We start from the raw sequence: 230,194 nt of genomic DNA, 5'->3' as shown, positions 1-230,194 counted from the left end.
AGGTACTGTGAATTTCATATACTTTGATTTCTTTTCATTTATGACTAGGTTGAGTTTTTCTGATGAGGTTTGCAATACACTACACACGTCTCTCAATACATCTGCAGATCTAGCCAGAATGGCAATATCATCCGCATAAGCCAATATCTCATAGCACTTTATTCTTAAAGTCTCTGTTTTGTTTAAATTGCTATCTCTTAGCACCCATTCTAGATACAGATTAAACAGGGTTATAGACGGAGGGTCTCCCTCCCTGCTTTAAACCTTGTTTGGTTTCGAAACTGACAGTTTTCCGTTGTATTTGATCTTCATGCATACATTGATGATTGCCATTTTTTTAATAACTTCAGTAATTTTTGTCAGTTTTCTGAATCATATGCTTGTTTGAAATCGATAAAGACAGCGTGGATAGGAATATTATAGGAATGTAGTATGTACATTCCATCAAAACTAAATATATACATAAAATCACTAGCTACTCTGGAGTTTGAAAGTAACTGAGGTAAAAAAGTGAAAACAGGCAGGGGTAAACAATGTGTAGAACTCTAAACAAAAACGCTTTTAGAGAAGGGTGAGTGACATTTTTTTCTACTCATACAGAGCAACATAAATGGCATCTCTTATTCAAGTGAAAGAAACTGTTTCACGTCGCTTAAGAACAAGAGAGTCGAGAACTTTGGTTTATTCTCCTTTTATAAACGGAAAAAAGGAGGAACCTATCCGTCGTGGCTGTTCTCAATTAAACAAAAACTTCACTGTAACTATCGTCATTAAGATACAACTAACATACTATGTACCATCATAGATACTGATGTAAAGGATAAGAGAATAAAGACTACGAAAAATGAAAATTAGTGAAGACAAACGAATAGAATTAAAAAAAACATTTTCATTTCCACCGTATGAAAGTCGCTATTCACGAAGGCATACTTCAAAACAGTATTTACCATCTTACATAACTTTACAAAAAATGGAGGAATTATTCAAATAATCATTACCTGCACCCACTTCTATCAAAAAGCTCAACCTTTAAGTTGAAAAACCAAAACTTGATATGTTTTACCTGTGCCAAATATGCAATTAAAAATTTGTACAGATAACTGAAACGAAAAACTCTTCAGACCACAAGTCCCACCAAGTAGAAGTTAACCAAAGGTATAATGACTCCATATTTAAAATCATTGCCTAACTAACATGGGTTGCATTTTATAAGAGACAGCTGTGAGTTTAATGTGAGGCTTCCTGGTAAAGCTGTTTGATTCATGTGGTATGAATCTGTTGTAGAGGAGCAAAATCAAATACATATCATGTCTGCATAACACCTGCAATGATCCTCACCGGACACAGAACTTATATTATTCAGACACCTGTGGGGGACATAACACATAACCCTAACTCATGTGTCCATATTTAAGTATGCCTTCATTAGATCCTTTTCATAGATGACCTTAGACAGGTGTCAGTAAAATTTACTTGGGGGGTGTTAGTCAACACTATTACTTTCTTTGTTTATCACACTTACCTTCATTTGCAAGTTCACTCACTTCCCCTTTTAAGTATTTTATAGTTCTTGCATTTTGTTTTTAATTCTGAAGTTCTGCAGAATTCCTTTTATCTCCATTTTGTTAGTTAATTAGTAGTATCTATAAGGTAAAAATTAAAGGCGTCAGTAACATTTAATACATTTATTACGAACTAAAATACATAAATTGATTGTATTCGAAAGGAATGAAATACATATGAATAATTATATTATGAGTAAACATGAACTACACAAATACCTTAAGTACTAATATACACCTTAAATAGTACACTAAATTCTAATTGAAACACCAGACACAAATGTAATTAATATTTATTTAGCTTCAGCTACGTCATTGATAATCAATTTGTTCTCTGCTCCTTCTTCATCCCCCTTCTCACTTAGTTTAAACCTGGAAAGTAAATTACAAATTAGCAACTGTTTTATTAAAATTTTATTTGTGCATAAGAAAACATTGAATAAGAATTATGCCAATTTCCAAAAGGTTGAAACAAGAAAAAATTATTTATTGTATGAAAAATTGTTACAGAAAGCTAATTTGTTTATATGGAATTTCTAATTTATCTTTTACATTCTGCTTTTTCTGCAGATCTTTGTATAAAGTTCAACACTACGTCAGTGATAACCAAAACTACAATTGCAGCTCTTCTGTTTAAATTGCAATAAAACGATATGAACCGATTCCCTTTTGTAAAAAGACATCAATCTGTAGAAATTTTGATGTACACTAAGCCATGCAAAAATTAAGAATGTCACCTTGCCATGAATCAGAAAAGCAATAAAAATACATCCTGGGATTATACAAGGTATGTCTATAGCCTTGTGTGATTAGGAGTCTTTAGAATCACTCATCTAAGCCCCTTGCCCAATTAACAAGGCAAATCGTCCAAAACAAAAAAGGGTTCAAACAATCTTACCTATCATATCTCTCACCGTTAATACGAGAATCTTCATCTTCATCCGAACTCTTGTTCCCTTGGGCCTCTGCTAAAATATCGCCCAGGTCTTTATCAACATCAGCCCACAACTTATCCTCTTCTTTAGATTGGTCTTCAGTTTTTGGCTCAACTTTAACTCCTTCCTTTTTGCTTACTACCTTGTAACGTTGAATATGCACACGTTGTTTGCAATGACGAGCCAAAATAGGAGCCATATCAGATTCATCTGCTCGTTGAAGATACATCTTACACAAGTCACAATAGTAGGCTTCAATTTTACGGATTTTGTCCAACCCTACACTTTCACCACCTTCTGCATTTTCATCTTAAAAAAAAAATAAAAATTACCATTCTGAAATAAAATATTTATACTTATACTCACCATCTCCAACTGAATCAATTGTAGTGAAATTCTCTATATCATCATCAACGCCTCCTCGTTGTTTACGCTACAAAAGAAATCAACTGTTAGTATTACCAGCATTCTTCCTAAATATAATTATCACCATAATTAGGAAACATCAGTAAGGAAAAAAATTGTCTTTCAGTTTAAACTCAGACCCGAAAGATGGTTAAGCATCATGATAAATTATATATTTTCTCAATAAAATTTTTTGTAAAGACAACTTACCTTAATATGATCCACAGAGCACAAATGCTTTTCATAAGACATGGGACTCTTAAAGGCCAGGGTACAAACTTTGCAAGTTGGCATCAAGAACTTTTTCATGTTAACATGTGACTCAGATAATTGATGCACAGCTTTCTTTTGCTTGAAATTCAGTTTGCATAGAGGACAGTAAGTAGTTACATTGTCAAGATCCTCAGCATTCTTTTCCAACTCATTTTGAGTACTTCTCTGAGCACGGCGCATTTGATCTGAAAATATGATTCATAAAAGATTGTGCAAATGGGCTAGTTGAACTGAAAAAATTTCAATAAAAAATTGCTACAAAACTTACTTAGGATAGCTTTTTGCTTAAAAGCAACTCTTCTCATCGCAACAGAATGGGTACGGCTACCCAAGTGCAATTCATATTTCTTATAAGTCAAAGCCCGCATGTGGCAATGAGGGCATTGCAGTTTGATGAAAGCTTTGCTTTGTTCTTTTCTTTCTTCATTATCCTTACCCTCTTCAGTGGTTTGTGCTCCACTATCAATTTCTACTTTTGCTTCTCCATTTTCAGCTTCAGCTTCTTCTATGGCATGTCTTCTTGCAATGGCCCTAATTTATGACACATCAATTAGACAAATGTTTAAGAGAAATCATGTAAAATTGATAACAACATTCCTTAAATGTCTACTTAAATATTAAGTATAACTATCTAAAAGATCAGAAACTAGAAGTTATATATGAGACTGTCAATATCTGTAAAGCTATTTTTATTAGGTTACTTTTTAGAAATATAAATATCCAAGTTCGAAAAAAAAATTATTTTGGCAATTATTTTTCAAAAATGGAACAATTTTGCATTAAAATTAGACTAAATAAGAAGCCATTGTGAAAATTAGGGACGATTTGTTTGCAAGAAAGCCATGGGAAAATTAATGTGATGTATCATCTACACATGAAAAATTGATGATTTTGTTAAAAAATCGCCACTATATGAGAGGAAAATTTGCACAACATAGGCTCAATTGATTATTGGTATTTGCAAAATTTTAAATGTTTATCCACATTTTATATAAAAAGACCACCTAGAGGATGAAATAATGAGTAAAAAATTCACTGTTTTATGTAGCAATTTTAATCTACAAAGTTTCACCTAGTTAACCAAATCAAATAAAATAATTGTCATAATTTCTAGTAATGGTTATTAAGAAACAATTACTAAGGATCAAATTAGAATTTAGGAAAAATTAAATATACGAACTATATATATGACACACTAAGAAAAATATTAAATTTTCTTCACAAATGAGATTACAATTTAAAATGCATTATATAAGAATGTTGTTTTGTAACCTTGCCATGAATCAGAAAAGCAATAAAATACATTCTGGGATTATACAAGGTATTAATAGGACCTTGTGTGATTAGGAGTCTTTTAGAATGTTACATCTAAGCCCCTTGCCCAATTAACAAGGCCAATTAACAATATATCAGGTAATACGACATTTTTGACAGTGTCAAATAAAACTTTTACAATTATATGATAGTTTACAAAACGATAAATTGCTACCTTAATTCCTTAATTAAACATTTATTAAAACTGTAAAGTCAAATTTATTAATTTGCAACTAATTTGAATTGAGGTATCAATTGGATGTATCGGTCTTCTATAGAAATATAAATTTACAAAAATTGGATAACTATTGGAAAACTAATACGGAAGCATCTGCTTGTTCTGTCCACCTACAAACCTTGCACTGTCGTCTTGCCAAATACACATTCGGGTAAACAAATTGATGGAATATCCTGAAGTGTACATAGGCTGACCCTTTTTAACCATCTCTGCTACATTTGGTTCATTTAAAACTATCGAGATGTGTCCAAGGCATATCATTTATCAGCTGAACTGGTCATGGGGAGTTCTTCATAAATTGTCATACAATCTATAGCTACAGCAGTCTTTAAACTAATGTTTTACAATTACTAACATGAAGTCCCATATCACAAACATAGGTGCAGACTCAAAAGTTTATAATGGGTATGTATCTTAATATTGGTTTCGTAAAATTTCACATTCACTGGCATAGTTCAATATTTTGAGGTGATTTTAGCTATGTTAAATTAATCTTTTACTGATCTAAATACCTAAAGCTTTGTCTATTAATAGTCAGAACTGTGCAACATTGGTTCTCTATATTTTAGGTATTTTAATTAACAGCTATTCTGGCTGTTTGTGTTATAAACAAGTTGCATTTAATCACCTTAAAATATCAATTCTTCATTTTTATACCACACTTATATTGAATTGTGACAAAGTGCTGACATATCATCTCAAGTGAACTGGAAAAGTCTTTTTGCTTCTCAAAATAAAAATCAAGTAAAAAAGTGTCAAATAAAATAAAATCAAAAGTCCAGTTTCTGCATAACTATTCACAACTATCACAATATTGTCACATTTTTTCTGCAATCAATGAATAAAATCTGTATTTTTATTTACCTCCTGATTCTAGCTATCTTAAGCCTCCTTGCATATTCAGAGATATGTGGAACTCTCCTGCGAATAGAATATGATCCAGGAACTAGAGTTCGCCTAGCTCTTATACTAGACGAGCCCCTTGAACTAAGTCTTCCACGGTAAGAACCGCGTTTTGGTGGAGGTCCAGAAGGCCTACGGAACTCTTCCCTTCTTGACAACGTAGAGTGATGTTCACTTGGTCTTCTTTCATATGGTGCTTCATGTCTACTCGAACCATAGTAACTTTCATGCCTGGAACTAGGAGCCTGGACAACATAGATTAAATAGCACATCAGTTTTGAAAAGTGTTCTTCTTTACTGTCAAACCATAAAGGCTCATCAACTAGAGAATATTGTTTTAGTATTGTCAAATCTAGATAAAGAATAGCAGCATTCTTTTATATCAACATGTGCACTTTCTAAAAACTGTTTTTGTGGATGTGTGCTCTGTTAAAAAAATGAAGCCTATCTAGCCTTTAAATCAAAATATTTTTTTATTTTTTATACAGGATTCACCCTAATTGCCAAACTTTTCAAGGCTTTTTAACACTACTAGGAGTGTTCTTTGTTTACAAACAAAATCTAAATTTTTAAAGCAGTTTTTCTTTTTTTTTGTAATTTTTTTTAAACTATTTCAAAATGAAACCGCTTTAATATTTTTAATAAAATAATAAATGTTAAAAGCATTAGCCAATCTCTGGGCATTTCTGAAGTATATTCTCATGATTTAAAATTTGTATTTTTGGCAAGGTGATTCATAAAAAGTTACATTTCTGGTTTACTCTAATTTGTCCATTTCCTCAGGTAGCCTGTAAAAACTAAAATGATATTTTATCAATACTTACTTCCACCCTCAAACGTTTACGCTCAGGGGATCTTCTTTCCCGTACCATAACACTGGTGCTATATTCCTGTAAATTATTTCCAATATAGACACCACAAATGATATATATTTTCCTAAACTAGATTCACCTTTGAGCTTGGTTTTAGTTTACCAAACAATTTCATTTACAGGATTGAAAAATTAATGTTACACTGCAACCAAATTTTCACCAATATTTTGTTTTATGGAGGTTCATGTGACACTATATTTAAGTTGTCTATTAAGGAGGTCCTTACATCAGAACATTTACCTTTTAAAATTGTGGACAATGTACTTAGAATTCTGAACTTTTTAGCAATGTGAAATTTAGGACAAAATCTAGAGAATGTTGCAGTGAATGTTACAAATGATGCACAATAGAACAAGATACTGGTGTTTGGCAGTGTTGAAATTTACATTAAAAATGAAACATCAGTAGCAATAAGATTTAAAAATTGATAGTTCTAGAGTTTTGCAAATGCGACAAGTGAAAATATCACAAGCTTGGAAGAATAGAAAAATGGTTGTGAAAAGGACACATTGAGATATTTATTTTTAAGCAGAGTTCAAAAGTCACAAAATCAAGAAAAGAAAAAGCCGAGGAATATTTAATATTTGGTAGATATATTAGGAATATGTTTGATAGAACTAGCAATAGATGATACTAAAACATGAAATTTAGAAAATGGCTGGTTTAAGGTTTAACGAGGTCAAAGATCTCCGATTATATTTTATTGTGTAGGGCAGTGTGTGGATAATACATTTTACTAAACAAGTGAGTCCCCGCTTTGAATAATCGATAGATTGTAAGTATTATTATCGATATGCCGGTACTATCAAAACTAATTAAAAAAATAAAATACTTAAAACACTCACAGCTCTGTAAGGCTTATATTCTTCTCTAAATCTCTCTGAAGTCGAATATTTGGGCTCATAGGGATTTCTTGATTCCACTGCGGATGGATATCTGCTCGAAGGATATCCTCCTGAACGCGGAGAGCCATTCCAGGAAGAAAGTCCTCTGGAACTTCCTCTGGAGCTTCCTCTGGAACTGCCTCTGTAACCTCCTCTAGGAGACGATGGGAATCTACCCCTAGGCATATTAACTGATACCTATTAGTAACAAAATAAAAGAAAATGAATGATTTCGGTAACGACGCCACGCCATTCAAAATGGCTGAATTATGCATCTACTTACCGACTACAATAAAACTCGAAAATTCAGGTAAAATAAGAAATCTTCGTATTACTTAGATGTGTATTACACAAATGTTTAAAAATTCAACGAATACTATTATTAAAATTCAAAATTATCTACAAAAATGAATTTTTTGTAAGTAAGCTCTCACCTACAACCACTCACTTCAAAATGACGACCGCAAAGAGAAAGAAAAAGGAACCGGAACTCTCCACGTAAGCTTGGCTTTGGCATGATGATGCCATTGCCAACATAACTCTATCTTCTTTTTTTTTTGACTCAGTACACTTGGTTCTTCAACCAAACAATTTATTTTTGGATAATATGGGCTTTTGACTTTAAAACAATAATGCATATATAGTATTTTGTTTACTTTTTAACACAAAACAAACACTGTTATATTTTAAATATTTAATAATAACGAATAATTTCTTAAATACTTTTTGTATTTATTCTTGTCAAATTGGCAACATCTCTGATGGCAGATATCTCTGATTCTGGGTCATATAATGTTGATTATAGATCCAAATTTAGTAGCTATTTAGTTTATTCTGCATTGCCCTGACAAATATTTTACTAAGGTTCGTAATAATTTACTTTTAAAAATACGTCAGTCAAAATAAAGTGTAAATTAAAGTTAATTCTAGAATGACAGCAGTTACGAGTGCAAAAGTAAAAAACTTTATTAATTACAGTTCTTAGTTGTCATGAATTTTAAAAGATGGCACTTTAGTTTGAAGTTTATGAAGTTTATTTTGCATTTTGCCAACCGCACCCTCTGTTATGTGCGTCAAGAATTTAGAAATTTATATTATCCGTAATGGTGGCCGACCGTGTGCATTCTAAAATTATTAAATAATCATGTCGCTAGAGACTCGATCTAATTCAGCTCTGTTTAAAAGAGCAGACCAACTAAAACGTTGGGAAGAATCCGATACAAATCGAGAACCAGTGTCACCGAAACAAAAAACTCGTAAAATAAAATTCTCTTCGGGATGTGTGTTTCTCGCCGCTTGTGCTGCTGGTGATAAAAAAGAAGTGTTGGAATTGTTACATAAAGGAGCTGACATTAATACTGCAAATGTGGATGGATTAACAGCCTTACATCAGGTAAATTGCTTTTGAAAATTCCACCTGTAGCAGAAAGTGCCCTGGATTTAAATGACGTAAATTTCATCAATATGGCTACTACAGCTGACAAAAATTATTACATACGAAGTACAATACTCTGTACAAAAGGAATAAAACAACTGTACAAAAGTGCTGCTTTATGTGGTTTATTTATAGTTGAATTAGATCTACTACTGGGCTATAATTTCTTTGAGCTCCACTATTTACCAAAGCTTTACATATTTACAAATATCTAATTGATATAGTTTTGTTTATTTATTCACTATTCTCTTTACTATCTTTATATTTACTTTTTCCTATATTATGGATGTAATTGGGGATGTTATTCAAAGTAGTCAAATTTGTTGTTGTTTTATGGGGAATGTTATGTCTGTGTATGAAGTCACAATAAAGATATTTTGGTTTTGACTATGCTGATAGGAGTTTGTTTGTTTATATTATTTTAATTATTTAACAAAAAAATGTACTGGTTTATTCATTTTTTTTTTTCTATATAGAAAACTAATTATTTTCTTGTTGAATTTGAATCATTCTAAACATAGTTTTTTAAAAATAAAACAATGTCAAAATGAAAGTATTACCATTCTTTGGTGAATATACCTTCTAAATTAATGTCAACTAAAATTTGTTATACTTACTTAAATGTAATGTAACTAAAAGTTGTCAAATGGCAAAAACCAATCAAGTGGTAATGGATCACATTATGATACTAAGAAAATGTTTTATGGTTCTCAATATCTCTCTTTGCCACTTAAATTCCCTCAGAAGCACATATTTGCAGTTAAACAAACAATAGAGAAATTCCAAAAACAAGAAAAACATATATACATAGCATTTATAGATCTTGTTATGGCTTTTGATAAAGTCACAAGAAATGGAAAATGTTTAAGAAAAGAGGAATCAGTAATAAAATGATGAGAACAGTGAGGAACATAAATATAAAAACCATCACAATCATGTAATCAGTCAGAAAAGACAATCAGGAGCATTTTCAATTAAAGGTCTGAGAGAAGGAAGAGATATATTATGTCCAACATATGAATGAAATAATAAAGAAATACACATTAAAAACAAGAACAAATGCATGTAGAATATAGAGACTTAAGAAGGGCAGACATTTTGGAAGGAGTATTTGTATTCTAGCAGAGAACATGGAGCAATAAATTACAGAAAAATTTGCAATATATACAATGAGATTTTAAACAAATATACAATGAAAATTAACATAAATAAAACAAAAGTTATGATAGTAACAGGACAAACAGAATTTAGATATAAAAATCTATAAAATATACTTAATAAAAAATTTAAAAAAGGAATAGATAGTACAAGTAAGAAACTATCAATATCTAAGATTGGGCATAAAAGACAATGTAGAACAGGATATCTAAACCTGTATCATACAATGAATACTGAATTTGTAAGAAATAAAAAAGAAAATCAGAAATAAATATGGGTGTGAACCATGGGTATTAACAGAGGCAAAAAAGCAAAATACAGGCTGTAGAAATGAAGTATCTTAGAAAAATCAGTATCACCATCTTTGTAAAACACATTTACAAAGAATGAAAGTTATAGGACCAGTGAAGGAAATATGGCAAGCAAAAATAAAAAAGGAGAAGACCAGGACAAATGTCGGCTCAGACCAAATGAGTTTGGTAAGGAGTGATCATGATTATTCTGATATTTGAACTAATGAGTAAAACTCTTTTGGAATGGGTTGGACTCAGAAGTTAATACCAGACAATTTAGTAATTCCAACATTTAAAGTAGATTACCATTAAACAAATTATAATTAATACTCAAAATACTTATAAATCAACATGTTCAAACAACAATCTTACAGTTTTTTACTTATTGTATGTATGTAAATTATTGTTTAAACTTTTCACCATATACACTTTGTATTGAAAAATGGTGTACCTATACATTAATCAGTAAATAAATAAGTGAAAAGAATTGCAATAGCTTTAAAAGGATCCTAATGCGATTTAAAAATTTTGGGGTGATTCTTGCCCTTATTTGGGGTTAAGACATAAATATTTATTATTTGTCATATTCAAAGCAGTCAATCATCTTTAATGAGCAGTGTAAATAATCAGTCTTATTTGTTTTGCACTTTAAAGTTGCTTTGAGTTCCTATATCGTTTTATAAAATACCTAAAAACAGTTTTAGTTAAGCCAATGAATGATAATTGCTGTCAATTGTCAAGGGTCACTAAGTTAATAAGCTCACAATTGTCTCACTTGTGAACTTAAGTGAAAAAAGGAAAATTATGTTATTCATGATCTTTATTGCAGGTTTTTTTTTTCTAAATGATGTCTGTTATACACTGGTAGTAACTTATTGGAGGTGTTCTATTCTTATTCTTCCAATAAGTTGGTACTGTTTATTTCTTTTTTGTTGTTGTATTGTGCTAATTATATTGTCTAATATTCAGTTCATGTCAGTGTCTTAACAGTATTTGAAAATAAAAGTTTTTATATAGTTTATAAATACAGTTAAATACTTATTTGATTGTTTTATATGTGTATTTATTGTTTCATGTATATCCTTCTGTATATATTTTTATATAATCATTGAATAAAATATGGAAACAGATTCAAGAGAAACGCCAAAAATTTGAGATCTTAGAATGGTAACACAGACAATACTGTATCAAGGTACTTAGGGTTTTGCTGATCAGTCAATGGTGAGTGGCCTGATTTAGTTGTCCAATTGGAACCATTTGGTACAGTTTCATGTGCCTTCTAGTGTTTATTAGTGACTTCAGGTAGTTATTATTAAGGTGATATTTTTTAATTGTCTGAGAGGAACACAGCTGTGTCAATTCAACGAAAATTTCTTCTAGAAACCCAAAACGTGTTGACTGGTGCCAAGAAATAGGGTCAAAGGAATTAACTTTCATGCAGAAAGTTACACAGATCAAATTCAAATTCATTTATTGCTGTAATTTTGCCAGTAGCCTAACATATGTCAAAATAAAAGCAGAACAATAGCTCTATTAATAAATCTTAAATTCTAATTACATAAAAACACATATTAGTTTAAGTTAAAATAGTTTAAAATTGAAATTCCAGATATTCCTAACTACTATAAAATACATTTTTAATTAAAATTTATAATAAGCTGTTCATAAAACCTTGTGTAAAATGCCTGATGCTAGATTTCTGAGCACATATAAGTTCTTTGATAGGTTTTTACTCAGATAGTGAATATGTTGACCCCATTGAAGCTTGGAGTCCAGGTGTATCCCAAGGAACTTCTTACTTGTCACATCTGCATTTTCAGCCTGGGTGTCCCTAAGAGCAAAAACAGCCGTGTTAGTCCTTGCTTCATAAAGCAAGGACCAACAAGAAATATTATGGGTCCAAGGAAGGAACCCTGAGGAACACCAATATTAACAACACTCTCCCCTGACAACACCCTAGACACCCTCACAAATTGTACCTTGTTCTCTAGGTATGATTGGATCAACTTGACACTCTGTGGACAAAAGTTGTACCTCTGTAGTTTTTTCAGGACTATCTGTACCTGGCCCGGCCAGCAAGATCAAGAAATAAGAAACAAATTGGATGGTGGCACCTCAAAATCAGGTCTAATGAAAGTTTGTAAACATTGTCATAATATTGGAACAGCAAAATTAGCAGAAAACCGAAAGGTAGTCAATAAATGAGTGCAGAATATGCCACCTGTCTTTAGAAAATCATCGCAGATCCAAAAACAAAATTAATGCTATTAATCTGACAGGGGCGGGGTGTGAAGATCGATAGAACCGCCTTTTCCAGCCTCAATTATACAGTATTCACAGCGTGGTTATTGGAATGGAGGCCAAGGGAAGACAAGAGAAGCGTCGGTCGACCACCTACATGATGGACTGACGATTTAAGAAGACTCAATCAAAACTGGATAAGAGCGGCGCAAGATAGACGGGGTTGGAAACATGAGGAAGAGGCCTATGTTCAGCAGTGGACTCTTGAGGCTGGATGATGATGACAGCGTGGTCGCGATGATAGCCAAGACTGCATGCAGATGTTTTTTCTGACACCATCGTCATCAATGCCAGAGATCTACCTGTTAAATAAACACTCTCCTCAACCATGAATTACTAGCCGAACCGCCCTGATTGGGTCACAAAGTCGACACAGCATTCACCCGATCTCTCATTCACGCTCAATTCTCACACATTTTCGCACTTACTACGACTGAATCCATTTCTCCCTCTGTTCCTCCACATTCTCTTCATATGTCTTCATTTATTCAATCTCGCCACCTCCCATTCTGCCTTATCTTCTCTCTCTTCCCACTCAACGCTTCGTTTAGTTCGTCTGTGGTAAAAGGTACAGCTCGTTCAGCTTTGGCGTTCCACTGCACCCCATGCCAGTGGCCGGGTGGGAACAGCTCTCGGGCAACCTCTTGCTTCCTGTCTAATGATATCTCATACCGAGAGTACAGCTTGAACTGGTTCATTACGATTTTGTATGCCTGACTGACCCCATATCCAGTCTGCTAGCTTCGATTCCTCACCTATACCTCTTGACCTCATAGCCTGTCTTCTGAAGGCAATGCAATCCTTCCTCTTATTGGCGATCTCTTCGAACCACCAATTGGGCATTTTCTTTTTTCATCTACCCTGTTCATGCAATTCCTCAAAGTTTTTCTTATCAGTGATTAAAGTCCTTCTGCTGATGACAGTTGGCATCTTCTACTCTCTATCATCCATCTAGAATACTCATTAAAAGCTTGCCAATCTGTTATATTTGCACCTCTGCTTCCTGTTTGGGTTCACTGATAAGTCCACGTTGGTAGTCCCTACTTCGATCATCGAAAAGCCAATATATCGATGTTCTGTAGCAGTGTCATTGGGCAGCACTACCGAGTGTCTCATTTTTATTGCCACATTCTGTGTGGCGCAGGTGACATCGACATATGAACGCGAATTTCCCCTCACGATCGTTAGTTCCCGACTATTATTTAAGACAACTAGGTCCAGAGTTCCTATCCTTTCCATAAGCATTGGTTCACGAGCGTCCGTTATCGGAAAACCCTACTCTGCTGCTTTGGCGTTGAACTCCCCCAGAGCTACACGCTCTCTTCCCAATTATCTTGGACATTGTAGCAGCATACCACATTTACTCTGTCCACACATATCGTCACAAGTCCCTCATCCTATCAATACCATATACCCTCAGTCTTCTGTTAAGTATCCGCACTCGTACAAAGCCCGACGTATCCACGAACCATTTAGCTACTTCGCACTAACGTGGGGTTTGGCTGCGATATCAATTTCTCTTTCGGTCGCGGAGACCACAGCGAGGTCGTGAGCTAGCCTAGCCCTCCCCACATTTGTTTGTAGCACTCTTAACATATGTCCTCTTTCACGCATATTCACCAATTTGTCGCTCAGTCAGTAACTTTCTACCCGTCTTCCACCTTCACCTCTTGCTCTTCAGATAATTCCCCTGAATTTGGGACACCAAGTAGACGTGAGATATATGACCTTCCTTCACTGTGACGTGTACCATCCCGATATTTATTCTTTCCGCCACTAGAAGTCTTCTAGCTATGCCCTCATCCACCTCCACATAACAAATTCTACTTTCTCCCCTGGTTGCCTTATTTTTCCAACTACTTTACACCTCCTCCCTACCAGCAAACTTCTCCACTGATTCGACGATGTCCGCCAGCATCAACTGCTTCTTCACTCTTCCACCTTTTGCCACCACCCTTGTTGCGCATCCTTGTCTTGATGGTACTAAATTCATGACTTGCTTTGCCATGTTTCTAGTGAGAGTTATATTGTGTTCAGATAGAGGTCCTTTCTGGTCGCAGATGGTCTCTTTTGACACTATGAGGTGAAATATTTTGTAGCTGATCCTCTTCTGGCAAGTTTATCAGCTCTTGTATTCACATGTATTTCCTGATGACCCTGTCCTCATACCAGTTGGACACTGTTGTATTCTGCCATTCTATCGAGGTCTTCTCAGCATTTCCACATTAGACTACAGACTACCTAGTGCTTCTAAGAGCCTATGTAGCCGCTTGACTATTTGTTTTTCAGTTTTTGGTTCTGGTATAGAAGCTGAAATGGTCACAGACTGTTAAGTCATAGATTGTTACAATGTAAATAACAGTAAGATGTAAGGAATTAATACTAAAAAGGTTACAATTAGCTTTTAGCTGTCTTTTATCTAGCTATATCTTGTCTATTTACTGAATTTTCAAGGGTTTATGAAGACAAGGTTTATTTGCTTAAAAATACAGTAGGTACTTAATGCTATTTTATCTCGTCAGGTCTTAATGACGCACAGTGAAGATTCCCTGCTCGTATTAATTAAACTAAATCATTGTTAATTTAAATATTTACTACTAAACATCTGATATATCCTGGACTTAACACAACGTTTCGTTAATGATTTCAAAACATGCACAACAAATTTCATTATATTATTATACCGCAACATAAAAATAAGTTCTGGCAAAGAGCTAACAGTTATCTTTAAAAAGTTCAGAGACTGCATTCAGTTATCGTTTTAATTAAATCTCTTACTCTAAATATCTATAATTATAAAATAATAATTAATTTGCTGTGTTAATATTCACGCAAATATATTAATTTTTGTACAAACACATTGATAATAGTTTCCTTTGTTGTTGTTATTGAGTTTTGCAACATGAAATTGTATGTTTAAGAAATTGACAAATTTAAAAGGTTTTAATAATATAAACATAAATAAACAAATCTATATCTGAAAGTATTTAAATTTAATTGGGGTTTTTATTTAAAAACCTAAGGTAAGACGTTTGTACAATGAAACTGATCTACAGTCGGTACGTATTCGGTCAGAATGCCCAAATAATTATTTATTTGTAGTTAAATTATTACTATTATACATCTTTTATTCGATTATTGCTACGTAATAATCAAATAAAATACGTGGCATCATGGGTATTATCTATTGTATTTACTTTAAGATCTAGCCTGGTTTAATTGCGGCTTGAATTTCATACGAATTTGTGTAAGCGGCTATAAATGCTTCTTGTTTTTTCTTGGAGCATTCTTCTAAGCAACCACATCTCAAACGCCTCTAGGGGGATTGATCGTATCAGCGTTCAGAGTCCAGATCTCGGCGCCATGTAGCAACACTGACCAAATATGGCATTTGGTCATTCTTTGACGAAATTTTTAGGTTTAAGCTGTAATTACAGAAGAATTATTTCATTTTTAGAAACGTGCGAGCTACTTCAATTCTACATTTGAACTCTTTACTTGGGTCTAGTTGGTCTGTAATGTAGCATCCCAGATATTTAAAGTGAGTAACTCTCTCAATGTTTTGTTGATCTATCTGTAGGGAAGCATTGTCGTGAGTTTGGCGATTAATATCATAAATTTTGTATTAGAAGCATTCATTTTTAGACCCATTTCTCTTCCTGTCGTGTTTACCCAATCCAATAACTCTTGAAGGTTCTGGTTACTATTGCGAAAGATAACAGTGTCATCAGCGTATCTAAGATTATTAATCAGTTCACCATTGATTTTCACCAGCCTTTTTATAAGGCCGAATTCGGACCAACAATATAATTTATTGCTAATTTATTACGGAAAGAAAAAATTTATTGCTGTAGCCGTTTCCGAGAAACAGTGGGTATGCTAACTTTACGGTAAAGCTAGCATAGCCATAGCTATATCTCGGCAAGGAAAAGTGATACAGGGCCCATCTTAGAGACATATTTTATTGCTATTTGGTTGTTGTTAACTGGTATATTAACCAATCCCAAAAAGCTACCCCATTATTCCCTAGTTCATCCCCGGAAAACCGAGATATCGGCCAAAAAGCGAACCGCAAGGAATTTATTGCTAATTTATTGACAAATTTTTATGCCAAGAAACAATTTATTGCTGCAACCGTTTCCAAGAAACAATGATTATGCTAACTTCACGGTAAAGCTAGTATAGTGTCACCATAAGGAGGTTTGGGTCTTGGCAAGAATTAACCCATGTCGGCTCGCTAGGTGCTCTTCAGAGGGCTTCGACCAGTCCAATCGAAGTTTCCTCTGTGTTTCTGTCTCAATTTGGTAATTTCTTTCAATAAAACACAGTTTGGTAGTCGAAAGGTTCAAGCAAAAGAGTCTATGGACGAGTGGGGAGCATAGCCTCGTGAAAGGGGCTCCCAGGGTATAGGAGACCCTCTATGGGAGCCGGAGCAAGACTAGACTGCTGGTTGGAAAATGCACCCTTTTTATACCTTTTTCTTTCGTATCGATATGTACATTTCCAAGCCAATTGGCCAATCGTAAATTGTATAGAAGATAGAAGGCGGGTGTTGAGCATCGACGTGCTCATTGGTCCACAGACTAAAGCACGCGATAATAATAGCCATAGCCATATCTCGACAAGAAAAAGGAAAAGGAGTACAGCGCTCATTTTGACAGCATATTATATAGCGGCGCTAATTAATTGCTGTTGATTGGTATATTAACCAATTACCAAAAACTACCCCATCATCCCCTAGCTCAAAACACACCCTTGGAAAAACCGAGATATGGGCCAAAAAGCAAACCACAAGGAATCGATTGCTAATTTATTGCCGAAATTTACGCCAAAAAACAATATAATAAAAATAATCATTGTTTCCGAGAAATATCTCGCCAATGATTAAGGCTACACAGTTCATCTTGGCGACATATTTTATTGCTAATTACTAATTGCTATTGAGTTGTATATTGGACAATCCCCTAAAACTACTCCATCATCCCCTAGCGCAAACTGATCCTTGGAAAAATCGAGATATCTGCCAAAAACGATGAAACTAGAAAAGTGACCCGCAAGTAATTAATTGCTAATTTATTGTTGTTTTAGTTTTACGCCAAGAAACAATATATTGCTGTAATCGTTTCCGAGAAACAATGGCTATGCTAAGTTTACGGTAAAGCTAGCATAACCATATCTATATCTCGGCAACGAAAAGGGTTACAGGTTTTTGAAAAAGCTTAAAAGTTAACGGCACGTATGAAAGCCTAGTTATACTTGGAAAGGCCCCATCGAATTCTTATTTTGCAATTGTTTTTCACAAAAATTGTTACAACTCCGATTCTAACAATCGGATCAAAGTTTACTTTTGGTGCATAAATAAGTATTAAACTAGTTTTTTAATTGATAATGAAGCGCGTATGGCAGAGCGGGCGCTCATTTGTACAATGAGAATTTAAACCAGCAATAATTTGTGGCCTCTTGTTTCTCTCTCTTAGATACGACGCAGCTCGAGCGCCCGTCCTGTCATAAGCGCTTCATAAACAATTAATAAACAATGTTTTAAAATGAAATAGGTCCAAAATACTTATCTCGGGAGATGATAGAACATAGTGTGAACTTGAATTTAGGTCCTTAGTGAATTCAAATATGTTTTTTACTTGTGTTTTTTAGCCTTGAAAATTTACAGAAAAACTACAAGAGACTTACTTTGTTCAGAATGATCCAAAAAATTAAAAATAATTTGTACTCTCCGCAAAAATTGATTGTTACAATTTGTTTAAAAAAAATTGGGCGACCTTTTGAACCTTTTTTTGGGATATCTCATCAAAGTGATTATCCACCACCCGCTCCTAAAAATTCGTCTATATACCAATTCATAATAGCCGGCGTCGGAAAAAACCTTTCCACAAAAAACATCGAGGATAATTTATCCGAAATCCACTTCCCTTTTACCAAAGTGATTCGCATCATTGCCCGCTCCACTAACCAACCCACCTCCTATATCAGAGTATTTACTAACTCTGAAGTCAAGTTCGCCGAAGCACTTTCGAGTGGTATCAAAATCGAGGGCGAACGGTTAAATTGCGAGATCCCAAGATCTGGCAACTCCGTTCCGATTCGATCGAAATATTGCTCGAAATGTTGCAAAAGAGGACATTTCCACAATGAATGCCCAGAAAAATCAAACACATGTCCATATTGCGGACAAAATCATAGATCCTCTGCTTGCCCCAAGATATCCGATCCAAAATGCCCGAACTGTAGTTGCCCTCATCCCGCCTTCTCACCCAGATGTCCACACAGAAATGTTTTCCCTAATAACTATGACCAAACTCAACCACTGTACACACCGAAACAAATTCCCTCATACGACTTATCCTCCGACATGAAATCCATCATCCATTTCGTATCCATGACCCTATTTAACGTCTTCCCTGAAAAGAGAAGCGCGACCATCCGTACAATCAACCAAATTTCCAATGCCCTATACGGATACGCCATAACCACATCCCACTTCAACAACCGAATCAATCAAACCTTCACCCAACTCCGTAACTAAACACATCCACACCTATACATACAAACACAAATACATACACTTACTAATTCACACAATACTTTACCAATAAACTCACACTATCAATCATAAACAAAATTCACCCAACATATCATTTAACTACACACACACTACACAAGCGCGCACCACACACACTCCTTCAGAGTCGATTAATTTACAACAAGGACGGGGGAGATTGGTTTTCTGTGGTTTCCCAATCTCATTGCACAATGATACCTAATCCTAGGTGAGGACACAGCCACAGCTATCCTCCACGCGATTTCCAATAACCTTAAAAAAGGCCAAACGTTCTGAAAGGAACCGTTTTTCCATGGAGCTTGTATGTGTTCTTCTGATGTGTTTCTTCTGACACTCATGCCTTTAGCGGCGGCACCCAGTCTAGGTCCTCACATGATCCTACCATGCTGAAAAGCACTAATTATTATTTACGTATTAACCACCCTTGAAGAAGCACAAAGCTTAAACAAGGTTAAAACGTGCAGTCAGTCAGTCATGCAAAAAAATCTCATGGGAATATTTTTCCAAACGAACCCGAGCTTTTCGCCTTGTATTCAGTATGAAATTACTTAAAATAATTTTTAGAATTAATTTTTTTTTCGATAATGCTTATTTCCAAGGGTCATGAAGTTTTGAAACATCCCTATTTGTATCTCTGTAAATTTTAGACCAGTTATATGGAGATTGGAAATTTTAACTTATACTCTTATACTCTCTAAATAATACAATTGGATGCTAATTAAATATTTACGAGAGACCAACATTATTTGGCAAAGTTTTTTTTATATAATTTTGGATCTTGTAGCGATAAGACTACCAAAGAGAATTGAAGTACTATTGTAAAAATAATACCTCAATCAACCATGGGAGCTTATCGTCTATACCTTGCCTAGCTCAGTATCTCAAGGGTGAGTTTTGGCAAAGCCAATAAAGTTTTGATATGTCCAATAAAGCCAATAAAGCAATAAACCCAAGAGAATTTGTAGACCATAAAAATGAGTCTTATAATAATTTTTGCCTTCTTTTATAAATTTCAAAAAGAGGCAAAAAATAATCCCACCACAGAAAAGTTGTTTTGACAGAAAGTGGAAAGTGGGAGACTAAATGAAGTTAGCAGAGATGTCATTGGATGTTGTTATAGATATCATGCAACTAGCTTGTCTGTCAACACGGAACAGAATAGTCTGCCGGACAAAAAGTGAGAGGGCGAATATTTATTCTACGGAACAGAAAGAGAGAGAAAATAAAGACAGAGGAAGAAAAATTAAAACAGAGGGCGCCAACTACTTTTAAAATAAAAAATAGTAAAAATTAAACTGAAGATAAATAAATTAATAAAGAAATTAAAATAAAATAATTATTTAAATATAAATTAATAGAGATGTGACGTTTATAACGTTACAATCTAAAAACAATGTAATTTTTCATGTTACATCAAAAACTGAACTCTTACGCAATTTATTTCAACAAAATATTAAACAAATAATGTACGAAAATAATATTATGTATAAAAAAAACTAGAAACCAAATTCGAGATTTAAAAAATGCGGTGCCTCACGCCTCCCATTGATTCACATATAGATAGTGTACCGATTGATTAAAAATAACTATATACCCACTTGATTAGTATTAAAAATGAAACTTTTATATACCTACTGTAAGTAGAAAAAGATCATTTTATCTCTCGTTTGTATTACTAATTCTCAAAATCCAGTCGAAAAAAATTAGATGAGACAGAATATTGTTAAACCGGGTGTGCCAAAAGAAGCGGGACGGTCGAATATTTAGCGAAATTTACATCGAATCACAAAACTGAAAAATACGTGTGTTCAATATTTTTCAAAAATTTATCCAATGACACCAAACACGACCCCTCACCCAAACCTCTGGGGTGGGAGGAGTGGCAACTCTAAAATCTTTAATAAGAACCCCCATTTTTTATTGCAGATTTGGATTACTTATAAAAAAAAACTTTTATTCCGAACATTTGGAAATTAAATATAAGAGTTTATTTATGTATTTCTTTTCCTTCCGTTGATTTTCTGCCTTGAACTACGGAATGGAGCTATTGTAGTTTTATCATTATATTGACTTTGACAAGTTGGATGAATAAAAGCTGATGGTAGTCTAAAATTTTTTTTATTTATTGTCGATTCTTTTCCTGCTAAATGATTCAAAGCTGCTTTTTTATTTCATACACTGGCTTATCATCTGCCTTATTGCAGATTATACAAACATATCCATTCATACTGGTAATCTGAAGAGACTAAATCAAATTAATAATGCCTTTACAGTTTTATCATGAGCATAACTAAATTTGTTTGTGCAAAATAAAGGAAAGTATTATTTTTTAATATTGTACTAAAATATCATTCGATTTTAGTTTTTGAGGTTAGTTTACGATAAACATAGATACTATTTATGAAAGAAACTAATTATATTCTTTTTTAGAGCTGCTTGATACAGATTAAAATTCAGGTAGTATTTACCTTGCTATGTAGATTCCAAAAGTTTTTTTTTAATACTTAAATTTGTCACGATTCTCTTTAAGTAATTCAGCCTGCACGTGTATTTTTATTAACAATGTTTTTCACAGTTCTGGTCACATAGGTCATTTCAGCTGCTACGAAATAATTAACAGGTAGTAAGGCCTAGACCCTCCTAATCCTTTCCGTAGTTTTCTTTAAATACCTATCTTTTGACGAGCAAAAACTTTTGTGTAGGCCATTCAGGTATATAGGTTATCTTAAAATAGCAAGAAATAGACATCTACGCATATAATTTAAAAAATATCCTACAACTTTCTCAAAATTTTTCATATAAAAAGCAATGCACGTCATTCAATATTTACGACGTCAGAACCCAACAACGTTGCCAAAACATATGGATAGTTAATAGGTGAGTGATTTTTAAAATGTCAACTATTTAAGAATACAACTTCTTATGAACAATCATTCTGTCTACATTTACCAATTTGTCAAAGTTCTTATTTTGTACATGTCGTAAATAACATCACGAATACCACTGACATTTAACTCTTCTGTATTAGTTTCAGTCTTTCTGTACCACCTATTTTTAGGAAGTGATTTTAAAAGTTCAATATTTTTAACAGCCTGAGAAATATTATTAACAGTAGATATACTTAGTTTTAAGACTACTGCACACACTAAAACACATAAGAAAACATTTTAATACAAAATTATATATTCTAAATTTTTTAACTTACCTCTTTTAGAGCATTTAATAGTAAAAACGGCGCGCCATTATTTCGTTCTTGTTGAAAATAATCTATTAAACAAGCAATTAGCTCTCTAAAGACTATTCAGTTGTTTTTGGCATAGCACAACAATCACAATACACAACTATATTACTTTTTAAAAATACAAATTTTTTAAAAAGTAATATAGTTGTTACTTTTTACAAATTGTGTAAGAAATCAAAACATAAACAAAATTCTTACTCTGAAAACGCAGCAACACTGTAAACAAATTTGCCAAACGCTGAACTGTCATTGAAGTTTGAAGTATTCTCGTATCAGTGGCGTACGATTGTCTAATCTATTTAATTAAAATTATTATTTTGTGGAGTATTAAACTTAAACCGTTATTTCATAAAATTTATATTATTAGAATAATAAAAAATGTTTCTGGTTATTTAATCAATATTATTCTAAAATTCTCAATATAAACACGATTACATGTTTCTTTACATTATTATACCATGATGACGCCTATGAAAGATCGAGCAGTTCCGTATGAGTGTCGTATTATTAACTGCGTTAGGGAAATTTGAACTCTAAGGTTGATGTTATGGAAATTTTAAATACAAGTGACGTCACGTTGTAATCGTGACGTGCAACGTTTTTACCGTGAAAAATACTATATTAACTTATTATGGTTGTTAATTATAGTATTATATTTCGATTTTTTAGTTTAACAGTGTAACATGGAATCTTATGTTTTTCGTAACATGGCATAATGTAACATAAAAATCGAATTCGACTTTTTAAGTTTTTTTGCATTTTTTGATAATATTAAATAAAAATAAGGGAAAAAATAAATATCTCAAATAAAAAAAAAAATACAGTGCGTTTGGGATATAAAAAGGAAAGTTTTCACCAAATTTCGTGAAATTTTGTTTTGTAAAAGATAAGAATAAAAAATTTTTTGAACTATACACAGCATACAATGAACCCGAGGTCATAACATCCATAAAGATCGGACGTCTGCGCTGGATGGGCCATGTTGAACGGATGTTGGAGACTAAAACACCAAAACATATAATGAGGCAAACACCAGTAGGGAGAAGGTCAAAGGGAAGACCCAAACTTAGATACATGGAACAAGTGGAACAAGATCTGAAAACATTTAAGATTACCAACTGGAAAAACAAAGCAAGGAACAGAACAGAATGCCGGAAAATCCTAGAACAAGCCAGGACCCAGAAAGGGTTGTCGAGCTACTGATGATGATGAAGAATAAAAAATAAAAAGACGGCTATTCGAATTTTTCGTATAAATTTTGAGGTTATGTGAAAAAAGTGTAAATCTACATTTACAACTTTGCTATTTAACTTTTTTTCCGTTAAACTTGTAGTTTTGCCGGAAATCGTAATAAACCTTTTTAACCCTTAAAAACTCACCACTTTTCACTCCCGATCTCAGATCGCTTTGTTATATTTTCTTTCTTTTACAATGGGTTCCATCCTGTTACTACTACATCCTGTTCAGACTACAAAGATGTTATTGTATTAGTAATGATTTCTTGGTACCTTTATATACCTGTCAGGCTGAGGTACATTTTTTATTAAAATCGTTAAATAAACCAAAGAACCATTTCAATAATTACTTCGTAATACAATAACAAAGAAGAATATAACATATAATTTCTGCTATATTTTTTAAATTTTTTATTCCTACTCTTAAATTTCTAACTTTTGATTTTATTTTCGCGTTACGTATACTTTTTCCAAGATAGTTAGTTTTCCCATTTAATGTCACTTAGTGATAATTACGTCAGCCCCGTCCCTGAATCTCGATATCATTATCTGGAGAGTATGATGTTATATGTTCCCGTTTTTCATTTTTAGCAAATGGGTTATTAATTTTAGAAATAACACAGTGTGAGAGAAACGGACAGAACATACATCAATTTTCGTCGAATCGACACTGTACAAAATCGACCGAGAACTTTTCATTTAGTATAGTTATTTGAGAAATACGACTTGCTTGTACCGTGGTTTATAATTCGCTCCAGTCTTGTTGCAGGATTTATTAAAGTCATATGCTGATTTGAAAAATATAAAAAGTTTTTTTTTCGTTTTGGATCTAGAAATTCTAATTTATTAAATGGTAGTTAAACATGTATTGATAAAACACATTTAAAATGTTATTAATAGATAGTATACAATTTTCACATGCTCATCTAGGACTCCTATTGGGCGCCCACCTCAGAACCTCCCTAGCAATTCTTATCATTTGCTTTCTCAAGATCAATGAATACCGTATGAGCGCTTGTGTCTTTTCTTCTCTAGTTAGGTCCTCAGTATTCAAGCCTTCTTCTTTTCAGGATGCTGATTATTTCTTAGATTTTTTGCAATCTCTGGAGCAGTTCCACATTTGTAACACTGTCAGTCCATAATATTTTAAAAATAAAAACGTTTATTGCCTTAATAATATTTAACACTTAAGATTATCATTTAGTTTCTACGGATCTTCTGGCTGATTATCCGGATTCTTTAGGTTTCTCATATCTAACATGCTCTTCCTGTTTGGTCTTTTATTTTTCTTAGGGATAATTTGATACTGGACATCACCAGGTTGTCGATCTGCCTTGCATAAAACTAAACTGACTATCGAATATTTTAGTTTTTTCACTATCTATCCATCAATTACTCTCTACCATATTGTCATGGTGTGACTCAGTAGTTTTATGGCCCTGTAGTTTGTACTTAAATTGTAGATCTCCCTTGTTTTGATAAACAGGTACTAATATACTGCTTCTCCATCCGTCTGACATAATGTCTCCCATGAGAGTTGCTGTTGTTGCACGTGAAACGATTTTTCGATTATTTTTAGGGTTTAGAGATAATTAAAATCTAGAAAGATACCAAAACGCAGTTCAAATAGACATTGATTTAGCAATTTTATTTTGTTTTCCTTATCTGCTCATTTTCCTGAAATATAACACAAATTTTTTTCTACAATAATCATGATCTGTAGGTCGTAAGGTGTGCTAATTTATGGAAATCGATTTCTTAATGTAAAAAGAACTATTTGAACGGTACTGCTACTACATTCAGCATTTTATATCTGCCAACAATATTTATTTCGGTTTGTATAATTATTGTTAAGAAATTGTGTGCAGTATAATTCATATCTTGTTAATTTAATATAATTATTAATCTATAGAAGCTGATAACAGTGCGGTTTAGATTATGTTCGAGGGAAACACAACGCATATGTGATATTAATGATAAAAAATACGCACTATTTACTCTACATTATCACTATTTATGCTTAGATTGTGAAATTTTGCACAACTTACGGTCTTCACAAGTTCACACAAGCTGTGTATAGAAAAGGTGTTGTAGATATACCTTGTGAGATATTGGATTTTAAATATTATAATCTTGCATCTTTCGGTCTGTCAGGCATTCTATACCCATCTCTCTCTTTCTCTCTCTCCCTCTCTTGTTGTTTCCCCATTACCGAGGATCGTGATTTCCTCCAGTACTCCTAAAATTTTTTTCCATTGGTCTTTATTTTCAGCAGCTCTCAATTATCGTCACCTCTGCGAACCACGTGACCAAAGAATTCGGGTATGTAGCATCAGGTATGTTGTGGACAGCTTTTTTTAATGTCAAGTTGGTTAAGAATCGTTTGTCCGATGAGCTATCCAAGGTATGCGCAGCATTCGTTTCCAGCACTACATTTGAAAAGCATCAATCGTTTGACGTTCTTGTGGGCGATGAGTCCAGATTTCTGTCCCGTATAGAAATATTGAGAATACGTGTGCATTCATTAATCTCATCTTGAATTTTTGAAAGATAGATATGTCTTTCCAAACTTTATTTAGGCGACTGATCGCCCTTTTTACCATACCAATGCGTAATTTATTAATATTATTATTAATTCCAATGCGTCTCCGAACTTCTGCTACGCAGTTACCATCGTTAGTTATACTAGATTCGAGATAGTTGAAGCTGTATCATCATCATCAACCTATATGCGTCCACTGCTGCACCTAGGTTTCCCTACACGCTTCAGGTCGTTAGTCTATCTAGTTTGTTGGCGTCCTCTGCTCCGTATTGCTTCTTGTCTTGGTCTCCACTCGACAATACGTTTTGTCCATCGGTTGTCTGATAATCTGGCGACGTGTCCTGCCCAATTCCATTTTAGCGATGTGATTTTTTCGATGGCGTGTGTTGTTTTTATTCTACAACGTATTTATTCGTTTGGGATTCGGTCTCTCAGAGAATCATCCAACATCTGGCGCTCCATAGCCCTCTGAGTCACGCGAATCTTATTCACTACCTTTTTTGTGAGTGTTAATGTTTTCGCTCCATAAGTAAGTACAGGTAACACACATTGTTCAAAGATTTTCCTTTTGAGGCATATGGGTAGGTCCAATTTAAATACATAGTTTAATTTACCAAACGCTGCCCAGGCTAATCCTATGCGACGTGGGAGCTCACATGTCTGGTTTTCTCTGCTCAACCGAATTTCATGTCCTAAGTACTTATACGATGTAGTGTGCCCATTATCCCTTCCATCAACAGCGATATTTCGATTTAGCACCAGATTAGTCATTATTTCTGTCTTGTTCATATTAATCTGTAGTCCGACCTCCAAGGAAGCGTGATATAATTTTTCAAACATTATTATTGCATCATCCATACGATCGGCTATAAGGACGATGTCATCTGCAAATCTCAAATGACTGAGCTTCTCTCCATTTATGTTGATACCATGCTCGTTCAGATGTGCCTTCTTACAAGTATATTCTAAAAGCTTCGTGAATAGTTTTGGAGAGACTGTCTCTCCTTGGCGTACTCCTCGTTGTATACAGAATTTATTTGTTTTTTGTTTAGATAGTCTTACACTAGCTGTGGCATTTTGGTTATCTATATATATATATATATATATATATATATATATATATATATATATATATATATATATATATATATATATATATATATATATATATATGAATATGTTAGTGTATTGATGGTCTATTCGTCATTCTGTCAATGCTTTTAACATTTTCTGATGGCTTGTGGTATCGAATGCTTTCTCGTAGTCGACAAATATCAGTGCCAATGAAGCTGCATACTATCTAGTATTCCTGCAAGTGGTTACACAGCTGAATAGTGTTGAATCTGTCTATCACCATTATTTTCGTTTTGTCCTTATGAATTTTAACACCAAATGAAATGCTTTCCACCTCAAGTCTTCGCAGGAGATCTAGCATTTCTTATTCAGTTGCTGCTATAAGTGTAGTACCATCAGCAAATCTTAAATTGGGGATTTTCTACCAGCCACCGTTACTTCACCAATCCATCCTTCATTTCTCTGCTCTGAATTTTCTTGAGAATCTCTGATCTAGTCGCACTTTTGCCATATTGGAGTACAGATTTCGGTGTCATCGGTTGTATCGATGCACCCATCTTGGACCAAAATGGACCAAAGATTTACCGAGCTTACACAATCGAATGCCTAGTTGTAGTCAACAAAGGATATTATCATGGGTATTTAAAAATTCTCTCGATTTTTCAGTGAGTTGTCTCAGGTTCAGTATTTGCTCATTTGTAGCTTTTCCTTTTACATTCCCCTTTTGTTCCTCCATTATTTGATAATTTAGGTAAGTTTTTAAATCTGTTTTTGATGATATGCAACAAGATTTTACTGGCATGTGTTATTTGTGATAATGTACGGTAGTTTTCACATCTGGTAGTGGCTCCTTTTTTTGTGTAGTGGAATATAAATTGGGGTACACCAATCAGGTGGCCATTTGCCCGAATTCCAAACAACGACACAGATAGAATAGATGATATGTAATCCTTTGTTTTCATCATTTCTCGTGGTATTGTGTCAATTCCTAGGAATTTATTTCTCTTTAGCGATTTCATTGCATCTCTTATTTGGGAGTGCAAGACAGTAGCTTCTCTAGAGTAGTAGGAAGGCCACAGATTTTCTGCTGGAGTCTCGTTATTTTTATATAAATCGGTATAATAATTTCGCCACGATTTCAATTTATCATTAGTATCGGTCTTTAGATTACCTTCCTTATCTATCACAGACCACGTTTAAAGTTTAAACTCTCTACTAAGAAGAGAGAATAAAAACGAACGAGCAGTACTTTTTTAACTTTTCGATTGAACAGCTTTTGATAATTCTAAATATAAAACAACACCCTACACTGCAATTGAATATTGAAAATAGTGAAATAAAAAGCATAAGTATTGGTAGGCAAAAATGTACATAAAAATACAACGTAGGCCTAGAAACAAGTTGAATAAACTGAGGTGAAACGATTTCATATGAACGATGAAAACCACATTAAAAAGATAAATACACGCCTCCGACACCTTAACAGGTTTAACGAGTTTATAACTAAAAAAATTGTAAATACGTTTAAAAATTCAGGATATGAGTATCTAGAATCAAGTGATAAGTTATCTATTTAGACCATTGTTTATATTGATATGACTAATAACCTGTTCGTTTTCATTATGTTTTTTCTCGGAAATATAATTCATTAAAAATATCAGTTTAAGACAAGTATTTTACGACGAATTTGAACTTTTAGTAGTTGATATAAGAAATTCTCAAAATTGGAGGACACAAACTGATATGTAGATTTTAGAAACGAATAACAGACAGACTTGTGGAACGCAGAAGAAATTCCAGCATATACAGAAATATTATATATCCTTACTGTGAGCTATAAGGTGTTATGTATGTATGCTATGTATGCTCTCTCATGTTGACATCAATTAGAGCCACCTTTAGACTTCCGCTAATCTACTCATTCTTAATTTTGCTGTCCAACTGCTTTTCCTTTCTTTATTTTTAAAGTTTATGAACTACTTTCTCGTTTGTTTTTTTGGTAACCACTGCTGTTAGTGTCTCCGTTAACTCAGCTGGTTTCAAATTCTTCATTCAATATTTTTCCATCTCTTTTTGACATCCTTTTCGTGAACTAGTATTTGATTATTTTCACCTCGGAATTGCTCTGTTTATTTTCTTTAATTTCGTTTGACCACCACCAAGTCTCTTGTACAACGTGTTAATGCCGTTTTTGTACGTTTTTCGTGTAGATCGTCCTCGAAACTAATACGACACTATTTAAATTCAGCAACCGCCTTTCTCCTTCTTCATTTCAGGGTTTAAACAGTTTGTAATTTAGTATTTGTTAAAGTCTTGTAATGCGTTTCACCTTGTAATGATATTGACTGAGAACTGAAGCCCTTTCGTTATTTCATCATTTTATTTAATTGCAACCAAACTATTCATTATCTTGCTTTTCCAAGATGAGATCACCATCAGTCAGCTGCATGACATACTACCCTAGGTTTATATTTGATAATACACACACGCATACAGCACGAAGAGACGCGTAGCCGACAACGTACCCAGACGCAAGAGAATAAAGTGATCAGACGTTGAGTGATGTAGGGTGTAAAAAAATTAGTTGATTTGTTATACATTAAATGTCTCCGTTTATTTTTTGGTTATTGGTTTATGCGATATAATAAGAAATCATCATCATTGTCCAGTCTCAAAAGTCCACTGCGGAACATAGGCCTCTTCCTCGTGTTTCCAACCTCATCTATCTTGCGCCGCTCTCATCCAGTTTTTATTTAGCCTTCTTAAATCGTCAGCCCATCGTGTAGTTGGTCGACCGACGCTTCTCTTATTTTTTCTTGGTCTCCATTCCAATAACCTCTTTGTCCATCGCCCATCGGTCATTCTAGTTATATGTCCTACCCATAGGCATTTTAGTCTGCCTATACTTTCGATGACGTCAGTCACCTGGGTTCTTCTCATGAACTCTTCGTTTTTTTATTTTATCTCGCAGAGTTATTCCTAACATGGATGGCTCTGCTTTTTCACTATGTCCTCTTTTCTCTTCAGTCACGTGGGCAGCTCACTTTTAAAAGTATCTCTCAGTTTTCCATATGCTGCCCACCCAAAACCGATTCTTCTCTTCAGTTCATGGGTCTGATTAACCCTGCCAATCATAATTTCATGTTCTTGGTATTTATATGATAATAATAAAAGGCAAAATAGAAGGAAAGCGAGGAATTGGAAGAAAAAAATTGTCCTGGTTACGTAATATCAGAAACTGGACAGGACTTGGATTTGAGGAACTCTTAAGAACAGCTGAAGATAGACAAACGTTTGCCACCATAACCGCTAACCTCCATTGATGGAGACGGCACTTGAAGAAGAAGAAGGTATTTATATTTATCTACAAGTTCTATTTCTTGTCCACCAATACTCATGTTCTGGTTGGGTACCAAATTTGTCATTATTTTGACCATTATTATGACCATATCATCGGCGAAACGTAAGTTGAAACGTAAGATTTTCCTTAATTGTGCAGGATATTTGATCGTAGAATATTTGGACGTCTTCGTTTGAATGTCCTGTAGTAGGATCGTACACTTGAATGATCTTTAGAATATATCTTGCGCTTAATTTGATGTTTAGGTAAACCACCCTTGTTGAGATTTCTTTTATTGACATAATTCTGTTGGCAATTTTTTGTGAATAAAGAAACCGACGCTCCAACTGTCGATTCATCTTCTCCTTTGTAGTACCATAAATGGCCTAATGGCAGTGTGATAAGGTTCTCTTCCTTTTTTCTAACTTCACTTATGCCCAAAATATCCCAATTCACTTTTGAGAGTTCTTCCTCCATCTCTTCGAATCTTTTCTCGAAAGAGAGTGACCGAGCATTATACGTGGCAAAATTGAGGTTTATCTTTTTGACGCACTTTTTGAGTAGGGTTGGTTTGCAGTAGTTAGAATTTTAGCATTTAAACACCGTGGTTGCCTTGTATGTTGGCGAGTATTCATATTTTTTCCTGGGGTACCGTTGGTAAATTCCTGTATAGCCCAACGTACAGGAACAAGGCTGATATTCAATGGGATTTCACCCAGTGTCTCAAGAGCATCGTTAGCGGCAACGTGACGTGCGACCATTAAGTTTTTAGCAAGATAGCTTCCACCTTAACTTACGGATTTTTACATCTGGTTTTCCTCATATTCTTGTTGGGTAGGATGGGAAGGGAAACAACGTGTACATTTTTATGGGTCGCGACATAGTTCCCCGGGAATAAAGGTATTTAGAGTCAAAACCATGAGCTCGCCAGGGCAGGTTTGCTATTTCTTAAGTAGATCTGTCCTCTGTCAGGATCGCAAAGAATATCTACCCGCTAAACAAATAATAATAAGAAATGCGTTGTAACAATTAATTTCGCAAGTAAATAATACAGAAAATATGTAGGAAAATGATAATTGGAGAGGAATGCTGCAAATCATGAGAAAGTATTTCTATTTATCACATATTTAGAACAGCAACCAACAATTTAAAATCATGTAGACTAGCAGCTTCATAACCAAAACGGTATATGTACCGCAAAAATGTTAACTCTGGCAACATGGAAATCTTGTAAACGTGTATATGCTACCTCGAGTCAAACAAAAATATGGCAGTATAATAGAGAATCTGACGTCAAAGACAAGTAAAAATAGCAAAGATAGTCAAGACCAATGAATTTCAAACTGAAATGTGGTTATTGACGTATTTTTAAGCAGGAAAATCGGTTTATAACCGATAGAATTTATTTGTTTGTAATAAACTCGTAATGTTTATTAAATGCATTCGAAAACTGATCTCCAGTTTGTAGATCAATCGATAATGCTACAAACAATTCACAAGATTTCAATAGATATTCTCATCCGATTGCAAGAATTAAGTAGTTCGTTTTTCGAGAGTAATGAACAAAAATAGTTTTACACGTAACGTGACATTCATTTTTTGTAAATATTTTAAAAACTGTTTTAGTTTGTATCATTAATTGCTATTTATATAATAACATGAAAATATCACATTCAACCTCCAGTGGGACTCGTTTAAGACAATAATTCTTGTGACGTTGGGTTGGATTCTTCCAATTCGCATTTCTTATGGACGTGGTGATTGATCCAACATCGGAAAGAAGAAAATGAATCAGTTGAAATTTTATTCGAACACAAGTATTAAATACTTTATTCTTTGTAACTATTTAATTGAAGCTGGCGCTGAGAGCAACGGAAATGGATTTTTGGAGAAGAACGACAGGAAAATCTAGAAGGGAAAGAATTAATAACGGACGCATGAGAGAAATAATGGGAATTAAATGAACGATGACAGATGACTCATCAATAAAAAAACTTATCTGGCTCTCACATGTACAAAGAATGGATGAACCACGAATATCAAAGGAAATACTGAAATGGCAACTAGAAAGTAAGAGAAAATGAGGTAGACCGAAAACAAGTTAAAGAGAAGGAATAGACAAAGAGGTGAAAGAAAGAAACAGAGTAGGAGCTATGGAACGACCGGACAAAATGGCGATTGGAAGTCGGAAAACAGCGGAGAACGTGATATACCGACATATAGTAGTAGTAGTATAGTCGCCTCGTATTTCGGTGAGACTGTGTAAAAATATATTTATCTGTAATAAAAGCAGGCAATACAAATTAAAATAAAAGTACTTTACCAGGAGTAGTTATTAACTGCGAAATTATCAATGACTGAGATGTATAATAATACAAAGTTTTAATATTCTCTTCGATATTTACATTTAGATGAGCCTGGTAAAATATGTACAGTCGCTCAGATAAAGTTATCATCGATGCATTCTTTGCGTAAGATAACAATATTTGCATGAGCGACCGAAACCATAAAGTAAGTTACCCCAATAAATTTTGTTTCGACCGTCCAGTGGTTTACACTTGGGTAGGTAGTATAATATTTTATATTATTTTAAACTTTATTTTTAAACGAAATATTGTTTATTTGGATGAAACCTGGTATGGTACTCATGATACCGTGAAAAAAAGTTGGACGAATAATAACAAAAAGTGTTCTAATTCAGTACCACCCAATAAAGGACAGAATTATAATTTTATACTGCGGTGTAGAAAATGGATGCATCGACGATTTGTTATTAATATCTGCAAAAAAAATGACGGGAATCTAGATTATCATCAGGATATGGAGGGTGGAGGGATTTTTTGTGAATCATGGATTGAAAAATCTCTTCTTCCAGAATTATATATGTATATATATATATATATATATATATATATATATATATATATATATATATATATATAAACAACACAATTTATTAGGGTTGCAGTCAGAAAATTGGCCGGGATGTTAATGAAACACTCTTATAACTTTTTGTCTAGCTTTCGGAATGGTTTTATTCCTTTTTCAAGACACTGTAATAAGAAAAAAATGTAAATATTTATAAAATATTACAATTCTTCAGTGCAACTTACTAGTCGTTGAGATTATTTATAAAATAGTCGAGCGTCAATTTTAATGCTTTCAGTTATCAATATGATGGAAATGAAGTATAAAAAAAGTTCAACTCAGGAACCATAGATGTAAACGTTTAATGTTTTTTTGAAAAAAAAAACAGAAGTTAGTTTTTATAAAACTCACAAAGAACGGAAGTACATAAAAATATGTAAAAGAACAGTAAACTTTATAATTTTACTAAAATACTTTTGAAATGTGGCAACCGTGGTGTGATAATAATTCTGCAGCTGAAGAGCCAGTGGAACCCTGTAATCAATTGGAATATTTTTACAAAGCCGTGTAGTAAAATGTAAGCGACATTTTCAATACCTCTCTGATGATACCATCCAAACATATGCTGAAACATGTTTATGAAGGATTGTGTTCTAAATTGTCTAAATCAGAAGCAATTGTAGAAACGTATTTATCAGAGTGTCCAAAGCAATCTGCTACAAGACTATAGGAGAAACATCTTCTAGACAGAGGAGAAAGGATTGTGCAAATTCACACAAATAAAACCGCACCTAAAGGAACCTATAATCAGAACAATATACAAAATGGATGCGGCTAATATTTTTTCAACTATTGAAAGCCTTCGAAGTGAACTGGTTCGAAAGGATATTCTCTTATCTTCAGCAACAACACTTCGATTATTTCATAAAGCTAATAATTTTAAGTACAAAACTTTAGACAAGCGCCATAATGGAAAGTACTAGAATAATTATTTCTTTAAGAAACATTTCTATCAGATAGATAACTTAGTATCAAAAAATGAAACGAAACGTTGTTTATTTAGATGAGACCTAGTGTGATACTCATGACAGGACAGAGAATTATAATTTTACACTGCGGTTGAGAAAATATATGGATCGATGATGTATTATTAATATCTGCAAAAAAATATTACAACGCGTCTCTAGGTTATCATGAGGATATGGAAAGTTTAATTTTTGAATCATGGTTTGAAGAACCTCTTCTTCCGAGATTACCTAAATATAGTGTGATTATCATGGACAATGTATCATATTATTCAAGATTAATGAGAAAATTTCAAATATTACCTGAAACAAATTACAAATTCAAGAATTTTTATTTGAGAAAGATTTGTACTTTGAGGCATCATATAGTAAAAAGCAATTGTTGGAGGTTGTTTACAGTAGACAGTACCAGAAGGAATATGTTGTTGATAACTGTACTCGCAGTAATGGGCATACCGTGCTTGGTATGCCCAGTATTACAATTTGCAATCGTACTTCCTCCTTACTATTGTAAATTGAACCCAATAGAGTTAATATGGACACAACTTAAAGGAAATAGAAGAAGAAGAAACGTGGCTCCTAAATTTTTGTCTACTGCTCTCCAGTTAATTAGAAGAGAAGTCACAAAGATCACAGCAAGCAACTGGACAAGTGTAATCAAACATGTAATCGCAGTGGAAAATGACTATGTTAAATATTTACTAGCATTAACCAAATTAACTATAAATATAGAAGATACAACTGATACTAGTGATAACAGTGATTCTGAGTAGATTAGTAAGTTCTTCTTCTAAATCAAAGTACAGGTTAGTTTATTAGAAAATACCTGCTAGATATATAAAAAAAGATGTTCATACAAGTTTTAGACTTCTTACCCATTTTTAAATTATTGAGGTACTAAGTCTTCTCTCACACGGTGTCAAACCAAAGTTGTTAATAGAATACCCTGTATATAATTTAAAAAATGAATTCTCTATTTTTTTTATTATAATAACTAAGTTATCAGGGATAAAATGTGATCATAAGTTTTAAAACTTATGAGCAGTTGTGTTATTAAAACGTTTGTATACTTAAATACTTGTACATAAAACACTTGTTTAATTGTATGTGATAATTACTTTTATTAACAATTTTTTATAGGTATTGTTATTTTACAATAAGTTCTATTTAGCCAGGTCGATTAGTGTTATCTCTTCCTAGATATATCACAGAAGTTAACAACACCAATATTTTTTATTTAAACTTTATAGAAAATGAAACTTTTTCTTAAATAAAATTAAAAACTTTTATTTAATTAAAAATTAGATATCTACGCTACTGTTCAATAAAGTAGTGACCACTCTGACATTGTTGCCATTTTCTAGTATTTTACCCGTTCTGGTTCCTATAAATTTTCTCACGAAATTACGTGTCGACTATAATAATTATTTAATTCTTCGACTCGCGTTCAACTAACTTACGACAAACATTTTTTGCTTAAAATAGTAATGAACTACAAACTGACCCGTAGTTCCGGATGCCATAATTATTATTAAGCAATTTTACAGACTCAAATTGTTCTTTTTACATGAGCTATTCATTTGGTCTTGTTAACCTCCCAGTGAACGGGTGGGTTAAAAATTACACGAGTACATGGGTGAAGCTTGTCCAAGACATTTTTTTGGAAAAACTTTTAGTGTAAAATATTTTTTTGAATTATTTTTTGCAAAAAAATCTAGTTTTACGCCTTTTGCGTTATTTGCAGTATCCCCTTTTGATTGGTGACGAATATGGATGCTCTGGATCAAGTATTATAATACCCGCATATTTTGCGGCAATCTGGTCCACACCTCTAGGCAACCAAGTTAAGATTTAATTTTTTTTTTTTAACAAAAGTCTCTCCTTTGACTTTGACCCTCCGAATGACCCTCTTCGACTTTGACCATGATGTCATGTTGGGAATCTTCCTCGTGGTCTTCGGCCTTCTACATTTCCTTAATTACTACGAAATTGATCATGGGATGTGTATATCAAGCCATTGTTAGTAAAGAAGAACGAAACATGGGAAAGGAATTAAAAAGAAAATAAATAAAAGATAAAATCTTTTAACGAAAGCCGCTATCGCTTTATTAAATTAAATAACCAAATATATGGCCTAGGAGGACAAATTCGTTAAAGTTCCCGTGCTCGAATCGGTATCAATAAAGTGTTATGATCATTTCGGCCTAGCCCAGCCTCATCAGACACTTTGGGCTGATACAAATTCAAACTCGGAAAGTCCAACGAATGTCTCCCAAAACTTCACTACAACAGTAGTTAGCTTACAAAGGCGCCACCTGCTTTGGCGGCCGTGAACGAAACGATATGATAATATCGTTTTCTGTATCCTTTGCGCTATGCGAAATGTGTAAAAGATAAAATCTTTTAGCGAAAGCCGCTATCGCTTTATTAAATTAAATAACCAAATATATGGCCTAGGAGGACAAATTCGTTAAACTTCCCGTGCTCGAATCGGTATCAATAAAGTGTTATGATCATTTCGGCCTAGCCCAGCCTCATCAGACACTTTGGCTGATACAAATTCAAACTCGGAAAGTTATATTTGGTTATTTAATTTAATAAAGCGATAGCGGCTTTCGCTAAAAGATTTTATCTTTTACACATTTCGCATAGCGCAAAGGATACAGAAAACGATATTATCATATCGTTTCGTTCACGGCCGCCAAAGCAGGTGGCGCCTTTGTAAGCTAACTACTGTTGTAGTGAAGTTTTGGGAGACATTCGTTGAACTCTTTCAAAGATGCATAAATGTCGAGTAATTACTACAAGATTGGATGACATGATATAAAATACAATTCATAAAAAGGCGATAAAACAAAATGCGAGTGTTACAGAACAATAATTAGCAGAAGAAAAAGCAACGATTCGATCATACAAATCAACAGGCCACGTTTTTAAAAGCGAAGCTTGTATACTGACGTTGTATTATTTTTTTCTCTACAGTAAAATGCTGAGACGAGCGTCACGGAACTAGCGCCACGAGGAGAAGGCGTCCGGAGTAGCGTCACAAAATAGCGGTTCTTCACATCGATTCACTAGTCTCGATTTATTCGTTTCTAGTCATCATATATTTATTCTAAGTAGGTTTAAATTAAAAACTGCATAAAAAATAACTAACAAAATACAGATATTAAATGAGAAGTAAAAAATTAAAAGAATATCTGTCAATAAAAGTTTCGAGTCGTAACGATTGTGAAAATTTAAAAATCATTAATGCTATCCAATTGATAACAATATTGAATCATCTATTTAAATTTTTGTGACACTTCTCGTTTTAAAATAATTTCATATAAATATAATTTTTATTTTTAAACATCTTATTTAGTTTATATAATAATTAAATTTACTATCAAATAATATTTATTTATATTTTAATATTAATTTAATATCTCGTCTGAATTTGACAGGTCTGTCAAAATTAAAGAACAGCTTTTTTAATACGCAGGTGGCATTAGGAGCAAACATAATAATTTATTGAAATATTTTAATATAATATAATTTGTTTAAAATATAAATAATAAAATAAAGTTCCTTTATTTAATTTTACAAATAATATCTAAATTTTAAAAATACAGAAAACATAGTATGTATCTTAGCGCTAGTCTGCTATACCGCCAACGTCACCACCTTTTTTATATCAGTCAAGTAGTTGGGAAAAATTGCACGAACTCAACGCATACACATTCTGTTCGTCGACTTCGGAGAAGCGTCTGGCACAGTGGCGGCTGATGTGGTAAAATTTTGAGTAGGCCAAGCCAGCAAATTACATAGCTATGGTCACGGGGTCATAACCCCCCCCCCCCAACTAATTTTTTAATAATTTCTCTGTTCATTTTAACTTCTGCGTTGTATCTAATTTTTGTGATTTTTGATTTTTCATCTACCAAATCGCGAACAGAAAACGCCCTCTTTTGTACATCCTTAACGGACAGCAAATTACTTAAATGTTCCTTGCAACTGGAATGTTTTTTTAAGGAGGCAGACATATTTTTTAAATTAAAGTATCCTTCACAATTCTATACATATTTCTTATTAAAAAATAACAAACACGGCCAACAATATAGTCTGTTTTTCGTAATACTTCCAGACAACCATTTGTAGATATCATACCAAGAGAAATTAAAAGTACGCACCTTTTTCCCATCTTTTTGGTCAATTCGCAATGTTGGAGTAGGCCTTTCATTCATAATAATTTTTTTTTCTATCAATTTCAGTTCTTCTAGATAATGGCGATTCCAATAGTGAAACAACAATGTCCAAACACTCACTATTAATATTACTATTACTGCAACCTGGTAAAGCGTCATAAAAACTCATTTTTATGTATCAATTATAAAACAATCTCACATATATAAGTTGCATACAATCAGGCGATATAGAAATCACGCAAATGTGATTTTTTTTCTTCGAATTTTACGAATTTTTTTAAATTTATTTGAGTAACCGTGCACTTGTTTGCAATTGTGTTGTTTGTTTAAAAATATGTTACAATTATAGATTATGTTACATATTTTTTTATCATAATTTAAAAGAAAATTTATATTACAATTCGATAATTACGTTACAAGTGACAACGATGGTCATCGTAGGCCCGATCGTCTGGTGCCTAAACAGCAAGCATAACACGACAATATAAATCGTTGTCCGGCAAGCTGCTTAACTTCAAACGCTTTTTGTAACGGGATCTTATGTGAGCTGGGTCGGCCAGTTCCGATCGGGCCTATTAATGATATTTAAAATGCCTGAATACGATTCGATGCTTACTGTGGTAATATAATAACTTAGTTGTTTTAACGGACGCTAATGTATTGAGTGATTTAGTACATTTAAAAGTTATTTACATGCATTAACATAATTTTTAAATATATGTTTTTCAATTTTAAAGCTCTTAAAATTATTGGGTAGGCCCGGCCTATCCTGCCTACCCCCAAAAGCCGCCACTGGTGTGGCAGTATACCCTTCGTAAAACTAGAATTAAGGCAGGGATGTTGTCTCTTTCTCTCAACTCTTTTCATTTTGTCGAAACAAGAGACTGTGTTGTCTCTTTCTTCTAGTCACCGTGAATTTCGGGATCCAGTGAGCGATCACCGTCCATATCAAAAAGAATCTCAAAAATTTATATACATACTATCGAATCGAGTCGTCCAAAAGAAAGTATATCTAATATTCTTCTTTAAATGCACCGACAAAATGAATTCGAATACATTTAACTATCAAAACCAACAGAAGAATATAAAAGCGTAGTGAAATATTCAGAAAAGCAACAAGAAAAATCCATAATGCTTTTTTAATATTTGGCGGACGTGCCAAATAAAAAGTGACTTACGACGAACGTCGTAAATTTGGCGAATGCGTTAACCTTGTTGGTATTTCGCCAGTATGAGCGAACGCCGACGGCGGGAAAACATCGTTCATCGACCACAAATTTCAAAATTGCCAAAGATATTACGCAATCAAATTCCCTACATCGAGTTCCCACATTCACCCGACTATCGTACAAAGTTGCCAGATGTCGTAAGATGAAAGATTAACAAAGATATTTAATTTTTCAGAACTTCTTTGTTAAGTAATTGAAAACGGCCTGCGATATTCCACTACACTTTCGTTTACAGTTATTTAACGGCTTTGTAATATAGATTTTAAAAAGTCTGGGACACATGCAACAGCCTTATTTTAATACTTTGGTTGTCGTATGACTTACTGATATTTTGTTTTCAATTTTTATACAAGATTCTGACTGATTATGAAGATTTTGAATATGTTGAGTTAATATTTGCTCTATATTTGTCTGTTGCAGTAGGTACTTCTTACATGTTGGTTCTATCAAATACTTTCTGCAGATCAATAAATAGTAGATTAGTTTCCCCGTCTACTCTTTCATTTTCTCCATTATGTGTTTTACACAAACAATATCGTTCCAAATCTCGAGAGCTACTGTTCTACCTCCTGTAAGGTTCTAGGTGGCAAACGCTGTCGTAATGTTCTGCCAATTATGTCCCACAAATGTTCTATCGGGTTAAGATCTGGATTATGCGGTGGCCAATTGAAATTCCGAAGATTTATTTGTTGTAAATATTTGGTTACGGTTCGTGCAATGTGAGGTCTTTCATTCTCGTTCATTAGCAAAAAATTGTTACCAATATAAGGAGCGAGAGGTACAACATGCTCAGATAAAATATCGGTTACCTACCTTTCAGTGTTTAAAGAACTTCCGCGTAAAGGAACCAAATCTGTCCGCTCTATTAAAAAATTTCTCCTCAAACGATTATAAAGCATCTATTAAATAAAGTCTTTTTACACATGTTGTACTGGTCATAACGCTCATTTGGCGATCGGATTACTCTTACACGTCGATTGGATCTATAGAGGCAAAATTTTGATCCATCTGTCAAAAGAACGTCTGCCCAGTCGTCATTATTCCTGTTTACGTGTGCTCCGGCAAATTTCAATCTAGCTCTGCTCTAAGTAATCTCCTAAAAAATAAATCAATTCAGATTGCCGTCTATGCCGATGACATTAGCATTATGTCTCGCAGAACAGAAGAGGTGGCAGAAATATATTCACAATTAAAAACAGGGGCAGAAGAAACCGGACTAGAAATAAATATTTAAAAGACAAAAAAGCTAACACAGGCAAGAGCTAGGGGAAACAGACGCACAGTTGAATTGGAGGACGATATTGTAGAAAGTTTCACATATATGGGAGTTGCATTAAACACGGATGGAACAGAAGAATCAGAAATTCAAAGAAGAATAATAAAGGGAAACAAAGCTTACTTTTCATTCGCCCATGTGTTCCGCTCCAAAAACACACACTGGAGATCGAAAATCAGGGTCTACAAAACTATTATCAGACCTATAGTATTTTATGGATGTGAGGCATGGGTGATAACTGAAGACACAAAACGAAAGCGGGAAGTCTTCGAAAGAAGATATTGGAACCTATTAAAGAAAACGGAGTATGGAGATCCAGGTACAACCATGAACTCTACCAAATATTCAAAGAAGCACCGATCTCAGAATTCGTTAAACTTCAAAGATTTCGATGGGCTGATCATGTAGTTAGAATGGAGACCGAAAGATTGTCAAAAAGAGCCCTAGATAGTAAAATGCAGGGCGCAAGATAAACAAGGAAGGCCCCGGAAAAGGTAGAATTATGAAGTGGCAGTGGACGCGCAAAATTTGCTAGACGTGAGAACCTGGAGAACATCGGCGCGAGACCGGCAAGGTTGGAGGCATCGTTTGGAGGAAGCCAAGTCGATTTGGGCTGTAGCGCCATTGGATATATATATATATATATATATATATATATATATATATATATATATATATATATATATATATATATATATATATATATATATATATATATATATATATATATATATATATATATATATATATATATATATATATATATATATATATATTTATTTGGTTTGTGTATATTTTTTTACTGGAACTCGGATTCCATTTGTTTTTACTTGTATTATCTTGCGCTTCACCTCCCTATTTCTGTCTTAATTCTTCTCGATCTCTCTGCTGTTTCGAATTTAACCACTTTTAAGTGTTTGTCTTTTTCGTTAGACTGTTTCTTGTATTTCATGTCTGCATCGTAGATTCATACTTATTTTATTTTCTTAATTCCTAGCGATTCCAACTGCTTGTGTATACTTTGAACTATGTTGTTGTGTATGTCCTCGATAGATTTCGCTGTAGTTTTTCTCACTTTTGAGCTAATATTTTCCTATACTGATATTTGGTGCTTTCTTCTTTTAAACTGTCTAAATTGTTGTGTTCATTTTGAGTTCTTTTACGTCAAGATCATTATTTTCATTTTCGAATTATGTATTCTTTCTGAAAGAGAAACATATTTTCACTTTTAACAAATATGATAGATATTTTAGTTGTTCCCCTGTATATATTTGATTTTATTTTTGATTTCCGTTTGATTAAGTGACTAATGTACTTGGGTATAACTAAAGCTGAAATGAGGTTCATATACGTTAGACTAATTATTTTTCGATGTTTTCTGAATATCTTTACATACTAATACTCTCGGAAAAGAAATAATTATATATTTTTACTGTTTATTAAATAGCCATCATGTCCATATAGAACGCAGACATCAAACGTAGCGCGCGAAGTGCACATGTCGAGCCCGTTTAATATGTTGTAAGTTGAAAAGTTATTATTATTCTTGGCCGTAAGATCGGAAAGATCGTAAGTAGAGATATTGAAAGACGAAACAGTGAGAGATTTACTCACATTTTGTCTGTGGACGTGCTAGATTAATGCGAAAGACTTTTAATTAAAATAAATGTTCATGTTACAAAATGTATAGCAGCGATTTATGGATTTTGTATTTATAGATCGGAGATGTATGCACAATCGACAAAAAAAAACTATGATCAACAAAACATAATACGAGGTTGGACAATTCAGTTTCGAGCCTGTTGGTGTAACATCTTTGGCAATTTTAATGTTCAGCAATTTTCCTTTTTTCCCTTAAAGGGAACAATGATGGAAGGGGGAGCATAATTATTGAATTATTTCGTTTATTAGTAGCATTACGACATAAATGTATATACATACATGAAAATTATATTTTATACAATTTTGATTTCTTTCATTTTTTTGCTGAAATCCATATTTGAGGTCGTACGTATGAGGTAAAGGCACGAGCGTAAGACCTTGCGGGGATTGGTTTTATAGAATTTTTTTTTTTCAATATCTCGGCCATTTTCAATTGTTGTAATTGTCATTTCCCACAGTTTCTTTGCATTTTTTTTCGTGCGGTTTATATTTTCCTAGTTAAGAGGGGAAGTAGTGACTAAGTATAAATATTGAATTATCTCGTTTATTATTAACATAACGACACAAAGGTACATAAACAAAAATGGAGAGAATTATATTTTATACAATTTTGATTTCTTCGATTTTTTTTTGTGATTTTAGCAAAAAAATGAAAGATCGAAATTGTATAAAATATAATTCGCTCCATTTTTGTTTATGTAATTAATGTCATAAAGTTAATAATAAACGAGTTAATTCATAATTATGCTTCCCCTCTCCCTTCCACTATTTTCACCTTAAACTCGGAAAATATAGACAGCACGAAATAATTTGTAAAAAAAGAAATTGTAGGAAATCCTATTTGCAACAATTTCAGTTGTTACCATTTTTAGAGCAAAAACGGTTCTCCTTTAAATTCAAAAAGGCGGCTAACGCAACGGTTAGATTCAGTCGTAATTTTAATTTACAGTACTATTGACCACTTCTAAAGGTTAGAACAATAAAATTTGGGGTAGCTCAAATGACATCCCGACTGGACTATTACTGTGTCTCCATAAATGATCTTAATCAAACCAAGATCTGGCTACTATCACTTCAAGCTAATATATATATAATGTCGGTTTACAACGTTCTTCGACGTCTTCCGATTTCCAATCTCCATCTCATTCTATCGTTCCATAGATCGTCCTCCAGTTCTCTTTCTCTGATTTCTTTATCAACTCCTTCTCTCCAACTTCTTCTAGGCCTTCCTGGTCTTCGCCTACCTCTTGGTTGCCATTCAAGAATTTGTCTTGGTATTCTATTCTCCGGCATTCTCCTTACGTGTCCGTACCATCTGAGTTGTGTCGTTTTGATGTCATCAACAATATTATGTGTAACCCCCATGCTTTCTCGGACTCTCTCGTTTGTTATTCTGTCGCGTCTGGAGATTCCCGCCGAGCGGCGCCAGAAGTCCATTTCTGTTGCTCTAAGCATTTTCTCTGTTCTGTCTTTTAGGGGCCATACTTCGCATCCATATGTTGTGATACTTTTTATTATGGTGTTGTATATTCTTCTTTTATTTTCTTTAGAGATGGTTTTATCCCACAGTACGCTGTTCAGTAAGGCTATGACTTTCCTTCCCTGTGTATTTCGTTCCTTAATGGCTGCATCTAATTTTCCGTCCTGAGTGATCTTCACTCCTAGGTATTTGTAGTCATCACATAGTTTGATCTCTTGATTTTCCTCTACGAGAAGGTTATGTTGATCTCCTCCGATACTCATGTACTCAGTTTTTTCCATATTCACTTCCAAACCCCACTCTGTAAACTCTTCTAATAGTTTTCGCATCATGTAACTAAGGTCTTCAGAGTCCTGTGCAATGATGACCTGGTCATCCGCAAATCACAGAGTGTACAAAGTTAAGTCTATTAGTGGTATGCCCATATGCGTACATTTTTTCTTCCATTTGTTGAGTGCTGCTTCAAGGTATATTTTGAATAATGTTGGGGATATACAGCATCCTTGTCTTAGTCCTTTAGTCACTTTGAATCTCGGTGTTATCAGATTTTCTGTTTTAATTCTTGTTGTTTGTTAGTAGTACAACGTTTTTACTGCTTCAATCAATTCTATATTTATATTTGTTTTCCCCAGTGCCTCCCATAATTTATCAAGTGGGATACTATCATATGCTTTCCTAAGGTCTACGAACGTCAGATGGACTTCTTGACCACGAGCAACTTTCTTTTCAATTATCTGAGTAATAGAGAAGACATGGTCTATTGTAGATCGACCTGCACGAAAACAAGCCTGTTCTTCGGCTTCCATATCTTGGTATTCTTCTTCTATTCGATTTTTTATTATTTTCCCATATATTCTGCTAATACTACTAGTAACTGCAATTCCTCTATAGTTTTCAGGTTTCGATTTATCTCCCTTTCACTTCAAGCTAATACGAAATACAAACAACTTGGTCGTCTGGAAAACGTATGATCTGAAGGGGTATATTATTTAGTGGTATTCCCAGTGAAATCCACACGGAGAAAATTTATTGACACATTTTCGATCATCAATAAAATATCGATTTAAAATGTAGTATTAAGGATATTTTTGACCCTATACCTATCACGAACATCAATTTTCAGATGAGTGGCCAGTTTTGGTCATTGTTTTGGTCAACTATGAATTTTGTTTTTATGCAGGTTATGTTGAACATGTTCAAAAATGAAATTTTAGGCAAAATACGAAAAATAAATTTTAATAATTTTCCTACTTTAACTTGCTGTAATTTTGGTCTCTAAGAATCCCTTTGAAAACTTTACCGCACGATTGCACTTTAAGTATTCCGATGAAAATGAGACCTTCCCGAAATGTGTAAACATATTTCATGAGGAATGGTAAATTTTTAAACATTTCATTGCGAGATTTGATTAATTTTGTTTACTGTGTAATTTAAGTGACTAAAGTTTTGCAAACATTCGGTAGCGTGGGCAAATCATAAATCAATTCTCCATATAGATATTGTGCTATTGTCAAAACTTATAGTAATTTTTGTTTTTTTTTTTTTAACAATAAATTTTCGCCATAAAAACGAAATTCATATTCGGATTCACCGACCTCGAAAACATAAGGAATGACCAAAATTGGCCATTCGCCTAACGTGATCGCTGGTTCTATTTCTAAGCCTCCAACTATTGCTACTCGCCTATCTATAATTATACTATATTTTTGTATTAGAACTACCCCGCATTAGGATTTTTCAGCGTGTTTCTTGATTCTTTGGTGGTTATCGTTTTAGCAATATTTTATCAGTCTCATTATTTTAAGAAATAATTATTTTTTTCTTTGCAGGCATGTATCGACGACAATCTCGACATGGTGGAGTTTCTCGTGGAAAACGGGGCGGACGTCAACAGGGGCGACAACGAAGGTTGGACCCCTTTGCACGCCACTGCCAGCTGCGGGTTTCTCTCGATCGCGAAATACCTCATCGAAAAGGGGGCCCACGTAGCGGCAGTTAATAACGATGGACAATTGGCACTTGATATTGCCGAAAGCCAAAAAATGGAAGGACTACTCAGGGAAGAAATTGAGGATAGAGGTACGATAGACTAAAGGAATCAGTACGAGTTGTTTGGTAGCACGCTGTGGAATAATTTCGCAACCAAATTTTTTCCAAATGAAAATATTTGTGCATTGGTCCATTTTTAAGAGATAAATAATGAACTTGTATATTTAGTGATGCAGATCATCAATTCAACTGTAACAGAAACGTACCTACTTTTTGCAACAAATTTAATTCGATATTTTGTATTACCACTTCTAACTGTCATAATTACCTACATACATCAGTTCATACGATCCTAAGATTATGAATATCATCTTAAGGAATATTTTGCCATTCATCCTGCAGAGCTATACGAAGTTCACACATGCTCCATGGGTTTGAGATGAGGCGAACATTCTAGTCAGTTCATTTTGTTAATACCAATTTTCCCTAGGTATTGTGTGACACAGCTTGCTGTATGTGGCTTACGTTATCCTGCATTAAAATAAAACCATTGCTAGTAGATCCACTAAAAGTTACAACGTGAGCGACCGTCTGATAAGGGGATCAATCGATAATCAACAACTCCGTACTATCCAGATACTAAGATTTTGTTCCTCGGATTTCTTGAAATTGACTTCCTGACTTAACTAATGTTAAATGATGATCTCGCAAAGTTGTAACGTGAAGATATCTGTTGTCAAGAGCAGTAATTTTACTTTTTACTACCACCTGCCTTACGCTTTTTTCCACCAGTTTGTTGAAAACGTTTGAAACTCTTTTGGTACAAAAACAAAAATTGATATTTTGGAAGAATTTGCTTGTAAAATTATTTTTCAGGGTGCTTAAATATAACGGCTATGCAATTTTATTTGTACAACCATTGCGTATGTGTAAGTTAAAATTTGTCATTTTGTTTACAATTTCCCCAAAAAATTATTAAAATAAAAAATACACCTCAAATTTTGACAAATATTAACCTGTTGCGTATATTTTGCACCTGAGCGTAATATATTACAAATTGTTTGAAGCAGAGAATAGATATTTATAAATATTATACGCTATTTAATATATATTCAGCATTAATTTATATTTTTATTCAATTTTTTGCTCGTCAAATATTTTTTCTACTTGGACAAGGTATACTCGTAAACTTCTGAACTAGTATTGAAGAAAGTTCTTTTTTTTTATGTTAAAAATTTATTTATTTTTCAGTGCAGTTTACCATTTCTGCATTAAGTACTTTATTTGGTTTCTCTTTTTCCATTCGTAATATTCAATCCTTTTAGATTGTTTTCCAATTCTTTATTGTTTCTTTCTTTGGCCCATTGCAGATTTCTTTTTCCTCGCTTTGTTTTTCTATAGTATTTTGGAGCCATTCTATTGCTTCAGAAATTAGTTCGTGAATTTTGTTTAAACTACCGAATCGTGTGGCTGGACATTCTTGGGTGATCTGGTGGACTGTTTGTTCAGCAGCGTTGCATTTGTCACATAGTGCGCTGGCTGCAATGCCTCATTGGTTAAATGGTTTGACTGTGGGATTTTATATTAGGTGTGTGTTGTTAGTTTCTTCGTTCCATTCGTCTATCCAATGCTCGTCGATTGTGAAATTGTTTGGAAGATTGTTAGCTGTTCTTGTTGGCGGATTTCGAGATTTCATCCGCAATTGGTCCTGGTTTAGCTGATCGAGTCGGTATTTATTGGCAGTCATGGATTCTTTTGACATTTCTGGCATTAAGCTTTAAGGTCAGCTAGCCATCGTGTTTTTGGCTGGTGCTATGTTGCTTAAAACCGGAAGCCATTGAGTTGGGTGCTCTTGATGGTCCCCCGTAGTATATCTCGTAGATTTAATTATGCATCTAGGACGTTAGTATGAGGACTAAGCCAGAACGCTTGTCCTGATCGTGTCTTCAGTGGCTCCACAAGAGGTGGTTGCAAGCTTGTGAATGATGTTGCAGGTTTTTTTACTTTAGCTACAGTTTTTTGTAAGTGTTCCTTGAATGTTAGAGTGCGATCTAGTATCATACTGAGATATTTTGCCTTTGGGTTATGTTTTAGGATAACTCCTTCACTTTCTATGTTTAATCTGTGGTTTACTTCGCAACTATTTAGATGGAAAGCCGTAACTTATGTTTTTGTTGGATTTAGTTGAAAGCAATTATTATTGGTTGAAGAATTTTGTAAAAAATGTGTTAATAATACTTAGGTCGTCTTTGAGAATAGCTTGGGCGTTCTCTATGTTTATTTCTTGCAAACTCAAAGCCATGTTATCCGCATAAGTTAATTTGCGTAAGTTGTAGTGGGAGTGCCTGAGATGTAAATGTTGAACAATAGCGGCGATAGTACCGATCCTTGGGGTAGGCCATTCTGTAAACTTTTGCATTTACGAGTTTTGCCGTTAACGCTAATTTGAAATAATTTGTCGCACTGTATTTGATATAATAGGTTGGCACGGTACCATATGATACAATTATTTAAGTAGTAGGCCTTCGTTGCATATCGTGTCGTAGGCGCAAGTCAGATCAATGAAAGCTACAGCAGTTTTTATTTTCTTTTGTAAGCCATTTTCAATAAATGTTGATAGAGAAAGAACCTGATCACTGGTTTCTTCCTGGCATAAATCCGGCTTGTTCTACGGGAATCTTTCCCCTTACAAATTGCAAAAGCCTCGCATAGATTATCCTCTCAAAAATCTTATATAGTCCAGTCGTCAGAGAGTTGACCTCTAAAAATCATACGAACAAGCTGAATTTTGCCGAGAATAATAATTTTCGAACTTCAAAAAAAGATGCAAAAAAGTTTACCACTTTTACCACCGGGCTTCCCCCTAAAACCCCCTCGCGGGGGGGGGGGTAAAAAAAGCAAACAATCGATTTATTAAGACTCTGTGCACCGTAGAAAAAAATGTTTCAAAAAATAATGTAGCTGAGATAATTTTAAATATAAATGTTTATTAGCACTTTATGTGTAGAATGAGCCTTTCTCTTAGAAACAACGCTTGAAGCAACCGTCGATTTTGAATGACAGTTACGCGCTTGAAATCAATGTTCAATAAGTTTTGAGTTTTTGGACTAGTGTGTTTTATGAACTCGGGAAATATCTTGTCAACTCCTGCAGCTTTGCGACACTTAATTAAGCCTAGTGCATTGAAAAGCTTCTCGAGCTCTATTTGCCTCATGATTGGCAGGCTTAGCTGATGTGATTTTTGAGCTGATATCGTATCCCTCTTTTATGAACTTTTTCTGTAACTGGTTTGGAGAGTCGGGCAATGCATTTCGCCATATATTCTGGGCTTGGTGATGAAGAGTTAGTTAGAATATTAGGTCCCGTTTTGAGTTTTCTGAGAAGGTTTCAGACAGTGCGATTACTATGCCAATATAGGTCTTTACATTCTTCAGTCCAGCATGGAATATAGGATTTGGTTAGACCTTGTGGAATGTGTTTTTTAGCACAGCTGATATAAGATTGGCAAATCTTTTGTAGCTTTCTACCTTAGGTTTGATGTGTCTGATATCTTTCTCCAATTGAGGTTGATAAGTATCCCAGTTTGCCTCACGAAAATTTCATTTATGCAGAGGAAATGAGTTTATAATGTGAATAGTTGTTATTACTAGCCTATGCTGCGAATTTGGTCAATTGTCAAGAACTTTTCTAGTGGAATGGTTATGGCAATCGTCTTTGGTGGATATAAATGTTAGATCTAGGTTATAGATCTAGGGTTGTAGATGTAGGGTTGTTCGATGTTTTTGCCATCTAGCGGAAAAAGGGTAGGCTTCTGTTTTGCATTGTGTAAAAGTCGTAAGAAGTTTTGAAGTATACAAGTTCTTGGTATTCATTGCTCTCTGTTTGAAGCTTTATTTAGGATAAAAATCTGATGTACTACAGTACACAAAATAAAATATGGAGGATCATAAATACCGCCCCCTAATTACGCACAATATTCGTAATAATGGAGTTTAAAAGTAAAATTTTCATCCTTCTTTTTTTATTTTTATTTTTGAAGGTGTTATGAGAATAAAATAATTTTGTATTTTTGATCGGGCTATACGGATTTTGTGACATATGCATCGTCTTATCGATCGTCATGTGTCATTAAGTGATTTCCCTATAGTCATTCGCTTTTCTTCCTCTTACAGATAATCCATGAAATTTTCTCATCCTATGATGTTACTGTACGAATAAACTTTCTTCGCCTTCTCAATAAGGAGTTAATTTTTTTTTTGCCTAGCATTTTTAGGCATTCGAGGTTACAATTTTCGTAGTAACAGAATCAGAAGTGATTATTTTCTGTGTTTTCTGAATTTTATTTCGCCAGAACTTTAATTGCAATAATAGTTTTCGGACTCACAAACAGAAATATTTTATTTGCCGTCACCCCTTGTAGAGTTATTCTTTTTCCCGCGCAGTATGAGAAGTTATAGCTTTCTTCGTTACATAAATAGAAATATCTTTTTTCGTCGTCACTCATTCAGAGTTATTTTTTTAGACGCGTATTATTAGGAATTACGGTCTTCGAGGATATAGAATTAGAAGTGATTATGTTTGCTGTTACTCATCGAAAAGTAATTCCTTTCACCGGAAGTTTTTTGGCAATAATAGTTTTCGTTGAGTTACGAACAAAATTATTAATTTCACTGACATTCGTCAATTTCGCTGATGCTTGATTAAGGATTATAGTTTTCCCTGGCACATAATTACAAATAAGTAATATTCTTCGCCGTATTTATTGAAAATTCAATGAGTTCTACTCTTCGTAAGCACCGGCGATATACGGTACACAGACGATGCAGTGTTAATTGCTTGCTACCTACAAGATTTTCAAGACCTTATAGTAGAGGATCCGATATAACAAAGACCTTCACTTGATATGTAATTAAGTATGTTACAAATTATAAAAAAAAACAAGAGGTGCCCGACATAATTTTGTTCAGACATGATTAATTAATAATTAAAAAATGACTTTTTTATAAATTCTACTAAAGACTGTTTCAAGTTAAGAATTCACAACTGAACAGATAGGCCAGTGCATTTCTTACGGGCGTATGTTGCCAATAGTTCACGGGACTATGCAGGGCCGGCCGAAATAACCCATTCTTTATTTATATTCAAATTTTTATTTATATTTTCCAATGTTAATCAAATTTATTTTAAAAAGATAGGTACGTATCTATTTAATAAGCTTAACGACTACAATTACTTATAAATATGGTTACATTTTCAGGGAAGTGATTTTAAAGATTATTAGAAAAATGTCTTTATTAGTGGTTAAAATATTAGGTTTTACGCAATTGGTTAATTATTATGGCACAGGTAATTCTGACAGCTTAGGTGTCAACTCTCAAAATTATTTATAAAATATTACTTTCACAATAGTTAATAAATAGAAAGCAATAATAATTAAGATATTGTGCTTAAACTTCCATTATCGGGCAAGCCGGGCTAACAGGCCCTAACAGTAAACAATATTGATTACTTTATAATTGACTATTAATAGTTTTCTAATTCTCTTTATGTACTTAGTCATTCCAAACAATAGTGTCATTTGGAAAGCACATTTGGAAAGCAGACAGATTTATGAGTTATAGATAAATGAGCGGTATGTTTTTCAAAATAGTGTAATTAGGTGAAGTGGAGATTATATGTTTGTCTGTATACATAAGCCCAAACTGCCCGATTACGTTTTTAAATTCTTCTGCCCGGACAAGGGTTAAGGCATAACCATCGCGCACTCAAATCTCAAGTGTAAAAAATTATATTGTTAAAATGGATCCAGTTTTGCCGTTTAAAAGTGGTCAAATTTTACATCTGAGTGCTAAAAAAGTGATCTTAAACGTAGTGAGATACCACATTAATTTGCTTCGAGATGAAAGTCAACGTATTGTATTCGACAAAGTATCCGCGATGACAGGAGTGTCAGTTCGTACGATTCAAAAAATCGTACAGGAAGACAAAGAAGGTGAGCTTTCTGAGGTAAAAACAAACAGAAAAAGAACCCGTTGCCGAAACAACTCCAGAGACTATACTTACGATGAAGGTGTTCGTATCGGCGTTCGTCGAACAGTGCATAGTTTTTTTTTTGAAAACATTCCTCCTACTTTGAATCGTCTTCTGCCAAAAGTGAACCAAGACGAAAACTTGCCAAATTTTACCCGCAGTACAATGTACAGGTTGTTAAAAGACATGAACTTTGTTTATGCAAAACGTGATAAAAGTGCCGTGCTAATAGAACGTCCTGATATAATTGCATGGAGGCATGGATATTTAAGGGCCATTAAACAATATCGGGCTGAGGGCTATGACATTGTGTATTTGGATGAGTCATGGGTCAATGTGGGGCACTCGGTTTCCAGAGAATGGAAAGACAAAACCGTCACCTCGGCAAGAGATGCGTTCATAAAAGGGCTAAGTACTGGACTAAAGCATCCCACTCAGCGTGGACCACGTTTCATCCTTGTCCATGCCGGAAGTGAAAATGGTTTTGTAAACGGTGCTGAAATGTTTTTCCTTGCAAAAAAAAACAGCGCTGATTATCACGACGAAATGGACGGTCCGTGTTTTGAGAACTGGTTTGAAAACAAACTGTTGCCCAACTTAGTTCGAAAAACGGTTATTGTTATGGACAATGCTCCATATCATAGTGTAAAAACCGAGTTGTTGCCTAACCAATCGTGGAATAAGAATAACATTATGGACTGGTTAAGACAAAAAGACATATTTTTTGAAGAAAATTATCTGAAGTGCGAGCTTTTGGAGGTAGTCGCGCAATTTAAACAAAATTTTGATAATTACAAAATTGAAGAACTTTGTAAACAACAAAATAATGTCAAAGTGCTTCGTTTGCCTCCATACCATTGCGAATTAAATCCAATTGAAATGGTATGGAGCCAAGTAAAAAGGCATGTGGCCGTAAATAACAGCACCTTCAAAGCGAAGGATATGGAGGACCTCATAAAAAAAGCGTTTTCAAATGTTACGTCTGATAACTGGAAAAACTATATTCAACATGTAATGACTCTGGAGAAAAAATTTTGGGAAGTGGACGGTCTAATGGAAGACGTAACTCCCATAGTTATAGATTTATATGATAGTAGTGACAATTCCGATTTGGATATGGACGAAGAATGTACATAGTTTTTGATAATTGTAATATTGTAAATATATAAATGTCAAACTAAAAAACCAAATAATTTGTTACATTTCTATGGTTCTGTTGTATTTTTTTTAAAATATACAGAAGTTTTTATTGTTTTTTTATGTTTTTTACTGACACTAATAATATCTACCACAATACTCACTCAATTTGTTCATTAAACAATTAAGAATATTTTTAAGAGTCTGATGATGACCTAAGCCGAAATTTAATAAATAACTGTTGTGAGAAAAAGACATGTCTTTAATTTTTATTTTTCAAAAAAACAAAAAAAATTTAAAGTTACCTAAGTGAAAAAACGTCTAATGTGCAATATAACATGCAGTTCGGCCCTGCTTTTTCGCTGCAACTCCACTACTCTCGCCTATCTCAGTCTATCGGTAGTTCTGGCATCACCGCTTCCCATAAGGCTCCTTTATGAATTCTTAACTTGACACAGACAGTAGTGAGTTTAACAAAAAAATTTAACACCAACGGTAAGTACAAAGCATGAGTACTCAGCCACAACATGAGGACAAAAATATTATCAACTGTGAAAGAAAATATTGGATTAACTAATAAATATGATACTTCACACTCTTTGCAAAAAAGCAAAATTCAAAAGAACACAAAAAACTTGCATAGTATCATAAAGGGATTAAAAGAAACGTTGAATCCATTTGAAGATACAGTTGATCGCCAACAGTTGTTTAATATTTTGACTAGCAAAGCTACATCTAAAAAAGTTGCCGATTTCCTTCTGAACGTAAAAGAAACTGGCAGTCAACAAAAATTAGAGTTTATTTCAAATTGTTCTTCTCAACTCCTGAAAGATTTGAGAAACCTATAAAACGTAACAAAATCATCAATTTTGCTTCTCAAAACATCACAAAAGTTATCATGACTAAAGATAAAAATAAGAAGGATTTGATGAAAATGCCACAAACATCTGAAAAAATTCCAAAATCAATACTATTAAAAATTTGTTCTACAAATGCTGTAGAAATCCATTTAATATTTGTCACCCTCAATCAAAGATTTTGAACGTTAAGATCGAAAGGAATTCGATATTCCATATAAAATTTTAGGACCTCGGGTCTAAAGATTTTTTGCAAAGCCTTAAAAACTATCGTTTTAAAGAGACATTGGTACGCTTTTTGGCTGATTATTGGGATAGTAAAAATTTGCTTACAATTATCTAAAACAAAAAATATTTTTAACCGTTTATCACCAGTGCTATTCATATAAAGCTCACAATAATTACGTTAAAAAAAACTAAAGAAGCTGATTTTACCTGTTACCACGAAGAAGGGTATACGCGGATTGTTTTTCACGCTCATAAAATTGTACCTGGATCAAGGATTTTAATTAGCTTTGGATACTGATGTATTAGTGATTTTGCTGGGAAATATGCACACAATTTGACAATCCGAAATTTTACTAGCCTCTTCAGCAACTGAAAAGTTACATAGCCAACACCTTGATTGCATCAACTGCATCGATTTCGCTCTGAAATTGGGTTCAAAATTATGTTAAAGTTTACCTGCATTCCACGAGTCTACAGGTTGCGATTACACAGCAGTATTTTATAATAACGGAAAAATTAGACCACTCAAAATATTTTCTCAGAATGTAAGCTATAGTCGGTTCGCTATATTTACGCGGGTTTCGGATTAACAAAATTATGCTAATGACTCATTGATAACCAGTTGCAGTAAACGACTTCCCAGAAAATTAGGTAAAAACTGCATTAATGGTCATATTTTAAAATACATTAAAATAACATTAGGGTAGGTATAAATTTGTTACAATATTGCAGTTGAATTGATTCTTTGCCAGTGTTGACATTGTATGTTTGGTGGAAATATTTAAAAATGCCTAGACGTGTGTTAGATGTAGATAGTCTAATTTGTAGTGTAGATAAGTATTTTACGGATGAAAAAGAAAATGGCGGTCCTTTAAAATCGGTAATGTCTGTTCAACAACGCGTATGTGATGCTCTAGGTATTAGTGAAACCAAACTAAGAGGAGTATTACAAAATCGCAATAATGAACGGCCGAAAGAAGATCACCGAAAAACTCGCCTATCATTGAAAACGAAAGATATTCCAGATGGAAAAAAATTTGAAATTCGTGATACCATTTTTCGAATGCGAGCCAACAAGGAACATGTGACCTTAAATACAATTCTCTCGGAATTAAAATATAGAAAATTTGACGAAATTGGCAGAACAAGTCTATGGCAAGTGATACATAATTTGGGTTTCAAATTTCAAAAGGAGGATAACAGAAAAGCCCTTTGTGAAAGAAGTTCTGTTGTGCATAAAAGAATTAACTTTATAAGAAAATATTCTAAATTAAAAGAAGAAAGGGCAAATTTTATATATTTAGACGAAACATGGATATTTTCTAGGCGTGCAACCAGGAGAATATGGCAAGATGATAACGTAAAGTCTATCAAACATACTGATGGAGAAGGGAAGCGACACATAATTTTACATGCAGGAGGGAAATCGGGTTTTATAGAAGGTGTTGATTTAATATTTTCATCTAAATCAAAATCAAGTGACTATCACGATAATATGAACACAGAAATGTTTGTAAAATGGTTACATGAAAAACTTCTCCCAAGTTTAAGTGAGCCCAGCGTAATTGTTTTAGACAATCAATGCACCTTACCATTCTGAAGTATTAAACAAAAGTCCAACGAATTCTTGGACTGTTAATAAAATCAAAGAATGGTTGACAAAGGAACATATACCATTTACACAACATATTTAAAAATCAGAATTATTACGCTTGGCAAATATCCACGCAAAACCAAAAATCTTTGTTGTGGATCAGATTATTGAAAGTTACGGTCATCAAGTTTTACGTCTGCCACCGTATCATTGCCAGTTTAATCCCATCGAATATATATGGGGAATAGCAAAACAATATTATGACAACCATATTGGGCCTAACGGTTAACGACGCAGTTCGGGAAACTTGGCGAAAGGCACTTTCAATTGTAACTCCAGAAGTGTGGTGCAACTGTATATTCAAGTGCGAGAAACTAATAGAAGATTGGTGGACTCGTGAAAATAAAATAAACGAAATAAGTCCAATCATAATAACAATTAATGGTGATGACAGTGATGATGATGACGATTATGATATTTTTGATGATAATGACTGATTTTCATTTTTGTTGGCAAGTTAAATTTTTTTATTTTTCATTAGAAATTCTCTCCATGGAACAAATATACATAGACCATATTTTCTGTGTGAAGTGTAATATAAAATTATTATTAGGTTTATATTAGCCACATTAGGCTCCATTAATGAAGTAATTCTCCTTATTATACTGTCAATTATATAAAAGATTTTCCATTATTATTTAATTAAAAAAAGTTATGGATTATTTTTCATTTCATTTGACAAGTTGATATTTCCCCAAAGAGCAGGTAATTAAAACTGGGTACTTACAATAAAATTTTTAATCCGAAACCCGCGTAAATATAGCGAACCGACTATATCAAACCGTTCCGGTTTCTTGAATCTAAGGTTTTTAAGACGTTAACTGATGAAGCCGACATTATCATAGATGAAAAAATAAATGTTGTTCAAGAGTTTACCAGTAAAATTTATGCCGTGAATAACTGCAATAGAGTAAATAATACAAGAAATCGCATTTTTATAAAAAAAGTATGCTGCGAAAGAAGACAACGAACAGTTTTTGAAAATAATTTAAAGTTTTGACTCCAACACTATACCACCATGCTGGAAATCTTTAATACAAAAAATTTTAAGGACTCTTTTTGTTAATTCCATGTGGCTTAATGCAACTACTGAGTCGTAATGTACAAAACTCCAGCCTGAAAATGATGGCGAATGTAGCGAAGGCAATGATGAAAATTTTAGTTCCGATGAATCAGAAGTAGAATAAAAATTACTAATTCGAATCAATGTTTTACAAATGTAATATTAATATTTATGGTTTAGAATAATAAAATTTTTGTACTGAATAAAATATCTTAAGTCATTTTTTAATTATTAATTAATTATATTCTGGGCCAAATTATATCGAGCGCCTCTTGTTTTTTTATAATTTTTAACATACTAAATTACATATCAAATAATTTTTATCCATTAAACAGATCGGTAAAGGTCTTTCTTATATTGGATCTTAGACTATTATATAAAACAAATAATATAGCCAACAAACACAATAGACTAGGCATGTACCTGAAAAAAAAAATAATTATACGATTAATACTAAAACCGTTATCAATAACAAGCTACCACTAAACATTAACAAAAAAATTCTATTATAGAACGAGTAAATAATTATCAACATCCATGAATAACGCTAGAGTCTAATAAACTGATGAGCAGATAATAAAATAAATTAAAATAGTACATGGGTGTATCTTAAGGAATTAAAATAGTGTTTCACAAACAGAAATTAGGTAATTTAGTCACAATTATTAAAATAACTGTAACAAAATAATAGCTGTAAAACCCCGGTTAAGACCATCGTCAAATTTAAACAGACTTGAGATATTCTTCTTAAGAATTCTTTTAAAAAACTACATCTATTTTATTTTCCTTACTAGGCATCGACTGCGAAGCAGCTAGGAACGAAGAAGAGTTGGTGATGTTGAGAGATGCCAAAGATTGGTTAGCCACAAAAAGTTCCTTAGTTAATGTACCACACCCTAAAAACGGAGCTACACCTTTACATGTAGCCTGTGCCAAAGGATATGCCGACGTTATAAAGTAAGTACTATATCTTCTAGCTTAATATATTCTCTCCTCCATTCGCTATCTTCCTATTAAACACTTAATCTATAGTGGATATTAAATAAAACACAACCAGAAGTATGAACGAAGGAGATTTAAATAAATGCATTTTTTTACAGCGTACCAGGTCTTCGGCAGGTCAGAGAGCTGGAAGAAATATAATATATCTGGACGGCCGATGGATCGTTTAAAAACTCCGTATTATTTCTTTCGACGCTTACGCCAATAAATACACTCCGTTTTAAAATTATTGATAGAATAGTTTATATAAGCAAAAAAATTAAATTAAAGGCGTCAATGAAAAATTTGATCTTTTGAATGGATATTTCCATTTTTGAATGGATATTTCCTCTGTATATGTTCCTAATTGTTGTCCACCTATCTAACCGTGGTTTATGTCTTATGTGTTATAATGAAGTCGCTCTGATGAACCCCTGAGCGTAAAAAGTGTTCTTCCTGTAAAATCCTGAATGAATGAATTACGTAATCCTATAATTACGTGGCTAAAGGTTCTAAACCAAGGCTAAAAAAAATCAGTGACGAAGAACCTAAAAACATTTTGAAATTTTCTTGTCTCAAATGTACGCAGTAATTTTATTAAATTAATAATGTGGGTACCTACATATTATTAAGAATTGCCTAAGTTCCTTAGAAAGAATTCAATTAAAGTTTCCAATTGACGTAAAATTTTTCCTTGTCAATAATTTCAGTTAAGATTTACATTTCTGTTGAGAGAAGTTCTGAAATTGTTTTCTTGTGGCATGTTAAACATTATGTTTATGTGGGATTAAGCTACAATTGATTGTAATAAAAATTTTATTTTATATTATTTGTTTAGACGTTTCGATTTCCATTTCGGAAATTGTTTTCAAAAAGAAGGAATTTTAAATTAAAATGAGGAGGTGCTTACACCTGTTATTGTTTATTGTATACTAATTGGCGCTCTTTAACCAAATTTGACAGGCGATTCACCTGTCCTCGATCTTCCAGTTAGATATCCACGTTTTGAGTTGAAAATTCTATGGTTGAAAACTTAATATCAAATTCTGATTTGTTGTGTGTCTATAAGTTGTATATTTCTGTATTCTGTGTTTATGTATTGTGTATTATGTATCTATAGATGATGTGTCTCTGACCGGATTAATAGAAGATTCTTAAAATTAGTTGGTTCTATATTATATGCAATCCGTTTTTCTATGTATTAAAATCTTTATCTACTTCTGTTTTTAGAATATTGTTACAATGTGGAGCTGACATTGATGCGCAGGATGTTGACGGCTGGACCCCTCTACATGCCGCTGCGCACTGGGGGCAAAAGGAAACGTGCCAAATATTGGCTGAAAGTTTGGCTGACATGGAAGCTAAAAACTTCGTAGTAAGTTATTTTTCTTAGTAAATATAATTGTATTTATCGGCAACAAAAATAGTAAACGTGATTCTCTGTCTTCAATAACTTTCATTTTTCTGGTTTTAAGTTAAATATATAAATAGAATAAAACTTTTATTTTTCAGGGTATCTTTATTAGTTATAAGCATTTAAACAATTCAATTGTTAATAAGAAATTCCTTTCCAAAAATTCGGATTATCATGTTAAAGATTCGGATTCAGCGGGTGAAAATAAAAACCGTTGTAAAATCTCATGGACTTCAATCGGCCACGAAACCCCCCTTTGCCCCTAAACTATTATATCGATCGCGGATTTATTTCTACTATTAATGTTTGGAATCAAAGTGTCTTCTCCTTAATTAAGATAATTTAAAATGCAATCTTCTAAAGCATTAAAAAAATGTTTTCCATCTTTATCGTTTTAACTATTTCCCCAAGCAACATAATGGCAGTTTAATTCGCCTCCTATTAAAAAAGGGAATCTAAACTATAACTGAATATATTTTTCAATAATGAATTTTTATTGGAAAACTATGTCAGAAATATATTTACAAATAAACCGCCAGTTTGTAAAAAAAAAAACTATTATCATCCCTCAAAATTTTTGTTTTAGTTGTTGAACTGCCTCCCATTCGAAAGTTTTTCCACTACTGGACAAAAATGGTTTATTCCACTGCGACCTTTTCAGATCTATTGTGGTCCTCTAGTCCTAGATAACATTCTCTAGCCTGGCCCTTTTTAAAAAGTATAATAGCTTCGAGACTGTACCTTTCATGTGGCTATTTGCCGGTGGACTTTCTTCTCCTGGTGCAAAGAACCGCACATTTGCCAGACTGTCACACTGACATAGAATGTGCTCTGTTGTTTCTTCTTCGAGGTGACAGCTCCCATCAGCTTCCAGTGCCTATTCAGTTTACAGTTAGAAGACCTACTATGGCTTTGACTGTTTTCCTGTCTTTTCTTATTAGGTCTGCCGTAAATTTTGGCGAATGTTCTGTAATGAATTGTTTCGCCTGTCTTTGTTCTGGTGAATTCCTCCACCATTCCAGAGATTTGTGAGCTACCCACTTCCTTGTAGCCATTCTTGTTACTGTCTTTGCAACGTCACAGAAGGGTTTCGGTCCAATAATTGGCATTGATGAGCCTTGTTTGGCCATTTCATCTGCTTTTTTATATTGCCCTTATGACCCTCGTGCTCCGGTACCCAGGCTACCGTAACCTTGCTACGGTCTCCTAGTTTATTTAGGACACACACATACACACACACACACAATCCCATACTAGTTTAGAATTGAATGCCTTAAGCGCTGCCTGACTATAGGTGAAGATGGCAACTGAACGGAACGTTCTTTCCTGTCTTTCTATTTCTTCCACGCAGTGATGGATTGCCGTTATTTCCGCCTGGAAAACTGTCACATCCTTAGATAGACTTACCGGGAAATGTATCCCTTGATTTGTCCCTACTGTCCGGCTCCCACACCCTCCGAAGTTTTTGATCCATCCGTGTACCAGCTTGTATGGGTGCACCTTTATTCCAGTCTTCCCTGCCTGGTATCTTAATTGTGAACTTATTGTTAAAGCTATATCTCGTAGCTGTTGCATTGATAGGTTTCCCCATCACAATATCGGCTTTTAGCTCCTCGATTAGCTTTCTGTTGTCAGCACCATGCATCTGGCTTATATGTCGCTGGCTATGGATTAATCAGTGTATCACTGATCTGGCTTCGCTCTGTATAAAGATATAAGTGGTGATAGATTCAGCAGGAGTTCCAACGCTGCAGTTGGAGTTGTTTTTATGGCCCCCGTAATACACAGGCATGCTAGCTTTTGTGTATTACCTAGCAGCCTTAGTGCTCCCACTTGCTGCGTCTTTGTCCACCTCGTCACCGAACCGTAGGTTATCATTGGTCTAATAACCCTTGTGTATAACCATCGAGTCATTTTGGGGTTAAGTCCCCAATTCTTACCGCACATTCTTCTACATCTGTCCAGGGACATAGTAGCTTTCTGTTTGGTTTTCAGAATGTGAGTATTCCATGTAAGCCTATGATCAAAGTACACCCCAAGGTATTTTGTTCCTTTGGCAAATGAAATCTCTGTTCCTCCCAGCACCGGTGGTTTTAATCCTTGTAGTGCTGTTTTTTTTTTGGTGAAGTTGACGATTTGTGTTTTCTGAACATCTCTCTTGTTTACACCAGTCGTCAACTATATTTAGGGCTGCTTGCATTCTCTCAGACACCACCTGGGCCAACCTGCCCCTGACAACGATTGCTATATCGTCAGCATATCCTAGACATAAAAGCCTTCTGCAGACAGATTTCTGAGGAGATCATCTACCAAGGTTGCCCAAAGTAGAGGGGACAGAACTCCTCCTTGTGGGCAGCCTCCACCTACTTTTGCTTTGAGGGTTGCTTTACCCAGAGTGGACATTACTGTCCTATTCTCCAGGGATGCCCTTATCCATCTGCATATTACCGCAGGTGCGCCTCGTCTACTCATAGCTCCTATCAAAGAGCTGGTAGTAACATTATTAAATGTCCCTTTTATATCTAAACAAGCGGCCATTGCTATCTCTTTGTCTTCCATTGACTTTGAGATAAGCCTATTTAGATCATCCAGGATTTAGAGTCCGTAGATTTACCATTTTGGTATGCATATTGACGATTGCTTAGAGGATTATTTTTTAGCACTTCGTCTCTGAAGTACCTGTCAAGAAGCCTTTTCAGTATTTTTAATAGAAACGAAGATAGGCTCGGTAGTCGGTCTATATGACTTTGGTGTTAGGTCTGATACTTTACCTACCTGAGGCAAGTATATGACTTCAACCTTTTGCCATATTTCCGGTACGACCTCCCATGCTAAACTGACCTTGAGGAGCTTGCATAGGTTTGCAATCTTGCAATCAATACCTCTAATCCTATATGCAACAGTATTGGATATATGCCATCTGTCCCTGGAGACTTATATGGCCGAAACTTATTTATATCCCATCTAATTCTGTTTGGTCTTGTGATTGCTGTGCTTTTTGCTATTTCCCAATCTGTAGACCTTAGCATAGTCAGCCTTTGGTCAGATGTTGGTTTGCTTATCTGCATCATCCAGAATTGTTGAGCCCTGAAAGTGCGTGTTTATCAGTTCTCTAAGACTTTCCTCTTTGGTGTCCGTAAATTTGCCAAAGATTTTTCAAGCTTCTTTTTGTTCATTGACTGGGATATATGGGTAGATAGAAAAATCAAAGCACTTTATATACCATAATGATTCTATCATAATGTTTTGTGTTTTGTAGGGACAAACAGCATTTGACTTGTGTGATACCGACATGCTATCGACATTGGAAGATCTTAGGAAAAAACAAAATAAAGAAGAAGTATTCAATAGGAGAATGGCCAAGAAGAGGGCCGATATTAACGATAGGAATTTGGAATCTGAGACGCCTACCAAAGTTAAAAAGGTTGAGCTCGAAGGGACGAAAGTGATTAGGAATATAGGTATATATAACGTTTTCTTTTAATTCTAATGTAAAAAACTTTATGTAGGTTAATTATTTCGACGAATGGAATTAATAATAAGATTAGAAAGAATATCATTAACATTTAAAAGCACTTATGTAAGTGTATTTCAAAATATGTTTTCACATTGACCGCGAAATTAATTATTATCGGAATGTTATGGTTTTCTATGATGCTTGTTTATTTCGTATAAATAGATTCTTATAACCCATTAAGAAGATCGATAATTTTGTAAAAATATGTTGAAATCGTATGGAATTTTAACGGAGTTAAATATATTTTATAATAAAATATATACAAATATGACATTCTTCTGTGACATACACTACAAACACATTTATAATAAGAGGAAAAGCTAGTGACTTTAGGGAGATATTATTAATACTGGTTAGGCATAGAACGCATCGGGATGAGACGATTCATATGGCGCAAAATCCGTATAGTCTGAGCAAAGAACACAAAATGATTTTGCCAAAACTTAAAAAAAAGTAATAATTAAAGTGTTTATGTAGGAAATGTAAAATTAGCTGGTTAATTAATTAAAGCAGTAAAAAAGAAATGAATTTTGTTGTAAATTTAAAAACAATCAATTTGGCACAATTCAACACCATTATCAGCACAAGTTCAAAAATTCTGGAACTAATTAATTCTCGTAGAGAAGTTAAAATATCTAAAAACAAGAAACAAAAACATAACAGACAATAATTTCTGTCCAAACAGAATCAATAATTTGAATGTGTGGTCGCTGATAAAAAAGAAGTTATAAAAAACAGTGACAAGAAGCAAGTACACGTTTGTACCAATATTTTTACAAAATTATTAGTATCTTTTAATAAATAATTGATAATTTTATAAATATTATTGACCCCTATCATTTTATTTAATGATTATTTGCTTTTTATTGCTGCCTTAAAGAAATGGACGTATCAAGCGAAATCGAATCGGGATCAGAAACAGAATCAGAGAGCAGCTCTGAGAGTGAATCAGAAAGCTCCGACGACGGTAAATGTAATAAATGTACAGTTACTAAACTAATGTATCTAATATTTAATCAATTTATTCTTTTATGTAATGTTACAATAATTATAATAAGAATGTACTAACAATTAATATTAATCTTGAGATTATTCGTTTGAATTATTTGTATAGCCATTATATTCCAGTCTAGAAGAAAATATTTGTGAAAAATAATATTATAGATGTCTGATCGTTTTAAATCATAGGAGGGACATAGATAATGAAAAATACTTATCGGCTACTGTAAGATCGGCTTATTTTTTATATAGACCAATTAAGACCAACTATATAAACGGCTTGGCAGTTGAAATGTGTAGTATGAGATAATAAAAAAAGACTATCATCTAGGGATTCATCAGTTTTGTAGTGGAATTATTGTTAAATAAACAATCAAATCTTTTCTTAAGTCGCCTTTTTATTGTTATTTATTTATAAACAAATTTTTCCATTATATATATATATAAACCGATATTTAGGCGCCACGCACTTCCGGTAGGGATCTATGGAGGAGTATCACTGAGCCGCAAGCCCTTATCTCTTGCCGTACTGCTCCACCATAGGCCGATCAGACACCAGCATATTCTAGTCTAAGCCGCAGATTCATCTAGAATTTTAAACTGCTGCGTTAGCCTTTTGTATTTTTCTGTACACCGAGCTGGTGCTCGAACCCACATCCACTGAACCATTTTACAGTGAAACGAATGAGAATCGGACGCCTAGCCCGCTTGGCTATCTGACCGACTTAAGAATAAGGCTATTATGTATCTATATAAGTGTGCAACATTCCAAACAGATCATCGATTTGTTAGTTAACGAATTATTGTTAATTTTTTTTATCCCAGATATAAAAAGTTATAAAAACACTTATTTGACCCCACAGTATGCTCCTACAGTTATTTAACAAAGAGTAATGGATGCTTGAATATTTAAACTACAAGAAAACGTGAAAAACCAAATTATTTTTGTAAAAATTTCTTTACGCAAGCCGTTAAAAATATATTTTTTTGCTAATAAACAAATAGAATAACTTTCAAAATTTTTTATGGTATATCGTTCTAATTAGGTGGACCGAAAAACTGATTAAAAAAGACACATTTAACAGAGAAAAGAACCTTCTACGACCAATAGATGCCAGGTTAATAATAAGTACCCCTTTTAAATAGGTAAAAAGAAACATAAATAAGACTTACAATCAATTTATTCACACCAACAACGACCGGTTTCGCATACTATAATTTGCTATGCATCTTCAGGTCAACGGTATATGGTAAACTAAATGCTGAAAATATAATAACCCATATTAGGGTGCTAACTGGTAGAAAATATAGAGCAATTATGTCAGTATTATATGTGTGTGATTTATAAAAATTTCAAATTAACTGTCTGTTCTCAACACAATAGTTTCATAATATAGAACACACCCATTTGGTTTTAAAAAAATAAGCAGATCTGACAATAACTCGATACATATTTTTGATTAACTGTGTTCCTCTATGAATTAAAGCTATCAGATACCTATAATAATATAAAGCTATCAGATACCTCATTTCTAGACTGGGTTATTTATTATAAATAACTATAGTGGAGAGTATATTATCAATTTTTTTTATACAGAATATTTAACAAGTTAACGTCTAACGGCCAATTGAGCGTCTTGTTTTCTTTCTGGTAATTACTTTAGAATTATTATGGTTAGCTTGTTTTAGAAAAACAACAAATGAATGACCCGGACCTAATAGTATAACCAAAGAATATAGACGCATATAGAAGGATCCTACACTGTTATTTTTTAGCTTCGGCAAAGGTTGATCATACGTTATAAAAAAGAAGCAAAGGTGGATCAAGATTTTAGTTCCTTATTACTACCACTAGGGAGCGATCATGTCAGCGCTATTATTGTTTCTAAAATATGAAAGAGTGGGGCAACAAATGCAACTTTAGATATTTTTATATGTAGATGCCGCGTGGTCGCAGAATAGCATTAAATTTTTGCGCTTTATAAAATTTAAAAAAAAATAATTATTTTAACTTATAATAAATGAATCTTTTTAGAAAAAATATTATGATTCAAATTTTTAATTGAAATATGTACAAATCTACAACTAATGTAATTAAAACTCTCTTCTTATAAACTATAAATAAAATGAATTAAAAGTCAATCACCGGGAGAGAAAGCTCAAACAATTCCTGATCTTGTTAGTACGCTAGAATTGCTTTTTAGCACATACACCAAAGAATTATTTTTTACAATTTGAAAATTCGAAATTGTGAAGTATAATTTCGGATTTTTAAATTAACAAATAAATAACTAAGTCTTAAATAACGCCTCACTAGAACTCAACAAAGGAAGATAAGAAAAAGACAAAAATGGCTGCTGGGACATAGACCATAGCAAATACTAAGAAATCCAAATCAGCAACACCCGACGATAAAAAGAAACTTCGGGAGAATACCATCACCCCTCTCGTAACAGAGTTGCTAAGAAACCAAGGTGCTCTAACGAGCAGACTAGGTCATAAAGCACCCTGACAAAAGTATTCAGAATGGTGGTAGCACACAAACACCATCCTGATACTCAACTAGATCGGACTCAAGCAAATTTGATCATTAACAAACTGAAGTAAGCACTTGATGAGGCTCCTATCTGAGGTCAAAATGAACCTCTGCAGTTCCATAAAACATCGTTTAGCGAAGGGACCCTGTGGGTGAACTGTGTTAACGAGTATACAAAAAAATGGACGACTGAAGTGGTGAAAATTATTGAGGGCCTGTGGGAGGGAGTAAGCTTAAATAAAATTGTTCCAATTAATATGACCAAGCGCCCCATGGTCCTCACCCGCGTCCCCGAGAAAAAAATTGATGAAGAAACTATCAGGACCCGTCTAAAGAGGCAAAATCAAGACCTTAACACAGAAGACTGGTTGTGATCTCTGTTCCACAGACTGAACGACAGTAAAGATAGAGATTATAGAGGAAGGAGTTATGAAGGAGATAGTTCTCAGATCAGCATACCTCTCATATGATGATCCCGAACAACCATCAAGGGAGTTGGAACAGTTAGTGAGAGATTGCATGAAAAATGAACTGCAATTAATCATTGGCTATGATATGAATGTCTACCATCTGACCTGGGGCAGTACAAATACCAAACTGTTAAAAAATGGCATGCTTTAGATGACGTGTCTTGTTCAGAACATCGAGACCGGCAATGAGCATATCAAGGAAACGTATCGTAATCCTCGTAAAACAAATTGGGAAGCATATCAAGCAGACCTGGAATATTGTTTAGGTAAGATTAAAGGAACGATAAGCCATACATTGAACGTAGACATGGCCGCCGTACAATTTCATTGTCATGTCAGCGCTTAAAGATAACTGTCTTATATAGTGAGGAATTTCAACGGGAAAGTACCCTGGTGGAATGACAATCTTGCAAATTAAAGGACAGAAGTCAAAATTGTCTAAAAAGTTTGATGAAAAGTTCTGAGAAAATTAAATTTTTGGTTAAAAAATTTTGAAATTTTTTTAAAATGTTTCGTAAATTTTTGGGCAGGAAAACAGCATAATAAAAAGATATGTGACGATTTTTCGTACTTGTTTTTAATTCAAAGTTATAAAATTTTATTTACATATAATAAAATAAATAAATACTTTCAATATTGTAAATATCATACCTTTTTTAAGTTTTAAAATTAAAAATTTAACAATTTAATATATTAAAAATAAAGATTTTGTTGTGAAAAAAACAAAAAAAAGACAGTTTGCAAATCAATGGCATCGTAATTTGATTACACGTAGATGCATAAGTTAAATAAATTGCTCCGTTCGTACTCCTTTCCCCCCTAACTACATATTTCATGATGGTTTTAAGCCAGCGGCCACGGTTTGAGTTTATGCAATCACAACCGTGACCCAATCGCCCATTTGAACTGGCCTTCTATATGCGTCTATATTCTTTGGTATAACAGTAGAGATGTATGGTGGAAAATTGGCAGTACTTGTGAATGTCAAAAATCAGAGAAGTGAAGAAGTAACTGAACGAATATTAGCGGGCAAGACGACATACTGGAGATACCATAGGCTAATGACTGACAAGAGCTTATCCAGAAATACAAAACTGCAAAATGGGCTGTAGAAATAAATTACAGACTTACTCACAATCTATTTAGCTAGCGACGACCGGTTTTGACCTCTACAGTTTTCTGGTCATTATAGGTCACCGGTAAAGTACAATCTTTAAAATGCTGAAACAATAATTACATATTACAATTTAAGAAACAAAAAAGGAAAAGACAGTTAAGATTTGATTTCACGTACAGGGCGCCTGTGCATCCGCTTATACATATTTCGGCCTAATAGGCCTCTTCAGAACGGCTTTCACAGTCGATCTGAACGTGAAAATAAATCTTTTCTGTCTTAGGAAGCAACTCTAACATGGCTTCGTATGGACGCAAATAGCGACATCTGATATTAAAATCCGTAAACTAATTTTCGAAACCATATTCAATTCAATTTCAATTCCATTTAAGAAACCTTTCATCAGGTGTGGTACAAAGAGTGCCAATATTACCACTTATGTTTGTTAAAAGGAGCGGGGGGAATTTTTTTAATGAATAGTAAATTAAAAATTAAACTAAAATAATATAAATAGTACTTACATTCCGATACAATTCCGGTACAATTTACTATTCATTAAAAATTCTCCTCCTCCCCGTTTAACAAATATAAGTAATATTGGCACCTTTTGTACCATACCTGATAAAAGGTTTTTTTAAATTGTTCGAATCACAATATGTAATTCTTTCAGCATTTTAAAGATTGTACTTTACCAGTGACCTGATGATGACCAGAAAACTGTAATGGTCGAAACCGGTCGTCTCTAGCTAAATAAATAGATTGTAAGTCTTAATTTATTTCTACAACCTAGTTTTGTAATGGACTCACATGGGCAACCAATTCATTATTTATTACAAAATTGCAAATATACAGAGTTGCAATCAGACCAGGAGTTACATGTGCAGCTGAGACAATGTGCCTCGCAGATAAAGATTAAGAATACTCGAAAGAAACATCTTCAGAAGAATTATGGGTCCGATACGAATGGAAAATGGAGAAATGAGAAGAATAATGAACCTTGAAATAAGAGACATTATGAAGGGATAAGATATAGTTAGTTCTATTAAAGCGCGGAGACTGGGATGGCTGGGATACATAGAGGGAAGGAAACATGACCTACCGATTAAGAAGGTCACCAGATGGAAGAAACAAACTGAAATACATACCCAGAGAGTGTTGAAAAGACCAGGTCATGAGAGATATCAAAATTCTGAAAGTGGGAAACACAGATCGAAATGAGTGGAAGAAAATTTTAACGAAAATTTTAAATCTATCAGGAATGAAAGGCCTTGATGATAATGATATTACTGTTGAAATTAATCTTGTATTAATAAGTCCAAAATCAAATTCATCTGCAGCCATTTATAATAAACATTCTTTATTATATAAGACATATATGTCAAACAACCATTTGCAGTTATACTAATTTATCACTTTACCAAAAGTTAGGAACCAATAATTTAATTAATTGAACTCCGAATGTTTCAGAAAAGAAAAATAACCTGAATGTCAACAATGAAATCACAACGAACACTACTGTGCCCCAGAAGATCGTTGACGACAAAGAGGATGTTACTTTAAGGAAGAAACCGTTTACAAAACAGAATTCAGATTTGAGTCCAACAAAACTAAATAATACTAATAGTGAGTAATCATGATCATAGATGTAATAAACTATTACTGCATTGAATTTTTGCGAACATTGTTAATATTAATCGATGATTTTTTATCATGATGATTTTTCTCCTAAATATCTAAATATTTTTGTAGATCTAACTAATTCCACGGAATCTATAAAAATTGACCCAGAAGTTACTCTCAGGAAACCTCCCATTGTACAAAATGAAAAACCGTAAGTTATATATTTTTTTTCATGTCTTGGTATTTCAATTCAATGTTATAGAACGAATTTGGGAGAGGGGATTGTGTGATGTTAGTGTACGTTTGCAAATTACTGTCTTAAATAGTTACTAGATGGACATATATGGGACTGCTTTCCAAATGAAAGGTTATGTACAGCTCTCCGATTGTAGTGTGGCCGGTGGGAGCATGAGCGTCTGTGCTAAACGTACAGGTGTTGTAGTGAATGCGTAACTTGAGAAACTCTGGTCCCGTTCTAATCGGAGAGCTGTACTTTATGGTATGTACTAAATAACTTTATATTCATTGCAATCTCATGAAAATCTTGTAAATGCCACTTATCCCTTCTTCCATTCTGTTGGTCAATTGCTAGTTCAATAAATGTTTAATTTTAAGGACTAAAAAGGAAGACAACGATACACCGATCAGTACCGCTGCAACCACAAATACCACAACTAACATATCACAAGAAAAGACTTCACCAGTGACTAGTCCACAGCCTACTACTAACAACCAGCAACCATTGCGAAGGTAAACCAATCGCTTAAACGATTCTTACGAATAATTCGGCAGGAATTGTGTTTTTTTCTATATTTTCTATAGATGGAGGAAAAAACAATTGTTGGTTAAGTTTAGGGGTTTCTATATGAACTGCAATCTAAGATAGTTGATTAAGTTTGAGTCCAACACACATTACACAGAACTTTTCTGTCCTCGCGTCTCGCTTTACTAAAAAAATTGCATCATTCTGGATCCAACATCTTTGAGATTCAACTGACCATCTTCCTTTCGTTGTTATATAATTAGAGCTTATTTTATTTGTCATCATTTTGATCAGAGTATGATTAGCGAATTTCTATAACAAACGATCTCATTTAATAATAATGTTATTTGGATAGAAACATTTTCCATTGTTTGGATCTGTGAATTGTTGCTATTTTCTTCAATGGTGTCTTTCATAAGAAACCATTTTTCCGGGTGTTTTTAAGATACTGAGGGTTTCATTTGCTGCTACTTATTTGTTTTAGTTATTTACCTTTATCATAAGGGGTTGGGTACACATTGTTGACTTCATTAGTCAACACGTGAGATCATTAACACGTTTGCAGCAAAGGTGAGGAAACTGATTGAGGTTATGAGATTATCGCTGTGACGTCAGGTGTAAAGGATGATCAGCAACCTCACACCTGACGCCAAATATAACAAAGGAAGTAGAGCAGATGGATAATGATTAGAAGCTTGTCAGGAAATACATTAGAAGTAGTAATTGGAAATCACGTCCAATCTGTGACTGATGACCAATTCCAAGGTCATTGTTATTCCTGTTAACAGGTGAAAATAGAAAGGACTAATAAGCGAAGCCGCAGATTCCCAATTGAACAAGCACAAGGTCATGGAAATAAAAAACGCCTGTATATAAACCTTGTTTATTGAAAATTTATTGTTTTTTCTTCGTTTTACTGAACGCAAATTTTGATATTTTTAACATTTTTGTCAGCGGTCTAAAGTTGCAAATTCCACCTCCGCCTAAAACAACAGTTACCGCCCCAACACCGGTAACGAATTCGTCCACGCCCTCCACTCCTACAACACCGGGAGGAACAAGGCTTCAGATGCTCAAAAATTTCTTTAAGTATGTTTACACACAGTTTTTATGACGCTAGGTTTGCAGGTTTTGTTTGCTGTGCGGCCTGATTTAAAGTGTACGTCGCTGATCTCAATTCAATTAAAAATTAATATTTTGGAAATATGTTCACAAAGTTATCTTGAAACAAAATACGGATGAAAATTTCACAAAACGTGTTATAAAGCTTCTGAAGTAATTCAGTGATCACTCAATTCTTCTTGTATATATACAAAGAAATTGGCGTCTTTAACCGTTTTCAGATAAAAACAAGCACACGAAATCTTAAAATCGTTGATTAAGTACATCAAATTAAACTACAACCAAATATTTACATGATATACAGCCGAATAAGTGAACATACAGGTGATATCGAATGTTACGTTTTTACATAGGACGAACATGGTGCATCTTTTATATCGACAACAGCACTACGGTATGCCAAGGAGTAACAGATCCGGCCAAGTTCGTAAGAGTCTTATTTTATTTATCAAAAAGCAAAGTGTAACATATTTTCCATAATTTTTCATTACAAAGTAAAAAAGGTTTGTAAAATGATGACGACATATTTTGTGTAATTGAATTGAGATCATTCCCAGTGTGTCCTGCATTTTTCTAACAAAAAATATCCATGCCAAATTAATATTACATCTACACTGAATATCCAGTACAGATCAACATACCGCATGGATTTTTCTGCGCAACATTCAAGTTCAGGACAACAACCGATTGCTTTATTACACTTTTATTATATGTACAAGCGTGAACAAATCTTATTGTTTATTTTGATTGAACCCTCTTTATAGATTTTTTTATATGAAACCTTTAAATGTATTTTTTCTTGTACTGTTTTGTACTTGACTTTTGTATTGTTCAACTTAAGCGTATACTTCTTCAGGCTTGTGATTGCGTTTATTTTTCAATAAGATATGTACTTTTTGGGAAAATACTCTATTCATAATACATTTTACTAAGTATGCTATATAAATTTTGATGAAAAATTAGATGAAGACACGTCAAATTTGATATAACAATCGAGAAGTTTTATGTGTTAGTATTATACGTGTTGAAAATATTCTCTTAGTATACATTATTTCATGTAGTTTTTTGCACGTCATCAGTGACATTTCTATGTCGCCATAGTACAAAAGAAATCGTGATAATGAAGAGTCACTGATACAAGTAACTGTTAATTGTTATCTTGTCTCTTACAGAGTGTTATAGCAGTTAAGCTTACACATTTCTACTATTAACATCATTTATCAAATTAGCCAGAGACCTCTTACAGTCACTTTAGAAAGATTCACGACAAAAAAATTACTGGTACCACCAAATGGCACATGAAAAAATGTACCTGACACATTTTTAAAGCATTGCCATATCATGTGTTTTTCCATTAACTTACTTGCCTTTTTAATTAAATTTCTCAAGAAATTGAACCTAGATAAATAACTTGACATAGTGTTTTGATCTATGATATTGAACTGTACATTACTATTCTTTGTATTAAGATAATTTACTATTTCATTTTTCAAGTCAAGTATCTGTTGATATTTTATTTAAATTTAATAATACAAACTCTTCAATATAATTCATTATTTTTTGTTGTGGGAATTTTGATCATTTCACAATTTCCTACATTCTGTACTATCCTGACAACACGGCAACACTGTGCGAAAATATTAACTTGGATGATCTACTGAACGTTGTCCTACATCCATATAAAAGAATTGACGTATGTACACCGAGATTGCCATATCTGAAGTAAGATGTATTATAAAAGACAACTCCATGTATTATAAATATAATAAAGCACCAGATAAATTAACGCCTCTCGTGGTGTGAAGAATATATTCTGCTCTTGTATGGCTTATCGATAATAAAACAAACTTAAAGTAATGTACATACTGAGATATACGAGGATGTATTAAAAACTTCTTAGCCTAAGTACTATTAGGAAATAAATTACTATTTAAATGGGAATAAGCCACAATTAAAGGTTAAAATACGTTTATTGACGTTTCAATTTCCACTTCGGAAATCGTTCTCAAAATACAAACATTAGTAAATTAAACAAATTTTGTTTTTTGTTACTTAGTGAAAAATTCTTCTAATAATTTAATTTTATCTGACTCATCTATATTGACAATTCAGACATACATTATACATTTTAAAGTAGACGACTTTAAAATGATATTGAGAATATTGTTGAGTTGCGTTCCTGGGACTACTTTACTTATAAGATAGTTCATTCGATTACATGAAATCAACTTTAACTTGAGAATATCCGTCAGAAAAGATCATAACATGTAATTCGTCTTTAAAAAGACAAATACATGCCATGATGACAGTAAAATTCTCCTGTTAGTGATTCCATAGTAAATTATGAGGGAAAAACCAGGAAAAAACCTCATAATACTATCCCGACATGGTAAGTATTTGATCGTGCATTTAGTTTACCTTCAATAAACACCAAATTCCGATTTTATATGTTTGTTATTTAAAAAACATAAATGATGTATTCTCTATATGTTACTGATTTAGCAATACTGGTATTTTCCTTTTAATAACTTCTTCTTTCAATATGGGTAACCAGATCCTACTACATTCTGCCGAGGAATTCGCGACACAATTGGTCTCATTTAGCATAATTAGAGCCCCTTCTTTGATTTTTCTCTTTTTACCATCCGTTTCTTTTAGGACTATATTTGAATCATTCCATTGAACCCTATGTTCATTATCCCATGCGTGTTTACATATTTGAGATCTATCAAATTCTCTATTTTTAATATAGGATTGATGTTCACTTATTCTAACATTTGATGGCCTTGACGTTTCACCTAAATAAAACTGATCGCATTCACAAGGTATTTTATAAATGCAATTCCTTGTCCTTTCTTGTTCATTGTTAGGTTTGGTTTTGGACAAAATAGATCTCAACGTGTTTGTTGTTTTGAATGTTGTTGAAATGTTGAATTTATTTCCTATCCTTTTAAGCTTTTCCGATAATCCTTTTATGTATGGTATTGTTCTTTTCCTGGTATTATTCCTTGTGTATGCTGTAGGATCTCGTTCTAAGTTGTTTTGTTCTATTAATTAAATAGTAATTAATTTAAAATGCCTCAAGAACATAGCTTCAGAACAATATTAGCAAATAAAATTTGAAAAATTACCGTCCAGAATGCTAAAAAATATCACATATTCAACAATTTTTTTTATATCCTATTTATTATATATGGCAATTAAACTACTTTTATATTATACAACTTTTGAAGTTTACAAAAAAAAGTTTCCGTTTTTTCCATTGTTCGTGTATTTTAAAGATGGCGTCAAAAAATGTTTGCCCAAGAATTACTGCTCTATGGGGGACAGTTAATCTCATGAACGGCAAATCTGAAACATAAAATTCGAGAGGAGTTTTAAAAAAGAAGTGCCCCTCCGTGATAGTTTATCAGAAAAAATTGAAAATTAAGAGTTTGGTTAATTTGAACCCTAAGTCACGAATTATTTGCATAGCAGCATAGAACTTTTGTGCTACAACAACCGCGCCTCCCTTCCATAATCTTGTCTCGTAGAGTAGTCAGTAACGTCAAACTTTTCCAATAGATTTTTTATTCTTAACGCCAAATTTTTTAAATAGTACAGAATGTATGGAATTATGCAATAATAAAAATGTAATGAAGTGAGGCTTTGGCATTTTGTTAATAGAAGTGCAATAAGTAATTGTGTAGTTGCAGTATATTTCGCAAAACATTAATACAAAATAAAAATGATCAACACCAACAGTTCCTAACGGTCATTTGCACCTCATCAATAATTAAAATAATTCTAAAGGAAAATTTCTGAGCAGTTAGTTCTACTGTGATGTCGTGGAAACGTTATTATTGGCGTGCAATATTCTTGATAGGAAATACTGTATAGCCTGGTATTACAGTCTCATTTTTTAAGTATGAGTTCCATTAAATTTGTCTTTTTTGATTCTGTGTACTATAGTTAATTGATAACTGAATAACTTTTTTATTTAGTTCTCAAATAACAATAATATATCTTCCCTTCAAGTACTATCTTATATATCTGCAAAATCTGTTTGAGTCACATAAAGACATCGACTCAAAAAAGCTTTTAGGCTTGGTTGAGTGCTATTGCAAAGTTTCTTGAGAGTCACATTGATTTTAATGACATATGACATATTTAATATAAGGAGTGTAGAAAGGATGTCTTCAATTTCTTAAGAAATAAAAATAAAACACCAACATGGTTCACACAACTTTATTCCAACTTCATGTCTTATAGTCTTCTTTCATCTGTCAGCTGTCATTACACATTGACAACCTTGACAGAGCATCAAATTTAAATTAAAAAAAGGCGGTAACAATAAGAAGCCTACAGGAGGTTGTTTGTCATTAATCTAGCCTTCGAGAGAACGCATTCTCTCGGTTTTCTTATCTACCCGACATAAAAATCAAGGCCGAACTGGGTGCTGTTGATAAATTTGCACCGACATTGGTAGTGTGTTCGGTGACGAACATCTAGTTGCATCAAAAACCGTCACTGCAGCAGAAATTATCAAGAAAGTCCGAGATATGAACATGGCAGATCAACATTCGCGACGCATTGGAGGCTCTAAACATGTCAATGGAGCATGTAAATAATGTTGCATACTAATGGCTACAACCGCGAAGATCATTTGCGCGGTAAATCGAACAGAGAAAATCACTTTTTACTTAAATACTTTTTACTTAACCTTAATTTAAAAATGGATTTCATACTGAATCGGCCGTTTTGCAATATTGCCAGATTACTTCGTATCTCGTGAATAGTTGTTTCCATAAAATGAAAATTCTCAAATACATTTTTACTAATTATGTGTCAACTTCGGTAACATATATTCCCATTTATATTCAGTATTTATTTACACTTTTAACTTGTACAATTGCTTAGGTTAAAACTATAAAGTGCAGACTAGAGACTACATAAAAAACCAGTTCTATCATATAGATATAATTTAGAAAACATTCGAATTTTTGCGGGGTTTGTACACCACAGTGTCAGTGGATGCAAAAAATAGTCATCATAGGTCGGGTGTTACGTTACAGTATTATAAAATCGTTAAAGTTATTACGCAGTAAATAATGACTACAGTGAAAAATACTTACATCAACGTGGCTGTTGATGAAACATGGTTCAGTTTCTAAATGGTGGACTAAAGCAGTGGAAAAAAGCGCATCTAGAAACGAGAGAACGTCCTACCGAAGAAGACCAAGACCACCCGATCAACTGAAAAGGTGATGACTGATGACGACTGTCTTTTGTGCTGAGAAAGATATTATTCAAATTGATTACTTGAAAAATCATCTCTATTGGATATTTTTGTCACCGATTGAGAAAAAACCCTTGGCTTGTCTTGCAAAAAATCTCTTATATCAAGACGCCAGACATCAAGACATCAATTTGGATACTAATTTATCGACTATCTACCATATGAGATTTAGTCCCGTATGACTACATCCTGTCCCAAACTAAAAAAATGGCGTAGAGAATGCGTTTTACCACTAACAGTGAAGTTACAGTCCAAACTTGACTTGACTAATTTGAGGAGCTCCAGCAAAATTACCTTCCGAATGAGATAAAAATATTGCAAAAGCGTCTTATTATCTCTATTGATAGAAAAGAAGACTGCGTTGAAGAATAAAAATGATAAAAATCGTGCATTTCCTTAGTTAGGCAAGAGTCATGTCAAACCAGCCTCTTGTTCTGTAATTTACAGTTTTGACAAATAGGACTTTTCTACTCTTATATCAGTAAAAAGACAATTCGTAACTCTATTTAATTTATTATTAATATATCTAACAGTCTACTTATTAAAAAATGTCTCTTCAAAAAATCGATATGACTTCTCTAATAAACAACCTATGACGCGTCTGTCTGTTTATAATTTTTAAACCCAAACTTTGTAGGTCGTTTGTTCCTCCAGTAAGAGATGAAGAAAGTGAAACTCAAAGAAAAGCTCACGCCAAGAGGGTGAGAGAAACTCGACGATCCACTCAAGGGGTAACTTTAGAAGAAATCAAATCCGCCGAGCAGTTGGTAAAGCAGAAGAATCAACCTGGTGGCGGCAATGAAGAAAAGGTAAGTAGATTACGCACATTTTTACTTTTAAGAGTGTCGTGAGTCTACGCGATAACTGGAAAGTAACGATTTTTTAATTCGTCCTTAATTTCTTTCATCTTTTGATCCCAATTCCCAGTTGCTATTTTTAATCTATCCATTTTTACATCTCTTTTATCGTTGACTTGTGTGGTTCGTTTTGATCCATTTGTTTCCAATTTGATTGCAATAATACCAACACTTGCGAATACACCACTGAATAAATGTCGAGTTAATCGTATCACCGGTGGAAGGAGTCAGATTAAAGTACGCGCGCTTAACCGAACTGGTTGGCAACGGAACGCACCGCTCAGCCCGTAATTAAATGCCGTAACGCGCATTTATCGGCAAAAATTATTATTGTTAGCTTGTTGTGCGAGAAAGAGGAACAAAAAAATGAACTTCATAAAAAGAAGAGTAATAAATCGGTGCATGAAATCCTTTTTTAAATATATAGTATTTAAAAAAAAATAAATTATTTAAAACTTCTAATATATCTACTAATATATTACTATATAGCTCTGTACATATATTGTATGTATATATATATATATATATATATATATATATATATATATATATATATATATATATATATATATATATATATATATATATATATATGTATATGTACTGTATATTTACCTCATGACCTCTGATATTTCTTTCAACATTTTTTTTCTTGATTGGAATAGTTTTGTCACCAAAATCGTATAATGCCCTGTACCTACTAACGAGTATTATTTATTTTTCTTCGTCCATTTTATTTTCATGTCAGTTCTCTTGTGGTGGCGCTTACAAGTCACCAGACAACGCAACGTCACACTAACGGTCAAAGTAAATATTTGATAATAATAAATACATCTTTGGCAGTAACATTTTTGTGATTCGAACTATATTTTTAGCCTGGAGCAAATGGAGACTCTCCGAACGGAATCGTAGTTACCGCCACCATCACAACCGGTACTCCCACAGTTATAACAACTCGTGAAAGTGAGGAACCACCCGCAATACACGAAAGGCGACCATCTTGGAGGTTGAGGGTAGACAATGGTACTAGCAAGGTACTGTTACTTTCTACTCTACGTTATATTCGTTAATGATATTAAATTCGTGTTGCAGTTCTTGTTAGAAGATGCTTCAAAACCTTCGGACCCACCTAACACACCGTCGATTATTCGTAGGAGCATCGCATCCATCCAAAGACCGTCTTCAGCGCCACTAGAGACTGCAGATACTACAATTACACTGCCTTTAAGAAAACCGAAATCTGTAGAAGAAAAAGGTAAGAGTTGTTTAAACTTTACTGAATTTTATTTCTTAACGTTGATAATTTATTCCACTAACCTGGGCAAAGTGTCCTAAAACAGCAACTACTATATAATCTCGTCACGATTTCACTGTTTCAGATCAAGATAAGGAAAACGACATTAGAAATGCTCAAGCAACTCTAGCCACACAAGCAGCTATTCAAAGGAGAAGAAGGCCCAAGAGGAGATCGACAGGGGTAGTTTCGTTTGATAATGTTGATGTAAGTTCAAATAATTATTTTTCTAAAAAAGAACTTACAAAGAAGTATAGACTTTTGATGTATCATTGTATATTTTAATATTGAAATCTTTTAAATTTATTTAAAAGGATTACATAATATATCTTTAAAGCGTATTCGGTCCAGTCGGACCATCATCAGTGTAACATCTTAAGAGTTGTTGAAACTAGCTACTAATCCAGGTGTAAAAACCTTTGAGTACATGAAAATCATATTTTGTTATAAAATTGTGATGACACAAGGTCGATGTTACAGGATATCACTTTAAGGGAAAATGCTGTCTAGCCCCACCCTATGTGTCCATTGTCTCACGAGTTCTAAGGCCTCGTTCATACGATCCCTGATTTGGGATTGTATTTTTCATCCGCTTATATCCAATTGTTAGACAGCCGCTTCATAAATCATCCGCTTATCCAATTGTTCTACTGAAATTGGAAAAATACTGTGTGACTTGTACACACTTCTAAAATATAGGTCAAACTCTACCTCAACACAGGTAGTTCTTTATTACATCATGGCGCATCCCTGGTGAAACTCCTGTTCGTTAGCAGGTTTCTTGGAATGCCCTAATGACACCATCATTTAGATCATGTTAAGTCCATGACGTCATATATCGTTCTCCACACTCTTGACAGATGCTGGTTTAGAATTTCTTTATAAGCCTCTCAGTTAGTTGAACGTTGGTTCCGATAAGTGACTTTTGCTGCTTCCTCCTCTTATAAGATATATCTTATGTGCTTAAGGTCTGATCTGCTCTCCTCCTCAGGCACATGCCATTCTGATATAAAATTACTCATGAAATTTGAGACTATTGTAATGTCTATTACTTCCTTTTTACTTTTAGTTACGAAAGTCGTTTTTTTACCTACATTTAATATGTTTTAATTTATTTGTCATAATAAATTCCATTAATGACTTACCCCTTTTATTGCTGTTCGTGATTCACCAGGTCCTGTGGTGTCGCAGTCGATGAGCAGTGGCATCTCTGTTTTTTTGAAGTGGCTCTTCAGCCTCCCCCACTTCATTGGGGCCGATAGGTCGAGCCCAGAATAATCTCCCTCGGTTCATGCCTCCCCCCTGTTACCCCAGTATCTTCCATGCCTTCGTCATGGGTAACTTACTGCCTAGCAGTAGAGTCGAGCCGTTTCTTGGTCGAGAATTCCCCCCTCCCTAGCCATAAGCCCTCTGAGCGGCCACAAGGTTATACGGCTCTCAGAGGGGGTATTATATTTTGCTGTTTTTATTTTCTCACCCCCTTTATGGTATTTACTGCAAATCCCAGAATGTGCTACTATTGCAAATTTCAGAATTTGGTAGAGTCTGTATAATAATAATCTAAATCTTTTTATTATTATTATAAAAAATTAAAGTTCATCAAATAAAATGATTAAAATATTTTTAAAAACAATGCTTTTAAAAACTATCATTCAACATTACTTACATTCCAATAATTCCTAAGAGTTATAAAACAAACTCGTTCCACCACCTGTTTCACATTCTTTATTGATAGCCTGAACATTTTTAACCGTCTGTTTTAAAAAATATATATTGTTAGAACTGTCTCGAGTACATACAGAATTTGACAAAACATTTTATACAATATTACTACAGAATACGTATTTTTCAACATGTTTTGGTCCCGTCTCCTGAACCTTTCGGTAGATTTCACCAGTCGTGTGTTTTCTTTTCAGGATTTGGAACAGGAGAAGGATTCTTCAAGTGGAAAAGACTGTGATGATACTACTAAAATGAATCATTTGGAGGTGAGTAATGTTTGTTTTTTATTTTTTAATAATTATTAAATATGTTCATTTTTTTGTATTTAAATTTAATTAAACCTTTTTGAAAATATATTTAAAATAAATATTTTTTTTGCGAGAAAGGATACGGGGTGTGGTTGTTAAGGGCCGAGAATGACTGTGTTATATAGGAAATAAGAATGTGTCAAACATCAGCGACCGAAATTTATTTAGCGTGAAGTTTTTTATTTTAATGCAGTACCTCTTATAATAAATCCATATAATCGTTCGCATGATTAATGTTTTGTATATCAGCGAAAAAATGTTACGTGTAATAATAGAGGAACGTATCGTTGTCAAATTTTACATTAAACTTGGAAAAATCATTATACTTAATTTCTTAATGGTTAACAGCTCGGTAAAAGATCAGAGGTTGTAAACCAGAAACGTGAAAAAAATTCTTTTTATAAGCAATTCTGCTTGTTCATTGGCGGATTAATACCTCGATGGAAGGTTGTCACTCCATCTTTTGTCAACTTGGGAAAGGATCACTACAGGAGCAATGCGACCAATTTGTGGCGTTAGAGTTAGAAGACCCTGATGGTTTTCAGGGCCACAAATTGGTCGCATTGCTCCTGTAGTGATCCTTTCCCAAGTTGAAATGCTCCGGCTGCACCGTACTGAAGACGACCAATAGTCAGAAATACGTATATACGGTTGCCTTCCATCGATATACCTTTTTTGGTTTTCTGTTTTGCGAGAGACGCCATTACATTTTACTTTTATTATTCACTCGCATTATCCTTTTCCATTTTCTATTTCTATATAGGTATATATTTCAGAAGAGGATTTCATTAAGAGAGGAGTGAGACAAGGAGACGTAATATCGCCAAAGCTTTTCAACCTAGCCCTAGAAGACGTCTTCAAACCTACAAATTGGTCAACCTATGGCATTAACGTTAATGGCAACAAGTTAAACCACATCAGATTCGCTGACGACATAGTGATTATAGCGAGCACATTCGAGGAACTGCAAATTATGATGGGGGAATTAGTAGCCAGCTCCCAATACGTCGGCCTAAAAATGAATATGAAAAAAACAAAAATAATGACAAACACAGATGACCCCATACGTATAACTATAAATGGCAGTGAGATAGAACAAATCCAGGAATATATCTACCTAGGCCAAATCCTGAGACTTGACAAAGAGAACTAAAGTGCGGAAATTACTAGAAGAGCAAGACTAGCATGGGCAGGATTTGGAAAACTTAGTTGGATACTTAAGAACCGCAAAATGCCCCAATACTTGAGGAGCAAAGTGTTCAACCAATGCATCCTTCCTATCATGACATATGGATGTCAAACCTGGACCCTAATCAAGACAAACATGAATAAACTAGCCACAACAGAAAGAACAATGGAAAGAGCAATGTTAGGTATACGACTGTCAGATAAAAAGAGGAACGACTGGGTAAGATCGAAAACAAAAGTCGAGGACATAGCAACAAAAATTGACAAACTTAAATGGAGCTTCGCGGGCCACACTGCTAGCCAAAAAGACCAACGTTGGAATACTACAATACAACATTGGAGACCTTACGAAAGTAAACGACCAAGAGGAAGATCACAGATGAGATGGGTTGATGACATTAAAAGAATAGCTGGAACAAATTGGAAATATGTTGCTCAGGATAGAGACTGATGGAAGGAGTTGGGAGAGGCTTATGTCCAAACATGGACGACAGAAGGCTAAGAAGAAGAAGAAGATATATTTCAGAAAATAGAGATTTTTTTTTTCAATAAATTTATACATTTGTTTCTACAGCATTTAGCGTTTTGTTAAATTTTACCAAGCGCGGTTTTCCCCCATCAAATAATAATATAAGTAATAAAACCCGTTTAAAAGGTGTCCCGTTATTTTAAAAATCCTAAACTTTTTTTTTTGAAAATGAAACATAATGGGGATTTGCCCATATATTTGTGGCTAACCCATATTTACTTACTTAAAACGGATTTGCCTCAAGAATTTATATAATAACGAATGACACATATTTGAAAGATCTGGGTGTTTTTTAATATCACTTAAAATTTTATTCTCTGAAGTCTTGGGTTTAAGTCTTATAATGAGGTGTAGGCCTTAGCGCAAAATAGAACCCGATGGCGCGTTTTCACTGAAGCTCTATGCTCCACTTAGGAGTTCAAGAACCTTATATATAAAAGTTTATTTAGAGTGGGCATTTCATTCTTGAAAAAAAGCTGTATAGTGTCGCAGCTTTTTAGCAATATATAACGCAGAAACACACAAAAAAATAATTAACCTATTAAATTTAAATTTCAATGGTGTCAAAATTTCATAATTTAGTGCAGTAAACTTGCCTGCGGTTGGACCAATTACAAGCAAGCATTAAAGCACGGTAAATTTGAATTACTCCTAGTTTAAAAATGAGATATAGTATATTGCATCAATATACTTACTCAAATAAATGATACGTTTAACTTATCCTTTACATAACTGGCATACAATTTATGATGAATTTGTATAACTTTTATTATTCTACTCATATAGAACATAAAACAATTCTTAAATATTAGTTACCAGTGGCGCACCCAGGGGGAGTTTTGGGGGTTAACCCCCCAGGGCATATAAAGTGAAAAATATATAAAAAATAGTAGGAAAATGTAACTTGTCTTTCACACACAATTATTTGGTTATTTTTATCGCTGAAAGTACTAAAGACATATTTAAGAAATTATATTAGCGAAGAAAAGATGACTAGAAGAGTGGAACAACGCCGAAGATGTTGCACAGTGGACCAAGATGCTGATCCCGAGCCTAAGGAATGGGTAGATTGTCTGTTTTAGGGAGTATATTTATAGGTTCAGAAAGGCAGATACAGATAAATGCCTATACTGCGAATGTTCCGACACTGTTACTCACACAATGCTGGAGTGTAATAGATGTACAGTGGAGAGAAACAGAATGTATAGAGAAATAGGTATGAACCCTGTGACTGTAAGAGAGCTGATCGTGAAGATGACGGGAAATACGGAGGGATGGAACAGTGTTTACAATTACGTCCGAACAGTAATGAAAAAGAAAGAAGAAGAAAAGAAACACCAACCAGACAAACGACAGAGATAAGATCTAGATAAGAGAAGGGGGTGTTCCAAAAATGTCGTCACCTTACAGCGGCCATCCTACTTTCGGAGTACGGTACGTGCGACAGTAGACTGCGCACAAGTAGGAGAGGGTGGTTTCAGTTGGTAGGCAGGATAACAGATACCTTAATCTTTGGCACTTCTATCGTTAGTACTTTAAATTAAACTAAAACCCAAATTTTAAGGACTCAAAATGGAGGTACCATAAAAAAATTTCGGTGCCCAACCAACCCCCCACCTATTTATGAGAACTAAAAGAGTCTTATTCTAAAACACACCGGTGTTAACTAACGTGAATTAAATAGTAGCGATTATGAAAAACACCTCGTGAGCCAAATTTTTTATGTATTTACATAATCCGATAATTGGATCAATTTAAATATCGTTTGATTCGCTATTTTTACACCACTATATAAATATACAGAATGTCACTGCGTATTTTTACTTCGATAATTAAATCATTATTAACTAATATTTATATTTTGACAAGATGCCAGTGTAGATGACTCACTCTTGGATGTTGTTTTGCTTTTGTTCTTTATTTATCTATATTTTGTTTATTTTGGCCGTATTTATTTTATTAGCTGGCTGAAATATTATTGTGGAATGTATACAACTTACTGCAAATAATATAAATAGGAGAGTACATAAAAATATTCATATTTACTATTATTATTTACAAGGTTTTATAAAATAAAACGTATACATAATATAAATATATAAATGAAAAATAGTATTATTTAGAGTGTCTTACAAATATAAAAACAGTTTTCTGTTTTTCTTCAAATCGTCTAAATTAACTACATTTTGCTATGTTATGATCGGCTGAATCTCTAAAGTTTATACTTTTGTATTATATGAAGAGCAACAGTTGGGAATTTTTATTAATTTAGCCACTTTGAAAATAATATCCTGTTTCTATTAAATACTACGCTAAAGCTTACAACTAAAATTTTAAAGTGCTAATAAATCAGAGGATAAGTTTAGCAGATGAACAACAGGGTTTTCGTAGTGGAAGATCGTGTACAAATGCAATATTCGTTATAAAGCAAATTACTGAAATCACTAGAGTATAATAGACCAGCATTTCTGTGTCTGATTGACCTAAAAAAAGCGTTTGACAGAGTAAGACGACTCAAAGATGTAATCCATCTTCTGTACAATAGAGAAGTTCCCCTAAATATTATAAAAACTATCGAAAACATTTACCAAAACAACAAAATGGAAGTCTGAATAGATGGACAACTTACAGAACCTTACAGCCCCATGCTCTTCAATTTGATCATGGATGAAATTATCAAAAGCGTTAACAAAGGAAGAGGGAGGATACAGAATGGGAAACACAGAAATAAAAATACTCTGTTACGCAGACGACGGAATATTGATAGCCCAAGATGAAGATAGTCTGCAAAGACTGGTCCACAGATTTAACATAAGAGCAAAAGAATTTAATATGACAATCTCATCTCAGAAAACTAAAACAATAGTAGTCAACAAAGAACCTCCTCCGGTAACCGGTAGCTCACTTTATTTGGTCTGACCAGCGGAGTGGCGATCTTCCTCGGGTTCTTTTACCATCTACCTTGCCTTCAACCACCAACCTCTCCATGCCTTCCATTCGTCTGGTAATATGTCCAAAGTACCTCAATATATTTTGGTTGATGATTGTGGTAAGCTTAGTATTGATGTCGAGTTCTGTCAATATTGAGACATTTGTGCGATGTGCTGTCCAGGGTATGCGCATCATTCTACGATATACCCACATTTCAAAGGCCATTATATGTCGTGAGTCGGACTTTTTAATGGTCCAAGTTTCGGACGCATAGGTAGCGATAGGAAAGATAAGCGTCCGTACTAGGCGCAGTTTCGTGTTCCTGGTTATGCCCGTATATTTCCAGTTTTTGGTAAGTTTGACCGTTGCTGATGTGGCCATTGTAAGGTGTCGACGTACCTCTTCTTCGCATCCACCATTGTTTGTAATAACAGAATCTAAGTAATTGAAACGGCTTAATAAAATACCTGGGAATTACACTTTCTAGCTATGGAGACCTGGACGAAGAAGTGAGAGATCAAGTACAAAAAGCAAATATACTGGCAGGATGCCTTAATAGCACTATATGGCGAAACAGACATATTAACACTGAGATAAAGTCAATAAGTTATATAGCCAGTGTAAGACAAATAGTGACATATACTTCAGGAACAAGACCGGACACAGCCAAGAAACAGCCACAATGCAAAGGCTACTGGAAACGGCAGAGGTGAGACTACTGAAAAGAATTACAGGAAATACGCTGAGAGATCGAAAAAGAAGTGAAAACATTAGAAGAAAATGTAACGTACAGTATAAATGAATGGACAAAAAAAAAGAATGGAATAACCCCATTAGCGCATATAAAGAGGAAGAAGAAAATAATATGTTTACACTACCATCAAATATTCCAAAACCTTTCCTTCTTACTAATTCTCTCAGTTTTCTTACTGATACAGCATATACAAAATATATGTATCAAAATACTTACAAGAACAATCTCTACGATTGTCCTTGTAAGTATTTTGCGCTATTTCTGCAAGCCAGTAGGATTGCTACATTTTATACATTTGTATGGCATCTTTCTCTATTTCTGCGGTGGGCATATAGAACACATTTTGCCTTTTATAAGTTTTCTGGAGTGATTTCACACATTAGTGGCCTTATATATTTAGGAAGATTTTGAATTCTTAGACGTCTCCTAAGATGTGGTTCCTTGAAACACTTTACATAGTATAAATAACATTATTCAGCCCTATCAAAGGCAAAAGAACGGCGATCTATTGTATTCTAGTGCCTTACAACAAATACTGCGTTTTTACATGATCTTCCGCTTCGGAAGCCTTATTGTTGATCCTCAAGTGATATTCTCTTGTTAATTAATTTCGTTAAAATTTTTGTCGTCAGTTTCAGCGTGGTGTTTAATAGATTGATTCCTCTATAGTTGTAAGGTTTTTTTTGTTATCTTTTTAAACTGTCTTTCTTTCTTTATACTTTATTTTTTTGTGTACTTTATTGTATTGTAATATTTTATTGATGAGCTGTGTTAATTGATCTATTATCATTGTTCCGCAATATTTTAATAATTTATTTGTTATTCCTTCCATACCTGCAATTTTTCTGTTCTTTAATTTTCTTTGTGCTTATTCTTGTTTGTTCATCAGTTGAAATTTCCGGTGTTTTTAGTTCTGCTGGTGGCGTCGTTTTTGTGTTTTGGATGGATCTATTTCTGTATTGGTTATTATATAGTCAAACAATGGATCTACTTATGTAGAAAAATGTGCTATTTATGCATATTTCGTTTATACGAAAAGATCCTCATTCTCATTTCTAACATCCTCATTGAATTGTTTTAATTCTGGGATAATATCGTTACCAATTTGAGCATTGAAATCGCCCAAAATAATCAAACATTCGTTTGCTTGAATATTTTTTATCACCTGCAGATTTTTAAACGATTTTTTTTCTCCTAGTTTTATTTTGATTCCAATAATCTTTTCTGATATAATATATTTGCACTGTTCTACCTGATTGTTATTAATTTTCTGTTGCTTTTGGTGTTGATATTGATCATCGGGTAGTTTTCATAACATGATTTGGCCTCTTTCCTTTTTTCTTATTTCTTAGATAGCACATATCTGTGCATCAAGGAGTCCTTTAGTGAGTTCCTGTTCTCTTGTGTTCAGGGAGTTGGTGTTATCCTTGTGGCTATCCTTAATATATTCTTTTTGTTTTCGTCTTTATTTTTGATTTTTTGTCCGGTTACTTGCATTGTAGTAGGATCCGGAGTAGTTTTATATTTAAATCGATAAATTAACAACAGCGACATAATTTTTAATGACGAACTCTTCTAAAATCTCTTAACCATCGGGTGGGACGTTCTCTACAACATCTATTTCTGTTCGTATTGTTAATCCGTTTGCGTCAGGCGATAATGCCAGTTTGAATAATACCTGAAATTTCCTAAGTAATGAAAATACGTGGGCGCTTTAATGTATATTTTGGTACATATTAAGGAACACATGTATACCTTGAAATAGCTTTTCGACCTCCCAGCGGACACCAAAAGTTCTCGTTCGCTCGAACTCATCTTTATTTTTAGCGGAACTTTTATTGTTATGATTTATTTTTTGTTTGGTCAGATGTCAAGTGCATTGTGGAAAATAAAATATTCGCGAACAAAATGTAAGATAATATGCGACGTTGTTTTCGTAAATAGTAAAAATAACCAGTCGTGAATTATAAGAAAATTGATGTGCAAATGAAAAATTTGAAACATTTCCTGTTTTGACGGTTGTAAGCAACAGAAGTAAAGGAGGACATAATTGTAAATGGCAGTTATATAAGATCTTTATCAATATACGTGGTTATTACATTTCTTCATAAGTTTCTGTCTTTGGTTAACCAATATCAATCCCATTTACCGACATGTCCTTTCTAATGGTCTTCCCGTCCTACTCCTTCCAGGAACTTGCAAATTAGAAATTCTTAATTCTCCTTTAAATTTTATAAAATTTTCCATTCCATTTCATTGGAATTTTTCTTTCACTCAACACACGGAAATTAATGATATAGCAACTCGAAATAAGGCGTACTTAGCCATAATAAAAACAGTCTACGAGATGTATGTACAGAATCATCAAAATGTAAGGACCGTTATTTCTAGAAAAATGAAATGCTACAACACATAATAGTGTTATAATTCCAGCAAATCATCTTTAACTTTATTTCTAGTTCCAAAGCCTAAATATATTTACTCGTATCCTCTCTTGGATTTACCTACATGTTTATTAAAACCATCTCCTGTTATGGATCTCGTCTTTGATGAAATCAGAGACTCAGTATGTTTCCTAATTGATCATATAAAGCTTTTCTTTCATTCTCACGCAGACCGATTTGGGGAACATACACACGACATTCAAAACTTCATTACTAAGCACTCACTGAGAGTATTCTATCACTCGTTCTTACAATTTCTTCTACGTTATCTTTCATTCCTCTATTAGCAATTATACCAACTTTATTGCTACTGTTAAATTTCCTTACATACCACAATTTGTATCCTTCACCGAGTTCTTTCGCCCTGGTCTCTTGAATGCAAGCAATGTTTACTATCCTTTTAGGCACATCTACCAACTCCATACTCTTATCTGTTAGGCCAGTAAATGAACGTGAAATACATCGATACCGTGTGATTTTCCGTGTCACCACCGAATTGCATACAAATTTGGATTTAGGATCTACTTACCCTCCACTTCACGTTTGGACTTTGTCGTTAGTTGCTTTTTATTTTTTTGGGGTGAAAACTACCCCTATTAGAAAAAAAAATCGTATAATTATAAATTAGAGCGGGTAATTGATTCAAATCATCTTTTAATGAAGTTAATGAGTGTCAATTAACATTAAACAACATAATTTAAGATTTTATCACAGTTTAACCTCTAAATCTCACCCCCTAGATTAGTTATAATTAAAAGAATGTCATTGAATACTTTGTCTCCACTGATTTGCATGTAAATTTACATTTAGGTTATATTTACCCTCCACTTAAAAATTGGCTTGTGTTGTTGGTTGTTTTTATTTTTTAGTGGTGAAAACGTCCCCTATTAGAAAAAAACCTATAATTGCAAATTCAGGCAGTTTGGTATTATTTAATTATACAGTGGCATTAAATTTTGATTTCTTTACTGTTTTAATTTTTTATCACATAATTTCTACCCTTATAAAATTCATCCCTTGCGAAGAAATTCGAATAATTGTAGTATTTTTTTTCACTATAAATATATATTTTTTTTTTAATCAAAATGTTATGAATTGATTTTATTAAAACTTAAAAAACAACCCTTATTGGTTTTTAAGCATGGATGAAAGGTGAAAGTATGTCTGTGTCTTAATTATTGTGTATCTTACAATGCTCCAGTATACGCGTTCTGATGTGTCTTAAAATACGTGATTGGTTTTTTACTCATAACTCGGTTAGCTTTTAAGCTATGAAGTACTTAAACCATTTTGTAGGTTTTTTAAGGGCAATAAGATCATTTATATTAATTTTTTTTAAAGCACTTATTTTTGAAAAGGTTGTAGTTGAAAGAGCTTGAACGAGTCATTAATCACGAGTGTATGCAAACTTTGAACAGACATATCCAATTTTTGTGTTACAGGGTAACAAAAAAAATCAAAATGTTCATGAAAGGAAAATCTTTGACTCATCAAGATTTTTCGTGTCACTAAGTAATACTTTTTTTAAATTATTTTGAAAAAAAAGGCATTTTTTTTTTAATTTAAAAAACAGTCCAGTTGTCAGAGATTTGACCCCTAAAAATCATACGAACAAGCTGAATTTTGCCGAGAATATCAATTTTGGGATCCCAAAAAAGATGCAAAAAAGTTTACCACTTTAACCCCGGGCTTCCCTCTAAAATCCCTTCCGTAAGGGGGTAAAAACGCAAAAAAATCGATTTACCAATAATCTGTACGCCGTAGAAAAAAATATTCCAAATAAAAAATTTAGCTGAGATAATTTTGAACAAAAATGTTTATTAGCTATGTTTGCGTAGAATAAACCGTTCTCTCAGAAACAACGCTTGAAGCGACAAGCAATTTTGAATTTCAGTACCGAGCGCGAAATCAATGTTACATAAAATTAGTTTTAAATCGACTGTAAAAAATCGATATCTTTTGATCAGAGTGTCCTATCGAAAAAAATCAAATTGCCTTTTACAGCTGAATAGTGCAGTTTTCGTATGGAATTTTTTGTATTTTGCCGCAAATGAAGTAAGTTTCTATAAAGCTGTTCAATAAATAAACTTTGCGCGATTTTTGTCATTTTTTATTATTATCGTGAGATCAATAAAACTTTCATTAATTGGTCGTAGTGAATTTTCCATTGCTGGAGACCAGTTTTCAAAACTTATAACATGAAAATTTGATTTTTATTTTTGGCAACAAATATTAGGCATTTGAATTATGACTAAAAACGCAGAATTTAAATTTTTAAATGACAAATGATCGCACGTCACAAGAAATGCCTCCAAGAAGACGGTTTTGGGTGTAATTTATAGCAGAAGTTACGTGTTTTTGAAAACGTACTAAACGTGTAATTAAAAAAGAGCAGTTTTAAACGTTTTAGATAGTTTGTAATGTGATAGTTTAAATTCAGCGGTTTTTAAACATATTTCCAATGCCTCACATTTGTTGCCAAAACGCAAAACAAAAATTTTATACTATAGGTTTTGAAGATTAGGTTCTAGTTATGGAAATTCAGTGGTCGGTCAATGAAAGGGATACATTGTATTAATCTCATGAGAATCATAAAAAATAACAAATATCGAGCCACGTTTATTTATTAAAACACTTTTATAAAAACTGAGTTCATTTGCGGCAAAATACAACAATTGCATACGAAAGCTGCACTCCTTAGCTTTAAAACGAATCTTGAATTTTGTCGATAGGACACTCGGATCAAAAGATATTGAATGTTTACCGTCGAGCTCATACAAATTTTATTGAGCATTGAATTCGCGCGCGTAACTGACATTCAAAATCGCCTATCGCTTCAATCGCTGTTTCTGAGAGAACGGTTTATTCTACAGAAGAAATGCTAATAAATGTTTTTGTTCAAAATTATCTACATTTTTTATTTGAAACATTTTTTTCTATGGGGGTTGTAGGGAAAGTCCGGAGGTAAAAGTGGTAAACTTTTTCTCATCTTTTTAAGCGTCCTAAAATTGACATTTTCGGTAAAATTTAGCTTGTTTGTATGATTTTTAGAGGTTCAGCGGAATTTTCGTTTCTGACGACTGGAGTAAAAATTTTTTTTTTTACTATAAAACGAATTTTTTTCAAAATAAGCACTTTGAACCGGTCAATCGTACAGATCATATTAACAATACATAAATAAAGTAAATTCTAAAGCGGTAACGATTAATTTCATTTGGGTGCTAGTTAGGGGGTGATTTTCACGATGTTTTTACCGAAAAAAGGGACCAATTTATTTTGAGCGTAACTCGCTTAGTTTTTATGCTAGAAACTTAAATAAAACTCTCTTTAAGTTGGGAATTGACAATTCCAACATGAATCCCAACATTCTACACTAAAAATTAAAAAGATCCATTATTTACAGTGCATAATGAAATTGCACCAAAAAAGTTCTCCCGTTTTGTGAAGCGTTTTATTGTTTTTGTGAATTAGTTTTGTCCTTCTGTTTTAAATGATCATATATTTTCTTGTCGTAGTCCACTTTCCCCTTCTGGTCGAGAAAAATTAGGATACAAAAAATTGAGACAGAAAAAAATTAACTACAAAGATTCAAAGGGTTATATGTGTAGCGACCACACCATATAAAAAATAGAGGCTTAAAATACTAATGGGAGATATGCCATTCATGGACTGTTAGTGGTCATTGACGATGAATGTATTAAGTATCTAATTTTTTCTGACACTGAATGTAATGTAGAATATTTGATGCTTTTTGCGTTTTGCACACATTTGATGAATTCTCGGTCATTTATAATGTTCTTAGTCATTCCAGAGTCATTTCCATAACTAGGCTGAGTTCCATTCTTTTCTGTTTTTTTTTTATCTTTTTCCCCATTTGGTAAGGATTCAATATTGTAGACCTTCCTTTTCGAAAACCGTGTTCTCCTATGGTGGTTTCTGTAATTTTGTAAATATTGTTAATTTTTTAGAAGAAAATTATTAAAATAAATAAACTTTGTAAATCGAATCTATTGTTAATAATTTTGGAGTATGTACGATATATGCGGGTCCTTGATAAAGATCTCTTAAACTTTCTTGTATCATATACACTTAAATTAAATTTTTTATCTTTTTCCATCGGTATTCATCTCCGTATTCGAATTGTTTTTCAAATACACTTCAATTATATTTTTTTTCATCGGTATTTAGCTCCATATTTGAATTGTTCTAAGTACTAGATAGCCATCGGAATAAATGTCACTTCCGCGGTATTTATAATATAATAATCATTATTCATTGAAATATTTGTCCACCCATAGTGGTGTTAAACGACCCACATCATAATTTACCATTAGGACGTTCAACCCGTACAAAAATAAATGTTTTATTGTGTAAGGCGTAGGGGGCAGTGCAAGTTTATATTCGTAAAAAAACGGTCACAAATAAAATTTATTTTTGGGTTTTATCTATCGCTATTTGGGACATAAAATAGTCGAGACATTTAGGTCGATTGCTCGGTTGTTGTACATTAAAATTTTGTAGAGCGACATTTATTATTGTTGTTTATAGAACTAAAAGGTCAACTGTACAAAAGTGCGACGACTTATTATTTAGGATAAATTATATTTTCGAATGTAGCTGTAAACTAGAGGTAGTGATTTCGTAGGCTGGTATTTTGTTACTTTATGATACTATCAGACTGTAATAGTTTTTATAAATTATTACACATTGTATCAGTTCAATATTCAATATGTAAATGCAATTTAAGACATGTAAATACAATTTATGATCTTAGCAATTAAACATAATCCACCAAAAAATTTTGATCTTTTAAGGTTATATATAAAATTTGTTATGATTAACTTTTATATGAATTGATTTCCATAAAGGAGGTATCAAAAATTTGATTTTTACTTCAAATAATTATATTATTCTAAATTATACCTATTAATTAACATTCAATTAATCGCTAATTGATGCACGATATTTTTTAATATTTGTTTTTTGTTAATATAAATAAATTTGATGGTTTACCAACATTAGAGCATGCAACATATAATTGACCATGCGGAATGATATTGTGGTATATGAGGCTATTATTGGGATACGTGGCAATAGGACGATTTTTCCTTCAAATCAATCGTCCAGTCAAAATGGTTGCTTCAGTAATATTTCTGGTGATACTTTGAATGACCAAACGTGTGCCGTTGCATATTCTAGGTGGTTTCAAATTGCGTAGCAGAATAATTGGTGAACCAGTTTTCAACTGAAGATTGTGTGGTGGCATTCCGGATATATCTAGAGGATTTAAAAATTCTGTTGGTTTACGGCTTCGTCTTCATTAACTATACTGTCAATTAATTTAAAAGATATCAGATCATCTGGTAACAACTGTTGAATCTTGAAGTTAATTTCGTCAAAATCAACATTTTTCGTCTCCAAAATTGCCTCCAGAAATTATCTGTAAGTTTGATGCATTGTGTATTTCGATGCAGTTTTATTTCGTTTCCGTTTCCAATATCCAGCAAATGTTTGGAAAATATTTGCGCCGATAGATCACTTTGCACTTGTACTCTTTTTGTTAATGGTCAATGATTGTTTTAAACATACTGAACTGAGTTTATTAGTCTAATTTATTAACTTTATTTATTATTAAAAATGTTCTAACACTTAGTTTATTAAAGTCTTTATTTAATTTATATATATATATATATATATATATATATATATATATATATATATACAATATTCTTACGCTTATCACAACTACTTTAATTTATATTATTTATTTACAATATTTATTTCCGCGTTACAATTCAAAACTCGACCCGATTATATTCTTCAGACTGCCTCATATAATGAAACAGCCGTTAGTTCTGGATTCCCTTCGAAGCAGGCGGTTGTTGACCCTTCTCGAATACCGTGGAACCCAGACTGGTTTTATAGCGGCTCGCAGCTGTGTTGACCTTCGAATTGTCTCGAATGACAGGGAACGCCAGACCGGTTTCTAGCGGGTCGGAGAAAATACTAGAACAGAAGTGAGAATAAACAGAATATTTACAGCTTTTTAATATGACTCATATTTTATCGTAACAATACATGAATCTCATCCGAATTCGTAAAGAGAGGAATAACCGGTAATGCCTGTCGGAAGTCACCAGACAGTAGTAAGACAACACCACCGAATAACTGAAATCTTTTGCATCACTGCAACCATTCCACTTCTGTTTTTAATGTTACACATTGTCTTTGGTTTGCTATGAACTTCTAATGGCAGCTTGAGTACTGAATGCGCTGATCGCATATTATCTAACAATTTTCTGAATCACCAGTAATAAGTAATGTTCTGGTGGAGAGGTAAGATGCCTGACAATACTGGCATACTGTGCCCATTGCACCAATAGCAATTTTAAAATGCGCAATATAATTAATGTCTGGGGCATATTCAAATGCAAGACGAACAAATGCTCGGTTGATTCCCTGTCTTTCTCGTTCTTGTGTTCTGGATGTAGCTATATGCTGCTCACGTGAAGCTCTCGTTCTTAATATCTTTTGTGTCGTACATGTTGGTCACGAGATTCTTATGCACGGTTCTGTTATGACCTCATTCGTTTGTTTGGTGTATAGTAAACAAATTAATAAATAGAATAAAACTTTAAAACTAATTACCGCTAATCAAAATTTATTTATTTACACCATATAATATATTGATCAAATGAACAAATAATAAAATCACAAAACAGTGTTACTCGATTTTCAATAAATACCCAGTGTGTATTGCATTGCTTACAACTGTAAGTTGTCTAAATTTGGCGCAACTCAACGACTATAAAATAAATTATCATAACTTTTTTTATAAAATATACTTTTTTATAAATAATAGAAGCTTACTTTCTTCATACATACGATAAAAATATATATGGAAAATTTTATGGATTTGGTATACTCAACTAGATTTTAACATTCTCAATAGTAGATTTTAATATGCAAGTTTACCTATTTAGAATTGTTTCATTAAATTTATAATTATTAAAATAAAATGTATTGAATTAATGCACTGAAATGTCATTAGGAATTACAATGTTCGTTTTCATAAAAAAGAGGAAACTGTTTAATAATGGTGATTCAAGTCTTCCTTTACGAATATTGTGTCATAATATTTTATCCTTTATGAAATGTTTTTCTTAATCTTGGTGATTTTTAATGACTTCTAAAGCTTCACTTTAGAATTAATAATCAACTTCAACGATTACGCTATCATATATTAAGCAAAGAACTACATTCTTTCGACAAATATGTAACTGCTATTTCTCACAGTGACAACTTCGGTGCAACTGCATATTGTTACTGCTAAGGAAAAATCGCAAACTAAGCCATCTCTACCATCGACGGAACTTATAAACATCCTTTGAGGTCTATTTTTGAAAAAAAAAAGCGGTAAATTTTAGTAGTTCATATTGATTTTCGCGTGCCAAACACTTTTTTTTAGAATACAGTGAACACAAAAATAACGATACCTTGTAGACTCATGGGCACCACATGACACATTGCAGTAACACAAGGATGTGCCAAGAGAGATTAACGAATAGGAACGAAAGAATAATGTGACTCACCTGCTACCGAAGACCTCGAACACGCGTTATGACATTTATTAATATTTTAAGGACTTCATAATTGAATTGAATTTTGCCCGGAATCGAAGATATTATAAATTTATATCATTCGTATGGTATGCGAGGTTTGATTAATGAATATCTACCAAATTTGAATAGTACTCACAACGTGAAATAATAGAATGACTAAAATTTTTTTAATGGATATTTTAACTTTGTCTTTGTGGGTATTTTTTCCTCTGAATTGTACTCTTTTTTCCTTTTTTGGTTTCCTCAGTTAATTTTTGTTTGGGTGTCTTTGAATTTTTGTTTGAGTGTCCACAGAATTTCCAAGGTTTCGTAGTTTTTTTTTCTCCGAAAACAAAACGAAATGTGAGGACGAGAGACATCTATCAAGCAAGACATGACGATTACTTGAGATGTACAAAAAACAAACGGAAAAAATTTATATTCGGATTAGTCACAAATTTTGTCTACTTGGTTGTATGAGTCAATAATAAATGCCGGAGATTAATGAGCTAGAAACTCAAATAGCAAAAGGGAACCGAAATTAAGCATATCAGCATTATTGAAATTAAAATATTATCTATCGAAAAATCAAAATAAAGCTTAACTTAAAACTAATAGTAGACCAACAAACTCTTTGTCAAAACTCAATATACCTTTTATTTGGTCGTGGTATACCCGGAGCTCTTGTACCCAGGTGACATCGAACCTTCTCATAGCAACAGTAACTTCTGCCGAAGCTGCCTTACTGATATCTACCTCTCTCCAGTTACTCCCCTGTATATTTTATTTCTAGACTCACAAAAGTCATAAATTTTTTTTAGTCCATCTCCTCTTCCGGACACGTTCACGGTAGTGCGCCTATACCGTGCATGAGTGTTTATTTGGTTATTGTCACCTTTGCTGTTATCCTATATATCCATAAGGTATTACAAGGGTTGTCTTTTTAGTTTTTATATAGCCATAAAGACAAAAAATATTTAGACCTTAAGTATTTTATTGCTTTTTAAAATGTGTCCCACCAAGATCGATACACTTTTGCATACGTTCAAGCCAATTAGTAAAACAATTATTCCCGTCTTCAGTTGACACCTGCAAAATCGCTGTTTTAAGGGCATCGATGGTTTCTTCTGGCGACTGGAATCGCTGCTCACGCATTGAATTCTTGATCTTTGGAAACGTGAAAAAGTCGTTGCGACTTAAGTCGGGGCTATACGGTGGATGGTTTAATAATTCGATGTTTTGAAACTCCAAAAACTCTACGAGTATTGTCTGTTAGGCAGTGTGAGCACTTCCATTGCACGTCGTGTGTTGCTTTGTCGGAGTTTCGCGATAAATTCTGGTAAAGAAACGGTTGTATACCAATCAGAAGTAATCGTTCTTTGATCTTCTAAAGCAATTGTTGCCACATGACCAGATTTTGACACAAAAATTGCAACTATTTTCTTTGACACACTTCGAGAACGGATCACTTTTGTTGGTTTTTTCTCATCGTGAAACACCCACACAGTTGTATCGCCATGAAACTCTCGATTTATGTCAACAAAAGATTGGGGTTATATTTGTGTCGGAAGCTTTTATTGGTGGTGCCCTCTAAGCGGTTATACGTAAAACTAAAAAGACAAACCTCGTAGAAAGATTGATGGTTGCTCCCTCCCGACCAATGGACGCTGATTCGGCTTTAGGCAATATCACCCAATAATTCAGCATACACAGATAAACTATTCATTCAACGAAGCGGTAGTGGATGTTAGCCAAGATTTTGACAGTAGTCATTTGACATTTGTACGTACAAAATGTCAAAAAAAAATTCCACTAGCCTTGTATCGACTATTTTTATGAAATCTTCTTGACAGACACTTCGAGACAAATGTCAATGATGAAATTTTATATTAAGGCTGGAGTTTTACAATGTAGTATATTATTGTTATTAACGTCAAATATGCCTACTTCAACTCACACCGTTAGAGGAATCTTTTCGGACAATACTGACGATACATCCTAGCAACTCACGAAAATCCATTAAAAGCTACACATCGTACATTATTGAAGTTATTTAGTAGAGCTTTAAAATTTGATGATAATCAAATCAAAATAAATGTGAATTCAAATCCATTCATATTAATTTCACCATAAGAAAAGAACAGTGTTTGCTACTGTAGATAAATAACTAAAGAAATTACTAAAAACAGCTTATCTAAATATCTTTCCAGTCCTTTAAACTCCAAGCATACTGAAAATGTGGATGTGACTAAGAAATGGAAGCAGATCGTCTTAAAAATGAACATCATAATTAAACAAACATGGATGTAGTGAATTAAAATTTTGGGATCCATAAACAACTAGCATTGTCCTCATACAAAGCAGCCAATAAATATATTCTGATTGTTAAATATATTTACTTAAAAAGAAGTTATTTATTTATTTACTTTTTTTTAATCATGAATGTATTTTGTTTTATTATACTAGACAGTAAGTATTGTTTCCCTAATGTCTACATTTCCGTATCGTTCTGCCACCTGCTTACGTTCAGTTCATGCGATTTTATTTTTAGCCGTCTTATTCACCTCTCTTGTCTCCCAAAAACTTTTCGAAACCGCTGGACGTGCAGCGCGCTCACGAATTTAGAAGAAAGATTCAAATTATTACTGTTCAAAATAGACTGTGAATTGGAGTGTTTTGTGTACAGTACACAAGTACAAGTTATCTACTCACGTGCTGTAAAAAAACTTAACTACCGCGAAGTCGAAACGAAAAATAAACAATAGTTTAAAATATCCCAATTTCGTGTCGGTGCTGGTAGAGTGTAGTTAAATGTAAAGTGTGCGGTTGGACTCTGCATAATGTCTTTCTTCAGTAAACAAAATGTTAATCCTAGGCGACGGTCCTCTTCGGCCGTCAGAAGTGGCACGACCACGTCTTCTTATAACAGGCCGAGAAGCATGGGACATTACACGAATCCTTACAGTTCTCCATACACAAACTCAACTAGTCCTTATTCTTCTTCTTTTACCAACTACAGTTCCCCCACATCCAATTACCAAAGCCCTTATTTTCCCAACGGTTATAGAGGAACTACATCGTCGAGCGGTTATGCTAGTTTGAAAATACCAACCAAAGGGTTGTTAAACTTGGTGACGTCGAATAACTATGCTAAGAAATATGACAGTGGTAGTGATAACGCAGGACACAGGTCAAGAGACTTATCGAGAGGTGGTAGCTATAGGGATAGATCGTTATCCAGGTCGAGAACTTCTTTAGGCTCCGGAATGGGTTCCAGATCTATTAGTTTAACTTCTTTAAATTCAGAAGGATATGTTGTAAGTTTGTTTAAATGTATAAAGTAGTTTATTTATAGTTTTAACATAGTAATTAATGTAACAAACGGATAAAGTTAACTTTTTTCACGATTGAAAAATTTAATATTGCAAGCCTTCACGAGAATACGTCAATTGCATAAATGAAATTGTATATTGCGAAATGGATATTAAAAATATAGTTGCGGTTAATGATTATTTTAAATTGGGATAGTCAAATTTGTTTTTTCTTCTCAGAAGTCTCAGAGAAAAATATTACAGACATCAATTTCGACTTACTCAAACCTCACATTTTTTATTGAGAATCAACCGCAATACGTTTTTTTGATGTTTCGATTTCCATTTCGGAAATCGTTCCCAAAATTTCCCAAGTGGAAATCGAAACTTCAAAAGAAATGTATTTTAAACTGAAATTGTTGTTAATTCCTAATAAAAATAGGTGATTGTAAAGCTAATTAAAATAACTCACTTCTTCAGCTTTTCTTTTTTCAGGGGTCGCTGTTCTTTGCTCTTCTTCTCCACTTATTTTTATCCATCGTCCCTTATTCATTTAAACCTTTCTGCCACGCAGTACTTCCATCTTCTCATCGGTTTTTCTCTACCTCTCTTATCCCATAACTTCTAACAGCTTTATTTTTCGTCCCTCATTGTTCTGATTTCTAGATCTGACGTGGCCAAACTATTTCTTGAATTACAATGACTCGTATTGAAGTGAATCATTTTCAATTGCTTATTTTTCTTATATTAGGGGCTCTTTGGTTTGCTCTTCACCGATTTGAAGTTTATATTCGTAGCTATTATGTTGACTGCCAACTATCTCGCCACTTTTTAAAGAGTCTTCCTGGTGGTCTCTTGTCTGTTGGCTTTGAAATTCCTTGCTATTCGGGCTATTCTCTCTCTCCCATTCTCATGACAGACTGATTCCATTCTCGTCTTCTCTGTCTCTGAACGTATTATGTATTGTGTTATATAGATCTCTTATCTTGATTTCCGCTGTGTTGGTTCTTGTTTCTATCGTGGAAGTCATTATCGATCTATCACACGATTTATATACCGGATGTACCAAAAGAAGCGGGACGATCGAATATTTCGCGAACTATACATCGGATCGAAAATTACACCCCTGGGGTTGAGATGGGGGACAATTTTGAAATCTAATAGCAACCCTCATTTTTTATTGCATATATTCATTCTTTATGAAAAAATAAGTAACTTTATTCATTCCATTTTATTTATTCGAAACATATTTTTATTAATAGATGGCGCTATATATTAGAAAAATACAATTTATCCTGATACCCTACGAAAATTAAGGAAACAGTCTAATATTTCGAGAAATATGCTTTCAAGTGAAAATCCAAAAACATGACATGACATATTATGACATAAATATATTAAATGACACTAAACACGACCCCCAACCACACCCTCTGTGGACAAGGAGGGGGGCAACTTAAATAACTTTAAGTAGAAAGCCACTTTTTTATTTTCTACGTTAAAAACTTTATATAGTGCCATAAAAACTGCAACAAGCACCCCAAGCGGGACAAAAACGTCATTGTGCCTTAGTTATGCTGAACGTATAATTGTTTTTGCAATTAAAGCGCCATCTATTAGTTTACTGTCGTATCATTATGTAGCCTTTTCAAAAATACTAATTTTGCATTCCGAGGCGTATATCCCGTGTTTTTCTACGATTGCAGCGCCCCCATCTATCACGAATCGAAAAAAAATCAGATAAAATTTCTTTTATTTTTTTACTTAATGTGTTTGGATCATTCGATCGATTTTTGAAAAATATTAAAAACGTGTTTCTATAATTTTTCTAGGATATCAGGATAAATCGTTTTTTTTTCTATTATGGCGCCATCTGTAAACAATTTAAAAAAACGAGATGTGGCACTCCGAATGACAGTGGAGGGGAAGTATAACAACTTTCTTATTGATTTACTCACGGAGCTATGGTTTTTAATTTAATTTATTTTATTTTACTTTCTTGTATTTTATTTTAATTTACGTTAATTTAGTTTGTTTAATTTTATGTTATTATAATTAAATTATTTTATTTTAATTTAATTTAATTTTTTTTATTATTATATTAAGAAACAAGCATGGGACTGCGTTTACTACTCCACGTAATGTGTGGTCGCGCGATTTGTCATTTTCATTGCGTTTCAGTCGTTTTTATTTTTTCATACGCCTGAGCTATCGACTGCACCGATTAATGCATGTCGTCCGTAGCCAAAGAAAGAAAGCTGTGCTTCCAAAAATGATTCGAATAAAAATTATTTATTTTTTCATGAGAACTCCAAATCTGTAATAAAAAAATAGGGCTTCCTATTTAAGATTTTAAAGTTGCTCCCCGGCCCATCCCAAATGGGCCCCGTAGGTGGTCATATTTGGTGGCATTCGATAGATTACTGAAACATATACATGTGTTTTTCAGTTTTTCGATCCGATATATATTTCGCGAAATATTCGACCGTCCCGCTTCTTTTGGCACACCCGGTATACGTATTTTCCCTTCCAGGCTGATATCTTACAGGTTACATTCCTCAGGTATCCTGACACGAAAGTCGCTTTGTTTGCCTGCTTTCGGACGCTCTCTTTAAGATCTCTATAGCTAAACACTTTAACTTCGAGATATTCGAATCTCTGAGACTTACAATATAAATATTGCCTGCAACAATTATGGCATAAGTATCAATATCAAAAAAACCAAATATATGGTTACAAGTTACAAATACTTGGGGAATTCAATAAATGAAACTGGAGACCAAAACAATGAAATAAAAAGACGTATCGAGATTGCCAGGGCCATCTTCATAAAGATGAGGAAATTCTTCTGCAACAGAGATATAAGCATGCCTCTCCGATTAAGAATGCTAAGGGGCTACGTATTTAACACGCTATTATACGGTGTAGAGGCCTGGACTCTCAAGCAGAACAATATAAAAAATATTGAAAGTTTCGAAATGTGGTGCTACTGTCGAATGCTGAAGATAAGTTGGGTTGAAAGAATCACAAACTTTGAAGTAATGCGAAGGATAGGAAAAGACCCAAAGATCAAACGAAGAAAACTCGAATATTTGGGTCACCTGATGAGAGGACATAAATACGCATTACTTCAAAATATAATGCAAGGAAAAATAGAAGTAAAACGGAATCAAGGCCGTAGAAGAATGTCATGGTTGCGTAATTTGAGAGAGTGGTTTGGCTGTACCACTAATGAACTCTTTAGGTCAGCTGTAAACAAGGTCTGGATAGCCTTGATGATTTCCAATCTCCGATAGGAGTGGCACAAGAAGAAGAAGAGACTTCTTTAATTATCTCAACGTTACATAATTACTATTTTGCAACTTATGGGTTCCCTGTCCACTACCAGAGATTTGGTCTTATCTATTAATATATTTGCCACTGTGTTGAATTATGTGCCATGCACTATAGGTTATTCTCATTATCGGAGATTAAGATTGCGTTGTCTGTAGAGCAGATGATTTTGATTTGTTTTTCTCCCATCTTATATTCTTGTCCTGTATTTGAAAATCTTCTATGATTTTGTCCATTACTAAATTAAAAAGTAAAGTGCTCAAGCTATCAAATTGACGGATTCTCGAGTAGATTTCTACTTCCGATATTAATTCATTCTCAACTTTTATTTTGTTTTTGTTCTTTGTATTAATCTCTTTAATTATTTTTATCATCTTGTTATATTGATTTTTTCTCATTTAGTAATTTTACACGTCTTTTACGTTTTACACGTTTTAATATCTGTTATCGAACCTCTTTTGAATAGAGCCTTTCTTTAACAGGTAATTCTCCACTACGCCGCTTATTCTCTCTCGTTTACACCTTTTTAGGTCCTTGCTAAACTTGATCTCTGTTTTCCTTTTTTTTTTTTCAATATATAACTTTTTTTTTAATATAATCTCTGTACTTCCCACAGCATGTCCGGGAAGCTAGTTCCACAGGTTCTGGATGAACAAGAGCCTTTTCATCTTCCTTGTTTGCTTATTTAATTTTTTCTTGTCCATTCTTGCCTTACGAGAATCTAGGCAGTGAAGAGTCACACCAGGCAGAGTCCCGTGTACCGGGAGAAGACTAAGAAAACAAAGTATTATCTGACGGGCTTAATCGGGATTTTCCATCCCCTTGACAAGACCAGTAAGGACTTCTTCATCAGCACTTATCTTACCAATAGGATTTATGCCGAGAGGTTTCTACGAGCTAGTACTGTTTCTGGATTTATGCAGCAGCTAACATTTTTAACTATTATGTTACTACTACTTTACCTATTTACAATATTTACTCTTCACGCTCTCAGTTCTGTTAGCAGGCGATAATGCTTCGTTTGCCATTGCTCTTGGTCTGTATTCACGCCACTGGATCTGTTTCCTCCGTATACCAGCTCGGCAAATTTGACATTACTTTTATTATTATTATTTTTTTAATTTTTAGGTTATATAGATCCACGTTCTGTGTATTACTTTGGAGATGTTATAACATTTCAATGGCTTCAGCTGTTTTTTTGCTACGCCAACAGCAAATCGAAGATTGCTTTTTGTCATCCTACTTTATTTCCTCGTTCGGTACCAATATTTTGAGTGGTATTATGGTTGTTATTATTACCTTCATAAATATAGTACAGATAACGACGGAGAGGAAGAGGAAATACGAAAAAGAATGATGCTTGCTAACAAAGCTTACTTATCCCTGTCGCAGCTGTTTGGCTTCGAAGACATCCATAGGGCAGTAAAGTTCAAAATATATAAAACCATTATACGACCAATAGCAACATAAGGCGCAGAAATATAGATCATGACAAAAAAGACGATATTGAGATATAATAAAGATATTGAGAAGGATGTTGAGACCCATTTGCGACAATGGTATGTGGAGAATAAGGTTGAACCACGAGATATACCAATATTACAAAGATTCGTCTATAGCAAATTATGCAGAATGACAAAGATTGTGCTGGGCAGGTCACTTTGTAAGAATGGATAATAACAACACCTAGTGGAACTATGGTGGGACGTCGGCTAGTAGGGAGGCCAAGGAAGAGGTGGATAGACAAAGTGAGAACCGATGCTAAAGATATATTGAGGGTAGATAACTAGAGGAGAGTAGTTACGGGAAGGGTTGCTTGGAGGCGGATGCCGGGGGTGGCCAGGGTCCGACTTGGGCTGCAGCGCCATAGGAGAGGGAATTATCTAAGACCAGTTTCTAAAAATATTTTTAAATTATCTAATATTTGAACGGACAAAAGAATTGGTGATGGCATAAAATAAGTATACTGGACACTGGCCATAATGACAATACACGTGAAAAAAAAGAAGCGAATAATATTTTATGTCAAAAAATTGATGAGATGTGAAACATAACATTCTATCATTCTATCTTCGCCTTTATGCGGGAAGTTTCTTACTACACGTCTTTATAAGTTTTATGTTGGCTCATACCACTATTTATCACCTTCACAGGCATCTCCTGAGTAAATGTCTGAACATCAGGCCTTTCTTAGTCTTCATCTGAAAAACAGCATGTCAAGGGATTCAATTATCTATGTGTGTTCTTTTATATTCAGACTGTTTTATTTCTTCCTATTTCTTTTTTGATACTCGCATTCTAGGAAAGCTGATATTTTCATATAATTTTTATATATAAAAATGTCTTCTGTTTTTTTATCTGCGTAATCGATTAATTTTCTATCTTGTGTAATTATATTGACGTGTTCATGTCTTTTGCGTTTTTGTTGTCTACCCACTGATTATCGTCACATCCGCAGCGTGAGGCGAACACTGTTTATACAATATTTTTACTGGTCGTACCATTTAGAAAAAAAAATTGTAGTTTGTTAGATTAAATCTGTCAATAGACTGCGTGGGACCTGTTTAATCTTAGTAATTGTACACGTAGGAATTGGTGAAAAATCTCATTTGTTTTCTTTAAAGTAAATTTAGAATAAATTGGCAGTATATTGTATTTTCTGTATAGGCGATCTATCTTATCTGACCTTGAGGTGACGAGATAAGTTAAAAATATTGACGTTTTCTAAAATTAAAAGTTAAAAAAAAACAAGGAATTGATATGGATGCGTTTCGGTCGATTTAAAACTAATAACAAGCATCGTTTGGTTTGTTTTTATTATATGGCTTACATGTGACCTGTTTTCTTTGTAAAGGTTTAGGGGGTAATTTAAATTTACTGCTTTTTCGCTAAAATTTTTAAAAATCAATTAATGTATGGGCTGTTCATTCTTTCAGTTTATAAACATTTACAATATTGAACCTGTAGGAATTTATGTTCACTGCACATCAAAATTAAGACATAATTTTAAAATTACAATTTTAGTCATAATTAAAACAATTTTTGTTTGTCCTTTTGTTTTTTAATGCTTTTTAGCCATGTGAAATAAAAAACTTTTCCTTTTTTACGAAAAATGTATTGCAACATTTGCTACATTAGCTATTTAAACATCATAAATCAATGAAGGAATTGAAAATTTTTCAATAAATCGAAAAGTTCAAAAAAATTAAACCAGTAGCGACTATTGCCTCCTTTGGCATTTATTACTGCTTGACAACGATATCTCATACTGAGAATTACTGTTCTTATTTCATCTTGGTGAATTTGATCCCAAATTTCAACTAATCACAAAAACAGTTGATCTCATGTTTTTGGTATGTTAGATAGTTGTCGTAGTCATCTCCCTACTATATCCCAAACGTGTTTGGGATATAGTAGGGAGTAAACCATGTAAACCATGGCAGGAATACTAACCTCCTGATGATATTGCTGCACAATTCTTGCAATTTGTGGTCTGGCATTATCCTGCATAAGTATGAAATTATCCCCAATAAATGATGCAAATGGCACGAGATGCTCTTCTACATTGTCTGTAATGTTACTTGTGTGATGTAAGCCGCCCGAGATCTAATCTAACTACGTACGAGCCTCCAAATTAAACCCACCCCACACTATTACCGAACCGGCACCATTCTGTACAGTCTCTACAGTGTTACACTGTGCGTAGCGTTCCTCAGGCCTTCTGTACACTCTGTTCCGCCTATCATTAGAAAAAAGACAGTACCTGGATTCAACAACAGTGAACAATAGTCTTCCCCAATCGTCATTATTCCAAAGAACATATTCACGAGCAAAATGCAATCTTTGGCTTCTATCATATCTGGTCAATAATGGGCCAGTAGGTACTCTTCCAGGGCGCAGGTCGCTTGCGGCAAGTCTTCTCCTTATCGTATTTTGGTTGATTCTAAAGTTATAACAATCCAAAAATTCATTTTGAAGTCCTGGTAAAAAACCGTTGTCTCAGTGTACCAAGTGTCAAAAACCGGTCTTGATTAAGAGAGGTGGCCCTTCTACGGCCTTGACCTGGTCTTTTCGAGTTACTTCCAGTAACAGTAAAACGTGTTAAGACTCTTACAATGGTTGACTGAGTAACATTACACCGATTAGCTAGTTCAACTTGACGGTATCCTTCTTGGCGAAGAGTAAAGATTCTAATACAGTCACTTTCTGAAAAAATTTCGATTTTCTTGCTGGTGGTGGTTCATCTCAAAGGAAAAAATAATTTAATAAACTTTAAAACGCTTTTGAACATTCAATACAATGTACTCCAACCCAAATAAATTCGAATTAAAATGAAGCACAACTAGCATGTTTAAAAACATCTGCGGTTTTTACCTTTTTTCGATAAATTTTACAATATACTGGAGAACATTAAAATTATTTGATTTACCACGATTTTTAAAATTATGCGTCAATTTTGGCGCGCAGTGTATATTTATATATTGTGTTGTAGTTGTGTAGGCAAATATTTTGTTCCCTCTATTTTTTTATGGAATATTGAAGGTCAACTTTTGAAGACATGTAATTTTATGAGAACTTGGGTATTTGTTTATAAATCATTCATTCGTTTGCCAATTTCGAAATATGAAGCACTAGATTTTTTTTATAAGAGAAAAGTCACTCCTGCTTTCTTATAGGGATGTGAAAGATGGGTAATAACACAAAGTGGTAACTCTAGAATCCTAGAAAACCAGGAAAATGAAATTTCTCAGAGTAACGAGAAAATAAAATATTACCGCAATTATAATGCCTTCACGATGACATCGTAATGACATTGTAACTTTTTGTGGTGTAATGTTTTGTGGCTGTTTAACGGAAGTGACCTACTCTATTTAACAGACTTAACTGTCGCACAGTGAAGATGAACCACAAAAGAATAAATTTCGCACTTTTATTGTTTTTGCTATATTTGCTACATTTTGCCTTTTGTTACAGAGCGGCACAGACCGAAGTAGCCGATCTAGAATAGGTAGTTCTTCGGACATTCGAAACGAGAACGGAGAAATCGACTACAAAAAATTGTACGAACAGCAACTCGCCGAAAACGACAGACTGAAAGACAAACTCAGAAAATCGGACGAAGAGCTGCGAGAAACCAAACAAACTTTGGAAAAAATTAACTTGGTCGTAAGTATACGCTTACTATAAATATGTTTTCTTTAAGAGTTTATAAATGTATGTGATAAAATTATCTTCATGATGCTTATAACTTATTTTCTGAAAACTAAACTTTTATTAACTTCTCCAAAATATAAATTATCGTTTATAATAAATGATTATGGAAAATAATACTCACTTTTCAAAGTAATACAACTAAATTTCAATTAACTACAGCTATGATTGCAGTTATCTTTGTATTATCTTGATGCAAGAAAACAGCTTTGTGCAACGTCTTAACTGTTGCGTCTATGGTGACACATTTTTTTTTTTAATTAAATTTATATAATAATTATCTGTAATTGTAATTGATATTACAGGAAATTTACTAAAAGTACGCTTTTAGAAATACAAAATACGGTTAGCATTAACTTTTTTTGTTGAAGATTGTATCTTAATTTTTTTTCGGTGGTGGTGAACCTCGATATGTCCATTATTTACTCTGTATTTTGGTCCCTACATCATAGTAGTTGATCAAGGACTCATCCATTGTCACTAATCTTTCAGGGACATTTTCTTAGTCTTGTTTATACCTCGTTAATTAAAAGTCGGCTGCAAAGGTCTTTTCGAGTTTGCCTTTCTGCCTCTATTAACATTCGTATTAAACCCATCTTGCAGGCAATTATTTCATGCCTATTTCGACAGTAAGTAATAAGCGCTTCTTATCATTAAATAAAACAAAGTGTGTGTGATATATCATAGACATTTTTTATTCGTTTCAAAAGCCTTTCGATCCCATAATGTATGGAATGTAACATCGTTTAAGTGTCCGCCGCGGCTTCGCTGGTTGGCGCGCATCCAAAATGTCTAGTTTTCCATGACTCTGTCGCATAAAGCAGGCTGAATTTGACCGATGGCATGGGTAATGTTGAATTGAGAGGTGAGAGCAGCTGTGGTTTATGGCCTATTCGCATAGACCTGGGACTTAAAAACACACAAGAAAGAGTCTAACGGGGTCAAATCGCACAATCTCAGTAGCCAATTCAATCACCTCTACCTGAGATAACCATGCTCTCAAATCGCTCTTGCACAATATTCAGTATGGCATGAGCTGTGTGCACGCAGCGCCGTCCTGTTGAAACAACTGTCGTTGTTGGTGATGGCCTAGCCAACGTCGTTTTCAAACAAATGTGGACCGGTGATGCCGCCAACCCAAAATCCACATCAAATACTGTAAGATATTTCGATAAAAATTACGTCTTTGTATATGGTTTACCTCCGTTTACCTTCAGATCCTAGATCAGTTGAATTTTGTATGGGTGCAGCCAGAACTCACGATGCGAAATTTGCTAAGTTGATGTACAGATGTTGGTTAATTGTTTACTGATACAGTGGACTCAAATTTATCCATCACACTGCGAGTAGTGATTTCTGTAGGATGATCATGGTTTGTATTGTAATTGTAAATTGTAATCGATAATGAACCCAGGTCCGAAATTGAAATCATTAGAGGAGTTAGGCATGTATTATGTCTTATGTAGGATGTATTATGTCTCCATGACAATTCAATGTATATAGTGTGTTCATTTTTGAAGAAGCATTACTATCTGAAAGTAAAGGAATAATAATTAATGGAAGATATATTAAAAACATAAGATATTCAGATGACACCGTGATTATGGCAAGCTCTGCTGAACAACTCTAACTACTACTAAACAAGACAAACAGTTACTGTAAAAAATGTGGACTAAAAATGAATATAAAATGGACTAAATACATTATAATAACAAAGAAAACAAATATACAAACAAACGCAGATTTTGAAGATTTACCGATAGAAAGGAGTGAAAAATACAAATACCTGAGAACCTAGATTTCAGAAAAAGATGATTAAACAACAGAAATACGGGCCAGGATAGAAATAGTAAGTATGCATTTGTAAAAACACTTTTGGTGATTTCATCCATGATTAAATTGAAGAAGACGTACTTAATGTTCATTTTGCAGGATAGGTAAGGGAATTTTTTATTTCGAAAATGATGGAACATTTGTGTGTACCCGTTTAGGATCTTAAGATCCTCTTCAGGCTAGAATTGAATGTGTTGTTTGTTGTCGTTAAAAGCAAGGCAGTCAGAAAAACACAACTGGGGCAGCGGTGTGTGTGGTGGAGCATCTTGGAGGCTGTTGAGATGGAGTCACTACAGGACCGTGTCTCTAATTACTATTGTTCCTGCAGCCGTTTTTTACGTCTACACCCAACTTCGAAACTAGTGTATTGCACTAAAGTTTTGTTATTGGGTGTTTTCGTTAACGACCAGATTGAAGAGCATACTGCGTCCACCTGTCTTATTCCGCTGCCTATTTCTGTAAGTTCTGTAAGTTGTCCATATATTCTGACTTCCATTTTGTTGTTTTGGTAGATGGTTTCGATAGTTTTTATAATATTTAGGGGAACTTTTCTATTATACAGAAGATGGATTACATTTTTGAGTCTGACTCAGGGAAAGATAAGAGGAAGAAGGAGTATAGGAAGAAGGAGAGTGTCACGGTTGAAAAATTTAAAGGACTGGTTTAGATGCAGTTTAATAGAACTCTTCAGAGCAGCAGTAGATAGAGTAAAGATATTGATGATAATATCCAACCTTCGATTGGGAGACGGCACGTAAAAAAGAAGCTCAAGGATCTATCCCAAAATATTCAGTTTTCTTAAAAGTAATACCGGGATAATTCGTAGGAAGCTAGCCCGAAAACTGGGAAAAAACAGAAAAAACATGAATGGCACCCGAATTTGAACTTATTGTTGTTATTTATACTTGTCAACTAAACATGAAATACGTGTACTTACACTAAATTGCACTGTGTAAATAAAATGTAAGAAAAGAAAAGCACCGAACAGAAACTACTGAACTTTGGACTACTAGAGAAATGGACTTTGTCATAGCATTCGTACGACAATTAAACTAGAAAAAAGTTTAAATGTTCGTAAGTGAAAGAACTGTTATTGGCAATATATGTCAGAAATATGGTATAAGAGCCCCTTTTCATATCAGTTGGCCCAACGTTAGATTGATAAAAAAATTAAATTTTAGAGAACAAAAATAAAAGCACAGCGTAAATTTTAGAAGTTTTAATGCATCTAATACATATCAACAAAAAAAATGTGACCAACGAAAAAGTTTACCACTGAGTTACACCCCCTTTATTTTTAATGTCATCCACAATTCTTCGAGGCATAGTTTTTACCAAGTTCTGACAAAATTCTAATCGAATTCGTAAACGAATCCCATATTTCTTGCAATTTTTCCTTCAATTCGTTGACGTACCTGGCAGGATGTTTTCTCAAAGCTTTTTTCATTTCGCGCCACAACTCTATCGGGGACAAGTTGGGACTGTAAGAAACCCATTCCAGAAGTAGTATACCATGGTCTTCAATAAATTTTAACTCTTTTTTGAGGTATGAAAACCTGCGCCGTCCTGTTGGAAGACAAAATCTTTCTCTGATGTTAAACGGTATTCCATAATCGGTAAAAGAGATTCTTCTAAAATATTCAAATATTTGTCCGTGTTTACAATCCTATCGATAAAATGTAACTTTCCCACACCTTTATGCTGCCCCAGATCATGACAGATGCAGGAAATTTGACTTTTCTTCTCAGACTGTCGGGATAGAAAGCTTCATTTTTACTGCGAATGACGCGACTCCTACTGTCTCCAACACACACTTTAAATCTGGACTCATCACTCCATCGTAATGAATCCCATTGCCACTGAGTTTAATATTTATGCTCTTTTGACCATCTTAGTCTATTTTTCTTTTGTTGTAATGTTAAAAATACTTAAAAATAAAAACAATTCGTACCAATTTTTTCAACTATAAAACTTACTTCGTAAGTACCAAATCCTAATTTGTGGGCCTCTCGGTGACATGTTGATCTAGAAACGTGTCTTCCAATAACGTCACTCCATAAAACACTTCATCATCATCATCACTGGCTCGACAACCCTTTTTGGGTCTTGGCCTGTTCTAGGATTCTTCTCCATTCCGATCTGTTTCGTGCTTTTTTTCTCCAGTTTTTTATTTTTAAGGTTGTTATATCATTTTCTATTTGTTCTAAGTATCTCAGTTTCGGTCTTCCTCTTGTTCTTTTTCCTACTGGCATCTGTTTGAATATTTTGTTTGGTATTTAGCCTTCTTCCATTCTTTCTACATGTCCTATCCAACGCAGCCGTCCTATTTTGATGAATGTTATAATATCCGGATCCTGGTATATTTTGTATAGTTCAGAGTTGTATCGTCTTCGCCATATTCCGTTTTCTTTTGTGCCCTTATATATGTGTCGCAAGATTTTTCTTTCGAAGGTGGCTAACAACGTTTCCTCTCTTTTAGTAAGTGTCCAGGTTTCTGAGCCATATGTGAGTACCGGTCATATTAGGGTTTTATATATTTGGCATTTTGTCTTTCTTGCGACGTTATCTGATCTTAGGTGTCTAATTAAGCCATGGTAACATTTATTTGCAATAAATATTCGCCTCTTCACTTCCTCCGTAACGTTATTATCAGACGTGACTAGGGATCCCAAGTATATAAAGTTTTTTACCCCATAAAACACTTAACTCCATATAATTTGCTCGTCGATTTTTCACTATAATGCGTCTTAATGCCCTTCGATCCGTTTCGGTTATTTTACTTTTTCGTACATTTCTAGGTTTTGTGACGACCGAACGTGTAGTTTTGTATCTTTTGACTATATTTCTTACACTATAGCGTGACAATTGCAATACACTCGCGATTTCCGAATTAGATTTTCCAGAATTAAAAAGTCTAATAATGATTGAACAAATTTTCTCATCGATAACTTGACCTGGACTCATCGTACAATCCACAAACAGCAAAAAGCTTTACAATACTACAAAATACATTTGACATTAACTGGCAATATTATTGTTTTGATGTCATTTTTCCATAGATACCTCTGGTTTTAACGTTATTATGAAAAACTTAACGTATGTTGACAGAAGTGAATGCATAGCCAGGGTTTAGTGAATTTTTTTTTTGTTGAAAATAAATAAAGAAGCATAAGGGTAATGTTTTTAATAAATATTAATAAAAATGCCATTTTAATTAATATGGGAAGTTCAATAAAAACATCCAGAGTATAATTTGTTTATGGTAATCGACTTAAACTGCAAATTCCATAAGTGGGCCAACTGATATGGGAAGGGGGTCGTATATTGGTACGTACATATAAACCGAATGGGCGAAGACAAATTAGAGAAATCTGGCAACAAGCAATAGCTAAGGCTATGGACAAAAGAGAGCTAAGAGAGTGTGACTCATCAATATACAGAAAATTCTGGAAACTGGAAATTCGAAGGCGACCAAATCTTTATTTATATAAAGTGTACTTAGTGATTTGTTCGGTCTTTTGAACGATTTTGAATTAGTATATTATTGTCCTCACAGAAATAAAACTGTGCACTTAAAAATAAGTATTACCTAACTATTTAAAGTCATTACTAAAAATAAATTTTAGTTTTTTAAACTTTAACCTTAGCATTGTAAATTTTAATGAACACCATTGCGGAATGTATTGGCATTATAATAAAAGAAGGTACAAAATACTCACAGTTAACATCCAAGCTGCGTGCCAACTTTTCTTTAATTTTCCATGCTTACAAACAAAACGAATTAAAACTGTGTAATGTGTTGTTCTGAATAGTTCAATTCGATAATAAACTACTTGACCAGTATTGTTTTTAAAATGTGCAAAAAAATTCATTCTGAAACATAAAAGTTTAAATCTTTTCATTTCGAGTTTCAGGAGTTGCACCCAAACATGCATTTTGGGTGCAACTCCTAGTCTAGATTTAACGTTATATGTAGCCTATGTGTGTGATCCATTATTGACTACGGATTTTGTCTACACGGATCTTCTTGTAATACCAATCTACACAAAATAGACAGAATCCAGTAGGATGATATCCTCACCAGCGAAAGCAATACTAACAAAATACATTTATACAATTCTTCTTCTTCACGTGCCATCTCAGAGTTATCCGACGTTGGCGATAGCCATTGCGAAGGCTTCTCGATCTTCTGTCACATGGAATAATTGTCCTGCATTTGATATCTGAGCCCATTCACGAATGTTTTTTAACCAAAAAACTGTTTTCTTCCGACACCTCTACGGCCTTCTATTTTGCCTTTAAGGATCAGTTGTAATATTCTATATCTAAGTCAATGCTTCAATTCTGTTCATACTTGATACTTTTAATGTCCATACTTCTGGTCCATACAAAAGTACAGACCAAATATAGCACTTAACCATTCTTTGTCTTAATTCTAAACTAAGATGATTATTGGAAAGAAATGTCTCCATTTTGATAAATGTAGTTTTAGTAATTGCTTTTCTTCGTTTTATTTCTTCATCTGGATCTAGTTGGTCCGTTATGACAGTTCCCAAATATGTAATTTCGTGAACTTTTTTAACTTGGACCCCATTTAATTGAAGCTCTGCATCTGGATGGGGGTTACGACTAAGACCAAAAATTTGGTTTTGTTTGAGTTTATTTTAATAAAATTACATATTTTTTACATTATATATTTATACTTATTATACTATATTTTTACTATATGCTTATTATATATTATATTTTTACATATGTATAGTTTTTACATATACATTAAATATTATTTTATACAATTACATAAAATATTCAGTGACATCCAACTTCTCTCCATCATCTTCACCCTAATAATACAGTTTCGTCTATACTACCTCAATTCATTCTTTTCAGCTGGTGTTTTTCTACTTAAACAAATCATGGACGATAGGGATGTAGTGCTATAATAATAATAATAAATATATTTATAGTGGACCAGGCAGAATCTTAAAAGGAAAAGTTCTGCAATATTGAATCTTGATAGATCCGTTCTCCTTGCCAGCGAAGATCACGGTTGAATCTGGATCAATAGATCAGAGGTCGCCAAACTTGTACATAAGTCAGATAGAGAGAATAGATTCTTGAACCTAGTATATAAGACTATTTATAACATAAATACGCGTTGTGACAAATTTTTAGTCAAAAGGTACATAATTTGTAAAAATACACGTATGATATTGTTGATTACCGTCGGATCCACGGAGGTCTAAATTTATGGTATTCTAAAGGTTAAAACAAGTTGTTTCGAATTTAATACCCCACCGGATTCTTCGATACTCCGTTGTATCGTTTTATTTATTTAATTATTTGTTTCAGACAAGTAAAAATTCCTTATCCGAACTAGAAAAACGCGAAAGGAGAGCCATGGAAAGAAAACTTAGTGAAATGGAAGAGGAATTGAAGGTATGTACTAATCTGTATTCTTTCTACTTCTTCTTGCACATCATTTCTTGTTCTACACTCTCATTTTTCTATCTTATATAAGGCTAAAGATTAGAGCAAATAGATCTACGCTATCTATGTTGAAAGCAAGTTGTCTTTTTGTTTTTTGAGCAATTGAATCGCAATAATAAGCCACGGCTTGTAGATTTTGAAAAAATGCCATATGAATCCATTTCATACACGATACATCTACACTTTACACAAAAGTTAATTGGGCCAGTTTTTCTTAAGGAAATGCCGTCAGTGTGAAAATTAAATGAAAATCATAGCAAATTCTAATTAAATTAAAAAACAAAGTTCATAAACCGAATATTTTTCAGGAAGGCGTAATTAGTTACCAAAATCGAGTAAATATTGTTTTTTATTATAAGATCATTAAAAAATTACTTGGTAGTTGTTCTTAAATAATATGATGTAGTATGTAATATGTTAATATTAAATATATAATAATAATGAGTTGAAAAAAATTATTTCTGACATCTTGCAATGCAAAACACCTCATTGGACGTGTTCAATCACTCTAGCCCACAAAACCTTATTCACGGCTTCCCTAAATAATTCCAACGGAGTTCTTCCGGTTCACTGTCCTTAAGTCACGAAATACGTTGTCTACCTGGTTCCCTTTTTCTTTTAACTTTGCTGTGCAGAATAAGTTAAAGATATGATATTTTTCGTTTCGCATCATATGACCGAAGTATGACAATTGCCTTTGTTTTACCGTTAAAAGTAGTTATTGTTGTCATCCTTTTCAAAACAGCTTCATTGCTGACAATATCTATTTACTATATTGGTAGCACCACAATTCGAAAGCTGTTTTCTTACTGGTGCCTCAGACAAAGTCTAAACTTCCACACCATACAAAAAAGTTGAAAACACATGGCACCTGAGCACTCGCAATTGCTAACTTAAAGTAGAACAAGGTATGTACCCAATCTCTTTATTTGGTCGTATATTTTCTCCAACTATGTATTTTGCCCTACATTTTCTGAGAATTTTGATACCCTCAATCATATCTCATTCTAATCGCTTCTATTCCGTTTTCTCTATAGTTTTATTTCAGAGCATCTGCATCTAAGATCAGGATAGTCATACTGATTGCCAACCTCTGTCTCAGAAATGGCACGCAAAGAAAGATTTAAATCCCAGTATCCTACGTGCCAAGAATGGATCCTGTCCACTACCCTATTGATTGTCATTGTAAAACTTTGGTGGTGTAGTGGACGTGATTCATTCTTGACGCGCATGAATATTGGTTGCGAATCCTACCGGAGTGAGGACTTTAAAATTTATTTACTTAGGAGTAAAATGGCGCATTAACAAAGCTGTGAAGCCAAAAAATGTATTTTAGAGATATATTTCGAAAGGAAAAATTATTTTTCGGGAGTAAATACTTGTAATTACCTACATATTTAAACCTGTTTCTAGTTCTGATCAACTTTTTTTAATAATAATTTTCTATATTTTCAAGGTAGGTTATTCTTAAGCAAAATTCGTATTTTTTGACGCACCTCGTATACGATTCTCATCGTTTCTTTACATATTATTATGTACTTGGTCAGACGCAATGCGTGCATCGTTCGCTTACGAGGCAGCAACTGTCACGATATTCTGGAGCAAAGGGCACGAACTGACGTTTCGTTGCGTTGTGTCATTAGTCGGTTTTGTGATTTCTATAATGCTGGACTTTCGGATACCTGCCTAGCATTCGTGTGCTTTATTTCAAGTATCTTCTTTTTTTCTCCAGCCTGATTCAATTCATGGACATTGTCAGGCGGGGAATTTGCTGGGCGGATATCTGTCAAAGAATAACTCAGCTCAGCGAGGACAGAAATCTCAAGTAGAGCAAAAGCCTACTTGATTCTGATATTTATTATGTATATGGACAGCGAAAGCACGGGGTATCGATCCTTTTGGCTTGAAAAGTTGTCAGCAATAGGTGGCAAACAACTTACACAGGGATAATTGGATTATAGCAGTCATAGCGATGTTACTTTTGTTGCTTTTTGATCCTTCTATTTCGCCAATAGTTGGATGCATAGGCAGGTATCGTGAGTTGGATTTAGACAGTCATGAAACATGTTAAGATGACTTGTTGCGATAATAATCCTGTTCAGTACGAGATGAACCGCAGGTTCGGACATTTGGATAACGCACTTACTCGAGTGGGTAATGGTACGAAGTTACCATCCGTTGATTAAGCCTGAACGCCTCTAAGGCCGTATCCTCTCTAGTCAAACGGAATAATGATATCTCTTGGAGTTCCGAGAGTCGAAAGGCTCAAAAACAATGCGACTTTGCTAGGCAATCATAATTCGGTACAATTTTCGCACCGAGTTCTTATTTCCGTTGAGATTATCGGTTTACGGTAAGATAATTTACGGATTACGAGTCGATCATTGTTCGTAGACCAGATCTTTGGACGAACGAACGTGAGAATCCAACATAATCTTTCAATGTTGGAAGTCTGAATTGTTTGTCGACGACTTACGCACTTAGAAGGATGTTGTAGCTGGTAGAACAGACTCCACGCTGTTCAACCTGGGGATTGGTCTTGTTGATTAGACAAGGCCCATTAGAAAATAAAACAGGTGCTAAAGTGCAAAGTTTCTGCCTACTATACACAACTTTCGCATTTTCCATTAGTTTGGGTTATTCATTGAGTGCGCAGTTTTCTCAATATATTCACGTTATAGGAATGCCCGTTGCCATTTGTTTTTTAATATTGTGGAGTAAACGATAATTTTTTTAACTAAAGTGGTATGATTTTATAAGAAAATTTTAAATTTGTCACAAAACAGGTTTAAATATATAATTTAAAATACAAGAATATTGCTAAGATTTTCATCTTTGAATATCAATTAAGGAACGGTATATACAAAGAAGCAATCATTCCATAAATGTGTGAGAAACCTATTCAACTTCGGCGCATCGGCATGTAGTGCGGAACATTGATGATATTGTATGTTTTTAGCAATTACAAAAGTTGAAAGCTGAGAACGAACGCCTAAAGGCCGACAACAGATCACTTACACGCGTCATCAATAAACTTACCAACTCTGCAATGTAATAGGTAAAAACAACCAAAAATACAAGACACGTTTTGTTGCTGCTGTGTTTTTCCGTTTTCAGTTTTTTATTTTATTGTTTTTTCTTTTAGTTTCGTTATTAGTGACATTCTGTCGTTGTATGTATTTTGACGTTAACAGCTTTGCCTATAGCACTAAATATATTATGGATTCGTGTGCATTTTTTTATACTCACCTTGTTCGTTCTGGCTATAAAGCTTTGTTGTTTGACAAGTATTTATTTATAGATTTTCGTATTTGACTTTCATCATTATTAACAAAGTAATATCTACCATCATATCATTTACATATACTATTGATATACGATAACATGCAATTCACACCATACCATAACCAATCACGAGAAGGAAAGTTAGTATTATTTTTTGTAAATTTGCTGTCAATTAGTTGTTCAAAAGCCTGGAATTCCCTGAACAATATCATTTTTAGAACAGTGCCGAAGCTTTTGAAAATGGTAAAAAGTAAAACAAAATAGTAACAGGATGGAACCCATTCTGAAAGGAACAAAAATTAAGGGATAAAAAACGGTTTATTATAATTTCATTATCATTTATTTTAATAAAAAATAACTACAACTTAAATTTATCTGAAAATTCAGATAACCGAGTTTTTGGTTTTTTATTTTCCACAAAAAAAAATTTACGAAATTTGATGAAAATTTACCTTTTTATGTCCCAAACACACTGTAATTTTTTTTATTTAAAGTTTTTATTTTTCCCCTTATTTTGATTTAATATCGAAAAAGTACCCTAATTTTCAATAGAAAAATTTTAAAATATCGGGTTTTTTAAAAAGTCGGTACGGGTCAAAGTCAATATAATGATTAAACTGCTATAGCTACATGCCTTTGTCCAAAACAGAAAAAATCAAAGGAACGAAAAGAAATAAATAAAGACGCTCTTACATTTAATTTCCAATCTCATTGATTGCTCCGCTGTGGGGTTTTCGGTAATATTTCAAAAGAAAAAAATTCGTTCTGTTCAAAAAAATCTGTTCAAAATAACCTTGATGATTTCGATAAAAATATTTCTTTTGCTTTTTTTTTCTATTGTTCATGTATTTTAAAGATGTCGCCAAAAATTTTTCGTTCAAAAATTACTGCTCCATGGCGGACAATTAATCTCTGGAACGGCAAATCTGAAATATTAAATTCAAGTAGGGTTTTAAAAAAGAAGTACCCTTACGTGATCGTTTACCAGTAAAATTGAAAATTCTTTAAAAATAACAAAATGGCGGACATTTGAAAAACTGTTTAAAAAGTGATCTTTTTTTCGACTTTCTTCAGTCACAAAAATTTTATTATTTTTTTTTGTCAAATTGTGGTAAACTATCATAGAGAAAACAAAAAAAAAACAAAATGCATCAAGGTTTGTTATAATCGACCGACTAGATCCAGAGATAACTGTTCGTCAGTTTTAAAAACGTAGTTTTTTTTTAATCTTTAAGGTCGTGGCATATTATCGTGCACGTATAGTTTCCGGCACGTAGCGTTTCCACTCCAGCAATCAGACTGCGCGTTCACATTTTATACATAGAACGTTTCAGTTTGGTTCGGTGAAGATATGATCTCGCTTTTCTCGACAAAAATTATGTGCAATTGCTCTTCTACTTAGCAAGAAAAACTGTAGTAAAAAGAAGGTTTGAAGTACATCCAATGCTAAGAGAAAGTAAGAAGGAAGGTGAATACTGGAATTTATACAAAGAATTAATTGATGACGATGAAAAATATTATGGATATTTTAGAATGAATAGGATTCAGTTTGAAAATATTTTAAATTTAATTACACCTTCAGTTAAAAAACAAAATACTACATTTAACGAAGCCATACATATCAGACCAAAAAGTATTTTTAAAAAGAAGAGGTATCACTTCCGTACAAAAGCCCTAATTGTTTATCACTTCCGTGATTAATTGTCACAAAGCAATAAAAACACATACATAAATGACAAAATAGCCTCGAAACTCGTTACGTAGCCGTCGTCATCAGTAAAATATTGTTTTCGAATATACTGAACGGAAACGTTAGGTGTCTGATACCATACGTTCCGGACAGTGTGAGTTGTTCATATTTAAAACCATTTAAATTATGTTTTTCGGGAACTAAACGCTGTGCTGGAAACGCAACGTGCATGATAATATGCCACGACCTTTTAATCTCTTAAGGTATTCTGAGGTCATTCGAAAATCAAATGCAAAAAGTTGCATAGCAATTTATCTTGCTGAGGAAAATTGGTAAGTTTAGTGCTTTTTAGTGCTTCATTGCCTCCCTAAATGGGTTCCATCCTGTTTGTAACTAATTGCAACAGATTCCGTGATTATTTTGAACATTGTTCCATACCATTGAAGATAATGTTCAAAGATAAAATAATAAAAAAGAGCTAGTGGCGATTGTGAAACATCACTTTGTAAAATACATTATTGCCGAAAGGACAAAAAACGAGTACCTATTCTACTAAGCATCGAATATTTTGAATGATGAGTTAATATTTTAGCCTTGTTACATTCGGAATTTTTAAAATGTACAAAGCCAAATATTCCTAATCTTAACTCCAAACGAAATATTTAACAATATTTAGCAAGTAAAGATAAAGTAACAAGTTTACTTTCCGTGTTTCGCTTTTTACAGATTCTATGCACCTATTTATTTCGCCTCCTTTTTGGAAGTTTATTTTGTTGTTCCTCTTTGTCACACAAACTGACAATAATCATTTTTGTATCGTTCTCCCATGAAATATGTAAATCTACTAACTAAGCTGACGTGATTTTTTCGGTAAATACGCGTTAGCTGTAGCGGTGCGTTCCGTTTCCGTTGCTGGCCGGTTTATAGTGTCAATTTTTGTTCTGTAAATTTGTATTATTATGTATATGTAGTCAATTAATAGATAATAAACTTCATCAATAAATTATCATAACGTAAATATTGTATCTCATTCATTAATTGTGATCAATTTTAAGCTTACTGTATAGTTTTAAATGTTTGTCTCTTATTAATGTTTTTGTGTAAGTAATTAGTTTTAGTTAATATAATTAACTTTTTTACTATATTTTGCTGTGAGAATTTGTAACTGTAGTGTAAATGAGAGATACTATTTGTATAATATTGTAATAAATTTGGCTGCAATTTAAGCATTAGCTACTGCACGTATTTTAGTCCAGGCGGGATCTATCGAAAAGCAGATCATAATGGACATTTTCCATAGGAGTCTATTTTTTTGCAGGAATCACTTCAGGATGTAGTCAATAATTACGATATACGCCAGTTGCAAACCTTGTGCTTAATTTTTTATTCAACAAAATCCATATTTTCGCCTATAACTCGAGAAACATTGCTGGTACAAAAAAATGATAAAAGGCAAAAGTCTCGTTTTTCAGTGTTACGTTTTCAGTATTCAGTTTTAAAAATAGCAATAATTGGGGTAAAAAAGAGCAAAAAGTGGAGCTTTTCCTTTAAATTTTTTCAACCCTTTAATCATAACTTACGGCCTTCATATTCCACTTAAAAAACTTAATAATAGGACTGAAACGTGTGCTAAATTTTGTTATTATTGGTTTAATAGTTCTTGCATAATTTTGCAATCCAGGATCTGCAAAAAAATGCAAATTTTCAAAATTATGCTGGGCTCAAAATAAGCACGAATAAGAGACGAATTTTTTTTTGCATATAAAGAAAGACTCCGGCCTTCAAACGCATTTAAAAAAATTGAAATCGGTCAACTAGGCTACTTTTCAAATTCCTAGGGAATTTGTTAAAAGTATAAACAATTTTATAAAAGTATAATAATTTATTTTCAAATAAAAATACATTTTTAAATTTATTAAATTAATCATATCCATAAGAGCATGCTAGTTCATTAGCATTAGTAACACAAGTCAATTACAAAATGCAATATTTGGGTATTCTCTTTTTTTTTTCTTTAGTATTAGTACTATTAGTACTAATATTAGTACTATTTTAGTATGTGATTGTGTATTATTGAATATAATTTTCCTTACTTTCATCTAAAATTTGAAGTGAGTTACCTTCTTGTCTTCCTTCTATATATACCTCCATATTCAATAAAATCAAAACAAAAACGCTTATTTTCTCTACTATACATGGGCCCTCCTTCTGCTCGAAGTTGTTGGATATTAGATGGCTTACATCATTATCTTCCTCGTCTCCTGAGTCACAGTCGGTATTTTCGCTTTCGTTGTCGGGAGGAATGCTATATATGCCTTATGACAATATTGTCATTATTTACATTGTCATATTATCATTGTCAATATTCTGCAGTTCTGCAACTGAAAGTGGCTTTTGCCTAAAAAATACCAAAATTGTAAAATAGTTCTACAAGTGCTCAAGAGATCGTTAACGACCCATCATAAAACAGTAGCTTATTATTTCTAAATATTATGGGTAAAACAATAAATATCAAAACAGATATTTACAAGAACACCTAATAAAGACTTAGAAAAATATCTACATAAATAATAAAATAAAAGCTACTTACCAATAAGAATTCGAAAACATGTTTTCTCTATTTATTTACAATCACAACTGGTACTCGCTAGAAAGAAGTGAAAATTAGGTAATGTTGTGTTACTTAGCGGTCTGGGCAATCCTGGCGCCATCTTTAAATCCCAGCCCACACTAGATTTATTTTTAGTTCGTGGGTCGTTAACGACTCCTTGGGAAGTAATGGGTTAAATACAGTTACTGATTTTTATAACTTTAAATAATTTGACACAACAAACAATTAATTCATTTAATGATTATTCCATTCAAAATTTATCTCAAATGATCTTAATTACAGACCCCAACTTTAAATCAAATAATTAAATTTAATCTCAGGGTTCCTCTTTGAGTTCTAAAATACTTTTGCCTTATAAAATAGTGTGAAAACATACAACAGCAGCAAAAGGAAATAAAAGAATTGTAAATTGTTTAAAAAAATCAAATATATAAAAAAATACCTTGAAAAATGTTTATTACACATATAAAATCAAAGCCAATTTGTCTCTATTCTGACTCAAATCTGCCGAAACGTTTAAGCGAAAGTTAAATAGTTTTATTTACAACAGACCGACAAACGCAGGAAATAAAAAACTTTCTATTTAAATATTCGCGGTCAGGAAATAACAAACTATCGTGTTATTGTGTGCCACCACGCTTTATATAACTTAGGACAAGGACAGTGCGAATTTGCCTCTCGGCAAGTAAGGACCGGGTGTGTTTTGGAAAAGTGCGTGAGTCACAAATGCGCTAATGGGAACCGGTGTTTTGTGTTAAACCGTAAACAGTCTTATTTCTCTCATTACTCTGTATCTTTGTTACTGCCTCCTAGCACTGTAAAGCTAATGATATTTGTATAACTCTTAAACTTTTTTTAGTATTATAAGAATTGCGATAATTATCAACGTAGAATCAGCCCTAAAGTTCACTATAAATAAATCGAAGGAAAATACGTCTTAAGTCTTTTATCGCCTCTCTTAAATGTGGAGTGTTTGGTAATAAATTTACCCTCTCCTCCAGTATTTATATTTGGAAATGAATGTATAATTTATTGAAAAAATTGTTTATAACTTTAAAAAATTCCCTAGGCTCGCCTAGTTGACCGATTTCAATTTTTTCAAAGGGTCTTTGAAATCTTGAGCCATTCTTTATATGTAAAAAAAATCGACTATGTAAAGTTATTACTTATTTTGGGCCCAGTCTAATTTAGCAAGTATGCAATTTTCTTTGCAGACCCTGGAGTGCAAAATTATTATGCAAAAACCATTGAATCGATCCTAACAAAATTTAGCACACGAAAGGAATGGGTCGAAAAAATTTAAAGGAAAAACTCAATTCTTTTGCACTTTTTCCCAAATATAACTATTTTTTAAACAGTAAACATTAAATTTTCAATTTCTAGCTAAATATTAGGTTAAATTGAAAAACGAAGCCTTTATCTTCTATAAGTTTTGTTTTGTACGACTGGCGCATATCGTGATTATTGATACAAGATCAAATCTTAAAGTGATTCCAGCATAAAAATAGACTCATATGGAAAACGTCCAATTCAAAACAGATTTCGCCTGGACTAGTTTATGGTGGAGATTTAGAAGATGTTACTTCTCAAAAGTTTCTTCCAAAGTATTTAACTATTTGTAAAATTATAAAGAATATGTGAGGATGTATTGAAAAATGTTTAGCCTACTATTTTTAGCCTATTCTTTTCTTAATTAGATACATTTATTACAATAGTAAATCCACTTAAAACTTGAAAAAATATCATACTCTGCAAAGTAGGCCTCCACAGCCTCTATCTCTTCCTTTTAATAAAATTTAAAAATTAACAACTTTTAATAAGGGGTATTCGAGTAATTCCAACACTAAATCACGAATTGCTTGCATGAAAACATGCAATTGCATCGATATTCACGGCCATTCCGATTGGTCCTCATCTTTAAATACCCTAGTTCCTGTTATCTGTGTTTTTTTAACTTGTCCGTAGCCTGTCACTAATTAGAGTATTTCCTCGAATAAACTTAATACATATCGCTACCTTGGAAGAAGACCGTCAGATGTCAAAATGTGGCAATTTTCAGAAATGGCAATTTAAAAATCGATAAACTTTAAAAATACCTACCATAAAACTTTATCCATAACTGCGAACAGCCTAATTATTTGGCTTTGGTGACTACTAGCCTCTAAAAAGCTAAAGTCAATCCCATTCTTCCTTAAGCCTATTTTAGACCATAGAAAAATGTGGTCGGTATTTAGAGATAATTCACTTCTTTATTAAAATAGTTTTATGTGTTTTTTTACAAATATATATATTTGTCACATAAAGACAAAAACAAAGACGCTTTAGTGGAAAAACTAAAAAATACTGTCATTCCACAGTAAATTATAATTAAAAAAAATACTTGTCTTTATTTGAAAATGCATTATTTAACTTTCCATAACACACTCTTCATTGGTTTTGACGGAAGTCTACCACTAAATCCTTGAGACAATTTAATAATGTGAAATAATTCCAACTGGATTTACTTTTTTTAAGAACGTCATAAGTCGAAATAATTTGTAGATAGTTGGGTTCAAAAATTCAAAAAGTCCTTATAATTTTCCAAGATACACTACAGCTCATTTTTAACATAAACTCAACTTCTTTACAAGACCGACACAACTCAAAATAATGCATTATTTATTCTTGACATACTGTATTATCTTATTTTGTTTTTGTGAAAGGATAGCATATCTCCAAATATGAGAACATTGTGAAAAATGTTGAACCAATATTTCGATTAACAATAACGAAACTTCTATCATCTGATGGTCATAGGCACAAACTAACTTTATGACGTTAGAAAAAATATAGAATATTTGAAGTCTGTTTCTAACAAATCTTTTTCACTTTTTTTGAGATATGACGGTCGCCTTCCAACGTAGCGATATTAAGAATTGTTATATCGTTTTCATCAATACCCTCTATTATCGTCTTCCACAAACCTAAACATATTAAATATAAGACATTGGAAGGACAGCATAGATTCTAAGATCATATATTTTATCCATATGTATGAATTGTGGAATGAAAAAAGTTAACAGATTTAATAAAAACGTTTAAATATTTTGTTTCCTCTGTTTTAGATATATCTGTTCAACCTCGTATGCTATATTTATCACAGCACTCCAGCAATTTTATTACGCACATCTATAAAACTTTTTGTGTACCTATTTGCTAGTACATACTAAATTTGTGATTTATGAGACGAAAATAACACACAACTGTTTTGTTTGTTGCAGAATTTGGAAAATCTTAAATCCGAGAACCAGAGGTTGAAGGATGAAAATGGTGCTCTTATCAGAGTGATCAGCAAACTGTCAAAGTAGCATAAGTTTTAGTTGTTATCATTCATGCATTTTATGTTAAGGTGACTTTAATAATTTATTGTTAGAAAATAATGAAAATTCAGGATTTCCCATTTTTATTCACGTTAATAGTTAGTTTCTTTAACACAGATTTAAAGTACCTAGTTAAGTTAAATCGTACTATTATCGACGCGAAAAAAAATATAAATCTGAAGTAGAGGCTGTTAAGATGGAAACTGTATAGAAAATATCAGAAAAAGTATGGTGGAACAGAAGTAACGAGATCATTAGGTACAGACAGAGTCAAAAATAATAGTCGAAAATATGAGACAGGAACAAATGAACTAATATGATCGCAGATTCCAGAGAGAACTATAAAGTGAATATTACAAGCATCCAAGAAAGATATGGATATAAAACACCTTAGAAGCGATAATATCCCCGGAAAAGTTAAGGAAAAAGAGTAAAACTGGTAAGAGCGGATCTATAATTCTTATGAGACACACGTTATTCCGTACTTTACGAGTTTTTTACGGACTTGGACGTTTTTTATAAACTTCACAGAAGTAAACAAATACTTCATAAAAATGTTTTTATGGGGATTTATACTCGGTTATTTTAAATAAATTTATAAAATACATTCACTTTTTTTGTTTATACCTCATAAAAGTGTTTCTTACGAGCCAGGAAAAACAAACAAACCATTTAGCATACTCGTGTGGTTTTGGACATATAACATTATCTGTATAATGTCAAAAAATTTAATCTTAAGTGTAATAAATGTGCACAAAATGGGTTAAAACTTTTATACATCATGTCTTCGAGAAATTTTTCGTTTGTTCTTTGAAATATCAAATAGTGTCTGTTATGTTACTAAAGGTTCAAGACATTAAGCCAGTTTTATATCAAGGTAGAAAAATTCCTGAGTTTGTTTTAATAACATAGTTATTAGGGTCTACCTACACTATCGTTCCATCCTAAGTTCGATACCTATTATATATAATACCGTGTTCACATGTACGTTCTGATATCGCTCCTATTTATTTATGTTTTAATGTGATTTGGTTAGAAATGCTTCATTAACATTGGCGAATATTTTGTTTGTTCTGTTAAACGTTCAATAAATCTAGCGAAATTTCCAAATTAGATAGTATAGATCCTGATATTCGTCCTCTACCCACTGAAATTTTCAACTATCACACATTATGTTTCACAAAAATGGCATAGTGACTTGTTCAAGAGATGTTCCAAGATTCTAACAGCATTAGTTTGGCATGCCCCTCGTAATTCCTTGTGAACAGTTATTTTGGGAGTCGACACATATACCAAAGGTGAAAAATTCCTAGTTTCTTTCAATTATGTCATTATTAGGATCTAACTACAGTATGGCCTCTTTCTCAGTTCAATATTGGTGCGATATAAAGTCGTGTTCATATTTACGCTCTGGTATCGCTCCAATTTTTACTATTAGTCGGTGAGAAATCTTATTCTATTATACATCACATTTAATTTTTATTAAATTCAAATTTTATGTGATATTAAATAATGTATTCAAAATTTTTAAAGCAAAATCTCGAGTTATAAATTGATTTATTTAGATTTTTTAGATTTATTTAGATTAAAACATCATTTTTTTATCCAACTTCATTCCTATTTTAATATATACGGCAAATTAAATATATTATTGAAAAGAAGCTTCTATGCTGGCGTTGTATTACTTTTTCTCTATAGCAAAATGCTGAGGCAAGCGTCACGAAAGTTGCGCCACGAAATAGTTGGCATAGTCCATTTACGCGATGAGGAAGTCCGTTATACATGTAAACTAGTTCAATTTTATTAAAATCTATAACACGGATATTAACTAACAGCGGTTTAATATACTTTCGAATATACAAAAAATTATTAAAATAAATAAATGAATTTGTAAATCGACGATTGTAAAAAAATCGTAAGATAAAAAATAATACATAAATAATAAAATTACTCTATTCAATTTTGAAAATACTATTTAAAACACATACTATAGTACTGCCCACTGTACCAATATTTAATCAATGTATAAATCCTAGGTCAAGTTCACTTAAAAGTTGTTAATTATCATATAATTATTCAATAAATTAACTCAGTAAGTTCGTCAGTGATAAACATGTTGTGTAACCAGTCAAATAAACTCACACTTCCGATACAAATCCGACCTATCTACGGTACAATATTGTTTGAAACGTATCGAAACTGAATTGGAGCGAAAACTTTAATGTGACAAGTTTCATTATTGCTGTCAACAGTTTGTGTAACAGTATTTTAGCGCTTCGGAAACGTATCGAGAGCAGTCCGATAGTGAGAATATACCATAATAGTTCATTCGTTCTGTCGCATTATTTTTGTTAATATGTCTGCACGGTCATAAGAATACAAAGATCTATCAAACTGATTTTAAAAAATCTGTGTTTTTGAAAAATATGTTACATAAAAATGGCAATTCCAATAAAAATGTGAAAGTAGGGGGCCTTACACTTTTTAATAAAGAAATCAGGTTTGGCCCAGAATTCGGCGTCTTTTAATTTATATTATTTTTATTTATATTATACAGGGTGTCTCAATAGTATTTGTCAACAAATGAACTCCCAAATCATTGATAAAAAATAAAAAGATTTATTTTATATTGGTTTAAACTTTGTAACCAACAACACTTAGATAAAGTAAGTCTAGTTATCAGCTGCAGGGTGTAAATATTTTTGTTCTGGATAATCTAATTTTTTATACCAATAGAAAGTACAGAGAAGAGCAACGGGTATAGGTAGGTAAAGAAGAAGCCTTTGACAGGTCGCAATACAACGTTGGCTCCTTAGCTAGAACCATTGGCTTACAGGAAGATTAAAAGACACATTTATCTCTCAAGTGCTTTAGTTTTTGTTCATGTTCAGTGATTCCGTGATGAAATTAATGACATATACTAATGGAACATCCTGTACAGTACCCGATGTACAAACCCTATGCCGTGAGACATTTTTTTTTAGTCTCATCGATAATGTTAGAATTTTATTTTGGGAGTTAAACCTTTTTGGAAGAAGTTTTAAACACAAAATCTTCATGTTAAAAGTTGATGTTATGCGAAAAACTGTGACGTTTTTATATAGTGAAATTTTTTGTAATTATACGAGGTAAGTGCCAGAAATTATCGGCTTTTATATATTGAATATTTACGATTGAGTTTCAAAATATTCCTTTAATGGTAGTTGCTACTCGCCACTCACTATCGTCCTGAAAATGACGGATATGTAATGTTTTTAATTAGAAATTAATAAAAATCAGTTTGACTTATGCCCGGTGTATACGGTGGAAGTTTCAATAATTAAAGATAGTGTGGTGTACCAAGTATCTAAGACTTTGTTAATACGATTTGTATGTAAGAGCTGTATGTGCTTAAGGTCGAAGTACTTACTAGAAAATTAAAAAATGCATATTTCAAAAAAATATATTCTCAGCTCCTTAATTAGATACGACCATGAAATATTAGACTCAAATATGATTTTTAAATGTTATTTTTTCTTTGAATTAAACAAAAAAAATTCAGTTCCCATGAATTAAAAAGTTGGCGCTAGAGGGCGCCTCAGTTAACGTCTCAAAACAAGGTGTCACACGATGGCCGACACTAATTCTCAGGATTGACACATCCGAAACAAAAAATTCCAACGGGATTACTTAAAGAAAGCGCCCTTACAAGACAATTAACCACTTTTTAGAAAAAAAAAATCGAAACATTATTTGTGACATACAAATATTGGTAAAAAAATCGAATTTTTTCAACTTTATCTTCAAATGTCCGCCATTTTGTTTTTTGGTTTTAATTTTCGATTAAAAGGAGTTGATTGTCTTGCAGGGGCGCTTTCTTTAAGTAATCCCGTTGGAATTTTTTGTTTAAAATGTACCAATCCTGAGAATTAGTGTCCGCCATCTAACACCTTTTTTTAAGATTTTAACTTGGCGCCCTCTAGAAAACGGGCTAAAAAATATGCATTTTTTATCCTTCTAATCTGAACTAGTACCTTAAAGTTGCATTATGTTCTTGAAAAGCTTTCTCTTTATCGTTCTTCGGTTCTGTGAAATATCCACATTTGTAGAATCGTTCTGGAACTAACCTAACCTGCTCACCATTATTTCGTTATTTCTCTTTTAGATCATTACTATCACTAGCTCGCTCACCCTTTCTGGATCTTGACTTTTCTTCTCTTCTAGATAAAGGATCATAATATGGAAACATTCAGCTCCTAAGAAAATTGATTTCATATTTTATATCTACATTGGAGAACGAAAAGAAAACGCTTTAGCCAACTTAATTCTTCATTTTCTTCCAATGGCGCTTCGACTAAATTGGACTTTGGTCTAATACATGTCTCCAGAGTTTGCGCGTCCGCTACCACTTTACTTGCCTCTACTATTTTCTGTGTCCTCCTTTTGGTTTTCTGTCGTTCATTTTTTGTCTTTGTTCTCAATTCTGAGAAAGTGGTTCATTGGGTGTATCAGGATTGATTCTATTTTAGCTGATCGAGAAAATTGAATATGTAATAATTTTCTTTTAAAAACTCCTAACTTTGTACTTTCTACTACTGGTCTAATGATGGCGTTCTAGATCTTAATCGTCGATTTCCGGTGTATTATTTTGGAGAGAAATTTGCAAGTCAATGACATATTTATACACTCTGTTCTCCTTCATTACACCTTTTTTACTTTCTTCTTATTGCCTCTACCTCTATCACCCTCTACTCTAATTTAGTTTCTAATTTTTCTAGCCAACTTACTAAATGTATATTTTCACATAATGGTGGAAGATTCTACAAATATTTGTTTAAACAATGTGGGAGATCATTTCCAATATCTTTGGTATAAGGTGCAACATACTTCTTATTTCTTCAATATTTTAAATATTTTCAAACATTTTGCTTAGTTTTGGATTGAATCGAATACGAATTGAAAAAAAAAATGAACTCTTTTTTGCTGTTCGTGCAGAAACCAGCATGTCCGGATACAAGACTGCAGATATGAATAAATAATAGTATGCAAAGAGAAAATTAATTCCCGTACTTACTAACAGAATATATCTATATTAACTAGTAAATAATACATTTCACCATAAAAGCCTTGAAAACGTTTATTTATAGTTTATCATGCACTTCTTTTTGTTAAAAATTTAACTAAACACAACATGCTCATTTTTGATTACTTGAACCTATAAACTTTGAATGTTTGGCTAGTAAATAATACAACAAATTGAGCCTTAATGCAAGAAGTGCTTCCATGGGGTATTCTATTTCAATACAATACAAATTAGAGTACACTTAGACTGATAATTTATGGTATCTAACTCGTATAATCTGTTGTAAAATAAAAACATAACATCAAATTAAAATTGTTTATCGATAAAATTGTCATGTTGCAAATTTTATCATATTTACACAAAAATATTGTCAATTGACTCACTTACCGTGTTAAAATTAAGGTTCCGAATCTGGCCTTAATTTGCGAAGAAAAAAATATAGAAATTCTACAACAAATGGCGTTTAAAATATTTCTCTGGCTAGAGTGTTATCCGAACCATCAACGAGTTAAACTACATTTTTCAAACTGTGCCACTGAGTCATCGAGCCGTCTAATGTGTATCCAGCACTAATAAATCTCCGAAAAAACGTACTTCGCACCGATTTAGGTCTTATTATGTAGTAGAATTTCTATTTGATACCTCAAGAACTGAAAACAATTCTGTCCAAACCTAGTTTTCAACCATTGAAAATTGAGTGGACCGTTGTCAGTTTTTTTATACGACTCCGAGTATTATTGTTTGTATTTATTGACTTATCGACAATATTTGAATATGTAATATATATAAATGAAGTAGGTAGTTAGGAATTATGAAAGAAGCAAACCTTGAGTCACTTAATGTGGATGTTCCATATTTACAATCATTGTTATACATATTTTTAAGGTGCATTTACGCATGCTGGTCAAATCGATCGAATAAGCAATCTGGAAAGCTTTTTTGTATGTACTGATGCCGTTGGTAAGTGAGTAACTACAAATGTCATGAAATTTGTGGCGTTCAAACGAGCCTAAGCATCGTTTATAAAGAAATATATATTCACCGAAAAAAAGTGTACCAACAATAGGGCTGTAAGAGTTATATCTATTTTTGCGAGACTCAAGAAAGTTTAAACTTTTGTGTCATAGTATTAAAATAGGTGGAATTACCGCAATGTGATCGTTTTTTCGAACTAAACATAACTTTTTTGCGATTGGTTTGTCCATCCGATGACTAGTATTCTAATAACTTGTGACGCTTTACTTCTGCTCGGGCGCCAATTTGTGACGGGTAGCTCTTTGTGACAGCAGACTCAGTTAAACACATATTTAAGTAAATTAAAAATATATTCGCAATAAATATCAAAATAAGATTATATCCTAGATAATATGTACAATAAAATTTAAATGTCAATCTTAGCGACGACGGCATCGATGGCTCTATGACCCACTGTTTAACACCTGTGAAAATTAAATACATTTAATGTCACAAAAGTCGAAACGAAAATACGATGTGTTAGTACACAGACACACACACACGCTAAAGAGAAGGGATGATCTGGGTTAGAAGTGGACGGATCCATCAACACTAGATCTGGCAAAGAGCGAGCGACTAATCAACACTTAGTCACGGAACGGGTACGTCTCAGATCAACATTTTAAGGCTCGTTCGAAGCTGCCACTAGATCAACCCTCTAGTAGAAGCGGTTGGCCTTCGGTCAACGCCTTAGAGCAAGTGGAATTGTTCCCAGATCAACACTCTGATAGAACTCTGGACAGTTGGCCTTTGATCAATACCCAAACGCCCGGTGGAGTTCTCACCAGATCACTCTGGCGAAACTTACTATGTTTTATACGAATGCCTGTCTTCCATCTCTTCCAGCGCGCCTAGATGGAAGTGGAACTTAGCGGTGGGAGAGCTAACTAGAAACTACATTAGACAAATCTCCGAAGTAATTTATGGGGAGAAAATAAAATGTTTTCTACTCACTAATAGAAGTTTTTTGGGAGAAACAATATATACATAGAAAATTCCTAACTCTATTCTGGTTCAGATGACTTGAATGTTAATATTGTCGCCGTTTAAAATTTTCTTCTATACTTGTTTCTTCTCCTATCGGAGGTTTGAAATCCTTATGGCGATTTAACTTTATTCACAGTGGCCCTGAATAATTAAGTGGAGCCCATATTAAACACCTTTAAATTTCTAAACCAAGAAATTCTCCTTCTTACTACACTTGTCCTTTATGTTTACTTCCATTATTCGTCGTAGCATTGCGTGTCTGGTTCCCCTTAAAGTTTTCTCTTTTTCACTATTCACATTACGTATGAATTTTAAACATGTTTAAATGCTGAATAATTTACTTCAGGTAGTTTGTTCCGTGTTTTTTCATATAGGTAAGTCATGAAAGGTTCATTCTAGTTCATTCCATGTTCCTAAGAATAATTTACCAGTATCTGGTTCAAGTTAGCTACCTTATAAAACCTATTACTAAGTCGAACAAGATTGAAGGGTAATATATCGTTGATTGCTGTATCGTTGGGTAGTCTTTTAAATATTGAGACACTGAGTACTATTGAATTTTGAGTAAAGGGCTCTTTGTAATAATTGACGTCTTGTTTGTCCTTTTTTATGGTGTTGAATCGTGGACCTTGAACGAAGATATGCGCAGCATATTGCAAACATTTCAGATGTTGCTATATCGGAGGATACTTATAGCCCCGTGAACTGACCAGAGTCACAAATGAGGAGGTATTCAAAAGAATGAAGAAGAACAGAGAAGTACTGACCATCATCAAACCTCGAAAGTTGATTGTAAGAGGAAGTATGTCCTCTTACAAGCCATCCTGCAAAGATTTGGAAAACGAGGTCCAAGAAGAACAATATCATCCTGGTTAAAGAACCTCAGAACCTGGTTCAACACATCTGTGCAGCTTTTCCGCGCTGCTGCAGATAAGATAAAGATTGTCATGATGATCTCCAACATTCGTCACGGATACGCACATCAAAAAGACACTATGTGCACAACCCATATACTAAAGCCTAGCTAGATCTGAGTTAGATGTTTTTTAAACAGGCAATATAGCCCATAGTTGTGTTTGGGACCCATATCCATTTTCGTTCATAGATCTTTCATCTTTTTCTGGAAGGACGTTCGGACGTTTAGTCTTTAGCTGGTTTGAACATGGAGAAAGAATTACTTGACAGTTGACATATAACGTTTGAAAGTTCGTTTGATGGATGACGTTTGAACGTCAAATCGACAAACGAAAAAAAGAGGAATTGGCAGATGCGATCTGTCACACTTACCCACCTGTTCACCTGCCTTAATTGTCACGCTTGTTCACCTGTCCTACCTGGCAGTAAATCAAAGAATGCTTTTTCCCACGATAACAAAGATTAATTTTACATTCACCAGAGCGATGCGATACGACGAGTATATTTATACTACTAACGATTATAGACAAATAGGCAGTTGAGATTTTGGTGTTCCGTTTCAACCCTGTTAATGCATACTTACTTAAGAATAGTACTTTAAAAATTCAAAGAAAACGATGTTACACAATATCAATCAGGACAGTAGTACATAGGTAGAGTATCACCATTTGTACCGCTAACTATGAGAGAATAAAGGTTTTGGAGCTATTTCAGAATGAGCACAAATACTTGTGACTAGTTTGTATTTTTTCTTCTGATCTCACAGTGTCGGAATTTAATGCACGCTATAAACAACAAGAATAAAATATTATTTATACCAAATGCACGTGGAACTATAAGCTAGTGTCAAATCGCATTGAATGCAACAGACGACTCTCGCTAAAGCTCCCTCATTTATTCGGCTACGCTAGGAGTGGAATATATATATATATATATATATATATATATATATATATATATATATATATATATATATATATATATATATATATATATATATATATAATAATGATATGAACTCTCCACTATAAATGATAGTGGAAGGTACTCGGTCAAATGTTGGAGAATAAAAGAAAGGATATCATTTTCTTCTCAAAATTCTCTTAGGATGCTTTTTCTTATTACGTGTCTATAGGATTTTAAGAGACAAGTGGGAAATTATTTTTTTAAAATATTGGACAAATTCGAACGTAATTATAAGTAAATTGTTTCTAATTCCCCGTGTACGCTTCTTCTCGGTCGATGATGATAAAATAAAATGTTTAAATCGTGGAGTAAAATATAGTTTTATTGACAGCTACTGAATTATTACACTATGGTTGTTGTTGAGGTAAAAATTTATAATAGACTGCGTTCCAAACTAGTCCCAAAGCTATATTTATAATCTCACTAACATGCTACGATTCATCAAATAAGTGTATTGTCCCCTGCATAGAACAAAAACCTATTGACTTTTGAAAGCCAGCAAATATAATTTGAATACAGGCATTTCCTCAATAAATATTAGGCAATCATAGTTTCATGTTTCACAATTATACACGGTGAAACTATACAAATTCAGGAAATTAAGATTAATGTGAGATTACAAATTAATGGACTAATTTGTGATTGAACGATATCTTGTAGAGAAATTGTATATGAAATCAGACGTTATATTTAAAATATGACAATATAATAAATAAATAAACAATTCATATTTAAATAAATTCTAACCAATACCATGAAGTTAAAAGGCCAGAAAATTGACATTTGAGTTAACAAATAATTCAAAAATTCATACGCCAAACATCAACAAGAGCAATCAGCGCGCACTTCCCTCGACATTTTGAATTAACATGCGTAAAACACCTTAAATCGTGTTGGCGTTTTTTACATTTTTACATTTCGCTGCATTAAACGACTCAATGTTTGATTACTCTATATAATATAATAAAAAAATCCGTTCTTGTTATGTATTTTCCTTTCTCTAATGTGTGATATAATATTTGCTTAAAGTAGTACTGTCATTGCCATTTTTTAGTTGTTTAACAATTACTTATCAACTATTTCTTACTCACAAACCCTTCCCCCACCATATATATATTATACATTTTTTTTATTAATGTTAAACTTCGTATTTTATACCTAGTTAGGTTGAATATCATAAGCACCACATAAGAGGAAGATATTTCAAGTAGTACTGTCAGAAATGGTACTTAAAATAAGTTCTTAAAAAATGCCAAAACATGATGTTTTAATATTAGATTTAGTACCTCAAATGGCAAGCAGAGTAACTACCAATTAAAAGGTGTAGCAATTCGATTAATCTTAGATGCAAAGATTAGAAAAATGTATTCTTTATCAGAACTGGTTAAAACAGCAAACCAAACAAAAGTGTCTCAACGATAGTGTCCAACTACGCTTCGTCAACGTACAACAATAATGGATGATAATTTCCGTGATGTATGAAAGAATCAAATGCGTACTTGTGAATTTCCTTCCTTACGTCATGATGTTCACATCTTTATTCATTTTTTTTTTTGTTTTTTGAAGCTTTGATGACGCTGCCTGTTGTAGAAACGCATTCCGATTCTTGATCTAAGTATACAGGGATCCAAAAATACTTAATCTAGCATTTTTTATACTGCGGCTTTAATTTACTGAAGCAGTTGTTTATACAATACGTTAACTGTTGAATTAGACATACATCTAAAGAACGACAAGGCTGTAGAGCATTGGGGCCATGCCAGATGAGACTTACTGGGGCTCCTGGCTGTCACCTGGACAGTTGAGTTCAGGCAGACGGTTTTAACCCAAACATTTAAAAATCAATAGCGTTGTCAAACCACACAGTTGTTTTATTGAGTGTTTTGAGTATTATAGGAATCAATGTTAGCGGCATTATTCATATTATGCTCAGAAATGAAATTAAATAGAATAGGTTTGTCCACTTCACCAACTCGTGTGGCACCAAATTGTATTTAAAGTATTGTATAGTTTTGCATTTTTTTACTGCCTTATTTAACTTTTTTTTTGCGGTTTTATAACTTTATTTTTAAGCTTAAGTTGCAGCATTGTAGTGAATACATTGTTTAACATAAAGTATTAGAAATTTTCATTTTTGCACTATTGCAGATCTTTCACCTGTCATTTTATATTGGTCAAGGACATTTTCACGTTTTGGCAATTTTTTAGGTAACCCTAAATAAAATAAGTACTCTTAACAGCATTATCCTTCCCAACGAATTTTTGGTTTGTCGCGAAAAATATGTTACACATATGTGAATGATTATTGTTCAAAATATATTTTTGTAAAATGAAACCGTACTTAGTTTATACTATTTAAATGTAACATATTTATTTTTGAACTAATATATTGTGCTAATGTTTGTTTTAAAAATTGTATTTTGGTTTTTAGGAACTATTTGTTGTTCTCGCATTTTTTGAGATATCCTTGTAATATATTATTCAAAAGAAATTCAATTAAATCTAGTCCAAAGAAATATTGTGACTCTAACTCCTGAAATATAAACATGTTTATGATGTTTTGCTTTATTTATTTCTCTTCTGTACATAAGTTTCGTAGACTTTAAAAGGTTCCTTTTTATCGGCATTGGTTAAGTAAATAATAGTAACTGACACAGGTCTGTTTGCCACTGAATATATATGTCCAGCTTCCGGTTGGAGCGGCCAAAATATGTTCTTTCGTATACCTCGTCATAATTGCAGCGACACTTGATGAAAAAGTAGAGTTAATGCTTTAAAACCTTTACGCCATCAAATAGAACTATATGATGCTTTATATGAAATATTTATAGATCAAAATTTTGATGCAAACTCTAAAAATTACCCAATAGCTGTGATAACATAAATCAGATTTTAAATTTATCCGATTTTATGGCATGATATATTTTTTTAAATTAATACAATAAAATTGTACGAACTTCATCGACCGATGTACAAATTTCGTTAACTACCGAGGAAGAATTTAATAAGATTCTAATTCAGGCCAAAGAATTATCTTATGAAGTAAACATAGAGCCAAATTTTCCATCATCTAAAAAATAAACATTTTGAATATGGACGTCCAGACGAACAAATACTTAAGCTACGGGATTATTATATTCATTTCTTGGTTTTAATCCTCGATACAGTTTTAAATGTACTTTGAGAAATAATTAAACCAATATAGCCAACATGCTATATTGGCCTGCGTAGCGCAAGCGGTAGGATGCTTGCCTCGCATGCCGGTGGTCCGGAGTTCGAATCCTACCGCCGGCAAGAATAACTAGACATTTTAAAAATGTCTATAGGACCCAGGTCGACTCAGCCTGATATAAAATGAGTACCTTGGGTAAAACCAGGGGTAATAATAGGCGGTTGAAGCGTAGCACTGGCCATGTTACCTTCCTTGTATACCGTAGGCCCTAGATATAGCAGACTACCCTGCTATACTCCCAAAGCCGCGAAGCGGTATAAATCGGGAGACTATTATATATATAGCCAACATTTTAAGTTTATGTATTCTTTTAATAAACTGAAAAAATAAGTTACTAAACTCTTGTGAACATTAAAATCCAAAGATATTGGCGATACAGTTATTTGATAAATTAAGTGAAAATACAATTACCTCACGAACATTGAGTACGACATAACATAACTTATAAAAAATAATTAAAAATTATGTACAAGTCACTGAATGGTTTACACCTTCATTTTTATATTGTAAAATCGCAGTGTCATGTCAAAAATGACGCTATTAAACTCGTCCAAAATGCCTACGTCCTAGAATGCATTTGAAGGGCGAGCAAAAAAACAAGAGCAATTGCCAAACTTGAAGAAGGTTAGTCACTACGGCAAGTTGCTGCAGATTTGAACGTGAGCCATATCGCTCACTGAGTTCTATAGTGACACAACCGCAAATATGAACTAATGAGATAATTGACCATGAAGTTTCATGATATAAATGCCATTAAAAATTACAATTTATGGATAACAAGTCGATAGAAGAAACCAAATATTTTACAATGAAGGGTTAAATATTAAATTTTTTCCATTGTATGAATTTCGAAAACTTTGATATGCATAAGCCAGTATTGAATTTAATTTTTATAGTATTTTTGGCAAAGGTGGTCGTAAATAGTGGAACAAAGAGTTCATAAAATAAACATTTTTATTTTTTATTCGCATTAAAGATATAATATACATGAACACAACAATATTTATCTTATTAATAACAAAAAAAGAATCTTAAAAATGATTATCAGTTATAAAAAAACCTCTAACAGGATAAAAACAACACAGCTACTTATCAATGCAATGTAAGTTAGTGTAAAATTCACTGATACATAAAGATACATTAAATCCTCATAATTTTTCTGGCAATTAGAATTTGATTCTGATATAGACCCGTATTAATTTCAATGTCTAAGTAAATTTTGTTGGGATTTCTGGTACATACTTCTTTGAATAAGTTGACGGTTTTAAAATTAGATTCTTTAAATGAAGTTTTATACAGGAAAATGTTAGGATTATTTTTTTCGACCTGGTGTATACATTGGACCCGACTTTAGGGCTCTCTTAATATTTTTTCGATAAGCGAATGAAACATGAAAATTGAGCAGACAGGTTCCTATTTCAGTCGCTCCTCGTTTTCCTTTGCCTTCGTGCCACACAAAACAACATACATTTCCTAGTCTCGTCTTGTCAAGGTGGCATACAGTGAAGTTATAAGTCGATAATTTGGACTTATAGTAAAAGGATGAGACTTGACCATTTGGTGTTGGCAAGGCTGCTTGTAAGTCAAAGCACGCTATTTGGTAGTCTGGCGAAATCATGCCCTTATCTCTTAGCTTTTCTTCTCTGCTTAAGGTTTTTTCTTCTATATGTTTCGCATGGCTCTCTTGTATTTTTTTTCTTTCTTCGTCGCTGCAGTTTTGAAAGGATACGCAAATATGGCATTGATCTTTTTTAGGGACAAAAATGGCAATATTAAATCCATGATTGAAAATTTCTCTGTACATTGAATATTTAGTTACAGGCTTATTTTCTTTCTAACAATCTTCTGTATAATCTCTATATAACTGTGCAATTATGTTACTTCCTTCGATATATCGTTTTTCACTGTGCGCTTGAATGTAGTGACTTTCTATAGTAGTAATTGAGGAAATGTGATTTCTTATATCATTTTTTATTTCTTCTGATACTGTGTGTTTTTTGTGTTTTCCTCTAAGATTATCTCCTAATAAACCTTGTTTTTTAGAAATTATGGTGCGAATATACCTACTGGTAATACCTAAAGTCGAAATGAAAAAACTTTGTACACTCTTACTTTTGTACCTTGTTTAACAAAATAAGCATTGTTATTGGTTCGTCCATCACTCTTTGCTACATTAACCTGTTCCATCAATGCCATCATGCAGTTTCGCTGCTTGGACATGTCTCCCAAATCCCAATATAACTTTAAAAACGCGAGTCTCTCTTCTGTGAATTTTCCGGTACATTTTTGCCTGCATTTTGCTATGTCATACGGCTCTTTAATTGATCTGGCTATCTTCCTGTTGTACGTTTGATAATATTGTCCAGAGTTTCGGAGGCGTTTATTTCGGTTTTTTATCCACTGAGGCGGTTGGGCTTTTCTTTTTCTCGTTTTCTTCTTACATTCTTGATCCGCTGTTTCATCGAGCTACACATTATGTTTAACATTCATTCTGTCTGTATTTGTACCTCGACTTTCCCTTTCTGAATCAAAGGACGAAGATGAGTTATTATAGTTTGGATTCTTGATAGAATCATTTGATGATTGGTCAAAGGTCGGAATCTGAGGAATCAGCTGATGAAGTACTGTTGGAATCGGATGTACTCATCGAGCAAAAAGACAAAAGAGGGAATCTAATCGTTATGAAAAGGCGACCAAAAAAGTGGCCTCTGATGGCGGACATATCCGGAAATGCGAATGCGCCAAATTTAAATTTTCCGACACTTATTAACAGTAGCTATAAAATAGTTTTCAGAATGTGTCTTAGACGAGAAAATTTTAATTAAATATTAACGATAACAGTCTAAAATGTGAAACAATTGTTAAAAAACTTCAATATAAATAAGATTTCATGTGACAGTTGGGACAAATAATAACATAACCCAACTAAATTTGATTTCTTAAACAAGGAAAGACTCTCTTTCCTTGTTTAATTTGGCCTCTCAAGATGGCACTTCCTGTCTAACAATATTTTTGCCCCCACTACCTTTACATTCCCTCTTTTGTCTTTTTGCTCGATGGATGTACTATTCGAGTCAGTACCGTCATCTTGGTAAACACATTCCAATGTGGATCCACAAGTTTCCAACTGATTTACATGGTCTACATTGATAGTAGCTATAATAGTAAGGTCATTTTTCGTGTTGTTGACTGGTTCGTCTGAAAATAATTTATTTTTTATGTTATCTATCTTGTTTATTTTTTAGATTAATTTTTGTAATGAGTTAAAGCTCAGCAAAAAAATCCTAAGGACACACCTACCTTCCGTTGATATTGTATCATTTTGACTTTCTGGCAATTTCCTTTCGGGGCCATTTATCTGTAATCTACAAGTAAACTCGTTATTTAACTAACTCGCTGGCGATGAGCTAAAAGGATCTGTGTAGTGTTAAATCCGGTGTAATTGCAACCAACAAAGTTCGAATTGAAATTTGACAGTGACAGTTAGATGACAGTTTGTTCGGTGATGACCTGACGCCTGACAGCACACCTGACAGTGACAGCAGTTTTTTTCGATTGTGAACTACAAGCAAGCAAAGGTTTATGTTTTGGTGTTGCGAATAAAAATATATAGAAATTTAGCATTATTATTTAATGAATGACGGTAAAATATTTCACGTTTGTTTCTTTAGACTTAATCAAATATCATGGCAAACAGTTCAAATAATGTTGATTCGTATAATTTCAAAGTTGTCTTGTTAGGGGAAGGCTGTGTTGGTAAAACAAGTTTGGTCATACGATACATTGAAGATAAATTTAATCCGAAGCATATAACTACTATTCAGGTAAGATGTCTTATTTACCCTTCATTAATTTTTCATATTTTTGTTTGAAAAACTGATGCGTGAGTCAATTCTCCTTTTTTAGAACTGTTTTTCACAACAATATACCTACTAATCTGTTTTAAGTTGCTTAAATTATCTGAATAGTAGCATCAAAGTATTTTTTATTGTTAAACTGTAGATAAATGTTTGTTTTGTAAAGGATTACATTAACATTAATCAAACAGTGCAAATGTTTTTCATTATTCTTTAAACAAGCAGTTAATTTGTTTTTTGTTGTAAAAAATACAAACAAATGAATTATTTATATTATATGATAGCTGTTACTATTTACAATTTTTTAAAATACATATTATAATCCTGTTGTCTTTTTTTTTCTAAACATAGACAATGTTTACTTTTACTAGTCTATATAATTATATAAAAGTAAAATTAATGCCATTTTCCCCATAGTAGTCAAGAACAAACTGATAAGTGCCAAAGAGGTAAAATATTACTAATAATGTCAGAAGTTTTTGTAAAATGTTTGTAGTAATGTAAAAGAGAAAGTATAATACAAAATGCATTATATAAAAGAACAGCTCAAAATGTAGAACATTACTTAATCCAATTTGTTACAAAAGCTCATGGCCGCTGTAACAACAATCAATTTTTCCCTTTTCCTTATGCTCTTTTAGGAGTGAAACATATTTCAGACATCACCTTGCAGTAAGCAAAAAGAGTGTAAAGTATCATTGGAAAAAGAACCATCTACAGGATAAAGGAAAGGAAATAGAGTAAATTAATAAAACATTAACAGAAATGAGAACCATGACAGACATTAAATTTCAGTTAAAAATGATGTGGTGGTATAATAAGTAACATAAAAGATTAAAATTACATAATCATAGAATGCTTAATACATCAAATAAGAAAGTAAGATTTAATAAATCCTTTTGATTATAAAATTTTGGAATGAAGTTAGAACAAGATGAATTTAATGATGTGAATATATTAAGGTCTGAGTACAAGAGATTGATATCTGTATCAAATATTTGGTTCAATAATGGGGTATGAAATAGGGCTTATGTCTTTTTAGAAAGTGAGTGGAAATTTTTAAAATCAATATTAAAAAGACTGAAATCCTTACAAACTCTTACCAAGTGATTCCAGAAACATATGGTATCCATCAACTAGACCCATATAAGCTGGTACAGAGTTCCAGAATCGTGGAATGAGCATTATAAATAAATAGAAGATGTATAATAGGCTAATTGCATCTGTGAGTTGAACAAGGTACACATTCCAAAATGGCTATTTTTCAGGAACCAAAAAAAAACTGTTTTTCTTTAAAACTAAATATGTTACAGAAAATGTTTAAATTATAAACTTTAAAATTATGAATTTACTTGTGAAAGTTTATAATTGAAACATTCTCTGTAACATTTAGTTTTGCAGACAAATAATTTTCTTTGGTTCCTGAAAAATAGCCATTTTGGAATGTGTACCTTTTTCAACTCCCTGATTCAATTGGCTGCAGTGTGATATTGATGAATTCAAAAGGAAATAAAATCATTAACAAAAAGGAGTAGATCTATCCCCTAAATTAATGTCATATGACAAGAAAACAATATATTTTCAAAGTATTTATAGACATTATAATCTTTAAGCATCTATAGAGTTACACATTTGTGAGACCTTCCTGTCAACAAAGCTATAAGCCATATTAGAAGTTGGTACATCTTCAGAATTTTTTATTGAATTTGTTAGTAACCTGTACCAACAATATAAACTTTGAATTGCCTATTTTATAATTTTAGAGATGTATTTTGAACATTTATTGTTCAAACCATAAAGTGCATTGATTGAGAAAATAGAACAAAAATGAAGAAAACTGTTTTTAAGAAATGAAGAGAACTTAGAAAACGGGAAGAAATGGCTTTTAAGAAGAATAAAAATAACTTACATAGAAGTAAGAACTTCTTGTGTATAATGGTATATTATTTATTCAAATTAATTTAAAAATTTATCCAAAAGGATTACAAATCTTCAAAACATTTTCAGTCCAGCTAAATCTTCTTAATCTTCTTTTCCAATTTTTTAAATTTTAATTACAACAATATTATGTTGCTTTTAAACAATTTTTAAACACAATATCCCTATTGGATTATTGTTTGAGTGGTTGCCAAAAATCCACTCTCAGCTGTCTTGAGGACCTGTCAATTTTAATAAAATATTTTTATGTTTCTATTAGTTCAACAAAGTTGTCCACCCTTTTGAGCAGGAAAGATGTATGTTAAATCACTCTTCATGTTAAATCCTATAACATCGACCTTGTGTCATTAAAATATTTAAAATTCACCATGATTTTCATGTAAGATAAGGGTTTCTACATCTGTTAGCATAGCTAGTTTCAACTACTTTTTATGTAAGTATTTTTCACATTTTTTGTACTTTAACAGTCAAAATTTTACCTTGTTTTTTGTCATTTTAATGTGGAAATATACTTTTAGGTTTTTTTACTGAGGATGGTCCAATTGGGCCAAAAATTTTTTGAAGATTTGTAATCCTTCTTCTTCTCATTGCGCCGTCTCCTTTCGAAGGTTGGCGATCCAAATGGCAATTGTAGTTTTGGAAACTGCTGCGCGAAAGATCTCTGCGGATGAGCAGTCGAACCATCTCCTCAGGTCTTTCAGAGACGAGTTCTGGCGTCTTCCTACTGATCTTTTGCCCTGTACTTTTCCTTCCAGTATAACTTGAAGTAATTCATATCTTTCGCCTCTCAGCACATGACCCAAGTATTGCATTTTCCTCTCTTTGATTATTCTTAGTAATTCTTTTTGTTTACACATGCAACGAAGTACTTACCTCAACATTATTAACTCTTTGTACCCATGGAATCCTCAACATTCGTCTGTATATATACATCTCAAAGGCATCTATTCTTTTTTCTATTTCAGAGTCCATTGTCCAACTTTCACAGCCATACAGTAAGACAGAAAAACGTAACATCTGATCATTCGGATTTTAAGCTGTAGACTAAGGTCTGATCTTGTAAAAAATGTTTTAATGCTCATGAATGTTTTCCTTGCTTGTTCGATTCTTGATAGGATTTCTTTTTTTGGATTACACTGACTATTGATATTTGTTCCCAAATATTGTATGGAATTTACCTGTTCTATTATTTGACCCTTGGCATACACCTGTACGTTTATTGGTGTCTTTGAAAATACTAAAGTTTTAGTTTTGGAAACGTTTAGATGTAAACCGAACATTTCGCTGTGGTGAACTACCGCATTTATTATATTTTGTAGTTCTTGTGCGTTGCTTGCTATTAAGACGGTATCATCAGCATATCTGATGTTGTCTATGCTGATTCCGTTAATCTTAATTCCGCCTTGGACCTCGTCTAATGCTTCTCTGAATATAGACTCCGAATACAAATTAAAGAGTAGCGGTGATAAGACGCAACCCTGTCTCACTCCTCGTCGGATTTGTATGTCTTCGTATGTTGTGTGCTCTATTTCAATTGTTGCCGTTTGGTGCCAGTATAGTTCTGAGATAATTCGCAAGTCTTGTTCATCAACTCCAGTTGTTCTCAGAATTTCGATCATCTTTTGATGGTTAACGCATTTTGTAATCCTATCGGATAAATTTTTAAATTATTTTTTTATAAATAATATACCATTATACACAAGAAGTTCTTACTTCTATGTAAGTTTTTTAAACCATGCTATACAGCAAACCACTGGGATTTCCCCCTTTTACTTTGTTAAGAATAAGAATCTGATAAATAGAGGAACAAAAAAGTGAGAAAGAAACAAGATGAGGGAAAAATGTGTGCGAGAAAGATAAATAATTTATACACTCATTTACAGGAATACTAAAACTGACAGTAGAAAACGAACAATTAAAAAAAGAAAATCAGGATATAAGAAAAGAGAATTCAGAAATAAGGAGAGAGTTACAAGAAATGAAAAAAGCAGTCGAAATAATCGAAAAAAATAGAAGAAAAAACAACATTGTAATAAATGGTCTAAAAATGGATACAAATGAACCAAGCAGCCTAAAAGAAAGAATAAACGGACTTTTTAATAAACATCTTCAAATTGATATTACACCTACAACAGTAAAAAAAATAGGCGAGAATACATGCGTAATAAAACTAAGAAATGAAGAGGAAAAACACGAGATTATGGCAAAAAAATATAAACTAAAAAACGTCGTAGGAGAGAAAGTATTCATCAATGATGACTTGACCAGAGAAGAGAAAGAAAAGCAGAAACACCTAAGAAATTTTGCAAAAAACGAAAAAGAGAAAGGCAAAGACGTCAAAATTGGTTACAACAAGGTGTTAGTAAACCAAGAAGAATGGAGATGGAACAAAATAAAAAAGGAACTTGAAAAACATCCAAAAAACTAGAAAACTACACCCACACGAGGAACATTGATAACGACCAAAGCAACGGAAAGGATCTGACAATGACGACCAGGGCGACGAATAGGAATAACGATAGGAAAAAGCACGATGCAAAGGTAAACAAGGATGAGAATAGAAAGAAGATGAAAGATATACCGCAGAAAAAAGGAGAGATAAAAATGGGAACATGGAACGTAAGAAGCATCAATGGAAAAGAGGTAGAACTTGTAGAAGAAATGATCAGACAAAAAATAGAAATATTAGGAATAACGGAAACGAAAATGAAAGGAAGAGGTTTTAAGAAGATACACAAAGGATATTGGTTATTTTGGGTAGGAGCTGATGCAAAGGAGAGAGCAAAAGAAGGCGTAGGGATAATAATTGCACCGAATAGTCTACAATACGTTATAGAAGAAACATATGTTAACCAGAGAATATTATCGCTGAAAATGAAACTGATAGATGAGGAAATATGGACAATAATAACAGCCTACGGAGTAAATGAAGATGCAAAAAAGGAAGAGAAGGATAAATTTTTCGAGGAGCTCCAAATGCAAATTGACAATGGGGAAGAAAATATAATTGTAATGGGAGATCTAAACGGTAGAGTCGGAAATAATAACAATGGAATTGAGGAATGCATGGGAAAAGAAGGAGAAGAAATACTAAACAAAAATGGCGAAAGAATAATAGAAATATGTATGGAGAATAAACTTGTTATAACAAATACAAAATTTAAACATAAAAAAGTACACAAATACACGAGAGTACAAGAAAGTAGAAATGAAAAATCAATCATAGATTACTTTTTGGTAAGTAGCAACAAATGGAAAAGAGTACAAGACACGAAAGTCAAAAGAGGCTCAGAGATTGGCAGTGATCATCATCTAGTAATAATGAGAATGAGAACAGCAAAAGAAAATGAAGAAAAGAGGAGAAAGGTAGTAAATGAAAAAGTAAAAAGCTACAAATTAAAAGAAGAAAGATATAAGCAGATATTCCAAGAAAAATTAGACAATATTTTGAAAGGTAGGGCAAAAACTGCTAGTATAGAGGAAAAGTGGGAAAATCTCAAGACCAGCTTAATCATAGCTGCTGAGGAAACTTGCGGGAAGACAAAAATAGCAAATAATAGCATGAGGAGAACTGAATGGTGGACGGACGAAATACGAAGGAAAGTAAAGAACAAAAAAGAAAAATGGAAGAGATATCTAAGTACAAAGCGCCCTGAAGATTATGAGGCATATAAAGAAAAAAGAAAAGAGGTTAAAATAGCTGTAAAAGCAGAAAAAGAAAGGTCATGGGAAAAGTTTGGACTAAAAATGACAAATAATTATAGAGAAAACCAAAAACTCTTCTATGGCGCATTAAAACAGCTCAGACAAAAGAAAGAACACATGATGCCGAATATAAAAGACAAGAATGGAAAGGTAATAACAGAAGAAAACCAAATAATGGAAAGATGGAGAGAACATTTCAAAGAGCTAACTCGTACAGACGTAGACAACATAGTGGAGATACAAGAAATTAATGAAGAACAAAAAGTAGAACCCATAACAACAGAGGAACTAGAAAAGGCAATTGAAAGAGTTAAATTAGGCAAAGCACCAGGCAAGGATGATATCACCCCGGAAATGATAAAATTCATGGGAATAGAGGGAGTGGACAGCATGAAAGAACTAATGAATGATATCATAAAAAGAGCAGAAATACCACAGGACTGGAAGAAAGACATTATACTACCAATACACAAAAAGGGCGACAAGAGAAACTGTAATAATTACCGAGGTATTACTATATCAAGTATTCCTGGGAAGGTATTCGCAAGAATAATAGAAACAAGAATAAAAACCCAAATAGAACCAACTATGGAAGATACACAATGTGGATTCAGGAAGGACAGAAGCACGCAAGACCACATATTCACAATAAGACAAATAAGTGAGAAAGTAATCAATAAAAATAGAGAAATACATATATGCTTTATTGATCTGGAAAAGGCGTTTGACAGAATACAAAGAAAGGACGTATGGAGGACATTAAAGGAAAGAGGAGTTGACAGGATAACAATTGATGTAATAAAGGATATGTACAATAATAATACAAATACGGTGAGAACCAACAACGAGGAATCCGAAGAATTTACTACAAGTCAAGGCCTCAAACAGGGATGCGTGTTGAGCCCACTGCTGTTCTCAGTGGTACTGGATACAGCAATAAAGAAAGCCAAGAGAAGAATGAGAAAACTAATATTAGGATACTGGCAAATGAAACAGACTCAACTATCAGAGCTTTTATTCGCAGACGACATGGTTTTGATAGCAGAAAACAGAGATGACCTTCAGAACAACCTTGAAATCCTAGAAGAAGAACTGTCAAACATAAATATGAAAATAAATACAGAGAAAACAAAAACAATGATAATTTCAAATAAGAGAAAGACACACGCAATACAATTAAACGGAAAACAACTAGAACAAGTGGAACATTTTAAATACCTAGGAGCAATAATTGAATCAAACGGTAAACAAGACATGGAAATAAATGAGAGAATGGGACGAACAGGAAGCTTATTTAACACTATGAAAACAACATTTTTGGGAAAAAAAGAAATACCGGAGAAGGTAAAAACGGCAGTCGTTAAATCAGTAGTTAGACCTACAATCATGTATAATAGCGAGTCATGGACATTGACTGGGAGACAAAAATCTCGAGTCAATGCTATGGAAATGAGGTTCCTGAGGAAAATAGCAAACAGAAAGAGGACAGACAAAATACGAAACGAAACAATCAGACAAAACCTAAAACTAAAACCAATAAACGAAAAAATAGTAGAGGGGCAACTAAGATGGTTCGGACACGTGTGTAGAATGTCGAATGAAAGATTAACAAAACGAGTGTTTGAAACGAGAATGCAAGGGAAAAACAAACGAGGAAGACCAAGAGTTAGGTGGGTAGACGAAATCAGAAAAGAAGTTGAGAAGAAAGGATTGACATGGGAAAGTGCACGAAATCTAACACAAGACCGGATAGCATGGAGACAACAGTGCAAATCTTAACCCCACCAGCCTTACACCTAACGGTAGAAAGGCTTAGGACTAAGTAAGTAAGTAAGTTACAGGAATATCCCAATATGAGATGGCTTTATGCAAGATGAATGCCCCATTTAATAAATACTGATTATGAATGATCAATTATGCAATTATCAGCAATGTTTCTGCTTTTTTTAAGAAGATGAGTTAACACATTTAGATGCGGCCACAGTATGTTTGGTCTGAGACGAAAGGAGCATGCCAATTCTATGGGTCAATGCTTAACATGTTAAATACAGAAACACACAAGTGCATGTAGTGGGTAAAATCTATTAGTTTATTAAAAAGAGCAAAACAATTTGGTTATTTGGTTGCTAAAAGGTTAAACAATTATCAATAAACAAATCTTCTTAACCAACTTGACGAAAAAGTTAGAAAGAAAAGACTTTAAGGCAAAAACATATATTCTTTCGCCTGGAAAAAAAATGTTGCAGAAATGAGAAAATTAAGTTTTAAAAAAATCCTTTATATTCACCATAATTGGCTTAGTTTAAGAGGAAAGGCTATTGTAAAAGTCTAAAATAAGAGTGTTTTCATTTTGTTTTTTGTGGAAGGAAAACTATGAAACTAATCATTTTAAGGCTGTAATTAATCATTTTCTTAAATATTCAAAAAAAAAAATGATTATTCAGTAATGCAAACAAAGTACAAAATGGTTATTATAACTATATTACAACCATTAATACAAAGCATGTTTAATTTGATGTGTCCTGTGAGACAAAGTATAACTGTAGCAAATGTGAACCTATAAAAACTGAAAAAAATGCTTTTCATGAGTATAGCTAGAGAAATATGCAGATATTAATTTTTATGTGATTGTCAAGGATTTGAAAATAACAGTTTAATTTTTAAGAAGTGTAAGCCTTCACAACTCGTAATAATACATTTTCCAGAGTATAAGCTGTAATGCTTTTGAATTGTTTCTTCCTGGAGACAGCCATTATCAAAGCAATGCAGCAGCAGTCATAACTGTTATTAACAGAAGACATTACTGCAGTTGTCATGTTGCCTTTGATAATGCCTCAGGCACAGATGAAATATCAGGAAAAAATAATTCCAGATCATGACTTATACTCAGAAAACAATTTTTGTCATGTCAAAACATTGGATATAAAAGACTATACTCTCTAACAATTGAATCGTTTATTTCAAATCTTCATCAATCACAATAATTAATAAATAATTTAATTTATTGTAGCGTGATTAAATAAAACGAGCGGTTCGAATTTATATACATATATTTATTTATAACTTTACAGTTCGGTAGTATCTTAACAACTAAACTCACTCCTAACAACGTTACATATATATAATAAAGTTACTTTTCGAGAACATTCTGGCGTTGTCCCACCTCTAATTGTCTCCCGTCCGAAAGACGGGCGCTATTGACAAGCCGATTCTTACGTTTTCTAGATTCGTCCTTCTAAGAATTATGACGTATCGGAGATGGGCTATTTCGTTACACTGCTCCCCTCTTAAATCTGATTGTCCCGATCAGCAACTCTATATGTAGGCACAGGATGGCGGAATCTACAGGACTCTCCAGCTCTGCATGAACCCTTTAGAAAGAAATAACAGTCTACTGACTTTGAAGGATACGATCTCATCGGGTTAATGCAACACACAGTAATTCGTACGCCGGTTTCTCGGAAGATCACTTCAAGCATGCTTCTGACAATCTTCCAGTCCAGATTATCTAGTGCATGGCCTATTTTGGGTAAGGCCAAATTCTTGATGTCGTAATTGCACACAATTTTCTTCAAATTAGTTAGAGCACGCCATATATCCTCGTAGCTTGCCCTGTCTGTATACGACTTCCTGGTCACCATATACAGCAAAGATCGAAAACCATCTTCTAATCTCAGTACTCTTCCAACTTTAGGCTGCTGGTTTTTTAACTCGTCCAAACGACCGAATTTCTTATAAAATACGGATGAGATTCCTTTAGTCATCTCAAGATCTTGGGCAACACAGTGGGCTAGAGAGACGTTATGCGGAACACTAAAAAGATCCTGCTGAACTTCTGTGGTCACGCCGAATCTAGCACTCTTTCTCTCTGCGTAATTTGACATAAATTCATTAAAGCTTGGTCGCCGGTCATCTTTGATCTTATGTTGAAGGGTACGTGCTTCTTCTGTTTCATTTGAACCAGCATATGGTGCAAGACGATTTATGTGAACTACTTTTGGTTTACCTTTCGGCAACTTCTTAATTCGGTATATTATGTCATTTATTTTCTTTTTAATTTCATACGGACCTTCCCATTGTCTTTGCAGTTTGGGAGACAAGCCTCGACGACGTTGTGGATTATAAAGCCAAACAAGATCACCTACTTCATAGCTTTCACTCTTGCATCGAGAATCATATTTATTTCCATCATTCGTCTCTGGAAGTGGACCTGCAATGTCGATTGCTACTCTTTCCATAGGACTACCAACATTGTACTGTTTCATGGTCGCCCTCTTTTTACCAACTGGACCATTACTGGTTGCACACAGTTCACATTTCCGGCACCATCTTCTTACATCATCTTTACAGTTCACCCAATAGAACCGTTCTCGAACCTTTTGCAGAGTCTTCGTAATACCAAAGTGTCCACCTGATGAACCGTCATGCAACTGACGTAAAACTTCTGACACTTTACTTTTAGGTACAATCAACTGAAGCTTAGTTTCTGTACCATCATCGTTCTCAAAGGTTCTATACAGAAGATCATCTTTCAGCACTAGGCAATTCCATTGGCTCCAGTAACACTTGACTTCTGGACTACATGCACTAATGTCTTGCCAAGAAGGTCTTCCACTTCGACGCATCCAATCCAATACTCTTTTTATACATGGATCATCTGCTTGAGCGTCTTGTAGCTGTTGAGGCTGCCATTGATCATTAATGACGGCGGTTCGTCTCACGGGGCAAAGTCGTTCTTCTAATTCAAGACAATGATTACGATTTGCACTGTATGCCCGTCTTGACTGAGCATCATCATTTGAATGACTCTTTCCAGCCCTGTGTTCCATTTGTTCTAGCTTTCTGACTGTTGTATTATTTTCTTGCAATTTACGGCGAATGTGACCTACGTCGCCATCATTCGAACATCTGGTTTCGTGTCTCTTCGGCATCATGTTGCGAACTACTTTCCGTACGATTTCCTCCAGACGTTTCTCGTTTTGTTCGTCGCTCTCTTCAGAGGTTCGTACTCGATAGCTTCGTGAAACTTGACTAGCTGTTTCATGTTCCAAGGCAATAGCGAGCGCTTCATCTAAAACTTTCGGTCTTGCTAGTCGTAAATCTTTCTGTAGTTCAATGTCTCTTAACCCATTGACGAAGGCATCTACAGCGATTTCTTCCAAAACGTTGTCTGGTGCCTCTGGATAGGCCAACAGCGCTATACGAGCAATATTTGCTTCAAATTCTTGCAAACTCTCACTTGCTCGTTGGATTCTACTTCTTATTTGTACTTTGTAGACTGGTTGTAGATGGGCATCTCCGTAACGTTTATCTAGTCGAGTGAACAAGGTCTGGTAACATTTTTCTTGACCCTTAGGAATTGATCTTAGGATATCCGCAGCATCACCTCGTAAAGCAGCAGTCAAGGAAACAGCTTTTTCTTGTTCTGTCCAATGATTGGCTGTCGCAATAGCTTCAAATTGTCTAAGGTATATGGACCAAGAGGACTTTCCATCAAATGGTGGCAATTTGAATCTCATATTATGTGTCGTTTCGTCTCTGGGTAATTCTTCTTTCACTACCGGATCTAAGGCTATTGTATTAACTGGTGGTAGCACTTTTGTGTTAGTTATCATGGTCTCTAATTCTTTGATCTTCTCTTCTACTTTATCGAATGTTCTTGAGACTTCTTCAAATTTCTCATTGTTTTCATTACATACTTCGTCGAATCTTTTAGACATATTTTCGAATTTCTCGTCGTTTTGTCTAGCTACTTCTTTAATAATTTGTGAAGTCTCGTCGAATCTTTTGGAAACATTCTCATCATTCTTTCTAGAACTCTCTTCGATCATTTGCGAGACATTCTCAAATTTTCCATCAATTATTTTCGTTAAAACTGCTTCTTCTGCTGATTGAAACTGAAATGTCTCTGGGTCTTCTCCATTCTTGTTAAGCACAGTCTTCAGTCGTTCTTGGAGTATCTTCTTGGACCCACTGCAGTCTTCATCGCGTTCTTCTAGCTGCTCACGCAACTGTTTTACTGAAAGTTCTACTAGCAGCATCTTTGGTCAGGTACACACGTACTTTTTAAATGTTCTTTTATACGAAGATCACAACCGAACTACGCGGATGTTCCCGATGAACAATACTTTCCAAAGTTCAAAAGTCTTTTTCAAAAGTCACTGCTGAATTTATTTGCAAACCCCACACCTGACACCAACTGTAGCGTGATTAAATAAAACGAGCGGTTCGAATTTATATACATATATTTATTTATAACTTTACAGTTCGGTAGTATCTTAACAACTAAACTCACTCCTAACAACGTTACATATATATAATAAAGTTACTTTTCGAGAACATTCTGGCGTTGTCCCACCTCTAATTGTCTCCCGTCCGAAAGACGGGCGCTATTGACAAGCCGATTCTTACGTTTTCTAGATTCGTCCTTCTAAGAATTATGACGTATCGGAGATGGGCTATTTCGTTACATTATTAACTATGTTAGAGGAATTTATCAATTCATGAATTTAGTGATATCGCCCTGCCATCTTTCTTGGGTCTTTTCACACTTTTTTTTTAGTTTATCTAGAATGCCAAATCAACATATAGGCCCACATAAGTATCAGAGGGTTGTCACACTATGTGACTTGGTCATTGCCAATTCAGTTTAACCACTCTTTCAAGAATGTTCCCTGCTCTCGTTTTTCTTTTGGTGACTTGATTTCTATCTTTATCTCTTAGTTATTCCCAGCACAGCACTTTCCATAGCTTGTGCTATTAGGAGCTTGTCTGAGGATTTATATGTGAGGGTAATTATTTATAATAAATGAAGCAATTGTAAGAATGATGATCACCCAACAGTAGTTTCCAAACTCAATAAAAATGAAAAAAAAGTTATATTTGGTACATATATTGAAACATGAGGAATATCAGCAGCTGCAGTTTATAATAGAGAATAAGATAGATAGAAGAAGCACAGAAAAAAATATTAGAGAATGAACCAGTGAAGATGAAAATACTCCAATTAATCAAGCCTTTGACAGAGATCAATTTGAGCATCATAATCGCTGATCTCAAATACTCTTTTTTTAATTTATGAGGATTTGACAACACAAGTATGAAACCCAGTTTGCCGAAAGGTACCCACTACCCAACTTTTTGGTTTGTTTCAGCGATTTGTTTTTCTATTCTCAACTGTATTTTGTGCCCACGGTAGATATAGGAAAATATATTAATATCTATGTATCAAAGACCAGTTGTGTGCATAAAGAAAATATGGTACGATAGGAATGATGAATAACTTATTAAAAGTATCACTGTAAAAATGTCACAACAAAAAGTCAAAACAGAATTGCACAATAAAATTAAAAAAAAAAGATGTTGATCATGTCTCTCCGCAAATTATCAACACTTCCCCAGGAATACCATCTAGTCCAACAGCTTGTATCTTTCTTTATTTTTCGAAGTATTTGAGCAACTTATTATTTTGGTGTCATATTCTGTTACAGTCTCTGTTATTTTTAGTGGTTCTATCTAGTTATCTCTTCTTCTTTAGCTTTTCTTGAACTCTATTTGACTATCACCAGATTTAATGGCAGTATCTCTAATAATACTAGTCATATTTCCCAAAATTGTATTAGGCCTCCTTTGCAGGTCCAAGTACATTTTTTCTACCATCTTTGCTCTGCATAAACCTTTCTAATCCTTTAACATCCAACAGTTGATTTTTTGTGGTGCTCACTGATATGTTGGTTTAGTTTATTTTGTTTACTTTGATGTCCAGCACAAGCAACTTATGTTGTTGGCTCACAGTCTCACTAACTATTACCTTGCAGTCCTTACATACACATATTCCCTTCTTCACTCTTATAAATAGTTATATAAACGTGATTGAAAAATAGTTTTACTTTATTATGTGTTTGTAGACAAAAGCTGTATATATTACAAGAGAAAAGTGATATTTTTGCTCTCAAGAGGTAACTCCTAGTTCCAATCAATAATATATCACTTTTTGCTCTTAATAATACTACTATCTTAGTCAATTTGGTGATTGGTGATAATATTTTTAGTATTTTTTTATTTTTTAGTACCTTGGTATACAATTAACTAAATCTGCACAGATAAACACATAATTTCTATTTTGAAGCTACTTTCAAATATCACACAAACATACATATCCAATTAAAAGATTACTGATAATGAATTTACGTGACTTCGAACTTTTCAGGCTTCGTTTTTAACTAAAAAATTAAATTTAGACGGCAATCGCGTAAATCTTTCCATATGGGATACTGCAGGCCAAGAAAAATTCCACGCGCTAGGTCCAATTTACTATAGATCATCGAATGGAGCCGTTCTCGTCTACGACATCACCGACGAAGACTCCTTTCAAAAAGTGAAAAGTTGGGTTAAGGAGCTCCGGAAAATGTTAGGTACTGATATTTCGTTAGTTATCGTTGGAAACAAGAGTGATCTGGAGAAGGACCGGCATGTGGATGTGGAGGAGGCTAAAACGTAAGTAAATATTATTGTTATAATGGCATTTCTTAATATCTGACAGCATTGTAGTCTTATTGTATATGCCTTACGCGAACTATGTCTTAAAAAGTGATTCTAATAACGTTACAAGTAAATATTTTTAATATTTTCAAGGATCCTTTCGGTTTGTAATTTAGTATTTTTTTAGTTAGACAATTTTCATCCATTCTGTCCACATGTTTGATGAATCGATGATGATTTTTTAAACTGAAAGACGGCTTGTAACGGTTTACAAGACTATGTAGCTGTTTCTATAAATACAATACTATAAACATGTCTAAACCAACCTAAGAACATACTGTCCTATCCCACAACACGGGAAATAAGTTAGGTGTATTGCCAATATACAGGGTGTCCAGAAACTGTCCTGGCATACGAAGACCGGAGATTCCTCAGATAATTTAAAGACAATTTAACCCAATTCATCTAGTCCGAAAATGCTTCCTAAGGGAGTTAGAGCTCTTTGAAGATGGCGCCTTGTAATTAGCTTTTTTTTAGAACGCTTCTATTTAGAAAAATTAAAACTGGTACGATTATTCATCCTCTAGAGTTGAATCGATTTCATTAATTGCGAATATCTAGTACCGATCATAGGCGTACGTTTTGGGTAGATCAACGGTTATTTTAACGCATAACTTTTTTGTCTTTGCCTCTTTAGCATTTGTGATAATATATTATTAAATTTTCAGATATTCTAGTACTAAAAGGTACTTTTACTCTAAGTCGATAGGATACACCGTTTTCTAGAAAAATCGATTTGAAAATTTTTCGTTTTTTCGTCATGAACGTTAAATTAATATTTTTTGCACTAGTTGGCCGTGGACCTGTCAACAATACGCTGATTTACTTTAGTTTATGGCGAAATGAGGTATAACGCTCGAGCAGCACAACGTAGATACAGGGAAAAATTTTCCAATCGTGATCCCACTCACTCAACATTTACAGCTCTTCATCAAAGATTAAGAGAAACAGGTTCAGTGCTCCCGAAAAATAATGAAAGGAGACGACCTGATGATGTAACAATAGCACATAAAAATGTAATTTTAATGGAACTTAAGGAAAATGCAGAAATTAGCGATCGAAGACCATGTGTCATGTATACCACAATTTCAAAATCTTCCGTAGGAAAAGATCATTCACAACGTAAATTTATATCCTTTTCATTTTACAAAGATACAAGCACTGCTACAAGATGTTCCTGCTCTTGAAGAATTCACTAGATGGTTACAAAATCAGAAAAAGCAAAATGAAGATTTTTTTCAGGTACTTTTTTTGCGACAAAGCAAAATTCACAAAAAATTAAATTTTTAATGTGCATAGTGCACAATATTATTCGTAAGTTGGTGACAATCCCCACGTTGTTCAAGAATTTAAGCATCAGCAAAGGTTTAGCATAAACGTCTGGATAGGAATAGTTAACGATTATCTACTTGGCCTGTGGAATTGCCTGCCCGTTTAAATGGTGCTGATTACTTATATTTTCTGCAAAATGTTTTACCTAATTCTGTGCCTTTAAATCTTCAGCAAAACTTATGGTTTCTACATGACGGCTGCCCGCCCTACAGCAGGAATGTACCAGACTTTTGTGATAATAATTACGAAGACCACTGGATTGGAAGAGGCGCTCCAGTTGCTTGGCCAGCAAGGTTGCCGGATTTTAATCCTTGCGATTATTGTGTTTGGGGATACATCAAAGCATTTGTTTATTCCGTTCCGATACAAAATCGTGTACAACTCTGGCTAAGAATACAAGATGCTTGCAACGAATGAGTTTTTGCAAGAATTTGGCGTTCTCTAAGCAAAAGGGCAAATTTATGCATAGGGACTAATGGTCATTAATATCGAGCATCTTTTATAACTATCTACTTTTGATACTTGTTCCTTTGTGTTAGTTTCGTTCCATCGTAATAAATAGTTTGTTTTTAAAACCCTTTAAATAAAATTTTGTTTCAATTTGATTTTTTGCTTCTTTTTTCAAATTTTTTTACGAATTGTATGCCACATTTATTGAAACAAAAGATAATTTATAAATTTTGTTAAGGTACCTATTAAATTAACTTGGATCACGAAAAAACGAAAAATTTTCAAATCGATTTTTCTAGAAAACGGTGTATCCTACCGAATTAAGGTAACAGTCCCTTTTAGGACTAGAATACCTGAAAATTTAATAATCTAATATAACGAATGCTTAAAAGTTAAGGACAAAAAAGTTATGCGTTAAAATAACCGTTGATCTACCCAAAACGGAGGCCTATGAACGGTACTAGAAATTCGCAATTAATGTAATCGATTCAACTCTGAAGGATAATTAATCGTACCAGTTTTTGTTTTTCTAAATAAAAGCGTTCTGAGGGTATTTAAAAAAAAACTAATTACAAAGCGTCATCTTCAAAGAGCTCTAGCTCCCTTAGGTAGCATTTTCGGACTAGTTGAAGTGGGTTAAATTGTCTTAAAATTATCTGTAGAATCTCCGGTCATCGTATGTTAGGAGAGTTTCTGGTCACCCTGTATAATGAGAAAATTACATGTCGGCTAAATAATGTGCATCAGTTCAGTTGACGAACGTGCCGAGAAAAAAAGAAAAGGATGTTAGGTGTTATGTACTGTAACTGGTTGAGTAAGAAAAACAATTATCTACATTGAGTGTGACTAACATGCAAAACAAGAGGGTATAAAATAAACAACTTTTTTACATAAATATTTAAAAAAAAAAAAATAAGTTGCCGGTGGTTTTTACATTTTTTAGTGCAATTTTAACTGGTTAATTACTGAACAATTACGTAAGTCAGTTTGTCCGTAAATTGTAAAAAGTAAGATAAGGAAGAATAATGAGGATTTGACAAAGCGAAAGGACTGTCATGAAAAGTATTATGCCGAAGAAAGGTAAGGTATCATTAGAAATTAATGTACCTAAGTTGTTCATTGGATAAATCCGCAGGAATATTACCAGAGCTTTTAGTAACGAGAAATTGAATGATAATACCTAGACAGCGCTGCAATCTAACTAAACCCGTTCCCTAGTGCGACAGAGAAAAAAGAGGGGAGCAGTCTTTTCATCTCTTTTTAATGGGCGGGGTTTACCGACCACGTAAACCTTCCCACTACATAATATGTAAAACATTCTATCTATACAGCCCTTGCTGTCCAATTTTGGACATAGGCCTCCTCTTCCTTCTTCCACGTCTCTCTATTGTAGACAGTTTGTATCCACTTCGGGCCTGCGTGTTTCTTCAAGTCATCTGACCATCTCATTTGTGACCTTCCTCTTTTTCGTTTGTAACTATATGGTCTTCAGTGTATAATCATCTTATTCCATTTGCCGTCTTTCTGTCTTATGGTATGTCCAGCGAACTTCCACTTAAGTTTTGCTATCAGTTTTGCTATAAGTCACTTTTGTTTTGTTGCGGATCCAAGTATTTTTTTTCTTGTCTGATAGCCAGATGTTCAGCATTTGCCTTTCCATGGCTCTTTGGGTCTTTGCTATTTTTTCCATGTTTTCCTTTGTAAACTTACAAGTTTGAGGACCGTAGGTGAGAACAGGAAGTATACATTGTTTGAAGACTCTTTTTTTTAAATATTGGGGGTATTTTCTATTTTTTAGTATATAGGAAAGTTTTCCGAAGGATGCCCAAGCCAACCGTATTCTTCTCTTTATTTCTCCGGTCTGATTTTCTTTATTTAATTTAACTAGTTGTCCCAAATATACTTACATATTCTTTTACTTGTTCTATAGTTGTTTGTGCAATTGTAATTATTACTTCTTTTGGTTGGTTGGTCATAATTTTCGTTTTATTATAATTCATTTGTAGACCTATTTTTGTTGATTCGCTATTTAATTCATCCATCATATTTTGTAATTCTTCCCTTTTATCCGTTATTAACACAATGTCGTAAAACATTACCTTTATTTATAACAATATATATGTATATATATATATGTATATATATATATGTATATATATATATATATATATATATATATATATATATATAAGACTAGGACGACAACTCACACTGTTTGTCCTGTAGGATAACTCCTAGAGCCACCTAGGAGAGAAATCTGAACTACCAACTGACATTTCAATCATATTTTATTCTTGAAACGGTACGTTTAATCAATAGTATTAATTACATATTAATATAATAACAATATTGGTTATTGTAATTTTAAGATAAGATTTACACACAACCACACTTATATGGAATCACCACGTATTTCAAACCAATATTTATTTCTTTTGAAAACCAATATCTATTTCTCGTTGTTATTGTGGCGAAGAATAAATGTTTTTATTGAAAATTAACAAACCGATAAAACAATCAGATAACACAGCTTGGTACGTTATAGATTATTTGCTTTAGTTGTAAATTCAACTAAAATAAATAAACTTAATTTTTTAACACCATCAAAGCACACAAAAAGATCATACCTTGGGCACCTATTAAGGAATCAGCAATATTTCCTCTCCCAACTCATAACAACAGGCAAAATTGAAAGAAAACGCTGAGTCGGGTGGAAAAAATTCTTGGATCCAAAATATACGACATTGCACAGGTTTAACTTATGAAGAACTAATAAGAACAGCAGAAAATATAGAAGAATAGAAAAAATTGTTATTTTGGCACCATAAGAAGGAAAAGAATGATGAAAACAGTCGATGCATCGAATCGAGAAGAAATAAAAAAATTGCCTCGTATATCTTATTACTGTTTTATATTTTCTAACGTTATTTGTTATGCCAATGACTGTTGACTCTAAAATTCGATGCATATTATATGTTACGTCATTTAAACAGCTGTCTTGATTTTTGTAGATTCGCAATAATATAAAAATAGGTCATATTTACGGTCGCCGTTCCGCTTATAACAACGAATTCTAAAATTAGTTGTTTTCTCATATTCCAGTGAGTGTAGGCTAAGATAAATGTGAATATTTTAATAAAATATTTAAATATTTTGTGAGAGGAAGTGTATAATAAAAGGATTTTTTCTTGAAACATATAACACTTCTTTTTCCTTTATATCCTTCTGTACATACGCATATATTTCTTGTACTATTTCTTGTATTTCCTGTGTACACCAAACACACACTGGGGTGTGTCATACCCCACCCGGTATATTTCTAATTTTTAACAAATATCGAAAATTTCAACAACTTTAAGATATTCCTAGTGGTTAATTTATTCAAAATCAAGTTCTAAACAAACAAATAATGTTGTACAGTCAGAAAATTAATATTTTACTGAAAAAATCTCATTTCGTACAAAAAAATTGCCAAAACTCAACGTTTGTCAATACGAATGAAAATCCTGGGTTAAAATGAATTTATAAACAACTTATTAGTTTTATTTCAGGGACATAAACAATAGAAACCGTAAGAAAATATACTCAAACTTGTTTAGTACAGTCCATACAAATTAATTCAGTCACAAGAATTCACGATAAAACGGGGTGTACGTCAGGGCTGCATTTTATCACCGACGTTGTTCAATACTTACTCGGAAATGCTGTTCAGGGAAGCTATTGATGGTTTAAGAGAAGGTATAAAAATCAATGGTGACATCATAAACAATTTAAGATATGCGGACGATACGGTTTTGATTGCTGATAATGCGGAGGATCTGCAAACATTAATAGACCGTGTAGTGGAAGCCTGTGACAGATACGGCATGAAATTAAACTGTAAGAAGACCAAAATTCTTGGAGTAAGTAAAAACGACGTAATACAGCACCAATTCACAGCTAATAATGAACCCTTCAAAATAATCGACAAAATTACATACCTTGGATGCAGACTAAATAAGGAATGGGACCACTCACAGGAAATAAGATGTCGTATAGAAGAGGCGAGAGCTGTCTTCAATCGCCTCAAGAAAATTTTATGTAATATGCACCTGAATATTGATATAAGAACACGAATCCTGAGATGCTATGTATTTTCTACCCTTTTATATGGAGTCGAAGCCTGGACCTTGACGGAGGCAACATCCAAACGATTAGAAGCCTTCGAAATGTGGTGCTACCGCCGCATGCTCAGAATTTCCTGTATCTATCATGTAACAAACAACACTGTGATCCAACGTATGAATAAAGATCTGGAAATTATGCGTATCGTGAAAATCAGAAAGATGACATACTTAGGGCATGTGATGCGCAATGAGAAGTATCAACTAATTTTACAAGGCAAAATAGAAGGCAAAAGATCTCAAGGGCGCAGAAAGACATCGTGGTTGAAGAACATCAGACAGTGGGCAGGAATGACTACCATAGTTTCTATTTAGAGCAGCTGTGAACAAAGTTGTATGGACCAACGTGATTGCCAACAACAGAGGATAGGCACCAAAAGAAGAAGAAGATACAAATTAATCCTCTATGTCCGTTGCAGATGGCAATATAATATTTTGAACACGCCTGTTTTGTTTTCCGATCTCTGGATCTAGGGCAAAATCCACTTTTCACGAGGTTGTTCTTCAATATCCATAATACCTCTAATCCGATCTTTCAATCCTTTCCTCAAAGTAGTAATCTCCAAGCTGGATTCCAATTGAGGCTTTATTAAATCAAACGCAAGTGTGTTGAGAAATTCTCTGGTGTTGTATAAGTGTGGCATAACTTATTGAAAGTATCGGTTAGCCCTTTCGTACTATTATAATTCAAAATGATTATGGGTTTTTTTTGTAACTTCATCAACTATATTTGAGTAATTCATTGTGAATAATAATAATAGAACCTTGTTCTTTTTAGGTGTGAATGATATCAAAGTTTTATTATGGTTAAATGCAAACTTTGATTCGCCCTCCTTCTTTCCACTCAGAAAACTCCCGTTTGTTTTTTCTTGGGGTTCCTATCATGGTTAGTTTAATTTCGGTCAACATTTTTTCAAAAAAGATCTACTGATGAGAACCAATTGTCTACTACTACTAAGGATTTCCACAGTTTTCACTGTCTTCCTTCACTCAACCGTTTTCTCCAATTTTCCCTGTCATTCCAGTCTCCATCTCGCAGGGTTCTTTTCTCCATAGCCTCGTCGATTTCATCTCTGAATGACCTTCGGGGTCTTCCTCTCTTTCTTCTTCCAATCGGGCTCCATTCTGTGATTTTGTTTATCCAGCGTCCTCTGTCCGCTCTTCTGACGTGGCCGTACCAGGATAGTCTCTTCTCCTCTATATAGTCGATTATGTCTGATTGCACTCCCATTCTCCGCTTAATCTCTGCGTTTTCAATTCTGTCTCTTTTTGTAAGTCTACAGCTTCTCCTCAGGAACTCCATTTCTACTGCTCTTATTCTACCTCTATTTCTCTTGTTTATTGTCCAGTTTTCGGACCCATATGTCAGGATACTTCTTGTCAGGGTATTATATATTCTCTTTTTTGTCTTTATCATAATGTTCTTATCCCACAACACTGAGTTTAGTTGTCTTATACAGTTTCTTGTTTGTCTCAGTCTGTTGTTTATATCTTCTTCTGTTGTTCCCTGGTTCGATATTATGGTTCCTAAATACTTGAATTTATCTGTTCCATTTATTTGTCTTCCCTCGTCTATCTCTAGGTTTCTCATATCCTTGTTTTCTGTTGTTAGGTATTCGGTTTTCTCTAAGTTTATTTCCATTCCGTTGTTTTTATATTCTTCTTCTAGTTTTCTGAGCATAAAGCTGAGATCTTCTTCATCTTGTGCCATGACTACTTGATCGTCGGCAAAACTTAAGGTGTATAGGTATTCGTCTCTTACTGGTATGCCCATTCCTTCGCACTTTCTCCTCCATGGTTTGAGTGTCTTTTCCAAGAATATTTTAAACAGAGTAGGTGACGTAGCACAGCCTTGTAGAAGTCCTTTTGTCGTCTTAAATGGATTGTAGGCTTTATTTCCACATTTAATAGCTACTTTGTTTTCTTTGTATAGTGCTTTAACTGCTTTTATTAGTGTTTGTCGGATTCCGAGATCATTCATTGCTTCCCATAGTTTGACTCTAGGTATTGAGTCATATGCTTTCTTTAGATCAACAAAGGCCAGATGGACCGGTCTACCTTTTGCCATTTTCTTCTCTATCAGTTGTTCTAATGTGTACGTATGATCTAGGCATGATTTTCCTACTGTGAACCCTGCTTGGTCTTCTCCAATTTTTCCTATTATTTCAGTTTCTAGTTTTTCCTTAATAATTTTCCCGTAAAGTCTACCTACCGACGATATTATACTAATTCCTCTATAGTTTTCACATTTTTTCCTGTTTCCTTTCTTATGTATGGATGTGATGTATGCTTGTGTCCATTCCGCAGGTATTTCTTCTCCATTTAGTCCTCTTTCGAACATTCTATGTAGCATGCGGAATAACTTTTCCGTTCCGTTTTTAATTAGTTCGTTTGGTATTCCTCCGGGTCCTTTGGCTTTTTTGTTCTTCAATGTCTTGATTGCTCTCTTAACTTCTGCCAGGCTTATTTCTATCTGGTCGTATGCCCCATTTCCTGCATGTTCTATATTCTCTTCCTGAAATTGGGGACGGTTTTCTGTAAGTAGTTCTACGTAGTATTCTTGCCACTCGTTTTCACTAATTTTGCCGATCTGGGTTTTCTCTGTCTTATTTCGTTGAAGTGCTTTTAATATTCGCCATGATTCTGAATTTCTCGTTCCTCCGATATGTCGTTCTATCTCTGTGCATGCTTGTTCCCATCGTTCGTTCTTTTCATTTGTTACTCTTTTCTTTACCTCTCTGTTTTTCGCTCTATATAGGTCTAAGTCTTCCTGTTTTTCGGTGTTTAGGTATTTTATGTGTAGTTTTTTCTTTCTTTTTAGTAAGACACCAGAGTGAAAAGAGGGGCAGAGTGTGGAACAGATCACAAACTTGTGGTGGCATGGATGGAATTCCCCTATATCTGGACAAAACAAAAACATACATCGATTGTTACAACGGGAACGACAATAAACGAAAAGAGGCTCAAATTACATCTATTGCAGGAAGAATCAATAAAAGATTTATACAAAAGAAGACTAGACCAAAAACTAGAAGAATTCAGATATGACACGTTAGATGAAATGCATGAACACATAAAAACCTGACTGATTTCAGCGGCCTTAGAAGCTCTTGGAGAAGACGACCAAAGGAACACCCATCAGAATATCAAATTAAGGGAAGACACATTGAAATGCACAAAAGAAAAGAAAAAAGAACCAATTGTCAACGGTGATATTCCTGCCTGTTTCATGCATTGATTCCGATATTTCCTTCTCCACACCGGCGAGGCGTACTTAAAATCAAGCGGCGTATTTGGTCTTTATCAATTGCATCCCAACATTCTCTCACCATAACTTCTATGTCGTCAAGGGAAACAGGTGGTGGATCAATAATATACCACAAATTCTCTATGGAATTTAGATCAGGGCTTTAGGGTAGCCGGTCCTTTTTTTGTATTCCAACCTCGTTCAAATAATCGCGGAGCACACTTAACGTAACATATGGTCGAGCATTATCATGCATTAAAAAATTATTTCTATGTAAGGAGCAAAAGGAACTACATGGTTAGAGTAATATACCTTTCACTTGTTAAGGAACCTCTTCGTAAAGCAACAAGATCCGTTCGCACTGTAAAAGATATTCCTCCCCAATCCATTATAGATCCTCCATAGAATAAAGTAATAGGCGGTATGTTGCTACGAACAGTGCAACATATGACCGTCGAATAACTCTCAAACGTCTGTCTGAGCTATATAAATAATACCTCGATTCATCAGTGAACAACACGTGCTCTCAGTCATCAACATTCCAGTCAAGGTGCTCTCTTGCAAATTGTAATCTACTTCTACAATGATTTATGTTTAAAACTGGTGCTCTGGTATCTTTACATACAGATTTTGTTTAGAGAGACGCCTTTGTATAGTGTTTCTGCTAATTTGAATATTATAAGCATCTGCCACTTGTATTTGTAAATGGCTCATTTTGACAAAACGTTCTCTTATTATAGTACGAAGCCTGATAAACTGATCTTGACGTGGTGTTGTGAGTCTTCCTGTTCCTTGTCTACGCCGTCTCGTATGGTCGTTTGTTTCTCGAAAACGTTGAATGACTCGTGATATTGTAGTATAACCTTAAGCCAATTTCACGATAACTTAACCCTACATCAGCTAAAGTAATTGCCTGCACACATTAATCTCGGCTCAGATTTCTTAAAATACGGTACATGTCAACTAACTTCTTCTTCTTCTTCAAGTGCCCTGTCCGTTGCGAACGTTGGCTATTAACATGGCAATTCTGATCTTATTTGCGGCGCTTCTGAATAGTTCGACCGATGTGAGCCCGAACCACTTCCTCAGATTTTGGAGCCACGAGTGTCTTCTCCTGCCTGGCCCTCGCTTACTGTCTATTTTTCCCTGGACAATCAATTGCAGTAGACGGTACTTATCGTGTCTCAATATGTGGCCTAGATATTCAAGCTTTCTTTGTTTAATTGTATTCACGATTTCTTTCTCCTTTCCGATTCTTTGGATTACCTCTGTGTTGGTGACATGTTCGGTCCAGGATATACGAAGAATGCGTCGGTACACCCACATTTCGAATGCTTCTAGTTTTCTCGTGAGCGTCTCCGTCAGCGTCCAGGCCTCCACACCATACAGTAAGATCGGAAAAATGTAGCATTTAACTAGTCGTAGTTTTAGGGGAAGAGACAAATCCCTGCTTATGAGGAGCTTTTTCATATTGCTAAATGCTGCTCTAGCTCGTTCTATTCTCGCCTTAATTTCTGTGGCCTGTTCCCATTTTGCATTTACGTTGGTGCCAAGGTACACATAAGATTCTACATGGTCAATTAGTATGTTACTTATCCGTAACTGTCGAGCAGGCTGTTGCTTCCTGCTTATCAGCATCCACTTTGTCTTCTTGAAGTTGAGGCTCAGGCCGTATTCCTCACTAACTAAATAAACTAACTTACATACGCAAAACAGCAAAACAATCTATTGAATTGTTAACAATATTGATAGTCTAAATCTGTCGTGTCAAATTGTTTGATTTTTCATAGTCAATTAACTGCTTTCATTAATGAGTATTTCAATTTATTAAAATCACGTTATGCTTTGAACGTACTTTTCTTTTTTCATAATAAAGATATCGATGATTTTTTTACGAAAATGTTGAAAACAATGAATCTATTTCGAAATATTGTAGCGTTTGCTTCTAATAAATTCCACAGGGTGTTGCAAAATAAGACAACTTCATTGTTCCCAGAAAACATTAATACAGTAATTTCTTAGAAATAGATCTGCAATGCGAAAAAAAATCATCGAAATCCAATTAAGGATTCTAAAAAAAAATAGCTTAAGAGCGTAGGCGCAAATTACGGGCCAATGCTTTTTAAGCATTCGTTTTTTTCGAATCCTGAGAAAACTAAGAAATATTTTTAAACAATTTAAACGCCGAATGAAAGATTACATTATTACCGAGGACCGAAAGTCCCTTAGAATAAACAAAAGTTTCTTTTGAATGAGATATTTGGAATTAAAAATAACACTTAATTTTCTGTTCTTTTTCACCCCCGTAACTTACTATTATGGTATAGTTGAGGTGGTGCGTTAATTTTGAAGAGTAGAAAATCACTTAATGCTTTGAACGTACCTTTATTTTTTGAAAATAGAGATATCGAGATGATTTTTTTACGAAAATGTTGAGAAATTATGAAGCTATCTCGAAATATTAATAAAATATAGCGTTTGTTTCTAATATATTCTACAGGGTGTTGCAAAATTAGATGAACAAACACAACTTTATTTTTACACCCCGTATTGCAAAACAATGACATTTCTCAAAAAACATTAATATAGTAAATAACTAGGAATATACCTACAATGTGAAAAATATACCTACAATGTAAAAAATCATCTAAATCCAATTAAGGGTTCAGAAGAAATTTAGTTTCAAAATCATGGTCCATTTGAGGTGGTGCGTTAATTTTGGAGAGTAGTATATTTAAAATTCTTAGTACCTACATTAAGAGAACATTTGAGATTATATTAAGTTCTACTTTTAACCTAATTTAGTCAGTTAATTTAGTACCACAATGGGACAATTGTTTCGTTATGCCATAACGTTTTGACGGAAAATTATCTCTACAGGAATAGCTTCCCGAAATCCCCACTTTTACTGAATTGCGAAGATGCCCATCAATTTAATTTATCAAAGCAGTGGCAGTGGCACATATTTGAAAGTTAACGTTGGAACTAGTTGTTAGAATAAGATTGCGGGCTGCTTCGTATAAAAGTTTTATTTGTTTTTCCTGACTGAAATATATATTTCAACAAAATTATGGCAGTGGCGACGGATGAAAGGTAAAATTACGGTTTTTATGTGATAGAATGCCATGTGAATAATTCATAATTAATTAACACTTAAGTGCTTAAATGGCATGACGTTAATATGACTGAATGAACCGATGTATCACTCGTTATTATTGTTAAATTTATCGCGCTACTAATTATGAAAACTACGTGTATTATTGTAGTTTTTTACTTGAGATTATGTGACTAGAGACACGATACAACAATATTGCAGAAACTATATATACTAAAATATTTTTTCAGAAACTATTACTCGGATCAAAAAAAGGCATATACCTACTGTTTGAAAGATAATTTAACACACTTTAATATGAGTTTACATTTATAAAAATGTATTTCGACTTCTTATGTTTAATATTGTAAAATTAATATATCAAGCAAATTAACTTTTTTTATTGCTAACACAAAGAGGATATTTGACAATTAAAAATTAAATAATTAATGTTTTAATAATGGATATGACCTGCTCTTGCATTAAAACTTCTCTCATACGATTAGGCAAATATCTAATCAAGTTCGCTATTGTATTGTTTCTTGTGGGATGTTAAGCCACTCTTCTTCTACTGCGACAATAAGCTCCGGAATGAGTTTGGGGTATGAATTCTATCTCGAATTCTTTCTTTTAACTCATTCCATAAATTTTCTATGGGATTGAGGTCTGGACTGCACGATGGCCATTCCATGACCCGAAAACCGACTTCGGTAATATATTCTTGAATGATTCTTGAGGTATGCGGCCTTGCGTTGTCCTGAATAAAAATCTCTCCAATGTAGTGTCTATCCGTTTCGAATGTTGGCGACCATCATAGCAATCTGTATTTTGTAAACTGCGGCTCTGAAAAGATTTGTGGTTGTTGTGTTGAACTACGTACGCAGATTTTTCAGCCAGGAAATTCTTCGCCTTCCTGGTCCACGTTTTCCTTGAAGAATTCATTGCAGCAACCCATATCTTTCGCTGTTCCTCATGATGTGACCGAGGTATTCAATTTTGGCTTTTTTATTGTGGTTGACAACTCTTTTCCTTTTTGCATTCTTAATAAAATATCCTGGTTAGTAACGTGGTCAGTATAGGATATCTTCAGGATTCTACGATAAAGCCACATTTCGAAAGCCGTACTCAACTCCGTGTAATAGTATAGGAAAGATATACATCGTAGTAACCTGATTTTTATGGTTACTGATAAATCGTGGCATTTGAATAGCTTGGCCATTTTTTGAAATACAGATCTTGCTTTCTCTATCCTAGATTTTATTTTATTTCCTACGAATGAAAACAAGGTCGGTTAGTGCTCCCATAAAAATTGCATTCAGGAACCAACTCCATAAGGACTACACTCTTTAATGCAGCATTTTGCAAATCGCTCTCCTCATCTTCGGTTCGAACGCAAAATTAGCGAAATTGAACCAGCTGTTCTCGAGTTGTTATAAAAAAATTAAATTACCTACAATTGTAGAGATGGAGTCTTATAAAAAAATGTTGAATTTACAATTAAAAAAAATTAGGGTCATTTATCGAGATAAAAGATACCCAGTTGGACCAAACAGTACACTTTGCTTCGAGTTTTGATTTCCTGGCTGATTTCGAGCCAGGATTTTGCTATTTCTTTCGCTTCGTCATATTCAACTTTGGCTTCTAAGATTATTTTCATTTTTTTATTATCTTAGTCTCGCGTAGGAAGAGATTTTCTAACATAATTACGCGCCCTCTATCGATCTATATTATTTATAGATCGAAAACCATATCTATCGGACAAGAATCAGATATGTAAATTTGTGGCCAATATCTACACAGTTAGTTCATGTTGACGTCCACCAATTATACTCAATAATCATTGATTCTATTAAATCGATGAATGATGATAACTAATTTGTAATCGAGTTGACGTTTTTGATAACCTTTGTGTCTTATCGCCTCATACGAGAAAACCTCAAATAGAGACGTTGTTAGATGAAAATGTTTACTAATTTTATAAAATTCAAGTTTATTTGTTTGTTATTACTTGTTAAAAGTTTACAAAAATTATGGTTTTTCTAATTAGGTATATTAGTAGTTAACAAATCAACATTTATATAATACATATAATATTTAAAATAAAAACGCATCTTCTTTCTAGCAACTCCTTATACTTTTAGAGACATCGGAGACACAGTCGTTATTTTTCATATCTTGTATCAAGTTGTTCCATGTTTGCCACAATTCCTTCATCTGTTGATATATATTTTCTTTTTCTCTTTCTGACTCATGATTTTATTTTTTATATAATATGGTCTATCTATCTTTTGTTCGGTCTTGCTTTTTTTGCTCTTCCTTGGTAAATTCTGTCGTTGTATCCCACAGGTTTTACTGGCAATGAGTTGTAAAGGAAGACGAAGATGCAGTACACAGGCAGAAAAGCAGGCGTATCACAAGGTATACGGAACGAATTACTAAAACACAGCCCACAAGTATTAGGGGAATTACTAGCATATGTGTTTAACTTATTCTATAAAGAACATGACTTACCACCGGAGTGGACAACAGCTAACAACATCTACAAAAAAGGAAATAGAAAAAATTGTTCAAACTACAGAGGGCTAAGAGTCATAACTTCACTCTAAAGACTCTATGGAAAAATAATAACTAAAATTGAAAACGAGATGACAGATGTAAAAGAACAAAATTACTTTCGTGCAATTAGATCCTGTATAGACAGCATATTTTCTCTAAAGCAAGTTAATGAGAAAAGTTAGCTCAGAACCGTTCAACCCATATAGTCTGTATAGATCTGACAAAAGCATACGATAGATAGTCTACCACTTTCAATGTTCTGGGCAGCAAAGGAAAAACAAGGAATAAATAAAAAAATATAAAAGTAGTACAATAGCTTTACAAAAATATGACGGTAAACATTAAAACTGGAAACTAGACAAATTCCTATTAGCTAGGTTCTAAAGCAAGGTTGTTGCATAGCACATACACTCTTCAAAATATATCTATTAAAGACGAGTAATTATAAACGATACACTTCGCTGACGACCGAGCCATTCTAGCTGAAGACGAGAGTGATATAGACTATCTTCTTCTTCTTAACGTGCCCCACCCCTAGGGACATTGGCGATCATAATGGCCCATTTGACTCTATCTGCAGCCGTTCTGAAAAGTTCTATTGACGTTTTCCCACTCCATTGTCTCAGATACTTCGGCTAGGACGTGCGTCTTCTCCCCGGTCCTCTTTTGCCTTCCACCTTCCCTTGTATGACCAGCCGCATCAATTCGTATTTCTCGTTTCTTAGTATGTGACCAAAGTAGCTCATTTTTCTCTTCTTTATAGTGTTGAGTATTTCTTTATATTTTTTCATTCTTCGTAGCGTTTCCGCATTTGTTATGTGTTGTGTCCAAGATATTTTCCACATTTTTCGATAACACTACATTTTAAAGTTAATGAGTTTTTTCTCTGTCGCCTGTGTAATTGTCCAGGCCTCAACTCCATACAACAGGACAGAGAACACGTAGCATCTCAATACTCTAGTTCTAATTTCGATGTTGAGTTTTCCATTGCATAATATTGCTTTCATCTTATTAAAAGCACTTCTAGCTAGCTCAATACGCCGTTTAATTTCCGTACTTCTATCCCATTCTTCATTTAGTTCGCAACCTAAGTACTGATATCTGTGCACCCTGCCTAAAAGTTTTCCTTTAGCATAAACACTGTCTTCATCAATCTTGTTCTTGCTTACCACCATGATTTTTGTTTTATTGTATTCAGTGCCATTTCATACCTTTCGCAGTATTGGATAATGCGATCAACCAAAATCGGTAGTCCTTTTCTGCTGCCCGCAAGGAGTATTGTGTCATCTGCGTATCTAAGATTATTTAGAAGTTCTCCGTTAATAAATATGCCTTTATTTAAGTCTTCTAATGCCTCTTTAAACAATTCTTCTGAATACATATTAAAAAGTAAAGGGGAAAGCACACATCCTTGTCTTACTCCTCGTTTATAGGTATTTCTTTCGATTTTTGTTGGTCTATTCGTAATATAGACTATATGCTTAGAAAACTGAAAGGGAAGTACATCAAGTGAGGCCTTACAATTAATGTATAAAAACAGAGTACTTAGTTCCAGGAGAATAAGCAGAAAGCCTACAAATTAAAATAGGAACTTTAAAATCAACTGAAACCTTGGGGAACCAGGGAATAACTAACAAATATATTCCAGGATTGGTAAAGCAATATCAGCTACTTGACAGTTACATTGACTATTGTGAGTAATAAAATAAAAAAAAGAAAATAAAAAATAAATTTTAATCAAATAAAAGGCAGATATCGGGCACAGTTTTTATTATTAAATCTTGCCCAAGTACTTTCGCTCCTAGAGCATTTTCAGGGGCATTTAATCAAATTAGGCTATCCAACAATATGTATAGAATGTCATAAACACTAAAAGATACATTGGCACAACACGACACAAGGACAAACAGTTTAAAAATTATTGAAAACGACGAAACGAAGCTACATTGGGTGGCATCAGGAGAGATAATCATTCTCTCTGAAATTCTGACAATGGAGTAATCAACTTAATTTTTTAAGCATGACAAAATATGCTCTCTGGGTATGCTGCTGTATGTATCAAATTAACCAAAAGGTAACAATCATTAGTTATATCAATATATAAGTGTGGTTAGGCTGCAATTTTGAACATAAGTTGTTCAGAGCTTGCTTTGCCTTTACTTTTCTATTTTATTTTCTTCTTCATGTATACTACTGCTACCAGAAGATAATTCAAACTGTAATGATTCAACCGAAGGAGACAACCGACGATTGAACCATTCTTTTATACGTATTTCTTGGTTTCCCAATCTTCAGAAGAACTTTGTGAAACTCAACTTAAAAAGAAACTAATTTTCTTTTAACTAAAGAAAAGAAACCTGGCAATGAGGAACGTATAAATAACGTAAGATACACAGACCATATGGTAGTTTCTGCAGTCACTAAGCAAAATGATTCGCGTTCCTCTTAATTGCCTTGTTTGTCCATACGTTTAGAATAACATCAATTTATTTTTGCTGCGCAGTTTTACATCGATCTCTTGAATTCTAGAAGATTTTACGGAATCGAACTTTTTACCTAGAAAACTTTTTTGTATATTTTTAGGTATGCTGAAAAGGTGAAGGCGATGCATTTTCAAACGTCTGCAAAGTTGAACGAAGGCGTCGAAGAAATGTTCCTGGCGCTCACTCAAAAGATGCTAGAAGAAGCGAAACTGAAAGCAGCTCAAGAGATTAATTTAACTAGAAAAAATTCTCAAAGGGTCGTGCAAGTGGTGGATGATGAACAGGTAAATTGTACATATTTTCTTTATATCGTAAGTCATTAAGTTAAGGCCATTGCAGATTAAAGAAAATAGTATTTTTTATTTAAATTTAGTGCCTTGACAACGTGGCCATTGGCACGGAACAGTACCGTTACATTAAATAACAACATTATATCATCATCATCATCATTCTGGCTATACAACGCTGCGTGGTTTCTAGCTTACTCAAGAATTTCTCTCCAGTCGTCCCTATACATCGCCTTCCTCCGCAAAGCACGTATTCCCATGGCAAATCGTCGTTTACAGTCGAAGCCCTCCCTCATGTCGACGTCGCTTTTAAAAAATTGCTGAAAAGGGGGTCGTAATCTTGTAAAAGATTCATGTTATTTCTGGATTTTTTAAAATTAATTATAAAACTATATTTACAAATGTATCATAATAAGAATAATTAAGAATAATAATTCACTTAAAAATAATTTAATTAATAGAAAAATATTAATAGAACATTTAATCGAATAATAAAAATAATAGAACGTTTTGTTTTCATTTCTTCTCAATTTCATTTATATTAGTATATTATATAATATATTATACATTATTGAAACTTTACGTTTTTATATGAGTATCTGATACTGTGAGTAATGCTGCCCTCTGGTAGAAACTAGTAAAAAATTATATTTATAGAGACAATGGACAGTGGAAGTGTGACGTCACAACTGTCAATTACTTTCCAAACAAAAGTTGAAATGCCCAATCTCAAGACTTTTTAAATTCTATAAAGTTAACATTTTCCTTCCTCTGCTGCTTTTTTTAAGTATAGTGTTTTTTACGATAATACCATCATAATTCAGTGTTCTATTTCTATGAAATATAGTTTAAATTAAAGACATTCTAACCTTACTTTATTGATAAATGCGTTTTATTGCTATTTTTATAAAACAACATGCTTTATTATTTACACAACCTTGTAAAATTGTTGTACTAACTATTAGAATACTTAGATATTGCAAAAAGCGGAAAGATTCTGTAAAAAAAAAATGAAAAGATAACGAAAAATACAAATTATCCACACTAAACAAGGTTTGTTTGGAAAGTGAAACTGATAGATGTCAATAAAATCTACCTCATCACTTCCACGGTCCATAGTGACAAATTTAAATATACCAGAGACAACGTTGGATGTGCACTCATGCCTCCCTTCCTCCTGTCGTATTCCAACGTAATAAGCAAAGTACGCCTCCCTCTTCTATACGTCGTCGTTTATGGAAGTTCTCTTTCCGGAAACCGGAAGTAAGTAGTAACAAAAAAAGTGGTACAGTAGGCGGTACTGTAGACTAAAATAGCGCCGAACTTCATACTATTTTCTGTATTTTTAAAATTTAAATAATATATTTAAAATTAAATAAAGTAATTTCATTATTTATTTATTTTTTATAAACCTGTCAAATTCAGACCAAACTATAATAATAAAATATAACTAAATATCATTTGGTAGTAAATTTAATTATTATATGAACTAAATAATATGCATAAAAATAATAATTTTATGTATATGAAATTATTGTAAAACGGAAATTATTGTACTGAGTTTATTAGTCTAATTTATTAACTTTATTTATTATAAAATTATTCTAACACTCTAACACACATGAACAGAACCTCCACTTCCTTCAAATTTCGGCCGTGTTTCCAACTTACATTTCGTCTCGTCTTCTTTTGTCTCTACTGTAATTGGATTGTATCCACTTTCTGCTGTCCCTGTTTCCTCCATCTCTTTCCATATCTTTTCTTCGAAGGCCAACATATCGGCAGCAACTTGCTCTTTTAACGAAGACATTCTATCGTCGAGGGCAGACATCCCAGAAGTGACTTTAGAGATGTTAGCAGAAACTTTGCTTTCCAGAGAAGAAATCTCGTTAGAAACTTTGTTTTCTAAAGTAGCGATGTCGCCGGAAACTTTCGAAATATCGCCAGAAACTTTGTTCTCCAATGATGCGATGTCACCAGAAACTTTGTACTCTAATGATGCGATGTCGCCGGAAACTTTCGAAATATCGCCGGAAACTTTGTTCTCTAATTTCGAAATCGACGAGATGACAGCATCTTCAAATATATAAGTTTCCAGATCCAAACCCTCTTCCTCTAAAGCGTTCTTTAGTCTTTGGACTAAATCACCCTTTTTTTTTCGGTAGAAGCTAATTCTCTGTCCTCGAGATGTCTTCTTAAATTCGTAACTGTGAGCTCATAAATCGTAGTCATTTTCACAATTTATTTTATATTTCACTTTTGACACCAATTGTACTGAGTTTATTAGTCTAATTTATTAACTTTATTTATTATAAAATTATTCTAACACTTAGTTTATTTGAAGTCTTTATTTGTACAATATTATATTAATTTATTTCACACTATAATTATATAATTTATTTACATTTGTCACAATACGCTCGTTACATTTTAAAAACTAGACGCGATATTATTCTCAGACTGCCCCACACAATGAAAGTCCCGCTATATATACCAAAACAGCCGTTAGCCTGGAATCTCTCGAAGCCCATGGATGTTATTGACCTGAATTGCCTCGAATGAACGGGAACCCAAACTGGTTTTTATAGCGGCTCGGAGAAAATCCTAGAACAGAAGTGAGAATAAACAACATGTTTACAGGTTTTTAATATGAGTCATATTTTATCGTAACATTATAAAAATTTAAACAGATGATTTAATGTTGTTATTAATACAATGACATTTATGACTTTTATTAAATATTGACAATCTTTACGAATCGAATCTTTTAGTGGCGGATATTTTTTTTAATTCTCATTTAATGTCTAAATTTTGTTAGTTATTTTTCATGCAGTTTTTAATTTAAACCTACTTAGAGTAAATATATGATCACTAGAAACGAAGTGTTCGAGACTAGTGAATCGATGTCAAGAACCGCAATTCTATGATACTACCCGTGACGACCTAATTTGTGGCGCTAGTTCCGTGACGCTCGCCTCAGCACTTTACCTTAGAGAAAAAAGTAATACAACGCCAGTATAGAAGCTTTGCTTCAAAAATATGGAATTCGATGCGTCGTGTGTGTGCATGATGTACTTGCTTGCCAAGTTTCATGAATATCGTCTTTTTCATTTCAAAGGTATTTACTTGGTTCCATGCTTTATCCTAACACTGTATTAAAGACGTATCGATAAACTTTGCGGTCCCAACTATACCACTTATATTTATTTTTCCTTATTTAATAGACAGTAGCAGTAAAATATGTTTAGAATCAACATTACCTAAAAATGACGATATGACGTTACACTAAAATTTCGTATGGCAATGTTTCTATTTTAACATGTTTTTTTTGTTTCAGGTACCAAATACTAATAAGAGTTGTTGTTCAAATAGTTAGGTTCTCAAAATTTGCTACAGACTATCGTATTCTGTATATATATAATTATTGTTGTATTGCTATTTTACATGTGATGTTATTTTATTTATAAATAAAATATAAGTATAATTACTAGATAGATTGTTGTCTCCCCAATAAAAATAATTTTTTTACTCAATTTTTGTTTATTATTTTTCGATCACAAAAACAACATGTGCGGAATTTCGATGTAAGATCGAAACAAACAGCACGTGAAGTAAGCAAGAAAGGGTAGGTATAAAACTTTGTCTTTGTATTGTTTGTATCGTGTAGATTTAATTATGTTTCTCAAGGTGTGTTTTCTACCATGCTTATTAGTGGCACCCTCAACAAATATTACTGATTAGCGCGGACCTGTAAGTAATAAAACGTACTCGATAATGTTACCTAACACTTTGGTTGTTGATTTTTGTTTTTACAAGAATAAAGAGACTAGGTAGTGTGGTAAATAAAAGGTAATACACACATTAATTTTACGAAATGTTTTATTCAATAATATAAGAAACTGTCCACAAGGAGAATAATATAAATATAATACCGAAAGAAGTATTTGTATAGGAAGTAGTATTGCATTATATACAAAACACCTATAGACTACAAGTACACAGTAACATTTATCACATTGAACACATTTCCATCTAGTAGGCGTTGTTATAGAAGTCCTGTACTTTCTGTGGAACTCTGAACAACTTATGCATATTAGACGATTTTTGGTTTGTACTTCTTTCATAACATGCTTTTCCCCAGACTTTCCTTTGGGTTTATTTGCATTAAATATTTTGCTATTTCCTCATTGAACTGCGTTTTACTAATATTTGAGCCCGTTACTATTTTTTATATAATATGAATTCCTTTACAACTGCTGACCCCAGAAGAATTTTAATGGCCATTTTCTGATACTACTTTATGGTATAAGCCTTTACTTATTTGGTCGGATAAATATATGAAATTTTTCTTTTTATTGTAGTCGATGACGATTTCTGACTTTTCTTTTACAGTTCCATTTCTTGGTGTTACTGGTAGCATTATTTTCGTATGTTTAAAAAAAACCCTAGTCACTTTCTGCGTTATTTACCTTTCCCTTTTTTAGCTTTTTTTTTCAATATTTTTTGGATTTCGCTTTCGATTTTGTCGCAAGGTGTGTTTGTCTTTCTAATAATTTATGCTCTAGTTCAATACTAGTTTAATAGTTGTCTACACAAAGTACGATCGAAGTCAAGAAACCCGCAAACACAATTTAACGAATCTTACGCAAACTTATATCGTCTATTCTTCTTGATAAATTGTAGGAAAGATAGCCGACCCCGAAAGGGGACTAAAGTTTCGTTTATACAAATGTTACCAGACGTCTTTATAGGTTTTGAAATTTTTTTATGATTTGATATATGAGCGGTTTTATCTTATACAGTCTTGTGGAAAATCTGCATTTTCATTATCAGTAAAATGCCAATTATTCAGAAGTTCAAATCTGCTTCTTTATATGACTTGTTTTATTTCATTGAACTGTATGATATTGGTAGACCAATAAGACGATAGTTTGTACATTTGAACAAGTTCATTCCAAATTTTTAATCCATCTATATTCGTATCTTTCCATTTTCTTATTCGAGCTTTCTGAATTGGTTGAGAAGCCCATCTATTTGTTTTTGTTAACCATCATAGTAAGAAGACTTTCATCCACAAATAGGTAAAAGAACTATTGATTTTTTCTCTCACAAATTTTCCGTAATTTCAGAGTTATTTTTAAATTATTAGCAAGAAGCGAGAATGTTCTAAAACTGACACCTGTGATTATACTGCACTGTAAATTGCTTGAACTCAATCTTCCAAGTATCTCGTCTGAAGAAGAATCGCTACTCCATTGTAAGCTGTTTATAACGTCCCCAATGATTTTATCAATATGAGATGAATGACTTAGACCTAACTTCCGCTGTTGGGCAGCTACTTTCGAGGTAAAACAAATGTATTTCTTTGTACGACGTACTTTTTGCTTCTTCCTTACAAGCGAGCACAAAAACAGGAAGCCACACTCAAGAAATAGCGGAACTGAACAGGAGAATAAAAGGTATGTGCACCAGAGATAAAAACAACCGTACAAATAACGTGTGCCAAGAACTGGAGCAACATGCAAACCGCCATGAAAATCATGAACTATTTACAAAAGTTAAATATTTGGAAAAATCGGTAAGATAGTTTCGAAACAAATTCAGATTTCTGCTTTAATCTGGAGCCTTCTAAAAATTGCAAGGCATGGCCAAACGATGATAAAGATGTTAATAGAGACATGGGGAATCTAAAATTTGCATTCCACGACATGTCTATTCATCTAAGCAGAAATCCTAACGAATTTGTTTCTCGTACTCATACAGAGTAGATCCGAAGAAAATGAAAAAGACAGAAAAGATTTTATTTCACGTTCAAAGCGTCTATGTATCTATTGATACGTATTTCGCTTTAATAAAGCTCATCAGAATAGTTATTCATAGCCGTTCTTAACGTGAAAAATAAAATTCTCTGTCTTATTAGAAGTAACAATAACATGACTTCGTTATGGACGCAATAGCGACATCTGATAGAAAAATCGGTAAGATAGTTTCGAAACAAATTCAGATTTCTGCTTTAATCTGGAGCCTTCTAAAAATTGCAAGGCATGGCCAAACGATGATAAAGATGTTAATAGAGACATGGGGAATCTAAAATTTGCATTCCACGACATGTCTATTCATCTAAGCAGAAATCCTAACGAATTTGTTTCTCGTACTCATACAGAGTAGATCCGAAGAAAATGAAAAAGACAGAAAAGATTTTATTTCACGTTCAAAGCGTCTATGTATCTATTGATACGTATTTCGCTTTAATAAAGCTCATCAGAATAGTTATTCATAGCCGTTCTTAACGTGAAAAATAAAATTCTCTGTCTTATTAGAAGTAACAATAACATGACTTCGTTATGGACGCAATAGCGACATCTGATAGAAAAATCGGTAAGATAGTTTCGAAACAAATTCAGATTTCTGCTTTAATCTGGAGCCTTCTAAAAATTGCAAGGCATGGCCAAACGATGATAAAGATGTTAATAGAGACATGGGGAATCTAAAATTTGCATTCCACGACATGTCTATTCATCTAAGCAGAAATCCTAACGAATTTGTTTCTCGTACTCATACAGAGTAGATCCGAAGAAAATGAAAAAGACAGAAAAGATTTTATTTCACGTTCAAAGCGTCTATGTATCTATTGATACGTATTTCGCTTTAATAAAGCTCATCAGAATAGTTATTCATAGCCGTTCTTAACGTGAAAAATAAAATTCTCTGTCTTATTAGAAGTAACAATAACATGACTTCGTTATGGACGCAATAGCGACATCTGATAGAAAAATCGGTAAGATAGTTTCGAAACAAATTCAGATTTCTGCTTTAATCTGGAGCCTTCTAAAAATTGCAAGGCATGGCCAAACGATGATAAAGATGTTAATAGAGACATGGGGAATCTAAAATTTGCATTCCACGACATGTCTATTCATCTAAGCAGAAATCCTAACGAATTTGTTTCTCGTACTCATACAGAGTAGATCCGAAGAAAATGAAAAAGACAGAAAAGATTTTATTTCACGTTCAAAGCGTCTATGTATCTATTGATACGTATTTCGCTTTAATAAAGCTCATCAGAATAGTTATTCATAGCCGTTCTTAACGTGAAAAATAAACGGCTATGAATAACTATTCTGATGAGCTTTATTAAAGCGAAATACGTATCAATAGATACATAGACGCTTTGAACGTGAAATAAAATCTTTTCTGTCTTTTTCATTTTCTTCGGATCTACTCTGTATGAGTACGAGAAACAAATTCGTTAGGATTTCTGCTTAGATGAATAGACATGTCGTGGAATGCAAATTTTAGATTCCCCATGTCTCTATTAACATCTTTATCATCGTTTGGCCATGCCTTGCAATTTTTAGAAGGCTCCAGATTAAAGCAGAAATCTGAATTTGTTTCGAAACTATCTTACCGATTTTTCTATCAGATGTCGCTATTGCGTCCATAACGAAGTCATGTTATTGTTACTTCTAATAAGACAGAGAATTTTATTTTTCACGTTAGGAACGGCTATGAATAACTATTCTGATGAGCTTTATTAAAGCGAAATACGTATCAATAGATACATAGACGCTTTGAACGTGAAATAAAATCTTTTCTGTCTTTTTCATTTTCTTCGGATCTACTCTGTATGAGTACGAGAAACAAATTCGTTAGGATTTCTGCTTAGATGAATAGACATGTCGTGGAATGCAAATTTTAGATTCCCCATGTCTCTATTAACATCTTTATCATCGTTTGGCCATGCCTTGCAATTTTTAGAAGGCTCCAGATTAAAGCAGAAATCTGAATTTGTTTCGAAACTATCTTACCGATTTTTCTATCAGATGTCGCTATTGCGTCCATAACGAAGTCATGTTATTGTTACTTCTAATAAGACAGAGAATTTTATTTTTCACGTTAAGAACGGCTATGAATAACTATTCTGATGAGCTTTATTAAAGCGAAATACGTATCAATAGATACATAGACGCTTTGAACGTGAAATAAAATCTTTTCTGTCTTTTTCATTTTCTTCGGATCTACTCTGTATGAGTACGAGAAACAAATTCGTTAGGATTTCTGCTTAGATGAATAGACATGTCGTGGAATGCAAATTTTAGATTCCCCATGTCTCTATTAACATCTTTATCATCGTTTGGCCATGCCTTGCAATTTTTAGAAGGCTCCAGATTAAAGCAGAAATCTGAATTTGTTTCGAAACTATCTTACCGATTTTTCTATCAGATGTCGCTATTGCGTCCATAACGAAGTCATGTTATTGTTACTTCTAATAAGACAGAGAATTTTATTTTTCACGTTAAGAACGGCTATGAATAACTATTCTGATGAGCTTTATTAAAGCGAAATACGTATCAATAGATACATAGACGCTTTGAACGTGAAATAAAATCTTTTCTGTCTTTTTCATTTAAATATTTGGCTCGAGAGTTCAAGTCATTCAAGACCATAATGGAGAAGTAAAAAACAGACATAGAGAGAATTGCAGAGATATGGAAAAATTAATGCTCAGAACTGTACAAAGACACTTCAAAAGTCAGTCTCAAAACACAAGAAACATGCATTCATTGAGGCATAACCAATAATCTTACGAGCAGAAGTAGAGAAGGCTCTCAACCAATTAAGAACCAAAAAATCTGCAGGGTTCGATGGCATACCAGCGGAGACTCATAAAAGCAATTGGCGAGTTTGGCGTAGATGTAATACTGGATATGTGTAACATGATATGGATCACAGGTGAATGGCCTGATGAGTGGTGCGAATCAACCTTTATCTCTATCTATAAAAAAGGATCACTAACCTTATGCAGCAATTACAGAACTATTGAACTTACTCCTCATGCAAGCAAAGTCCTGCTTCTTCTTCTTCTTCACGTGCCATCTCCGCGAAGGAGGTTAGGTTAGGTTAGGTTAATCATCATGGCTATTCTGATCTTAGATGCTGCTGCTCTGAATAGTTCAATCGATGTGCATTTATACCATTCCCTCAAGTTACGCAACCATGAGATTCTTCTTCTTCCTACACTTCTCTTGCCCTGAATTTTCCCTTGTATAATCAATTGAAGTAGGTTGTATCTCTCATTACGCATAACATGCCCCAGGTATTGCAGCTTTCGTGCCTTGATGGTTTCCAATACTTCCATTCTTTTGTTGATTCTTCTCATGACTTCGTTGTTTGTTACATGCTCGGTCCATGGTATCTTCAGGATTCTGAACATCAAAGTCCTGCTACATATAATCAATGAACGGCTAAACAACTTTCTACTTCCAGAGATACCCGAAAACAAATGCGGATTCGTACCAGGAAAAGGAACGCGGTAGCAGATACTGAACTCCAGACAGATAATAGAAAAAGCGAGAGAACAACACGTACCAATGCTGCTCTGTTTCGTTTTCGTAGATTACACAAAGGCTTTCGATTCATCAGTAAAATGGGATCCCCTATGGAGTATAATGGAAAAAATGGGAGAACCTAACCACCTAGTGAGTCTAATAAAAAATCTGAATGATAAAAACTCGAAGTCGAAGCCGAAGTTAAAATACGCGGAATATATTCAGGTGCGTTCAAAACAAAAAAAAGTACTAGACAGGGCTGCATACTATAACCATTATTATACAACATAAATTCTGGATATATAATGAGAAAAGTACTAGACGAATGGGATGAAGGTATTTGAACGATGAGTAAACAAATAAATTCGTTTTGTTAAACATATGCAATTTTTTTAAATACCCAGTAGGTATATACAAAATTAAAAGAAAATACAAAAATATATAAATGCACTTTTGCATATTATCCTGACTCTGGTAATCAACATTCCGCTTTTTACAGAACAGAACGATGTGTAGAGGTGGGAACTAATATATTTTTGTAGAGGCTTTTTACCTGTAACATTTACTACCTTAAATTGAAAAAGGATTTCTTTTAAAATAAATCCTCAGCAAAGCTTTAAGCGCAAAGTATTATTGCGCGAGACTAAAGTGGGAACAGAGCGAAATAGACCGGAAAAGTTAGAGGTTCAACTAGAACTGTAGTAGTAAAAGTAATCAAATGGGAGTTCACTTTCTATAATTACTTCTTCTTCGTGCGGCTAGGATTACTCCTGTTTGTCAGCCTCTTATTCTGTTTCAATCGTTGTTGACTGTACATTATCTTTCCACCTTTTTGGCGGCCTTCCAACGGGTCTTCTGATATACGGTTTGTTGTTTTTACAGATGTTCGCTAATGTATCTGGTCCCATTCAGTTTACATGTTCGTTCCAGTTTTTTTTCTTGTTTTTATCCACCTGTTAATATTTTGAATTTTGCATTGTTCGCGTATACTTCTGTTGGCTTGTCTGTCTCTTAATGATATGCCCGCTATTGATCTTAATACTTTCATTTCGATATTGTTGATTTGTTGTTTCGCCTTTCTTGTATCGGTCCTTGTCTCCGCTGCATATGTTAGGATTGGTCTTACTGTTGTCTTGTATAGTTTCATTTTGCTTTCCGTGGTCAGATATTTGTTTCTCGGAGGCAACCACTTACTCTTGCCGCTTTTGATGGTTGCCTTGTGGTCTCTGTTCTTATATCCTTGTCACTAGTTATCTCTACTCCTAGGTAATTGAATTTCATTACTTGTTCTACAATTTTGTCGTCTATAATTTCAAAATAATAAAATACTAGATTTTTATGGTATGTTTATTTTAACAATCAATAAAAATATTACAAAAACATCTCTATAATAAAACACTTTCTAGTTCTTCTGGACTTTTGTGGAATATCGATTGTGGATTTTCGTATTTATTGACTGGATCCAAAACAGCTTGGTACAACTGTTTGTATATTGCCAAGATAACGTCAAACGATCGTTTTTGTACAGACTTTTTGTGCTTGGACGACGTCAACAAATGTACCTGAGGTAATAGAGCTATATCGGGATGGGTTCCGAGATAATCCATTTTGTCCTGGAAATAAATAAGGTATTAATAATTTTTTGAAATATATTGCATCTCTAGCTAAATCATTTACAATATAACACCAATATCATGATGTGGCGATGTACGTTTTTTATGAATCCTAATTTAATCTTATACGAGGTCACTTGTTCTGTCATTTATTGACTAAGACTTTAATTATGTTATAAAAGGTCGAGTTAAGATGGCCACTTCCATCGCACAATTACGTATTTTAAGCTCCTAAGATTTTATATTCACTCTATATGTCTCAATACTGATATATAGGTGGCGCCACTTAAATCCATTTGATTTAGCGAAAGTACCTACATTCAAATGTAATATGTCACAATTTGGGCTTAGTCAAGCAGCTAGTTTACAAATGACAATAATTTGAGTGTACTTTGTGTGTGGAAAAACATTGTTGGAAAAAAGTACTATTTAAATAAGCCAATGTTATTCGGTCCCTGATCCATCTCTGGAAACACGGTTAAAAGATAGAATGCTAACTTTTAAGTCCGATCGTACAGTCACAAATAATGATGAACAATCTGGTTTCCAAATTAAGAGTTGCTAAAGAAAACTTCAAAAAAGTTCTCAAAACCAGTTTAGCCGGTCGTAAATTGAAGTTGCCTGAGATAGAGGAGTTAAATATATGGGAAGGCAAAGTATTTAACATTTTGCACGAAATGCCGCAATAAATACCACTTTTTGTATCGATATGTGAGAAACATAGTTGAAACATGGATCCATTATTTTCCGGAGCAAGTCAAACTAATATTCAGCAGAGTGGACAATAGATACCCCTCCCATAACCCCGAGCTTCAGATCGTTTCGTCGCCGGGTAAGTGCGGTAGCTCTAGCTAAAAATCATTAATTTCGCACATCACACTATAAATGTTTCTCATATATTTTTACTTAAATTAAATATGTCTAATTATTTTTGTATTTTTCATTTTAAAAAGAGCTTTTTTATGTACTCCCAAACTAATTAACTACATGATATTTTCTAAAAAAAGGTTACATATTATTAAACATGAAAAATTTTAAGACTTACCAGAAAATTTTTCAGATTACTAGGTTCCATACCCGGCACTTCTGATAATGCTCCATGGCTTTGATCTTGTAAAATGGTGTAAATAGGCCCCAAATTCAAATTGGCCACAAGCGATCCTGCTTGCTCCGACGTCAAAGTGTCAATTTGTGCGTCAGATTGTGCTTGAAGGCGTTCCAGTCTGTCGTCCATAAACTCGTAAAGGGATAGACAGGTGTACATTTCGTACATACAGTTTAACATGTAGACAGCCATATCTGTTGGAGGTAGGCGAGATGCTTGCTCGTTTACAGCCCTCAAAAGAGGGTCCATCACTGTTTGAGCAATCTGAAATATAATTTCTACATTACAAATTATCTAATGCATATAAATGTTTCCTAAACAATTTTGCACGTCAAAAATGAGATTTCTAAGTGGTGACAGTACAATCACTTTCTTAGAAATTCCATAACTTAGTTCATATTCTATACCACAGAAACACGAACAGACAACCACTACTAAGCGCAACTACTAAGAACAGAAATGAAAACCCTAAGATCAATTACTGACAGAACATTTAGAGATAAAGTGAGGAGCAGCGATATCAGAACCCTGTATAACATCCAAGACGTTGTAAAATGGTGTAGAGGCAGAAAAAAGCATTTAGAGGCCACGTTGATAGAACGAGTAATAATAGACTTATAAACATTGTAAAGGACGAGAAACCGACTACTTGGAAGATTCCCCAAACGCTGGTATGAAAGTTGGACATCGGAATCCCAAGAAGAAAGTTCATATTATGAAACATACTCGAACATCCACGAGCATTCATATATGTAGACTATATAGCGACCACATTGTAGGCTTAGGGCAAAAAGTTACATTTAAAATACTTTATTTTTCACTAAAGTTCTTGACAATATTTCTTCTTTTTCTGTCTTCTACTGCTCTTCTCCAGTATGTTATCTACTTCCTTTAAGTCACTCTCAACCTTTTCTATCCATCTTGCCATCGATGTTTGTCTCTCACTTCTTATGAGCCTCATACATAAGACTATATTTGCATTCTTCCCACTGGCATTCTTTGTGTATATCCCAGCCACCTCATTCTTTGTATCTTGACATATGTCGTAATTTTAGCCTCTTTTTACTGCTCATATACTTCGTGCTTGGTTCTTCTTCTCCATTCTCTCTCACTCTTTATCCGTTTCAATATGCTTCTCAATATTTTACATTCTCATCTTTCTAGCCTCTCCTTCTTAGCTTTCTTGAGCACCCACGTCTCGCATGCATATGTCGTCAATATGTTACTTCTGTTCGGTATATTCTCAGTCTTGTTTTCCTGGATAAAACTTATACCTTAATAGACTTCCATATTTCCTGTTGTCTTTTACCAGTTTTGAGCTTATTTCGTTTTTTTTATAACCGCTGTCTTCTAAAATGACTCCCAAATAAGTGAATTCATTGTCTTCAAATTCATACACTTTATCATCTATTTTCATCTTCAAATTTTCTTCTCGTTCATCTTGATTCCGCCCCGTAATCATGTATTTCGATTTTTTTTTATTCATTTTCCAGCTCATACTTTCTAGTTTCTCTTTGTATTTTTTTTAAATACCCTCATTATTTCTATGCTTATCTTAGCCAAAAGCGTTACATTATCCGCAACAGCTGCTTGCTGACAATTGTTCCATTTCTTTCTAAATCCTTCTATTACCAATAATTGTACTTTTTAAATCATTTGCACTATTTGTATCAATTTTTAGCCATGTTAGTAGAATATTATTCTCTCTGCTACTTTCACCAAGCCCATCTATATCTATTTTCAAAGGCCTTTAGCTCCTATCTCATTTCTTAGTCCTCTTTTAATATGTTTTTGTAGTTTTCCTTTAGGGTACCGTTGTCTCTCTTAAGGATTCGCATTTCTTCTTTAAATTCTTTTTGATTACTTCTTAATTCTTATAGTTCCCAATTACTTCGTTCATATGACCTTTGCATCTTCGGTCATTGCTATTAACCTATATAACTAACATCACTCCTTAATTTTATTGGCGTTCAAAGCGTCTTCTTACTTCTCGGTAAGGATTCCACTTCAACTTCATCTCCATTTCTTCTGCTCTTATTATAGTCATCACTGGATGCGTCATTCTCCATTTTACTTGCTAACTCTACTTTTAAGTAAGCTGATATATATTATTCTACACCGTGACACCGCGGAAAAAGTCCCTTTCCCATCAACTGGTTGAAAGGCTGGCTGCTTTTTACCAGGGCTCCATGATGAATGGAAATTATTTCAATTTTGGAATTTCGTACTCGTTTCCTTAACTTTTTTGGGAATCTGGCAACGTCGCAATACTACTGGACATAATCCTTTTCTGGATTACCTTGTTTGGATTTACTGATAAGCATTAGCTATTAATCTTACAATTTTCGGTTGACAAAAATGGGTCTCCAAGCTAGAATGCGAGAGGTCTCCATATTAGAATAAAGGTGGTCTCCAAACTAGAATAAAGGTGGCCTCCAAACTAGGACCTTTTTTAAATTAGAAAATGCAAAAATAAAATATGGGAGGAGATTAAAGGTATAAAAATAAACTGAAGCTGTTTTCTTGTGGCATCCTAATGTAATTACTATTTTTGTTGGGAATAAGCCACAATTTAAGTTTAAAATAAGTTTATTTTTGACGTTTCGATTTCCACTTCGGAAATCGGTCTCAAAATACAAAAACAAAAATGTTTGTTGACAACAAAACAACAAAATGAGAACATTGCAACCTAACGGTTTTCGTAGGCGGGCACTTTGGGGGCAGTGTAACAATACATTTAAAGGAATTATTTAGAATATTTGCAAACAAAACGTAACTGGATTTTCTAAAGGTTCGGAATCGATATCTTTTAGCGGGTATTTAAAAAAAATAAACTGTTATTTTGTTGGTAAATATTAGCGGTATAAAATAATTTCTTCAGAAATACTGCAATAAATAAATAATAATAAATAAATTACTTAGGTGAGAACAGTCATGGTGTATGTATCATAAATACTAAAAAATTTTGTTAAAACAGTAATATTTAAAGTATTACCTTGACCATGTCAGTTTCTCGACCTTCGCTCATATTGGCAGTTGACAAAATATCTCTTAGTAACGCCAGTAGGTTTGTAATGGCAGTTGTAGGAGACAAATCTCTCGGAGGGGCTTCTACTCTCACCAATTTGCTATCCACTTGCTTTTGTAAAGTAGCTAAGAAACACTTTTCTGAATGGTCTTGAAGTCCCGTCAATGTTTCTTGAACGACACCTTTATTAACTAACTAAAATAGAAATATAAGTGTAGTACATAATCATACAAATAAACGGCAGCTATTTTTTTTGTAAATACTTACTTTGCAAATGCATTTCCGATAATAGCGGAGTAAATTTACAACGGAATAGAGTACAGAAGCTTGGGAGGGAACGTTAAGTATTTTGTCGACTCTCATTTTGAGAGGTTGACAAATTCCTTCACAAATCACTGCCAAGGAATCGGTAATAATTTCATCTAACTCTAAAAAGAAGTATAATTTAGTTTTATAGACAAAAATATACAATATACATTTCAAAGAACAGCGATAGGTCAAGCTAGGTTAGTAAAAATGCAGTTGGTAGGCAGCCAGCAGATCAGTTCGGTATAAAAAAGATAAATACAAGGAAAATACACCAGGCAAATGCCCGGGGATAAGAAATATTGAAATCAAACATGTATGTAGGAGTAAGAAAATGTTTTCAAATGGTGTTATTTGACTTTCATTGAAGTTACTTACCTACTTTATTGCACAATTTCAACAATAAACTAACATTCTGCTTTTCCAAAGCAATCGCTTTGTTCAACCAAACCAGCATGTCTGTGACATAGATCTGAGAATCGTGAGCTCTCATTTCTATAGGTGCAGGATTGCCAGATGGTCCGCCTCGTGTTAAGGCGTTAATAAAATCATCGGTTATCTTGCTTCTGCGACATATGCAGTATTCATCTATTACGTATCTAAAAATAAATCTTTATTATAATATATTTACAGTCAAGAAAAAGCGCACAGAATGAATGAACACAGGGTGATCAAATTTCCGACGGCATATTCATTCGGCCGAAGAATCGTAAGAAAACGGCATAGGGAGCTGGGGGGCGAGTCCTATCTCGAGACATATTTGTTGAATCTTGATCTTGATCATTGAATCAGAAGAAGGTATTGACCCATAATTAATTGTTACTATCTGTACGAACTAACACGCAATAGACCTCTTAACTCAACCTCAAACCATGAAAACTTCGGTTGGAAAAATGTGCTCAAATACAAAAGCATCCAAAATATCTATACTTCATCACAATACCATAGAACTAATCAAAGAAAGCAAACAGATCAAACAGCTTCAAAACCATAAAATGAAAGTAAAAAAGGAAATTAGAAAGGACAATGTAATTTATACAGATCAAAGAAGATCAAGTAATAAACATAAAAATCTGCAGAAATCAAAGGCTCGAAATTGTCAAATATCTGACAGGTCTGACATATCTTACATCATCATCATTTTGGCTTTACAACCCTGTGTGGGTCCTAGCCTCCCCAAGAATTTTTCTCCAGTCGTCCCTATCCATCGCCTTCCTCCGCCAAGCACGTATTTCCATATTTCTCATGTCTTCATCGATGTTATCTAGGAATCTTGTTCTGGGTCTTCCTCTTCTTCTTTGACCAATAGGTCTATCAAGGAGCGTTTTTCTAGCTGGGTCGGTTTGCTCCATCCGCATAACATGGCCTACCCACCTTAGACGTCCTATCTTTATGTGTTTTACGATATCTGGTTCCTGGTATATCCTATAGAGTTCGAAGTTGTATCGTCTTCTCCAGACACCATTTTCATTTACCGCTCCATAGATGCGCCTTAGTATTTTTCTTTCGAAACATCCTAACATGTTTTCATTACTTTTTGTTAAAGTCCAGGTTTCTGAACCATATGTTAGGACTGGGCGTATTATTGTTTTGTAGAGTTTTACTTTTGTATTTCTTGATATAACTGTAGATTTAAAAAGGAGATTAAGCCCAAAATAGCATCTATTAGCCGTGCAAATTCTGCGGTTTATCTCTGCGGTAGTGTCATTTTCAGTATTGACGAGCGTTCCCAGGTATACAAATTCGTTAACTGCTTCGATGACGTCATTTTCTATAACAAGTGGCCGTAGTGTTTGTGGTTGCGTACCTATTTTCATGTATTTTGTTTTGTTGGTGTTTATTATTAAACCCATTTTTGTAGCCGCTTCCTTTAATGCTACGTACGCCTCTCGTGCTGCGTTTTCCGTTCTCCCAACAATATTGATATCATCAGCATATGCTAAGATTTGCACAGATTTGTTATATATTGAACCGGTAGTTGTGATTTGTGACGTACGTATTACTTTTTCCAAAGCTAGATTGAATAGTATACAGGAGAGTGGGTCTCCCTGACGTAGCCCGTTATTTGTTTTAAAAGGTTCAGAGAGTTCCCCCTGGATTCGTACTTTGCATTCAACTTTTTCAAGGGTTAGTTTGGTTAAACTTACCAACTGATTTGGTACTCCTAGGTCTATCATTGCTCTAAACAATTCTCTTCTATTTACAGAGTCGTAGGCTGCCTTGTAGTCTATAAATATGTGGTGCGTGTCTACACCGTATTCCAGTGTTTTCTCTAGAATTTGTCTTAGGGTTGAAATCTGATGAATTGTTGATTTACCACCTCTGAAACCAGCCTGGTATTGTCCTATTATTCGCTCTGCATATGGTGCCATACGATGGCATAGTATATTGGAGAATATTTTATACGCTGCATTTAGGAGCGTAATTCCTCGATAGTTAGAGCATTCAAAGATATCACCCTTTTTGTGTATGGTGCAAAGTATTCCAATATTCCAATCATTGGGAAGGGACTTCTGTATCCATATTTCTTTTATAAGCTGCTGTAGGGCTATTATGATATCGTGGCCACCTTCTTTATATAATTCCGCTGGGAGATTATCTATTCCGGGTGATTTGTTTCTGGCTAGTTTGTTTACAGCGTCTTTAACTTCCAGGATCGTTGGTGGATCCTCCTCCCTCTCGTCTGCTCCGCTTACCTCGCAGCTTTCGTCTTCCGGGTTTTCTTCTTCCTCTATATTAAGTATCTGGTTAAAATATTCCGTCCATCGGTTTAGTACGTCTGTTCTTGTTGTTAAGAGATCGCCATTTAAACTTCTACATTGATTTGTGTTTGCCTTAAATTCTTTTCTGTTGATGTTAACTTTCTTATAGAATGTTCTGAATTCTTTCTCTCTGTTGAGGTTTTCTATATATTGAAGTTCCTTTTTTTAAGTGGTTTCGTTTCTTCATTCTGTGTATTTTCTTTTCTTCTCTTCTCTTTGTCTGGTAATTCTCTATACTTGTTCTAGTTCGGCGGGTAAGCATTTTTGCATAGGCTTCATTTTTTTTCTGTGTTGCGTCTTTGCATTCATCGTCAAACCAGTGATTTTTTCGGGTACAAGTTTCTGTTCCTATTTCATCTTGTGCTGCTGACTCAATATCTTCCCTTATCCTGTTCCAGAATGAGTCTATATCTCTCTGGTCTTCTTCGCCTAGACTTTGATTCCTTAACCTATTGGTAACATTTTCCCAGTACTGTTTTGCAACAGTTGCATCTCTCAGCTTCTGTACATTCCATTTCTTTCTATTTATTTCTTTTTCTTTGTTGGAGTTTGAAATTCTAGCCCTTAGTGTTGAGATCACTAAACAATGGTCTGAGTCTATGTTTGCGCCTCTATAACTTCTGCAGTTTATTATGTCCGTTCCGTGTCTTGAATCTATTAAGATGTGATCAATCTGACTAGTTGTTCTTAAATCAGGGGAGGTCCAGGTTACCTTGTGTATATTCTTGTGTTCAAAATAGGTGCTAGCGACGGTCATGTTCATGTTCATGTTCGTGTTCAGTGCTCAGTAAGAATTGACATATCTTACAATGATGAGAAAATAAAAGATTTTATGGAGACATCTGAAGCCCTTGAAGAAAATAAATATACCAATATCCTAGTTATAGGAGACTTTAACGCAAATTAATGTATGAAAACAAAGCTCAAACCAGTCAAACAACTTAGAGAGAGAACAAAAGTAACTGATTTAACAGAAATAATCATAGAGCTAAATTGGAACTACCCAGAACTTGGGCACCCGGTTAACTTCAACACGAAGATCTCTCGATATTCGTAATAAAACATAGTCGCTCCTTTCACCAATCCAGCTTCCGCAGTTAAGAATCTTGGCGACAGTTCTTAACCAAACCCACGTGTAAACTACGTTACCATCGACGGTATAAATGGACCGTCCCCTGTCCCAAGCAGCAGTCGTGCAGTGATCAGTGAACAATGTACAAGTGAAGCGATTTGGGGGCCCAGGAGACTGAGACCTCGACAGCCCTAATAAAGACTTCAGAGAGGCAATCAAAAGCGTGGTGTACCCAAATTCGACGCAGTCCAACCCGGAAACTAGGTAAGTTTCATATTAAGTTTTCTAATAATATTAATCGTCAAAATTTCGATTTTACTTCAAAATAAAAATGGCCTCAATAAAAACAACAATTAAAAAATAATAAACGTGTAGCAGAAGATAACATTACTAGGCCGGTAAATGAACGTGACATACGGCGATACCGTATTATTTTCCGTAACACCAAAGAATTGCACAAAAATTTGGGGTTCTACTTACCCCCACCTCAAAATTGGACTTGTACCGTTAATTGCTTTTTATTTTTTAGGGATTGTTGTAAATTATCTTCTTTCTACAACACAAGTAGCGGGCCAGACGTTGGAACTGGCTAAGTATGTAGACTTGGATTAAATAATCCTTCGTCGAAACAATGTTGTAAGTCGAAACGGTAATACTATTGTTTGATGAACTTAAATCACTTTATTCTACATTGCACTGTTATAAAAGATAGTTATGTACAAAAATATTTAACTAAAACTTGCTATGTGAACTTTATGTGATTATTTATACCACTTGAGGCGGTGAAGGGTCTAGGACGGGCCAAGCCTGCGTGGCTTCTGGAACACATGAATGCACTGCTGGAAGCACAAACCTTTCCTGAGCCTTGGAGGACATCGAGGTTAATACTGCTCCCCAAGGCTAGGGAAAAGTATCGCCCCATCTGTCTTCTTCCATGCATCAGTAAGCTGTATGAAAGGATGCTGCGAATACGCATAGACGATATGATTGAGAGGTCAGGTGGTTTATCTCATGAGAGAGAATGTCCTGGTTACCTGATGAATGTGGTGGCGGAGTATCTGTCAGAGAGAAGGATTACTTTGGAAAAGGGCACTATCGTGGACGTGACGGCCGGGGTCCTCCAGGGATCTGTCTTGGCCCGACGCTATGGAACCTGGCATATGACGGGGTTATGCACTGTGAATACGGAGAGGGTACAACCCCCTTCGCATTCGCGGATGACCTCGCTGTACTGGTAGTGGCCCGGGATGAGCCAGATCTCAAATACCGGGTTCGGAATGGAAAGAGAGACAGGTGTGACTTTTGTTACAGTGAGAGAAATGATTGAGAGAATAATTGACAATAAATCAGGTTGGACTAGCATACACAACTATATCCGTGCAGTGATCAAGAAAAAAGAAGAGGAAGAAAGGCTGGACCAACGGCAGAGGTAAAAGTGAAAGATGATGGAAGTTGAAGCTAGAAAAGTGGGTCAGACTGTATGGGTTAGAATGCGTGAGTCAGACTGTGGGGAAGGAGGAAATGCCCGTCTAGGAGTGATGCCGTACTAGGAGCGATGAGGTTGTTCTACGCGCTACCTGGAACGAGACAGGGAGCCTCCTTGCTGATGAATGGAGTGTGGATGTGGATAAATGGAGAATGAATAAATGAAGGTAGCGCTTCGGAAGTGATGCCAGCCTTACAGAGACCATTCCGCATCCGGATACTCTGGATGACAGAGGAGGGTCTGGTTTAGCAGGGCATTCAGCGTAGACTTGGCGACGAGAGGGCATTTTAAAGTACCTTCTGCATTAAGGTCAGTCAGGCGGCGTCCTGGACTGAGATGTCTTTTGAAGATTCCAGACCCCCCTCTATAAAGACCAAAAAAAAAGTTCAGGGTCAAAACAAGATCATTTGAATTAATTTTTTTAAACCCTTATTTTTAAAAGGGTTGTAGTTGGAAGGGTTTGAATGAGGTCACTAATCATGAGTGTATGCCAACTTTGAACAGCCAAATCTGAACCAATTTTTATCTTACAGAAAGACAAAACAAACCAAAATTTTTTTTACCCTTCAAGATTTTCAAAAAGTTTTGATGAGTTTTCCCTGAAAAGTGTTTCATTTTTTGGTTACTTCACGTTGAAATATTCGATTTGGAATTTGGCAAATAAGAACCTACTTTTCATGAGCTATAACTCTGCTTCTACTGAGTCAACAGACTTCATAAGTGCACCGTTTTTTTTTGTTTTTTTTTATAAGCTTCATTTTTGCTGAGGATCTTTTTTTCGATAAAATACTTACTTTTTGAGTTATTTGTGAAAAATCGTCTTAAAATGTGGTTTTTATTTTGAAAAATGAGCATTTTCACTCGCAAATAACTAAAAAGTATTGACTTTATAGAGCAAAAGTTGCTTAGAATTAGTCAACTTATCCATTTTCAGACTTATTTTAAATGTGTTTTTTAACCCCAAGAAGGGGTGGCTTTCACTCCCCAAGTAAAAGCATTTATGGGCTCAAGTCCAAAAGTGAAGTAGAGGATAAGAGGAACCTAAATTCAAATTTTCAATAGTAATACCACTAGTGATTCAATTTTCGCGATAAATCTGTCGATTTACTTCTAAACGAAACTGAGTTGCTTGAAAACACCACGAGTCCGTAGGACGAGTGGTGTTTTCTTTAAGAAACTCAGTTGAGTTTAGAAATAAAAGACAGACTTATAAGCTAAATTAAATCACGAGTGGTATTTTATTAGACTATTTCATGAACAAAGTGATAGGTCAAAAATTCTTTTAGAATGAATGTTAGTCTTTCGTTGTTATTTTCTGCATCTAATTTGTAGTTGCGATTCACACAGAACATCATAAATTGTCTCCATATATAAGATTTAGATTTTCTTGTGTTACTCGGTATATTTTCTTCAATGTTTTGGTTTATAACTTCGTTTGAAGTACCACCAAAACAACTCATTTTGACGTATACAGCTACAATAATTTTTTTGGCAAACGTCAAACTTTGCTTTGAGATCGGTATCCATGGTTACGTCGTTGAAAACACGAAGCTGATAGACCAATCAGAATTGAAAGACAGTTGGTGTTTTCGCGATAACACAAGCTGTCTTTGGTTTGTGATTGGTCAGATTATGTGAAAATTTTAAGATGAGTGAAATAGTCAAGCAAATCCGTTGTAACGAGAAAAATTACATTCCAAAACAGTCATTTACTAGCATATTACTTCACTTCATTTTAAAGTAATTTTTAGGTACCTTAGTCTCCCTTCATAAATCTTCTGATTTTACGTTAGTTAATGTTCAATACCTTCAACAAGCTGTAACTTGGTTGGTATTGCATCTATAGAAATAAAAAATAAAAATAAATATAACTCTAATATAATCCTATATTAGGATAATACCCTATTTTTAGCATCAGTAACTGGACTGATATTGGCTATCAAGATTATAAAAAAACTGCTTAACAATTAAGATCGATACCTACCAAAACATTTTTAAGAAACTAAAATGGACCACAAAACATATAAACATAGCTACTTAGACATAGACACAAACTACTTCAGATTTGTTGATGGTATAGTTCTAATATCAAATAATATTCAAGAATTGAAAGAAATGTTAACTAAAGGGAGTACCTGGACATAAAAATGAACTAAAACAAAAATAATGAGGCAAAAACAGACAAATATATCAATACAAATGGAGAGTATACAAAACTTGTATACTACCAATATGGATTAGAGACCATTTCCCTTAGCATGAAACCCATTACAAAGAAGATTAGTTTGACATAGGACAGAGGTGGAAGCAATTGAAAGAGACTTAATTGGAATTTTACTGAAAATCCAGAACTATAGCCTGCATCCATTTCCATACAGCAAACATTATCTGAGAGGCTATAGAGATTAAAAAATGCCCGAATTGTCTAAATAAAAGAAATGATGGCACACAGTTGCCTTTAACATGGAGACCTTTCCTTAATTATAATAAAACATCATCCACTATACTATTCAAACGCTAACTTAGTAATCAAAAAATCCAAAAACTAAAGGGCTGAATTTTTTTATTTTTATTTCAATCCAAATTAATTAATGATGATCTAAATTTAGTACTCACTTAAACAAAACTTTTCTATGTTGAAGCCTTGCCATTGATTGAGTAACTAGATCTGTCAATTCAGGGTTTTCAACATTTCTACAGTGACTTTGGGTCCATCTATATAATTTTTCCAAACCTGCCTCCTGAAAAATGTGATCTTGATTGAAAAATTTACATATATACTTATATCATCCTGAGAAAATCATATTATTTACATTCACAGTCTTCAATAAATGTTTTATGAACACTTTTTTAAATACCTCTTTATTATCCAGATTTAAGCCATACCAATCTCCATTTGAGGCATTACTGTTTTAGAGCCCTCTACCTTTAAGTGAGTAAAAAGCAAAAAGTTGTACCTGATATGTGGTCATTTGTTCCATAATATCCAAAGCCAAAGTTTGAAGACCAGACTGCATCAGTATCTTACAATCATTACGAATATCTTGAATCTTATCTAGTACATTAAATATTTCAGGAGTCAACAAAAACTCTTTATTTCCTTGAATAATATAGAGTTGCTCTGAAGATAGTTGAAATCTTTCTAGGAGAACATTGACAATTTTCTGTTGGTTGATGCTTCTTTCTCTGAAAATAACATTTAATATATCAGTTGACTGTTTTTACTACTACTAGTGTTGACTATACATGCTCCTACCTAAACAACTAAAAGAGACAATACAAAAATTTAACTACAACCATGATGAATCTCTGAAGAAGTGTTCACACGAAAATCCCAACACAAAATAATAACAAATAATAAAATATGAGATCATGAATGTAACATAAACTCTACATACCTTTCATTTTGCAGCACACTAGTTTGTTGCAGCAAATGCTTAGTTCTGGATTTTGTACTTTGTAATCTACTTTCCATATCCTGTATGGACTTACTCATGTCTGCAATATCATTGTAAATTGAATCAAAGGCATGCTTTACTTCTTGGAATGATCTCAAGAATTGTTTGTTCACATCCAAACTTCTTTTTTCTATTTGACTTCTTAAGTTTCTACGAGCTTGCAAACTGTTTTCTGTGTAGAAAGTTGATAACTGTTTAAAAGCATTAACAGTTTCCTAAAAATTGAATGAAGCAATGTAACATTCAACATGGAACTCTAACCAATGTAAATCAGGAAATAATATATGACATATTAGAAAAACAGCAAAATTTGACATAGACTCATTCAATCAAATGAAGAGGAATGGGATTGTGTCTTCAGTATCAAAAAAATTTCTTTTATGATTATTTTATGCCATTTATTAATATGGCAGGTATAACTGATGGATTTAATCAAAACAAAAAAGGTTTGACAGCAATTACTAGAACAAGATTCTGTTCATTTATATTCCTTCATTCATAAAGACACTTCTGAAACATGAGCAAAAACTTAAAAAAATGATAAGTTTACTTTATGAGCACAGTTTAAATGTAACAGTTTCCTCAGAAAGAACACCTATACTACATAAAACACAACAGTTGACCAATTTTTCTCAGTTAAAAAAAATAACTAATCAATATTAATATTGTCAAGAAGACTTTGGTGAAGAACACCAGAAAATTTGTTGCTTATTCTGCATCTCAAAGAGTAATTAATATATGTTGATCTGCTATTGATTTTTAAACGATTACAAACTTTAAACTAAATATTAAAAACTTGTAAGACGTGTCTACTTTGGAGATTTGGAAATGTTTTACAACTTTTAGTATTAACAAATAAAAGAACATTGGTATTGTAAAATTACAGCTTACTTCGTCATTTTCTATTCTAGCTTGTATAATTTTATTCAGTCTTTTTGATAGAACATGCTCCTTTTCGTTATCCTTTTCCATACTCATATTTTAAAATTTAATTTCAATTTAAAAATTATTTACAGATATTAATTGACGTTTTTTGACACATACACAAAAATCCATTTAGAGGTTATATTTTGATTCAAAATGTCAAATGAAAAAAGATGAAGAATCTTCTGTAAACAAATCTTTCAATTTGATCAAGGTATGGACGTATGGAGTATGGAATAGTAGTTTAGCGACATTTCTCTAATCAATCAAGAACTGGCCTTTTGTCACGTGATATGCGTACTCAAGCATAATTGGTTACAATGTACGCGGCTTTATAGTGTTCATAGATTTAAATAACTAAAAACTGAAACTTTATTACGATTATGTTATTTTAATAAAATATATGTAATTTAGAACGTTATCATGAAGATTTTATATAGCATATTGATAGAAATTCGCTGAAATCCTCGATCAAAATTACAAATATAGGGACTAAACCGCCTTCAAGCAAGCGTCTCCTAAATAACATGCGCTGTGAATCTGCGTGAGACAATGCGCAATCGACACTAAAAATTTCAGCCGTCATCTGTTGTGTTGGTGTGTCTGTATTTTTGTGAATTTCACAAGTATTTTTGATTCTAATAACAAAACCTTTTGCTAAATTCAGTGAATCATAGTGCTACTTTCTTAATAAGTTCATAAGGTAAGGTTGTCATTAACATTCGTCCTCTATTTAATATATAACAAGTTATATTTCATCGGCGTCATGCAACTCCATTTTTCTTTGAGTACCACACGACCGGTAAACGCTTTCTATTACTTTCATTTAATATTTTGTCTATCAGTAATTAAACTTGAAATTATGATTGTTCGAACAATCATTTATAGAAAAATCGAGCCCGAATGCGATTTTGGACTGACTAAATATGAAAATGCTTAAATGGCTGTTGAATACGTGACATTCAACACACATTTTTCAAACTTATTGGAAAGTTGTTTTGTTAAAATTGTGTGTCCACCGTATCTTGTTATTTTCATTCTCATTTTGGCGTTACGAAAGATGATAATATTGCGGACATATTTCTTTTTCTTATCTGAAGTGAAAGATATCTAGAAGGACGGCGTGTATTGCTAATCAGAAATCCATAATAAAGGTGTTGTAAGACAACAATAATAATTGTTCTAGAAACTTTTAATATTCCAAGATTCAATGAATAATTGTTTATTTATTACTTTTGAAAATTCGTGCATTGTTTGACTGTGTTCCATTAATTCGTCATTTTAAAAAAGTACTTTTTCAACCTGTTGACCAGAAAGTAGTTCCATGTCAATATCTTTGTTTATTTGATCAATATCTTCTGGAAGCCTTATCAGTTTGGCTACTTTATCTTATAAATAAATAAAGGCATGCAAACGTTGGCAGTTGTTTACAATATCTTTTACAATATGGCGTTTGAAATATAAAATGAGAATATATGAATGGCGGGACATTTCGTAAAATAGGGAATGCGCCCTTGCGTGGATGTTGTTTGTGTCATCGATCTTCAAACGGGTTATTGCCCTTTAAAGTTTTTCGCGCCATTGAAAAACATTTCTAACTTTGTATTTTTTTATTTATTTGTTTGTTTGAAGCCAGAATGATAGGTATTTTGACTGCACACTCAAGACTTGTTATAAGTAGGACAAGGCAACATGACGTATTGTTTACTACATGTCCAACTCTGAAATGTATGCGAATTTTCTCGGATTTTCTTCCTGTATATAAAGAGGCCGTGAAGACTACACAGTGTTATATTATATACACTACACTGTTATATACAGAGTGATTCAAATTTCTTTTGTCTTTATTAGAAGTATTATGATACTGTGATGTTCAAGATGTCCTATAAACTGTTTTGAAAACTGACAAATGTATCTTTATTTCTTGACTTTTTAGGGTTTTTTTTTGTTGCTAGATAAAGGGGAATTGTAGTAATATGTTGTTGAATTCAAAATAAATTATTTATTAAAAGGTTGTACATGTTTTTTGTTTATTATACATTAAATATTTTTCTTGCCTCTATTATGCATTTAACACTAATGTCTAAGAAAGATTGATATTACTATCTAGCAAATTTTCTCATGTACAATTTTGTTGAGATATGCAATGTTGTTTCAGTTGGTGTTATCATTAGCCAATTTCCTGTTGAAAAACAAGATTAAGCTTCACAATTGGTAGGGGTTCTTATTTTAACATAAAATAAATGTGGTCAATTTTGTAGAGATAGAAAAATACTATCAACTAACTTACAATAGAATAACTTGAAAATGATAGAATTTGTGTCATTCAAATGGCATGAAGATATTATAATGAAAGGGAAAGATGAGAAATATATTTGTGATCACTCCTTTGTACATGATTTATAAAATGATAAAAATATTGAGAGAAATAATATTGCAAAACCTCAAATTGTGTTTGATTATAACTAGTGACCTATAATGTCTTGTTCAACTATTGTACTGGTATCTAACAGAAGGAGTAACAATTGTTAAAAATAGGTCACTTGCCTTATATCCATTTCAAAGAAAGCTTCTTGCAAAAGCACTAAAATCTCAAATACTCAAAGATGTGTTTCAAACCTTAAACAGTGGTATCCAAAGAACAAGATATTAGAACAAAGGTGTTACACATTACTTATGCTGACTAATGCTTTTGATATATTTTAACTTTTGTATTTTTTCCTAAGTTGCCTAAAGTTTCCTAAAAAAGCTTGTGAGGTAGAGTAATGAGATTTGATAAAAACAGTAGAAAGATGGGGAAATGACCAGATTATTGAAATGTTAGAAGGAAATGATTAAATAACAATTTGTATTGAGCCAATTGTAGAATAAATTGGTCAAGTCAAAAGGATGGATGAAGTAGTAAGAGTTGCTACAGAAACCAAAGGAATAAAGAAAAATGACAGAAAAACATTGTATGTACAGTCCTTTAAGAGGATTAAAGCATTGTAGATAAATGAAAATGGCCAGGTGCTTGAAATAATAGAAAAAAAACTTGAGGAAATGACCAAAACATGAGCTATTTTTTATTGACACAAGTGTTGAACATATGGTTCAAAGGATATGTGGAACATCAAGGATTGCAGGCAAGAAAAACGATAGAGAAAATAAGTAGTGACAAAACTTGAGATCTAGAAAAGAAAACTAGAGAAATTAAGGAAATTATCAAGGGCTAGAAAAATAGGAGAAAAGGGTTAATAATGATATAATAATGATTGCTAGAACAACAATAACTATCAAGAAAGGAACACCTAAGACAGGTTGTGAGATACAGTAATGACATTAGGTATAAAAAATATATAACAAGAAAAAAATGTTTTGATACTTGGACTATTAGGTAAAAGTGATCAAATAGAAGTCCAATGGCATTTGGAAATAATACTAAATGAGTGTGTTCATAAAAATAGTAATAATTTTTCTTAAAATCATAATATTTACACTATATATTAAGTAATTTCAAAACAATCTGATAAATTTAATGCATTTGTGAAAATTTACCCAATATGTATTAACCTTAACACTCTTTTTTATACTTTTTTGTTTTGTAAATATTTATATTATTCAGACATATTAAAATTCATATTCACAGATAAACTGACAATTTATACACACCTGAATACTTTATTGTGTTTTTTTAATTATTGCATTATGCTTATGAATGTCTTTAAATACTGCATGTGTAATGTCAATGACAGTTTTTTTAATCAGTAGAGATTACTTTAATGCCTTTAAAAAATGTCTTCCAAATGTTTTTATTTGTAATTTTGAAAAACACTGTTTGCTTCCTTGGTAATCATAGGAAGCATACACATTATTAATAGTTTTACACATTTGAAACATGCATTACACAAATTATTATTAATCAAAAGTGGTAAATATGCACTTGCACTTTTATCAGTGTAAAAATGGCCTCTATTAAGAAATAAACTTCCAATACACGGCGTTGAAAAAATTATAATATGAATTTCTGATTTACTAAGTTAATAATATTTTTGGGCATTATTGTTTGTAGTATTTAAATTTGTGATTAAAATAACTGGAATACTGTTCTAGTCTAATTGCAACATGATGTAATATCCAATTCAATCTGATGTCAACTGTTCCCAATATTGCTTAACTACAACAGTCTTTCATGTGATTTTATAAATATTTGACTTTAGATTTACATGTTTTAAGCCAACTACACCATTTTTGCACCCTTTAGTTTTGGTTGTTTTCAGTTCTATGATACTTTAATTTTTTAATATCAGCAGTCTTAGCCAACCCACAGTAAGAATCCCAAAGCTATGGGTGGAGTCCCAATAGATATCAGTATAGAAACTGCTTTACCAGTTGTAACAACTAGGTATGTAAGTTGTATACAGATAATTCAGAGTTCCAACATCTAAAATATTTTAATACCCTTGTGTAAAGATCTAGTCTACTAGCAAGGATAGATCCCACTGTAAGGTAGTAATCTCAACAAAATTAAGAGCTCTTGTGACATAGAGAACTAAGATTACCTAGTACAGTCACGTTATTTTAAGCAATTCTTGAAACTCTCAGAGATATTGTTGCCACTTTTGACTCGAAAAGATATAGTGTGAAAAGTATTAAGGTATAATCTCACAAATGATAGCTTTACACTATTATCCACTTACGTAAGTGTCCAGTCATTAGTAGGATAGAACAAAGCTGTCTTACTCATCGAGCAAAAAGACAAAAGAGGGAATCTAATCGTTATGAAAAGGAGACCAAAAAAGTGGCCTCCGATGGAAATCCGGAAATGCGAATGCACCAAATTTAAATTTCATGACACTTCACAATAATCATATAGTGGTGGAGGGGTTCTAATTTATCTATTTATTTGTTATATTACATGATATTAATATTCTTCTTCTTAACATGCCATACACCAAAGTGCGTAGGCGATTATCTCATTACTAGAATTCTGTTCTTGGCGGCGTGACACAGCTCGCCTGTATTGTGTATTCCTGTCCATTCTTTAATATTCCTTAACCAGGATAATTGCTTGAGGCCGGCTCCTCTCCTACCTTCGATCTTCCCTTGTAGGATTAACTGTGGTATTTCATATTTTGCTCCTCTCAATATGTGCCCAAGGTAACCAATCTTGCGTTTTTTAATTAATTCAAAGAGTTCTCTTTCCACGCCGGCTCTCTTAAGGACGTCATCGTTTCGAACTCTATCCACCCAAGGTATGCCCATCATTCTTCTCGATGACCACATTTCAAATGCTTCAAGTTTGTTGATAGATGTTTTTTTCAAAGTCCACCTTTCCATGCCATATTAATAATACATTATTATTAATATTACATAATATTAATACACAATACACTTAAAATACTTTTTTTAACACTAGAACACAATAAAGTTTTAATTAAATAATATCAATAATAGTCTAAAATGTGAAACAATTGTTAAAAAACTTCAATAGAAAATACAAATAATAAGTTGGGACAAACAATAACATCAGCAATAACATAAACCAACTAAATTTGATTTCTTAAAATCTGAAACAAGGAAAGAGTCTCTCTTTCCTTGTTTAATGTTCCTTGTTTAATGTGGCCTCTCAAGATGGCACTTCTGGTATAACAATATTTTTGCCCCTACTACCTTTACATTCCCTCTTTTGTCTTTTTGCTCGATGGTCTTACTGCAGTCTAATGCCAGCTCGCATTCACTCTTTATGATTGAACAGTCCAATGCTTAGCGAATTCTGCTTGGCAGTAGGTGATATCGAATAAACCAAAATAGTTGATACACTGTGCTGTCACAGTCACTAAGCATAGTGAACATTGGGATCAAGCTTTTGCTATACACTAGCTGATTTTAAGACATTTTATAAAATTACCGCCTCAGTCCCCGTCTGGCAAAGTCTTCAAATCGAATTAGGTTGAAGGTAACTTGTTGCTTGAAATGAAGCACAATAATCCTGGTCTGATATTAGAAAGACAAGTCTTACCAGAACCACGAAAGCGACAAATAGCACAACACAATGATCTGCCACTATGTACCCTTGGCTGAAGAATAACTTAATAAATGTAACTTCAGTAACCTCTCTACGAAAATATCTCTACATAGAATATAGGTCTATATTATAATTCTACTTATTTTCTGTCAATGGCAATATCGCTAGTTCATCTTTATTTAAAACATTTCTTAAGTTGTTCTTTTATCTTTAACATATGGAAATAAATACATCGAAAATCATGGTTGCTTGACTTATGCTTTGAAAAAATATTTTAGGAAGGTCTTCTTCCCAATGATCTTATGGTAGAAAGGCTGAAAAATAGAAGAAAAAGAATCTTAAATATGTTAAAATCTTGAATATGTTTTCTGTGTCAGTCCATTTCAAATTAGGAAAAAGAAATAAGAATACGACTTACTCACAATCAATTTATTCTACCACCAATGACCAGTTTCACATACTATAATTTGCTATGCATCCTCAGGTCAACGGTACATGGAAAATAATTGCTGAAAATATATTAACCCATATTAGGCTGCTGTATGGTACAAAGTATATAGCAATTATGCCAACATTGTATGTGTGCAATTTATTAAGTGTAAATTCCAATAATTAAATAATTAAGTGAAGAAAATACTTTAGTGAAAATTGAAAATTAAATAATCTTACTTATATGCTGATACAAGGATTATTATTAAATGTTTTAGAAGACATCCAAGAGTCCGAGATCTTGTGCTTTTGCTACAGCATTTTTTATATCAATTTTGTTTCTACATTTGATCACTGACATTTGTGGAAAAAATAATTCAGAACCAAAAACTAGAAAGCAGATAAACTAACTATAAAAAACTAGCTGTCAAAATCTACACTGCTTGTTATGGTGTTCGTAATCCTAATTGTATCCATGCACTCATTTAGTGTTTCAATCTGTATGATTTCTGTCTGTTCATCTTCTGTTATTATTGCTAAATCATCTGCAAACGCTAGGTAAGGTATGTAAAGGTTAATTTTAGTGGTTTCACAATGTAGCAATGGTAACAATCCATCTCCTTATCTAACTCCAGTATTTATGTCGAACGGTTCTGAGAGTTCTCTCTAACATGAAATTCACTCTATGAGAGAGTGAATTTCATGTTAGGTTTTGTGTTTGTTGGTGTTTGCTTGATGAGTCTTCTTCTTTTGTGATCCAGCCTTAATAATATCAAAGAACGTAGAGTTTTCTACTTGAATTCTAACTTCTTCTCTTTTTAATGCTTCAGTGTATAGTTGCTTATATAGGTTTAGTTGATTTTCTGTGTTGTCGCCTTCAACATAATTGACTTGGCTAAGTCTTGGCTTAAATTCTTGATGGCTACTATTTAGGGATGTGTAGTATTTTCTTGTTTCATTTTTATCAAATAAACTTTGTAGCTCATTTAAAGTTTTCTGTCCATCTGGCATTGTTGCCTTCTGGCACTTATTATCAAACCACTGACCTCTTTTTTCTGCCCTGCCTATACCCAATATTTGGACCAATTTCTGCAATACAATATCTCATATTTTTATCCATAGCTAGTTAATATCTTCTTCTACTATGTTTTCTGTCATTATTTTATCTTCTATTTGCTCTCTATATTTATTTGCTGTCAAAATCTTTTAATTTATGAATATTTATCTTTTCTCTACTTTTTCCAATCTCCTTTTTTTGATTGAATATTCTTTCTTTAAACTGTGCATTAACCAAATATATGTGGGAATCACCCATTAAAAAACTCAATTTCTCTGTATAAAGATGATTGATTTTCGAGATTTTTTGTGCAATATAATTTGTATAATTATAAGATTTGGGAGTTCCCTTTTAATAATGCTATCAATCTTTATCTAACGTATTATAGTTTTTTTTTAATTTCCTTCTTATTGATAAACAATTCAAGCATTACCTGACACATTAATATAAATGCATTGATGATACAATGTATTCTTAGTAAATATAATTAGAAAATTATCAAAATTAAATCATATCTTGTACAAAAATGCATTGACAACAATTATTATCAATTTTATTTGTTATAGATAACAGGTCCATTATTTACAATTGATAAAAATTCTGAAGCAAACATTCAATAAGATTAACAGTATTTATTCATGACAATACAATATGATTTGACAATTGATTAATGCCATCTTTAAAATTGGCCATTAGGGCAAATATATATAGTGTTGAGATGGGAATTAATATGAATGAAAATTAAAATGAACTAAATATATGCTTATTATAAAAAAAAAAACAAAATATGCAAAAAATATTGACAATAAATTATGATAGAATAAATAACAAAGTATTAGTTCTTTGGAACTTTGATCAAAAGAGATTGCCAGATCATATATATGAATAAAGCCACTCCTAACATACAGAAATCTCAATTTGGAAATAAGAGGACACACCATTCGGTGCTATATATTTTCAATATTATTATATGGAACTGAGACATGGACATTAAAAATAATAAAGGCTTTCGAACTCGAAAGATTTAAACAAGAAAATCATTATGCCAAAGACGTAATTTTTGGTTGAAGAATCTTGGTTGATTGGTATAAATTTTGTTTGATTTGTTTGGGAAGCAAGTTACAATAAAAACAGCCATTATGATTGCCAATCTCTTAAGCGAGACAGCACTCTTAGAAGAAGACAGCATTTGGTATTTTCTCTAAAATATTTAAAAACGCCTGACATGTAAAAATAAATTACTCATTAATTTGATAAAAGTATTAAATCACAGATCTTCAGTTTGGTGTCAATAACCGAAGTGGCAGCCCAGCTTTCAAGCACAGCAAGGCAGAACAGGACAGATGAAGCTCTTTAGTCATAGAGAAGACAAAACTCTGAAATTAAACCAAGGGTAGTACGAACTCTAAAGCTGAAGAAAAGGCAATCTTTCAAGCAGAAGACAACCTTGACGAAAAATTATTACCTGGCCCTCCAGATTGGAGGGCTAGCTCCTCAGCATCTACAAATTTTAAAAATAGTTAAAAACCAGATTGCAAAGCCTCGGAATTTGACAGGAATTAAAAGTTGACGACTTAGGCCATGGTAAAGGCAAATGAAGACTGGTTGTTGGAATATTCAAGAACTGAACATACTAAACAAGAAAGAAACAGATAAGTTCGATAATCTTTCTAAGTACAATATCACAGTATCTATACAGATATCACAGTACTAAAGGAATGGAACTCAAAGAAATCACACAATGGCAGGTCAGGATTGTATACAGAATGGCTCACTAAATACTCAGATGTTAATATGAGCCATATGACAGTTGGCATTCTCCTAACGCAAGAGGATGCAACGATTATAATTGTTTTTGAGTTCATCCATCACCTTTGACAAACAAATAGTTTTGTTGGCTTTCATCGCACGAAAATGTTCACGGGAGATTTCCATTTTTTCACAAAATTGATTGTTTTGAAAATTTGTTGCTTCTAAACCATGCTATGAATTTTCAATCTGGCAGTGTTGTTTACCATAAGAAATGTCAATATTTACGAAAATTATATTTGCGAGGTCGGTCACGGTTTTTTTTAATTTTCAGTTCTTGTCTTCATTTTTCTGTCACATCAAATCTTATAATGTATTTCACTCTTCATCATTTTTTTATCATTGTATCATTTTTTGTCTTGTTCTTCAATGTTTTGTGAATTGTTTCACATATACACTGAAACGTATCAATTTTCATGTATTATCACATCGTGTTTTTTATAAGCTCAATTAACAAAGCATTTTCTTTCCAGAATTGTAGCAGTTCAAGATGTTTTCATTCCACAGACCAAAAGTGTATAGATCAACAACTGGATGTTGTATCTGCAAAGCCAAATCTAGCAGGTTAGTAATTCCTCTCCTATAACACTAGAAAACTCTGTGGTTTATATATTTTTGTTATATAAAAATGCTTGATTTGGATTAAATTACAGTCAATATTAAACCATTACACGTAATATATTGTTAGTCTTTTATTATATCACCTGTTTGTTTTCAGTTCACGATTTACTGATAGTAAGAAGTACGAGGAGGATTTTCTGGAATGTTTCAAGCTACAAACTCCGAGACAAGGTGAAATCTGTAACGCATGCGTCTTACTTGTCAAAAGGTGGAAGAAATTGCCCGCTGGATCTGATAGAAATTGGCAACATGTAAGTAATATTTACGCTAAACACAAAACATCTCCTGTATGCGTTTTATAATAATATCCTTTTCATTAGGTGGTAGATGCCAGAGCTGGTCCGGGTATCAAATCAATGACTAAATTTAAAGTAAAAAATCGTAAATTGTTAGAAGAAAAAGCTGATAAGTTGAAGAAAAAACAGTTTCATCGGGAGAATAGCCCAGTATTGAGTGACAAAAGTGAAGGTATGTAGTTGAATTTATTATTTTTCCAGAAGTAATACATTATTTTATATTAAATAATGGACAGTAACACTAATAATGTCAACTTTTTTGTTTTATTTGTTATTTCAACACAGATTATTAGCGGAACTTTATTTACATAAATAACATGTGCACAGATTGATCAAAATGTTTTTTGTTGAAATAAACCTGCATTTCTTTCGTTTTTTGTGTTCTTTATTCACTGTCCTTTTATTTAAGTAATTTATTATATTTTATGTTTACATAATGCAGTACACTATATTCTATAAATTTTTGAAGGTAATGATGAGCAGGATCTCCAAGAAGTAGACTACTTATGCGAAGATGGCCCCAGCAACGAATCAAGTAGGACAGGCAGTCCCGGTCTCAGCGACTCTGAAGACGTTGTGATGAAAAGCAGGAGGTACAAAGGTATGCCTAAGAGAAGACATGATGATACGAGAGTTAGTGGATTTATTGATTTGGATTACTGGAAAAAGTAAGTTAAATTTTAAATTGTTTGTTTATAAAATACAAATAGAGTTTTTGTTTAGAGACATGTTGACAAAAATTGGACTATTTTAAATGTAAAAATGTACAAGTTTTTTGACAAAACTATAACAAAAGTTTTGAATCCTCGTGAAAATGTGCTAGGAAGCGTTTTTTTATGATCGGTTTTAATAATTGTTCGTTAATTTTTGTTTTTCCATATGCTGCAACTCTTTTCTGAATAGCTTAATATGTCTAGGCATGACAGCTGGACAAATACAGGATTTTTCTGGTGCGATTTTTCTGGTACAGGATTTTTCATCAATTCTCTCAGGTCATTACATATACTATGGTGTTACGAATCTTGTGTTAGAATTCTCGAGCATTGATGATATTATATGCGTTGAAATTTACCGCCAGGTGTCAGGGAAAGAAAGACTTTTAGATATTTTAAGTTTAATTTGCGCTAGTGGAGATATTCGTGGGCATAAAATATGCTCAACACTATACTTGTGGCAAATAAATCAATATGAAAGCTTGATAATGATACAAAGGCAGTACAATACTTAATAAAAAGTAATAAAGAAGAAAGAGAACTGAATATCTATTTTATAAAGAGGAAGAAGTGTAGAATAATTTAGAAAACTATATTTGTCGAGCATTTTGAGCTTGTCCGTGTATAGAGGGGGCATGGGCTGTAGGTGTCTCGTTCTGTTTCTAGAGTTGGAGGGTTTTTTTTTTATTTGATTTCGGGTAGTTTTTGTCATTGGGCGTATCAGAGCTTTGTGGTGTCGACAGGATTTGAGGTTTTACTTAAGATCTACTTCTGGGATTTTTGGACTTGATTGAAATCATAGAATTGTTATTGTTTTTTTCTTTACGAGTATTTCTCGAGTACATGTAACCTGAGTAACCGGTGTTAATCTTGAGATCTTCGATTTTGATGGATTTACGATAGATTTGGGAGGTAGTTGACATTTGTAGGCTTCAGCAGAATGAGGCGAATGATATTTATGACGGCGGGACCTCGTTAAGCTAGCCATGATGAAGAAGGTGAAGTTTTTCTAGACGAGGGCTTTTGTTTTTATAAACATTGTTCTTGTAAAAGCAGGTACCTAGGCCTTGATCATCGATTCGTGAACGTTTTGAGTGCTCTTCCTAATGAGACACCTTCTCGCCTAATCTCGCATTAACAAGTAGCTTGCTTCTTCTCTTTTCTTCTCTTGAAGTAGGGTACTTGGGCTAGTGACAGCAGCATTGTTCAACATCTAATGTTGCCTGGTTATCTAATCCTGCAAGATCCCTTGGTAAGTAGGAAGGGTACTCTCACTTGATTTTTTTTCTCAATTCATCTACCGAGAGACTGCAAGATAATCTTACAATATACCTGTTGTCCTTATTTCTGGTCTTGTTCATCGTTCATCAGTAAGATCTTCGTTTCGGAGGCGTCACATTGGTTCTATGATCAATTACTCTATTAATTTTTTACGATACCAACCTCGTCTATCAACCTCCTTTTTTTATTCTGACTTGAAACCAGCTGCAGAACTACTCTTTTTCTTCTTCTTCAAGTTCCATCTTTTATCGAAGGTTGGAAATTATCATGACTACGCGGACCCTGTTGACTGCCGCCCTAAATAGTTCTGCACTACTGCATTCAAACCACTCCCTTAAGTTCTGAAGCCATGATATTCTTCTTCCCACATTTCGATTTCCTCGAATTACTTGGAACTACTTGATCCATTCACAAGTCACACAGGCAATGTTGTTTCATAAACTTAATACAATTTTTGAGTAACGAATTCTCTTATGGAGACAACGGAAGCAGTCCGAAAGTGTGTTAATGTTATTGGATAGTATGCCGCATTCCGGTTGGGTGTTAGCCTTCTTTCATGTTATTCTCTGGATGCTCTCGGCTTTCTACTGCTTCATGAATTTTTCTGGAATAGAAGTAGATTTGTGTAGCCACACAAATCGAACAAAAAACCACAGCTAAGGCAAAGTCTATACAAAAGTTTACAAATTCTTTTTTCAGGGAAACGATATGTTGCGGAGTAATATTCAGAGGCCTCTACGACGAAATCATGCTCGATCCGACCTGCATGAAGCCGTGCCGTAGCCGTTTGGCTACCTGCAAGCTGGCTCTCGACATCGCCAAACCGGAAACGGAACAGTGCGAGAACACGGGCTCTTCAAAACTATACAGCGATAGTAGCTCAGATTCAGGCTACGACGAATCGTCTAATCCCGGCCTTCCAGCTACTGACAACGGCGCGTTCAAGCAGGACCAAGTCGGTTTGGAGGAGATCAACAGTCGGATCCCCATTGCCGTCGCCAACTAATGGTTCGTTAACGAAATGTGTCATGTGTCGGTTCATAGGTTGTTTTTATTTTTATTTTGTAATTTATTGGTATGTAGATTTTTCTTCGTTGTTATATTTGTAACAAATGTACACAGATTATTTGTCAAGAGAAGATATTTTTATTAGATTTTAATAATATATCGTGGGTTAAGTTGATTTTTTGGAATCAATTTTATGCAATATTTTTAACTGACGGGCGATATTTTGACTGCATGCTATAGAATTTAATATATTCCTCATTTTTTAGTTAACTTAGTTATTATTTATGAAGTATAATATATTTTAATTATTAATTTTAATAAATCTCCCATTAATTTATTTGAAACTTCATTAAAATTAATTTTACACAGATCTTATTTAGAATTATCGACAGTCTCCAATTCAGTGTATGAAAGTCTGACACAGAGTCCTAATCTTATTGATATTATTCCAAATGTATGGATTATAATAAAGTTTTAATTTACAAAACTCTTCTTTATTTCTTTCATTGTATTATGGTTCTTTAACATTATTTTTTTCCCAATCTATTTTTATTTTTAAATATTTATCAGTTTTGCAACATCTCATAGTCAATGAACTACGTTCAACAGAAATAAGAAAAAATAGCAATTTTACCTATCAGATCTATCTATTTTATTCTTCAGTATTGGAAAACATTGCTGTATAGAATATTTTAATAAAAAATTTAAATTAAAGACTCATAATTAAATCAGGCACAAACTATAATAATCCGTGATAATATCTTGAAAAAGTAAGTATCTATTGCTTTACCTTTTTCACTGTTCCAACAACAGCAACAAATTATTTATTGTCACGTCAGCTGCTTTACCAATTTATATAGTATATAGAAGACCACAAGATTGCTTGAAGGTGCCTTGTTGTGATTTTGGTGTTGTGGTTTCTGGTTCTTTGGTGGCATGTTGAAAATGCTTAACTTTTCGCCGCAAAGTTTTACTGAGACTCAGTATCCGGCTCGAAGGAGCAATGTTTTTTGAGTCTTTCTGTGCTTTTTGCAAAGACAAAAAATTACCAACCGTCTATTTTTATTTCACACTCCTGTTGATTTTGATTAACTAATTAGTTCCATAATGATTTGTCATCATGGTAATTACGTTAGGTTAGACTAAAATCTTGACTTCTCTGTTGCCAAAAGTAATTTCTCTAATTGCCAGACGCTAGTTAATGTATATTTTAAGGTGCTTAAGAATATAAATTGGGTGTCTGATGGTTATTGGCCATTTTGCAATATGACATAGTTACCTGTATTTAATGTCATTCTAAAATATTACCATCAACCATCAGACAATGTAATCATTTACTCTTTACAAAATATCGCCCTCAATTAAAAGTACCTACATATTTATGAATCAATTAAGATATAAAAATTACTCCCTTAGAATAAGTTTTTAAGTCATTTATTTTAGAGTGACTTTATATTGTATTTTTGTTCTATTAACAATTAATTGGTAAGTATCCACACATATTTATCGACAGTACAAAGAATGACACAAATTAAGAATTTATTGAAATAAATAGCTGAATAAATAAGTGCAATAAATACAAAATGTCTGATCTCATTAGAGAATTTTGCACTGATTGTTCATGATTTTTCAGACTTAATTCATGTTTTATATGAAATAATTTGGTTTTGTTTCGAGTTGCGACCATATGCTATTCTAAGACATTGATATAGCAGTACGTGGATGGTAATATCACCTGTCAAATTCAACTCTCAAATTGGTATTAAATTTACAGGTTAAGATCAATCATTTTTTATTTCAAATATTTTTTAAACGATTTTCACATTGGAAATCGAAATGTCAAAGCAAATATAAAATGTATTCCTCATTACAATCAATTGTCGCTTAATCCAATATAAAAATATCTAAATACAACTGAAGTATCAATTTTGGCAGGTTTTGATTTACCATAAGTTTTTTCTAATGTGATTTCTCACTGTTTAAGTTGTCGATCCGTGAAATTTCGTCGTTTAGTTGACGTGGACACTCGGCCCATATTTTGAAGCGTATAATTTCGGATTTCTTTTTATTTTTTTATAAAATACGTTGCCAAAAATTATAACCTGCGATGGAAGAATCTTTAAATCACGGATGTCAATGCTTCCTAATTTTCATAGTCTGTGTCTTCTGTCGTTGTCTTCTGTAATTGTACTTTTAAACTATTTGAATTGCTTCACCAGTTCAAAACACAACCAATCTTCGACACTTCTATAATTAAATTCATTTTGTTAATAAATAATTCTATTCCTACATAGTAATTTTCTAAGATTCTGCTCAATTAACAACATATCTCATCGAATACTGATATTATGGGTTTTTGTTTAGCCGTGTAAGAGACTGAAGAAACTCTAGTAGTAAATAGTCACATTCATCTTTTCGCTGAAACGATTTTCTTCATAGACAATGTTCAGTTCCACGCTTCATTTCAGTAAAATACGAGGCTGAAAGAATACTAAGACTGAAGGATGAACCAAATAGAATTTAATACTCTTCTATCGTTAATATATTTATAAAAAAAAATAAAATCTATAAAAATAATAGTTAATATTATTATTACAGTTACATTTAAACATTTTTGCCATTAATCTTTCATTGATTGTTAATCTAGTCGGATTACTTTTGACAAGATTATTGACAAGTCGCAAAAAATGTAAAGTATGATGGATGGAAAATAAGTTCCATTCTGTTTACTCTATATACATTTCATACTACATTAGCTGTCTTCATTGAATAAAGTAATCATTTTTCTTTCTTGTTCCAATTAAGACTTTTTTATTTGGACCCTTTTTGGAGCTTCCATTCTACTTTTAAATTGTTTCAGAGATGGGCAACATCTTTCGTATCCGATGATTGTTTATATTGCTCTTGATTCTCTTGGCAATATTTTATGCGCAACCCTTCTGTGTAATGTGTTGAGTATATGCCTTGTTACTAAGTCGGCTCTTCGAAAAATTGTCTTCACAAATGTCAGTATGTTACCACTTGCATTCTGCCAACTGATGCATTCAAAGCTCTAAAATCTTAGCTTTTGATTTATCCAAATCATATGGTTGCAACTCATTTTATTCATTAAACTTCAAACTTCCAATCATCAACAATAATGATACTAATAATTGGGCAAACGTAAGCTTACAGAAAATCTCAAAAAAGATTTTTACTATATTCCTATTTAATTTATGACTGTGTGATATTTATAGCAGCACTTTTTAAGCTATTCTAAAGACTTTATTTTATATTTTTAGTTTTCATTGACGATAAAAAGTTATAAGAAAGACTAGTCGTTCAAACCGGAGGAATACTTGGCAGCAAGGTAATTTTGAGATTCGAGAGTCATTGATAATTAATGTCTTCTTTTATTACTGCGTATAAAATATTAGCAGTCAAATATCTTAGCAGACCTTCTTATGTCATACACTAAAATATGTACTTCGTTTTATTTTACAAGTACAATTTGCCTGAATAATAGCACATCATGTCTCAAAAACAAGATCTTTTTGGAGATTGCTTTATTCCTCTATATAGTTTGAACGACGAATATCAAGTGGAATGCTATTAGAAGACAAAAAAATGGTAGCTGGAATTTAAATATGTTATTTTATTGTACAAAAATGAGGTACAGCTCACCCAATATAACATGGGATGGCCCGGTCAGAAGTTGCTTGTTAAATGCAAGACATACGTGCTTGGTGCATATTTAATATCTCTCACCGTTTATGCTACAATTGATAAGTTGTTCTGATTGTGTCAGTCATTACAAGATTCTGAAATTTTATCATGACGTTCATCATTTTAAAGGCAATTGGCTATCAAACTATTGATCAATTGAAACTATCTTTTATTCATTACGAGAAAATACTGGAGTATTTCGGTATTTGGCTCTTGCTCGTTTGAGTGGCCTCTCCCCACAGTGATAGTTTGACTTTTGGTAAGATATCATATTTTGTTGGTACCGCAGAAAAGTTCTGACAAATATTCGGGTAATATTTTCTGAACTGGAACCACTTCAAGACTAAATGATGACTTACTGTCCACTCTTTTGAAACATTTATGGAAAATCATAATTCTGCAGTACAAAAATTCTTTAACGATAGTTAACAGGTCGTCGATTTTGGCTGTCAAGCTTTCGACCCTTTTAGTGGATTCATATTTTCACACCAAAAGCACAAGTTAGTAGAGAGAGAGCAATAGTTGGTGAAAAATTATACATAAAATCCGTTTATTTGTGCAAATCTAACAACATTCCACTTGTCACTGCATTTTCATAGTAAACTTTGAACAAATAATTCCTTTTACACAATAATTTTCAGTAACAAACCATTTGGATAACAAATAGGCAATATAGTTTCGAATCTTAAACCATATCATTGATTGTGGTGTCTTGATATAAACTGCCAAGAGTTTAAAAACCTATGTGTTCCTCTTTGTAAACACAAATTAGATGTCTAAGGTACTTGTTTTAGTTTAATATTACTATGATTAATTTCTTGTATCAAATTAAGAATTTCACAGCAATATTTATATGTATAATATTTTTTATATATTTTGACTTGTTTGTACGCCATTTGATTATCTTGATCTGACATTTTCTCTTTAAAATCTCTCCGTAATGTTGGAGTTGGAACTAGAAATGAATTTTTTTATACAAAAACCAACGGATTTAGTAATTTAACTAATAATAACTTAAAATGAAAAGTTTTGGATGATTTATTACTAAAGAAAATCGCAAAAAGCTGGTAAAAGTGTATAAGAACAATGTATCAAAAATGAGCAGCTGTCGAGAAACGATTCTTGTGAAGGGCAATCAAAAACAGCAAAAAGTTGTTGAAAACTCTTTTTTTTCTTCTTCTTTATTTCATTTTCGTGGTGGTAAGATCCTGAAAAGACTGACTTTTTACTTCTGTACAAATGACATCTTAAGATGACTTTTTCTTCTTCCTCTTTATAAGCAATTCTGCTTGTTCATTGGCGGATTAGTACCTCTATGGAAGGTTGTCACTCCATATTTTGCGCGGTCGTCCGATACTTCTTCTGCCGATTAGTGACTTATCTCTTGCTATTTTGACGTCACGGGTCTCCTCCATTATGCTTATGTGGTTATTTAATTATTTTTTTCTGTTTTGTGTCCATTCATTTATACACTGTAGGTTACATTTTCTTCTAATGTGTTCACTTCTCTTTCGATCTCTCAGCGTATTTCGTATAATTTTTCTCAGTACTTTTATCTCTGCCGTTTCCAGTAGCCTTTATGTTGTGGCTATGTCGGGTGTTATTTCTGAGACATGTCATTATTGGTCTTACACTGGCTTTATAAATTCTTGACTTCATCTCAGTGTTAATGTGTCTGTTTCGCCAGATAGTGTTATTAAAGCATCCTGCCAGTCTATTAGCTTAGTAGCTTGTTGAACTTGATCTCTCACTTCTTTGTCCAGGTCTTCAGAGCTGGACAGTGTAATTCCCAGGTATTTTATTTCCATTACATGTTCAATACTAATTCCATCAATTTCTATTTTACATCCGGTTGGTTCTTTGCTGACTACTGTTGTTTAAGTTTTCTGAAATGAGATTGTCATATTAAATTCTTTTGCTCTTATGTTAAATCAGACCAGTCTTTGCAGACCATCTTCATCTTCGTATGCGTAACGGAGTATTTTTATTTTGTCTCCCATTCTTTCCATGACTTTTTATAAGAAGAATCTCTTTCAAGATCAACTACTCGCAACTAATTCATTGACAATATTATTGACAAAAAAGAACTCTTCAAGGTCAACTATTCTCAACAAGTTCTTGATAATTTACATCTTGTTCTGCTATTTCCGTAGAATTTTCCCATCTTTAAATGAGATCCTGAAAATAATGATCATTTTCTACTAATTTCTTAACAATTCTTCTCTCTTTCTGTCATTTCTTTTGTGGAATGATTCTGATCCTGATCTGTGTACTGTTTTCTCAGATGGAACCCTCATAAAACTCTCAGAAAAGCTATGAGAAGCACTGCCACAAAATTAACTACTCTCAACTAATTTCTTGGCAATTCTTCCGTCTCTGTCATTTACGTGGTGGTATCTTTAAATGACATTCTTGAGTCTGCTCAGATTGCATCCCAAATAAAAACTCAGAAAAGACATAAAGAAAAAATACTTTCTAAAGCCAACTAATCTTGTAGACAATTCTTATTTATTTCTGTCATTTTCATCGTGTTATTTTTGAATGGGATATTAAAGGAAATATCTTTCAAATCTTGTTAAGACCACTTAGAAAAGACATAAGAAGAATAAAATAACTCTCACAATCGTCTCTCCCGGTAGCTTGTTTTATGTTAATTTTTAGGCCAAATTAAATAATAGCTTTATTTGGGTTTTATATTAATGTTCTGACTTTACACATTAAACTGTGGTTGGCGTTTTAGTTTTAAATGGTCATTGGGCTTTATTTGGGACATATACTTGGAAAACACACCCGGATAAAACCGTTATATAAAAATGATATGTCTGACATCACATATAAACTTTTAGTGTACATGAAATTCTTGCTCATGCGCAGTTTGTTTTTGTGAAGAGCAACAAACGATGAAAATTGTTCGATATTATTTTTGATACCATTTACAATGTAGTATTTACTTAACAAGACTCTGAATATAAGCTCAAAACGCACCACGTATCCAAAGTAATATTAACAATGTCTGAAGACATCGTTAAGAAGAAAGTAGCAGAACAAGTTTTGATAATGGCATAATTGACTTATTTCACGTTGTTCAAGATACTCAGCTATATAATAAATTGTATAAGGCTGGTACAGAAGTAATTTAAGTATAAAAAAAATCACATTTTATTAACTACTCTTTTTGTCAATTGTTAGTAATTTACGTCTATAATATTGTATTGTTCTTTCCTTATATTTACTTTAAGCTTTTAAGTTTGCAATTGTCGTGCGTTTAGGGTTTCGCAATTTCCACGGGTAAATAAACCTGTTGCATTCGAAAGAAACTCGAAACGCTTGAACCCATAATGTGATATTTGATTAAATGTCATGTAGTTACAAAAAATGCATTAAAAACGGACAAAAAGAAATGTTAGAAAAATTACTGACGTGCCAAGATCGATATATCTACGAATATTCCAACTGTAAATGAATCTAGAATTGTGACGTGGTGTATTTTTTAGAAATTTTCTGTTCAAAAATTCAAATCGGAAGTTTCAGTCCCCCAAAAAGGAGTCATAAATCTTGCAAACTGTTTTTATTTGAGACAACTACTCAGGAAAGTCCATAAATGGTACTGCTACCGTTGAAATTGCGGTTTTGTTGTGTTGACACAATTGTTTAAAAAATAAATAGTAAACGGTACATATTAGGTACAATAGGAACTCTTTACTAAATAAAGATTTTTATTTATCCTTAGTTCTTAGAAAACATTGATGCTTTCGTTAGTATATGTCGTTGTAGTTGTTTGACATAACCTAAGCTAACCGCAAATGTACTGCTACTTGTCAGTAAAATAAACAATGTTAAAAATTAAAGAGGTGGATGATTCCCCGTTATTCGTTATATTTTGCTATGTATCTTCGAAGCTGTTGTGATCTTCCATTTTTTTCGGTCTATACATTGTGCTTTCCAATCTAAAAACTGCATGGCTCATATGTCATCTTCCACGTCATTTATCCATCTTTTTCTCACCCTCTCTTGTTATGTTGGTGCCTAGTATGGCTCTCATTAATTTTCTTTCAAATTTTAGTAAGCTGTCTTCCTCTTTTTATTTATCGTAAAAAAAGCAATTATCGGAGGAAATATCCAAAACATTGTGTATTTTGCTGATAATTATATGATACTTCTCGATGTGGTTTTAGTAAATCGACTATGGGGGCGACCAGGCAGATGGGGTAATTAAATCGTTAGATACTCAGAAGAAACGTTGGTACATGTTATACAGGAAGAACTCTTTATGCAGTGATTGTTAAATTTTTTTTATTTTCCATTTCCCTTTTTTAAAAATTGGTTTTTTTTGCAGGTTTTTGCAAATCTTGATTATTATTTTTTTTTGATCGTTCTCCACTTTCAATTTTATTAGTTTTGAAGAATTCATAAATTCTTGTTACTTTGACATAAGGTATCCTTTAGTGTCTGAATGCAATGTCTTTGCAACAATTTCTGGGAATTCTCAATAATTTGGAACATATGAAATAGAATCCTGAAACCTCAAATGTCCATGCAATACTAAGTTTTCTTAGTTCCTTTGTGGTTTATTCCAATAAATATAGTAGGTAATCAAGAAAATCAAAGTTTTAACTGCAGTACAAAACTAGATAAATATAAATCGAAAATGTTCTTATATCCTCAAACCAAAAAAACATGTTTTATTTTTATTAATTTTTTATTAAGCTTCTAAGAAACTGATAAGAAATATTGAATATTTATGATTCCTTTTTCATTTTTGTGGGACTTCCGATTTGATTCAGAATGTTTTGTACAAAATAAACCTCGTCTAGACATGATGCCACTCAGTTTTATATTGTTTTAAAAAGTAATTTTATAATTGTATAATCTCACTGATAATTTAACGCCTTTTTGTAAATTGATGTTCCAAAATTTTGTACCCCCTTTTTAAATGTTAGGCCAATTGTAACTAATTTTTTAATTGAGTGAAAATATTTTTGATATAATAAATCAAAAATATAAAAAAAATGGCGGGCTGTATCTGATATGTTCGACTAATGGTGTTAATTTTTCACAAAATAATACGTTGTCGACTTGTAGACTATCCAAAGTTTTTCTAGAAAAGAAAAAAATTTAAAAAATGCGAATTTGTATTAGTAAATTTTAAATATATTTTTTAAAAGTGTAATGGTTTGTTTTTAAATTTAAATGTTAAATCCAAATGTTTCTGCATCTAACGACTATCTAAGAATGTCGAAATTGACACATTTTTAAATAAATTTCTCCGTATAGGTGCATAGAAACATTGTATTTTTATTATTGTCGGATTAGTTTCGGTATTTCTCAAAAAATCTTAATATTTTTATAGAAATTGTAAAGTAAAAAAACATAAGGTCAGCTTTATGGACTTTTTATCCAACTTTTTTTTATTACTACGTCAGATGAACACTTTTTACACAATTTCCAAGTTCTTGCATTGTTTTAGCGTATTAGTCGTTACTTGTAAGTCAAAATCTTCGGAAAACTATGATCTATATTTCCAACTTTCCTACTATCTCCTAAATAGTAGTTCTGGAAGTTTTCTACCTCAAGTATCGAGTCTTTTGACCATTTTGTTGTACTTTGACCATTGTCGAGCCAGAGTGCTCCGTATTTGATTCATATTGTCGTTCCTAGCATTTTCATTTCAGCCTTATTAATTTTGGTTGTTTCTTTCTGTCCCAGTCTCAGATATAAATATGGGACTGATTCATTTATTTTTTAATATTTTCACAGATTTCTTGGTTACACCACTTTAAAGTTGATCCGAAATTCATTTCTCAAACTTTTGTTAACTGATCAATTTATCGTCCGTTCTTTCATATCTTATTTTCTGCCAGCAATTCTTACAACTAGTCATAATCACTTCTTATTAACTTAAATATTATAGAAACAATTAGGACGACATAGAAATTTAAAAATCTGTTCTCTATGTTTAGTTTTCGGCGACCCGTCTATGTGTCTGTCCTTCCTGGGATTATTGCAGCAAAAACTCTGACAGGTACAGAAAAACTGATGACGGATGCAGATTCAGCAATACAAGTTATGCTGAAGAAAAGTTTTAAGCTCTAAGTTTTAACTTCGGGGGAAAAAACTACAAAAATTATATTAGACCAGACTCTGAAATAGTGTATAGGGAATACGTTTGAAGATAAAGGTAATTCCAGTTTTATCCTATTTTCTGTCATCCAAGCTAGATGGCGCCTAAGGTACTCACTGTACCTTAGTGAAAAATATGAGTTGAAGGCGAATTTTTCTGTGTTCGAGTTTGTCTCCAGCCTATCACTATCTGATGACGTCCAAGTAGATGGAAAAATATTTGTAGTATGACCAGAACTCAAACTTTTAAACAATAGGATATTTAGGCTTTCTGTATACCACCCTTTATAGTTTTAATGACTTTGTAATTCTTCGGATAAATTTTTTTATTTGCTTCAGTATGGGTTGCCGAGAATAAGTGGTTAAAAGTCGTGGAAGATAATAAAATTTTAAATAAAATCTTAAAAATATAGAATATTCTTGTATGTATGTCTACTGTATGTAACTCTTGCCTCTTCGATCTATTTAAATAGAAAGTATAAAATATACAGCTCAGCAACAATGTGTGCTCATAAATTTTGTGTGCCAGTAGTAAAATGCAATTGGTTGTCGATAAAACAGGTAGTTCATTTGTACTTTCCTGGTCACTTCCATATTTATGATATATATATATATATATATATATATATATATATATATATATATATATATATATATATATATATATATATATATCGAGAAAGGGAGTACGACCGTCAATCCAATATAAATTAAGGATCACTCAGAAGAGTGGTGGGTTTTTTCGGTCAAAAGGTGGAGAAAAAAGACAAAGTTGATGGCTACTTCATCTATTTATTGAAGACGTTTCGCTTTCTTAATCAGAAAGCATCATCAGTTCATATAAAAAGAACAATATGAAAAAAAAACCACACAAGCATGGAAAAGTTGTTTTTTTTTTCATGTTGTTCTTTTTAGATGAACTGATGATGCTTTCTGATTAAGAAAGCGAAACGTCTTCAATAAATAGATGAAGTAGCCATCAACTTTGTCTTTTTTCTCCACCTTTTGACCGAAAAAACCCACGACTCTTCTGAGTGATCCTTAATTTATATATATATATATATATATATATATATATATATATATATATATATATATATATATATATATATATATATATATATATATATATATAAATATATATATATATATATATATATATAAATATATATATATATATATATATATATATAAATATATATATATATATATATATATATATATATATATATATATATATATTCCTCCTCTATATATATATATATATATATTCCTCCTCTATATATATATATATATATATATATATATATATTCCTCCTCTATATATATGTTGTTCCTCTTCTAACTTCTTATGTTGTTTTGTTTTCAAAATCTCGGGTTTTGTAGAGCTCGGAAATTTTTTTCTGTGCTCTGCAACTACTTGCAAGAGGTACTGTAGCTGCTCTTCCTTATTAGTAAGTGTTTTGTTGAGGTCTTCAATTAGTGCAACTCCTCTGTCTGACTATCATTTGTCATAACTAAATTCTTCATCATATTTTTGACTGACTTAAAACTTTCATCATCTTTCCACTGAACCGGTTCTCTTTTCAAAAAGTCATCAGGAAGTGAAAGCATATTGAAGAATTGTTGGGAGTTGCTCTGCTTCTCCAAAAATGCAAAAGATTTCATATCAGTAGTACGTTTTGATGGGTGTTCAGGAGCTTCAATTTCGAAAACTTCAATCATGAAACTTTGTAATTCTGGAAGTATCCTGGAATCAAAAAGATTCATCAACAACTCTAAGAATTCTTAGTAGTCATCTCTTGGTTGAGCTCCTTGCAAATATTCTATGGCAAAATCCAAAATGTCTTTGCGATTCTTTGAAATCCTAGCTTCAACAGCAGGATCTGTCGAGGCCCGTCTAAAAGTACTTTTGTCTATGGTTCCTCAGCTGTCTTGGAATCTTTTGAAAAGGCTTATTTGGGGGCTAGATGATTTACTACTCATTACCTCATGAAACACAGATCCAACTATGTTCTTATCCACCATTGACATTTGACACAAGAACAGGAAGGCCATCCACATATTTCTTGGAAGTTCACTCCTCCATTAGCTTACTGTCCCAGTGAACAATATTTGGGCCAGAAATTAAAAAGTTTATTTTTTAATTTTGTTGCAATCTTGGCTTGATTAATCTGTCTCTCGTGCTGAATAGAGCTGTGATTGATGACTAACGAGCTTACATCTTGACCAAGACTGGATGCTACCTCACTAATAATGAATGTGGCTTTCCTGGGCGACACCTGGGTTCTATCGAAGCAGACGAAAAATCAGAATTAATGATTCTGATTCGTGCTCTTTTCAGTAAGGATTCACTTTCAGGGGTCGCAGCCGCACCAAAGTTAGCATTCGCATTATTGTTTAAGTCTATTTCAGTTTCACTTGACGATGATGAGGTAGATAATAGCTGAACTTGGGATGGCATAATATTCATGTGTTGTGATCGCTTTCGACGAAGGTTATCATTTTCAACACGTTTCTTAGTTCGACGTTTTCGTTACCTTCCAACCACGTCGAAACCCTTCTGCCTCTACAAGAGTAAAAATTCTTTGTCTCCGCAATCGTAATTATATCCAAAGCATTTGCATGGGCTATATCGAAGAGATCCTCAAGGCGTTCAACAAAATTTGCTTCCTTCTCTTTGTGAGCCTCAGTTTTTCGATTTTTGTGCTTTCGCAGACCTTTCCATCAGAAGGCTGTAACTACTTAAACGACATCTCACGCTCCTTGCCAAATTTATTCTACAAATTGATCCTTATATATTAAAATTTTAATTACTGAATAATTGAGTCCCTTATATTATACCAAATGAAATGTTTATTTTTAAACTCATAACTTCTAAACTCCATTTTAATGTTCATATAATATTGGTACTCTTATAAATTGGAGCAAAAATCTAAAATATTACATAAGTGTTTCAATAACCATGACGCAGATATTATTATAGTGGGCGTTTGTAATATTTTTGATTATGGACAGATATATCATAAATGTGTTGTAGCAATGTAATAATATGGAGCATGGTTAATTATGTTTAAATAGAAATGCGTTTAAAGAATCAAACTTCAACAATTTCTTTTAATGAAAAGGACAACAAATTCTTCGAAGTTCATAGGAAAAAAAGCCTAAAAATATGGTTTGCTAGAAAAGCGGTACCGCTGTCAGGCGGTATTAACACGTCGTACCGCCCTAAAGATAGCCTATATGATGACTCAATGATGTTATCTTAAAAAATGATTAACAGACAGTCTAGATATAGCATTCTTGCTTTTCTGGGAAGGTGGGGAGTGTTAAGAAGATGAAGATTATCGTATGGAAGAAAGTGAAATGTACAAAAGGAAACTGCAGAATGTTCAATTCAAGTTTCACACAATCTTCTTGTTTTTTTTTATTTCTTTATATAGTTTTAAACATTCTTTAATTAAAAAACGTTCGCTACAAGAAAAGATGCTTGCTTTGTAACTTGATCTTAAAATTGCTAACAACGTTCTCTAGAAAATTATATCTATAGTTTACTGTAGACAATATTTTAGCGAAATCATCCACCGCCTATTTACGCCCGCTTAAAAGCGGCGTCGCTTTTTAGCAGAGAACTACATATTTTTCACCCATTAGTGACGCATTTGGGAAATTCTGAGGTTTTTCAATAACTAGGCAATTGCGGGCGAAAATCAAATTAGATATTAGATCAGTCCATCAAATTGTGAAAACACAAATTTCTCATGTGGTGAATTTTTTTAAAAAATAATGATTGATAGTGTTACATTAGGCTGGCAAGGTGTTATATTTTCTCGACTCTGCTTTATGGGATACAAGCATGGACACTTAACGCGTCGACTGCTAAAAAGTTGGAAGCATTTGAAATGTGGGTGTATAGAAGAATCCTGAAGATATCATGGACCGAGCATGTAACAAACAACGAAGTCATGAGAAGAATCAACAAAAGAATGGAAGTATTGGAAACCATCAAGACACGAAAGCTGCAATACCTGGGGCATGTTATGCGTAATGAGAGATACAACCTACTTCAATTGATTATACAAGGGAAAATCCAGGGCAAGAGAACTGTAGGAAGAAGAAGAATCTCATGGTTGCGTAACTTGAGGGAATGGTACGGATGCACATCAATTGAACTATTCAGAGCAGCAGCATCTAAGATCAGAATAGCCATGATGATTGCCAACCTCCGTCGCGGAGATGGCACGTGAAGAAGAAGTGTTACATTGTGCTGAATATTGTTATCCTAGTTCTAAATGTGCCTGGGCGCATGAGCGCTACATCAGATTTTAAAATGTTGCCATTATGTAAGAAATTTTAGTAGGGAATTCTTTGGGATCCGAAGTAGAAGACGACAGAAGCCATAACATATTGTACTTCATAATTTGTCCTTTAAACTTTTTGAAAATGATTAGTAGAAGAACTATTGATGAGATTCCATGAATAATATCGTAAGGACATGAAAACACAGTTGCAGTGTGATTTTACTTCTACAAGCAGTTACTTCTTTAGTAAATACATGTAGAATATGTACATTTTATATAAACTTTCTAAAATGTGATAGTAAACATATACTAGATGGAGTACCTTTAAATTTTGAACATAGGAATTGTCTGCAAAAGGACGTGGAAAAACGTGTTATAATTTATACAAATCTTATATAACAGTGTAAAGTATTTCTTCTATAAGTGGTAATCAACTAACCACAATGCTATTCCTGGGCAATACTAGAACAATAAGTTATTTCTTGGTGCCTTTATCTCAAAGGATAAACTAAGGTCTAAACTCGTGAGAATTTAGACGTGAATTCGTGAGAATCTTATGAAAACTCTTGTGCTTTATGAACGACAAATCGTATCAACACCATTTTTTTAACATTTCAGCTCTATCCAAAAGTATCTTCCATATTATAACAGTACTGTATGCGATGAAAGTCTTTCACTTGCTTGAACATAGGGAAATAAAGGTTTTGTTAACGGAATGGTAGTAATGCGTGAAGGGCTCGGGAAATCCTAGAAAACAGAACCACTATAAAAGTTTCGTTCATTTTTATTTTAATATATCTCGTTTTTATTTTTTAACTTGAGTATTGATTGTTGCTTTTCAGATTGAGCCGAAAATGATTTTATTTTCAAGCTAATTCTCATTTTATTCAACAACATAAACTACTCACTTCAGCAGCTATTCTTCCCCTTCTACCTTTAAGTAATTTATATTTCCTAATTTAGTGTCTAATATTTAAAGTAGGATGATTTATATGTATTACTAGCTATACTACAGCTTAATATTGAAGAAAATTACTCAACACAATGATCAAACTGCTACCGCTACCTGCAGATAAAGGCTTATTTGACACAATTTTTTGTTCATACGGAATAAATAATTGGACATTCTGATATATGGAAATATAATCTTTTTATACTATATAAATCGATCATTCACCCACGTATTCAACTCAAAACTCATACATACATTATGGATTTTAAACTGGTTCGTTTCAATTTTCATTTTTCTTGACATTGCATAGTATAAACCCTGAGCGCACTAATCTATTCCTACCGAAAGAAATGTGATAAAGCGCGGAACAATCGGGACGACTATTTTGAATATTAATACATATTTAAATATTAAACTGAAAGAGCATCCTTAACCGGAAATATATCCTATACCTCTTACATCCAAAGCAATAATCATATCCCTAAACCATGCTTCTTAAGGTGTCCCATTCAATCAATGAATTTCTATTTAGTCTATTTGCTGGTTTTATTGGTTCTTTATAATTTAAAACCATCGAATGTCATATATTTCAGATTCAGGAGTTTTTTGTCGCGACTCCACATTTCCTTTAATTTTACATGTTATTATAAGTTGGGAAAGGAAATATTTCTGATTCCTTAAATGCCTCTATCTTGTTCATGATTGAAATTGTGAGCGTTCATGTTTCTGTTTTGTATAGCATAGTTGGCCAAACATAGCATTTAAGTAGTCGTATTCTATTGTCCTAAGTATGTGTGGGTCGCGTACTAGTCCTTTCATTTGTACGGATGAGTCTTGCCTGTTCAATTTTGCATTTAATCTCGAGATCCAGGTCCAGTTAATTGTTTATCCAGCAACCAAGGTACTTTATTTTGTTTACTTGTTCCAAGATTTTGCCATTCGATGTGATTGGGCATTGGAACATTTTGAGATCGAGAATAGGTCACCACTTTGGTTTTATCACTGTTTATTTTCTTGTTAGATTCTGTTATAGTAAGATTGATCTTTCGATAAGTCTTTAATGCCCTATGTTTGATTATGCCATCAAAATTGTATCATCTGCATATCTGATGCTTGATATTTTAATGCCACTAGTTTTTATACCTTTTTGTATGTTTTCAAACGCTTTGCTGAAGATTGCTACATAGTACAAAACGAATAAAATAGGCGACAACACACAGCCCTATCGTACTCCCCTATTAATGGGTATTTGTTTTGACGGACTGTTAGTAATTCTGATTTTTTGCTGTTTGCTGCCACAGGTCTGTTCCACACCGGTGATACTGTAGCCGATTGGGTTATTGTATTCCACTATTGCAGAAGTCCTTGAGGCTTTGGCAGATCGGCATATACTAGGTATGTACCAACCTATGATAGATCTTTTATTTGGCTCTGGTATAACTAGAGCTCTTGTATCATCATCGGACCTTCTAATAGCAACAGTAAGTTCTGGTGAAGCTGTGCTAAAGCTTCATTTGTAAAACTCTGATTAAGTAATTGGATCCGTAACCAGGACCGTCTATGAACTCGCTGCAGAACTGAAGAGTTCAGAATGGCATCGCTCTATTAATTGAGAGTATTCATTTGACGCATACCTTGATCTGGAGTGACGGTTATATTTATTTTAGTAAAGGTATAGCAGACTTTATTTAGCTTAACAGGCCATGGAGGCCTTACATAAAATTGTACTGCTGTCATCGATGTCACGGAGTTCACTCTGTAAGTAGCTTTGATCACTCGTGTGGCGTGTGGCCAATTTTATTCAAGCCTTTGGTGGTGAGGGAAAGTTACAAAGCTTATAGAAACATTTACTTCGCAAAACGAAGTAAACTCGACCCGTAAAAAATCCGAATACCACAGAAATGGGTTTCCATATTATTATTGGTAGTCAACCTGCCTTCGGGTTATATGATTGATTGCCAATAGGTTTTTAAAGTATACGTGAAATAAAAAAAAAAATAGTTGGAGCTCAATCAAAATCAGCTCAATATTTTTATTTCAAGCACATTTATAAAATATTTCTATAGGTAAAGAACTTCCACCACGGGATTAGCTCTATAGTTTGATCAAAGTATTCCTCATTCATGCCTTCGTGGTAATCAACGTGTGAAC

At 33.4% G+C, this 230,194-nt stretch overlaps 5 protein-coding genes across 11 annotated transcripts; 3 read left to right on the top strand and 2 right to left on the bottom strand.

Moving 5' to 3' along the window:
- Nucleotides 1-1,670: 1,670 nt before the first annotated feature.
- Ciz1 (Ciz1 zinc finger protein) lies at nt 1,671-7,869 on the bottom strand. Of its 2 annotated transcripts, none has more exons than XM_072538308.1 (9): nt 7,670-7,869; nt 7,348-7,584; nt 6,455-6,520; nt 5,592-5,875; nt 3,444-3,706; nt 3,113-3,360; nt 2,864-2,930; nt 2,461-2,806; nt 1,671-1,934 (listed from the first exon to the last, which is right to left on the bottom strand). In XM_072538308.1, exons 2-9 carry the CDS (start codon nt 7,570-7,572, stop codon nt 1,856-1,858), a joined length of 1,578 nt encoding a protein of 525 aa, XP_072394409.1. In that variant the 5' UTR covers nt 7,573-7,584; nt 7,670-7,869; the 3' UTR covers nt 1,671-1,855. The 2 variants fall into 2 exon arrangements, with proteins under 2 accessions (XP_072394409.1, XP_072394410.1); XM_072538309.1 differs by having other exon boundaries at nt 2,477-2,806.
- Nucleotides 7,870-8,212: 343 nt separating this feature from the next.
- On the top strand, nt 8,213-135,723 carry Mbs (Myosin binding subunit). 6 transcript variants are annotated; one of them, XM_072538302.1, is made up of 19 exons: nt 8,214-8,779; nt 46,139-46,388; nt 58,062-58,224; nt 59,479-59,623; nt 62,922-63,123; nt 64,060-64,146; nt 69,766-69,921; nt 70,048-70,129; nt 70,534-70,668; nt 71,636-71,770; nt 77,719-77,890; nt 78,814-78,972; nt 79,031-79,193; nt 79,318-79,439; nt 81,149-81,220; nt 108,328-108,519; nt 115,750-115,836; nt 118,847-118,945; nt 126,734-135,723. In XM_072538302.1, the coding sequence occupies exons 1-18, from the start codon at nt 8,531-8,533 to the stop codon at nt 118,940-118,942; spliced, it is 2,667 nt and encodes an 888-aa protein (XP_072394403.1). In that variant the 5' UTR covers nt 8,214-8,530; the 3' UTR covers nt 118,943-118,945; nt 126,734-135,723. The 6 variants fall into 6 exon arrangements, with proteins under 6 accessions (XP_072394406.1, XP_072394403.1, XP_072394404.1 ...); XM_072538303.1 differs by lacking the exon at nt 118,847-118,945 and having other exon boundaries at nt 8,215-8,779; XM_072538304.1 differs by lacking the exon at nt 64,060-64,146 and having other exon boundaries at nt 8,217-8,779.
- A 6,833-nt stretch (nt 135,724-142,556) lies between these two features.
- Nucleotides 142,557-178,194, top strand: Rab21 (RAS oncogene family member Rab21). Its single transcript, XM_072538301.1, has 4 exons — nt 142,557-142,832; nt 156,718-157,004; nt 174,475-174,658; nt 177,999-178,194. Exons 1-4 carry the CDS (start codon nt 142,695-142,697, stop codon nt 178,035-178,037), a joined length of 648 nt encoding a protein of 215 aa, XP_072394402.1. The 5' UTR covers nt 142,557-142,694; the 3' UTR covers nt 178,038-178,194.
- Nucleotides 178,195-185,319: 7,125 nt separating this feature from the next.
- Nucleotides 185,320-199,945, bottom strand: Cog6 (conserved oligomeric Golgi complex subunit 6). Its single transcript, XM_072538299.1, has 9 exons — nt 199,712-199,945; nt 198,761-199,035; nt 198,320-198,548; nt 197,979-198,103; nt 190,421-190,641; nt 190,004-190,164; nt 189,704-189,931; nt 186,649-186,972; nt 185,320-185,603 (listed from the first exon to the last, which is right to left on the bottom strand). Exons 1-9 carry the CDS (start codon nt 199,796-199,798, stop codon nt 185,376-185,378), a joined length of 1,878 nt encoding a protein of 625 aa, XP_072394400.1. The 5' UTR covers nt 199,799-199,945; the 3' UTR covers nt 185,320-185,375.
- Nucleotides 199,946-200,304: 359 nt separating this feature from the next.
- LOC140445888 (SIN3-HDAC complex-associated factor) lies at nt 200,305-218,738 on the top strand. Its single transcript, XM_072538298.1, has 6 exons — nt 200,305-200,447; nt 209,520-209,610; nt 209,765-209,918; nt 209,988-210,135; nt 210,433-210,631; nt 212,657-218,738. Exons 2-6 carry the CDS (start codon nt 209,537-209,539, stop codon nt 212,961-212,963), a joined length of 882 nt encoding a protein of 293 aa, XP_072394399.1. The 5' UTR covers nt 200,305-200,447; nt 209,520-209,536; the 3' UTR covers nt 212,964-218,738.
- Nucleotides 218,739-230,194: the final 11,456 nt, after the last annotated feature.

This window comes from Diabrotica undecimpunctata, chromosome 7 (genome assembly GCF_040954645.1).
Source record: "Diabrotica undecimpunctata isolate CICGRU chromosome 7, icDiaUnde3, whole genome shotgun sequence".
Taxonomy (NCBI): Eukaryota; Metazoa; Arthropoda; class Insecta; order Coleoptera; family Chrysomelidae; genus Diabrotica; species Diabrotica undecimpunctata.
Note: the sequence above shows the minus strand (reverse complement) of the source record. Positions and strands in the feature narration are given on the sequence as shown.

Bases quoted from the DNA above. Each gene is read 5' to 3' on its own strand.
- Ciz1 (XM_072538308.1), bottom strand. From the start codon at position 7,572: ATGCCTAGGGGTAGATTCCCATCGTCTCCTAGAGGAGGTTACAGAGGC. The intron at 2,931-3,112 runs GTAAGTTGTCTT...TTTCTTTTGTAG, and splicing joins GCTCTGTGGATCATATTAAG to CGTAAACAACGAGGAGGCGT. The intron at 2,807-2,863 runs GTGAGTATAAGT...TTTTTTTTTAAG, and splicing joins AATTGATTCAGTTGGAGATG to ATGAAAATGCAGAAGGTGGT.
- Cog6 (XM_072538299.1), bottom strand. From the start codon at position 199,798: ATGAGTATGGAAAAGGATAACGAAAAGGAGCATGTTCTATCAAAAAGA. The intron at 190,642-197,978 runs GTGAGTACTAAA...ATTTATTTTTAG, and splicing joins CATAGAAAAGTTTTGTTTAA to ATACGTAATAGATGAATACT. The intron at 185,604-186,648 runs GTAAGTCTTAAA...ATTTATTTCCAG, and splicing joins GTAATCTGAAAAATTTTCTG to GACAAAATGGATTATCTCGG.
- LOC140445888 (XM_072538298.1), top strand. From the start codon at position 209,537: ATGTTTTCATTCCACAGACCAAAAGTGTATAGATCAACAACTGGATGT. The intron at 209,611-209,764 runs GTTAGTAATTCC...GTTTGTTTTCAG, and splicing joins TGCAAAGCCAAATCTAGCAG to TTCACGATTTACTGATAGTA. The intron at 210,136-210,432 runs GTATGTAGTTGA...AAATTTTTGAAG, and splicing joins ATTGAGTGACAAAAGTGAAG to GTAATGATGAGCAGGATCTC.
- Mbs (XM_072538302.1), top strand. From the start codon at position 8,531: ATGTCGCTAGAGACTCGATCTAATTCAGCTCTGTTTAAAAGAGCAGAC. The intron at 79,440-81,148 runs GTAAGTTCAAAT...TTTTCTTTTCAG, and splicing joins TTTCGTTTGATAATGTTGAT to GATTTGGAACAGGAGAAGGA. The intron at 81,221-108,327 runs GTGAGTAATGTT...CTTTTGTTACAG, and splicing joins CTAAAATGAATCATTTGGAG to AGCGGCACAGACCGAAGTAG.
- Rab21 (XM_072538301.1), top strand. From the start codon at position 142,695: ATGGCAAACAGTTCAAATAATGTTGATTCGTATAATTTCAAAGTTGTC. The intron at 157,005-174,474 runs GTAAGTAAATAT...GTATATTTTTAG, and splicing joins GATGTGGAGGAGGCTAAAAC to GTATGCTGAAAAGGTGAAGG. The intron at 174,659-177,998 runs GTAAATTGTACA...TTTTTGTTTCAG, and splicing joins AAGTGGTGGATGATGAACAG to GTACCAAATACTAATAAGAG.